Source organism: Vicugna pacos, chromosome 11 (genome assembly GCF_048564905.1).
Source record: "Vicugna pacos chromosome 11, VicPac4, whole genome shotgun sequence".
Classification (NCBI taxonomy): domain Eukaryota; kingdom Metazoa; phylum Chordata; class Mammalia; order Artiodactyla; family Camelidae; genus Vicugna; species Vicugna pacos.
The window spans coordinates 89,421,150-89,657,866 of NC_132997.1; the positions used below are offsets into that span (position 1 = coordinate 89,421,150).

The 236,717-nt window shown below is 40.5% G+C and overlaps 3 protein-coding genes, 2 long non-coding RNA genes and 1 other non-coding gene across 13 annotated transcripts; 3 read left to right on the forward strand and 3 right to left on the reverse strand.

Moving 5' to 3' along the window:
- Positions 1-4,740: 4,740 nt before the first annotated feature.
- LOC140699438 (uncharacterized) lies at positions 4,741-21,997 on the reverse strand. Of its 2 annotated transcripts, none has more exons than XR_012077609.1 (3): positions 21,858-21,997; positions 8,384-8,471; positions 4,741-6,856 (listed from the first exon to the last, which is right to left on the reverse strand). It is a non-coding gene; the product is annotated as an uncharacterized lncRNA (long non-coding RNA). The 2 variants fall into 2 exon arrangements; XR_012077610.1 differs by lacking the exon at positions 21,858-21,997 and adding an exon at positions 20,832-20,941.
- LOC140699440 (uncharacterized) lies at positions 21,028-21,651 on the forward strand. Its single transcript, XR_012077612.1, has 3 exons — positions 21,028-21,158; positions 21,338-21,396; positions 21,477-21,651. It is a non-coding gene; the product is annotated as an uncharacterized lncRNA (long non-coding RNA).
- Positions 21,790-44,202, forward strand: ENO4 (enolase 4). Of its 2 annotated transcripts, XM_006200237.4 has the most exons (14): positions 21,790-22,023; positions 24,265-24,393; positions 25,165-25,355; positions 27,115-27,260; positions 28,934-29,103; positions 29,200-29,331; positions 30,778-30,831; positions 33,862-33,918; positions 36,068-36,235; positions 38,236-38,361; positions 39,713-39,908; positions 41,442-41,509; positions 42,031-42,148; positions 43,893-44,202. In XM_006200237.4, the coding sequence occupies exons 1-14, from the start codon at positions 21,859-21,861 to the stop codon at positions 44,021-44,023; spliced, it is 1,851 nt and encodes a 616-aa protein (XP_006200299.2). In that variant the 5' UTR covers positions 21,790-21,858; the 3' UTR covers positions 44,024-44,202. The 2 variants fall into 2 exon arrangements, with proteins under 2 accessions (XP_006200299.2, XP_072828062.1); XM_072971961.1 differs by lacking the exon at positions 36,068-36,235.
- Positions 44,203-46,637: 2,435 nt separating this feature from the next.
- Positions 46,638-191,945, reverse strand: SHTN1 (shootin 1). 6 transcript variants are annotated; one of them, XM_072971958.1, is made up of 18 exons: positions 191,865-191,945; positions 122,567-122,619; positions 121,283-121,357; positions 113,280-113,340; positions 106,683-106,777; positions 102,010-102,178; positions 100,103-100,200; positions 98,076-98,157; positions 94,489-94,583; positions 90,099-90,245; positions 87,779-87,932; positions 85,786-85,885; positions 80,627-80,709; positions 74,743-74,852; positions 71,482-71,535; positions 66,298-66,418; positions 63,309-63,501; positions 46,638-48,377 (listed from the first exon to the last, which is right to left on the reverse strand). In XM_072971958.1, the coding sequence occupies exons 3-18, from the start codon at positions 121,343-121,345 to the stop codon at positions 48,158-48,160; spliced, it is 1,845 nt and encodes a 614-aa protein (XP_072828059.1). In that variant the 5' UTR covers positions 121,346-121,357; positions 122,567-122,619; positions 191,865-191,945; the 3' UTR covers positions 46,638-48,157. The 6 variants fall into 6 exon arrangements, with proteins under 6 accessions (XP_072828059.1, XP_015091386.1, XP_072828061.1 ...); XM_015235900.3 differs by lacking the exon at positions 191,865-191,945 and adding an exon at positions 135,220-135,461; XM_072971960.1 differs by lacking the exon at positions 121,283-121,357 and having other exon boundaries at positions 191,865-191,881.
- Positions 157,644-157,716, forward strand: TRNAD-AUC (transfer RNA aspartic acid (anticodon AUC)). The gene has a single exon. It is a non-coding gene; the product is annotated as a tRNA-Asp (tRNA).
- A 6,999-nt stretch (positions 191,946-198,944) lies between the features above and the next one.
- Positions 198,945-203,809, reverse strand: VAX1 (ventral anterior homeobox 1). The gene is made up of 3 exons (XM_072972364.1): positions 203,345-203,809; positions 202,035-202,222; positions 198,945-200,240 (listed from the first exon to the last, which is right to left on the reverse strand). Exons 1-3 carry the CDS (start codon positions 203,583-203,585, stop codon positions 199,665-199,667), a joined length of 1,005 nt encoding a protein of 334 aa, XP_072828465.1. The 5' UTR covers positions 203,586-203,809; the 3' UTR covers positions 198,945-199,664.
- Positions 203,810-236,717: the final 32,908 nt, after the last annotated feature.

Genomic DNA, 236,717 nt, shown 5'->3' on the forward strand with positions numbered 1-236,717 from the left:
CACTGTGTTAAATGAAAAAAGCAGTTACAAAAACACTGCATCCTGTAAGATTCCATTTATATGAAGTGTCCAGATGTGGCAGCTTTTAGGATCAGAAAACAATGAGTTGTCTCCCAGGGCAGGGGTTTTGGGGGGAAATGGAGAGTGACTGCTAATGGGTATGGGGGTTTCCTTTGGGGGTGAGAAAAGAGTTCTAAAATTGATCTGGTGAGGGTTGCACAATTCTGAGACATACTAAAAAGCACTGACTTGTACACTTTAAATGAGTGAATTACACAGTAGGTGAATTATACCTCAATAAAATTGTCACAAAAAGGACAGGTATATCAACAAACTGGATCGCAGAGTGACAAAAGGATCAGATCACATCCTTGGAAGAAAAGCTGAAGAGACTGGGGATAAAACAAAGATTCCGGGGAAGACGCCATCTTCAGATATTCGAAGGGCTCGACGTGAACCACACAGATGCTGTGTGTTTCCTAAGCAGACTCTACTCCTCCTCCTGGACTGCTCACCGCCCGCCCACCCAACCCCACACCCCAGTATCTCCTGCACACCCTTCACGTCTCAGCTTAACTGTCACATCTCAGGGGCCCTCCCCCAACTCCCCACCCCCGTCAGCTTTGCTGTGCACCTTCCCACTTGTAATGACATATTAATTTAATTACTGGGTTGCAGTCTGGGGACTTATTAAATTACCAGCCCCATGAAGGGAGCCTGTTGACTTCCATTCACCATTGTCTCCCCAGAACTTATCACTGTGCCTGGCGTATATGAGGCACTTAATAAGTATTTGTTAAATGAATAGATGAACGAGAAACATAAATGCCAGAGACTACAGACAGACAGTCTGTAGAAGAACTTTCTGAGAGTCAGAGCTGCCAACAGTTTCCATAAGCTGCTCTGAGTGCCCTCACATCGCCCTTCATGGGAACTGTCTGAGCATGTGGGGAACAGAGGCGTCAGGGAGCTGATTAATGCACCCAAGAGATGGTCAGATGGGGTATCTTTCCCTGCCATTTAAAAATCTCATAAATAGTTCATATCCTCTGGAAAAATCCTGAAAGGCAGATAACAAAGTAATTAAATCAAACCAATCAAATCAGCCATAGTCTCCCTACCAAGCCGCAGCCACAGGTAACACAGCACATCCTTGTGGACGGTGGCAATGCAGCATTTCATTATGTGGACAAACACTACTTTAGTTGATGTGGGACTACGTACCTCTCATAACCATTCATCAAAGCTCACGTTTATTGGATACTTAATTGGTGCCAGGTGCTCTGCTAAAAACTTCAGGTGCATTTGGTTCCCTTAAAACCCACTGAGGTAAGTACTTAATATTATTCACAGTTCATGTCACAAATGGAGAAACTAGGGTGTAGAATCAGGTAACTTTCTCAAGATCACAGACTAGCAAATGGCAGAGCCAGTTCAGATCCCAGGAACCTGACTCCAGACTCCAGCAAAGGTTCCCCTGATGTCTGTTGAATGAATCACTGAAGGAATGAATGAATGAATGAATGAATGAATGAATGAGTGCTCATACTAGGAAGAACTGAGCTTCTCTTAACCATCTGGTTGGTCCTTATCTCACAAATGCTCTAAATCTTATGTCACTCATCTCTTCACGTGTCATCCTGTCCTAAGGCCAAAAATGTGATCATGTAACAGCATGAAGAGCATTTCTTTGGCTCCAACTCCCACCAGCTATTGGACACGTCTTCCTCAAGAGGAGCCTCAAATACCTCCTTGGATGGACCTCTCTGCTGTTTCCCGTTGTCCAGGCTTCCGTCACCCATGGTGCCACTGTAGGGCCCCCACCACCATGGGCAGAGTCAGTCACTCGGGGCCACCTCCAGCCACCCACCTCCCACACTGGCTGAAGGTGATTGGCCCCTGCAGCCACCACGACATTGCTGGGCCCATCTCCAAGGTGTGTGCCACCTCCTGCTGGTACAGGTGCTGCCAGTGCTGGTGCCACCGCCACCGCCAGTGCTGGTGCCACTGCCACTGTGCGAGTGCCACCAGCACTGCCAGTGCCGGGCTCACCGCCTCTGCCGCCGCTGCCGTCAGGTCGCTGGAGCTCCCTCCTGTGTCCACATCGCAGGGAGCTGGGCCAGCTCCACCTGCTGTCAGAGGGGGAGGCAGGTGTGGGCGAGGAGCTGCTGTCTTGTTTGCTCAAGGCCCAGTCAGTCTGTAGGCGGATGAGGAACAGATTGAGTGACAGGACATCATGGTGTACTCAAAATGACCCTCTCCTCCGAGGGAAGCATCACTCTGGACCATGTTGGAGTTTCCTGGGAGATGACTGGTCCCTCATGCAAATAGATTCCTAGAGAACCCAGTTTATATTCCCAAGTCATCTCTAGATCCCATGGGAAGACAACAGAAGCCAAGCTGGGACCTGCTTCCCACCCCCGCCTTCTCCTCCCATCCGCTTGCAGCCGACCACGCCGCTTTGTTCGGCTATGAGGAGGCTGACACACACGTTTGTGGCTCATCTGTCAAAATCCACAAGACTTCATGGTATGTACTTGTGAACTCACCTTATTCTTGACTCTGCCCTAGTTTCCTTTCTATCCCGTCTCTCAAATGTATCATTCTTATTATTGCATCACAGGTATGTGAGAGATTACAAAAGTGAAGGGAAATCAAATGAAGATCAGGAATAAGAACATACAGACACAAATTTTAAAAAGGAAAGTCCATTTCCAAATGTGGCATGCTTCATGGGGGATTTCTTTCTGAAGACTTCAAACAAGCAGAAGTTCTTGGCCAAATGGCTTGGTAGTTCCAGGTGAAAGACAAGGTTTCTCTCAGGAAGCCTTACTGAACATTATAGAACGGTTGTTCACTCCTTGTCCTTTGTAGTCAGGCATTAGGGACATTGCTGGGCGTGGCTGATCCTGGCCAATGCTGGCCTTCAGGGCCCCCAACCTCCATGACCCTCCATTGTCTTCAGCCTAGAAATCCTTCCTTAAAAGAGCTCCGAGCCTCTCCTATAGCCCTGGCTAGGCCATGACAGAAAAATTTGTGGTAAGGTGTTAATGCTGAAACTCCACGCTTTGCAGTCAGAGGGGCTGCATAGCTCCAAAGGCAGGACCACCTACATAACTGACAAGGGCCAGCACAAAACGAAAATGCAAGGCCCTCATTCGAGTTATCAAGAGTTTCAAGATGGCAAGGGCAGAGAATTAAACCAAGCACAGGGCCCCATGCGACAGGGGAGGTCAGAAATCCAGCTGGCCCCGCCCCAAGGAATGCAGTGACGCATCAGGGACACTCAAAGGCATAATTCAGAAAACTGGTTTTATATATAACCACAAATTCCTATTTTTTATGGAGAAACACTAAAACTTGGCAAATATTTAAAAAATAAAATAGAAAACTTCAGAGACAGTCCATTCTCCCAGAAGCACCAGCTGATTCAGCTCTGTAATTTGGAATACCGTAGTGAAAACGTGTGAGAAACATTCTTAATTTTTACCATGTTTCCATCCAAATCAGCACACCTTTTTTTTTTGTTTGTTTGTTTTTGCCTTTTAAGAGACAAGCATGGAAGGGTAGTAAGCCCATCAATGCCACAGCAAAGCAGGAGAGGGTCAGATCACAACTAAACAGTTTTTAAAGAATGAATGTGCTCTTGCAAGGCCAAGAGGAAGGTTCTAGAAGGGGGGCAGAGGGAGAGGCACGGGGGCATGACAGGTCAGCGGCAGGAGGGTCAACAGGCTGGAGGCAGGGGCTGGCACGGGAAGGCTCACCCACAGCCACTGAAATACTTCAGAGAAATCAATAAGAACCTGACAGCTTGTAAAGTTTTAGAACCTGATTTTAAAACAGGGATTTCATGCTCATGAAGGATAAAATAAATGTGGTGCACTCAGTGTCAAGTGGACACTTGTCTATAAATGACCCACATACTTTCTCCCTTGTAATCAATGGCATGAGCCCAGAATCCAAAGGGTAAATGAGAGAGACTTTTGCCCTTGGATCAGCTGTTATCGAACCTTCACCCAACTCTCCAGATCTCACAGGTGCCTCTCTGCTCTGGTGAAGCCTTTTGGTCCCCATGCTGGGTCGCTTAGTCAGTCTGGTCCTGCACATGACGCACAGCACCTTACAGGACGGGAGGGCGTGCTGGGCGCTTGTGGCAGAGAAGGAAACCCACCTTCATCATCACTAACAGGTTCAGGATCAAGACGACTGAACGGTGAGGAAAAATGTTTGGACAAAGTGGGACTTGTCTCTCTCTACACCTGAGACATGATGCAAAGGGAAAAACTCAAAACTGCTACTCTCCCTGGGCGTCCTCCTCCTGTAGTGACCATTCTGACTCAAATGTAGTGACACCCAGTGCAGAACTGTGAGACCTTCGAGGTCGGTCTATAGGATTATCTAGGCCAAGGTCATGGGTCTCATCCAGGCTACAAGGAAGCGAGATTAATGCAGAATCCAAACTCACCATTCAAAGTCAGAGACTGTGTGATGCACATATATTCCTCCAGACCCCAACCAACTCTCCCCCCGCCTTCCTTACTCTCTTCAGATACATATATATGTCTGTTAATTCATGTATATATATCTACCTGTTCATATATGTATATGTGGGCATATAACCATATGGGTATGTACATAAATGCATGCATACATACATGTGTAATATGCACGTATGTAAAGAGACTAAGAGAAGCAGGGAGAGAATACAGATATGTATAACATAGGCAAATACGTAGTAAATCAAATTCCACTCAATTTTATTAATTCAGCCAACATTCAGAGTCTGCCATGCGCCGGCCTCACGCTAGGCACTGGAACTCAAAGTGTTCGAAGAGCGTCACCAACCTCCAGGGCCACACAACCCAGAGGGGAGACAAGCTAAAACCACACACCCGTATCTACCAGCATGGCGGCCACTTATAAGAGAAGCAGCGTGCTTTGGTGGTTCTAGACTGAGATGGAGGTGAGGACGTGTGCCCCAGTCACCCCGGCTGGGCTCAGGCCCTGCTCCATCGCTTTCAAGCTGTGTGACCTTAAACATGCAACTTGAGCTCAGGGTCCTCATCGGTAAGTGAGTACCTACAACAGCAAAAGCTCTTACACTTACTGGCAAACAGGTGGCACTCGATAAAAGGGAACTTGTACTATCATTACTACCGAGGAGAATGTAAGGTTCTGTGCGGGGCACAAAGAGAGAAAGGTCAGTCTAACTGAAGGTGGGGTGGCAAGAGAAGCTTGGTGCGGGAAGTGGCATAATGAATAGGTATTTGGCAGGAGAATGGGCATTCCAAGGATAACAGAGTTTGTTCAAATGCCCTGAGGCACGAAACACCCTGAAATGTCTAGAGAATGGCCAGCAGGTCAGCACAACCAGAGTAACAGTTCAAGGTCAAAGAGAAGAAAGAGCCAGATCTGAAAGGACCACTTAAACAAAGGAAAAACAAAATCAGATTTGCCTTTCAGAAAGATTTAGGTAACATCTAGCTGAACATAATTTTACCTTTCCAGGGTCACCAGCATGACGGTCAGTTATCACGCATACAATCGGAGGATTTTATTGCCACAGAGGACCTGCTGTAATTCACATGTTCTTTCCTCTGTTCACAAGCCCTCAGAAGTTTTTTGTTTACTTGTCTGCTATGGTTTTAGAAACTAATTGGTATATTTTCCATGCTGGTTTAGTTGCTGCAGAAGGTTTTCTTTACCACTTACAGAATGAGTTTTAAATGCTCATCTCCCCCCCTACGAGGAGAGTCTTAAGTGGCCACTTCTTAGCACTCATAAGAGCCAGACAGCAAACATTTGCCCTCCAAGTACACATCCAGCAGTGGCAGCCTTGAGGATCAGGGCTCCAAATGGAGGCAGAGGTAGGAGGCAGAGCCCAGAAAGGGGTTAGTACTGGGACTAGAAGTGAAACACATTCCAGGATGAAAACAGTATGAGTAAACAAAGGAAGTCACCAGAGGTAAGAGAGCACGTGCTGCGGCATGAAACGGATGGACAAAAATGCAAAGTGGGTCTTTTAAGGGAATTTAGTGACAAAGGTGGTCCCTGGAGGGAAAGTGTGAGACAGGCAGTGAAACTGTTTGAAAATGTCCAGATTCATTTGCTCACTCATCATTCACGAGGTCAGCCTATTAATCGATTCTATTAATTCTCTTTGTTCAAATATGTCCTGGGTATTGAGAAAATAACTTGACACCACAGAACAGCACAGCGTCTCCAACCATGAGGGACCTGGGACATCAGGGAGAGAACTCACTGTTCTCCGGCACCTGATACATGCCAGGTATCCTCTGTTCTAGATGTGCTTACGTACACTGTCTCATTTCACCATCCCAACAGTCCTTGGATAAAATCAACAGACAGTCTGTTTTTCTGGCCCCTATTTTCACACTCCTGTGTTAGACAACACAGAGGCAGCAGATGCAAAAGGCATTGCCACGTGAAAAAAGGAAGCTGAAAACTTAAAGTTTTAGATACCCATCACCTGAGTCTCCCTCCTCCTTCTCAGAACTGTAATCTCTGGGTCTGGATTTTCATAAAACAAACATGGCTTTCTTCAGTTCACTTTCCCCCTTTAACAAGGCACTGCCCCCAAAAGCCCGTGTATTAATCTCATCATTCCTCGTCCACCAGGCCCACGAACAGGCTCAGTCCCTGCACGCACGTGCAGGTGCTTGCGGGAGGGCTGGGAGGTTTAATTCAGGCACAAAGCGGGAGTGCCGTCATCCCAGCGGATCTGTCAGGGTGTCAAATCCAAATTCTAGACACTGATGTCGTATCATCACCGCAGGACTGCCTCTGTGTCACAGTTGCTGCAGCCTGGGGCTCTTGAGTACCAGCAGGTATTCTGCTTAAGTTGTTTAAATAAAAAAAAAAAAGAAAAAAATAAGATAACCGTATCACCCGATCATGCGGTACTCCAACTGAGCATGTATTTTGTGGTCAACTGAGAAATTCAGAGAGTGGTATAGAAACAATGAAAGTAAGCATGAGAAATAGCAGGATCTCTTATCAATCACTCTTTGTTTCTCACACAATGATTTTTCTCCTGGAAAATCAAATCAAACCATAAATCATTTATTGAACACCTACTACATGCCAGGTACTCTATATCCAATTGAACTTGTTAGGATTTCTTTTCACTATTGTGTTTACTTCCATGAAATATTTAAGGCGCTGATCAGGATGCTTTAGCTGTTTTCCCCTCAAGCAATTTTATCATTATGAATGTCTTCAGTTTAATGCTGTGATGGCTATGCAGAGCTTTCTGGTTCTTTTGTTTTGTTTTGTTTTGTTTTGTTTTCTTCCTACTATTGTTTTTCACCTAAAAGTTTTATTTTCCTACCCTCTGATTTTTAAGGAGAAATAAAAAGATCTAGCATCTGGGGTCCGAGACCACTTGAAATGTCTGGGCTGGAGATTGCTAATGACCTCCCAGAGATAACCCAAATTGCTGATTTAGCAAAGCCCATTCTTGACCTTGACACAAGACAAGACAGGCAAAGGGGAAGGACTTGGGAGGGAGCCATGAAAGAAAAAGGATCATAGAAGCGCTCAGATCTCACCAGGCCCCCTCCCCCATTCAGCAAACACCTGGCTGAGTTGGAAAACATGACCGGCCCAACCTTCCTATTGGCACCAATTGAAGCTGTCAGCTCTCGGCTTGTCACCAGTTGCACTGGGAGGCCCCGGGCAGCCACAAGAGCCCTAATTAGGCAGAAATGACACTTCTACAACTGACCTGCCAGGACCTTTGGCAAACCATTTAACATCATTAGTTAACATTTTTTAAAAGTGTGAATGTAAATGAACAGCCAGTGGCTTTCAATGGAGTATGTCGGTGGCATCTCCCCCCTCCCTGCTCACTCTTTCTCTTTTTACATGAATAGTCCACTTGTTTTCTCCAGAATTGGAAGGAGGCGCTCGGGAAGAAGGAAGAGGACCAGTCCTCTGAGAGGAGAGACATGTTAAAGCATAAACAAGCTCGGCGAAGGGGAGAGAGCATCTCCTCCTTGTCTCAGTATCTGCCTGAACAGATGCAGGCCAGCAGAGCAGGGGGACAGCGTGTACCCAGCAGGCTAGGCCAGTGCTAGTTCCCGCTCCAGGAGCCATGCTAGTGAGCAAGGACAGCGAGCTTCCTGGGCCTCGGGTAGGTGCGAAAGGACTTCCTGAGTTGAGGGCCTCTGAAATACTCTCTCACACCTCTTAACAATTAGTGGAATTCTGAACCAGTAATTCTGAACAAGCAGCGGTTTAGCAAATACCTTATGTGCACACAGATCTAAGGGTCCCTAGTCCCCCTCTAAAGGAATGACATTCTGGGGGGAACTACTTCAGATGCCAGTTTGATACTTACACAAATTAGTTCATTTCCTACCTGAAGCGGTTATTTCCCACCTTGAATCGCACCTCATTTTGTTCTTTGCTGTACATCCACAGAGTCCGTACATGCCAACACTCTCCATCTGTAGGAGGGGGAAAAAGGAGTTTCACTGTGAAAATGTCATTTTGTCAAGGTGCTTCCACACTGCTCTCAAAACGTGTGCTCACACCGGTAAACCCTCTGAAGAGGCAGCACTGGGTAGAATGGAAGGCAGGGTTTGGGTGGGCGGGAGAGGGGCTGGGTCCTGGAGGGCCTCTGACTTACCACCTATTCCTTGTGGGGCCCTGAGTCTCAGATGTTTTCATCTATAAGACAGAGATAATGCCTTATACTTCCAGTGAGAAAAAAAAATGGATGGAAATACAATGAAAACTGGCAAGTGATGTGTAAAGGCAAGGAGTTGGGACCCATAAGAGCTGCCAAAATCGAGGTGCTCTGCCAGGCACTCATCTGTCATTTATTTTGGAGATTTGAAATTGCACATCTGCCCTGTTGACTCCCAAGGCACGCTCGACAAAACCACAGCACCACCAGCACATCCCAGTTCCCTCCATTCCTGCTTATTCTCAACAGGGTTGTAAGTACTACGTAGAAAAGTGCATGGGTACAAAACAAAGTCAGTTACGTCAGCAATTTAGCCTCTCTGCTGGATCCTAAACAGTACAAGAGGGGAAGCACATCTTGTCTATCTCTGGGTTTCTGGGAGCCCTAAGGACAGTGGTGGATACACAGTAGATGCACAATAAATGTTTACTGAGTTGAAATGCAAAGCTGCTTCCAGACCTGTGCGGCCAGAATGTGCCTGCTTAATACAGATTCCGAATGTGGAGAGCTTTACTTGTCCCTGAATTAATGACGAGTAAAATCAAGCGGGCAGCATGAGTTGGAGAACGCCTGTAAGTATTCATGAGAGAAAAGCAAAAGAAAACAATCTTAGTTTGGGGCAGAAAGAGAGAGAAAATACGGGAAAATGTCCTTAATAACAGTAAATGGGAAAGGGAGAGAGCAGCTCATCGTGATGGAGCATTTAGTGCTTTTAAGCTAAATACCTCAGCATATTAAGCAAATAGAGAAAAGCCAGCTAGAAGATGTCAGCAAATTGAACCGACCGGCGCTCAGAAAGCCGATAGGAGGTGTCTGGTTGTGACCCCTTTTCCCATCACGTGCCGGCTCCGCGCCCGGTTGTTTAGTGTTGCCTCTCCTCTCCAGCTGCGGAGCTTATTGAAAAGCCCTTGCTCCCTGCCTGGTTTTGGCACATTTTCTGCAGGTGCCTCCTACTGCGGCCACAATGGGCTGCTAGGGAGGTTCAGACCTGTCAACAGCGACAGGGGAGGGGGTGGCGGCGGTGGAGGGAGTACGGCCATTGTCTTAAAGGGCCAGTGACATTGTGCGCCGCCGCGGAGCCGGCAGCACCGGCACCGGCTAATGAGATGAATCCTTTCTCCCGCTCTCTCTTTCTCTCTCTTTAATGATTTAACTTGATCGCTTTGGTTCCTTTCTGGAAGGGAATTGCTCCATTGATCATATAAAGTAATTGCCTGTAAAACATTGCTCTGCAACAACTACTACTTCCCTGGCTGAAAATGTCACAGCAATTGAAAAGCTCTTAGCCCAGTTCAAGAATGAGGTTGCTCAAGAGAACAGTCTTTGAATTACGTCCCCAAGCACTTGCGTGTTCCGAGAGTTACAAGTTTTCGGAGCGGCGGATAGATTCTTAAGACAATTTCTCTTCCTGTAGCATACTGTAATTTCGCTGTGAGACTGTGGGAAACTAACCAAACTAAACTAAAAACAACCTCAACCCGAAAATCAGAGATACTCATTCAGGCAAAGAAATTATTTTCTTGATCACCCTTGCCTTTCTTTTCTCAGGAGCCATGAAATCGGTGCAACGCCCACGTGGGTCAAGTGTGATTGAGGAGAGCGTCTCTCGTTAATACCCATCACTTAAGAAGACAGCATCTTTGTCTAGGAGGTAGCAGAGGCCTTGGTTTTGGAAAGAGGAATCGATGCTCTAATTGTTTAAGATTTGCTGGTTTTTCAGACCTGTCGCTTGGCGGCAGCAGTGACACACTGTGGCAATGGGGACCGCACACTTAACGGAGTTTTCATAAATACTTTATTAGTCATTGCCTCGCCAACGTTGAGGGAGTAATTCACCTGGGGAAAAATTACTTTGTCGTAGGCATGAACCTGCCAGCAAAATAAACAGCGGTTAGTGATGGTTTCATTTTTCCTCTGACAGGTAAAAATCTAAGTTTGTCTCTGAATAAGAGAGAGAGACTTGTTTTCAACTTCATTGGTAGGAAGCCCCACTTGCTAAGTGAGATGCTGCCGCGTTACTAAATCGGGAACAAAGCTTCAGGTGAACCACCTTCCCACTGGAAGGGCCACGAATGTTCTTGTAGCCGATGAAGTAAGGGCAGGAGACGTGCTTACTGAACTTTTTTTTAAAAAGGGCAAAAACATCTGCCTGCTTACTTTACAAAGAAGAAAACAGAGAACTCAGCTATAACAAGCCCATTTAAAACTATAAATCTGAAGAAAGCCATAGAACTTTTTACATCAAAACGCTCTGAAAGATGGTGGTACAAGTTTGGTAACTGTAAACAGGTGCAGCACTTTTTTTTTCCTTGGAATTTAGGACTTTTGGATTTTAGATTCTTAAATCCTTTAATGTTGTCAGAATATATGTGATATTCAGTTAGGGCAATTACACATACTACACCAAAATATACTGTATATAATAAAAGATATTTTTCTATTATCTACTCACATAGGCAAGAGAATTTTTTAAATTCTTTAAATTTAAACCCACTAAATAGACTGATTCCTGGATGAGGAGAATTATGCTGACAATCTTTCACCAGCAACTGGAATTTATTTTTTTCTGTTTGCTTATTATAAGGGAAGGTCTTTTTTTTTTTTTGGTCTGTGGTACTGAATGACCCCAAAAGCTCTGCCTGGCTCTAAGATTTCCTTATCTTTAAAAATAATTCCTATAATCAGGAAAATAGAGAAATGAACAGTAAATGCAACCACATAGTTATTTCTAGCAGCTTTGCCTATCAGACGGCAAAGTGATAAAAGCAGGTTAAGTAAGCCCCTGAAGGGCCAAGACTAGGAGCACCTGAACCATCAGGCCAGAACCCCAGACCCCCTTGTAAAGCAGGGCGGGGAAGCAGGACAGCACAGGGAAGGTGGCGTTGGCGGTGGGGGGAGCGGGACAGTGGCCAGGCTGGTGTTCAGTGTCCTCCGTGTGAACTCCCAGAATGAGAGAGTGTGTGGACAGGGTGAACACCGTGTCACTGTACCTCTGGAGGAGGGGAAAAAGAACATTTGAAGAGGAGGAAAACGAGCCAAACCAGCACATCATTAAGGAATGAATGTCAGATCTGGCAGGAGCCATGACTGGTTTCATTTTTGCATCCTCCCCTTGCATTGATTTGCACATGATGCAAGGGGGCTGAATAGACTTCCAAAGTTCAGAGACAACAAAATGGGGCTGTACATCCTATTCCTCCTGTGGATCTTTGTAGCACATTTTAAACCACCTGACTTCACAAGGTAGAAATTAGCCTTGGGTTACGTGTGTTTAAACATCATACTAAATAGGGCTTGTCAAGATGTTGGGCGTAGGTTTAAAAATAAAAGAATGCATTTTAAAATGCTGCATCATGCCTACGTCTATGCACACCTATCTGGTGAAATGCGCATAGAGTGATGAGAAATATACCCCGGGCTAATATCTGATGGCTCTGCAGAGTAACAGCTAACATTCTTCATAATCAGATTTGTAAATTTACTTACACAGTGACAGCCACAGGCATCTCAACCTGAGCTCTTTATTTACTTAGTGTTTACATCTGTTACTGACAGGACAGTATCTCACCCACTAAAAGTTAACACAGAGAAATGTTAAGATCCTTTGTAGTTAAATAAAAAGTTAACATCAGGCAGATGGGTAATAGTACCTGCTGAAATGTTTATATTCCATATATAAGGTGTGCTCACTTTCCAGTTAGAAAAGGATGTCATTTTGAAACTTGCTTTATATAGCTCCTGAATTAATACAGGACCACTAGCTAAGAGAAGGAAAAGGTTGTACTACTTTATCCGTCACACAATGCATGGAATCGTTCTAAATGAATACTTCAGCTGCAGTTTTTTATGACAAAGTCAGACACTGCAGAAGCCATACAAGCAGACTTCACTCCCTCCCCCGTGAAGAGCTTGATTCTACTTTTTTGTGTGTCCTACAATTTCCTTAGAATTACATGCTGCAAAGTTTCCTTTCTTTCAAAAGTCAGAAAGCACTGTGTTCCCATACTGTTTTCCTCCAGTTTGTTTGATACAGGATCAGAGGCCCTTTCTTCCAATCACACCATTCGAGAATTATAGCTTATTTAAAAAGATCCAGTGGAAATTGATGCACTTTGGTAATCAACACAAGTTATCACTGACCCAAAGGACTCGTTGTAGATGCCTGCCCTTAAAAAAATAAAATAAAATGTTACCTACACATTTTGTCAAACATAGATGAAGATAGGATGGCATGAGGTGTATAGTGCTACAGGCTGAATTTGGAGAGCAAGGTGAGTCTCTCATAAACATAAAAATCGCACAGGCTGATCCAGATGTGGCAGCTGAGCCTTTAGCCCACATGGCACAGGCGTGTGTGATGTTCTCTGATCCACCAGCCAAGGTCTACTTTTGTGTCAAGTGGGATAGTGCTTTTTTCTTAGCATTAGGGCTTGGAAAAGAGTGTGAAAAGTTCAAGGCATCCCCTAGTGAGTCAGAATCAAACCCAGACCACATACACGGGGAAAGATAAAAATGGTTATTTTTCAGTTTAAAAACATACACACACATAGTGATTCCTTTTGTTCTCATATAACAAATTATACTTGGAGATAAAAAGTCTATTGCAAACATAAATGAAAAGAGCTTATAGTTTTGAATTCTTCATTTTGATTGCATTTCCTGCTTTTGTAGCTTTATATCAAAAACAGTATTCCAACAATAGGTTTATGAGAAATATACAGAAAAAATATTAATTTAAACATCTGTATATTTACATTTTTTCCTGCAATGGCCTGTCTTAGTTAGGAATTCCAAATGGCTGTATTTTCAGTAAAGCAGTAAATGATGATACACAGGACAATATTCATTCCAAAGCTTATAAATTAATAAGCACACATTTTACTTATTTCAAGTATCATACATTAAAATGAAAGTTGTATTTTTGTTCTTACTCTACAAAACATTTTATTCTTACTCTATAAGAATCTCTACAAGACTTTGATTCTTACTCTACAAAGCACAGTCTGTGATTTTGTATTCTCAAAATCAGCATAGGAACTTTAATTTTTCCCTTATAGCCTTCCTGTCAGCTTGGCTATAAAGAAAAGAAAGCATTTGATTACGCAACCAAAGTTCAGGTCAGCTCCACAAGTTAATATAAATTCTAACTAGTGCTTGCGTGGAATAACTTTACATCAAAAAGAAATATGGACTAGCTCTCCACCCTAGGGATTCTACTTTTTAATGTTTAGAGGCAGAAACATGCTTTAGAAGGTACTGACATCCACCGTTAACCAAGACGGCTCTTCTCTCTGAAATTCCCTGCCTGGTGAGTTCGTTTCACAATCTTCCCCATTTTCAAATTCCCATGAAGGTTATACAAGTATCTGGCCATGAACTCTGGGAAAGACAGTTATCTAGAATAGCTCAGGGATATTTTAAATGACTGTTGTTCATAAATCAATTCATATTTTTACAACAGTCTAACGAGAGCCACTGAACAAGTGCAGCTCCTTCCGGGAACAGCGCCAGTTACAACGAGGGCAGTGAGAGAAGGGACCCTGCATGGCTCACGCTGAGTCCTTCGGTCACATCTCTATGCTCACGAAAAAATCGAGGCCAGCGGGCACCCGCCTACTTCACTTGTGACTCAGTTACTTATTTCAAATGAGAGTTCCGTCACACAAAATCATCCTAATACACATCAACTCTTTATTTCTGTCTGGGAATTAGTGTGTTAGATTCTCTGGCACTTAACTTTTCCTTCCTGTCCCCAGCTGTAGCACTTAAAGTATAGTTATGCTGATTATAGCCCAAGCTGAAGGTGGGCATCATCAGTAATGTATTAAAATTATTTAGAAATAATATTTTAGTTTCTCACCTTACCACATCTCTCCTTCAAGTAGTAATGGAAACATTATTTACTTTTCTGAAAAACTTATTCTGATCACTACTGCTTTTCTTTCTATAATAGCCACCTAAGATGTTGAATGCACAATCACAAAATGTAGTAATTGTATTATTTAATTAAAAACAGGATCCATTACCCCTTGCTACTATACAACACAATTCCATGTATTTTTTTACTGTATAGGATTTAATCTAACACACTAGATTAGCATTAGAGATTCATTCGTGTCATCTCAAATTTTAGAAGTGCGTAGGGATTCAATGATAAAAATTTGTATGTGACGGTCACATGTGAAAGAGATGCAATTAAATCAATATTGAGGAATTTGCCTAAAATTATTTTATTCACTAAAAACTCATGGGAATATACTCTCCAAATCACAATTCTTCAAGAAATAATTCTCATCTGCATCTATGATAGTATTTTTAAAAAATACTCAAAGAACTAACTTCTCAAACTTCTTAAACAGGACAAAAAAGACAAATCAAGGAAGAAAGACAGAAAATAATAACAACAATAAACAACCCCACACTTTGCCAATAACAAATGTAAAGAGTCCAATCCTAAATTTTTGACAACCGATCTTTTAAATCCCCCAAATACTTTTTTGCAGATTCAACTTGACCATGAGATTCATAATCAGGCCTGCAGAAATCATTGTTACAAAGGCACACAGTTTTTTTTTAATTTTTGCTAATAAGAAATAGATAATTCCTCTTAAGCAGATTAACTTAAAGTACACTTTCAGGGAAGCTAAAATCCCCTTCAATCAGGTTCTTATGTTTAATTACAAAAGTCAAACAATTTATTAGCTCTCACTCAAGTGCAACAACAAAATGGGTAGGCACAGAACTCTCAAGGGCCAGGAGACAAACCAAATCAATATTTGCACCAGGAACAGAGACAACATTTTTAGCCATAATTTGATAAAACATCTAACTGGTCCTCTTAACCAGGATTCTTCCTCTCTTCTTTGCTGCCCCCTATGTGGAAAATATGTTTAATTTTCTCTTTATCCACAATAAATGCAATTACTGTATTTATTTTGCTACTTTAATATTAAGAAAAGTACACATTAGAAAACCTGGCCTTTGTCGGGTATTTTATATGTATTCATTTTGCTTTATGAGCCCCATAATTATGTCACAAAAGTACTCTTAAGTTCTATCTACTTCTATAAAGTTAAAAAGTATCTATTTAAAAATGACAAAAAAGCTTGCTTAAAGAATTTATTTTGCCTGATTTTTTTTCCTTTTCTGTTTACTGTCTAAACTCACTGGATAATTGCCCTACTCCCAGTTTCATTCTGCCTATATAAAAATCGTGTGTCTACACCCTGAAAAATACCAATTAAACTGCCAGCAGCAGCATCTCCAACAGTATCTTTTGGTCTCTGGTGTCAAAGCCCTTTGAACAAATGACCGGAAGACTGAGTCTAAACAGCCTTTGACAGGATGCCAGTTTTGAACATTCATTTTATGACTATAACTCCAGCTTCCCGCTGCATTTGGCAAGCAAGAAGAAATAATACATCAACTTTATAATTTTGCACAAATGGTAAGGGTTAAAAGGTCACTAATATTGTTTTAAAAGGGAGGGGGAGTCCCCCTTATCATTTAATTCAATTCCATCTGAATTCCTGTACAAAACCAAATAAAGGTTTTCAGATAAATACTGCAAAACTGTTAAAAATATATTTTCCTTTCTCTTAATTTCTTTGGCAATAATGACATAATTTACCATGTGTTGGGCACTGTGGGAAGAAATTCTCACGGATTTTTAAATTTAAGTCATAGCAATCCTGTGGAATTGAAAATACTAGTCAATGGGGAAATGGGCTCAGAGAGGTTAAGTAACTTGTACAAGGTCACACAGCTGGAAACTGGAAGACCCAGGACTTGAACCCAGGGGGTCTGATTCCAAGACCCAATACTTCCAGGCCTTCTCGGCCAGATCCATTACCAAAACATTCCTGAATGAATATTTTTCATTCTCTTTATGACATGATCCAAGTAGAAATCTTTTAGAGGAGTGGTTCTCAACCTTGACTACACGTATCACATACATACATTAAAAAAATAAAATAAAACACCTGTGCTTGGGCCCGACTGCTAGAGATTCTGTTTTAATAGGTCTGGGGTAGGGCCCAGGCATCAGCATTTTTTCAATACTACAGCAGTGAATAAAACAAGTAATCCTTCTCTTCATGGTGCTCAAATTCTAATGGTGCTTAGATTCTAGTAGAATCTAGTAGAATCCCCAGGTGATTCTAATGTACAGCCCTGACTGAGAAATTGACCAAGAGGTTCACACCATGAGCCCAGGCTCCTTTCTCTAAGCCCTCACTGTGATCAACTCAACTGGCTTCTGCAGAGAGGATGGGGAAGAGTCTAGCAAAAGCTGACATGGGCAGCAGAATCTAACAGTTCTAGATTTGAGACGCAGTGGAGCACAGCGGGAATCCATGGGCACTGAAGCCAACCAGACCTGGGTTCAAATTCCATCTCCACTATTTATTAACTGTGTAACCTTGGACCAATCATTTACCTTTTGTGACTGTTCTGCAGATTCAGTGGGATGATACAAAAGAAGACCCAGGCATAGACAAGTGCCCCATCAGTGGTAGCTGCACTGCGGGTTTTGCTGTTATTACTACCACAGTGGAAATGACTACTGCCAGGAGGCATTAGTAATGAAAAAAATCAAATTAGGAAAAAAAACATTTTTTATTAGTCAAATTATTCCTACTTTTATTACTTAGCATTTAATTTACAGTTACTTACATTGCAATTAGTTTGGCAATCGTATTTCTCATTCGTGACAACTGGGTAAGGGAGGGTAACATTATTACTCCCATTTTCTAGATGAGGAAAAGGCAACATTTCCAACTATTCTGTCTCCAGTGTCTATGATTCTATGATTAAAGGCACCTGCAACCATGTTCATTAGTTCCCAGTGAAAAATGATATTCAACACAGATGGCAAATGCTGGAAAGAAGAATTAACAAGCACTTGATAGCAACCCCGAAATAACATCTAAATAATCACTTCTGAACATTAAAGTCAGGGTAAACAACTTCCAATTTAGATAAAGGTGTTGGAAAGGATTAAGGAAAAGTGAACAAATAGATTTTTCTTATCCTCATTCATTTAGGAACTGTCTGACAAAGCTTAGAAATTCTTTTTGAAATGCAGATTGAAAATGGTTCATTTCCTTTATGAAGGATCTTCAATTAGCAGATAGGAATCGACTAATATGTCCTGATATTTTATCTTGAATCAGAGCTACAAAGTAGAAGAGATCCAGATGGGGAGACCCAGCTCATTGGGTCCCTGAAAAGCCCGAGGACTAAACATACACCAAGCATACCCCCAACACTGAGGAATGGCTTGCCTGTAAATGTATTTTTGGCCATTTGTACAGAGTTTCCATGAATGAAACACAAATGCCTCTCGAGGGACTACTGAATTCATAGTCACTATATATAACCACTATTACCTGGGCCATGGTAGGGGAGGGGATGTCTCAATTATTTGTTGCTGTTAAAATAGAGTGTTCATACACAAAAAGGTTTACGTAACAATGATCTAGTCCAACCCTCTTGTTTCATTGATGAGGTCCCAGAAGATCTTGGGGACAGCTGGAACCCCAATCTCAGTTTTCTAATTCCCAAAGGGTCTTTGTCCCACACCATACATCCCCTTCCAATGTGGACACCCCATTCTCTTTCTAAAGGAAGAATACGGTCCTACCCTCTCTCCCTGGATGTTCCAGAACTTTCTACATCTCCTGAGCCTTTCCTTCCCTTCATTTCCCTCCCTTCATCAACTCCCCAGTTTTCACCTTTAGTGGTTAGCAGCACTCAATCCCTTTCAAGCTCTGATGCTCTGTAAGTGCCCTCAGACATTTAGTCTCAATACAAAGGAGAAATATAGTCACCAGGGTACTAAAATAAGGAATGTGTAAAGTATATAAAATATGTACCTGCATAAATGTATTTTACAGCAAAACACTAATACTTCTAATATCTATGGAAAAGAAGAAAATTGGAATATGCATGAATAATCATTGTATTTACTCTGGATCTATATCAATAGGCTGTTAAGCCCCTAGCATACCATCTTTTCAAAATGCTTTGACATCTATTATTATCTCAGCTTATTGTCCCAACCACTGACTAGGGTGGAAGGGCTACTGAAGTAACCAATGGAACTTAAGTGACATGAAGAGAAGAAATGATATCCATTTTATTCACTGCTTTCCCCCCAGAGCCTAGAACAGTGCCTGACATATGGTATTCAATAAATATTGGTTGACTGAGTGAATGACAGAAGTAAACAGGGATGGGAGGTTTATTTATTTATTTAGCCTGCATGTAGCTTTATTTTTCTTTGAGAAGATGGAACGATCCATAAGGGAAGAACTGAGTTCCTAGAAATCTCTTTTCAGTCTTTAATTCTCCTATAACATTTGACTTAATATCCTTCCCTCAAATACTTTTCATGTATTCAAAGCTGTATAAAGAATACATTTTGGGAAAATCAGATACTACTAACACATAAAAAAAAAGATCCCATCACCTAAGGAAGACACAATTAACATGCAAATGCACATCCTTTCAGACTTTATTCTATGTATATGTACACACACACACATCTGACATAGTCCTCAAACTCTCTGCCCTAGATTCTGGGATGTGATTTTTTCTTTTTCTCTAAGTCCTCCTTGTTTGTCTCCTGCTAGAGATCCTCATCCTCCCACTATGTCCTAAATAAATTCCCTCCCCAATATTTAGGTCCTTAGTTCAAGAGGATTTTCCCTTTTTCCCCCAGAAGATTCATCTATTCTTACTCAACTTTGAATTATTTGTGGATGTCTTATATCTGTCTCTTCAGTCCTCCTTGTCCTCTGGGATATCCTCTGGGATATTTAATTAAACACATTTACTTTCAAAAGAATCTTGATATGCCTCAATGCTTCTTGATATCTCAAGCTCTACACATCTAAAACCAAACACACCATGTTCCCTCCATCAAAACCAGATCTCATTTCTGTCAACTGAAACAGAATTCTACAAGGTATCCTCGACAGCGTCATCGTTGGTTCCCGAACCACGCATCCAATCACTCAAAGGGATTTCATCCTTCCTTCCTGTTACTTCTCTCAACCTTCTCTTCCCATTGCTCCCATTACTGTTTCGGCTCTTGCATCTATGTTATTATCTGCTTTTTGTATAACCAAATACCCACCAAACCTACCCACTGCTGCCAGTTAACCTCCTACAACACCACTTCCATCTTGCCCATCCCATATTCAGAGGTTGGGGGGTGCTCCCCACTCTTACAGAGTGGTATTCCAGTTCCTTCACAATCTCACCTGACCACTTTTCCATCCTTATTTTCCCTTGTTCCTGAAAATAAACTCTCTGCTTGACTCAGTCTGGTGTACTCATTATTCACCCAACTCCAAAACATCTGATTATGAGTTAAGTGTTTATTATGTGTAAAATCCATTCATTCATTCAACAAACATTTACTGAGTGTCTGATCTGTCAGTAATGTACTGATGCTGGGGACGCAATGGTGACCAAGACAGACCAAGTTCCTGTCTTCAAGGAATTTAGAGGCCAACCGAGGGGAGACTCTGAGACATCACGGCCCCAGCCCAGGATACTTCCAGTCTTCCACTAAAATATCAAATGAGTCAAGACATCCCTAAAGGTTGAATTTTGTGGCTCTAGCTGCAAATGGGGAAGGAATTCAAAAAAAATAAAGCACTGGCCAGAATGCGAGCTGGAGTGTGGAGCGGGCCTGCTTTGATGTGGGACTCCACCGGCATTAAAGGATGGAAAGGACGGGCGTGTGAGAGAAGGGGGTCCTTCCACTTACACGGGTATGAGGAAAGGCACAATGGTGGAATTGAGACAGCAGCAACAGCACTGGCTTATTCTGAATAAAGGTTCACTCAACACCCACTCAGCAGAGCGCATGCTCTGTCCCTGTGGGGCCCCAGGCTGTCCTGTGGATGTGACGATGACTCAAACTTGGCTCCTACCATGGAGGGATTTCCATTTAGCAAAGATAAGCCAGGCCCATCATGACCTATCACGCCCCAGAAAGTGAGATCTTCCATTAGAGAACTGGAGAAAACACTGGGAGAGTTCAGGAGGTGCATGTCTGGGTTCCAATAACAGTATTTATAGAATCACATTATTTGTATATATCTACCTGCCTCTGTTGAAAGTATCTTGTTTCAAAGCGTTTTCTCACTCATGTTCTCATTTTATTCTGCCTGACTTGTGAAGCAGGCAGAGTCATTAGGATTGTGTTTCAGATGAGCAAAGTGCAGCAAGAATGTTTTAAACGGCCTGCTTAGGTCACAAACACAAACAGGCAAGAGTGGAACACGAACATCTCAGCCATTTCCTGCAGGAGTATCTAGAGCAAAGGGCGCACAGTGAGAAGTTCTATAACGGCACGTGAAACTTGGCAGGTGTTATGAAACCAAGCAGGCAGCTTGGATTTAAAAGAGCAGGACGCTGACAGCCTCTGAAGGTTCTGGAGACGTAACATGAGCCAGTAACAGTCCTCCACTCCTGCTTCTCCTCAAGTCTTGCCTGTAACACCTCACCCCATAGGCCTAACCATAACCATCCCGTAAGGTTCACCCCAAATTTTTTGGTCCCATACTGTTTTTTCCCTTCCATTGATTTCACTGCACTTATCTCCCGTAGCCGGTTCTCAACTGGACGTCGCAGTTCGCCGAGCAAGAACACTGTTCGGCTCAGGACAGGTAAACAACGAACGAATGAATGAATTCCTGGGACCTCCGCAGCTTAGTAAGGCTACCCTGAGTTCTCACAACCCTTCCAGGAGACTGGGCCGGCACGGGCAGGCCGCCGCCCGGGTGAGCTCCCGACCGCGGGGAACGAAGCGGGGAAGGCCTGACGGCCCCGAGACCCAGGGCCACCGGGAACCCGGCGCGCCCACCTGAAAACCATCGGGGAAAGTGGTGGAAAACGACGCCAGGAGGGTGCTAGTCTCAGGAGTCAAGGTGCCCAACCCCGGGGGCCAAACCCTCAGGGAGAACGAGATCGGAGGGCGAAGGAGCCTTTTCCCGGTTCTGGCTGCGGGAAGAACCCGGGCTGGCAGCCTCGCGAGATCTGGGGTCGGGATTTCTCTGCGTTGCCTAGCGACGGGGAGGACGCTCGCGGGCCCCCAGGCTAACCCCCGCTGTAGCCTTAAATCTCCTACCATGGGGGAAGAAGGCGGCGGCCGCGGCTGTGGGACCACTAGGGAGCTGCAGAAGCTGAAGCAGCAGGCGATGGAGTACTACCGGGAGAACGACGTTCCACGCAGGCTGGAAGAGCTGCTCAACTCCACCTTCTACCTCCAGCCTGCCGACGTCTACGGGCACCTGGTAGGGACCTGGGACCAGCACCCTCTTCCCTCCAGCCCCCTCCCCCCGCCCCGCGCTGCGGCAACGCCTTGCGCCTGCGCCGCAGAGTCGCGCACGCGCGCTGCCGCCGCGGGGGTCGGGGCGCGTGGTCGGGCGGAGACGCAACCCCGAAGGAAGGAAGCAGAGAGGAAACCTGGGCGAAGGAATCTCCAGTCAGAAAGTGGTGGACTGGAAGCAGCTAGAGGAAAGAGGGCTCTAGGCGGACTTGTAGCTACGGCGACAGCTCAGGGCCTGGCAGGCATCCTCGCTACCTCTGGGCGGCCTCCCCCAGCTGCCAGTTGTCTTTTTAATCACAGACCTTAATACCTCGTAGCTCAGTTTACCAACATTCAGCAGCCTCCTCTTGACCACGGGACGAACGCCTTGGCATTCGCGACGACTTGGCCTCAGCCTACACCGGGGCCTCGTACCCAGCAGGCTCCCATCGCTTCCAAGTTTCAATCGATTTTTGAACCTCTGCTCCTTGGCTTGTGCGCCCTTTTGTGCCTGGATGCCGGTCCCACCTGACCAGCTCCCAACTAAATTTCAAATTTAGATCAAAGTCTTGACCACTTCGCCCTGGACCAGTCGTCCTTCAGCGTTCTTGCAGCACTCCCTGCACGTATTAACACCCTCCCTTGGCAGCTTGTGAGCTCCTGCGGAGAGCGGGGCCTTTTCATATGGTCCTTCTAGCCCCTGTGCCAAGCGAGTGCACGATCTGGGCACATTAGCCTTAAGGAGTGGGCGGTTGAAACAAAGGCAAGCGTTTTCTCAATTCCAGATCCATAAATACTAACCAACACCTACCTTCTGGAAGGCATCGTGGTTGGAACTGGTAGGAATTTGCTCTATGGTGAGGCAATGTGACAAGACGGAGCAGAGTATGTAAATGCTGTGAAGAAGCGTGATGTATTTACAAGGTTCAAAACCACTCTTGTTGAGGCAGTGAATATAGGGGATGTTCCATGAATGTTTATTTTTCTTAGTAGTGGCCTTTACATCAAATCGGGGGTTGGGGGAGGTGTTTACTGAGTAACTTGCGCTTTGTGCTTCATGTGATTTCACGTCATTCTTAGGGCCACGGTGAGGTAAACATGATTCCTGTTTTACAAAAAAGGAACCGTGGCCCAGTGAATTTAAATGATTTTCCCAAGGGACACAGTAAATGACATTAAAAAATCAAACCAAATCTGTGTCCTTAGTACCTAGCAAAGGGCATGGTGCATATGGACACTTGAAAACTATTGGTGGAATGAATGAGTGAATGCAAGTCTGAATTCCATTCTCTTTCCACTGTCTCTTGCTGCGGGAATCCTTAAAAGTTAACTAGTCTAACTTCTTCATTTTACAAAGACACCAAGACCTTGTCTCACGGCTACTTAGTATGAAAGGTAAGACTGGAAACTTGGACTCTTGTCCCCAGTGTAAAGCTCTTCCCCGTCTGTTAGGCAGCCAGGACTTCGGTTTGCAGTGTTCTCTGGGAGCTTGTACCTGAGTTAGGGACAAAGGCCACAGATAGATGGGGTGATACATGATTGTGTGCTCAACTGGATCAGATCGCTATGTGTCTGTTAAAGGAATTCAGGGGTGGGGAAGACCCCTGTGGGCTCTAGCATCTCGGAATGTTGGCTTGGGCTTCAGAGGATGTTCAGGGATTGGACTGGCAATAAGGCAATCTCCCTTCCATTGTCTCAGTCCCTTCCTCGTTTTGGGCATCCTAATTCTCACCTGGTCTCTCCTATCAAGTCCATCGCACGTAGTGCTGCCAGAGCAATGTTCCTAATCCCAAATCTGGCCATCATTCTCTTGCTCAGAAACCTCCTGTGGTTCCCACTTGCGGGCTGAGTAAGATCAAACACGTTCCAGTGTGTGACTCATCATGCCTGCCCCTCCCTTGGGTAATAGGCTTATCCCGCCCCGCCTCCTCCACGCAGGCCCACTTACTTTCCCATAAAGCCTGAAGTTTCCCACTTCTCCCCCTTTGCTTATCCTGTTCCCTCTTCCTGAAGTATCTGCTCCATCTCCCCCTTGTCTGCCTCTTGAAATACTTCACAACCTCCAGTATTCAATGCAAATGGCAGTTTTTCTATGCTTCTCTACATGTTAGAGGACTTCAGGGATGGGAAACTATTTCTAGTAGAAACTAAACTAAATGTGAATGACTTTTTAAAGATAAATTCAATGTGGTATTGTGATTTTTGTGTTTTTTTGTGTGTGTCAAAGGCAAACTGCTTTTCGAAACTTGCAAAGCCTCCCACCATATGCAGAGTAGTGGGGAAAAATGTACTGGATGGACTGGGGCTTCCAACCCTACAAGTGGAAATATTCTGCACCGTTCAAAATTTTCCCAAGGTAGGAGGTAGCTTAAATGTGTTCTCCACTGTATCCTGGCTCCACTGCTTATATTGGCATTTATTATCTAAACTGTGGAAAATTAATGTTTTGAAATTCAGTGTTTATGAAATACATGCACACTATTTGTAGGTAGTCGTGTACACAAAGCGTGTTATACACTGTACCATGATGGCTTTATTAGGTTTAAATGTACTATTGGTACAGACGTGGCTTGCTAACTTAAAGATGACCTAAGATGGAGAAAAGGCAAACATAGTTTTAGAAATCTGACGTTATTAATGTGATGAGTTCTATAAATCTGCAGATAGGTTTATAGACTCATATATCTATATATAGACCTATATAGTTTTATAGGATTTATAGGTATGTAGACTGGTCTGCATAAAGAAAAATTCATTTTTGTAATTCTGATAATCCATTTTAACTATTACGTATTTGTTGTTACAAGTAATTTTGCTGCAGTCTCTGGGAGAAAAATAATTATGACTGATTCTGTGTCCCTTTAGCTATTTATTGAAGTGATAAAAATGAAGTTTAGTGTAAGGTTTTTATAAGGGTATTTTAACAAGGTAATAATTTTAAACGTTCCTTGAAGTTAGGTCCCACAGTATTTCAATAGCTATAAAAATATCTCAAAGAAAATTATAGATTCTCATTTTCTCTTTGAAAGGTGGTAAAATATCATCTACCTCAAAAGCTGGGTACATTCAGTATCCTATTTCCTGTAAAAGGGAGGGAAAATGCAGAACATGTTTGTATTGTTTTCAGAACATATGTTCTGTGGTGATCTCAACTCACTTCGAAGTCCATGAGAACGCTTTACCCGAGCTAGTTGAAGCGGAGAACATAGAGAGGTCGGAGGCCGTCAGCACGGCCGTGCGGTGGGTCAACGAAACCATCACCCAGGAGCTTCGAGGGATGGCACCCTCCAGCCAGGCCGAGGTGGACCAGGTGCTCAGGTAAATCTCACACCTTGACCTGTAAGTGTCCAGTATAACTATGTACTTCTTTTCTTTCCATTTTACCTGCCAATAATAAAACAGGTCTGTTGTATCTACAGGGTACAGTTAGGAAGTCGATTAAGAAGCATATGCTAAAGCAGCAAAATTTAGCTTAAAATGTTGTTTTTCTTCTGAAAACCCTGGTTATTAACATTCTACTGTGTAAGGCTATGTAAGGCTTTTTGGCCTCTATTTATGCATAGAGCTGTCACAGGACTCAGTGAAAAATTTCTCAGGAAAAGGATTAAGTTAAGAATCCAGATTACGTCCTTTCCGTCTCCCCACCTCCTCGTGTGCCTCCCATGAGGGTCTTTTATCCTTTTATATCGTCACAAGGGGTGCTTACATTCTGACCTCCAGACACAACCAAGTCTTCCAGGTTTTGCCTGTATGTTGACCCTAAAATGTGAAAACCAGAGAAGTGTTTAAGAGGGGCTCTATGATTATTGTCAACGCCCAGCCAAGTTTGGCTTACCATCACCTCTCCTCTTGTGCAGGTCCAATGCCACAGCCCTCTTGGCCAAAGAAGGTTAACTGGATTCTCTTTCTCTAAGCTTCATCGCTTGCTTAATTGTGCAGAGCATCACATTTTCATTTGCCTCAGAGCTGGAGCATGACCTTATAAAAAAAACGTTTTTGAATAGTTTTTGATTGTCTTAGACTTTCTGAATGCTACTCTACTTATTCCTTTGTGTGTGTGTGTGTGTGTGTGTGTGTGTGTGTGTGTGTGTGCGTGTGTGCCTGTTACTTGCTGTTAACGTAGCGTTAGTTTTTTCTACCAGGCTTTCTGTCATTCCTTCTATTTCATTTCTTTTTTCCCTGGAGTTTCCCTTCCCCAAACCTCCCATGTTGTCTGGTTCCTCTTTAGGCCAACTACAGATCTCTTCCTTGTTCTTCTGTTTCCTGGATCCCATATCTCCTCTTTCTTGAATTGCTAGGTTACATCCTTTAAAAGTAAGGATGAGAAAGGGTATTTGGGATGTAAATTTTTAAACTTCTTACATGTGTGGGAATGTCAGCACTTTGCCTTCATGGTTGACAATTTAGCTGAGTATAGAATTTTTATTTGAAATCAATTTCTTTCAGTACTTTAAAGTCCCTGCCCCACCAGCATCTGATGCAAATCTGATTCCCCTGTCTTTTTTTTTTTTTGCTTACTTTTTATTGTTGTTGTTTTGTCTTGTTTTTTGTTTGTTTTTTGTCTACAGAGGTTTTTAGCTCTGGGGAGCTGAAATTTTATGTAGATGTACCTAAGTTGGATTTCCTGGTTTTTTTTTTTATCTGTTCACCTTAAGCATGTCCCTCAAAAAAAAAAAAAAAAGAAAGAAAGAAAAGGAAGTCCCCACATAGTGCTATACATTTTACTGTCTATTTTTGCCTTTTTCTTCTGATGGTCATTTATTCAAAAAGAAAATCCAATAGCCCGTAATCAAATTTAATCTAAAAATTTTACTTTTAAAAATAACAAGCAGGGCTCAAATAATTTTAAAGTCTTGAAACATTTATTTCCAAGCCAAAATAAATTTCAGTTCTTGAACACAGTTTTATAACAGCATCATTTTTTTAGTCTTGGAAACTGAAGCTGATTTGTTGTTAGGTAGATTAAAAAGCAGAGTTAACTATTGAAACATATTGGGGTCAGCACTAAAACATGACCAAAATTATAAGTAATATTCCTAAATAAGTCATTGTAAAGCCGTATTTTCTTCCCATAAAGGACATTCTTTGAAAATAAAGTACAAGAAGATAAGGAGAGAAAAGAATCGGAAAAGAGCCTGGAAGACTCAGCAGTGCCTGTATCTTCACCTCTAACACCACCAGCACCTCCTCCACCTCCAACCAAAAAAAAGGGACAAAAACAAGGTCGGTGGCTTCTCATCTTGCAGAACCTTTAGTAACAAATGTGGAGGAAGAAAAGTGGAACCTTGGACTGCCTTTCCGAGTTAGAGTCTCTCTGCTGGAGACCTAGGTTGGGTCCCCACCAGATACCATGCATCATCCTCCATGCCTCTTCCTTGCTTGTGGTTACTATGTTGGATAGGCATGGTTTTACCTCATCCCACCATCCTTTTTTATTTGTAAGATAAAAATATTTGTTACCCAGTGGAGAGAACTCACTAAACAAAGTGCACTGAACAGTGGCAATGCCCAAGGCAGGAAAGGGGAGGGTGGCACAGGAGACCTTCAACTGCTCCTCAAAATTTCCATTAGCTCATCAGAAAGCCTCTTTCATATCCTTTGATGTGGATAACCAACATTCTGTCTGTCCTAGTTTCTCAGTCTCACTTTCTCATTTCTCAGTCTCCTATTAATAAAAATTGTCTTGGAAAACTGCTATTTTAGGGCAGATAATTGAAGTTATCACAGCCCTTTGCTCCATGCCTTCTAACATATTGCTAACCTCAGCCCTGCCAGTATGTTAACTCTGGAGCTGCTGCTTGTGTTGTAGCAGTGTTTTGGACGTCTGTCCACCTAGAACACGCTCCTTAAGGGCTTGAATCGTGCCTCATTTAGTTTAGCACAATGCTGGGCACAAACCAAACACTGCATAAGTGTGGGTTCCACTGAATAAGAAAGCACTAGAAGCAGGGATCAAGGAAACCACAGAGACAAGATTTCTTATTTCATAGATTCAGATGCTGAGGCCCAGAGAGGGGAGGAGAGTTGTCCACGGCAAGAGAGTCATGTTCGACCTTTCTCCTCTTGGCAGGGTAGGGGTGGCCACTACAGGTAGAGACCTCTAATGGATGTTCGGTTGGTGGCTGCTGCTGACTGATAGAACTTGGAATGTAGGAAGGGAAGAAGTAGGAGGGGATAAATTTGCTAACCATTTAATGTCTTAGGTGCTTACATATCTTATTCCACTTATCTTACCTGCTGAGTCAGATCAGCAGCTGTGGGGAAGGAGAGGACAGGAGGGACACTAGAGATTTATTATGGACACCATGGTACCCGATCAGACTGGATGGCTGTGAATATGTGATAGTGAAAGGTGGGTAAGGATTCTGGGTGGACGGTTATATCTGGAAGGAACTTCTAATAGAAAAAGGCATCTGTCTGGGGTTGGCAAGAAGGATAACTAGTTAGATATACACATGTTCAACATGAAGTTGGGTGTGCAAGAGCTGTGACAGAACATAGGAAAACAAAGGGTTTGATATTCAAAGACTGTCCAAATCCTCCCTTCATTCACTTTCTGTTAGATATTGGGCAAGTCTCTTAACCTAAGTCCCAGGTTACTTATTCGTGAGATAACAATATCTTCACGTACGATTGTTGAAGGAGTTAATACTGAATGTTCTAAAATTCCTTAGGCAGAATCCATGACTCAGGATCATTTGAGCATTAGGGAGTAGAAAGTAAAATCAAACAGAAACTTCTCAGGAGTTGATGGAGAATGTATTCTTCCCAGCCTCACTTTTCAACTTTTCTTTTTTGGGGCCTTCACATCTATAAGTAAAGCATTTAAAAAATATAGTTTTATCATAGTCAAAACTTCGTAAAAAGTAATCTTTTATGAATTTTTTTTTCTTCAGGGAGGAAGGATACCTTTACAGAAAAACCAATTCTACCTCCAGAACCTGGCGAACCGGTACTCTGCGGCAGCATGGCCATTGGGGCTGTGTCACTTGCTGTTGCCAAAACCAGCGCCATGCTGGACAGTAATCCTCTCTACTTAAATATTGCGTTACTGAAGCACCAGCAGGTTAGCACCCGTCATATTCCATTGCCAGGACCCATGAGTTTCTCAGGACGGATGAACCATGTTTCTCAGTTCCCCTTGCTTTCCTTCTATTTTCAGGAACAGCCAGCAAAGCTAACTGTACCTCTGCTGATGGTGTCTCTGGTCAGCTGTGGGAAGTCCTCACCTGGGAAGCTGAATTTAATGAAAGAAGTGATTTGTATACCCCATCCTGGATTAACAGCTAAACAAGTACCTTAACATTATCTCAAACTCCTTTTTCTAAAAAAAAAAAAAAAGCTTCATCGTGGCTGAGTTTTTAGTGTATGCCCCCAAGGTTTATAACACCAAGGGAGAGGGAATTAAATATGCAATGAGAAAGATATATTTTAGGAAATTAGGGAAGTGGGAAGAAAATACGACCGCAGACAAAAGGGAACCACGTGTAGACCACCTTGGATCTCTGACTCACGCTAGTGACTCACAGAGTGGCCATGGGTGAGTAAGTTCACAGGCCTTGGTGCTGGAAGGTGTTATTTGGGGCAATTGGGATACCTTTATTTACTCGTCTGTGTACTATGGCTGCAACAAGCGACAGCTGGCACTTCCATAGCAGCCCATTCTGTGAAGTAGGAACTCCAGGACCCAGCAGATTGCCTGGCACGTAAGACAGGGTTAGTACATGTTTATGGAATACGGTATGAATGAATCTTAAGTGGCATCTTTACTACTCAGAGGTTTGCTAGTGTCTAGTTGTTCTTCAGTGGTGTAAGTGAGCCAGTGTGCCTCCTTGAATCTACATGAAATATTCTACCAATTAGGCATTAGAGAGAACGAAACACTTGTGTTCTGCAGTGGATGTTTTCAGAAAAAGTGCAGAAAATTTCATTCCCTCTGATAACACACTGAGTGATATTTTATCTTAGCAACTGAAAGTCATTTTTGTTTTTAAATCTCAAGATGATTTCTTTATGGTAAAGAATTCTATTTTAAGGAGAGTAGTCATTACCACACTTTTATTGATTTTGGGAGACTAGGATTTACATCCGGCTCACCATCTGTCAGATCATGTTCAGATCCTGGCGCCAGGCTCTTTTCTTCAGTTCATATCTGTCGTGCTATTTGGGTACCAGAGCATTTGGCACGCCGTTCTTTATCTGTCTCCGTATGCAGATACCCCCCACATCGGAATACACTTTTCTACTTTCTAAGTGACAGTGGATTTATACTAATTCAAACACTGTCATGCAGAATCCCTTAGTGACCTGTGACATGTACTGCAAGGAGGTTGGTCAGGAGACGGTGAAAAAAGAGGAAGTTAACTTGATCCAACCAACTGAACCAATCAGTTCTGAACAAAGAAGAGAGGATAATGAGGAAGAAGAGCCTCTCATTCATATTCAATCAAAAATGGAGGGTTGAAGATTAACATTCAGTCTTCTGATTTTGTAGACCACATGTCATTCACTAATCAGGAAGCCTTATCAAAGACCCTAGGAATATTCTGAGTTAGAAATAGCCATGTGTGTTATATATATATTTTTTTAAATCTCAAGATGATTTCTCTATGATAATTCTTTTTTAAGAAGAGTAGTCATTACCTCACTTTTATTGATTTTGGAAGACTAGGATTTTTTATATTTTTATATTTAAATTCTAGACTGCAGTTGTGGAAGATGATGGTTATTCTACTTACAGGGTGTGGAGATGCTTCTGGAAATTCAGAAACATATTAACAGAACAATTGAAATGGTATGTAAAGAGAATCTGTAGTTATCTAATTACTGGCACTTACCTTCTAGTGTCCAAATTACAGTTCCCTATGGAATAAAATCAATATTGTTATTGATATGAAAATATATTGTTGCTTTGGGTTTCCCATATAAGCCAAGTTTATATATCCCCTCACTGGCTACAGATTCAGTTTCTAATGGAACTTAATCTCAGTTTGATTTCTGAGGCAGCTGGCTCTGTGCTAAGATTATCCCTTAAGATTTACAAAGAAAGAAAGGCTTTGGCCACCAGTTGCTTATAATGGTTAAGGCCCAGACTCTTGTGCCTGCTTACAACCCTGGTGTTGGGCAAACAAGCATCCCTGGCTGAGCAGCCCTTAAACGGGAAGTCACAGAGGCAGGATGGGGCCGCTGTATGACTCTCTGGTTGTTCCATCGGATGCTAACAGGGGCAGCATGCAGTGACTTGGTGGGGCTGAGGGATCCAATCCTCGCCTCGGGGGCTTTTAAATTTTATTTATTTGAAAAGTACTTTTATTTTGAAATAATATTGCATCTTACAGAAAAGCTGCAGAGATAGTGCAGAGAGTTCTCAAATACCCCTCACTCAGTTTTCCCCAAGGTTAACATGATACAGTATGTTTACAACAGGATATATTATATGATATATGTGATACGTTATTTATAACATGATATGGTACATTTATCAAAACTGAAAATCCAAAATGCTACATTTATGTTAACTAAACCCAAGACTTTATCCAGATTTCATTGATTTCTCCTTGAATGTCCTTTTTCTGTTCTAGGATCGTATTCAGAATCCCACATTCATTTAGTGTGAGGCTTTTAAACTACATGATCAGAAAGCACTAGCTCATTTTCCAACAGAACAGGGACCGAGATATAATCTGAGTAGGATAAGAAGGGACTTTGGTTCCAATGCTGTCTGGCCAGCAGAGTCTGTAACTGCAGGCAGGGCACACCAGCCCCTCCCCTGTCATGACAGGGGAGGGTGGCTGGGGCCCAGGCCATACAATTGATTAAAATTGCTTTAAGCACCAGTCTGGAGCCAGTTTCCAGGGGTGCTTTTTAGGAGGCCAGCTTCTTTGTGGGGGACTTAGACTTGGACAGGTTAACTCTGACCTTGCACTGTTCTTTGGCCCTTTCTAGCTGTGTGACCTCGGGCCAGTTATATAACCTCTCTGCCTCAGGTTCCTCATCTATAAAATGGGTATGATAAATTGTGCGGAGTAAAGGAGCTGAATATATGCAGCATGCTCAGAGCGGGAGCTAACATAGCAGTGAGCAATCCATGGTGGTGACAGTTGTCAGAGCAGGTGGAGGAAATCAGGATATTTGAGCTTTCAGCAATCATCCTGACTTTCAGATTTTTAATTATACAATTGATTTTTAATTAAATGAGTAGCTCTCTGAATGTTCTTGTGAAAATCAAATACTGATAGAGCTACTCACCCCCAGTCCCTGTACTAACTCCCCCTCAGTTACCACACATACAAATATAGTGTGTGTTTTGTGTTTAAAATCATATAAAATTCTGCACAGATCACTATGCAAATTGCTTTGTATCTTTGCACTTTTAATATAAGTGTTCATCTTTTGCTGACACGTAAGAATTCTTTGTCTAATAAAGGCTTCAGTCCTTTCTCTGTGTTTATACTTGTTTTACTCTGTCATGTTTCATTATCTTATGGAGTCTTAGGGATTTTTTTTCTTTTTCAATTTTCACTTAGTGAAATGCATCAATATGTTCTTTTAGGGCAGTGGTTCTCAATGGGGAGTGATTTTGCCCAAGGGGCATTTGACAATGCCCAGAGACATTCTGGGTTGTCCCAACTTGGAGGGCAGGGCTCTGCTGGCATCTGGAAAGCTGAGCTCAGGGACGCTGCTGTACATCCTACAAAGGATTATCCAGCTGAAGTATCAAGAGTGCCAGGGCTGAAAAACTACTTTAAGGCTTTTTCTTTTTTGCTCTCAGGCTTCTTCAGGGAGGCCAGGCTCCCTCAGCTCTGGGCCACAAATTCGCTGCTTTTTAGACAGAGGGTTCAGCACTCCCATAAAACCCGCAAGTGTCAGCTTGTTCAGAGTCCCCTTCTGTGACTCTTGCACAAGGAAGTCCTCTTGCTCTGTACTCCCCATCCCCCCTCCCTCCTTCCTGGTTGCCGTGTCTGCCTTGCTGGACCTCAGCTCCCCAAGGCAGTGCTCCTATGTGTCTTGTCCATCACTGTCTGGCACATCACTGCCTGGCACATTGATTAGCTTCCTGTGTTATTTTTTGCCAGAGTTCAGCTGGCTCCATAATGAAAAGAAGCAGGATAACTTCTGTATTTGCATATATTTGAGTGTGAATCATGCTGATTCTTGACACACATGCCCCAGTTTATAGAGCCAGTAAATATCAGGCATTAAAGTGCATCCTTTAAAAGGCTAAGTCCTTGCTGCAGCATGCTGTCAACACCCCCAAACTGGGAATGTCTCTTTGGTAATTCTCTTTCCTTTTTATGTCAAAAGACGGTACACACATCAGAGTCACCAGATTTGATGACCTTTAGCTGTTTCCAGAAGTCAAACCCACCCTGCCGGAGAAGTGTTTGTACCATGAGAATATTTAAAACAATCTGTTGAGCCTTTAAAGGCGTTATTCCTTAAGGACAAGGAGGGGGACTTAGTATCCTTCTGTAAAAAAGAGAGTTCTTGTACACAGCGGGAGTCAGGACATCATGAGCGAATAATTATTCATATAAGTAGAAATGCATGAATATGCTTATTCATACCCTATGCGTGTGATTAGAGGCAGAGTGTACAGATGAACTAAAGTGACCATGGGCCTGAATTTGAGAAATAGTTTGAGGTTTATGAAATTAGAGAGTGGCTGGCATCATCCGTGTGTTTGTGTGTGTGTGTGTGTATGTGTGTGTGTGGCAGTGTGACCGGCTGGGCAGTGGACAGGCGTGAGGACCTGAAGCTCGGCTTACTGCCACAGACATGTCTGAAAATCCCAAGTGATATGTATTTGTCTTCTGTCCCACAGCCCCCTCCTCCAAAAACAGAGACAAAAAAAGGTCACAATGGAGGCAAAAGAAGTCAAGTAAGTAAATATGTTTGTTTGCCACGCTACTCTGTAACAGTTCGCTTACCTGTTTCCTGCCCCTTTTCCTCTCCCATAGGCTTTTTGCTCCAGGACCCGAGTTAACGTAGATGGAAATTAGATGGTGATACTGCTCCAAGAGCACTAAGCCAGGCCACCCCCAGAGCTGAAATGTCATTCTGCCCCCGCCTCTCTGGCAGCAGGCTTCTAGGCCAGCACTGCCCGCAGTTGTCCAGCCAGCTGGAATCTCAGAGAGCGTGGGAGGCACTTACGATGGGATACACAGGGACACACACATCGCACGTACAGTAGGAGTACGTGGGAAGCCCTCTAGGTGAAGTGTTGGGGAACACAGATCTCTCTCATAAGTAGCTCAAAGGCATATGGGATGTTCTGGATTTTAATTTGACTACTGCCGAGGAAAGAAAGAAAAGGCACAAGAAGTAGCCGTTTTCTTTCATCTGGTCCCCAAAAGGCACTGAGGCACCATTTCAGATGAACCATTGCCGGAGCTCAGACTTTGCCCGGAGAGTTAGGCAGATGAGCCACGTGGCTGCGGAGCCTCGGGAGACCAGCTGCACTTGATCAGTCCATCACTCTGGGGATCGTGGGTGCTCTGACAGATACCCCTGAATTTTTAGCACTATAGTTAGAACAACCAGCAAGAACCTCGGAGGTGCTGCCGGTGGACGGGGGTTGCTCACGTGTGCGATATTTGCTCTGATAAGCCTGCAATCCCTGCGCTGACGTGAGGGCCTCCAGGGTCTGTTGAAGTCATCAGCAAGAGGGCTCGTAAAGGATAAAAATAAGTTCCCCCTCCAACTTGGGAGGGAGAAGAGAAATGTGTGAATAGAAACAGCAGTAAGTAAAATCCTTGACAGGTGTGTGTACTGGAATGAGCACAACATGGCACCATTAGACCTTGTAAGAGAGGTGGGGGCTGGTGAACAGGTAGCCAGATCTCAGCGCTGTTCCCTTTATCCCAGCACGTTGTCTGATGTGTTCTGAGAAACTTGGACCAAGATCAGCCCTTCCCGAGATCAGCTTTAGTAGGTTTTTTCCCCCCATTGGAAACATGCTAGATGGTAGATTCTAGAGAGGCAGCCATACCAGAATTAGAGGCATGGACTCCAGCTAAACTACCTGGATTAAAACCTGTTCCAAGTTACTTAACGCTCTCTTTATTAAATAGGGACAGTAATAGTACCTGCTTCATGGGATTGATGTAAGGAGTAAAGGTATTGGCTTTATTTAAAGTGTTTAGATTAGTACCCAGCATTTAGTAAGCACCAAATAAGTGATGCTTTCATAGTTTTGAAGGCTCTGTCATGAAACTCCTACGTTGATACACAAAAATTTCCCCAACCATTCCTTTGCTAAATAAAAGTTTCCTTTCATTGACATTAAAAATGTCAGATGGTTCTTATAATTAACTAGTACTATCAGGAATAAAAATGGGATATTTATACCTAGTTTCATGTTTGCTTTCGAGTATGGTACACACACACATACACGCACACACACAACTTACTGCCATTGCTTTAACTTATGTTATAATCGCATAGTGACAGTTCATGAGGCACATCAAGACTGACTTTGCAGTCAAAGCATATGGCTGCCTTTCCCTGAGGTCATTTGGGTGCTCCAGTTTTCTTCCACTGTAATCCATCCTCAGTGCTGCATCCTTTTGGCTAAAGTCTTCAATCTTTTTAAAAATAAAACCTTTCCTGAAGCAGAGTTCCATTTTTAACAGTTATATTCTTCTAAAGGAAAATGGAACATAGGGAAGAGGAGGTTTGGAGGAAGAAGACAGTTAGGGGCAGGTAGGCAGACCTTTATAGCGACACAGTCACCAAGCTGGTGGTTACGGCTCAGGTTAGTCCATGTGCAGTGGTAGAGCCATGGGCAACTAGAGAGAGAAAAGTGTGTTCTCAGGTCAAACTTGAAAACCTAGAGAGTAAGAAAATCATCTCCAGATACTGTAGGACAGTCATCCGCCCAGATGAGTGGGAACTAGGGGCGGGATAAATCGAGAATCAGAGGGACCTCATCTTTGGAGACTGGTCTGGTTGTAAGCTGCCAACCACTGGAAGCTCCAAGAATCTTACTGTGCTGTATTTACATACATGATCTTCTTTTGATCTTGCAGCAGCCAATCACTGGCAAGATGTCCCATCTTGGCTGTTTAACCATTAATTATGACACCACAGAGCAGCCACTGCTTCTAATACAAGGGATCTGTGCGAACCTAGGGCTGGAAATGGGAACAAATCTGCATTTAGCCATCAACTGTGCTGCGCACGAGCTGATGGACTATGTAAGTTTCCACTCCAGAACATTTACTTTTTGTTGAAGTCCCATTATTTTAAAATTAGAACTCAAGAGAAGAGCCTATGTGTATAATTTCCAAACAAATCCTGTTTTTAAAATTAGTATCATATGACTGGTCAAATATAAATGGAGTTGAGAAAGCCAAGTTAGCTAATGACCAGGCAATAATATAACCATGTAACTCTAAAAATTTAACAGAAAATGTCATAATAATTATGTATAGGAATTCTGTAGTAAAAGTGACTAAAATGGATTGCTTACATTGCAATTGTGAGAGCTATGGAAAAATAATTTAACAAACTGGTGTTCTACTGAGTATGTTCATTTGGTTGGTGGATGCCTAGTTGGTCAAGCATGAAAAGTGGCTCATTTGTAACCATGACTTGAGAAGCCCTTCTAGACACATGGTTCTTGACGTTTCTGCTGGTGACTTACTTTTTAAATATAAAAATACTTCCAAGTTACTGAAGTTTATAGAGAATAATTAATAATAGTAATTAAAGTAAAACTCAGGGGACATGACTGAATAGGATTCCACTTTAACTTGCAATTCTAACTTTTAACTTCAAAGGAAATCTTAAACAGTATATAAGAACCCTAAGTTTCAGCTGACTTCTAAAAGTTTTTACTTTTCTAAAAAAACTAAATGCATAAAGGGATGTTTAATGTAATTTCTTATTCTTCACATAATGATTGGTTCCTAGGCACACCATTAAGAAAAATAATTATATGTTTTCATCAGCAGCGTATATCAAGAACTATGAATGTGCTGACTGCTAGTGCTAATTAAAATGGGTATTTATTGCTTATGTTCACTAAAACACATTAGCTTGATATCGGATAATTCTTACAATGTTAGTTCAAAGTCATTAGCATTTCCTGTTTAACAAGATAGGATTGTAAAAGTTTTGTGGTGTAGAAACTAAAAGTTCTTGCTGCTTTTTAATGTGAAAAAAGGTATAAAATCTTTTCAGTTATAGACTTCTTAGGAAGCTGCTTAATTCCAATGTAATACATTCTGCTAGGAGCAATAGGAAGGCATAGAACCAAAGAGCCATTCTAGTCCATTCCACTTCCCTCCCAGTACCTAACTATCCCAGCTGCCAGCCCTGCGCACAGACTCGGCGTGGACATAATGGTGCTGGTGTTGCAGACTACGCCAGATCTTCCAGCTCTGTGTAATTCTATCCTTAACGACGTGGGGGCTTTCCAGACTTCAAATGAATGGGTTGCACTAGAACTCCACTTTCAAAACAATATTGTTACTACCAGAACTTGCATGCTTGCCTTCGGTCTCTTTACATTTCATATTGGTGGTTAGTATCTCAGAAGCCTGGCCCTGCGTTCAAATTTTAGAATATTCACAGCTAAAAAAAAAATAAGCAATTTGTTCACTATGAGGTGAAAGATGGAGATGCCAGTGAGTAGGCAGGTTTGCATTGCTGTTCTGTGTATGAATTTATGTTATTGCTCATCACTCAAGCAGCTAGGTATCTGGCACCATGTCATAAAGCTTAAGAAAGAAATTATTCCCTTCCTACTCTGTACTCGTTTTTTGTGCCACAAGGCTTCATCTGAAGTCAGTGGGAAGAGCTCTGTGGGGCATAGAGAGGAATGCTGACTTGATTTTGCCAGTTTAAGATATTTAAAGTAAAATACATAGATTTCTTTTCTTTTAAACTGTATTTTAGTTTTTCCTTCCAGTTTTAAATTTTCTTAATTTTAGTTTTTATTTTTATTTTTATTTTTAAATGAGGTTTGTTTGTTTGTTTATTTAATGGAGGTACTGGGGATTGAACCCAGGATGCTAAACATGCACTCTACCACCAAACTATATACCCTATCCCCCCAAATGCATAGATTTCTCATGTGAATGTGGCCTGAAAATGTTTGTAATCTTTTATATGAAATGAATGAAAATGGATTTAATGTTTGAAGAATTCATCATTTATTCTTTATTTTAATATCTTCCTTACACTTAATCAGAGTAAAGGAAAGTATGAAGTGATGATGGGAACCTACAAAAATGCAGCTGAGATGGTTGACCTGTATGTGGATCTGATCAACAAGTTCCCTTCGATTATTGCCTTAATTGATCCTTTCAGGAAGGAGGTAACAGGATTCACCTTGAATTTTATAGTAAAACAGAATAAAATCTCATTCTTTTGCATCTGTAGATTTGAAATGTGTTGTAATTTGGACTGGGCCTGAGTTGCTTTATTTTAGCATTGGTGAGAAAAGGCACTTACTAAACAAATGAACAGCAGAAGCACAGTTACACAGGCGTGTGCCTGCCTGCAGATGAAACAAGCACTCGCGGCACCCAGGAGTGTACCTGCGTGTTTACAGGCCACCTAACCGACGGCCGGCGAGCCCGCTGTGCTGGCTGGTGCTTCCATTGGTTAATCACATGCCATTCTCAAGTGCTCACGGAAACAGGACTTCAACTAGGCCAAATGTTTCCTAACCTAAATCCAGCTACGACACATACATTAAAGTTACAAAACCACATTTTAAAAAAGTTTTTGAGAGGTTGAGGTTTTCTGATCTGTTCAAACTAATGCATCTGACAAGGGTTGTTTATGTGCCCATTGAAGGACGATCTCTCTCCCTAACCAGCTTAAACTTCAAAACTTTACATTCTTGATTTTGAGAATTCGCGAACCATTAGCTATAGTGGGCAGATATCCTCTTTGAGATAACGCAGCTATTTCAATTTGGGGGACAAGAAGTGTGCTGGATCTTAGAGCCCCAGGCTCTCTCTGTCCCATCTTTCCTTTCGCGGCCTGGGATACACCCCAGCACCCATGCAAGGTGCTGACTCATCCCAGTTCTTGAATCTTGCCAGACCTATCTTCTGCTGCTTGTCCTGAGGCTCTGGCCACAGCTCTTTTTAATGTGATAAGATGCCCCTATATAGTCTACTGGTAGGACAGGTTGAAATCTGGTACAGTGGTTGGGAGACTTTGTATATTACTATTTAAATAACAAGCATTTCACTTCATTTGGTGGTCTCACCAATAAAAAAATAAGGATGTGGACAATGAGGGTCTACAGCCCTGCAGGCTTATTTCTTTCAGCTGTCTTTTTACCAGAAGTAATATTAAAATCTGAGCAGCTGGTCATTAGCAGCACTATAGATAACACAGTGGGAGGGAATAGCCTGTGTTTGAAGGACATCAGAATCAATGTGGAGAATAGCATTTAATGTAGGTTAACATTTTTTATTCGCTAGGTCTTTTGGCTCAAGTTTAATCACTTTAAGTTTCTGTTCCATGAAGCTTGTTAATTTGTGTGGCTTTGGTATAGGCACCATTTAGCAACAAATGCAAAAAACCCCCCAAAAACCTGTTTTGTGTATCTCCAAAAGATGTATAACTAATTATGTGCTATATGATCCCTGTCATTTTGTAATGATTCTAATTAACACATTATAATGATCGATTCTTAAATATTCACCCAGGACTCTGAACAGTGGGACAGCATCTACAATGCTCTTGGTTCCAGGTGTTACATAATTGCAGGAACTGCATCCAAAAGCATTCCTAAACTTCTAGAGGATGGGAACGTCAGTGTCCTCAGACAGAGTGGGCTCATCATAAAACACACGAATCAAACCACGGTGTCTGACTTGGTGGAAATAACCAATCTTATGGACAGTAAGTAAAAGTATAGGTCTGACAGACTCATAATGAACTTAACTTGGTCATACAAGAAGCCAAAAATATGCAGTATTATCGGTTAATAAAAAGCATGGAATAACTCTTGGAAGGGAAAAAAAACCCCAACTATCTAAGAAAGATTTGGTGCTAGAAAACAAAACGCAGCTTATTACTGATTCACTTGTTAATGTTCCAATGACGGCCCCATCCAGGAGCTCATCCCCTTTGGGGGTGGAGGGGGTGCTACCGCTGCCCTCTCAGCTTCACACAACACTGTAGTGATTTTTTTAATCACCCCCACACTGGCTTTTTTTCAGTTCCTCCAAAGTTTTATCAAAATCTTTACAACCTTGAGGTGATTGAAAAGCTGTTCTTTCAGCCTAGAATGCTTTTGCCCTGTACTGTTTAGTTTGCTGACTGCTCTTGCTCCTTCAGGTCTTTTTGCCTTAAATGAAACCCCTTCAGGTATCTATGCCTTCTCTGACCTCCCCCACCCCTCGCTGGTTGCTCTGAACCTTTGTCATCCTGTATTTTTCAGTTGTAGTACTGGCCACAGTAACGTGTACCACTGTTTAATGTCTGGTGTCCTCCACTGGACTGTAAATTCCCATGAGCTGGTGGGAGTCTTGTTCACTTACGCACAGAGCCTGAAACCTGAATATTGTGAGTGGGTCTCAGGAACCAGGCTGGCTAGTCTCAGACCTGGAGCAGGACTCAGAGCACAACTGGCAGCCAGGGGCTGGGCTGGTGCCAGGGGCTGGAATGAAACGCTTGTAGTCCCGGAGTCTGCAGGCTGCCCCAGTCCAGGGCCCAGCAGAGTGGCTTGCGGGGGTGGGGGTGTGGGCAGCCCCAGGCCTGGCCTTTCCTCCGGGACCACCCCGCGGCGGTCAGTCTGTCATTCACTCCAGATCGCCGCTGTGCTCCTGCCTCTGAAACACAACACTGTCACCACAGGAAGAACTTGGGCAAATTTGAAGGGTTTTGAGATCCTCAAGTGATTGATTAAATACTATCAAGACTGGTCTTCTAAATCAACATTCAGAGCAACAGATTCCTTTGAATAAAATGTCACATGATGAATTGTGACATCCATTATTTAGGCATATCAGCTCCCCACGTGCCCTTGCACTTACCATGTATTTTGACTGAAAGATGCACAGTTTTCGACACTGAACATGGATGACCTTGAACCGCGTCTTATAGCTGTGGTCTTAGAAATGTGCCCATCTAATTTGAACACTTTTCCTCTTTGTTAGTAATAATGGTGCCTCTTACAATTTATGTTAGCTTAACTTTGAAGAAACATGGCATCCATTTAGTATTTACCATCTCAACTACTGGAGAAGGGCAAACAGATAAAACAGGGTAATAAAAATGCAAATGTTTGGATTAGAATTCTCAGGTGGTCAAATAATTGACTCTTCACAATTTTAAATCTCTGGCAAATTTTAAATTTTGATCCCAGAGGCTCATTTATTTGCTGATTGTTTCCACACCTTCTAACACTGAAAAGAATTCCTCTGTTTGTAGGTAAGAAGCACGTCGCTGTCTTTGGAAGTACAGAAGGAGAGTCGTCCGATGACAGCCTTGTCGATTTGGTAAGTGCTAAAAACCGGTCAATTGCACAACTGCCAAAACACTGCTTTTATCACCAATTGGTATTTCAGAGAAATGCAGTCTTTGGCAGAGAAAGTCATGTAATCTTTTATGAAATAGACTTGCTTCCTCCCAGACAGCTACCTCTTGCAAAGAGCTAATCTTTGAACTTTTAAAAAGAAGAAAAATTGAAGTCCTGGGGAAATGATGAGCACACTTAAATGACTGGGTGTGTATTTGCAATCTTACCTCCTAAAACGAAGTGAGAAAGGCCAGAATGTTCTCAGATAAAATCAGCATGCTTACCTGACTGGTAGGGCATCTGATGTATAGTCACACCATCTCTTTACCCTTGACACTCTCAGCTTCTGAGCAGGCCACTTGACTTACGTGAAGATGAGAAATTAACTTACGATAGAGAAACCACAACGGCACACAGAGGCAGTGTCCTTTCTCCTTAAAGAACTGTTTGTATTTTAGCAAAATATGACTCCATTTAAAGTAAGTGTTCCCCGTCCTTCAGGCTGTTGGACTTGGTGTTCGGTTTATCAAGTTGGGAGGTCTTTCTCGCGGCGAGCGGGTGACTAAGTACAACCGCCTGTTTGCTATAGAGGAAGAACTTGTCCAGAATGGAACACTGGGTACGTGCTGCTTTCTTGCTTTGTTTTCACTAAGCCATGAATAAGAGAACAAAGACTGGAAGGTGGGGAATAGAAGGCTCTCGGCAGGAGGGCAGGGGAATCCAAAGACGATAAATAAGTGCTGACAAAACTAGGATGGCATCTGCCACAATGTGGATTGCCTTCTTAATGGGTTATCTGTTTACCTGACTGTTTAAAACTCTCGCCCTTCTTCTTGACGAACGGGCTGTGTGATGCTTTTCAACAGAATTAATTGATTGGAATTTCCAAGCCTACCTTTTGTTATGGTCCAAATTATACTTAAGGGTTCTCTGCACAGCACATGAAAGTTAAAGGTCGATGTTTCCCTGGGGCTTCTTGGCAACAACTCGTTTTACTTAAGACAAATAGCACATTAATTTAATGTACCTTGGAAAGGCTGTGGTCTCAAGAGAAATGAACCAATCATTTATGACGTCAGATTGTGTAAGTCTGCATGGGTAGAAGCACCTTGGGTACTGGCTAGCTGGAAACACCCTAAATATGCATTTTCACTCTTTATATATTACTGACTGGGATAGCCAAAACACAGCGTATAAAGACATTCTAAAGAGACCAGTAGTTGTCTGTGTAATTCTAAAACTATTCTGTATTTAAAAATAGAATTGATATACTGAAAAAAGTATGTTATTTAAGTAGTGCTGACACTTACATACTATAAATGAAATCTATTCAGTGAGACGTGTCATAGAATGTATTGTGGAACATATGCCAATTATTGGACATGAAAGCAAGGAAGGGGTCCTACTCTGTGACTCAGTGTAGGTATTTTTAAAAAGTAAAGAGACCAATAGAAATACAATTTAAAGTGTGTCAGGTTTAACAGATGTAACGACCTTGAAACACATCCTAAGATTTATAGAAAAAAAAGATATAATTTGGAGACTGTTTCTGAGTCATGTAAGGGCAGTCAGAAGTTAGTTTGTACTGTTTAGTGTTAACATGTCCACATGAGGGCTTACTTTTTCAAACAGGTAAAACTACATTGTTCCTACATAACATCTGATAATTTTTTAATTTTATCCTGGCTTATGGAAGCTTTAGATTCCTTAAATGACCTATCATATTTCCAGCCAGACTTCACCACAAGGGAAACAGCTGCTTCAGGGCATCAAAAAGGACTCTGGTGACCGGAGGCCCAGCCCCTCCCTGGTGACAGCGCAGGCCCCCAAGCATTCCGGAATGGATTAACAGATTAATGAGGATTCCTCTGACATTGGCGGTGGTCAGTAGATGTGAAGGGGGTCCAAAAACTGGAAAAACAGATCGCTCCACTGAGGGACCGAGTAAGAAATCCTGGTAGAAGCTTGGCCACTGAAACACCATCACTGTTTACGTGGACCTGCCTGGAAGCGTCTAAGTCCACAGCAGTTTATCCTGGAATAGTTAGTTGGCAACGGTCTGTCTTGACAAAGAGAAGTTCATCTTTCTCTTACCATTTGCTGCTAAGACTGCCCAAAGTCCACTGCACATCAGATGTTCCAAAATGTTGTCTAAGGGCGCAGTGCAGACTGAACAAAACAAGTGTTGCAGTTAATGTGGAACCAGCGACAGGTCCACTCTCAGGTGGTTGTAGAAGCCTTTCATATAGGGATGACACCTCTGGACAGTTCTGAAGATGATTTCCTTTAAATCACGTAACAAATAACATCAAAATCGGCACCACTGGATTAGACAATATACTTTATTGTTTTTTTTTTAATAGGTTTCAATGAAGAACACACATTTTTCTACTTGAGTGAGGAAGATGAAAAGGCTGCCGTGGCTGATGAGATGCCCGGGCCCCCGGGGCGCATCTTCCCCACAGAAGTCGTGGAGGAATCAGTCAAAACATGAGCACGCTCTGGACAAGGCTGCACACTCCCCCGCCTACAGCCGCACCGCTGCTGTGATGAGACTGGTAGCTCTGAAGTATGTCTTCATTTTGGTTTTGCTCTAAAACTTCACTAACTTATGCGCTTTTTTCTTCTTTTAATTTCACTGGTGAAATACAGATAGTATTTTGCCGAAAATTACACCTGTGAACCTTGTCTGTCAGCCATCACATTTCTATGGGGATTTTGTTTGTATCTGAGCTCTCTCCTGTCCATTTTGGGGGCTCATGACTTAGTACAAGAGTCCAGTACTTTTGTCACCAACTCCATGCTCAAACACCTCAATTATACTTTACAAATCAAAACAACTCTGAAAACAAAAATCTTTTACATTAGGTGCTCTGTGTGCCAGGAACAGGCGTACATCTTCTGATTTGATCTTACATATCCATGCTAGAAAGCACAAACACATTTTTAGCCACCCTCATGCAGAAGTATGAGTGTTTCAGGATTTTTGTAAGAGCAAACAGCTTCCTCTCACTTTCCTACCCTTAATTCCCTTTTCCCTGATTCCCACCTCTTTCTAAATTTTAGTTTTCCTTTATTATTCATACCATTGTGGGTCTCCTTAGATCCTTTCTGGAAAAAGAATGAGTGTAAGTGAGTAAGCACATCAGTGAGTGAATAAACATTCTTAAGGCAATGAAATGCCCAGTTATTTTTACTACAGGATTTAGTAGGTGATTAAAAATGCTGCAACATAAGATTGAATTGTCTTTTTTAAAAGCCAGTGTTGGGGGTACAGCAGAGGAGTACTAGAAATAAACATTTTCAAACACATACCTATAGATATAATAATATCCAACTGTTTTATATGATTTAGATTCTCTGTTAAAAGTTACCATTTGCTTTTCCTACAGATTATATAAACTGCTATGTACTGACCTGTGGGAGAGCTGGCTAAGTTTAGATTTCTGATACATTCCGTAAGTTTTTACTAAGCACACTGAGGACCTGTCCTTTTGGAGAGTACTAATAGGGGAACTTACTGGCCTTATGGTAGAGCCAAGGTTTTACTCTAAAAGCAGGCATTTAAAATAGCCTCAGTGGCAGATTGTCTCAGAGCACAGGCAGGAGAATTGGTAACACCCTACGCTGGGAGAACTGTGGCACAGCCTGTGGCTGTTACTGCCTTTCTGGATGCTTAGTGATGAACAATGGGTTATGAGAAACTGGAAGAAAAATTCATTTTAAAGTCAAGAGGAACATAACTAAATGTTGACACAGCCTCTGCACATGTACACTTGTATACACACACACACACACACACACACACACACAAAGTGAAATGTGGGGGAGATCATAGGAGAGTATGCACTGGAACTGTGATACAAATTATAAGTAAATGATTGAAACCAGAGGAAAAATGTGCAACTATGTTAATAACTAAATTCAGTTAACCAAAGAGGTGATTTATCACCTCAACCAAGTCAACATGGAGCATAGCCTATTCACCGTTTTCTCACTTGAGGATTGGGGTCACCAAGGGAGCATTTTAAATTTCTGAAAGTGATAAGCAGTTTCTATTTATCGATTTTCCCTCTCTACAAATATGGAAAAGAATATATAGTAATAGATATAGAACATATAATATTACACGGACAAGAGATGAAAGCAGCTCGTCATACACCAGACTGGACAATGGCAGTGGGGCTGGGGAGTGTTAGTGCTCAGAGGAAACCACACAAAATCCAGTCCTTCAGCAAGGCCTGCTTGGTGATCCTCTTCAGGTCAGTGATGATGACGGATGGTTATCCAGTCTCCACAACCTTCTGCCGTATAAGCTGAAGTTGTTCCTTCATCATGAAGGTGATTAAACATGCACAGTGTGCACTTACAAAAATCATCCACTTTGTTTTTAAGATTCTGTGACACAGACTATCATTACCTGACATACAACCTAAAAATGGTTTGGGAGGAAAATTAATCTTTGCCTGTACTGCTCCATTTCGAACAAACATTTTACTGTTAACAAAAATGTAAGGAAGGAGGAATTACTGTGAGCAGCCAAAGCCAAAGCACCCATCTTCTTTACTCAGGCCAATCAAGGCTGGGTGGCCTTAGCCCTGTTAACTCTTGCCAATCAGGATTTCCACAGGACTGATTAACTGCTCACGCCACTGTAGGTGAGGAGTGTATATGAGACTAGCTCAGATACAAAAGGGTGTTAGAATTAATTTTATGAATTAATTTTAAATGCTTTGTGATCATGGTGAAGGAATAAGCAGCTCCAAAAAGGCAAGAACACTTTCAAATCCAGTGACTAATTGCTGCCTGGTCCGGCTAATACATTTCACCAAGTGGCCAACTCCTTACCCTGGAAAAGGTGCGTGATGAAACCTGGAGTGACAAGTGTTTGTATTTTCATATTCCTAAATGTGTGTAACACACATGCCAGCAGACTGGTAACAGACATATGAATGCAGAAAGCAGGAAGAAACAGTAAAATTCCTCAAATAAACCATTTTGGGGATCATTAAAAAACTACGAATGTTATGAAGTCTTATCCAAGTTTCTTATTAAAGAACGTCACGTTTGTAGAACTAAACCAAAGATGTCAATAACCACAACCGACCTTTAATGGGAAACCGTTGGTGCTTTTTAATACGTGTGGTGAGGAGAGTTCAAATCACAGCATAACAGAACTGGTTTAAGTGAATTAACGCAGTTTGTAGTAAGTGTATCATAGAGCAGTATTATTCAATTAGAGGAAGTCACAGTTGAAAACCATTACACTTTAATTCCCTATGAATAAACTGTAACTGTGAAATCAACACTGGAAGAACATGGAAACAGTCAAGCATAACGAACCTACAGAAAGATAATTATCTCCCAATTTAGGAAGTACAGTTGCCTGCCTATCCACCTTTCCAAGCCTATGCTTAGCATACGTGCAAAAATAAAACACAATACAACTACTGCAATTCTTACTATCATTTTCTTTTGCCCTTAGGTGAGAAACACCTGACAGCTTCATGCTGAGCCATGCTAACAAAACTAAACCTTTCACTTTCTTTAATAGTAAAATTACCATTACTGAATCATTGTCATAAAAAAAAATGCAGTCAAGTACATTACCACTTATTTTAAATAAACACCAATTTTGAAACAATCAACTTTGAAAAGCTGCATAAGTTTTTTTAAATCCCTGATTACATTTCTCTTTATTCACTGTGGTAGACTGAAACATTGTATTTTTAGAGACTAACTACCACTTAATTTCTTTTTTTAAAAAACAACAACAAACCTGTGTAATGCAGAACAGCAGTGAGGCAAGAAAATTGTATGCTTGTCACTTATCATCACTGTGTATAAGAACTCTGATAAAATACGGTGCTTGTGCCACATGAGTACATGGGAAAACGCAATTAGCTCATAGCACAGAGCACACGGTCTACCAAGATAAGACTCTAAATTCAAGGTTTGGACTTTCACTCAATTCTGCACTCAGGCCACTAAAGCATTCCCTCCAAAGTCCTTGGGAGGTTTTAGACACAATCAAGAGCATGTATCTTTCATCCCATAGTTAATAATGTGTGTAATTAACATTGAGTATGGGACTACTAGTTTGATGCCAGCTCCTGAATTGTAAGCTTATCTCAGTATATCCAAGAAAGTCATTTGTATGCCACAGTGCCTAACGATTTCCATGCTACTGCAGTTTCTCCAAAAAAGGCTCAGACCCAAAACAGAAGCTTCTCTGGGGGCTTTTTAAATCACCTTAAGCCGGTCAGTTCTGTTTAGCCAATTATCCACAAGTGCTGCAGACGTTCAGCATTAACATTTGATTAGTGGTATGCACATTACCTAAGATATCAGCATCTGCATTTTCTGTAACCTTCTAAGAAGTCACACATAATACAGTAATCAGAAAAAAACCTTATCCTTATAAAGATCCAAAAAAAAACCCTACAAAGAACGTGTATAGCTTACTTATAATTTATGAGTGAATTACTTACAAAAGTGACATCAGAAAAGAACCTATATACTGAATACAGTGACAAGAACGATGTCTGTAGCCCTTGCCAACACACCAAAGCCAATCATGTGCTTATTAAGAAGGACTTCTAAACGTGTCAGCCTTCGGGTTCACGGATCAGCAGCTGGAGCTGTCTGTATCTCTTATTTTTTCAACGCTGTCTTCTTTGTATTCTGGTTTAATTTCACCATCATCCTTGTGTTGAGCTGGATCTTTTTCAGCGCCCTGGTCTTTGGTTTGGGATTCATATGTGGAAACAGGATCTAAAACTACAACTGGCTCAGCTTGCTTTGCACGGCCAATGCACTGTCTCCTGTGTCCAGTGTTATTGGGAGGCCTGGGGGATGAACAGTTAAACAGAGAAATTAAAAGCAGAGAGAGAAAATATCTGTCTTTCCTATTCCTGATGAAACTGAACAAATTGAGGATTCAGATGAGCAAAAAATCTAAAATGTTCTAAGTCTAATCACCATGCAAAAAGTGGTCTTTGAGTTGCCAGCCATTAAAAAAAAAAAAGCAGCTATTAGATTACATATTAGGAGCACAAGGCCAGAAGAAAGGCGGAAAAAGTCAGAGCAATTAACTGCGGGAAGTGTTAAAAAGCCAAATGCACCTACCTGCTTAATTACACACTCTTCTCAGGATACTCTGTGCGTACCTCCCACTGCCTGCCGGCCCCCGGACTCCCGTCCCACCCCAGCTTAGCTGGAAGGAGCCAGTCAACCCCTGCCTTTGTGTCCCTGGGTATATGTGCTTGCAGATTAGCTCAGAGGAGACTGCGTTAAGGAGGAAAATAAATCACCCCCATCCCTGATGGATTACTGGCAAGAAGAATTCTGGTCAGACCTGGGGAGGGGTGAGGGAAGGAACATGGGCAGATGGGAGAACCCAGAGAATAAGTTAAAATGTTAAGTTACCATATACTTTTTCTAAAAAGGAGAATCTTGTTTCTTGAGAAATTTCTTACTGAATTTCAAAAGCAGTCTTTTCCCACTGAGGTTTCCTCTCTTCTCTTCTGATGTAAGAAGCTATTGCTTCTCAAGGTGAATAGGAGACAGTTTTCTTGTGGAAACAGAGATGTCCTGAGACACTCTTCTCTTGAGTCAGGAAATTAGGCTGTTGGCACGCAGGCCTCTCAGAAGTCAGGAGCTACCACCTGAAGGTACCAGACTGCCGACCTGGTGCCTGAAGGTTGAGGAGTGTGTAGTAGGCACAGCAGAAGCTATTCAGACTTATCTGGTCTTCCTGACAAATGCTAGGATGCTGACCATGAACCAGCAAGCCCCGTCACACCCCGACCCTTGGATGTCAGGATATGTACTGGCCAAGCTCTGCCCATTGCTCTACCAGTCCCTTCCCAGGAGTTGATTTCCACTATTTCCGGACCCCTGGGTCACGTCTGCTAGTTAAATACTCTTACCACCTAACACTTCTCCCTTGTTGGACTTACCACGGTTATAATTAAATGCTGGCAATCAGTTGTTCACCGTCTATCTCTTCAAGTAAAACATAAGCGTCCACGAGACAGCCTGTTCAGCTTTGTTCAGTTACACGCCAGCACCCAGTGCAGACTCACTCGTGGAGTAAACAAATAAGCTAACTGTGCGTGAAAGGCTCAGAATGAACACGCAGAGACCAAAGCTCTGGGGTGAGTAGAGCTGGAGGTTTCTCTCATATAACAGAAGCAACAGAACAAATGATTGGCAAAGCAGCCTGCATGATCCAGCCACAGGTAACAAAAACTCAAACCCAATGACCACATTTGTATCACCTTCTGTCTAGTACCGTGAGATCTGTCCAAATGCTTGAAAACCACTCCTTAGGGCTGTCCAGTTGTACTGTATGATTCAATCATCATCGATAAATGCCTAACACATAACTGTCTTTTTTCGAAGGGGTAAAGGCAAAGAGATAACCAGGAGCCCGAGAGGAAAGCTATACTGTTGTGAGGATAGATTCCTTTATTTCTGCCTGGACCTGACAACACCTTTGTCATCAGAAAACACCATGACACTGTCCATCTACCTTGGCCAAGGATCCACTTCTCAAGATATCTCTTACTATGCCTTGGGGATCAACATGCGATGTAGTTTCCCCAGTGGTACCTGGCTTGACTTTCTCTGATCCAGGCAACCCCTGAAAAGACTATATCCATTAGGGTGTGGTCAGAGAAGCAGAAGCACCATAAATGGTGTCAGGGATTTAGTACAGGAATCAGACCTCAGGCAATGGAGAGAGCGAGTTAGGCAGTCTGTGTGAGTCTGCTGCCTTTGTGTATGACGCCGGGCCTGAAGTCTGCGGTTCTTGCGGCTGAAGAGGAAGACGGGTGAAAAGTGGCAAGAGGCTGAGGACAAACCAGAGCTGCGTCTGGCTTTCAGAATCTCTAATCCTGATGATGCAGATGAGCTGCAGGATGAACTTGAGCCCTTCCACAAGGAATTGCACATGCACCTGGCCCAGGATTTGAGGAAGCTGGAGGAGGAGATGGGGGATGTGGGGGAACTGTGGGCCAGCTGCTGCCGCATGCCAACTCGGTGACAGTGTGCACGAGCTATAACAGCGCCTGCCCTATGCAGACCTTTGGAACGTTTTTTTAAAAAAATACTATGTCACTCCCACCTTCCAAATTTCTCCTGTGGCCAACCCTAACCTGGAAACAAATGGCCAAGGGAATTCTAGGAAATGAAGTTCCAGGCTAGCTAAGGTGTTACAGTCAAAGCCACAACAAAGTCTGCAGGTGAGGTTCCCAGGCTAAAACAAGCCAGCCAGTCTGCTCTATGCATGCAAAGAAAGCATCCCTCTCATTCTAGGTGAGCAACTTCCATCAACCCATACTGACCTTCATCACTTTTGGTAGAACTACCCCAGATGCTTTCATGCCCATGTGTGTCTGCAGGTGAAGGGGTGGTGAACACATGCTAACAATGCTTTCTTCATCAGCTGGAGGCTGAAAACTTCCAGGAAGTGCTCTCAGGGCTCCACAACAGCAACAAACAGATGATGATTAAACTGCAAACTCAGAAACTTTGTGTTGCCAGGCTGAAATTATCCTGGAACTGTCTCAGTCCAGAGAATGGTGGTTCTTTCCTGAAGTAAGCATCTCCACTGCAGATTGATCTATTAAGTCAACTACTGGCTACAATTTGAAATTCCTCTGACTATCACTGAATGTGACACAGTGGGAAATTTCTCTGAATCTACATGTTAAGAGTCAGAGTAACTGGTTTCTTAAAGATAATGACCACTGACTTGGAATCCCAAAGGGTTAAGACTAAAAGGGACTATGACAATCATCCCATCCAACTGTCCTTTTACAGATAAGGAAAATGAGGTTTGGAGTGGGGAAGAGCCTGACCTAAAATAAAATCATCCAGCTCATCAGTGGCAGAGCCAGAACAAGAATCAGAAGCTCCTATCTCTCTGTTCCTATTTTTCCCTAATACCACACAGCTATTTACCAAAGGCATCTTCTAGAAACACGATATGGATGCCACAGGCTAATTCTGCAAGATCAGGCACGTTCAGGGTGGTATAGCTGTAGACTTAACTGATTCTTTCAGCTGCATCTTTCAGATCTATAAAGTCCATCCCTTCAAGCTATCCCTTGGTTTTTTTCCTTTGTGACTTACAGCTAGCTTCTCCTTGTTTGATATCATTAGGCCCACTCCTGGTTCCCAGAGGGAGCTGCCCACGGCTGCTTCTGGAGTGAGGGGCCTTCCCCCTAGGCCTCATTCTAGCTCCAGTCTCATCTTATGAGAAAAGCCCCCATCGGTGATGGTGCCAAGAACCCAAGCTCTTGCTGTAGGCAGCTTGCTCTAGTGGCAGGTTCTAGAAGGTTAATCTGAAGTTTCTCCCCCAAGCTAAAAATCCCAGGCACTCAAATGCAACAATCCAATAGGAACTGCAGTATACTATTGTTCTGTTCAATTTTTCTACTTTAGTTCTTCATCTAAGAGCAATGACCATAATAAGGAATTAAAATCAAGACTCATGAAAGGTATGGCAGACCTTCTCCGGTATGCTACAAAATCTCCAAGTAAAACTTAAATTTATAGGTGATACAAAGAAAGGCTAAAATCATGGAATGTTCAGGCTGAGAGGGATTGTTGACATGAACCAGCCCCACCTTTTCATTTGTCAGATGAAGACACCAAGGAATAGCAGATTAAATGATTTGTCCAAGGGCACACAATTTGTTAACAGCAGACACAGGACTAAAATTGTAGAGTCTTGATTTCCTGTCCAGTATTTTTTTTCCTTACCACAACATACCAGTAGGCATTTTTGATCCTTTCAAATAGATATTTTCATGGGTCATCTTAGATCATTGGCTATTTCAAGACAAAAAGAAAAGCCAAAAAGCAAAATAAAAGCTAGGAGACAATACACCAGGTCTACGGCACTCCATGAAGTCTGACGCCCAGCACAACTTGGTTGCCCTTTTAGAAAGCAGCGACTTTTCTCCAGCTGCAAGAGAGCCAGAAGGTGGGGCCTGGGCAGATGGGGCCACGTGCTGGTAAAAGGAAAACCCTGACTCCAACTGGTACTGGTACCAGAAGAATCAGAACAATTGCAAACGGTATTGCCAAAGTTGAACTTTATAATAAAGGGACTCGCTGATTTCTCGGACTATGTTACAAGAGATCAAAGTGCAGCATTCTAATTTTTAAAAAGCACATCATTGTTTGCATTCAGTGAAATTCTTTTCAAAATCAACTTTCCAAGGTCCAATTATATTCAACGACATTCTAGCTAACATTTCGGCTGCAATTCAAATTAACTAATGCCCAAAAGAGCCCTAATAGACATGGTTCTGAGCTCAATTGAATACAATCAAAGCTCATGAAATGAAGGGGGAAAATGCTTATTTCATGCAAATTTTGCATATCACTCAAGCTTAATTTTACTGATAATATAAAGGTGGGACATTTTGAACATTACAGTGAATGAAACTTTTAAGCGGTGAGAGTTATTTTATAAAATGCTACCTCTGAAAAGCTGATTGCCAAACAGTATAAAAATGGTTTGAAGCATAAATGCCAAGTTCATTTCTATTTCACTTCTGAGGTAACTATCTTTCAAATCGCAACAGCTGGACTATTTAACACAATCTGGTGAATCAAAGTATAGTTCTTCTCTGGTCTCCCAGTGGGATGCCTGCATTAGTCTGTGGCAGCCGTCCAACAGATGACGCACAGCCGGACGGTCTGAACTCTGTTTCATTTACAATGAAAATGGATAAAGCTGCAATCATATTTACCACCTTCAAGGACAGAAAACGGAAAGATTTAAATTTGTCTTTATAAAGTCGTTTCCTGGGAAAACTCCAAAGAGAAAATCAGTTTTATATTTTCCCTTGTGTAAAAACAAGAAGTCTTACTTTTTTTCTACCCCTAAGCCCTTTGTACAGTTACTACAGCAGTGAACAGCAGCAGCATTACAACCGAGGTAGTTTTCATTGTTTCTCTCAGATACCCTATTTTTCAGGCTATTTTAACACAACTGTCCAAAATTTCCCAAAATAACGTTTAAAACATAAGGTGAAACTTTCTATATTATTACTAATTCTAATACGGTTAAATATAATGAAGGTAGAACAAAGCTAATTTCTTTTGGATTTGTGTACTTCTTAAAACTCCATTTTAGCTCAGAGAATAAACTAGTTTGCCAATTTGGGTCAGCTTCTGTTTGAGGGAAAAATAGATATAATTTTAAATTGTGAACAATAACACTGTTAAACAACAGAATACCGCGTGGTTGAAAATCTGACATCAGTTTCTGGATGCTGATTTTCCGTCAAGATTAACAAGAATTCCTTTTGAACAGAGGTAACAATGGCTGGGCAAGGACGTCTGTGTCCACACTGAGCCATGTTTCCTTTGATGGAGTAACTGCGGCACAGGCATCTCAGTGCACAGGTTACACCCCGGACCACAGCGCACGCTACGGAGTCTTGTCTCAGCTCTTTTATTCCTCTAGTGTAAGCTGGACTGTGCCCATTTACAGATTCCAAAATACACTGGCCTAGAAAGGCTCAGGAAACTGGACCATTCTCACCAGCAAAGTCAATGATAAAGCAAGAGCTAGGATTGATTTTAGCTCAGGCAAAGATTCTGAAAATGTGTGTGATACATTTTTTGGCGACTTTTTTGAAAGCTCTTGTGTAATTTTGTACAACTTTAAAATTAACATGGAAATTCCACTGAGACCTAACTATTAAATGTGAATGTTAGTTTAAAAAATATTTTAAGTGACATAAAATCTTCCACAAAATTCACCCTGTATAACACTGGCTCCTCAGGAAGGCTGCCATGTAAAAATATCTGCATTTGCACTTGCATTTTCAGAACAATACTTTAAAATTTTAAAAGATTTTTCTTTAAATTTACTATATTATATACTTTTAACTCTCTTTTAACATGGGAAATTACAAAGAATTTAGTGTGCTACTTTTCATATAGTTATATGGCAAAGTATATTTCAAATGAAAAGCAATTGTCAGGTTTCAGGAGTCAATTTATCCCAGATCTGAAATTACATTTAGTAGTTGGCAACTTTTATTTGAATAAATTTTAAAATTCTCCTCTACTCCACTATACAAAAATAAAAGGAAACACAAGTACTGCAGAGACTACTGAAAGATGTTTAAAAAAATTACAGAGCACCAAAAGCAATTTGGTTCTCCACGCAGAAATGATATATTTTATGCTAAGTCTCTTAAAATCATAGGTGTTTGCAACTGGAGGCAAATGTTAGAAGGCAATTAATTCTTTGAGAGAATTGAGAATTACTCAGCAGCATTTTTACAGTCATTTTGAGATTTACTCAACAGAATTTTAACACTAGGTGTAATTCAGCCTCAATAATTAATCTGGAAGAAGCTGTTCTCTGCAGAGCAACTCAGAACACCTGTAAGACAAAACGGACAATCTTCCGGGCAGCCCACAGGAAAACTCCCTTGGAGGGGGCCGGGGGGAAGAGACTAAGTGAGGAGATCTCAACTTCCAGAACATCCAGTTGTTCTGCTAATTTTGTTGTTAAAACTTAATTGTCCATGTACAGGCACACACGGAGAACCTTTGTAATAGTGCTTTGCTGAGCAGAGCCGTTTCCTGCAGTGTCAGTACACAATTCAGCAGTACTAAGATTACAGTTGAGAGCAGAGCAAATCCTTTAATTGTATAAGAGCATCAGATTAAGCAGTAACTTGCATGCAGTTCATTCTGAAACCTCGTAGTCTCTTCTCAGAAACCAATGTTTACTAAGTACAAGGAAGGTGCCCTCCTTTCTCCTTTCATGCATGCAAATACACGCACACACACATGCACAAAAGGAGAGAAAAGAGGAGAGGAGGAGGGGAGGAAATGGTAGAGACAGGATTAACAAGAAGAAAACCCACTCCTTCCACCACAGGGACTAAAAGGACTTCTTTACTTGCCATTTGAACAAAATGTTGACCCAGATTTCTCTTATGGTATACTTACATAACCAACCAAATTAATTTCCTGGGGAGATCAATATTTGAGAGAGTAATTTTATGCCATGGTTCCCTAAAAGTAAGTTAAGAATCTCAGTTTCTATTTGGTGACATATTTCAAAAGCTCAGATTCTCTGTCTCCAATCCAAAAGAGCAATACTTCTCAGTTTCATTTTTCTACATTAGTTTCTTACTAGAAATAATGGGTGAAAAAAAACTGAAGAGACCAGTGAGAGGTCAAACGATGATAAAATCAATCTTACTTTTAATTCAAAACCTGAAAGGCAATTAGAGTTTTTTCTTTCACAGAAACGTTTGACTGATTACTCTAACCATGAGACATCTAAAATTTATCTTTTATCAACTACCTTTTGGTATTCAGTTAATGGCTCAAACAAGATGAATTCTTATAAAAATAAATTTGTGTGGGGTCAAAAGTCACATGTATTTAGAGACACCACAGATCTAGGAATTAAATGTAAATCAAAATAAAAATGGTTTCACTGGAAACGGTTATTTTTCCATTGAAATTGAAGTCCTGTAATTGCTACATTCGTTTTTGTTTTTTAAATTCTTCCAGGGCACAATGTGACCTATTTTGACCTCCCAAACAAAAAAGGCAAGCTAGCTGCCTGTCTAATGGTTAAAAGGGAAATTTTAAAGAGTTTGATGAAGCTTAGAGTTTGGGGAAAATCTGAAGTTGAAGAAAAGCATAATGAATTAGAGAGGCATTGACGGGAAGGGTCTCTGGCAATTGTGGCTTAGAAGCACCTTTGAGAATGAGCAAGAGATGAGGACACAGCTATGAAATCACTGCAAACCACACCCATTAAAAGAGAAACTGGGTTTTCCCCTTTGAAGCAAGGTTTTAGAGATGTAACTAGAAGAAAAGAAAAATCACCTTTGAGACTGACTGCCTTGTTTAATTGTAACTATCAGGAGGATATTCACCTTCCTAAAAGTAATTGACAGAAAAAGTGAACGTGGATGAATAAGCTCAACACAGCAGGTAGGCCACTTCTAAAGGAGACTGTTCAGAGACAAAAAAGCAAGATGGACAGAACACAAGATACTCTCCGGCCTCTGCCTGACTGTGATGCAGAACTCTTGTAATCTGCTTACCTCTTTCCTCATACTGCAGGCCCACTTGTCCTGCCTTTCCTTATAACACAGATGTCCTAAAATATGGTGACCAATGGAATCTTAAGCACAAACTCAAAGGAGCTAACTGGTAATTGACCAAAGATGGAGCTGACTCATGGAGGTAAAGCATAAAGTCAATATAACAATAACATTTATTTGGGGCTGTAGAATGTATGTTTTTGAAACAACTGTATTCACAGTGATTCATCTTTATATTATCATATTATATACATCATTAAGGGAAACACCTTTGCAACCAATGAGAACAAATATTTTCAAAGTATTTGACTTCTGGGAATGAACTTCTTCAGCATGTTTGAAATGTCAAAAACTAAAAAATGTGTAAACAAAACTTATGCCAAAGACTAAAGTAGCTTAGGCTGGTATTCTTTTTTATTTTTTTAAATTAATTATTTTTTATTTTGAGGTGAGGTAACTGGATTTTTATTTATTTACTTATGTCTTTTAATAGAGGTACTGGGGATTGAACCCAGGACCTCGTGTTTGCTAGGCACGTGCTCTACCACTGAGCTGTACCCTCCCTGCCAAACTGGTATTCAAATACGGTAATTCCAAAGTTTATTTGTGAAGCATACTCCTTTATTAGGACATTTGACATGAAAAACATTAAAACAGTTTTTTCCAACTACTCTTTCAAGTCTTCTTACTAATTCAGATTGGCTCCCCTTCTTAGAATACTTTGTTTTATTGGCTAACATTTTCTTCCCTTGGCAAAAGATATTTTAATTGTTTAGGTTAGCCGTAGGAAGAGAAAGGAGAAAGGAAGACATGACACTATCTATGAGTACACAGGGTCAGGGGAGCAAGATATGAGCATCACAGGGCAAATGGAGCAATTTAACTACAGAATCACCACTTCCTATAGGAGGAACCTTACAGACATTCTCTTCCCTTCCATTTCTAAAGCTCTGAGTAACACCCAACACAGTATGCTACAGTCCAAAAGCGTGGGCTTTGAAGTTAGAATGAAAAAGGTTCAAATGAAATCTGACTCAACTGTCAACTAAGAATAGAATTCTGGGCACAGTTTATGACACTAAGCCTCAGTTTCCTCATCTGTAAAATGAAGATAATGTCCAATCTATATCTTTAGATGAATTAAAATAACGCATGAAAGTACTAGCTTAAATGCTAGTGAAATGTCAGTAACGACAAAAAAAAAAAAAAAAAATCACAGACGCAAATTCCAAAATCCTGAACCTCCAGATCAGAAACTGGCTCTATTACCCACAGCCTCCATCTATGACCAACATAGACATCTGGCCTATAGCAATTTAAGCACATTTTCTCTTGGATGAATGTTCTTATAATATATATATTAATATATATTGATAAAGAGTAATAGAAAATATTAACTAAAAAAAAGGAAAAATACATACAGTGGAGGCTTTTACCGCCAACCGTTTTCCCAATTTACTCCACCTTCATCAGTTAAGATCATCAGACTCCTGTGTCCTGTTGATAACAGCTATCATGTCTCAGGTACCTCCCACAGGGCTAAAATGGAAGACAACTTTACCCATATCTGGCTATACTGCACTTTCTTACTCATTGCTCAACTTATACTTGCTTCTGAAATATTAATTTCCTAGTTACCTGTTAACACCCCAGAATGTATAAATTTGGAACTAAACCTAACTGGAGTTAAAGAAGCAAGCTTTGGCTTAACTATATTGCACAGTACTCTTCTGTGTATGTGGTTGGGAGACATGTCAAGTGTCTGTGTCACATTTTTTAAAATGTATCTGCAATGGCGGCAAACTGACAGCTATTTCCAAAAACTGAACCCACTTGCAAAAGCCAAAGTCATCTGGAAACATATGTTGAACATACAGTGATTAAAATGGGCCACGTAATTTTTTGACCAAAATAAACACTGACACTAATTCTTTTATAGGACCAGCAGGGTGGGTCTAAAGCACTCTCTACTTCTCACTCACTTTTTCCAATGCAAAATAAACAAGACAGGAAAGACTGTCCAATTTATTTCCTCTGTGGTCAGGGATCTCTAATCCAAACAGGTGTAAAAGCAATAGCAATAGTGACAGGGTTGGAATGAGTATCCTGACCCCTGAGAGTATGACCCTGAAGGATAACAATCATTTTGATCTGGACTTAAAAGTTGCTACAATATAGTCTGAAAACTAATTATTTTACATTTCTAGGTTGGTGTGTGTTTTACTGTAAATCTGTATTGAGAAACACGTTGGGGGTAAAAAAATATGTGCTTAACTCTTGTTCTTTATCTTAATTGTGAACATCTTTATCAAGTAACCACATCTGTGAGGAATTACTGGGGTTCTAGAGCTGAAAGAGGCTCTGGAGGGTGCTTAATCTACTTTCTTCAATTTTAGATAAGAAACAACACAACAAAAAGAAAACAAAACAGAGGCTACATGATTTTCCCACGGAAACTTGGCCCAGTCAATAAGCCAGGTACCCAGTACCTAAGCTTTCAACTCTAACTTTTGTCCTTGATAATCCAGTAGGGGCCCAGAGTTATAATTTTAATGTAAGATAGAAAAGGAATTTATTGAAATACTTTTCATATATTTTTAAATTTATATGACAACCCTACAAGGTAGGTATCACTACCCTCACGTTCCACAGGAGGAAACAGTCTTTGATTAAATAACTTGCCCAAGGTCATAAAGACCATACATAGCAAACCCAAGGTCTGATTGTAGAGCTGGAGTTCTGGAAATAACCTGATGCTGCCTGTCACCCTGTGCATACACGGGAAGACACTGGTTTACAAAACTGATCACACCGTGCCTCCTTGTTGTTCCCCTGTCCAGTCTACAGGCTTTTACCGGTGAAAATACATTCTTGTCTTTCTGACCCTGTGAAACACGCAGCCTATTTCCAGGCACTGTAGCCGTCTGAAAGTAATGAAATAGTTTTGTCTTTTAGAAATTCAATAATTTGGAATTTTCCCTCATTTATATTGACAATCCCAGCCATTGATCAGCTTCAATCAATGAGTCTTACTCTATTTTCACACTGTCAGATTACTCTGGATCAACAGGAAAGAGAAAGAAAGTAAAAATTAGGCTTACGCTCTCCATTTGCTTGCTCAGCTCTTTACCTCTGACAGCATAAATTAGATTATAACCATAATTCCTATCTGAATAATAGTTAATCAGAATTAATGAAATTCAAGTTTACTGTTAGATTTAAGATATTTTTAGATAGCATACAATTATTAGAAATAATTAACAGGACACAAATATTTCTAAAGCTATTATTAAAAGAGAAATAAAAACAATTAGGTTTCTCCAAGTCCTGATTATCTTTTCCTTTCTTTTTCTGCTTTTTTCTTAAAAAAACACCTTGCTTGCTTAGGCTGGTGACAAGAATGTTAATTTTAATTAATCCTTGCAAGTAAGTCTCAGAGGTGTCTCTTGCCATCTCATAGGTCCCCAGGAAGTAAATCCATATATTTCTGGCTCTGTAATTTACCAGACAAGAGTTACATAATTATTTGGAATACATACATATGTTGATTTTAGGAATTTATTAAAAGGGAAAAAAACCTTCTAGGAATAACCTGATGCTCTTTAATTTTCTGGTTAAGTGAATATCACATACAAAAAACATCTTTGTTTCTATCTTTACTTTAAAAGGTTTCTTAGTAGGTTAGCAAACTTTCCTGTCCCTCTGAGGCCAATCAAATAAGTATGGCTGAATCTTTATTTTACAACTGGGTATTTTGTTGTCTCTGATAACTTTATCTTGTGTAGGCACAAAGATGCAGGAGAAATGCAAGAGTGAGCTGGATGTAAATGACTCCTGGGCATTTAAAAAAAAATGTTTAAAAAACCAATTAAGCCAAACAAACAGACCAAAATCTCTAATTTTTAACTTGTGTATATGTGTGACTGCTGCATAATGGGGGAATGCTGGTTAACTGAGTATTCTAATTAATTGATATTCTGCTGTTTTACTGATACTAAAAATGTATTCATTCATTCATTTATTCAACAAGTACTTCCTGAGAGCCTATCAGAAGGGAGGAATTCTTCCAAGTGTTTGAGATACACCAGTGACAACGAATTTCCTGCACTGATGGAGTTTACATTCTAGCAGGAGAAGAGAGAAAATCAGCTTATATATACTAAAGCATACAGTATGTTAGAAGATAACCATTATGGGGGAAATGGAGTAGGGGAAGGGGGAATCAGTTTAGGAGGAGATGAGTTACAATTTTAAATAGGGTGGTCAATGTAGGCCTCATTGAAAGGATGACATTTGAGCAAAAAAATGATGGAGGCAAGAGAGTGCACACGAGGCAGAGGGGAAAGCAAAAGCAGAGCTGGAGTGGAAGATACCTGGCCCGGGAGGCCGAAGTGCAGGGCGGAAGGGAGTGTAAGAGTGGTAGGGATGTGCGTGTGTGCACGCGTGTGCGCACGGTACACAATAACGTACTATTAAAGGCTACTGTGATTGGTATCCTCTCTTGACACTGATTCCCTGTCAAGGGCCAACAGTGCCACTCACCTGAAAAACACTATGGTAGTGTTGCCACAGATCAAAATAAAGGTGCCACTACTAGTGTGCAAAGACACCTTTTAAAAGCAAAGGAAACATTTCACTTTTTTAATTGCTGAGCTTACTTCAAAGCACCCTGACAATTCAGGTCTATGAGGTAAAACAATGTGGTTGCTTATGGTTAGTAGAACACAGTGAACTTACTAGTTAAAGCCAGCCAGAAATAGTCCTGAAAATAACCCCTCTCATTCCTGTAGCTAAACCAGTTTCAGGGGATCCTGAAAAATCACATGAGTTTTTACTTTTAAAGCTTACACATAGCTACGTTAAGTTAAACTTCCTTTACTCGTTAAAAAGCTAGGTTTAAACATGAATGAATAAAGCATGTCTGTCTGGGAAGTGAATGATTACCATGTACATTCACAGACTACTTGGATTCATTTGGATAGTCTAATTATACTTAAAAAACACATTTTCAGAAAGGCATTCTGCTTTGCTAAATGACTGTCAATATGAAAATGCATAGCATTAGTTATTTCAGCTAAAGAATGTCAAGAACTGAATAATCAAGCATTAGGTTACCAAGTTTAAAAGTTAATACAGCAGCACAGAGTATTTGTATTAGTGCTTTAAGTAGATAAATTAAATTGAAATGTGTCTCTTAAGCAGTCATTGAACAAGCAAGATGAGAAATAAATTGAGCTTCACATAGGCCTTTATGTCATCTAACGACTGTGTCTGTCAACACACGGATCCTTTTCACTGTCAATTCAGCACACATTTTGCAGACCTTGGGCCTGCAATTATTTCATTTCCTTTCTTGGAAATGTAATTTCCACTTACTTTTGGAGAATAAAAGGCAGACAAAAGGAGGAAGGAGTTGCAGTATTTTCTGATTAAGATTATCTGTGTAAAATGGTAAAGGAAAAAAAAATCTATACACATACACTGAAGCATTTCTCAGGAACTAACTTGTCTCAGCCAAATTGCTTTTGTGTCTAGATATTGGTTCAAATGTAGCCAGATTGTTGATGTCAAATTAGGTGCTAAACAAATTTAATAGGAAAGATGAAGAATGAATATAGATCATCTTTCTGTAAGAACGGTTCAAATGACTCCAGTCAAAAGAAAGAAACATGACTGGGGGAGAAAATGTGCTTTTAAACACAATGAAATTAGATAAAACTGTAAATCAGCAAAGAAGGTCATTCATTCCGAAAGAGGGGAAAAAAAAAAGTTAATAGTACCAATAAGAGAAATGCAAGAGTGGAAGAAAATACCAGTTGGCAAAAATAGATCTAAATTGAATTTCAACTTCATTTGTCCAGGCTTCACCTTTTAAACTAAGGCAGGTAGAGCTACAAAAAAGGGTTCTTTCTCTCCTGATAGAACAGGAAATCAGAGGTTTAATTAACCGTGATTACAATATTCGCTGATCTGATTTGTCTCACCCCTTCCTTTTCTTTATGTGACAAACCAGCTGACATCCTGGCACGAGAACTAAAGCAAAACTAGACTAATTTCAAAAAGAGCTTGCCATTGTTATAAAACAAATTGATCCTCCACCAGATCTGTCTGAAATACATTCAATAGCAGGATTAACTCTTTGACAATCAAAGTACCACTTTCACGTCAGTCTATGTAGTAACTCTTTACATAGCATGTTTTCAATCTCAGGATAGAGCAATATTAAGGCATATCTTTAATTGAGAACCGGAAAATAAGGTTGTAAAAACGTACCCTTCAAAGTACGTTTGAAGATCTAGTATCTTCCTTGGCTGCTCATGAAAGACCATTAAGAGGGATGATCTAAGTATTTAATCTTGAAAGAATGATTAAGCGTCTTCTGATGCTGAATAAGGATCATCCAAGTCAATTCTTTGCGTAGAAGAAGAACCTGATTACCAAACCAGTTTAAGGGAAGGAATTCTCTTCATACGTGTCTGCTTTGCATCAGAATAAGACCTCTAAGCTAGGAGCCTGGAATCAAAAGTTGGCTCCTCAAATGGAGGAAGAAGAGTTATTTATTGGCTAGCCAAATCAAAATCTCTCTCAAGAGAAATAAGCAAAGTAACACACAAGTTAGTCATCACAGATTCTTCTACATACTACTTAGTAAAGAGCATCATTACTTACTGAAATGTAACCTTGGAACTTGTGCATCCTTCCAATTTACACGACCCTTCACCTGGTTCAGGTGTTGGGGGGGACGGGCTGTTGAATTCTGCCTCCAGAGTTTTCTTGTTCAAGGCTCTTTTTGTTACACTGGATACAGAACCCAACACTGGCATGGATTTGGACTCTGAGGTGGCTAATATTCCAGTTGGACCTTAAAACCAAACACATACCTCAAGTTTAATAATTCTGTTCGATGCTTGTTAATATGGTCCTGAAAAACAGATTAGCTGAAAATCCCTCAGGAAGTGAAAAGGCCAAATTTTGTTAAAATTTCAAGAGCATGCTGGAAAATGCTCTTATTAGAAATCTCCTCTGCTTCAGTGTTACTACTGCTTTTCACTGCACCAGGACCATGCTGAGAAATTGTGTAGAGACCTTTAACAAACCATAACCCCAGGCCATGGTTCCTTCAACTAAGCAGAGTCCTTAGTGATACTGGAATTGTGAAAACTCTACTTCTTACAGAGTATGGCTTTCTGACAGCCCTACTTGAACCATTTGGCCTCTCAAGAGTTAATTCTTCCCAAAACTCAGCTCTGATTTTAAACAGAAAATGGAATGATGTCAAAAGGCTCTTTTTAAAAGGCTCATGAAGGCTTCTTGAGCATTAAACAGCTTTTATGAACATTTTCATTTTAATGTGATTGAGAAGTAAGTGGATTTATTTCCGTTAAAATACAAAGATTACACAGATTATAAAAATTAAGTGGCAAAGGGTTTGGCTGTCTAGTTTTTGGTCTTTTCTGCTCTTTGGGAGAGGACTGAAAAATGATAACAGGGCTTGTTCCTGAAATTATTGGCATATCAATCTAAAACTTCTGGGCTCTGAAGCTAAGCTCCATCACTACTTTTTTTTTCTATCTTCAGTTAGATACTATTCTAGACAGTTTTTTCAAAAGCAAGATTCTAATGTCTTTCTTGAAACTTCAGAAGGAATCCTTTTAAAACAAAGCAATTTAAGAAATGTCACAAATGTACAAATAAAATTAGAACTTCTAGAAAAAATTATGCTAGAGAACAATCTTGAAAGGTGCATCAAAAAAGAAAAAAAGACAAAATTTGAGAGTCTCTTTATCTTTACGAAATGTCAGATCATCTCCGAAAATGGAAGGTACTAGTGGGTAGAATCTAAAATAATAGCTAATCCTTGATCATTACTATTAAGCTCTGGAATTTCATTCTTATCTTTGTACATGAACATGTCTGATGTACTACAGCAGTATAATATATGAAGTTCCAATTTGAAAAACCTATCTAACATGGACTGGAAAATTGTTCAGCCATTCTACGATCCTTAGTTAGCCTTACTCCACGTGGGAGACACAGACCCCCTCTGGTCTAGTGGGAAGCCTCAGCTCACACAGCATCAGTGTCATCAGTGTCTGTCTTCCTCATTTGTTTCTTCTACACCACCTGAGCAAACAAGTTTGTGACATTATTGAATATTCTGGTTCAAAAGTCCTTTCCCTCCCACCTGTGATAAACCTCATGTTGCAGAGGGACATGTCAGTAAAGAGAAAAGGGCGGAAAGATCAAGAAAGTTCATTTCTGAAAATATAAATCTGAAGCTGAACTCAAGATATTCCTCAGAGCAGCTCTATTCTGCCTTGGATTACTGTCGACTGCAACACTAGATAGCTTTAAACAGCCTGTCCTTGCAGAAAAGCAAGATCTGTTTCTGAATACACACCAGCGCCTGCTGCTTGTTCTGCAACTGAAGCCAATTAAAAAAGGAGGGAGAGTGGGTGAGCTTAGCCAGAGCTCTTATTTTTCTTATATACGAAAAAAAAAAAAAAAGAAAAAGAAAAAGCCTAATGTTTGAGATGATACTGATTATAATTATTGCATCCAGTTTAAGCTGTCGATTGTTTTCCAAAGGGCACTTGCTGCTCTTTGAAATGTCAGTTTTGTAGGCCACAGTTTGGGTAAAACAAGGGAATAGCAGTTAGCTCCATCAGAAAAATTCTAAAGAAAAAGGTGCTTCTCTGGCTGCTGGGAGGGGATACTAACTCATTTGGGATTTGAGTTCTGCAAACCTCAGGCTGCCTCTGCCTCTCTTATGAAACTTCCTTTCTCCACTTTGTGACCTCATCTTTACTGTTCCCAGAAGCCTCTGTGTGCCGAAGAAAAAAATCTCAGAGATTCAAGTATACCTGAGGAACAAACCTATCAAACTTATCTCTGTAATTTGCTCCCACTATGCAGTTGTGCTGTTTTAGCTTCTTAATCCCTTCCCTGCCCCTCCCCAGAATTTTCACAAATGCAAACTGTGAGCTCAAGATGCTCAGATGGTCATTTACAGACGGTGACAGAGCTGGACTTCCTCATTCACTTGGTGCACAGGCAGAGACAATAAACTGAATGGTAATGAAGAATAAAGATGATTTCTCTGCATCTGTAACTGATGTGTAATTACTACTATTATTGCTAATTATTGTGTGCTTTGTGCCAGGCACAGGGCTAAGCACTTTTCATATACTGACTCACTTAATCCTTAGAATAAGCCTATCAGACAGTCCTTTTATTATCCTCATTTCATAGATGAAGAAACTGAGGCACAGAGAGATTGAGGAATTTGCTTAAAGAACAAACAGCTAGTAAATGGCAGAGCTAGGATTCAAACTCAGGCCTTCTGGTTCCAGAGCCTTTACTCAATGCTACTTTGTTGCCAAAGCCCAACCTGGGTGTCTTTACACAAGGGCATCTTGCATTAAGCAAATCAGATCCATAAAAGCCTGATTTCCTATTTGTAAACAAACATACCAATAAATAAAAATACGTAACAGCCCTCATGAGGTATCCATCAGTACCTCTGCCCATCCAGTACTTCTCATTCACATCAAAAATAATAATAATTTTAAAAAGACCATTTTATGTTAAGAAAGGACTTAAAGGAAGAAGTTTCAGAGAGGAAGAGTAGGACTGTGGAGAATTCAAGCCAGCTTACTACTGCTATCTGCTTCTGTTGTCACCTTTCTGCGACGCAAAATCCTTTCTAACTCAGTTTCACTGTTTTCAGTGTGAAGGGATTTTAAGCTTCTTGAACTAGTGGATTTGTTAAGTGTCCCCTAAAGTGAAAACAAAACAAAAACAAAAACAAAAAGGTTAATGTCTTAATACAACATACAAAAGAATATAAAAGTCAAACCACCAAAACATTACCAGAATTTGAATGGAATTAGGAAATAAAATGAATTGGCTATATATATTTTTTTAATGTACATATTTGTAACAACACACAAGTGTTGGATCATTTAAGAAGATGCTACTGATGATGTAAGATGATAGCTTTCATATCAAAAGAACAGCACAAGACCACCTCCTGATGAGCTAACTACATGAAATTCAGTGGTGGGAAGGTACTTGCACATCAATGATTAAGATTCTGATGTGTGTTGACTGACCACGTGGAGAAGAAAACAGATATATTGAACTCACCTTAGAAGATTATCTTGGTATGGCAGCCACGAGTTACTGAACCCAAATCCTTGCAGCACTGAAAAATGTGGCTGATTCTTCAGAGAGAATGACCCTGGCTGCACACCTGGTGACAATGGTGTCGTGACTGCCAAAGGAGGCACAGAAGGCTCTCCAGTGGCCTACCCAAAGAAGTGCTGTGCTGAGCACACTCGACTTCATCGTGGAAGAGGAAAGGTCATAATCATCCAGGGAGACAAGGAAGGGCCCGGCACTGTAATCTCATATTCGTAACAGAGAAGGCAGTGAACATTTTATTCAGGGCCCAAAGGCATTGAAGGAAACAAGAGATAAAGCTGTGCTCCTGCTGAAAGGGTACTGACTTTCAAGACAACAGAGAAAGACCTCGGCAGTGGCCCCCTGCCCTGGCTGCTCTAGGAAGTATGTTGCGGAAGGAGAGCAGTGCTTTTCTATCTCCACTACCAGTCAAGTATTTGTACAGAACACTGGGTGCTGTATTTCCTCTTATGTGTAAGGATTTAGCACCCCACCATTATAAGTGGTCCATTGTCTTTCATAAGAAATGCCCACTTTTTCTTTGAAATAGCCCTCCTCAGCTATGCCACAGGCTGAGAAATAAAAAGCCAGGAGAACCACAATCTTTGATCAGAGAAAATCAGGACCCCAAGTCAGGTATAACTTGCCAGACTTCATGCCAGAGTCAGAACGCAGCCTTTGTCCACCAAGGCTAACAAACAGGCCAGCCTTTGTCATTTCAGCTCTCTGTGGGCTTGCCTTAATCCTGCCCCCTGCCCCCTGCCAACTTCCTGAAGGATTCTAAGAATCCTACAGGCTAAAATGGTAACTCATGTTTCTTCTTTAGCCTATAAAACAAAAAAAGTAGCTTGTAAAATTAGGTACTTACAAACCTCGTATGATTTAGGTTATTATGTTGTTGGGTTTAGAAAGGTGATTTTCCCCCGCAAACGGCACAAAGTTATAGTAAAGCAGTCTGTTGTCAGGGGAAGACTCACTAACAAGATTAGGAGATCATATTCTTCTGTCAGCCGCCTAACCAAAACTGACTGTACAATACTTAAAGCTCATATTTTAATCCAGCATCTGATACTTTCCCCCATGGAAGCACCTCTTCCTGCTTTCAATTTATTGCAAAAATTTGTAAAATACATTAAAGAAAAATCATTTTACATGTTAACACTATAGTAGTTTATTTCATAATTTAAAAATTAGATGATTTGGTTTTCTCATTGAATAGTTAACAATGTAGATCTGTACCTACTCATCAAAGACCGATATAAGGTAGGACAGACACTGACATGGTAAAGAAAACAGAACTAAAACCAATTCAGATAAACAAATTTTTTTAATGTATTAGAGAAGCTATTCCTATATGTGTAATATTCCCAACAGCTGGAGTTAACTCAGGAAAAAGGTATGTGTCTGTGTATAGACATCTACATACACATAAACCTTCTAAAAATATCTTTTACCGAAGAATTAATCTTTTACCATACTCTCTGTTTTCGTTTGGATAATAGCATGACTTCCCCAAATTTCTGACTGTGGTGAGCTATCCTCTCATCACACCAGATACTGAAGGAATCCATCTTCCAAGTTCGAATCCTCAACTCCCCAACTTTTCCCTCCATTCATTGACCGATCCAGTTGATATGAGCAAACTTTAAATATGGAGGCAATTATGGAGGAAAGGTTTCTTTCTGCAAGGATCTCAACTGAAATGACCGAGGAGCTCAGCTGGTAAAGTACCAAGACTGTCCTAATTATCTATTTATATTATAATCATAAAATTAGAGAATCAGAAGTTAACTTAGAAACCATGTGGTATACACGATTCCTTTACTTTGCAGAGAAGAGAATCTGAATTCAGTGAGCCTTTGGGTTTGGGGCCAGGTCCCACAGTTAGTCAGTGATAGGGCTGGACCTTGAGCTTAGCTCTTCTAATGCCCAAAAGAGTACTCTATTTCTACTTCAAATTGCTTCCATCATTTAACAATATCAGTCCCCACGTTAGTTAAACGTTCATAAAACTGACAAATCTAATTGGCAGGGGGCAAAATTATTCAACAATTCCTGGGTATTTTGAAAAACTGAAGATGTTCAAAAAAGACCTAAGAGAGTATTTTTTAAAACGTTGTTTTTGTTTCTTTGATTTAGAGGCAACAGAACTTGAGAAGACACTTTCAGATTAATATGTATTGATTTACTCTTCAGAAATGGTCATTTCCACTTAGAGTGACTTTTTAATGGCTGGGGTGACTCAGCAGTTTTCCAAAATCTCAAAAATGAAAAAACAAAAACCAACTCGTGTGACTATGAGAAATGAGCTATATATATTTTTTATCTACAAAATACACAGCTTTAAAAATTAAGTGTAAATAGACTTGGAAAAATAAAACACCAACTTTAAAAACTGGCTTGAGAACAGTACAACTCAGAATATAGTGAGGTTTTCCAACTTCCCCAGACATGAGATGTGCTTTCTCCCCGTGTACTAACTTTCAGCAGCAGGTTTACAACTCAGGTCATTTTCATTTCAGCAGAAACGCCCCCGACAATGGGTTTACTCCTGTCCTGCAAAAGAACTGAACACGGTCCTTCTTGGCTTGTTGGTATCTCTTGGGGCAGATGCTCACTTTCCACTTGGGTACACAATCTGAGGCTTTTCATGCTCTTTTCATGTTTGTTTCTCACGTGCCACAACTGTGAAGTTGGTGTTATGGGCTTTGCTGGGTACTAATTTTGATAATCCTAGTAGTCCAAACTCCAGCAAAAAGCACCAGTAGAGCCCCATCTGACAGGGGCTTCCCTCCTCTTTCTCCTGAAACAAGCTATATAGTTTCTTGGCTCCAAGTGACTGGGATTTACAAATCATCCATCATCCCTCAAAGGAAACTTCTATGGGGGCAGTGAAAAGTTGCCATTTGGCAAAGAAAGGTAGGGGAAAACATTGTGGGTGCCACTTAAAAAAAAATTTAATGCAAACAAATAATATTTCCAGAGTTACAGCTCTGAGTGATACATTAATGTCGGATAAAGTAGAGAAATCTAATGATAAGTCCAGGGCAAAAGAAGATGGGGCAAGTTGCAGAAAGACGTTTCGACTATTTTTATAATTTTTCAATTATTTCACAAAAATCTGTTCACCAAATTCTCTCCTTGGCGTGGCACAAAACTATAGTGAGTACGACTGTACAGTGAACGTGATCTTTAAAGGCGGTGCTGTAATTCAGCAAACTTGCCACCACCCAGCATCATGAGGAAGTGGGAGGTTCTGGTAATCAATATCATATGGATCTTATGTAGACGTCTGATTTTTCAAATAAACCTGATTTTTGGAACAAACTCAGTGCCGTTTACTCTTTCACTGAGGATCAGAACTATAACCCGAGGACCTCAGAATGCCCCGGGGGGGGGGGCAATTTCCTGAACAAGAATTAGCATCATAATGTAGAGACAAAAAAGGGACTGTCATAGGGCATTCTCCTTAACAGAACACTGGACAACAAAACTTCCTCATCAAAGAATCCATTAGATAATAACCACGTAATTTCTCGGTGGCTTTATTACTTTATTCTGTAGGTAGACCACCACAGTTAGCCAGTGCTATATCCCTCTCTTTAGTGCTAATTCCACTCACCTAAAACTACAGCAACCTAAATAAGCCATTCTGAGTTAAGTCTACTGTTCCATGCTTGATGAAATGATTTTGTTTACCACAATTATGTGGATGTCTGCATGCAATGCGTAATTAGCACAGTAATAACAAACGTGGGAATATTAGCTCTGCACCTCCGCCCCCATGTTTGCTGACTTACTGTGCATAATAACTGGTATTGAGACTATAACAGGAGCTGAGAACAGAGCTCTTAGCATCCGAAACATTTTCTAAGTGAGGCGTTTGTCTCTGACAGAAACTGTTGGACAGGGCAGTACTCATTTATTCTGTTGGCAAAAGCTCATACGTTGGAAAGAAGAACTATGACTAGAGATGGACATTAAGCATGTTCTTCAATGGATGTGAATTACTTTTCGAAAATGAAATTAGTAACAAAGAAAGGAACTTTTATTTTATTCTCCAATTTATCATCAAATGATTTTTTAAACTATGAGAAAAGCAGACTGTGACTCTGATGCTAACATGATTGGGCAGATCAGATTTACATTTAAGCACCAAGAATTTCACTTTCATGCCCCAAAGTTAAGCACTACGCATGTGAAAGACTACTATATGATATACCATTATTATTGTCTCTATTTGTTCTAGACTTACTTATAAATAAGTCTACGATGATCTACATGTAGATTTATTTATAGCATTATCTACTTTATTTATCACATTTCTACTATGTTTCTGTTATTAATAAGCGTGTACTGATCATATCTCACCAGACACTTCATCTTCAGGCTGTAATGTAAGGAATGGAAGGCAAGAACAGGAAACAATGATTTGGGGGAAAGTGGACCCATTCTTTTAGAAGAGAAACAGCAGAGTACTGATACATTACTAACACACCCAACAGAGAAATCCATAGCACAACTGAATAAACTATCAAAAGAAATGAGGCTAGTTGTAAATGGAAATATATCGAAACCAATTATTCTTAAAAATGGATCTTAAAAATGTTCTTTCATTTTCCCATTAACTAGATAATAAACTGAGAGCTAGTCTTACCAGTATTCCTTTTAGTTCATTCACTGCACTTTCAGAGCCTTTTGAAGATTCTGGCTACAATTTTAAAAAGAAGAAAAATTACTGAGTAATTCATTTTTAAAGTATCAAACAAAGATTTTTAAACGAAAAAGTGCTGGCAGCTTATACTCTATCGACTATATTTTTTTAAATTAGGTCTATGTCTTACGGTTAGGAAAAAAATTCATTAGACACGTTAGTGCTCCCAATGGGGAGTTGAATCAGAAGTAACAGTCAAAGCAAAAGGACTCAGGCTACCACCTTCGAAATATCATTTTGTTACCTCCTGTTATCACTATACATAGAAAAGATGTGGTAACCATTAGAGTTCAAAGACTGAATTCCAAATTATTCAGAATGTTTTACAATAAATGTTTCTCCACTCTCATTGCTGGCTTTGCGCCAGCAAGTGAGGACGAGGAAGGCAGCAATGCAGAGCAGGAAGCAAGCGACAGGGCAGAAAACCTCTCTCAGCTCCGCCAGCTCCAGGCGAAGGCCAGCCTATAGGGGACTGGCGCGTCTTGTTCATGAATTTCACGACAGGGCTGAGTCGGAGCAGGGACCAGCAAAGAACCCGGCTTACCAAAGAATGTTAGCATCACCGGCTATCACAGCAGCCAAAGACCTCAAAGGGTGTGTGGTCCAATCACTTCTTCTTACTTATGAGGGAAGTTACACCTTGAGGAAGACTGTATTTGAATCAGGTGTTTTGATCACAAGCCCAGTTCTCATCTGGCTACACCATGAACAGAATAATTTGAAATGAAATTCTGGGTAATACTTGCCTGCCCCACAATACCTAACAGTCTCTGTGGATCCCTCAACTAATTTAATGGAGGGAGAATTTAGCATGAGGCCCTCCGTGGAGAGATGGCTACAAAAGATCTCTGATCTCCCCTGTGCCACTTCCTTTCACAAAGGATCAAGATGAAGAGGAAAACCTACAAGACACCGTGAAAGGAATCCCTTAGGTCTTTCATTCCTAGAAAAGAGGCAAAGCTAATCTTTCTCTCATCCAGAAATGGAGGTGGTTAATGGCAACCTATAATCCTTTCCTCTCAAAAGATAACAAAAGAATAATATCCTATTTTGATTTTTTTTTAATGGACAGAAAAAGTGAGAGAGAGAGGTTTGCTGCTCATATACAAATTAGACTGAGGCATTCAACTTTCAAAGCCCTGGTTTTCTGTGAAATACACATGCCATCAGTGCCAGTCACAAGTGCCAGTCAAAAGCTCTAAGACACTAATTTTAACCACATCAACACCACCAACAACATCAAGGAATTTAGGAAATACACAGTTAAATTAGTATTCTCAAGGCAGGCTTGACTTCTGCAGGTAAACTGTTCAGTGACAAGCTGTGACTTTTGAACAGACGCCCTGGCTAAAGGCATACTCAAAAAAGTGCCGCCATGCCACTCAAGTTGCCTTGATTGCACAAGCCCTTTAAAGCTTGGACTGCGTACTTTCACACCTAGTGACATTTCAGGAAAGCACTGATGGTACTGGGGAAAGAGGTCTGTACCAAGGCATGCACTGACTATTTATTTTAAAGGTTACTGACCAGGTCATTCAGCACTACAGCTACAGAGTTTAATGATTACCAGTCAAAGAACCAGTTGTCCACTGATCCTTGTTCAGTTGTTTTCCAGATTTTGAACTGACCTTAAATAATGCGTAACTGTTGAGAGAGTCACGGCAAGAAAGAAAAAGGACAAAGTGATATTCTGAAAATGAAAGTACATAACGGAATACTGCTTACGATTTAAGAAGTTTTCAACATTATTCTTTCTAAGCTAATTTTCTTTCTTTATGACACAGCATTTTTCTCTAGTAATAGTTTGGTTTGGCTTATTCCTTCTGAAATAGTTCTGACATGAAAGTCATAAAAATGTATTCTTTTCTAAGGTTCTACTTAGACCCTGCATTTTAAAGAGTTTTCACATTTTATTCCATTTGACCCTGATGACAACCCTGTGAGTCAGAGAGGGCATTTTGTGGAGGAAAAAACCTGGGAGGCTGGGTGCAAGGACCCCAGTTCCAACAATGGTGCTCTTACTCACTCACCAGACACAAGCACTGAAAGAGTTGTGCCCAACTGTCTACACACTCAGCTTCTTGTCCAGATTAAATTCTGTCCGTTGCTTTCAGAGCACTAGCACAAGACTGAATTACTCTCCGTAGTTGGCCAAAGCTTCCATCTTACTAGATGTAAATCTTCTTTTGGAGTGGAATACTTGTTCCCTCTTTCAAACCCCTTTCCATGGACAGCCCGTATCAAGGCCATTTCTGCTTTGCCCAGCTATCTTGCCTGCCTGTGACAAACTGGCAACTTTAAAAGCCCAGCAGAATTTCTAATGAACAGTCATGACATTCAGGGACATTGAAGCAGTTGAAAAGGGGCCATCCTAGAGAGTAAGAAGGAACCAAAAAAATCTGATTTAAAAGAAGAGGAAGAAGAAAGAGAATCAATCTGTTGACACCTTCTTAGTGTGAGTAAAGAAAAAACATTTTTCAAGGAAAATGTCAGACTCTATTATTGGGTCTGTTTAAATGGGACAGATATACAAGGGGAAGGGAGAAGTACTGAACTAGACACCAGGTGCTCCTATAGACTCATAGCTGGAGCTCACCGTAGTCTGGTTTAGAAGACAGCTGCTGATACCAATACACAAGATTTTCTCCTCAAAGTGACCTGGAATACGCTTGTGATATTCATGAAAACAATCATTTAAATTTCACTATCTTTCAAAAGTTGTCTTAGGTCTGTTCTGGTATTATTATTTGATCCCCACCCCAACAAACGAAAATAGAAGCTTCAGGAAGGCAGGGATTTTTGTCTCTTGTTTACTGTTTTATTCCCAGTGCCTAAAACAGAACCTGGCACATAGTAGATACTCAGTAACACTTGTTGACTTATACAAAAGACCCCAAAATTGAAGAAACAAAGGATGTGATGATGGTTATCCGTTTGGTATAAGAGTTCCCATCAGTGTCTCCCTCAAGGACTTGGCAGCACCCTGCAAATCATGGGACTTACTTTCTGCAGTGACCGAGGTTTACTATGGATCAGAGTCCTCCTGAAACATGCTTACATGGAAGCAAAGGCATTTATGACACATTAGCCTTCACCTAAGATTTGACAGTCTTTTCATCTCTATCCTTGAACATTCATCAAATTTCAAATTTTTACTTGAAAAAGGAAACGTCAAGGGAGAAAAAGCATTTAGTCATTCCATACCTTCCCCTTCGGTCTAGCTGTCTGATTGACCGGTCTGAGATGAACTCCCTTTTTAATTCTGTCCATCATCTCTTCAACTGCTTGCCTCTTCAGATCTGTGACTTCTTCAGCTATTCAAAAAATACACACATAAATCATTTTATGCTACAAGAAAACAGCTACTTCCTCTTTCTGCTGACTTAGAAATACTGCACTATATAATTAACCACAGTCATTTTCCAGACAGTCACAAAACATCAACAATTTACTACAGTTAACTCTTTTTTTTAATAAAAAAATCTTTTAATAAAAGATTTGCTTCAAAAAATAAGAGTTAAAACTTTTAAGGTATAATTTGTAGCCTGGAAATCACCATTGGCTCATGTATGTTAAACAAAGTGGATTTGTTCCATTTGTCAGTATAATGATAGACCTGGCCTTTAAAAACCCAACTTTGTACCTAACCCCAAATAATCATTCACCTTTGCCTCAAAGATGTTTTTATAACTCATAATACATCCTATGTCAAAGAAATCAGCCCAAAGCAGGAATAACTATCAAAACGCCCATTAGAAAATAAAAGATCAAAGAGATCTTTTTACTTGTTGGAAGAAATCCACAGGCAAAAGATGAGCAGCCAATAGGTAAAATCTATTTTTAAAATGCTATCTTTTGTTTAGGAATCACATGGGAAGAAATATTTGAGCAAACCTTTTTAAAGTCTTCCAAAATTGTCAGTGTTAAAAGAAAACATACATCCAGAAATGGCTGCAATTAAGTAATTAAATTTGATAAAAAATGTCAACTGTCTATTGTCTAACCTTTACAATCTTTTGCTGCAAAAACAATAAAGCTGTTGAAATACTGATCAATTAGATGAATGCAAGTGAGGTGAGCTGAAACCTCTTGACTGGAATAGTGAAATTTGTCTCTTACAGAACAGCCTGACCAAAAAGTACTGAGTCATTTTGGAACATTTATCACCATTAATGCAGTTCTAGATCTTGTGTTTATCTCCAGCGAACTCACTGCAGCCAATACATTTAAGTTTAAATATTTCATAAAGACCTTCCTACTAGCATTTTTAATAGACTCCACATTGTAGGGCGGGCATATGGTGGGCACTCAGCAAGTATCTACCTACTGACTGACTTGCTAAAGCTTGGGGTTTAAATGGCTGTCAATATTTTTTACAATTTGAACAGAGGTAATTAAGCCTCAAAAGGATGGCTTCTAAATGGAGGCAATCACAACTATATCCCCAAGCTAATTAACAGTTGTGTCGGGCTTTGCGCCAAGGAGGCCGAAACCGTGGCTTTCTTCTCTGCTACATGGCAGGCTTCACTCTTATACATGCTGAGGGGAGCAACTAAGAGAATCCAGAAGGTTCCATTATCCTTGACTCTGCAACATCCCAATGATGGGATTACTGCTGCCTACATCACATAACCTAAGTTTTCTGACAGTCTTGATTTCAAATAGTGTTCTGTCATCTTCATAAGCCATTGAAATGCTAGAAATTCAAATTTCTCAATATCCAAATAGCACTTTTCAGCTCCAGAAGTCAAAAAGGTATCTTTTGCCAGGCAACACGGGAGACGTGGCACCAAAGACAGAACTCATCCACCAACAAATGAAAGAAAACCACTGTGGGTTGATCGACTATGTGCCCTGAAGTAGCATTTTCTCGGGTAGCCTCTGCTGATGGTTCAAAACCATCAACAAGGGGACAGAAAAAAATGACAATGGATAGAAATTCTTTCACTCACTCATTCACTGACCCACTCATCAGTATCTGAATACCTGTTACACACTACACGGTGCTTTTGCTGACTCTTTTCAAAATCAGGGGAAATAAGACCCAGATCTGTGATTCTAGCACCTGGTGTGAGTATGAAATTTATTCCCGGGAATTAAAAACATTTGATTTTCAGAAAGGCTGCCATTTTGAGTGAGACTTGGGAAGAGCTGCATGGCAACAGGAACACCGCCTACAAACAGATTAGCGCTCTGGAAGGAATGACTGAAACCCAATTAAATGCACCATACAAAAACTAATTAAGGCAGACAGATGGAGAATTATGGTCAACACCATTCAAATCTGCTGCAGCATCTAACATAGCAGGAATTTAAAGTAGTTTCTTATTTTTGCTTGCCAGAATCATAGTGATAATTCAGAGAAGTGCCACTATCTGTACTGTGTACAGACTATAAACCAGGCTTTAATTTCTCAGTCTTTTTCAAATGTAAAAGCTTAATTGGTCTTAAGGAAAAGAAATCACTCTTATCGGAGACCCTACTCAGTCAGGCACAATACAAGGCCAACGGCTAGGTTAGCTGCACAAGCTTTCTCTCTCACCAACCCTGTTTTTGAACTAGCAAAAAGCAATCTATACGAACTTCTGAACTATTAAGCAGTTCTAATAAATCTGCAAGAATCACCTACAGAGAGCTCATGGTATGTTTTATAATTCTTTTCTACAATCACGCAGTTGGTAATTGTCTCACAAAAGCATGTAATCAGAGGGACAATAGAAATATGCAGGATACTGGAGATTAAAGAAAAGGGACAAATGAAGACAAGGGGTCTAATGTTATTGAACTGCCACAGGAAAATAAAATCAAATGTTCTTTGAGTTAGTGCTTCAAGGTCAGTCTTGGATCAGAAAGCTACATGTAATTAATTGAGGCTTAAATTTTAAGACCCACTTGAAAAATAAGTTAGTTCCTCAAAAAAAAAAAAAAAAAAAGAACCACAGACAAAACCATCACCTTATTGCTCAATAAAACCTTTTGCTACTAACTAGAGGAAACGAAAATGAATTTCTAAATTCCACAGGTTTACTTTTCTCTTTCAGTAACATTTTTAAAAGGCATTAAAAAAATCCTATGCCACCATGATGTACAAAATTTCTAGATAACACATCATGGTTGAATAAGTTTAGATTTGACCTAAGTTCATAAATTTAAGAAAATTTCCTTTCTACAATGATCATAAGAGCCTGCTGAATGAGGACTTGTGCCCTGCACGGTGATTGGTACCTTGTCAATTTTTTTTTTTTTTTTGGATAACATTTTGAGTATTTTCTATGTTCTGGGTACAACTCTAAATCCTTTACATGTTGTGAGACGTAATTCTCAAAACAACCCTATGAAATAGGAACTATTATCCTCATTCTATAGATTAACAAACTGAGGTGAGAAAATAACAAATTAATGACCTAAGTATATGACAAAAAGCAGACAAACCTCTGAAATCTCAGAACTCATCCAATAAACGCATCCTTATGAAAATTAGAGTTATTAACTGCAAAGTATGTAATGATATCTTGTATTTAGACCTTAAAAACTACTTCTAAAATATTTCACAGAACTTCCTCTCAGTTTAGCTTTTTAAGAGTCATAACCTAACAGTGTAAGTTTCTCCATTCATAAGCTATGAAAAGCATACCAAATGTGTAGTAGAAGCCGTCGTACGATGCTAACATTAGAAAACACTGTGACAGCAAGACTGGTTCCTACATTATAAACACAAACTCCAAAGTGTCTCAGATGACCCCAGTGTTTGGTGCTCGACATTCATCATGCGTTTAATCACTGTTGATTTATTCATTCAATAATTGCTTTTTAATGTGAAGATTAACAAAACACTATAAACCAAGACTTTGCCAGACAGAGCAAAGTATGGATATGGTACCTATCATTTAAGGCATCATGATTTTAGGGTGGCTCCAGTTTAAAAACCTCACGAGCAATTTCTCTGTCAGTAACTCATCTTAGATTCCCAAAGTAACAATCCAGTAGCTCAAGGATGAGGGAGAAAATGCTGCCACATTTCATGAACTGTAAATGAAATATCATTTTCATCAGGAAAACTGTATGGTCGCTAACAACGGGAGTTACGTTCTAGAAGACTTTTTTTTTTTTTTTGAGGGTGCTGTTGAGCTAATAATGCAATTTACTGACAAGGGGTAAATTACTCCTTTAAGCCCTCCTGACCCTCTAAGACTTGCCAATTTTCCCAAAACAAGATCGAAACAAACAAAATTTTAATCTTAATTACGGTGTCAGGGAAAGCTTAAAGCCAGTCACCCAAAGAATACGATTGCCCTGCAAATCACCGAAGGCAGGACTTCTGAATCCTGCAAAGCCTTGTACAGAGCAGAATTTGCCTTTTAGCTGCATGACTATGCAGAGGAATAGATTCCAAAGGGCTGTAGGAGGCACGGAAATTCAATTCACACAGATAAAATCAAACCGCCTCCGTTTATAATAGTGCTGCAGGGTTCTTGCTAAGAAAGAAAAGACTAAGTCTAAACTTGGATCCATTCAACATGCATGAAAGCTGAGAGAAGCTACAGAGAGGAGAAAACCTTTAAAGAGTCTGCATCTGTTTAGGGGGAGAGAAATGTGGAAAGAACTCAAACATCAGAGCAGAGGTTGTGGGCGGGGGTGGACACTAAATCCTAACAGGAACAAAATTTGAAGCAAACTGCGATAGCAACACACAGTAATGAGCCGTTCATTCTGAATCACTGGCACTAATAAATAAGAGGAAGAAAAGGAAGAGCCTCAGAACACACAGACCGTATGCCTGGAACCTGCATGGGAGAAGTAGAAACAGAAGAGCACCTTGCTAGAGGACGGGTAGGAGGGCAATTCTGGAATGAAGAAAGAGGAGCAAATGCACAGGGGGCTTAGAGGTAATGGTCCAGCCACGAGATGAGACAGATGTAATGAGAAATGAAGCTTGAGTAAAGGCAGTGGACCATTTCTAAGCAGATGACAGGGTCTGGATTGTATTCTGATGCAGGGAGAAACACAGAAACGTGATACGATGTAGGACAATGTCATGATTCCTCTGATGTGAGAACGCCGCACTGCAGGGGTATGAGAGCGGCTGGAGTCGGGCAAGTAGACCCGGAGGCAGGTAAAGGAGGCCAAGAAGTCTGCACCCATCTGGGCTTGAACCAGGCAAAGCCAACATGCTTTGTAAGTAACAGGGGTTCTCCCCTCACCGACTCTTATTCCTTACAGTCTGTTCTCTGTTCTCTCACTGCAGCCAGTGTGATTTTTAAAATTTCATCATGTTATACCCTTACTTAAAACTCCTACTGTCCTTAGGATAAATATCAAAATCTAGACCACCGTATTCAGATTCTGGCTCCTCTCTACCTAGCAGAGTTATCTCTTGCACCCAACATTCTAGTAATACCAACTTTCAGTTTCCTAACATGCCAAGCTCCTTCCCCACTTTGGTTGGACCTTTGAATCTGTTGCCCCTCTATGTGATTTACTTTTACCATAAATACCCTGACTTCCTAAATCCACAAGTACTCAGCTTAAACATCACTTGCTAACTCCAGCAGTCCACCTCCATAATCTCTTAGATCAGTGCTGATAATCACTCCTCCACAGTGCTGATAAAAAATTATATTTAAATAATTGTATATTGAACTGGTAATTACTTATTGCTCCTTGTCTCCCCAACTTACATGTAACTTTGTCTTGTATCTCCAGTACACAGCACTGAAGAGTACACAGTAGGTGCTTGATAAAGTCCCAGTTCACCTGCTATCGACTCTAAAAAGCCTTTTCCCAAATCCCTCATTTGAAATTACTCCCTCTTTCCTTTACACCCCAAAGTACCTCATCCCTTAATGAAAACACATTTCCCAGCAAACCTCACATTACAGTGACGTGTGTGTGTCTGTTTATCTGCTCTAGACAGTTAGCTTATTGAAGGCAATGACTGTTCTTTGGTTCATTCTTATAGCTAGCTGTTAAGTTCACAATTCTCCCCCAACAGTCTGCTCATAGTTAGAGAACTCAACAAATGTGTGCGTTGTTGAAAAACGGTACACCATCAACTTCAAAAGTAAACTTAAAAAGTAGTGAGAATTACTTGTTTCTGGTTGAGCTGCCTTTTCCTTCTTAGCACCACTGCCGCTGGGGTGGGATCGCTTCCGGATCATGGACATGAGGGATCTTTGGGTGAAAGAAAAAGACCAAGAGGACATTAGTGGATGTCTTATGATTCAAGAAGTAAAATATACAGGTTCTAAATAATCAGCAAAAATTCAACTCTTCTGTAGGTACATGAATATATAACTAGAATTTTAAGTAGCCTACTTTCCACTTTTAATAAATTATTAAACGTTTCATCACTTTAAGGAAGAGAAAGATGTCTCAGCCCTCTCTGTGTAAAGCCAAACTAACTGCCAGAAGAAGGGGGCTGCTAATATTACTAATATGATACAGAGACATATGCAAAGTAACACAGATAACAGAAAACCTTTCAATATCCACATATAAAATTCACAAACAGCTACCTATGTAATACATTTGAGGGAGAGGGAAGGATGAAAGAATTTAGGCAATGTTTTTGGTAAATATCTACCTGTGAAACATAAGCGTAAAAACATCTGAATCTGCACAACACAGACCAGATATTTCAGGGATAAAATATATTTAGATCACAGTCTCTCTGGTTCATGTTTTTCAAATCTGTATAAAATCCAAATCATGATAAATTTGACCACATTAAAATTTAAAACTTCTGTATATTAAAAGAAACCATAAAGAATAAAAAGAAACTCTATAAATCAATGAGAAAAAGCACACATCCAACAGAAAAATGGACAAAACTAGAAAACTCCACAAAAAAGATGCTCACATTTCCAACACACATATAAACAAGGTACTTTACTTCATTAATTATTAGAAAAAACACACAAAAAATGTCACACTGAGGTTTTACTACACACTCTTCAAACAGGCAAGAAATTTTAAGGCTGATAATGTCAAGTGTTGATAGGTTCGTGGAGTAACAAGAATTTTCAAACTGAAGATGTATAAACTGATAGCACCATTTTAGAAAACTGTTTAGTATTACCTAGTGGGGCTGAAGATACACATATCCTATGAGCCAGTGATTCAACTTCTATATATCTTACAGAAATACAAGCACTTGTGTACCACAAAATACGTACAGGAATGTATGTAGAATTTCCAGAATTTCCCTGAACTGGTAATAACTCAAATGTCTATCAGTATCACAATGGATAAATATATTGTGGGACAGTCATAAAGTGAATTATGTTATCAATGAATATGAGTGAACTTTGCCTACATAAAATAACATGGATGAATCTTACAAAATAATATAAAGTCAAAAGAATAAAACAAAAAAGAATATACTAAAATTCTAATTACATAAAGTCAAAAACAGACCATATACATAATTAATAGTAGTTTAGGGGTCTACGTACACAAAAAAACCTTTTCTTTAAGAAAAGGATAAAAGGAAAGGATTCGAGGGTCCCATCATTGTTCAATTTCCTGATCTGGATGGTGATTACATGGATGTTCACTTTATACCATTTTTAAACTGTACATAAGTTTGTGTACATTCTACATATGTGTGATCATCCCCCTCCCTCAAAAAGGTTACAAAAAAACAAATGAATCAAGAATTCTTAAATTCTTCCAACTACACTGTAAATGTCCTCAGTGTGGTAAACTGGATTTGACAAAATACAGTCCTGAGGAAGACAAGCTGGGAAGCCAGCAATGGAGGTAAGAAAGGCATAATGTTGCCTCTAGAAAAAGGGGCAACCGGATACACAGTACTGCTTGCTCTGAGGTCAGAACTGTGGTCCTTAGCTACTATCATTTTTAGATATTTTTTTTAACCTCTCACTTCTATCTTTGGTTGTATTATTAATCCCCTCTCTAATTGCCTTTTCTTAAAATTCTCAAACACACTGAATAATCCCCCACAAAGCACAGCAAAAGGAAAGCTCTACATCCTGCTCTACCGTGTGAAGTTTCTGGGACTTACCAACTAGGAAACAATCACTGAGCTTTTGACTTCATCTAGTCTGTCTTCTTTAGGCTCAAAGTGGCCCCAAATGGAATTATTTTCCCAAAAGTCAGAACTTTTAATTTGCACAGAATTTTTAAATAAGCACATTTTATACCATAAATTGAAATAATGCACAATTTATTTCTTTTTTCCACCCTGTCAACGGGAGGCAAGAGTATTCAGTGTAGACTTGTTAACATTTCATAGTAGGGTGGGCCTTGGAGAGGGGCTCTCACTCATCAGAGGCCTCTACTCACCTTCTTGCGACACTCTGTAATGACCCCACCTCTGGTTCTGAGAGGAGATTTTGGGATTTTATTGTACATAAAGATCATTGCATTATTGTACTAAAGATCGCAAAGCAAGAAGTTGTTTGTACTGCTTAGAATATTTACATATATTTAAATAAGTGAACTAAGAATGTATGTTCATCACTGTAAACCACCTAAGTAGATGAGAGAAAGGGCTAGCTTTAAATGTTCTGAATTGAAGTATAAATTGAAGACTGATATGGTGCCCAGAGGAAAATCATCTGTAATATTAAAAGAGCCATCTGTCATGATGGTGCTTAGACTACAGAGAAAACAGACAGTACGGGTTTCACAGGACAGATGACAAGCCCAGGACACGACATCTGGGACCCATCATATGAACCTCTGGCTAAACCAGCCCAACTTCATGACCATTTCAACTGAAGGCACAAAAGCTTCAAGCAAGTATTCCCCCAAAGATGGGCCAGTTCAATGGAAAATATGCACCTCGAAATTCTTCAAGAAGTGTCCTTCACGCCCACTGTGTCAATTAATTTTATAAGTCAACTTGACTGGGTTGTGGGGTACTCAGATACATGGTCAAACATTACTCTGACTGTTTCTGTGAGGATGTTGGATGAGATTAACATTTAAACTGGTAGCCTGAGTGAAGCAGATGGCCCTCCCTAATGTGGGGTGGGCCTCGCCCAATCAGATGAAGGCCTGAATACAACAAAAGGGTGACCCTCCCCCAAGGGAGAGAAAATTCCTCCTGCCTGACTGCCTTGAAATTAAGACATCTGCTTTTTCCTGCTTTCTGACTCAAACTGAAACATTGCCTCTTCCTGGGTCTCCAGCCTGCTGACCTTCAGACAAAGTACACTGTAGGCTCTCCTTGGTCTCCAGCTTCTGACTCACCCTGCAGACCCTGGGACTTGTCAGCCTCCATGATCATGTAAACCAATCCCTTAGAATACATTCTCTTTTTATGTAAATGTACACATGTACATACACACACACCCCAGCTCTTTGTTCTGTTCTCTGTTTCTACTACAAAACAACCAAGGAATGCCTTCTTCCTCTTTTCTCTCTCCCACCGTCCTCTAGGTCAAAGGAGCAGTAAGATGTGGGGGTGGGAAAAGCAACAAAGCTACTTAAAGAAGCCACAGGCTCTAGTCTTTTTTTCCCACTTTCATTTCTATCCATGTCCTACATCAGGGCAAAACAAAGAGCTCAGGAACAAAGTTGGAAAACCTTGACTAGTGGATTCAAAGTACATTGAAACTCAACACATACGCAAACATATTTCTTTAACAAGAAAGTATTCCTTACCAAAAAATAAAAATCTCTTTCTACTGAGAAATTATGTCTTATGCTATTTAAATTCATCTTAAAATAAAAATCATTCATGTTATTGAATGAAAATTTTCTTTAAAGGGACCTATAAAAGAGTTCATGCTTTAGACATACATAGTCTGAATCCTACATTCATTTCTCAGTGTAACTCTACGGTGCTCTTTGAGAAAATATTCTATGGTTATACTTCACTTTTAATTCTAAGGGCTCTCAAGGTTTCTAAGACTAAAAATTAAAGGCCAACAGCAAGATTATAATCACTTCTTAATAGTTCTCCCTCCTCACAGACAGAAATGACCTTTCTCATCAAGCACAAAATTCTAGACCTTAGAAAAAGATCAAAGCGATGAATTTCCTATTTTAAATGTCAAATTCAGAATATCTCCTACAGATTTAGCTACCCAGGAGAGAAAGAATTTAAAATACGTGAAATTCTTTCAATTGACTCCTGGATCGATCACGTGTAAAAATTATTTTTCCTTAACAACTTCAAGGGCTTAAAGTAGATTATGTCATACCCTACTCAGTAAGGAAAACTAATGAGAATCTTTTTAAAAGGCAAAGTTCCATTTTCATAGTTGTGTGGGAGGAACATGCTACACATTCTATTCAGATGGATCAGCGAAGGTGCAAAGTATGAATAAATGGCCTCTCTGTGTGAAAGGATTAAACAAATCACATGAGTTAATGAAAAGTAAAGATCTAGCAAAATTTTAAATTCCATTTGTTCAAGACCAAATTACACAGAAGTGGCTAACATCATGACATGAGGAGGTAGGCTGTCACCACAGCAAGTAGGTTGTCTTATGTACCTGGATGGTGGAATGAAGGACCACAAAGAAAGCAAAAGTTGACTTTAGATCTCCTCGGGTATACTGTGCTTAAATTAACTCAGACATCTGACATCAGCAAGTCACCTTAGGCTCAGAAAAAGTGAATCTTTATCTGCATATATGACTTCCTGTTGCAAGAATTTAAATATAAGTTCTTCTTCTCTCAGCATTATTAAAGGTTTAAATATGAGGTTGGGGGTAAAAATAATGAGCACTTTTAGTTTAATTACTAGTTTATAACAATTAGTGCTATAAAGTTTTTGCTTAATTCAATACTTTCATTTTTTAAATAACTGAACAAACCAGAGCTTTTCAAATCAAATTAGTGAGAGAAAAATAGGAAAACATTCTGGAGAAGCTCAAAATCCCTTGATCTTCCAGATAAAGGAAATCCTAATGACACGGACTGAAATTTTAAAACTGAAGTATCAGAAAAAATTCTTTAAGTGTCTAGCTTCTTGGTTTGGAACATCCACATGAAACCTGAACATCTACAACAGAAGAACACTGCAGGCCACAAGGATGTCTTTGCCACGTGTTTTTAAGGCCCTTTCTGTAGATATTACAAGAAGGGAATAACACACTGGACTTCAGAAAACTCTCTGAAACACCAGTTGATATATTTCATACTTTTTGGCCCCCTCTAATGATGCAATCTAAGTCTGTATTTTTCACAAAGGATATCAGTAACATAAACTTCAGCTTCTCTGACAAGGAATAACATTTGATGTAGAGCAGTCTTCCTGGGTGTGCTTACCGAATAGGGTTGGGAGGTGGAGGGGGAAGTGGTGGTGGAGGAGGAGGTGGTGGAGGTACTGAATTCTCAGACTGGTTCACCCGCTTCTGGAGCTCATCAACTGTTCAGAGAGCAAGCATTCAGAAAAAGAGCTGAAATAAGCAACTTAACACCTTATACACATGTAAACGAAAAAAAAACCTCTCTCAAAAATCAAGTTCTTCTATTAAGGCAAAGTTAGAAATTTCAGTACGAAGCTGCAGAACCTTTTTAACTTTTTATTATCCAGTAAGGAAGGCCTTACATAGGTTACAAGAAGATGTCACCATCTTTTTGTTGTATATATAAACAATGGAAAGAAAAAAATTTTCAAGACAATGGCTGGATGGATGGGAAGTAAGGATTGAGTAGGTGGAAGAAATATTTAACAAGAAAATATATTACTCAAAGAAACGGTTAATACTTGGCTTTTAAAGCATATAGACCAAGAATTAATTTTAAAGATGACATTCAGTAATGAATTTTAAGAGCATACTTTCCTTCTCCACTTAATTTCCTTCAAAAATTGCAAATCCTAGAGTTCTTGATTTTAAGCAGCCTCAGACAGACTCTCAAATGTCTAACTCAGAAACTTTTTGCTCATGTGAAGAGCATTCTGGAAATACAATTTAATCATTCAAGTCATTAATAAAACAAGTACTTACTAAGCGCCAACAATGTGAAAAAGCCTATGCTTGGTGCTGTTTAAGACACAGTTCATGACTTAGGGAAACTCAATTTAAATTTACATCACAGATGTGAATACCTCTCAATGGGCTCTAATGGGCTACAGGTACTGCACTCAGGAGTAGCTCTCCTTTGATGCAGCCATTCTGCTTTCCATGATCGACTGTACCCCAATGATCTGTCCATTTCTTTTTACAGTCAACACCTAAATAAGCAGTGTGGGCTATACTCTCTGACACCAAGAACACTCCAGTTATTTCATATGCATGTGTCTATTTCTCCAAAGGGAGTCTGAGATCCTCAAGGACAAAAAGCATAGTTTCTTTCCTTCTCTATTTCTTATAGCACCCTAGGGTACTAGGTACCGTTAGGTACACACACAGCAGGCAACAAATAAAACACGTTCAAAATTGAATCTCAAGTATCTCTAGTGTCTGCTCCCCTCCAATGATAATTAAAGATGGTTTTGGCTACAAACTGCCCTGATACTAAAAAGAATAGACTATTTCTTAATTTTAGGTTAATTTTTTAAAAAGAGATTGTGATTAATTTTCATTGTGGATTAGAAAGCACTGAATATTTTTTAAAGGAAAAATGCCTATTTGATTCTTCTGTACAGATTTCAAAATTCTAGTATAAAATTAACCAAAAATATCTGAAGTGAATATTGGATCTATTATAAAGGGAACAACCTGCCTCCTTAAATTACCTGCTTTCCAACGGAAACTTATTACTTATCCCTGTGTAGTAATCCAACTCATACATTCCTGTTAAGCCTTCTAGAACTAAATGAATAACTCATTTAAGTACTCCCTGGTGTTTTAGAAGTTTTTCCACTTAATATATATATTGTTGCCCATTTTATTGTTAGGTATGATACTGAAAGTATTATTTCATGTGTATAATAAGACACCAAAGTTGAAGGTAATATGTGCCTAAAAAGTTTAATTCTTTTTAAAAATGTACCTAAAAATGAATAGAATAAGTACTTAATGAACACTCATCTTTGAAGCCCTAAGAAAGGCTGAAGTTTTGGTCTTCCCATATTAATGGTATCTCTGTCTCTTAATTCTATATATGATGCTCACAAAGGCTCTGAGTCCAAAAAAGAAGTCTAAGTATTTGCAAATCATCTGATTACAGTGGCCGTTCTGCTGAACTGCAATAGTCAGAAATGAAGGAATTTAAAACAAATCTTCGTATTTTTCTATAGCATTCAGTAAATGTACTGGTCATGAGAGAGTCACATATTAATGGTAAGACATAATAGCCTACTCAGTGCTTTTACCGGAATGCTTTAAATTTCTAGCTTTCTCCTCAGAATTCTGGTATTTCGATTCCAGTTCTTTCTTATCTTCTTCTAGAAGCTCCAGTTGCTGTTTGAGGCTATGTATCTCTTTGTGGAGAGTTTCATTTTGTAGTTGCTCTTCTAATTCTTTGACCTGTAAGTTATAAACAGACTTTTACGGGGTGATACAGTTTTTCCTTTGTTAAGGAAAATAAGGGGGAAAATAAATGTTTCTCTTTTACTTTGCAAAGAGATTCCAATTCATCTCAAAAACCACACAAATTCTAGGATACAGATAATACTTAAAATCATTATGAGAAATATGATTCAATATAAATTTACTGAATACTTATGTCCCAGGTAATTTAATTTTTAAATGTGAGTCAAAAAAGTAAAATATTCATTTAATTTAAGTAAAAAATTAATTTAAAACAGGTTAATACTTTTGTACCCATTTTCAAAAGAAAAATTGGGGTATTACTAAAAAGACCCCTGGTGGGGCAATTTGGTAACAGATTTCAAAACCATTAAAAAAATAAAAAAGAAGGAAAGGCCCTTTCTGATTCAGGAACACTACTTTTAGAATTTGTTTTAAAGAAATAGTAAGACAAGTGTTCAAAAATATTCACTACAGCGTTCTTTGTAACAGGGAAAATTTGGAAATAACCTAAATGTCCACCAACATTACTGACTTAGTAAAATTATAGTGTATTCATTAAATGAAATACTGTGCAACCATTTAAAATCACGTAGCTCACTACACAATGACATGGGAAGATACATTACCAATTGAAAAAAATCAGGTTATAAAACAATATGCTTGGTGTGATTCCATTTAAACTATATTCACAGAAGTGTGCATTTATATAAAGTTTGGATATGCACCAAAACATTCTTGGGTAATCTTAATTTTCTTGGGTAATCTTAATTTTCTTCTTTAACTTCTTCTGTATTTTTAAATTTCTTTTTTATAATCATAAAACCAACACAGCTGTGTTTAAAAGATTGCTGAATCTGCAAGGGAACCTAGAGACAGATATATACTCTTAACCACATATTTGAAAGATTATCCAGAATAATTATATAGCAGAATATAACAGGTTTAGAAGAGATGATTGCTATCATTTCATTTATTATAAGTTTTACCTAATCTTCAGTACATCTCCCCCTGCCCCAACAAGGTACATTCGCAACAGTTTAGTCCCATACCTCGATACAATTCAGTAGGTTCTTGGCACCCATTATTTACTAAATGAGTTAACTACAAGTAGTAGAACTTTTCAGAACCAAAAAATTCTAGCATAAGCTAAATACACACTCTTTCATTCTCTCTTTATTTGAAAAGGTAATTCTTGCAGATGAGGACAAAACAAAAATTTCTTTCCCTCCCACCCCAATCCCCAGGCCTCTTTCCCAGGGGCAAGCACAGTTACCCCCCTAAACATCTGGACGTTCTCAACACATATGCCATCATCTTACTGAAGAAACAACCAACTCTGTAAAAACTCCAGGAACTTCCAAGGATTAAATGTCAACATTGCTGCTTAAAGAGACTTCGACAGGTGATTACAAATGGCAGCTGAACAGCCTTCCCTTCACAAGCTAGGTACACTATAAGTAGTAGAAATATTGATGTAATTTTTCTTAAGTGGTTTCTTTAATTTGAAAGGCTTTGTTATACCTCTCCGCCTCTCCCTCTCACCCACCACGATGACTATCCTTTCTGCCTAGCGCGCAGAGGTAGGCTATGTCAGCTGGAACAGCCCTACTCAAACAAATTGAAATAACCACTTAGGAAGTCTTTAAACATACACATTTCTGCAAGTTTACAAAATCAGAAATTTTCTCTAAGCAAACAATTACTACTAAAAAATGTTAGTAGTAATTGTTTGCTTAGAGACTTTTCCTCCCTCTTTGAATAAAACCTATGCCCTCCAGCAAGCTCTTTGAAACCAATACACAATACACTCTCCTAGGGTAGACAGTCTCGAAAAAACACTCTTCATAGTGTACAGGGTCTCCAAAAACAATCAACTCACAGATTCCAAATTGTATTATCCAAGCTCTTTGTGAGTTCTATCTCTTTCCCTCGCTTCTTCTGACCCTCTGGGCAGTTTAAAAATCATTATAAAATCTACAACAGTACACTATAAATTTTAGTTGGGTACTAAGTTAAGTTCATTTGGCAGTTATTTTTTCCTAAAAGGTGAAAAGACTGGAAAGACTTAGTAACTTAGGGAAATATGGAACTATGAGTACTGGACTGACTCATCTCATTGTAAATGTGTGTGTATTAAAGCTCCAGAAGAAAATCTGCTACCTTCTGTTGATGCTGAATTCTCTCTTCTTCAAGAAGCTGGATGAGTTTTGCATTATCATCTAACGCTTTCAAAAGCTGCTGGTCAGGAGCAGAGCTCTGCAGGAGAAGGTGGCTTTGTCTCTTTAGTTTGTTTTGTTCAATAAACATCTGCAAAAAATGTACATACCCATCATTCTCATACATCTCAACTAAAAAACTCAAGCAAAAGGCAAAATATGTGGAGTTTTTATTAAATAGTGAAAGGCAATTACTGAATTGTAGTGTAATGGTTTTAGAAGTAATGATTGCCATGATTTCATGTATCATTTTTACACAATCTTCAGAACCTTTACCCTTGCGCAGCACGGTACGTATGTAATAGTGTAGTCCTATCCTGCAGCTTTTAATATTTTATTATTGCTTTAAAATACATTCATACTAACAGTAGCAGCTAATATTTACCAAGGACTTATGTTATGCCAGGTACCCTACTAAATATTTTATATACATTATTTCAATCTTTACGTCAAGCCTATGAGTTAAATGCATCTGCTATGAAAAGTTAAAATGTACTAAACACTATATGACAGATATGGTGGCAGTCCCTTTACATATATTATGTCATCTGATCCTTAGGACACCACTGTCAAGTAGACACTATTGTTATCTCACTTTTACTAACAAGGTAACTGAGGCTCAGGGGCAAAACAGCTTTCCCAAAGACACATGTTAAACAGCAGAGCCAGGATTTAAGCCCAGATCTGTCTGATTTACAAGCCCAAAGCTCTTAACCACCCGGCTAATCTCCTTACCCTGCTATTTACTAGACTTAAGGTTTTGTTTTAAACCAATTAGTTTTTCCCCAGTGATGAAAGTAGTTAACAGTAGGAGGGTAAAGAGGAGAAGGGAAAAGGTATATTAATATTTACTGAGCATTTTATTATGCAATTTACATATATCATTCATTTAACCTTCACGACTTTACATGACTGAGAACATTATTTTCTATTCACCTGTTATTTCTTTTCCTTAACACCCTACACAAGACAGCCAATGGGTGATTCCAAGCATGAAACGCTTGACAGAAGTCTGAAATTAGGCCCATTTTACAGTACAGCAGCAACACCTGCAAGTGAAATTCACCTTCTTCTTCCAAATGACTCCTCATTTCGGTGTAAGAACAGGTACAGAGATAGTGTGCGTGAATGAGTGTGTGCGTGCACACAAGTGCTGGGCTGGAGGAAAGTCAGACTGGCGGCACTCACACACCAGGGAAGAGCTATCAACATGTCACCACAGCATCTTAAACTTTAGACCACTGGTTTAATTGAAATGAGTTATTTTGGGTTACTACTATTATTACAGTAATTTCTTTTTTTTAATAACTTTTTCCCTCTTAAAACCTAACTGGTTGGGGTCCCTGGCTGGTGTCTTAGAAAATATCCCAGAGAGTCCACTAAGTAACAGCTGAAGTAAGTGAGATTCTCTGGCTTCCCAGCAAGTGAGGACTTCCACCAAGAGAGCTGGGAGGCCAGAAGCAGGCAGAGAGGAAGCAGTCAGCGGGGCTGACCAAGACAGTGCAGGGAGCTCAGCAGTAAGACACTGCAGGGCACCAACGCCAAGGGTGGCTTTATTACCCTCCCGGCCCTGCTCCTCTGTGCTTTGGTTCTCTCTTGGGAAAAGGGCTAGTTCTCCTTTTCTATGTAGCCTCAGAAAAACTTGCTAAACTTTACATGATTATAAATGATCACAGCTCTGTTACTTTGGAGAGAAAAGAATAAAGACTGTGTCTTAGGGATGTGAATAACATGAATTTCTTTTGCAAACCCTTTAACAATCCCTAAATTGCAATATAAGATGAAAAGAACATACAGAAAAGAAATTTCTTTCAATAACAATGATAACTTGAAAAATATTACTCATTGAACCATCTTCTCTAGATTTTAAGATGCTAAAATAAAAGACTGTATAATGCCTTTTCTAAAGATGTATTTAAAGAAAATTCAGTTACCAACTAATGAATTTGGTTTTTAGCTATGGTAAGAATTTGTTGATTAGAGTTATTAAGTTGGACCCTTAACAGACAAAGAACACCACTGGTATCAGAATTTCAGAGAAATTGTCTGTATCTTTTCAAAGAACAAGAAGAAAATGTTGTATCATTAATAAATATTTCATTCTTTCCAAATTAACCTTAAAATACCATCATCTGAGTTGTCTGAAAAAATAAACTGATTACATAATAGTTTCACAGTATACTGGTAATATGTGTTGAAAAAGGTATACACACCTTTAAAAATTTTTTTAAAAATACACTAAATAGCAAAAAATACATTCAAAAATTACAAGAAAGTCATTAAAAACTAAAAGTATGCTGAAGAAATACAAAACTTATAGTCATGAAGACAATTGGCTGCTTCTTCCTTGTAGGGGATCATGGTTTTGGTTTTTAAATGGACAAGTGGGAGTAGAAATAAGGAAGAAACATTCAATTTTTAATTTACACATTTGAGAACTGTTTGTATTTTTACAGGAGAGTTTATATATATATATATTCCTTTTGCAATTAAAAATGTAACCTCAATTAACCTTAAAAATTGATTTCCAGAGCTCTACACTGTACGTTCCAACAGGGCAGGGATCATACTTGCTTTCCTCACTGTTACATTCCCAGTGTCTGGCTTAACAGATGTTTGCTGAATGCACTAGGGAACAAAACGCAAGCGTGGCACTTCCCTGGTTAAACCAAGTCATGCTCCTTTTAGCAGCAGTTATCTGTTGAAAACTTGGGAATTTGTAAACCATGCAAAAGGAAAGATAGGCTTGTTCTAACCTAGCTTTGTTTTTAAAAATAGTTTTCTTCTCACTATTGTGTAGCTCAAACCTAGACACTGTAAAATTACTGAGCACTGCTGCAAATATTAGGCTACAGAAACCTAAAGTGCCACCGCTCTTGCTTTCCCTCCTCGTTCTGGGTTAACACGTCAGCATCGCTGTTTCCACCGATCACTACCAGGTGCATGGCAGAGAGAATCCTTCATTTTCATATTCTTAGTGGATTCTTACTTCTCCCACCTATCTTCTCTGCTACTGCATGGCCTTCAAGTTTTTCTTTGAGCTGCTTTGTATTCTTAACATCATTCTATAAAAAACAGATGGAAAACTGAAAATGTCTCTCAAAATAAGACCCTGGCAGTCAGGTCAAAACAAGACAACCTTTTCAGTTTTGCAGTGGAGCCATCTTCACATTATCTCTGCTCTCCCTCCCCTTAAACCGTTTATTTAGTTCCATTATTTATATGCTGCAGCTTTTCCCAAAGGGCTCTAACATACTTCAATTCTTTTTCCTTCCTTCCAGGAAGGAAGAGAACAATATTTACTCACCTTTCATTAAACTCTCTGAATAAAATGAATCATAATATTTCAAATGAGATCTTCTTAGACTAAAACTTTTATAGAGTTCATTGCTACCACGGCTACATTCAAGCACAGAAGAACTCCTGCACAAAACCATAATCTGATTTTCAAATGTCATTCCCGTAACCCTATGCTTTGTCTTCCTGCTACACCTTGGAGACAGCCATCTAAGAATGTTTTACATTTCCTTAGCTACTTTCCTTGAACCTACAATATACACACAGATTCAGGATATTTACACATGATGGAAATCTCATGCAGATCAGCTCCACATCATGAGCTGTTACAGTTCAGCCAACTGGTGCCTCATCATTTCCCTGAAAACCAGTCCCAGAGCCATGGAATACCCAACAACTACATGCCAACAAAGTTAAGCCAGAACGTGAGATGCTCAAAGCTTATCTCTAACATGAGAGGAAAATCATTACTTTGGTGAAAGGCTCAGACAGTAAGTGGAAAAATCAACTCACACAACGAGAACATTGTACAGCAGCTGAAGAGAAATACCAAGACCATGATACTGTTATTTCAGATGGTATACCGAGATTTAACCTGGATTCTTAAGGCTATCTGAAACACAAAAATCCTGTACCCAAGCTGGACTTTCCATCACAAGTTATGCAATGGGTATCCCTAAATATAATTTCTTTCCCCTATACAGCATTTTATAGTTTACAGAGTTATTTTGAAAAATATTGCCACTTGATTTTAAAATTCACTTGGTTAGGTTGGTATCATCATCCATTTTGCCAGTGATGAAAGTGAAGCCCAAAGAGGCCAAGGGATGCTAGTAACATACAACTAGTAATTGACTGACATGGCCAAAATTTGAACCCAGGTCTTCTGACACCAAATTCAATGACCTTGATACTATGCCGTAGTTACCTCCCTAAATCAGCTGATCCTTAGTTCAAAGTGATAAGTGCTTGTTCAACCTCAAAAAATATTTTGATATGTTATCTGCAAAAAAACAAGGTCTCTGCAAGATAATTACCTCTTGTGCAAACGACTCTGCTTTCTTTCGAAGGTCCTTCTCCAGTTCCAAGTTTACCTGCATTTCCTCATACTCTTCTACTGCTAGCATGGACACTTAAGAAGATAAGGAAAAGAAAATGGACAATATGCCACACAGATTAGCAGGAAGATGGATGAAAAAGAGTACTGAAAATATTCCTTATTCAGGGATATAAGAACCTTCATCCATTGCTGGTTGGAATATAAACTGGTAAGACCTTTTCAGAGGGCAACTTGGCAATGCAAATTAAAAATCTAAAACTATCCACACTTTTGGTTCAATGATTCCACTTTTAGGAATGTATGTATTCTCATCAGAGAATAAATCATGAACATTTGCAGAGATTTAGTTGGAGGGATGCTCTCTGCATCATTGCTGAAAATAGTGAAATAATCTAGATAATCTAACATTGAAGAATCAGTAAGTAAAGTTTGGTATGTATAAGAAATATTTTTCTGCCATCAAAATTATATTTTAGAGACATTTATTGAATGGAAAGATATTCACAATATATTCTTTAAATGAGTTCTTTTTTTGCTTTTTTTTTTCATTTTTGCTTTTAAAAAGCCACATATAAAACACATCGATAAGGATTCCACAGAAGAGGAAGCACGTGAAAGGCCAATAAACATCTTCGGTAGAAACCAAGGAAATGGAGAGTAAAACCACAGATACCTTTTTATACTCCCCAAAGAGGCAACTGGCAAAAATTTAAAAGTATAGCTATACCAGGTTTGGAGGGGGAAAAGAACAATGGAAACAAATACACTACTAACAGGAGTGAAAACTTACAGATCTACTTAAAAAGTAACTTGGCATTATGCAGTGAAATTGAAGATAAAAATTTACATTTGGCAGATACCTTAGTGAAATTCTTGGATATGTGCATCAGAAGACATGTATAAGAATTTTCGTAACAGCGTGACTTGGAAAAGCAAAAAAACTGGAAAAAATTCAAACATCCACTAATAGGATGCTGGGTAAATGAATTCTGGTATAGACAACAAATGAAATAATATACAGCAGTGAAAATAAATATACCACAGCAATCCCCCTTAATATGGATGAACCTCACAAACACAAAAAGTTGCCATATGCCAAATGATACCATTTATATAAGGTTCAAAAACATGCAAAATCAAACAATATACTGTTTGGGGATACATACATACTTGGCAAAACTATAAATAAGAGCAATGATAAAAATCCATGGGAGGGGTACAAGTAGAGACTGATGTTCAAGGGCTTATAAAGTACCAATGAGTAAAAGAGACATTTCTTTTGCTAGTATTTTCTTAGTCTTCCATATATGTTATAAACATATTTAATAAACAATTTAATGTGTATAAATAGGCTTTTTAAATCAAAGTATAGCTGATGCACAATATAAATTATAAGCATACAATATAGTGAGTGATTCAGAATTTTTTAAGTTTATGCTCCATTTACAGTTATTATAAAATATTGGCTATATTCCCTGTATTGTACAATATATCCTTGTAGCTTATTTTATACATAATAGTTTGTACCTCTTAATTCCCTAGTCCTATATTGTCCCTCCCCACTTCCCTCTCCTGGAAGAACATATACTGAAATGTTAATAATGCTTATCTTTGGAATGTCAGTGTTGAGGTTTTTTTTTTTTTTCTTTTCCAATATGAATCTATACTTTCCACCAAAAAAAGTATGTTACCTGAATAAAAAGAAAATACATACATATAAAAGTTATTTTAAAGTATTCTCCAGGTTTAAAAAGAAGAGAAAGAGCCTTAGATCCATGCAGGCCCAGAGTCAGAGATTTAAATTAAAGAATCACTGTGGACAGAAGTCTTCAAAGGGAAGATCTTGTCAGAGAAGAGCAACATGAAGTCTTTCCTACTTGCTGGCGTTCTGTGGCCTACTTTGTTAAATAATGATACAGGTGGGCAGAGGGAGTGATGGTGCCATCACAACATAGGACAGCACACTAGTCTCTCCATCTGGTTCTGGTGAGGCACCTTTAATCCTGAGCTGAGTCATATCAATAAATCTTTAAAAAGGCTCTCTTAATGGCTACTTTCAGAAAATGTTCCTCCAGGGCACTTCAGTCCTAACTGACTAAGGACTGGTCTGCAGTGTAATAACATAGAATTTCAAACTCTATACTCAGTAAATCTACTGCCTCCTCAGAGCACGACTAAGTCTTACTCAAGTAAAGCAACTGTAAGTGGTGGTTTGTCATGTGAATTATAGGTCCCTGAGAGTCGAATGATTTTCAAACCTATTGGAAAAGAAATTTCACAAAGAAAACAAAGATTATGACTATCTAAAGCCCTGGGCAAGATAATTGACTTTCTTTTCTGTGTCCAGAACACTGTAATGAAGAGTGAATTTTCACATGTCCTGGCCCCCTTGGATTCTGAAAGAAACTGGGTTGATCCTAGACATGGATTTATTTATATAAGCTCTCTCTCTTCCTGGATAGGGGGCTCCCTGAAGGCAAGATCTATGACATCAACCTTTGTAGAACCCTCTGTTTCTAGCACAGTGCATGGAAACTGAAAATTCTTTGACATCATTTCAACTTTAATGCCCAAAAGGTAGTGGAAATGCTACAATCTAGTGTCTCCCACACTTAACTACAAGGTCCTTTATTTATTCAAAAATCTCAATTCATGAATGATGGAGAACTATCACTGGTAACAACAGGGTCTGAAAGATTTCCTTTTAGTGTTGTAGCTTCTGAACTAGGGAAGAGAGTGGCTGAAGGTAAAAAGGAAAACAAAAAGCACAGTAAGTCGCCTCCCTTAGAGTTATGTCTGCAGACTGCACTTTGGCATCACTCCTCTGCCCTGAACTAGGGGACATAAGAAACAGCCCCATGAGACTTGATGCTGTTTTATGACAAGGATGATAAAATCAAATTATAAAGAATTTTCTCCAGAAGTAGCCTTTGGAGAAACTTCCTTCTCACCATGAGACCAGGTCTGCTTCTTGTGATCAACAGGTTAATTTTTATGTGATTCATATAAATGATCATGAATCCCTCATGGCTCTAGCCCCCAGATAGCTCAGAGCCAGATTTCAGGCACAGAGGCAGGAAATGCGTAAGAACTCAGAGCAAGTATGCAATCTATATATTAACATATACTCTCACCTTCCCCCGTCTCATTTTCCATATCCCCCTAATTTAAAATCTTATCATATAATGTTGCATATATTTATGTAGATATCTTAATCTCTTCCGGATTGAGAAGAGGTTTACTGAATAACCTACCAAATATATAAATACTGAGGGGATGACCATGGTCCCAGGATTAGGACATAAGAGCATTTAGATCTGAAGTTTCAAAATGAGTAGATCATGAATTCCTCAAGTAAAAGTGCTTTTAAATCTCCCCAGACTCCTAAGGTAGGTGATAAAAGAACAGGATGAGAGAGACTCATTGCCATAAGTTAGGAAAACACAATATAAAAGATTTTTGCTACAAGAATCTTTAGACACAAGTATAAAACAACACACAATACATATAAACAAAATAAAGTATGTGCATATATATATAGTTGAGGAAAATGACAAAACATACCTCTATTGCATTTTTCTAAGACTTTTCTCTGTTCAAGAACTTCTGAATTTAAAACATCTTTTTCTTGCTTAACTTTATTTACCTAAAAATGTGAGATTTTAAGGGGAGAAAATATCCAAAATTGTAAAACATGATATATGGTGACACGTTCAAATTGCTGTTCAATTTTCAACATGTTACAATTAAAGCAGTAATTGGCTTCACTGTGTTACCCTCATATTAAAGCTTTTTAAAGCCTCAAAGTAACTATTTAAGTTAGGATGTACAGCTGGTAGAGAACTTCTTTACAAATTCCAAATTGCACTGGCATTGTCCCTAAATATGGCAGTGAAATAACTGACATTTTAAATGCAAAAATCCAACTAGATTGCACCCCAAAAATACTTGAATCATTTAGTCAGAGATCCAACATTCAATCTGAATATTCACTTTAAACTCTGATGACATTTGGCTTAAGTAAAACATACATAAATTTTTTAAATTAAAAAATACTTTGAACTTTGACTTTTGGCTTAAATAAAATATGTATGAAAATCTTCCCTCCAAAAACGTAAAATTCTGAAATGATTTTTGGCATCTATCAACAGGAAAAGAGAGTATCATAGGACAATTTAAAAACAAGAGCATGTAAAGTTACATGTATCAAGTGGATAAATCTCAAATGCATTATGCTGAATAAAAAAAAGCAGGTACATTTATATAGTTAAGAACACTCAAAATACTATGTATTGTAGCAAAAATGTAAATACATGCATTGAAATGATAAGAGCCAAGTTCAGAATAATGGTTGTTTAGGGAAACAGGGCAAGGAGTGAGGAGAATATACTTAGGGAGAAATACACTGGGGGTTTCAACACTACATTAATGTTTTATGTATTAAACTAGGTAGCAGGCATACAGACGTTCATTATTTTGTTTTTTTATACTTTTCAGATGTCGGAAACAGTCATAATAAAAATAACTTCTGAAATGGCTTCCGACAACACCTCTAAGTGGGAGGGGGGAGAACCATCAATAAATAATTACTGAGGAACAGAATGCATCAAAATGTATTTCTCTCTCTCCTATGTTTATACACAAGAGACAAACTAAGATAATGGTCTTGAAGGGGACTCTGAATCCATCAGCACTTTCAGATATCTATGAACTGGTTTCTTTTAGTATAAGCTATATTTTTGTTTTTCGTTTAAATTAGTACCTGGTATATACACTGTCCAGCAGGAGCACCACTTTCAAAATGTCATTGTCTTTCTTCTCATTCACAATTTTTGCCTCAATAAGTAAAAGCAACTGGGGCTGGGAGGCTGGTGGGCACTGCTTCCCAACCTTTGTCACATTAAGGCCCTTAAGAATATGTGTAATTGGATGGGGCTGCTCACTGAAGGGATCAATGCCTTGGTGAGCCTGTAAACCACTGGAGGGATATCAAGGTGCTGTAACACATCAGTTGGGAAGCCCTGGGCTACAGAATCTGAGAACCAATGATGCAATTTTAAGAGATAGCTAAGGCAGATCCCTGAAGCCGTGCAAAGAAGGCCAATTATGTGCTCCTGCTCTTAAAGACTTTTAAGGGAAAAATAAAGATTCTCCAAATACCCACTTGGACCCATTCTACCATCTATCATATATGCCCGTGTTGGAGGTACATAGCAGATAGCCTTTCCCAACTGAGCCAGCCCTCCCCTGGAGAAGAAATAATTCTTCACCAGCAGCAGCAAAGTGTACAACTTAAATGGCAGATATCATTGTCACAAATCTGCCTCATGGTGAAATATGAGGGACAATAAGAAACACTTCAATGCTATTTTAGTATTTTATTTCTTGAGCTAGGCAGTGGGTATATGAATGTTCACCATCTTATTTTCTACACTTTTCAGTATGTCTGAAATAGTGGGGACAAGAGAAGATTAAAGCTGGTACATGGTTCTCATGTCAGAAATTAGCTTCCAACAGCAAGTTTTTGACTTAGCCTGTCCCCAGACATCTTAAAACACTAAAGGTCTTGCCTTTGGGCCTAAGATACGTACTTCTTCAATTACTTCTACAAGTTTGCTCTTGAGATTTTCCAGTTCAATGGCTAATATCTTCTTTTCCTCCTGAACAGATATAATTTGATCTTGAAGTTCTGCATTTTTAAAGAAAAAAATAGGAAAAAAAACCCCAACAAATTTATTTGTAAAAGAAGAAATCAATCTTGTCAAAAGAATTGAAAATGCCAGTCTATGTGCAGCTTACGGTCAAGGTTATTTAACAATTAAGAGGAAAATGAAGAAACAAAGAGAATGGAAATTCTGCTTCTGTGCCCTCCCCCGCCAATAGAACTGTATTTCTAAGATTTTTTATCAGGCGATCTCACTATATTAAATGTACCAGATTATGTTTTCTTTACATTCTATCAAACCTGTATTCTAGAAAACTGTCTGGCATTTTAGAAGTAAAACTTTTTAAGCTTTCAGCAGAAGAAATTTAGGCACTGCACTAATGTCTTTTTTATTTTATAATGGCCATGGGCTCTTGTCACAATACAATACAAACAAACAACTGGGCAGCTAATAATTTAGAGATTTTGATTTAAAGGAAAAAAATCCTGACTTGCTGCCAATTTATAGCCCTGAAAACATTATTTGAACTGACTCAAAATATAACCTATTTGAAAAAGGGTTAATTCTAATAATTTTCTCTCCAGAGTTGTAGGTGTTTGGTTTCTTAATTTATTTCATATTTCTTATTATTGAAATTTAATAAAAACTGTGTTACTAGAGTGAAAATATTAGCAACTGTAAGTGCAAAAGCTTCTGGTGTTAGAGTTACTTTTACTACTCAAATGTCAAAAAAAAAATACATGGATTAGCATAGAGTACTAAATTTATACCCAGGCTGACATGGTTTCGCCACTTAGCCTTTAAGTGCTTTTAATTTCTTATCCTTCTCCAAGAACAATAAGAAACTTGCTATGTGGTTATTGATTTACAAATTAAATCAAACTTTTTACATGAATCCAGATTAACTGAAGGAGTTCTCAGAGATTTATTTCAAAACCACTTTTTCCAATGGCTGGCTAATCTTGAAGGAAGAACAAGAGACCAGACCATTCGAGACCTAACAGAAAAGAGAATTACGCACAAAAGGAAGCCCTTTAAACTTCCTCTCCCTTCCCACCACATAAATATGATTTTTGTCTTAGGGTAGACAGTGGAGAGACAGGTTATGATGACTTTCTTTTTACTTTCTTCTTAATACTTCAAACTGAAGTTTTTTCTACCCAACAAACTAACAAGTATTGCTCTCGACAGGTACAGTAAGTCAAAATGCCCCAACAGTTACTGAGCCCAAAACTGCTTTGCTACATCCTTAACATAAGCAATATACATATATATTTATGAATAAAGTTAATGTGTATTTAATAGATGTATCACATGATCTTGCCTTCTAGCACCACCTGGGGACCAACACAGTCGCTTAATACTACGTATTGCTTTTGGCTCATTGCCTGAATCAGATGGAAAGTTCTTGGAGGGCAGAGACTAAGCAATTTGGGGAGGTATCTTCCCCAAAAATTCCAACAGAGAACCACACTAACAGGAGGTGGAGGCTAAAGATACTTTTATTCATTCTTTCTTTCACTTAATACAGGTATCTTAACACATTTCATAACACACATTCTTAAAGAAGTTTATAGGCTAACTGGCTGTTTCTGTCAAGACAATGCTTTCAAAAGTGCCTAATCCCACAAGAAAGTAACTCATAAAGCTCACAAATGCTACACCTTATCATGATTCTCAACCAGGCTACTCCCTAGGACAAATAATCAGAATTGTTTGAGGCATTAATATTTTTTAAAATTCTCATGCGATTCTAATGTGCAACCAGGGTTGGGAAGCATTATCCCACTAGGGATCACAAATATGCTCAACAATTGAGCCAGGAGTCCTACCTTTGATTTGCTTCTGACACTGTACTGAGACGCAAGTCTCGGCAGCACCCTCTGGGTCTATGGTTGGATCTTCCTCGTCAATGTTTATCTCTTCAGTGATTACATCTGGACCCAGCTTGGCCATGTATAACATGCTGATTCTTTTCAATGCTTTATTTTCTTTATTTAGCTAAGGCAAATATAAAAACAGTTATTTTAACAGCAGTCAAATGAGTGTCTTAGATTTTTAAACAACAGACAAATTAAGTGAATTTTTGTCTTACACACTCATCAATATTCACAGCATGAAGTATCAGCTAGAATAGTCATTAATAAGGTTTTATTTAGTATTAAACTTATTACTTGAAGTAAGGCCTATGCCTTATAGCCAGCAGCATGTGAAAATGCTCATTATAACTGATATGAAATACAAGAAGAAATAAGACAAAGCATCAATAGAGATTAAATCAAATTTCAATTTGTTCACAGTCATTAACAGTCTTAATTAAGACACTTTACTTCAAACAAATATTTAGTTTGATGCTGTGCTGTGAACATGTTTGCCCATCCCTCCTCCTCTTCTGGACTCTGCCACTCTTCTTCACTGTTCTACATGATTTCTATGGGAACAGCCCAAGTCCCCCCAGAGCATACCCCATCTCTTTGGCCATAGCTAATTAGCCCAGGAATTAGGCACATAATCCAAGCTCGGGCAATTAGATCCCTTCTCTAGAAATTTGGAGGCTGTAACAGAGAGATGGGTTCCTTTCCATGTGTCTGGATGGACAGAAGCTCACTGGCAACCACATTACACTACTGAATTGATGGATACAGAAAGGCAGTCTGTAACAAAGCCAAAATGGAACCAACGTGTAGAGAGAGAAAAGCAACAGAGATAGGGAATCCCACAGGACTCCAGTCCATTCCTGAAATGCTCCTAGCTCATGGATTCTATAAGATTCTCCAATATCCCTCTGAACAAACACCTATTGTTTTTTCCCTTTTCTTCCTTAAGCTAGTTCAAGATATGTTTCACTCTGTACAAAGATTTCTAATAATACCCAATAAAAGAAAGTTCAAGATATGTCTCTCTTATCTCTATAATTCAGGTAAAGGAATCCTAATTCATTAATGTATTTGTTATTCCCTGGCATAAAAATGAGGTTTTTTTAAAACTTTTACTATTACACTTCATTTTTTGGAAATTTCTGAACATTTATAAAACTAGAGGGAACAGTATAGTGATTCTAGCTTCAATAAATATCAACTGTGCCCAATCTTATTTCAGCTATAACCCCTCCCATTCCTCATCACCACCATTATTTCAAAGGAAATCCTGGAAACTGTCATGTGACTTCTACTTTTTTCAGCATGTATGACTAATTGTTTCTTTAAAATATCCTTTTCAAAAAACATAGTCCTAATACAATTATCCCACTGAAGATATTGACAATAAGTCTTGAATATGAACAAATGTTGAATAAATGTTCAAATTTCTCAATTCATTTTGTTTCATTTTAACCAGGATCCATACATGATCTACACAAAGCTTCTAGCTGATATGTACCCTAAAAAAGTTGACTTTTAATTTTAGTTATCAATTATCATTACCTTTTTAGCTCATGTGTTTATGTGCACATAAATGTTAGTACAAAGCACACACGGAGACTAAATTTGATGCAAAGTCCACAGAAGGCAAATACAGTTTTGCTCGTGTTTTCTCTTCCCAAGATTAAAATATAAAAGGTTTTCTCTTATTTGAATATATGAAAATGTTTAGTACATTGATTTCTTTACTATAAAATGTAAGAAATAGAAACACGTTTGCATTTACTCTTCCGTGGATTCTTCCTGAGAAGCCTCGCGAGATTCATTCAGGGAATCAGACACAGACCTTTATTCCCAATTCCCAGACCATAACTCCAGCTTCTAGCTCTCCATATTACATTAGAGGATCAGGGATAAGATAAGAAACCCATGATTTCCCAATCCATCTTCTTTCAGATGGAAAATTCAAGTAAACACTGTTGTGGGTTCTCTGAACCATGAACACACAGCAGTAGAGGCTAAGGATCATCATCAGTTCTCAAATGATGCCATCTTTTCTGAATGCAAGGAGAAAATAACAACATAAGAAAAAAAGTGAAAAAGACCTCATGTCTTAATTTGTAAATTCTGCCTCCTAATGTTTAAATTAATGGTTTCCAACCTTGCACATTACAGTCTCTAGAGTTTTTTTAAAACCCCCAATGTGCAGGCCTGTACCAGACCAAAATCTCTGGCAGTGGAGCCCAGCACAGGACTTTGTCAGGGCTTCCCACGTGATCCTACTGTACATCAATACAAAGAATAATCGACAGAGTAATGCAGTACTTTAGAATACCTTTCTATAAAATCAGTATAGCAGAGTTAAGAACCCAGCTCTGTGATCAAATTCTGTCTGCCTCAGGAATAAGCTAATCTTTCAGAGCCACAGCTTTCTAAATCAGCAAACTAAGGATAAAAATAGTCAGCATTCCATAATATGATGATAAAATGAGACAATATATATAAAGTATTTAATATAATGATTGATATATAGTAAAACTTCAGCAAGTATTAGCTAAGTAACAGAAGAGGTTTAGTTTGTAAGTCTAATTTTTCTTTGAAAATCGTTTATCAGCTAGTTTTCTTCAGCCAGGATGTTCATCTATGCATTGTTTCTTCCTCCAGGATACTCATGAAAAAGTGAACATACTAATTTTTGCCATCTGGCGCTTAATGTATTACTTCCAAAGCCACCATTAAAGTAATAGCTCATAACCTAATGGTTAACAGTTCTGCCCTCAAAAGAGTGTAATGCCTCCACCAAACCACCAGCCACTGCCATTTTGGAAATATGTGACTTTGAGCACGTTAATTCTGTTCCCTGGACCACCACTGCCTCATCTTAAATGATAGGATGAACTAGAGTTAGGACAAGGGTAAGAGTCAGACAGACTTTTTTTTTTCATGACGCACTTTAATCACTGGTCCATATATGGTCCCCTTTAAAAAATTATTTTATTCCCCCTCCCTTTTTTATTTAGTAGGTGCTTTTGAGCAAGAGAATTCACCTCTCTAACCTGCAATTACCTTGTCATAATAGTCAGGGTAGACCAGGGTTGATTTTTTTAAGAAGACCCCAGACCCACTGACTCTGAGTACGACCCAGGCACGTGAATGTTGAAAAAGCTACCAGGTGACTGTTACAGTCATTCCTGGTTATGACCCACTGTGTAACAAATCTCTAGGGTCATTTTTACCATTTACTATTGACAACAGGACCCTTAACTTACAGTTTGTCATCTGAAAATGGACATATGGTTTATTCTGAGGATGCAATACGAACTTATGGAGCTTAGAATTAAAAACAAACTCAAAAAACCTACTCAATTAAACACTATAGATGTGCTCAGTCAACGTGGAAGAAAAGATACTACAGCTTCGAAAGTCACATATTTCCAAAATGACGTTAACTAGGAAAAAAACCTGTAATATACTGTCTCTCAAACCACTGCTTTTCATATGCTGCCAGTCCTGAGAGGTAATCAGTGTTCTCACTTTGGATGTATTATTGCAACCAGAATACTTGCTAATAACAAGAGAAAATACAGAATCTATCCTTAGCCACTATAAGATTCAGAACAGCCAGTTTACTCCAAATACATCTTTTTCCACTTGCTCCAAAAGACATAAAGGAAAAAAGAATTAAAACAGTTGATGTGCAGCAGAACAGAAACGATGTGAGAGCACCCACGTGATCATTGCTTTTAAAGCACTGACCTGTACTACCTCATATTCTTTGGACAAATAACAGAAAAGACGTTATGTACACATACTTATATTCTTAGTTAGGTTCTGCCTGAATATACTATGAATCACAATGTAGTGTCACTTACAAACAATTAAGCAAATACCTCTAGCAAGCACACTGCTAACACACTGACTGATTGACTGATTGACTGAACTGGAGAATTTCAGGTGCATCCAAAGAAATACTTTGGAAGTAGGTGATGGGGGAGAGGAGAAAGAAACAAAACCAGCATCACTAATGAATTTTGGCTGAAAATTGCAGTAATCCATTTTCTGATGAAGTGGTTCAGATGCATTTTACCTAACCCAAAATACACAGGACAGAGATAAAAACATTCTTTAATAATAATGTATTTCTGATGAGACAGAATATAGAAAATTACACACTTGGTAAATTCATCAGCTAGAAGCAATCAGTACAGCAGCAGAGGTCACCTTTAGCATGCCCCCACTTTGCTTTCACAAATAATCACCTGAAGTGTTGGCTTGAGGCTGACTTTTTCATCTGATTCAAACAGAAAACACTCAATGCTCTTTTATGTCACTCCAGGTCAGTTTTAAACTTGGTTAGCATTTTAACCAAATGCACAGACATTTAGAAAGTCCAGTTCAACAGATTACTCTGGGACCATTTTCACAGGCAAAAAGAACAAATGCTGAAATACACATAAATACTTTGTTTTTAACAATCAAATACTGTCTGCATTAACACACATATTTACATAATCATATTTCAGGATCATCAGAGTAGACAACTGATTAGAGAACGAAAAAAACAGAAAAGGACAGAAGCTACTGTTTAGAAAAGCAAGTTGAAATTTAAAAGCTCAGGTAGAATTCCTTTATTTAAAATGTCTCACCTTTGTTGCCAGAGCTTCAGCACTTTCTCGACAAGTCTTCTCTATTTCAAGATGGTTCTGCATAACATTAACTTCCTCTATAACCATGTGAGAAACTACGAATGAAGGGAAAAAATGTCTCAGCATTCAGAGATTAGTCAGCTATTCCAGAAGCCCACACATCTTGTCCCATGATTAAGAATAAATACTTCAATTCTTCAGCGAGCCAGACGTTTAGCTATCATGGAGAAACAGTGTTTAAGATGTTACCCTGATTAAATCTTAGTTAATATTTGAATGTAGGGGGGAAAAAACTCCACAATGAAAAACCGTTAATGCTGTTACACACATTTTAAAAAAGCTATTTAGGATGTTTTTTAAGTCTCTGTTTTCTATGTAGATGTATACATAACCACAGACATGTCTGCTAATTTAAACAAAAGAACCTCTAATAAAATTAAAAGTGGCAAACCATGATTTCTGTTTTTTTTTAATAGGATATAATCCATGCATCTACTAAGGAAAATTAGCTAGAGAAATTTTAAAAAGTAAATCTTACACTGATCTCATAACTGGAATGACAACATGGCAGTTTATAAGCACTGCAATAGTAGTCTTTAGTGGTGACAAAGTATTTAATAAATTCCAGGGCAAAAAAGTATAGCAACAAGATTTATGTACTATGTGATGATGAAAGTAGACACTAATAATTGCTTCTGACATCACAGATTGTCAGGAAGATTAAAAGAAGAAATAAAATTTTACTTGACATTTAACCAATGCTTCAAAAATAGTAATTTCCAGATTTTTTGTAGCTGATTTATATAAATTGAGACTCAAAGGGACAAAGTAATTTAGAACTTGAGTTCTACTTTGAAGATCAAGTAAGAAAAATGCCAATTCCTTTCACCCATATTTCTAGTTAAAAGAAAATGCTCAGAATCTCAAACTTAACTGTAGACATATATACTTATTGAAATCTGTTTGGCTTAAAAAAGAAAAATTAAGGACACCCAAACGTGAAACCCAACAAAGTTAGGGAAAAAGCACTGGGCTCACATAATACAAAGAGAGATTACTTTTGCTTCATTTAAGCTTAATTAACCTGCAATTATGATTAAACTCAGGGGAAAAAATTTCTCTCCAAATTAAATACAAAAATGTATTACTTCCTAAGTCTGTCCAAAGTTCTTATTATGTTAATATTCAAATTCATAAAGCAGCACTAAATGGCCAGAAACATCTCTAACCTTGACATTTTTTCAGGGGTAATAATAATCTGCAGCAAATGCAGGCCAACCAAAAACCACTTAACTAATTAGTAGTTGCAGTCACCGAGAAAAACATGAATCAACACTGTTATTACAAGTGGCACATTTGAGTGGCATCTAATTATGACTTGATGAGCACGATACTTGCATTATCAACATTACTACTGCATCCCATCAGGGCCTAAAAGCTGCTGATGGCATTGACTTCGAGAAACTCCCACTCAATGGTACAGCAGCACCCAACAATCGGCTTGGCAGGGGCCCCCCTCACTAAATGACACGTTAAGCGTAATTACTGGTAGACATTGTAAATAAACAGGATTGGAAGTGAAAATTGTACCAAGTGCATAAGACACAATCTGACACATTGGAAGTGGCAGCCTTAATTGAGAGTTTCTTTGACTGCTCAAGATCATTTCAACTGCATTTCTCAGAGGACAGTGATTATAACTGTGGAGACAGACGGCATAATGGTATCAGCATTGCTGACAGAGCAGTGAATTAAATTGTATCTGCTGTTGTGTGAAAGCCTTGATGAGAGGTACAGATGCCTTAGTGGTCTTATCATTATAACACAATGGTCATGTTGTCATCAACCTTTCTGGCTCCAATTGAAAAGAAATGATTGTGTGTTGAAGCTCTCCCCCCACCTCCACACCACCCCTCCTCTCCTCTTCTATCTCTTGTTCTGAATAGAACCAATTTTCAGAGAGCTATGAAATCACGCAATAGGTCCTAAAATGCAGCTGCTTGGCATACAAACGGGTCCCCATTAAACTGGAATCACACACAATATGTGTTTATGCCAGAAGAACAAATAGAAGCTGAACACAGGCCAAGTTTATTCACACACACAAAGCCCATGTAGCTCTTCATCAATATAATTGCCTTTTATATTGTAGTTTAAATAATAGGCTCTATTATTTCCTTAAAATCCTAATATTCCTGGCATTTTATCACTATGTTTACAAGGTAGGTTCTTCAAAAATGTGAAGGAAAGAGAAAAGAAACCTATACAATTTTTACAACATCAAATATTACTTCGAATTTTTAGCCTTAACTACTTGACATCTTCTACCACAATCTGGTATTTCCACTATCATAACAAAAACATAAACACTCTGCATTTTTCACAGGAATTTGACTTTTTATTCAATAATATTCTTGCTCATGGAAGAGCAAGAAAAATCATTCCGCACTAGTTAAGGTTTAGGCCTAGCAAAAAGAGAAAAAATAAACACTTATTTTCAAAACATTTTGTAAAAAGTTCTCCTGTAATTTAACTTGATAAACTCAGGTAGGTAGCACTAGCCCACATTTTCTCCAGTTTTGATACAGTAAACCCCATCAGATAGGGTTTTTATTTCTTCCTATAAGAGGGAAGAGTGGAAATTAAAAATTGTGCTTTAATTTTTAGTTTAAAAAAGTATCCCAATGCTAAATTGGTTGCATAGAAACCTACTTATCAACTTTCCAGACTCAAAAGGAAGAAACATATTTCAAAGGGCATTCATATCTTTAGAAAGCTTGACCCAATTTCCGAAACCAAAAGTCAGGTCACCTGACACAAAAACAGAAATTTTCTAAATATGTAAGTTTATTTACAACTTTCCAAGGATAAATGTTTTAAAAACTTTTAATTGTTCATTTAATGATTTGCCTTATGGCCCTGAATTCGGGCTTATCTCATTAACATCCACAATCCATAACCACTGTACCTCAGACGCCTATAATCTGGATGACATGAAGGTTTAAACAAGAAAAAAGGTGAACTTTAAATAAAGTGACCTTATTACTGCAGTTATGTTTAAACAAATCCTAATATTTTAGAAATACATACGTTAGTATTTATAGATAGAATAACACGATGACTGGAGTTAGTTTCAAAATAATCTGAGGTCAGTGAGAGTAGGCGTATGGCCATGACATGACAACTTTTCAAGTTACGTGATGGGTACAACATGGGGGTTCATTATACTTTTTCTCACTTTTGTATAAGCTTGACACTTTCCATAATAAAAGTTTCTTTTAATGACTCTGAGAACTCAGAAGTGTAACCTAAAGGAATATCAATTATTGCTTCTATCAGTATAGTTGGATTAGCAAAGTTTGTCTCTCCTGTTCTACGACCTCAAAACAGTCTTACATACTTGCCATCATAGAATACTTCACACTGGGGGGAAACTGGGGTTCTTTTCACTCGCTTTTGTCTCCTGCTACCTGTGAGCATCAGAGCAAGGATTTTTCTTTATTTGTGGTTGACTCTCTTGTACCCAGCACAATGCCATGTACACAGCAGGTGTTCATATTTGTGTTTGATGATTGAAACAATGTCTTGGGCCTAAGTTCACGTGCGAATACTTTTTTACAGGAATGTTTCCTGCAGTATAGAACTGTTTATTGGGCCAACTACGTGTCTACTAGGCACTAAACCCTGTGCCTGTGTTCTCTCATAAATCCTCAGAACATCCTGTGAGGTAGGTATTAGAGCAAATTTACATTTGAGAACACTGAGGCCCAGAGAAGTTAAGGAACATATCCCAGATTACAGAGTTCTAACTGGTAATCCAGACAAAGCTATTTCTAGACGACTCCAATTTCCTATGTTCCTTTCCAATTCGTCGTATTTAAAAGTGACACCATCAACGATGTTGCTTCCTTAGCAAAACTCCTCCCCACCCAGCCAACCCTCAGCAATATTTAGATGCAGGAGATCTCAAAGTTTATGTGGCAAACATACTGGAAATTCTTCAGCAATATCAGATCACTTAGAAAGGTTTATATGTAGTGAGAAAACAGCCATGAAAGCTGGCAGGCACGCAGGAAAACGGGCAGGTCCTAAAACAGTGCAAAGGATCTAGCATTGTAGCCGGAAAGACGTGGAAGGACTTCATTTACTTTCACTTTCATAGGAATCTGTCTTTCTAGGAAACATGACCTTGTTATGTAGTAGCGTTCTTTGTCCAGAAAGACAGGAGAAAGGCTAAGAAAGAGCTGGCAGAGGGCCAAGAACTGCATGGCAATATGGACAAAACCAGGTAGGAAAAGGATGCCAAGCCAGGAAGAGCGGAGCCCTATGGCCCAACAAAGCTCTTCCTGAGCCTCATTCAGCTGCTCTTCCTACACCCAGAGAAGTAGAACTAGTAGGTAAACATCACAGGGAGACAGATTTCAACTTAGTGCCAGAAGAAACTTCCCCCACCCAGCGCTGCCCAAATATGGAGACTGGTGTCCTGAAACTAATCCACATAAGGTAAATGATATGAACTCTTTAACAATGAAGGGCAGTCGAGCCTTGGGTGGTGCAGTAAATGAGATGATACTGAGCACTTACTACAGTGCCAGGTACTGTGTGCAGCACTTTTTACCCTATGGGGTAAGGTCATTCATTCCACTTTTACTAATGCAGAAATTGCTCAGGGCTACAGGGAGTCACACCAAACAGTGTTTTTCACCAGTGATAACTGCTTCATTTCCTTCAAAATTGGAAAGTGTACCCTCTGTTCAAGTCATGAACCATTTGTCTCTGACACAATTTTTATACAAATATTTAAAACTTTCTTAGTCTCCATTTTCTGTTCTTTTGAGACTGAAGAGTTAACACTCCATTTTCCTGCCACCCAAACTTTTATTAGGACTGACTTAGTAAAGGCAAAAATTGAATGAATAAAACAATAAAAATTGCTGTACTATGCTTTTGATTGATTCTTTTAGGCTTTGAGCTGTTCTTAAGGAAAAATGTAAATTTTTAAAACTATCAAAAGTATTTAGAGGAAGAGACAAAGAAAGCGTAAAGAGAAATGGTAAATGAAAGCAAAGTTTACATGTTACTCTAAAGGTAGGTTGATATGGCAGTAAGTTGCTTCCATTTCTGCATAATCCAAGAGGGAAAACCCATCCTGCCTGGACCAAAACATTTTATAACTCCAACATAAGAACCTGAACTATTCCCACTGCACAAAGTATGCCAATCCACTATCAATAATTAATTTAAGTGCATTCATTAATTGGTAACAATGTCAATGGTGTAACTCTTTTGGATGTAACTCAGTGTCAGTTCAAGTGTAAGAACATCCCATTAATCCTGCATTAGGGAAGAAGAGAATCCTAAACTATTGCAATCCACACATTCACCAATAAACGATATTTCTGTCATGGCATATTGACCACCAAAGACAGGTACCATCAACAACATTTCCTTTCGGATTTTTTTGTTACAGCCAGACACTTCAAATTAACTGGCTATTGAAATTTAACTATAATGCTGCGTTTTTATGGCTGTTTTACCTTCAATAAGAATAAAATGTTTCGTGGCGTAGTTACCATGTCAAAACAATCAATCAGCCAATCAGCCTGACTAATACAGGATCTGAACAACAATGGAGAAAGGCCCTCTTCCAAGGGGGGGGGAGGGCGGTGCGGGTCACTTTCCCTGCTATGGTCTGGTCCTTTCCCATGACATATTTCCTTCTGATACTTCTGAGTGTGATCAGATATGTTTTATTTTAGGGGATAAAGTAATCACAGATTTATATCACATTAAAAAAAAACAGCAAAAACTTTAGAAGATTATTACAGCTTTTGTGGAAATACAACTTTCCTTGGTGAGAGGACTATTTCAAACATTCAAACTCCTAAAAATGTATAAGTTCTATAAACCTAGAATTCCTTTTCTATGAATTAACCTAAGGAACTGCTCAGATCATTATAAAGATGTATGTATAAGAATACTTGTAATAGCATTATTTGCAATTACTAAAAACCAGAAATTATCCATCTATCACTGAAGGTATGTTTAAATAAATTATGGTACTATCATGTATTAGAATACTATGGGTAACATTTAAAACTGATATACAGATATGTACATATGTGTGTGTGTGTGTGTATGTATATATCTCTCTACTGACACACAAAGATGACCATGATGTACGTTTACTAAAAAGAGCAGACCGCAAAACTGAATGTAAAATATGACTCTATTTTTTGTTGATATGTATATAACACAGATAAAAGACCAGGAAAGAAAGACTATAAAATACTATTGTTGGCTTTTCTCAAAGAGTCAAGATAACAATTCTTGTTCTCTTTTAACTGTTCTGCATAGTAAAATATTTTATAAAAAAGTTCAAACTATCTTTTATAAATAACACACTCAAAACAGTAAGTTTAATCCATTTCTTTAAAAATCACAGTAATGTGTATTGTTTTTGGCAAATGGGAAGACAATTCTTCCTTTATTGGATACCCAGTGCATCAGCAACTAAACACAGAGTACATGTCTACCCACATCATCCCCAAACCTAGTCATATGTGCTAGAATAATTCCACTGAAATGCTTACATACTTTTCTGAAATTCCTCCAGTTTTTTAACAGCTTCATCTCGCTCTTGCCTAATTTTGTCACACTGAAATGAGAAAAAAAAAACAGAAATGTTGTTTGTATCATAAGTTTGGAAAGGCAAGAAAGAGCAAACTTATAAGCAATTTTATGAAAAGAAGACAAAAATTAAAAATCTTGGTGGGGAGGGGTAGAGCTCAGTGGTAGAGCACATGCTAAGCATGCATGAGGTCCTGGGTTCAATCCCCAGTACCTCCATTAAAAAATCAATTAATTAATCAGTATTTTTTTAAATCTTAAAGAAGCACTAATTATATACCCAGAAGAGACAAAAACTCTAATTCGAAAAGATACATGCACCCCATGTTCACAGCAGCACTGTTTACAACAGCCAAGACATAGAAGCAACTCAAGTATCCATCAACAGATGAATGGATAAAGATGTATAATATACATACAATGGAATATTACTCAACCATAAAAAAGAATGAAATATTGCCATTTACAGCAACATGAATGGACCTGGAGATTATCATATTGAGTGAAGTAAGTCAGAGAGAGAAAGACAAATATTATGTCACTTACATGTGGAATCTAAACAATACAAATGAGCTTTAAACTTACAAAACAGAAATAGATTCACAGATATAGAAAACAAACTTATAGTTACCAAAGGGGAAAGGGGGAAGAGAGATAAATTAGGGTACAGGATTAATGGATACACACTACTCCATATAAAATAGACAACAAGGATTTACTGTATAGCACAGGGAACTATATTCAGTATCTTGTAATAACCTATAATGGAAAAAAAATCTGAAAAAGTATATATATACACATACACACACATACATACAACTGAATTACTTCACTATACACTCGAAACTAACACAATATTGTAAATTAACTACAGTTCAATAAAAAAGAAAAAATTTTAATTTTTAAAAAGGAAAGTAAACATATACAAAGAAATAGAAAAGCATTAAAGGCCACATTTGTATCTGTCCAATTTTCTCTGACCTTCTAATACAATGACTCACCTTCCTGCTTATTATCTCCTCAGTTAACAGACCAATTTAACATCCTTGAGTTAAAATGTATTCATTCTTTAAGACAATATTTGTGCCTCTTTTAAATTAGGTATTTTGGTGATACAATGAAAACCTACAGGTCAGATTCCTGAAACTGGGTAGTTTCAACTACCCACAAAACTGGGGCACACTGGAAATGACCACTACCTGGAGACAAACAGCTTGCTGCCCCACGCACGCCCCATGTGCTCTCTCACTCAAAAAAAAAAAAAAATCCTTGAATCCCTAGAATGCTGAATAGGAGAAGGTAGCAACGCAAAAGGAGGGAAGATAAAATATTCCACGGTAAGCATGTATCATTTACACAAACCGATTTTTAATTTTAAAAGGTGGGAAGACTCACTGAAAAGACTTTAGGAGGTAAAGTCTGATATCAGGAGTTAGAAACTCTCTTACTGCTAGTGGAAGCGTCAACTGGCGTAAGTGCTCTGGAAATAAACTATCAAAATTGGAACTGTGCACACTCTAGGACTCAGAAAATTCTACTTCTAGACTCTATTACTAGACTCTTTAGTAATGTGTACAAGATGATCTATGCAAACATGTTCTGTATTTAGAGTAACAAAAATAAATCATGGTCTATCTGTATAATACAGCATAAATGAAAGTGAAAGAAAGAAAGTTGTATCAACAATAAACCTCAAATACCATAACGCTGAGTAAAAGGAATTGTAGAATATATATCAAATGGTATCTTAAGCAGAGAAAAACACTTTTTATATTTATATTGTATCTGTATATTTTGTGATACATGTAGTATATATAAAAAATACAAAAACATGAACTAGGAAGATACATAAAAAAATTGATGTAAGTAAATGTCTCCTAAAAGAGGAGAAGGGGTCTAGACTTGGGCGACACAGGGGCTCTTCAATTTTATCTGTAGCATGCCTTCTTATTTTTAAATTTGAAAAAGGTAAGTTAATTCTGTGGGGTACATATTTGTTATATTATTCCCTGCCCTTTTCTATGCTTTTAAAATATTTGTTTAAATAAAAGAATTAAGAAACAAACAGTTCAATTTTGTCCATTAGTCTCTCAAGACGTGAAGCTTTTAAAAACCCACCTCTGTTCATTAGGGTAAACCCATTCTGGTTGGAGCACAGGAAACAAGTACACGGTGTTCAACTAGCAAAGCGATTTACTAAACCCTGACCTCGACCCTCCACGAGAGGGGTCAGGCAGAACCAATTCCTACAGGACAAGGCATCTTCTTCTTTCATTCAAGTTTTCCTGTGGAAATGTAAGCTCTCTAAAAAAGTAATCCTAACACAGTTTCCAGTCCCAACTTAACAGGTAAACTGTATTTACTGTCTTTTTGTGTTTAAAATTCTCAACACTCGAGTTCTGAATTCTCGAATCAGTCTATGAGATCCTTCCTCCACCAGACAGTGTAACACTTAACTTTATGAGGGTGCTGCCAGCTGTCTCAGGAACGCTCCCCTCGTATTCTAGAATATGGCATCTGTCTGTCTTGTACTTCCCCACTGCACTGCCAGACTGCCCACCCATGGCCATGCTCTCTGCTCAGAAGGCCTGGGTAGACAGGCTTTAGCTAATAAAAGTCGCAACACCACACTCTTATTCCAACATTCAAGAGCCTCTATGGTCCAGCTATATGCTTTCACACTAACCCTACGGTCACCACCAGCAGATTCGGAAGCTGTCTCGTAACACCAGCTGTGTTCCATCAGGGGTCTTCATGTTGCTTTGCTTTCTATTTTCTGCAACCACATTATGATAGAACTGGCAGCCACAGAATTTACCATCTGCTATGGATACTGAAAGGGGGTGTGTGCTGGGGGCGGGGGGGGGGGGCGCAGGGGCAGGAATTTTACACATGCTGCAAATGCAACTTATTTATTCCAAACCAGAGCTGAGCAAAATATGAAGGACGTACCTGTTTACTAAGCAGAAAGCCAAACATCTACTTATTTTTCTGGATTCACCTAAAATGATGAAATATCTTGTAACCTTTCTCTCATTCTACCAAGAGAGAGAAATTAGCAAGGATTCTGGGCCTTTTCGGAAGAATGTTAGTTACATCTTTATGTCTCACAGAAGCCCCACATCCATCCTACCCCTTCCCTTTCCCCTGATCACGCAGCTGCACCATTTGTAGAAACTGCTTCTTTTTGTGTGAGAATTGCTCATGAAGACTTTGCAATAGCAACAGATGTTCTTGGGCCCACAGCACTTAATTATGATGCTCAACGATTCTCTGTAGCTCAAGGCTGGGGTAGAACTCAGCAGCACGAGCACTGGCTGGTTTAAGCAAGCTGGGTAACGTTACACATATTCTAGAGTCTCTATTTTGGCTCTTCATGAAGTGGTGAATTGGCCAGAGGTTAGCCTTGCTGGTTTTGAAAGCTCTTAGTATTAGAAGCGCTGGCTGTTTTCCAGAACTCTTCCTTGAGTCTCATCCAGGCAGATACCTGGCTTCTGAAACTAAATCAGCATTTCAAAGCATTGGCAGACTGATTTGTAGGGAGAAGTCTTTCCAGTGTGAACTGACATTCCCCTCTCCCCCACCAAAATGGGCAGCTCCATTCTCTCTCCCGCACATATCATCCAACTCCTGTTTACACTAAAATGTCTGCTTAACAGGGCGCAGCAGAAGTACAGACAACTGATGCAGACACTAAGACATCTTTGTATTTTGCTGTGTGTATATTTTAGGCAAGGAAACCCCCAAGATTCTGAATTGTGCTTAACTTCCGCTAACATAAATATTCATTTTTACCTCCATGGAGCACAAGTGCAATGAAGGGTTACCAGCCTAGAGAGAGGCCAGTTTGGGGCCCAGGAAGCACACACATGCACTGCACATACACAACAGAGGAGACAATCTACACAAAGACAACTACCTTACAGTTGACTGAATTAGAGTTCCAAGCAGGTATCTACTGCAATCACTGAATGCCTTTATTTCCTTCCTCTGAGTATTAAACAAATTACTTACACAGCACCTACATGTGCCAGGCACTTTGCTAAGCACCAGGGAAAATATGGTGGGGAACAAAATAAGCAATGTGCTCTCACAAAACTTATGATCTTCCAAGAAAGGTCAACAATGAAACAAGCAACATATAAAGAACACTTGCTATGAGAGAAATACTGCACAGGGGCACAGAGCAGAGGCTGTAACACTAAGTCTGAAGAGGTCTAACCTCACACCAGTTTTTATTTACTTTTCTTGAAGTTCATTCCTTTGATGTTCAGTTACAATGTTTAAACATTTAAACAGGCATAGCATCAGAACTGTGCATGTTTGCCTGTTTTAGAATCTCTGGTGATGCAGTTCAAGGACCATCAAATCATTTTTAATAAAAATCAATTCTGTTGTCTCATTTATGTAAGTTTGGCTAGAACTCAGCTGTGCTTATCCTTAAAGAATACAATAAATTAAATCATTCCCACTAGGATGGAATTCCTTTCACTTTCTTTCTCTTTTGGTGGTGTTCTTTCTTCCAATTCAAAGTTCTTTCCCTCCAATTTTCACAGGCAATAAAGTAGTAGCTGCCCCCTAAAGCTGTCTTACAGCATTCTCTAAATTCTAGGTATTGTGTGTTAGATGGAAACACATGTCATCAGAACAGAGATCCTTGCTCTTTGTTTCTGGATAGATTGCTGTTAATAAGAGACTCATTTTCACTTTCAAACTGCTAAGTAATTACTTTTTCTCTGGCACGACCACTTGCCACTCTGTTCTAAAGAAACTGCATGTATGTGAATGTATTATGCATGAACAGTTAGCATAATGGATGCATATCTTGCTCTTTAAAGTGGCTTCTTTACTGATTTTTTTTTAAATAAAATACTTTGGGACCTTCACCTTTGAAATTTACACAAGAGGAAGAAATTTTAACAATACACAACTGAGCCAAGATGCAAACAGTATCATCTGTCTTGCTTCTTGAAACCTAAGTCTTGGAAAGTGTCTGTCTCTTTCCCTTTTCATTCATTGCTCCTGGCAAGCTGACAAAACGCCTGATGCACTGTTACAGCAGCTCACCCAAACGACTTCTAATCAGCCACTTAAACATTTATTCATTTCAAAACTCGATCTCAGGACATAATATTAAACATAAATACTTACTGTTCAAAGCAGACATTCTTCTATTATATAGATTTCCTTCTTTCTATGCACACTCCACACAAACCCCTACCACCCTGAGAAATGTGAAAGCTATTCCATTAAAAGCTCAAAGAGGCACTCCTCCCCCATATAGAAAAAAAACCCAATTATGACAAAGATCCTGAATGAGTCATAAGAGAATGCCCTTCAATTGTAGAAGCATGACTAACATTTAAATATGACTGTTTTGCAAGCAAAGTAAAACTTTATCTGGTTAATTTCAAAATATATAGTCCTCTATTTTTCTAACCCCAAAATAATTTGGAAAGGTTGTCGACTTCAATGTGACAGGCCTTCTTACTTTTTAACACACTGTTGATAATGCTGTTAAGAAACTAAGTAAAAAAATAATGAAAAGTAGCATCCTTTCCATAATCTCCACTTTTTGTGATGTCAAAAAAAAAAACCAACTAGAAAAAAAAATGTTTTGAATTTTAATTCAACCCATACAACTCACTTGTACCCTATGTAATATTTTGATAATGAATTTTGGTTGATAAAATGTGATACATGCACAAGAAACAAACAGATGTTTTATTACAAAGAGGAAAACAATTAGTTCTGCTTGTGAGAGAATTAGAAGACTGAAAAAAAAAACTAAGTGACATTTAAGCCAAGCATTAAGAGATAATAAGAGTTTGTCACATGGAATTGAGTAGAAACCTTGTCTTTTTGTTCTTTTCCCATCCCACTCTCAAACTCTAAGCATTCACTTATAACAGCACAATTTGTCATAGTTATTTGTCAACTTGCCTGTGTCCCTCATTAGAGTAGTTTTACTCAAGAGTGGGACCTTCGTATACTTTTCTTTATATCCCAGTACTCAGAGGCATTAGCAAAAAGTTTGCCCGTAAAAAAGCTTCCCTTATTCCATCTTGATTCTGATTCCATCCTCAAAGACATTGATAAAAACCATGAAAGGATGAGAAAAATTACATTTTCCTTAAAAAGGGAGAACTGCAAAGGAAAAGATCATTAAAATACTGGCCCACCCTCCCAAATCTCCTACTCTTATCCTTGGAAGGTATTATGTCAGAATCTATACACATGCACACACACACACGCGCGTACACAAGAATGTTTCTGACGTAAGACCGATTTTATGTTTAACTTTCAGTTTTTAAATACAAACCAATAGATGGAGACAAATGATCCAGAAAAGTATTGAATCTGATAATTTGCTGTGGAAAATTCATGATCTCATTACAAAAAATTAAGAATAAAACCAAGACCTTTGTGGAAAAAAAGTCAATTAGCTCCCATAAGTTTACCTGCTTCAAAAAGCACATTTGTGATCTGTGAAACAGAGCTGACACAGGGCTGTTTGGAGCATCAGATCAAGGAGATAAATGAATGTACATGACCCACTGTAGCTTCTTAATAAAAGTCAATCAAGCACCTGCTTGTTATGAAGAAATTCATACCCTACCACTTGTGCCAACAGAGGAGACTCCAAACAGGGCATAAAAAGATCTTACCCAAAGGAATCACACCCACTGATAAGGTTCATAACCTGACAACAAAGATGGTTAGATGTAATGTGGACAGATGGAAGGAAAAAACTTGCAATTTATTTTTCTGATCCCTTCCACTTGTGCAAAATTTCCCCACATCAAATTAACTATGGCAATAGGAATCTTACTTTAGATTTCTATCCTTGATTGGTTTAACTGAATTCTGGTTTGGGGTCACGACGTAAGAATGGCCATGGATATTTGCTGATATGAGATGGACAAAGCTCACCCAGCCAGGCACAAGAAAGTGCTCTGCCAGAGAAAATGGTATTCTCCATTTACCACCTCCGGAACTAAAGCTGCTTTTACTCATTCTATGCTGTATAAAAAGGCTTTTATTATAGGCTTCCTCCCTTTGTAATACGCACCCCCACCTTTGGGGAAAAATCTGCAGTAATAAGCCTGCTAGTCTTTTAACAGAAGACACACAGAGTTCAGTAAACTTAAAATCATTCTATTTTGTTTTACCCACACAGCATTCCATATTGCTTTCACTTCTTTTCTTCCCATTTCCATTAATAGTTATTTTTAAAGAATTAGAAGCCTGTCAATAACGCATCCAGATGTATGTAGGACATACTCTGTGTAGAGAAGCACATAAGCAGGCAACGGGCTAAGGTAATTTTTAACCCTTCTTTTACTAAATGCATTTTACCTGTAAATTACTTGCGTAACAGATGGTTCACTTAAAATCTCACTGCAGAAAGTGGCTCTCAGTTAAATAACCATCATCATCAACAATACATGTTTATAAAACATCTACTATTTTTAGGGCAATGCTAGAGCTACAAGTAAGCAAGGATTAAAGAAGCTGAAGGAAAGAGAAAACAAAAAATTTACTTCTTCCTCTTACATTATTCATGTTCTTCCATATCCTTCTTTCTCTATCATATGCAGACACTTCTTTGCTTTCCCTCCTCATAGCTTCTAGGTTAAGTCACAGAGTCGTCCTGATTTAACCCTTCCAACTTGTTTTGCTCTCCTCCTCTTGGACCAGGAACATCCATGGAAGAGCCTCAATTGACTGATAACTCCTTAGCTCTTTCTCTTAGAGCTGGAAGACGGTTGGGTATCTTAGGGAAAGAGGCTCAAGCTATCTGGCTTAAACATTACCCATTAGCTTCGCTTGAAATTATGGGGCATGAGGGACCCAAGATCTAAGCACACACTCCCCACCTATTGGCATCCTCAGGACATCTGTGATTTGGGGTGGTTATCGTGTTAGAATTAGAAATCTTGTCAAACTATTTTCAGTGACCTTCTTACCATATTAGAGATGTATGTACCAGACACCTTTTCATGGATATTTTCATCACGCCAACCTACCATTCCCTGAATTGCCTGACAAAAGGAAGAGAAGATACTTAAAATTTCAAAGAACATCAAAGATTTATTTACAAATCAGCTAAGGAGCATGAAAACTGGGTGGAAAATAGTGATCTAAAAAAGCATTATAATCTGCTTTGAACTAGAGTACTTACCATTAATATCACCAACCATATACTACATCTATATAGGTGGCAAATTAACATGAGTAAAAAAGTTAAATATTATTCTCAAGAGCTCAATAAATTCCCCCAAATATGCCACAAGTTTTACAAACATTTAATTCACTGCCAATTTTCATTACAGCTCTTAGCACTGAAATTTTAAAGATGAGGTTGCATAATTTACAGCAATGACGAGTACCTTAATAACCACAAACCACCTGTTTTATTAAATTTCTACCATGGACACTATGTTTTGAAATATTTGTTCTATCAAATTTCTAAAAGTAGGCATTTTTAATTTCTAAAAATAAATTTCATTTGTATCTAAAAAATAATAATGGACAGTTCTGCTCTCCCCCTACTTTTCATTTCTATTCCGTCCCTGTACTTTTTTTAAACTTAGCCTTCCCATCGATTTGTCCCCTTCCTAAACTCAGAGAAAAAATATACATAAACATGAATCTTAAATGAACATCTTCAGAGACATAAAGGTGAGCAGAATTCAATTATTTAACAGTTAAAAAATAAAACCGCCAGAGTTACAGAAAATATTCACCAGGCTTCACCATCTTCAGACTGAGTTTTTTTCGACTCAGTGTATTATTCACATAATTAGAGGAAGCAAACATACAAAGGGTTAATGGAGGGATTGGAGCTAAACACCGATGACCCACCCCAAAGGGTTCTCTCCAGATCTAATATGTCTAAACCCCAAAGGCAAACGTCTCAGGCCTTCAATTCCACCACTAGAATCCCAAATCTGACTGCTGGAGAAAAGACAATTCTTCAGGGCTTGAGTTGCTTGGCCTGGTGCCTTGCTGCACATTTAGCTGTGTAGTTAATCTCACAGAGTAGCGCCCACTGTGGCATGCCTGCTATTCTTTACCATCTGGAGCTTGGAGTTGATATTAGCCTGAACCACAAATGCAAGAGAAAGGAAACAAAACCCCCCCAAAAAAACCCCTCATTCACATTTAACTGAAATTGGTGGCAGAACAATGCACCATGCCGTCTACGCTTTTATACATGTAAGAGAGGAAAGAAAGGGGAAAGTACAAACCTTCTCCTTTGTTTTCTGGTTCTCTGCTCTAAGGTCTTCATATTCGCCTATTGCTAAAAGGAAAGAAAAAAAAGGAAAGCAATGTTATAATGCTATCAAAAGTTTACTATGGGAAAACCTGAGAACCCAACTAACCCCTATTGTCTATTTACTACTTGCGGGGTGGGATGGAGAAGAGGCCACAGAAGATGGGCTCCTGCTTTTAAGAATAAGGAAGAAAACAGACCAGAGCATATGTGAGTCCACACGCCAAATTTCGGTTCTCCTGGGTCACAAGGAAGACTTATGAGCCATAAGAGTCTATGACAAGTCATGTCTCATCTCTGATGCTCAGCATTTAGTCCTGTGAAAGGAGACAGGTGGGTGTTCCTTGAAGTTCCTTCTAGCGCGATTAGTCTGTGGTGCTATAATCAGGGGTTTACTTGTTAAAACTGGCCTCCAGAAAATAAAGTAGGCTTACCCATTCAACTCAATGTCACACGTCTGCTTTATTCAAAGAGCAGCAAGTTTATGCTATGAGCATTCAGCAAAGAGCAAGTATTTTCAGGCACTGCAAGATCAACAATCACCAAGCCATGATCAGATCCCAGCCAGATTCACTTCACTAAGTTGGAAAAATAGGTGAATTGTTTGGAAATATTTCCAACTATGTGGAAAAAGTAGCAGTTTTCTACTTAGAAATCATCTACTACCAGAAAAATAATCTGAACCCCTATATTCATCTTTTAGCCAAAGCACCATTTTTGGATGTTCTCACTGTTGTGAATGTGATGTTCAGAGCACGTGATAGGAAGAAAGAGAATGATCTAGGATGAGTAATGGAGCAGAATGTCTAAGGTGGGCCCATCAGAAGTGCTGCCCATTCCCAGGCCAGCATCTTACTGGCACCAGAGAGCCAAGCAATCATCAGATTGGATTTTTATACTTTTACAAAATTTAAGGATTTATCTACAAAAAGCTCAATATTTCTTAGAAGAAAAAAAAAAAAGACAAACAAAGCTTCCTGTTTCTATGAAGAATCTCGAGATAGAAATAACAAATCTGAAGCTAGTGGCTCCGAGAACATTCCAGATAATCTGGTCATTGAATTCTAAGAAGTGTATGATGCTAACCACTGGAGCAGAGAACACGCCAGAAACAAGTCACATGGTAAAGTACATGCTGTTTCCTCTAACAGTGATCCAAAGGGTTCAGAATAGCTACTATGATGGCAGGAACGAAATCTTAAAATGCAATTCAAATAAACAATTATTTCTGGGGTTATACCATCAACGCCCTGAAGTTTTATCGGTACCTCACGACCATTTAAATAAGAATTAACAGACAATTTTACTGAAGCAATATCCAAAAAGAATCCTTGAAAATTAGTCCATAAAATAGCTGAATATACACAGGTAATGATATAGCCCTTTAAAAAATAATCACAGTTTCAACACAAAACATTTGACCACAGAATGAAGCACTCTCTGCACACCAGCTCCTTATCAGCCTCCACCACACAAACCCCAACCAATGAGTATAAACTAAATTGTCCTTGGTTCTGAGAAAGCAACAAAATTCCCCTCCCCCTCCTTTTTTAACAGAAAGAAACGAGAACTGAGATTCTAAAAAAAATATGCACTTACACCATTGGGTAGTCTATGGTCATGGTCCCAAATCTTATTACTACATCTAATATTGTTTCAAAAAATATATATTTTATTGAGAGACTTTGCTTTAGTTTGACATTTAAAAGCATCTTTGGATGCAGTTGAAAAGTCAAAATTGATTTGCCACTCTATTCTTGATGACTTACTTTATAGACACACAAAAAAACAATAAAGGCTTATAAAATCATGACCTCATATTGATCTTAAGAAAAATTTTTTTCTATTTAAAACATCATATAATGGCTATTAAGGCTTTTTCAAAAATACTGGTACTATTCTTCCATTATATTGCCAATAGAACCCAGATGAAACACTGTAGACTCCCAATTACTTTATGAAAAGCATTAATTAAGAATCCTTTGCCTATCACATCTTAATGGAAACCACAGAAAATATGCTTTCCATGACTATGTGCAACTTTAAAAGCAGCCAAGTATAGGGAAAGAAGATGAAAAGGAAAGGAAGAATTCAATCACTTGGTACTGGGACAGGGCACTTGGGGAGAGGGCATAAAAGAAAAATACTTACTTATATTTTAATTTCTTTGAAATTAAAAAACCAAGCTCACTGCCCTAAACCATGTTCACACATACACACACACACACACACACACACACACACACACACCCATAGTGACTACTCATGTAAACCCATCTTCAGCAAAACTGGTAAAAACTGAAGTGACCTACGTTATTCAGCTACTTCATTTTTGGCAATACTAAAGAGTCACAAGGAAACTGTTTCAAAACTGGCTCATAGGTTCAAAAATTTTTAACATGAGTTGCACAGCTCAAGTGATTTGGTGAGAAAGATCTTCCAAATCTTGAATTAATCAATGCAAAAAAAGACATGAACTTGACCAATTCTCCGCCATATGAAAGATATCTGCAGGTTGGGAAGACTTCATCCCTTGGGTTTACAGATAACAGTAGACTGCAAAGGAAGGTCATATACCACAGCACATACCATTAAACAGGGCAGCCTAATCCCAGCCTGAGCACCTCATTTCGCCAAGGGGCCTTGGGCAAACTGGTTACTTTGACTGAGTCTCAGATTCCTCATGGTTATCAGTAGTAACTGTACGTCTCTCATAGTGTTGTCACTAAGAGCAAGTGAGCTAACGTGTAAGATACAAGTGTGCTCAGGCATAGTAAGTGTTCAATACGTGGTGGCCATCGTTACTATCACTGATACAGCAAAGTATGCCAGATCTACTGTGCGTGACGACAGATTAGGCGGCTCCCGAATGCCTTAGGTTTCAGGCTTACTTCTGTCACACGTGGCCTGAAAGATGGCAGAGCAGAAAATCCCTGAAATCTTCAGTATTATTACTCTCCACCAATTAAAAGGAGGAGAGAGGGGACTAAAGATCAACTGCAGTTTGTTTTACTGAGAAAGAAAGTAGCAAAGAAGTGAGGAAGCGTACCTAAAGCTGTACTTTTCAATCCCGGCTGCACGTCAGAATCACCTGAGGAGCTTCTAAATCCTGCAGCTGTCCAGTCCCCTCTCCACCTATTCCCAACCCAAGATTCTGATTTAACTGGTCTAGGGTGGACTTTGGGCATCCTTTTTTTTTTTTTTTTTTGAGAAGTAAGCACCCTAGGGGATTCTAATGTGCAGCCGAAGAGGGGACTCACTACACAAGGGTATAGAATGGAAGAAGTGGAAAAAACAAGGAGAATGTCAGGCAGCGCACGTGTTTGAAGAATCATGCTGGTTTTCTATTTTCTAACTCCCTAATGCTAAGAAAGGGAATTTTTTCCAAGATGCCAATCATGACATAGCCAGTCCAGGAAGCAGCTGAGTAGACTTAACTGCTTGAGAAACATGATAACCGAAGTCCATAACTACAGGTCAACAGCACCTCTGGCAAGAGTGAACAACAGTTTGCATGGCACTTCCCTAGGTTTAGGACTGAAGAGTCCAGTGTCCCTGGAAACCTCTCAGTCCCAGGTAGCTTAACGCACGTAGCTTAGCCCCAGATCATTATTTCCAACCAGTACTTTCCAGACCCACATTGTCAAATGTGGTAGCCACTAGTCACATGTGGCTATTTACACTTAAATTAACTAAAATTAAATGAAATTGAAAATTCAGCTCTTCAGCTGCACTGACCACATTTCAAGTGCTCAACAGCTACATGTGGCTAGTGGCTCCCACTGCGGATAGTAGACACAGAACACTTCCATCACAGCAGAAAGTTCTACTGGACAGTACAATTCTGGACATCTCTGTCCAGATACCTTATAAGCACCTCAAACTCAACATGTTGGAAAGTGAACTATCAATTCCCTTTCACTCAAACCTCCTATATCCTGTTTGCAGGATCATCATCTACCTAGTCCCCGGCTAGTACCTCAGAATCACCCCTGATTCCCCACTTTCTTCCACCTCCAAAGGATCATTAAACTGCTAAGATATCAAAATGTCTCTCTAATCTGCCCTTCCTCTATAGGAATTGCTGCCCTAATTATGACCCTCAATAACGGCAAAAACCTTCTTATCTAGCCTCTAGCCTCCCTCTATCCCAAGTTCATTATTCGCAAGGTGAATAGCACTATAACAAAGTAACCTAGTTATTTCATTCTCTTGTTTAAAAGCTGCCAAAGACATCAGCTTCACTCTCCTCTCACCATTCAGCTTCAGAGACCACAACTCACTCCATCACATCCAAAGCCCCAATGCTTCCCTGAATCCTCTAAGACCTTTCATATCCAGGAGTCTTTACAAATATTCTTCCCATCTTCCCGACCTCCTCTTTTCAATGCAATTCAACTGCCATTTCTTTTAAGAAGCTCTCCGCATATACCTCAGATAAAAATCAGCATTTATATGTCTAATAAACTACCAGAGTACAATGCTGTTCCTATGTCTCTCTTAGAGCATGCAACATTATAAATTGAGCACAGGCCTATATTCTTGTGCTTTCTCCCACTCAATACATTACTGTATACCTCACACCTAGCAGAATACCAAGCAGAGTTCATGCCTATGATGAAAGAATAGTTGGTTCATATAAATCTGTGATGTAGGGCAATTAAGCCAAATATTAATGCCCCCATTTTTAAAAATTTGAAGACACAAATACATAGAAAAGTCAAACCCCACAGTTAGAAATGGTGGAAGAAGAACCAGTCTACTGATTCCCAAAGTCATTCATGTAAAAAACCATTTCTGAGCATTACTGTGTGCAATGTGCTAAAGCACTAGACCAGAAACAACCCTCTAGGGTGAAGACTGTCTTTCTGCGTCCAGACGCTCTCTCTAGCACAACGCCTGACATACAGTAGGCATGTGATAAACGTGTGTTAAATTAACGAAGAAGGAAGAAAGGATCCAGGGCTTCACGTGAACAAATCATGAAAGAGCACATGCTCTCCTCCTCATATTACAAGGATCTCTTTTATCATATGTTACAAGATACTTAATAAAAATCAAGCTTCCAATAGCCATCAAATATAACCAGAAAAACACTACCTTGTGACATCTTCTAATATATATTCTCATCCATTGAGTTTGCATCTCTGAGACTCATGGAGCCTTGAAATACCTCTTACTAATGGGGTATGAGGACATGAGTCATAACAGATAATGTTCAATTAGGACATTATTCCCTTCTGCACACATCCCAATGGATAGTGCTCTTAAAGCCAGAATACAAAGAGAAGTCATTTATACCTCACTTGTTAATTAAAGCATTAGAAAAGCCAAGGAAAACACTACTGGAAAATCTGATCAAAAAACAAAGGTGACAGATTTCATATCTGAAAAGTAATCATGGTAAAACTGAAATTCACTCATTAGTTGGTAGAACACACAGTACAGTGTTAATGATTTAATTATACTTAAGAAGTACTCTCAACAAACTATTGATGACTTTGAGTTAATCAACAGAAAGGAAGGAAAATGAATAACATGGAAGTACACATGTAAGTCCGGTTTCTGCTCTGGCATGTAAGGAGCTTGTAAGCTGACACTCTGGTCTTTACAATCACAAAAAAGGTGAACAAACTGAAAATCAGTAAGTCTTCTTAGGTCCACCAGAGAACTGACATCACAGGGCAAATCACTGCTCCAAAAATTGGAGAGACACTAGGGGAGATACAGAGGAACACAACTTATTAGAGCAGAGACAAGGTGCAGAACCTCAGGAATCAGTACCAACACAGCAAAAGTCTAAACTGTAACTGACAAACTAGAGGCTCCGTTCCAACAAGTTTGAGAGTCAAAAACTCTAGGTGTGGGCCAGTCTTAGGAAGCCCCGACGCTTTGGTGAGTTTTACTTCCTCAGGTCCTCACAGTGAATACTGAGAAAATTTCCCAACTGCTTCTGGCAGCGGAGAGGGAAAGCAGTCATCATGAAATATGCCCAGAGTATATGCCCAGAGCATGCCTAAGGCCTCCCTTCAAGAGATATTATTTTATCAGAGCCTAACAGACTTAAGGGAAGGTAATGCTCAACTCTAGTCCCCTTTAGCCTTCTTATCGCACCTACAGGGGAAAAATAAAACTGACAAGCACTGATGAAAGTCACAGCCCTGGGGCACAGGCTCACTAAAAGACAGAGACTCTATCACAGGACTATTTCCCTTCCCCCATACCTTACCACCACACGAATGTTTATAGCAGCTTTATTCATAACTGCCAAAACTTGGAAGCAACCACAATGTTTATCAACAGATGAATGGATAAACTGACTGTGGTACATCCAGACAATGGAGTATTATTCAGTGACAAAAAGAAATGAGCTACCAAGCACAAAAAGACATTGGGGGAGAAGCTTAAATGCATATCACCAAGTGAAAGAAGCCAATCTAAAAAGGCTACATTCTGTACAACTGCAACCATATGACATCATGGAAAAGGCAAAACTATGAAGCCGGTTAAAAGATCAGTGGTTGACAGGAGTTTCAGGGTAAGGTGGGAGTGATGAGCAGGTAGAACAGAGGAAATTTTCGGAGCAGTGAAATTATTCTGTTTGATAATGTAATGATGAATACATGTTATATAACTGTAAAAACCCATAGAATGTACAACATAAAGAATAAACCATAGTAAACTATGGGCTTTATTTAATAATAATGTATCAATACTGCCTCATCAATTCTAAGAAATGTACCACACCAAAGCAAGATGATTATACAGGAGACAGGGCAAGGGGGATATGAGGGGCTACGTGGGAATTCTCTGTACTTTCTGCTCAATTTTTCTGTAACTTAAAACTGCTCCTCAAAGTCTCATTTAAAACAAAACTATACACACACACACACACACACACACATATATATATATATATATACACATGCACACACACATACATACATGACTCATACCCTGATTTGTGCCAGAGGATTTGAGATAGGCTCAAGTAACTAAAAGGATCCTAATATATTACTATTCACTGTACCATACAAAAATTTCAGAACTCTTGTTTTAATGTTTAAAATACTTAGCATGGTAAACAGAGAAAAACAAAAGCAGTGTTCCTTCTACATTTTAAAGCAAAGCTTGGCTGTGTAACAGCATTACCGAGTAAAATCTACAGCACAACAAAGTTTAAAATACACATACTTTTGGGATCTAACAATTCCACTTTTGAGAATTTTTCCTACAGCTGCACTTACAGCTATATGTGTACAAGGATGTAAGCAGCATTACTGTTTTTAATAAACTTTATTTTTATAAACTTTACATTCATAGCAAAACTGTAAACATAGCAGAGTTCCCATATGCCCTACACCCAGCTTCTCCTATTATTAACATCTTACATTTGTATGATACATTTATTTCAATTAATGGACCAATATTGACAAACTATTATGAACTGAAGTCCATATTTTATCTTATTTCCTTAGTTTTTACTTAATGTCCTATTTTTTTCTAGGATCCTATCCAGATACCACATTACATTTAGTCATCATGTCTCCTTAAACACCCCTCATCTGTGACACGTTTCTCAGACTTTCCTTGTTTTTGATAACTTTGACAGTTTTGAGGAGTACTGGTCAGATATTTTGTAGAATATCCCTGAACATGGAATGTTTTCCTCATGATTAGACTGGAGCTATGGATTTTGGGGGGAGGACTACAGAGGTAAAGTGCCATTTTCATCATCTCAAATCAAAGGTACACACCATCAACATGACTTAAATCACTATTGAAGCTGACCCTGATCACCCAGCTGAGGTAATGTCTGTCGGGTTTCTCCACTGTAAAGCTTCTATTTCCTCCCTTTTGATACTGTCCTCTCTGGAAGGAGGTCACTATGCACAGCCCACAGTTAAGGAGCAGGCATTATGCTGGACCTCTTTGAGCAGTACATATATAAATTATTTGGACTTGTTCTGTAAGGAAGATTTGCCTCTTCTCATTTATTTATTCAATCATTTATTTATATCAGTATGGACTTATGAATATTTACTTTATACTTTGGGTTATAATCCAGCGTTTTGCTGTTCAGACTGTTCCATCTTTGGCCATTGGAAGTTCTTTCAGTTGGCTCTTTGTATCTCTTTGACATATCCCCATCACTGTGGGCTCATCTGAGCACTTACTTTCTAGTATACAAGATGCTCCAGGCTCATCTTGTATATATCCTGCCCTAGTCACTCCAGACCTAGAGTCAGCCATCTCTCCCAGGAGCTCTGTTCTTTTTACTGGAGAATGGTATTAGAAGCCATGTTCTGGAGCTAGATGTACTCACTGCTACTGGTACACCTAGGCTCTCAGCTGACAAAGCAAGGAAATAGATATGTGTATACTAACCCAATACATATATTTCTGTATATAACCATCTATATCTATATTAAGCTAATCATGAGTTCAACTGATGTCTTCAACTCAACTATTTCCAATTATTTCCATTATTCTGTCAAAATAATGCCCTAGCTATTTTCTAGCCTAGAAGCTAAGGGAACACTGGAAGCCTCTTTTAATTACTAAATCAACTCTAGGAATAAGCTTGACTAAATTTCCATCTGAACCTTAAGCACTGGCTCAACAATCTTGGAGAAAATGATACCAACTCTCAAGATGAAAGGTTATCTTGCTTTAAAACCAATTATCTTACCATAGGAAATCCATTTTAAATTGTGTTCGTCCAAGAACAGCCCATAACTTTTGTTTGTTTGTTGTTGTTGTTTTGGTCTTAGGTTAGAACATCCTTTTTGCTAAGTGGCAATCACTCTCTTCAAAACTTCCTCAACAAGATCCAAATGATACAGCCTTATTATGGTGACTAGTTTAGTGGACATCTGTTGTTTATGTCTGCCCAGCCTGCATTCCACCCTCCTCCGGCAGTGGCACACCATTCTTTTTTGGACTACTCCAATCCATTGGTCTTTGTAGGGGCTGCCAATCAAGGGGCTCTGCCCTTCCCTGGCCAAAGAATTGAAACACATGACCCAAACAAGGCCAATTAGACACTCTCCTAGCATCTCTAGACTAGGAATTCCTCACCAGCAGGGACAAGGTTTTGTCTATCTCTGTGATGCCTAGCACAGTGCCTGGTTATGAATATTCAATGCATGTGGGCTGAATGAATTACAAAGAAAATCATGTACCTTAAACAAATGCTGAGCTAAGTCTATCATTTCCCAACAGAATTCTGGATGGGGAGCAAATTGTATTATGTTTTGTAAGGGAAATGTCCACTTTAGTAAGCTAGGAAATATGCACTGGAAATAGAATCCCAAGTTGCCATTTTTCAGTGCATTAAAGATGTCAATCAGTCCAATAAAATAAAGCCCCCAAAAAGACAAAAGGAGAATTACCTCATTACCTCAACATCTGCTTGAGCATAAGCAATCGCACACGGGCTAATTTTTTTTAAAGGGACATAATATAACTTTCTAGAAAGACATAATATAGCTAATTATACTATTCACTAGAAGGGAACATACAATGTTTTGAAGTAATTTAGAAGTGGGTGTGATTTATAAGACGTAGAGCTTAGGGAATGGTAAGTATAAATTAGAGATTGTTCATATTATGACAGACTCCGTGATTACATTTCACAACTTTTATCAAAAGCAAACTTATTCACCACACCACTAAAGGCTTCATATTAGGGAAGGCTGCTGTCAGCTCTGCCATTTAGAGTAGATGGGAACCTTCTTTCAGAACACCCTCCTATGGGATGGGTTCATATTTTAGACTTAAAACACACTAGGGAAGGAACAATATGATGAAAACTAAATGGCCAATAAACATGTTAAAAGGTCACTAATAATCAGGTCAAGCAAATTTTTTAAAGGTGCTATTTTTTTTCATCAGATTGGCAAAATTTAAGCAACCTGTCAGGTGTCAAATTAGTAAAGACTGCTGTTGGTCAATGTTGACCAGCGTGTGGGAAAATGGACACTGTTGGGGGGAAAGTGAACTGGTACAGCCATTTGGCAAGGGGGGCACTTTTCCAATGTCTAGTAAAAAGTTATGTGTACATGTCCTCTAATCCAACAGTTCCATTTCAAAGACTATATCCTAGAAAAAACATTGTAATTGCACAAACTGACTTGTATGATTATTTGATTAATGACTATCTACTAGACAAGAACCCTGTCTGTCTGGTTCACCATCTCTTCCTCCAGTGCCTAGCACATGGGCCTCACATACAGTAGGTGCCTGATATTTGTCAAAGGAGTAAATGAATATGTTTACTTAGCATTAAAAAATAAAAATAGAATATTTAATCAATAATGATTCTTCCTGTTCACATTAAATAGGAGTGGAATTATTCACAATGTTAACAGGCAGTAAAAAATATTATCTATTTTCAAAAATAAATCACACACACCAGCTTTCAAAATTGATCATAATATTGATAAGGGTCCAAACACCTAGTTGCCAGTTTTTCCACCTCAAATCTCTAGCTTCCCAGTTAGTTCTGAAATTTAAACAGCAATTAAATACTCTTGAAATAAGTCAATTGCTATCACAGTCTACAATCCACTGACAAATAAATGACCTGGTTTTGAGATGTATAAAAATCACACTGTGGGCTGAAAAAAATCCCAACACCTGTATAACCAGACTCAATATCCAGAAAGAAAGAAAGAAAGAAAGAAAGAAAGAAAGAAAGAAAGAAAGAAAGAAAGAAAGAAAGAAAGGTTATCTTCAAGAAACACAAATTTCAAAGTCTAACTGTTCTATTACCTTTGACATGCCTATAATGGAGGAAATATATCCTCTAAAAATACTAATGCATAAATTTGTTTGTTTTCCAGTATAACTGGAGAAAGAACTAGAAACTCAAAAAATCCTCCATTTTTCTCAGCTCTCAAATCCAACACAAAGATCTGTTCCAAAATCAAATATAAATAACCCGTGGGTTACCTGCACTGTTAATCTGTCCTTGAAATTATATACAGATGAAAAGAAGTGAAATTAAAAATTTTAACATTTTTTGAAAATTGACCATCCATCAAAAGAGCTGATATATCTGATGACAGGTATTACCAATAATGAAAACTCCCAACAGCCTAGAATATGAATGAAGAGTCTTTATGTTGGGGGTGGGGAGAGAAGGCCAGTGTTACTTAGAAATAAAATACTAATAAAATCCAGCCCCTCACTAAAACACTTGAGAAATTCCAGATAAAGGCATTTTGCCCACCTACTAGATTTACTGACCCTTGTGACTTTATGACCTTAGGCTAATCTAGGATGGTAGTTGAAGCTACTGGGAAGACAAGAGCCATTAACTTTATCCAACACTGTCTAGATGCTAGATACCACAGAGGAATGTATTCTGTCCATTTTGGTGAGATTAAATGATTTCCCCAAGGCCACACAGTTACTGAATAGTCATGTTGAAATGTGTTTTCAGGAATGTGGACTTCAGAGGGATCCACATACCCTTATGAATGTATGTTTGTAGTTTCTAGGAGTAACAAGTCATAGTACTGAACAGACCTCATGAAATCATCTGGTTTAGCCTTTAGTCAAGTAAGGCTTGATTAAGCACAAGACCCATGGATGGGAAGACACACTTTCAAGCTTATAATAGAGTTGGTGAATTGAGTCAAGAGACATGAAAGAGCTGAGACCAAACACCCAAATTAGCCACAGAGCAGGGACCCTTCCACTATATGGCCATGCCATTAAGTTAGTCAGAAAAGCACTTTTTTCTACACATTTTTTACTTCCTAAATCTGTATGGTTCCTCTCTATAGTGACCCATATTCTCGAGCCACCTTTGGTCAGGATAATAATAATTTTAAATTTAAAAAGTGTTAGGTTCACACTTGATTGTTAAGGTGGCCTTGTTCAGAAGTGTGGTTAAGTGCTGAAAATGACTAATTAAAACAGTTCTTTATTAAGGGATTAAAACAGTTCTTTATCTAGTCAGTGTAGAAACGCATGCACACGGCCTGGCTTTCCTGCAAACCAGAGACAAGTTCTAATTCAAGAAGCCCCACATAGGCAGGGTGTTGCCTCACTGACTAATAAATTGCTAAAAATGGGAAGCGATAGAACACACCATAGCCTCAAAATCATAGCTGGGTAAGGAAAGAGGAACTAGGCCAAACCAGAATGAAAAGCTGGAAAGGCTGTGAAGCAGCGCCGCAGGCCTCCCAGCTTCAATGTGCAAGGGTGGGGCCAAGGCTAGGGAGCCAGGCCAGCAGAGCTACTCAAACCGCCCCCTCTCCAAGATGACTGGCCTCACCCGCGTCTCCCGCGTGTAAGGTGGTACCGAGGGCCCTTGTCCGCGCAGAATCCTTGTCCCTTCCCGAACCCTGGATCGCCAGCTAAATCCACCAGCGGGTAGCTATTCCCGCACTGCCTGGCCCGACAAGCAAGCACCCGCACGTTACCCTCTGCCCTGGGCTCGCCAAAGCGCGTAGGACGCGGAGGACGCTTCTCCACGGATACGAAGCTACTGGGGTGACCACGGCGGCCCCAATACCTCCCGCCCAGCTTCCACCACCCCAAAACCAGCGCCCTGGAGTGGTCTCCGCCCACGGGCCGCGGCTGCCCGCACCTGGCAGCCACGCGCCTGCCTACCTTGCTCCTTTAGACTGGAGATGAGCTGCAGCTGTTTCTCCTCGTCCGAGCTGTTCATTTTGGCAGGTGGGGCCGGGAATAAAAAGAAAGGAGGGAGAGGCGAAGGGTACAGCGGGGGAAGAGAGGAAGAAAAAGCAAGATGCCGGTGGCTTGCGCCTTCACTACCCGGAAGTTGGATTAGCTCCCGCTCCTCCTCCTCCTGGCGCGGAGCGCGCGGGTGAGATCATCCCCACGCACCTACTCAGCAGCCTAGACTTCTACACCTGCAGGCCGGCGGCGGGCGGGGAAAGGGGCGGAGACGGACCCGCAGCCCGGGGGCAGGAGGTGGGGACGACGGAGGCACCAGCGGAGGCAGCGGGGCCGCAACCTGAGCCCTAGCCTGCGGCTGCCTCTGCGACCTGGCTTCCTCGCCCGAGGCCGGCGCCGCAGGATGCGCAGGCGGAGGGCGTGAGGGCCTGCGCGAGTTCTCCCTGCTCGCTCCTGCACCCCCTTCTCCGCCTCCACCCACCACAGACACCAGAAGCGCGTTCAGGAGAAAACCTGCCGTGGGTCTGCAACCTTATGAGAACCCCACTTTGAACGCTACCTGAGGGCCTCTCCCCGCGAGCTGCCGTAAAGCGGGACGTAATGGGCAATAAACACCCAGGATTCTTCCCCAATTCTCGCACAGTGGACTCTGGTGGCGGTGCGAGGAAACCTAGGTGTCCACAGGGGCAGGCTCAGTGTACGTTTTGCGCCTTGAAAAGCACAAAGGTACTGAAACAGGCCGGCCTAGTAAACTACACAGTGATCGAAGGAGGGCGTGGTAGTCAGTTAACAGTCCCAGCTCCTGGGCTGGCTTCCTCCAGCAGCACTGGGTTTGAGAGGTAGTCAGAACTGGGCCCCGGAGCAGGTGGATCTCCGGACCTCACGAATCATCTGGTTTGCGGAGGGAAAATCTCTTTAGGGAGGAGGCCACTGCAGTTCGAATGCCCAAGGTCACACATCTGCCTGGCAGCAGAGCCTGGTGGAGTGAAGCCCAGCATTTGTCCCAATTCACTTTCCAATTTCCCAATGCTTTCTGCACTGTTTATACCCAGCTCTGGGTTACAGCCTGATCAGAAGAGGGGCGGCAAGCCTGCCAGATTTCAAAATGGCTCTCCCCAACCCCCAACTGCCAGACAGTCTTTGGTTAAGTCTCCTGACCTCTTTGAACTTCAGCCAAAAATGGGCATAAGTACTAATACGTACTCTCCTGAAAGAGCTGTAAGTGTTGAACAAGCAGAGGAAGATAAACAAAACACCACATCCAGAATTTGACATAAAATAGGTGTTCTTTTTAAAAAAAGGTTACAGGTGTGTGAAAAAGGGGTTGTGGATGCTAATTATAAGCTAAAATAGGCAGTTCTTTTACACTAGTCATTAAGCATACAAAATAAATCCAAGTTGAATTAGGCTTACTGCACATCTTGGTTTTTCTCACTACCTCAAAGCTCTTCCTGTGGGTCCTGCACCAGCACAGTGTTTCTGCTCATCCCTCACGTGCTGTTTTACGTAACTGCCCAACTCCATTTACTGAGTTGGGTCTCCATGAAAGATGGGGAAGGGGAAGCTAGAATATAGGTACATGCTGTAACCATATCTGTCCCATATTCCTACTAAATTCTAATTCAAGACAAACTGAAAAAGCAGTAGTACTGCTTCCTCTTCCTCTAAAAAGGCAATATAATATTTTAGCATCAGTGATTTAGTGGTAGAATGAATGATCTAAAAGGGCAGCATCGTGTTTTTAAATAGAGTAAATTAAAATTTTGAAACTTTAAAAATAATTTTGGTATCTTATAATTTAATCCTTTCCCTAGCTTTTCATAAGATAATTCAATACTGTTGGAGATCAGTTGCCATGAAGATCCCCCCAAAACAACCAAATGGCCTTTGCATTAAGATCACTTGAGATGATGTCTTAACCCTCGGAGTTTAAAGAAGGCCCAGGAAATGAGACAATTCAAACTCAACTATATGAAAATATGGATAATATGTGTTGCCACCAGGTATTTTGTATAAAGATAAATGATTTCTTTCCAGAAAAAAAATCAAGAGATTTGAGTAACAAATCATGGCTATCTAGCTTTCATACTGCAGCCAGGAAACCCATTGTATCTAAGCAGTTGCTCTGACTACTGGACAATGACAGAGGCCTCCTCCAAACCTAAATAATCAAATATTTTCTTATACTAGACCAAATACCAACAGAGCACCCATTAAATATTTGGGTTAGTTCACAGGGTTCCACTTTTTAAATGGCTGATTTAATTGTTTACTCCAATTATACAGTAATTAGGTACCACTTTTGGAGTTTGAGAATGAGTTAATTAATTATCAAATCTATAATCAAATTGAGTGCCTTGGTTCCACACGGAACCTGCAGCCCCTTGAAATTAATCCTGTTTACCTTCTTTGAAATTAAAATATCCTCCTGAAATACAATAGGGTATTATCTTGAGGGCATGGAATGAATTATTAGGATGGCCATTAGAGTCAATTATTGGCATTCAGATCTCCCATTACACTATGGTTTATTTATACGATATGAATATTGATGAAAAGGATAGAAGTGATAATAATTAGTTTTTGTTCTGTTTAATAAGGCACATAGGGATTTATGTTGCAGGCATCACAATGGGTTCATGAACCTTCATGTAACATGTAATTAAAAACCTTTAAAAATATGTATATACATACACTATACGGACAGTGAAAAGCGAAGGAGAGACTTTTAAAAACGAATTGAAAGGATATATACCATACTCAGGATAATGGCTGCCTCTAGGAGTAGAAAGTAGAGGAAAAGGCCCGAGGGGTGAGGAGTGGAGTGGGAGAGAGCAATGGTCAAAGGGTTTTCTTTTTTTTTTAAGTTTATTTATTTATTTTAATGGCAGTACTGGGGATTGAACCCAGGACCTTGCATGTGCTAGGCACACACTCTACCACTGAGCTATACCCTCCCTGTAAAGGGTTTTCTCTTTAATGTTTGTTTCTGTTTCCAGGAGATTAAAGTAAAACCACATTATTTATGTAATCTTTTGAGGCATATAGATAAATAAGATTGAAATACAACAGGAAAAAAAGTTTCATTTCCTTTGATCAACTAATTGCATATTAGGGAATCTACCCTAAAAGGCTTTACGTACAGAGCTATTTATTATAATATTAAGTATGATATAAAAATGATAACATTGGGACATTATTTAATAAAAAAAGAAATAAAGTACTGGTACATGCTCTACCATGGATGAACTTTGAAAACATTGTGCTAAGTAAAAAAGCCAGTCAAAAAACATCAGACATTGTATGATTGCATATACCTAGAATGTCCAGAGTAGGCAAATCCACAGAGAGCGAGACAGTTGATTAGTGGTTGTCTGCACTGAGGGAAAAGGGTAAGTGGCTGCTAGCAGGTGTGGTGTTTCTTGTGGAGGTGATAAAATTTTTCTAAAATTGATTGTGGTGATGGTTGAATTGTGCATATATTTAAAGCCATTAGATTGTATACTTTAAGTGTATACTTTGCATGGGAGAATTTTGTGGTATGTGAATTATATCTCAATAAAGCTGTTATAAAAAAAGAGGTTTTCAGAGGAAGAAAACTTTCACTTTAATACACTACTTTCATAAGTCTGTTAAATTTATAAGTTTCTTATATAAACAAATATTTTTCCTTTTCAAATCTTTATATATAATAATTCTACCTTTTATTAAACATTATTTCATACATACTTCATCTTATACCAACACAATCTACATATTAACTCAATGCCACTCCATTATATCAGTGAATACTTAGCCATTCTCAGTCTTAGATATTGGAGCTGTTACTAGAATTTGTCTATATATAATGCAGCAGGAATTCAAGGACCATCTAGGCATATCATAGTCAAACTATTAAAAACTAAATATAACATTCAGGTCTTGAAAATAGCCAAAGAAAAATACATATTACACACAGGAGAACAACAATAAAAGTGATGGCAGACTTATTATTTAATGTGGTAATCATTAAAGGATTACAACAAAATACAACACTCAGTAATATAAAAGATACAAATAGGTTGAAAGTTAAACAGTGAAAAAATATTCCATGCAAATAGTAACCAAAAGAGAACTGGTGTGGCCACACTAATATCGACAAAACAGAATTTCAGTTAAAACCTGTTACAAGAGACATTATATATTCACAAAAGCATCGATTCATCAAGAATATATAACAATTATAAACATATAAATAGCAAACACACACTAAAACTAAAATACACAAAGCAAACATTGACAGAACTGAAGGGAGAAACATATCAACAATAATAGTTGGAGACTACAATACCTCCTTTCAATAATGTATACAAAATTTAGATAAAAGAGTAGTAAGGATAGAGAGGGCTTAAACACCACCATAAACCAAGTAGATGTAACAGACACATACAGAACACTCCAGCCAACAAAAAATTAGTCTCAAGAAATTTTAAAAGATTAAAATCATAATCATACAAAGTGTCTTCTTCAACCATAATGGAATGACATTAGAAATCAATAATAGAAGGAAATCTGGAAAATTCACAAATATATAAATATTAAACAACACCCTCTTCAATAACCAAAGATTCAAAGAAGAAATCACAAGGGAAATCAGAAAACACTTAGAGGAGATTAACAACAAAAACACAACATACCAAAACTCATGGGAGGCAATGAAGGCAGTGCTCAGAGGAAAATTTATAGCTGTAAATGGTTAACTTTACACCTTGAGAAAATAGAAAAAGAAGATCAAAATAAACCCAAAGTTAGTGAAAGGAAAGAAATGAAGATTAAAGTGAAGATAAATACAATAATACACAATAGAAAAACAATAGAATCAATGAAATCAAAAGTTATTTTTTTGAAAGTATCAACAAAATTGACAAACCTTCAGCTAAACTAAATAGAGATGATGCAAATAACTAAAATCAGAAGTGAAAGTGGAGACATTACTACCAATAATACAAAAATAAAAAGGATTATAAGAAAATAGTATGAATAACTGCACACTAATAAATTAGGAAACCTATTTTAAATGGACAAATTCCTAGAAACACACAAATTACGTAGACTGCCTTAAGAAACAGAAAATCTCAATAGACTCACAACAAGAAAGGGATAGAGTCAGTGATCAAAAGCCTTCGAAAAAAGAAAAGTCCAGGACCAGGTGCCTTCACTGGTGAATTCTACCAAATATTCAAAGAAAATTAACACCAATCCTTCTAAACTCTCAAAAAACAGAAAATTAGAGAACGCTTCCTAATTCATGCTATGAAGTTAGCATTACTGTGATGTCAAAGCCGGATAAAGACATCATAAGAAAAGAAAATTATAGACCAATAACTCTTGTGAATACAGATACAACAGCCCACAACTAAATACTGGCAACTAATCCAACAGCACATTTCAGGGATTACACAACATGACCAAGTGGTTCAACATAAGAAAAATCAATGTAATACATCACATTAATAGAACAATAACAAACAAAAAACCACCCACAAGAAAGCTAATAGAGTTAACAAATTCAGCAAAATTACCAAGTACACTATCAAAACACAAAAATCAGTTGTGTTTCTATATACAAGCAATGAATAATCAAAAGGAAATTAGGAAAACAATTCCATCTGTAATAGTATCTTAAATAATTAAATACATAGGAATAACTCTAACCAAAGAAACGGGAAATTTGTATGCTGAAAATTACAAAACGCTGCCGAAAGAAATTTTACAATACCTGAATAATGGAAAGATATCTGGTGTTCCTGGATAGGAAGACTTAACACCTTCAAGACATCAGTAATTCCCAAAGCAATCTATGGATTCAATGCCATTGTTCATAACCTTGTTCATTGCAATGGAAAGCTGATCCTCAAATTCATATGGAATTGCAAGGAGCCCTAAATAGCAAAAACAATTTTGAAAAAGAAAAATAAAATTGGCAGACTCATACCTTCCAACTGAAAACTTACTACAAAGTTACAGCAAATAAAACAATGTGGTACTGGCATAAGGACAGACATACCAATCAATAGAATAGAAAAGAGAGCCCAAAATAAATCCTCACATTTATGGTCAATTGATTTTTGACAGGGGTGGGGGAAAGGACAATCTTTTCAACAACTGGTGCTGGGGAAACTGGATCTCTACATGCAGAAAGAATGAAGTTGGACCCTTACCTTACAATATATGCGAATTACCTCAAAATGGATCAAATACTGAAGTGTAAGAGCTAAATAAGTCTAACTGTATTACCAGTGTATGACATTACCTCACTAAAGGGCATGGAGTGAGAAGGAGCTGGGCTAAGTAACTTTGGAGAACAATATTTTGATTGACTGGTTACTGTAACATTAAAGATAAAATGAACTGTACACAAACACTATCCTAGTTGACAAATCTGCCTCTGGAGAATGGGTTAGCAATTCTGAAACTACTCAACATGCATGCTAGGATTGAATAAATAAGTAAATAAACTGTAGATAATGGTAGGTAGGCTTCTCACTGTCAGAGAAAGAAGTTATAGTCAGTTCTGCTACACATGACATATATGTTATTAAAAATCAACATGCTGTGCCAAGTTGCACAGTAAAAACCATGCATCTTATGAGAAAAATGAGGTAGAGCAGAATACTCAAAAACTTTGTTAGTGATAAACACAAAACAAAGATAGGAAGCTAGTAACCATTTTAAACTTTCAGTTCCTAGTTGTTGGTTGCTATTATATAGACATATAATTGATTTTTCATATTGCTCCATATCCTGTGACTTTGGAAAGCTCATTTATTAGTTTTAGTAGCTTCTGTATATATTCTATTGTCATATACTGTCTATAACTTTATCTTCTTGTGTAGCAGAACTGACATTATTATTACATCATTTGTGAATAAATACAGTTTAACATCTTCCAGATTATACTTCCCCCTCTCCTTATTGCACTGGCTAGGATGTTCAGTATGATGTTCAATAAAAGTGGTGAGAGGAGACATCTCTTACATGCTTATAAACAGTCTTAAGGGGTGAAAACATTTGTCTTTCATCATTAAGTGTGCTGTTAGATACAGGATTTTAAGATCCCTTTATCAGACTGAAGAAGTTCGCTTCTATTTCTAGTTTAAGTTTTCATCATGAATTGGTGTTAGATATTTTTGAATGCCTTTTTTCTGAAATCTACTGGGATGATCACACAGGTTTTTATTTTTAATATGTCAATATGATGAATGCCAACTGATTTTTAACTTTTTATTCTGAAATAATTTTACATTTACAGAAAAGTTGCAGACAGTACAGAGTATACTGAGGTTCCTATAGATCCTTCCTATGTATCTATAGCCTGCTGGTACATAACCAAAGTATATTTGTCAAAACTAACAAATTAACACTGGCATGATACCCTTAGCCAAACTATAGATTTAATTTGGATTTTACTAGTTTTTCCATTAATGCTCTTTTTCTGTACTAGGATCCAGTCTAGGATACTATGATACTTGTAGCCATCATGGCTTAATCCTCTCTGATCTGTGACAGTTTCTCAGTCTTTCCATATTTTCTATGATCTCAACAGTTTGAAGAGTACTGGACAGGTATTTTGAAAAATGTCCCTCAATTTCCGTTTTTCTCATGTTTTCCCATTATTACACTGGAATTACAGGTTTTAGGAAAACTAGCACAGAGGTAAAGTGTCATTCTCATTGCATCATATCACTGGGTATAAGATATCAACATAACTTATCCCTGTTGATGTTAAACTTTGATCATTCTTGATCACTTGGTTAAAGTGCTGTCCACTAGGTTTCTCCACTGTAAAGTTAGTTTTTAAATGTTTCCATCTTCTTTTCTTTTGACACAAGTCACTAAATCCAACCCACACTCAAGGTAAGGAGAATTGTATTTCATCTCAACTCCAGTAGCCTTGAAAATCAACAACTCTACAATGACAGTGAAAACTAGCAGCCTAGCAGTCTCTACAAGGGCAGAATGGAGTTGTAGCTCCTCCATAGCCCCTTCCCAGATAACCATCATCAGTTTGCCAGTTACTTGGCTCACAACACTTATTTTTATTTGACCTGCCTCAGAACTTGCCCATTGTGAACAGCCTCTGCCACAGGGGAAACTGTAGAAAACAATCAGCAGCAATTGTTTAATATTACAGATGCCTGAGGAAGTAGAAATAGTTACAGTAGCCAGCAAGTTGACGAAAACACTTAAAAGGGAAAGCTAGGCAATGAGAAGTTCATAGTGGTCATTACAAAGCTCTGACAAATTCCTAGGACTCTAGAAGGCTATGTGCTGCAGAGGGCAATGCACATGACCAAGAAAGACTGGAAAAGACCTTAGGTATCACCTTTGGCTGACTTTGAGGCTTTGCATAAGTAGGAACTGAAAGCTAAGGTAGGGTTGTAAACAGCCTACCCGAACACTAAAGGCATGTTCCAATATACACAAAGAGACTCTAGGCAAAAGCTAGAAGACTTACTGGTTCAACTCACTTAAGTAAATCTCTGTCCAGTCATTAGCTGACCAATAAACTAACCAAGCAAAGACTTCAATGAACACACACAACAAAAACTACAACCTACTCAGAATTATACATCAACAACTACTACTACTACAAACAGCAACAATAACAAGCTTTAAGGGAAAGGAGAGATCTTTTTCCAGAGTTGACACATTATGTTATTTAAAATGTCTAGATTTCAAGAATTACAATACAGTTAAGAAGCACAAAAGTATGGCCCATATAGGGGGGGTAGGGGTGGGAAAGTGGACAACAGAAATTTTCCCTGAGGAAACTCGGATATTGAACTTACTAGACAAAGACTTTCAATCAGCTATTTAAAATATGTTCAAAAACTATAGGAAACTATGTCTAGAGAAAAGTATGGGAAGTATGCATCACCAAATACAGAATATAAATAAGAGAACTTATTAAAATAACCAAATAGAAATTCAGGAGATGAAAAGTACAACTGAAATTTAAAATTCACTAGAAGCACTCAACAGCAGATTCAGACTGTTAGAAGAAAGAATCAGAGAACTTGAAAACAGGTCAAATTCTCCAGTAGTCTGAAGACAAAGAGAAAAAAAAAGTGAAGGAGAATGAGCAGAATTTCAGAGACCTGTAGGATACAGTCAAGTATAACAACATACATAATGAGACCCTAGAAGGGAAGGAGAGAAAGGGGCAGGAAGAGTATTTGAAAAAATAATTGCTGAAAACTTTCCAAATTTTATGAGAAAAATCAATCTAGATATCCAAGAAGCTCATCAGATTCCTAGTAGGATCAACTCAGACATCCACACCCAGACACACCACAATCAAACTGTTAAAACACAAAGACAGAAAGGAAATCTTGAAAGCAGCAAGAGAGAAGCAACGTATCATATACAAGGAATCTCAGTAAAATTAATGGCTGATTTCTTACCATAAACCATGGAGGCCAAACACAGTGGGGAAACATATTTGGAATACTGAATGAAAAAGGTTGTTGGTGATGAAGCAAGATGGTAGAACAGGAGGTTCCCAGTTCACACTGCCCTACACAAACAACAATCTGGCAACCATCCACAGACAAAAGTACCTTTTGAATCCAGGTAGGAGGTGACACAAACCAAGGAGAGCTGCTTTGAAAAGGTAGGCCTGCACCCTGATGGCAGACTCACCAAATGTGGTCCCACTCGCAGACCAAAAGATTTGGTTCCAGCCCCACTCTTTCATAGTCTGAAAGAAGTCCTGCCTGTCCAAGCCCCATGGCAGGTTTGCTGACCTTGATCTTGATTGGAGACCCAGAAGCAGCCCCTTGACCCAGCTCCAGCTCCATTCTGCAGTCGTCTTAGAAGCAGTCCTGCCCAGACAAGGACCCAGCAGGATCCCACTCAGAGACCCTGTAGGAGCCACACATGTCTGTGCCCTGGGAACAGGCCTGCTGTCTGCAAACTCAACTGTGGACCCTGGACACAGCCTGATGACCTGACTCCAGCTCTGCTCATGCATGGTCTCAGAGATAGTTCTGTCCACCTGAGAATCCAGCAGGAACCAGGCCTACCAACCATCAACCCAACTGTAGGACACGACAACAGACACATGACCCAGCTCCAGCCTTACCTGACTGAGATCCTGGAGGCAGTCCGATCAGTCTGGGAACATGGCAGGAGAAAGTCTTTACCTGTCAAAAGTAGTCTGTAAGACAGGAAGAAGTCTTTGCTTCTTCAAATGCACAGACATCAACATAAAGCTACACAGATCACAAAGAATCAGGAAAACATGATACCAAGGAAATTAATAAAGCTCTTTAACCAACCCTAAAGAAATGGAGATCTACAGATTGCTTGACAAAGAATTCAAAATAATTTTTAAGTGAGCTCAGTGAGCTTTATAAGAGAACATAATGAAGCCAAGAAAACAATGCTTGAACAAAAGGAGAAGTTTAACAGTGAGACAGAAATCATATAAAAATAAATTCTGAAGCTGAAAGATACAATGAATGAAATGAAAAATGTAGTGAGAGCATCAACAACAGATTTGATCAAGCAAAGGAAAGAATCTGTGACACATCACTTGAAATCATCAGTAAGAGGAGAAAAAAGAAAAGAGAGTAAAAAGGAATGAAGAAAGCCTATAGGATTTACAGGAAACACTCATGATAACTAATAAGGGAGTCTCAGGAAAAAAGAGAGAGAAAGGGGCAGAAAGCTTAATTAAAGAAATATTGGTTGACAAGCTCATAAAAACAGAGATTAAAATGGTGGTTACTATAGAATGGGGATGGGAAGATGGGACAGATTTTATATCAGACAAAAACAGAGTTCAACTCAAATACTGTACCAAGAGACTAAAAAGGTCATTATATAATTCTAAAGGCATCAGTTCATCAAAAGGATATATAAAATTGTGTGTGTGTGTGTGTGTGTGTGTGTGTGTGTGTATATATGCATCCAACTTCAGAACACCTAAATATATAAAGCAAATACCAACAAATTTGGAGAAACAGACAGCAATACAATAATAGCAGGGGACTTCAATACCCCACTGTCAACAATGGACAGATCATCCAAAAAGAAAATCAATAAAGAAACGTTGTATTTGAACTATACTTTAGACCAAATGGCCCTAAGTGACATGTACAGAACATCCATCTAACAGCAACAGAATATACATTCTTCTGAAGTGTACACAGAACATTCTCCAGGATGGATCATACTTTCAGCCACAAAACAAGTTTTAACAAATTTAAGAAGATTGAAATCATAACAACAAACAGTATACACAGCCTAATTCCTAGTCAGATAAAAATAAAACCTCACTGTAAAGGCCTCTTTACATCAGTTATTTTTACCCAATACATCAAGTGTGGGTTTCAACAAAAAAGTACAAGGCATACTAAAAGACAAAAAACCTGGCTTAAAGAGACAGAGTAATCATCAGAACTGGACTCAGAAATGGCACATTTTTAGAAATTTCAGACCAGGAATTTAAAATAACCATGATTAATCTGCTAAAAGACCTAATGAAAAATGTAGACAGCATGTAAGAACAGATGGGCAATGTAAGCACAGAGACAGAAACTCAAAGATTCAAAAAGAAATGCTAGAAATAAAAAATATTATAACAGAAATGAAGGATGCCTTTAACGGGCTCATGGACAAACTGGACACAAATGAGAAAAGAATCAATGAGCCTGAAGATATGTCAACAAAAAACATCCCAAACTGAAAAGCAAAGAGAAAAAGAATGGGGGGAAAAAAGAAACACTATATCCAAGAAGTGTGGGACAATTACAAAAGGTTTAATATACACGTAATTGAAATACCAGGAGAAGAGAGAAATATTTGAAGTACTAACGACTGAAAATTTTCCAAAATTAATGACAAATACTAAACTATAGAAACTGAGAGAATGCCAAACAGAATGCAAAAAATCTACATGTAGGAATATCCTATCAAAAAAAGTCAAAAAAAAACCATAACCACATGAAAAGGTGTGTGAAATCATCAGTCACAAGGTAAATGCAAATCAAAACCACGATACCACTTTATACACCACTAAGATGGCTATAATCAATAAGACAGACAATAATAAGAGTTGGGGGAAATGCGGAGAAATTGGGACACTCATACATTGCCAATAAGAATGCAAAATGGTGTAGCCATTTTGGAAAATAATTTGGCAGTCCTTCAAAAAGTTAAACAGAGTTACCATATGACCCAGAAATCCCAATCCTGTGTATATACTCAATATAATTAAAAACACACACCCACACAAAAAAACTGATATATGACTGTTCATAGCAGCATTATTCATAACAGTCAAAAGGTAAAAGCAATACAAATTTCCATCAATTGGTAAATGAATAAACAAAATATATGTCCATACAATGGAATAGTATTTGGACAGGAATGGAGTACGGTACATAACATAACATGGATAACCTTAAAAACATTATGCTAAGAAGATACATATTGTGTGATTCCATTTATATAAAATGTCTAGTAATGGCAAATCAGAGACCAAAATTAGATTGGTGGTTACCAAAGGCTGGAGGAAGGAGGGAATGAGGAATGAGTTTTTTGGGTTTTTTTTTGTAGTGATGAAAGTGCTCTGAAATTAGATAGTGGTGACATTTGCACAACTTTTTGAATATATTAGAAATCACTTAATTGTACACTTTAAAAGAGTGATTTTATGCTATGTAAATTATATCTCAAAAATTATTTAAAAAATAAAATTTTGTAACTATGTACGGTAATGGATGTTAACTAGATTTACTGTGATGACTATTTTGCAATATGTACAAATATTGAACCATTACGTTGTATACCTGAAAGTAACATATGTCAATTATATCACAATTAAAAAAACAAATCTAGGGCAGTGAATGATACTGTATACCATAATAATGGATCCATGTCATTATACATTTGTCCAAACCCATATAAAGTACAACACCAAGAATGAACCATAATATAGACTATGGACTTTGGGTGATTACAATGTGTCAAGGTACAATTCATTAGCTATAACAAATATTCCACTTTGGTGTAAGATATTGATAATTGGGGAGGCTATGCCTATGTTGGGATAGCAAAAACATGAGAAATCTCTGTACTTCCCTTTCAATTTTTCTGTGAACATAAAACTGTTCTAAAAAATCATCTTTAAATATGAAAAAAAAGATTTTAAAAAGAATATAACATTCAACACTGAGAAATTATTAAGTACCTGCTATGCACCAGACACTGTTAGATTTGGGTGATAAGAGAAATGAATGTAATACGGCTGTCACTCTCAAACCAATCTGTTAATTATAACAAACATAGCAAAAGATAGTTGCAATACAGGAATCTCCTGCTTTTCGAAAGTTTGCTTTACAACACTTCACTTTTACAGAAGATCTACATTAGTACCTGTTGTCACTTTTACAAAAAGAAGAAGTAAAAATAGTGTCAGTGTTTGTTTTGCAGCAAGCCCTGAGGAGCTGCGAGAGTGGCACCGCCAAGCTCCTTCCCTGGGAACTATACTCAGCATCTCAGTATCAAGTTGCCACAGCTTTGAATTCTGTGAGCATCCGTGCTTTATTTCAATTTATTTTGTGCATCCGTTAGCAAGATGTGTCCTAAGGTAATTGCTTCTTCACCTTATACTATTTCAGCTTAGGAAAGGTTTCATTGGAATGCTCTACTTTCTAACAGTGCAGGGGAAACCTGTACAATGTGATGGGGCTGTAATGGTATTAGTGTTCAGATACAGTAAATGAGATAAAGGAGGCAATGATTCACTCTTTTTGGTAGAATTAGGGTACACTTCCTTGAAGAATAGAATTTCAAGGCAGATCTTGAAAGATGAATTGCAGGTTGCAGGGGATATGCAAAGAAAGAAACTCAGACACTGAAAAAGTATATTCAAATACATGAAGGTAAAAAATGACTAAAAGTCAGCTCAATGGACTAGTCTTAACCAATTCTCTGAAACAACTGAGTTGCCTTCCTTGAATTAGATGTCATCAAATCAGAGTAAACAAACTATTGAAGATCAGGTTTCTATGAGTAGAGATGCCTTTTCATTTTTTTGCATATTTTTTTAATTAAAAAAATTTTTTTCAATCTTTGAGTTTTTTAGTTTTTAGGAAATGCCGTTTATTTTTTAGGAAATAAAAGAGGCACAGTCCAGTCGAAGGGAACCATACAATCACCACATGTAGAAATAAACCCTAGTAATAAATACAAATAAGTGCATGACAGTAACTCTTAGAGCATATAATTAACATTGTGAATAAGATGAAGTGGATCTATGTGTTGAGGTAATGTAAATACCCCATCAACTCAATCAGATCCAAACAATGACTCTAGCATAACTCACCTGGGTAAACAAAACCTTTTATTGTTTTCACATTCTTACAACTAACTAATCAGGAGTCATTCATAAAGAGAACATAACTATGATTAAATACAAATTCCAGATAGGAAAGATTCATTTTACAACTTTCCCAGTTGATTAGACACGTCGACACAATCTTGTTACCTACCCCCTTCTCTGAGGCAGACTTCATCAATCTGGAAAATGAAGGCAGACTACTGATTGGAGGGCAAACCTGAAAAGGATTAAACACTTCGCATGGCATTCTAAAATACTGTAATTACAGTGCAATTAACCATACTGCATATTAAATGTGCAAGTCTGAAATGTGTTCAGACTCCCCAATTATAACTAGTTATTCTTCAAAGAATTTTGCCGCCCACATTGAATTTTCTCTAGTGCTTCTTTGTTATAATTCAGGTGTGACAGTCACTAATATATCCAAGAGGACAGTTAATAAAAAGTAGGCATTCTTTACTGTAAACCTAACATATGCATGCCAGGTAATACCCAACTATTACTACTAAAAATCATGCTTCATACAGGCAGGTCTATTATACAATTGGATTTTCCCCTTTTTAAAATATATTTAATGGTCAGCTATGAAGAGGCAGTGAGATTGAGGCAAGAGTAAAGGCCTTAGGTGGGAGGTCAGAAACTTGTATACATTTTTTTTTTAATTTTCCCAACTGGAAAGTCACTTAGACTCTCTGAATCACCATTTCCTCATCTGTCAACTGCAGTTTGTAAGCATTTTGGTGGGAATCAAAAGGCTTAAATGACAGAAGAACTCTTAAAAAGTTGATCATTCTATCCAAGTCTAAGGTGCTACTCTATTATGGGCTCAGAATGTAAGCCAGAAGAATGGTCCATAAAAGGGACAGAGATACTTGCAGGGACAATATTCAAAATATTTAACCACAGCCCTAACCAATCAGAAAGAAGTCAGCTTTAAGAATCGGTTTAGCCTGTAGATTACAGATATGTTTTACATCAGCCTTGGTTAAAGACAAGCAGAGATTCTGAAAATAGGGTAGAAAATGGAAGAACTTGTTGGGGGGGAGGAATCTAGCGGCATTTTAACCTAGCGCTGCGTTAATGGCAGTAGATTTTCTTTACTATAGAAGATATTTGAATTTATTTGTTTAAATATTTCTCTTCTCTGTTATGCAGAACCATGAGAAGAGGGAATATGTCCATCTTAATGATCTCTATATTCCTAACCAGTATAATGCCTACTATGGGAATTCAGTGAATGTTTATTGAATGAATTAATTAACAAGTTAATAAACAAACAAAGGAGTGAACAGGCATTCTGGTTCTATTATTCAATGGCCAGACCAATCCAGAATTCTATGTTCCAGGTACTATAATTTAAGAGAGTTATAAAGGAGAAGGGCCACAATTGAGGAAACTAGGGGCTGTTTGCCTAGTTACTAAACATTCCATGATAACAGATATCTTAAAATTTTTTCTGTATTAAAAAACAACTTAACAAAATATGTAGGACACAGCTAAGGTAGTACAGAGACATTTACAATGCTAAAAGCTAACATTAGAAAAAAAAAAGTTCCCAAATCAATAATTTAAATTACTATCTGAAGAAAATACAAAAAAGAGCAAAGTAAATCCAAAGTAAACAGAAGGAAGAAAATAATTACATTAAAAGCAGAAATAAATGAAATTGAAAACAGGAAAACAAGAGAGAGAATATCAATAAAACAAAAAGCTGCTTCATTTTAAAATATCAATATGATTAATAAACCTCTATGCAAGACTGAGAAAGAGAAAAAACGTTAAGTCATCAATTTCAGGAATGAAACAGGATATTACTACAGCTATTAAAAATATAATATGGGGTTAAAGAACCAGTAGGTCAAAGTAGAAATTACAAGGGTAATTAGAAATATTTTTAGATAAATGGAAATGAAAATATGATATAACAAAATGCATAGGATGTAGCAAAAGCAGTGCTACAAGGGAAATTTATAGCTGTCAACGCCTACATTTAAAAATAAGACATCTCAAACTGGTACTCTAACTATACATCATTAGGGATGAACTAGAAAAAGAAAAGCAAATGAAACCCAGGGCTAGCAAAACTTAGGAAACAGTAAAGATTATAGTAGTGATAAAAATAGACAACTAGAAAAACAATAGGAAGAAACAATAAAACCTGAAGTTAATTACTTTTTAAAAATCAACAAAATTAACAAACTTTAGGTAGAACGACTATGGAAAGAACAGAAAACACTCAATTACTAAAGTCAGAAATAAAGACATTATCACTGAACTTACAGAAATAAAAAAATTACACAATGAATTGTTGTATGCCAAAAAATTAGGTAACCAGGATGAAATGGAAAAATTCCTAGAAATATACAAACTATCAAAACTAAGAAGAAACAGATAATTTGAACAAGCATATAACAAGAAATCAAAACAGAAATCACAAATTGCCTAGCAAATAAATGCCCAGGATTACATGACGTCATTGGTTAGTTCTACCAAACTTTTAAAAATGAATTTAACACCAACTTTTCTCAAACTCTTAAAAGAAATAGAATAGCGAACACATCCTGACTCGTTCCATGAGGCCAGCATTATCTTGATACCAAGCTAGACAAAGACATCACAAGCAAAGAAAACTATTGATGAATATCTTTTGTGAATACAAAGAAGCAAAAATTCTCAACAAAATACTAGAATACTAAATTCAGCAACATGTTAAAAGGATTATACACCATGGTGGAATGAAATTTATCCCAGGAATACAAGCATGATTCAACATGAAAATCAAACGATGTAACGCATCGTATTAATAGAATGACGAGACGAAACCACATAATTATCTCAATACGTACAGAGAAAATATCTGACAAAATCCAATACCTTTTCATGATAATATACATAGATAGATAGATAGATAGATAGATAGATAGATAGATAGATAGATAGATCGATCTCCAATATCCTAGGGATAGAAGGGAACTTCTTCAACAAGTTAGAGTTCATTTATGAAAAAAAAAAAAAACCACAACATCATACTCAATGGTGGCCTCTGCAAAAAGGTTTTCTAAAGCTGACATATAAAAACTATTGACTCTCTCTTTTGCTAAAAGGTTTCTTTCAGAAGGTTCCCTGATTACTTTTCTCATTCATTTACACCTCTCCCAGAGCTTGCTTCACCTTTGGTTCTGCTAATATTAGCATACACCTATCACCTCATTTAAGCAAGGTGGTCCATCAAACAGCTCTCCACATACCCTTAAGAAAAGGAAAATTAGGAAGAGCACAGAAAAAGGTTATACACAAGATCTCATGTCTAACTAATAACAGGATCTATGGAGGGTTTGTTTACTTTGGAAAAACATTATCCCCTAGGAAATAAGCTTGTCATTTTCCCTCATCAGTCCTAAGAGTGTATCACCTCAATGTCTATAGCAGTCATTCATTCATTCATTCATTCATTCATTCATTTTTGATTAATTCAACATGTGTCTATAGCAGTCATTCATTCATTCATTCATTCATTCATTCATTTTTGATTAATTCAACATGTATTTATACAGTATCTACTATAAGGCAATAAATAGGATGGACAAGGTCCCCTGTCACCTCTGGGGAGAGAGACAGAGACAAAAGAATAAAGAAACAACAATAAGTGCTATGCAGAGAATTAAAACTAGGACACACAACAGTAATTGTGTGATTACATTTGACAGTGTGGTCAGGAAATGCCCTTCTGATATTTACACTTAAATGACAAGGAATCAACCAGGTGAAAATATTCCAAGGTGAGTGAAGGCCCTAAGAAAAGAACAAGTTTATAAACTTCACCTTTTTTCAAGGTAGTGTTTCAAAATGTTTCTACTATTTTCTGGAAATGTAACTGAATTTTGTAAGGCCTAGAAGCTAGAGCAATGGCTACTGCACAATATCTATAAAACTAAGAAACTAGTGTTATAACTAGAAAGAATTTGGGACTTGGAAGAACCATTGCCATGTTCATTCAACTAATATTCAATGAGCATTTGCCTGATAACAGACACTATGCTTGACACTTAGACTATAACCACAAGTAAGATATCAAATAAGCAATTATAAATCTGTGAAGTAAATGTTACAAAAGAAGATAGAACTGAGTACCCCAGGTACCCCAAGCATCCTAAGAGCAGGTACTCACTCAGGCTTGGGGCATGAAGGGAGACTTCCCAAAAGTGTTTAAGTAAAGATGTAAAAACAAGTCGGACTATTGGACTTAAATCAGCGAAGAAAGGGTTGGAAGAGGAAACAGAAGAGCACTGTGGGTAGAAGGAACATCAAATGCACACACCCAAGATGAGAAAGGGCACAGAACAACAGAGGAATGTATGGCTAGAGCTTACAGCATCAGAAGAAATGGGGCTGGAGATGTTAGCAAGCACTGGGTTTTGAAAGCCTTGTATGTTAAAATTTATCCTGAAAGCAACGGGCAGCTATTGAAGAGCTTTAAGTTGGGGAGTGATGTGACCAGATTTACACTTTAGAAAGATCCTTGGCTATAATGGAAAAAATATTTGGAGGAGGCAGGACTAGAAATAGGGGAACATTTGAGAGGCTGTTGCAAAAATCAAGGGGGAAAAGTATGGTATGGCCTAAACTAAGATGGCAGGGAGGATGGAAAGATGGACTGAAAAGATACTTAGGAGATAGAATTGAGAGTAACATATTAGATATAGGAAGTGTTCTGGCATGTACAACTGGGTGGACAAGTAATGCCATTTACGAAAGAGGAAGTACAAGATGAGGATCAGCTTTTCGAGACAAAGGAAGTTAAGTTAGAGACAGAGTCTGAAATACCCTTGAGGTCTCCAAATGAAGGGATCAAAGGTCAGCTGGATACCTGGGTTTAGAGCTGAAGAGAGAGGCCTGACTTGGCAGGATTAGAAATGGTGACTCATTTAAGAATCATCAACTCATTTGAATCTGGATTCAAACAAAGCAACTACAGAAAGGTATCTTTGAGACAATAGTAGAAGTTCAGGAAGTATTAGATGACATTAAGTAATTACTGTTAATTCTGTGTAGGTACTAAAAATGGCATGGTGGTTATGATTTTTAAAAGCCCTTACAAAATGGATTTGACATATTACAAGTGAAATGATAAGATGTGCAAAACGTCAGTAACTGCTGCAGCTGAGTGATGGGTCCAAGGGCATTAATCGAACGATTATCTCTACTTTTGTTTATGTTTGAAAACATTTCTCATAGTTAAAAAGAGTCATCTATCTATAGTGGAAACAGTAAGAAATGGATAAAATTGCTCTGGGATGAGAAGAAAAGGGAAGAAAAAAGAGAGAAGGGTGAGTGGAAGCTGCAATTCTGAGGCATCTCATTATTGAAGGAAAAAGCACAAAAAGAGGAGTTGCTGAAGAGACCTGAAGACTGAGCGAGTCAGGAGAAAACCCAAAGAGGGAGGGTGCTGTCTCAGACACCAGGGGAAGAATTGTGAGAAGGCAGGAATAACCAATAATGTCAAATAGTACAGAGGACTTAAGTCAAAGGGGACTGAAAAGTACTCATTGTACTTAGTACCCAGGAGGTTGCTATGACCTTCACCAAGTCAGTCCACAGTGGTGGACACCAGCCTTGGATTTCAGTGAGCTGAAGAATGAATGGGACATGAGGAAATAGGAAAAGGAATACTGGCCATTCTCAAGAAGCTTAGCTCTAGGGGAAGAGAAAAGTGTTGTAGCTAAAACCCTTTGGGGACAAGAAAGGGATTTGGGGTCTTAAGATAGAAAAGACTTGAGCCTGATTAAAGGAAAGAAAAGGGGTGGCCTCAGTCACTTACTAATTATGAACTTGTGTAGGTCACATTTGTAAAATGGGATAATAATTAGGACAACCTTTCAGGAGTCAAACAAAAAGATATTATAAGTGAAGGTCTTCAGTAAACTGTCAGTGTTATGAATGTTACCATTATTAAGTAAATGATTACTATTAAATTCGTAAAGTCCATTACGCTTGTTGCCTCTCCATAACCAAAGAACATTATATCTTCACTAGTATAAGAGGAAAAGAGAGAGATCAGAGAGAAACAGCTAGGAGATAATACATGCCATTTTTCTGTTGGTCATGGACGAGGTTAGCGATTTATTCTGCAAAGCAAATGAATCAGCAACCATTTTTTATTAATGGTAAACAGGAAAAATATTCAACGCCTAGCAATATGTAGCCAACAGATTGTATGTATTACAAAGGCAAATGTATTAATAAAGGAAGTAGAGTTCTATAAAAATTAAATAATGAAAGTGGTATTCAGAAACCCATTAGCAAGGAACTATGATGCTAGGAAAAGTAGCACTTTCAGTGTAAGTAAAGACCTCTGCTTTTAAAATCCTTAATGAAGATGAGTCCAAAAAACAGTACTAAAAGCTATGGGAAAATCTTGAAAATCAAACTGTAAAAAAAAAAAAAGAAAAAAAAAATCCAGGCTGCTGCGTTGATGCCCATAATGGACCCTGAAGTCAATACCACGCATGTTAGCTAAATAGCTGCAAACTACCACTAAATGGATACACGAGGTACATTTTGTGTGTCTATTCCGGTTTTTTTCTTGTTTAAATCAAAGCCTATTGCTAGAACTAAAGAATTTCAAAACTTCAGATTTTGGTTTAAAACCTCAGCCAGTGCAGATTTCCTTTTGAGTTCCCTATTGACTTGTGCTCTCCACTTTTCTCCACCTCTATGCATTTCTCCTCTCTCATTTTTCTTTCCCTCACCTTCTGTACCTCAATTCTGTACCAGAATTATTGCCAAGAATTTAATTTCAGTCATTTAATTTTTTACCATGAGTTTTAAGTCCCCTATTCCAAGAGGCATTTGTATTTTCAAAGCTATCTCTAATAGTGAAAAGGAAGTCTCCATATTCTGAAACAGATTCTTTGGGGGAAGGAACAGGTTGCTCATGTGCTTGACATCACATTCGAAATTTCTCCAAAAAAAGTTTGGAGAAATCAGAACTAAAATATAAATTTGTTTTATTTTATTTTAAAAATATTTTATGTTCAATATCACTAATTATCAGAGAAATGCAAATCAAAAACAACAATGAGGTATCCCCTCACACCAGTCAGAATGGCCATTAAAAAGTCCACAAATGATAAATGCTGGAAAGGATGTGGAGAAAAAGGAACCCTTCCTACACTGCTGGTGGGAACATTGTTTGGTGAAGCCATTATGGAAAACAGTATGGAGATTCCTTAAAAAACTAAAACTAGACTTAACCCTATGATCCAGCAACCCCACTCCCGGGCATATATCTGGAGAAAGCTCTAATTCGAAAAGATACATTCACCTCAGTGTTCACAGTAGCACTATTTACAATTGCCAAGACATGGAAACAATCTAAATGTCCATCAACAGATGACTGGATAAAGAAATTGTGGTATATAAATATAAATATATATATATGTATACACACATATAAATAAATAAATAATAGAATACTACTCAGTCATAAAAAAAGAACAAAATAATGCCATTTGCAGCAAAATGGATAGGCCTAGAGATCGTCATACTAAGTGAAGTAAGCCACAAAGAGAAAGTAAAATACCATATGATACCACTTATATGTGGAATCTAAAAAAGTGACACAAATGAGCTTATTTACAAAACAGAAACAGACTCACACAGAACACACACTTATAGCTACCAGCCAGGAAAAGGGGTGAGAAGGGATAAATTGGGAGTTTGAGATTTGCAGATACTAACTCCTATACATAAAATAAACAACAAGTTTCTACTGCATAGTACAGGGAACTATGTTCAATATCTTACAGTAACCTATAATGAAAAAGAATATGAAAAGGAATATGTGTATGTACATATACGACTGAAACATTAGGCTGTACACCACAAATTGACACACTGTAAACTGATGATACTTCAATTTAAAAACATTTTATTTATATTTTTCCTACCTTCTTTAACAATAAAACGCAATTATCTTACATGAATAAAAATACAATTTCAGGGGGGAGGGTATAGCTCAGTGGGAGAACACATGCTTATCATGCATGAGGTCCTGGGTTCAATCCCCAGTACTTCCATTTAAATAAATAAATAAATAAATAAATAAATAAATAAATAAATACCTAGTTACCCCCCCGAATTTTTTTAAAATATACAATTTATTAAAATGGTATTTTACACAATTTAAGTAAAGTTAGTGAATTATCTTTTAAAAGTAAATTTTGCTATATTCTCTTGTTACCAATTGTTTGAAGTTTGCTCATGCTTGACACTTTGCATTGGTGAAATATTTTATAATTTAATCAGATTTGAAAGTGTATGTTCAGTACCCTATAATAGTACTTATTATAAATAGTAATTTATCATAAAAAGTACAAAGCAGGAGATACTACAAGTTTGAAGTGGGAGACGCTTTTTGTTTCATGGCCCTATAAATGGTGATCAGTGAAGGGAATGAAATCAACTGTGTGCCAGGAATGAGGCTAGCTCCTCGAACAGCATTACTCAACAATCCACCTCAGTGGATATTATTATTCTCTTCATACATATGAGGAAACTGGAGCAAAGTGAGATTAAGAAATTGGCCCAAGATCACATAGCTAGTGATAGAAATGGGACTGATCCCTGTACTGTCAGTCTCTAAAGTCCATGATCTTTCCACATACTTAAGTCCTGAAGGTTTTGGCCCTGGTCAGTCATCAGAGCTGGGATTTGGGGGGTCTCAGCAATGTAACATAGGCAGCCACTTCCTCTGATTGGTTGCTTGTTTTGGAAAATTGTTTCATTTTTAATAACATTAATGCATAGGCGTCAGAATCTCTAATACTTCTCATCCCCCACTACCCGAATCTTAGAATTTAGGAGAGTTCTTCAGTAAACATATTCAAGCCTTTACCTATAGTTCATGAACCCTCTGAAATTGTATGTAAAATTGTGAGCATGTGTGTGCATATTTCTGGAGAAAGGATCCATAACATACATCAGGTTCTCATATAATCCACAACTTCCAAAAAATTAAGAATCACTTCATTACAGTGAAGTCACCAAAAATCTTAGTTCCTCTTTTGTACAACTTTGATATGTATAAATTTATTTCTGAGATATTTGGGGGAACTATAAGGATTTCAATTTCAGTCATTTGTGCCATTTCTGTTGGGGATAATGAGAAGAGTGGGGATAATGAGAAGAGTAGGGAAACGAGATTAGGAACAGGAAATGCAACAGACGTTAGGACAAGAGTAGAAGTTTTTATGACACCTTGGGAGAAAAAATTAAGTCCAGGGAAAATAAATCTGCTTTTGCACTGCCCTCCCGTGTCTGAAGGGAGGATGGGCAGACAGCACTATTGTAGTTTGGAGTCATCCTGGTCAAAGCTAAGGCTCTCAACAGGAGGAATTAAGAAATACAGAAGTCCTCCAAGGATTCAGTTCCTCAACACCTCCAGGGCATAGTTTAAAAAAAAAAAGGGGTTTTACAAAGAAAAAAACCTTTTTGTGTTTTCTAAAATAAAACAATACAGGCATAGTCAATTGAATTTACACATCTTAAATTGGTAGAAATGGAACTGTTCTATTATTTTTCGCTTACCCTTCCCCTGATTGGTAAAAATATTCTAGGATCTCCTTTTCTTGAAGTTGCAACATAATATCTAGAAATCTGCATTGCTTCACTGTAGATACTCTGCATCCTGAGAGTCACTATTTCACAAGCCATATAGAGGCTCTCTAGGTTTCAGATTCAATGAGTCACAACTATCCATTCCTGCCCTGAGTTTTGTTTCCTGGGTCCTAGTGATTCCAGTACAAATCACAGAATAATTTGTGCATTCAGATGGGAAAGGCTCTTGGTAATTTAAATGACAGCTCCTTCATTCGTTTAATTATTTACCAAATAAATTCTGGGCATCTTCTTCATGCCAGGCATTCTGCTAGGCACTGAGGGTGCAATAGTGACCAAGACAAGCATGGCCTGATCCCTCATGGAATTTCCAATCTAGTATGGGATACAAACTAATAATTAGAGGCAATTCTCACACATCGTGATATGCACTGTGATGGGAATGTTCTGGGGGAGGCACATTAAAAGGGAACCTAAATTCCACTTGGTGGGGGATGGTCAGGGAAGACATAGGCAGTAATGGCTCAGCTGGGACCTGAAAGAAGAATAAAAATTAGTTAGAAAAGAATAGATCAAAGAAAGAATTGGAAGCATATGACAAACAATAACAATAATAATCAGTATTACTAGATCATGCAGACGGGGAGTAACTGGAGATAAAGTGGATAGGGGGCCAGACCATTAAGCCTATGTAAGTCATGTTTAAAAACTGAGAATTCTTCCTGAGAGCAATGGAGAGACATTGAAGGATTTTAAGCAAGAGACTGACAAGATAATTTGTATTTTAGGAAGATAACTTTGGGTACTACAAGAAAACAGACTGAATGAGCCAAGACAGAAGGCAGAGAAACCAGTTATAAGGAGAAGTGATGGCTAATTTACGAAAGTGACAGCTAGGGTAGAAAGAAGTGAACTGATTTGCTATAGAGTTACATCCTTACATTGCTGATCTAAGACCCAAGTTTTCTTCACTTCAACTTTCTGTCTTTCCTAGGAGTTTATTGGGAAGAATGCCACTCCTCCAACATTCACTCACCTCTCTATTCCATTCCCAAACTCATGATCTGATAATACCAACAAAAATTAAATACACTGGAACAGAAATTCTCAAGGTTGCCCCCAAAAAACTGTGCAGAAATAAACATATGCAAACCATAATTTCACATAAGGTGACAAATTACTAAGCTTACTCAGTCATATTGGATAAGAGAAATGAAAGTCACTAAGAAATTTTTTTCAAGCATCCACAGTTATTCTGAATCTCTGGCTCAAAGCTGGGGCTTCTAGGAAGAAGTCAGCATTAATTCTGATTCACAGAATCCAAAAAGCATTTAACTTTGGGAAGGAACAGAAAAAAAACTGCGCCTTGCTAATTCGTCCAAGATCATATAGAGCCTGGGTTTGCACATTACTGCACTAAAGTGAAAATGATTTACAAGATTCTGGAGAAAAGAGTGGCAAACGGGAAGTAACTGCATAGTATCCATTATTATTCATTTAAGAGATATGAAATGTCATTCATGTTGTGTTCAGTGTGCTGACTTTATTGCTCTATTTTAGTGGAAGAAAAGTTCTTAGGGCTTTTGTTGGTATACTCACACCTCAGTTACCTCTCATTTTATTTTTTCATATTAGATTTTAAACTCCTCCAGCACAAAAGCCTTTACAAAAGTTTAAGAAGGAATGCAGTTACAAAGATAAAATGCCTCACCTCTAGGAATAGGTTTCCTTAATTGGCAAAGGAGTTGTGAGTTTCAAAAGGATTTTCTCCAAGTGGAAAGTGGGGAAGGATGTCAGCTTTTCCCCAACAGCTGATCAGAAAGAGGTATTAAAGGAAGTTAGATTCTAAAGAGTATGCATTTGACAGAAGACAATGGAGCTAAGATGGAAAGACTCGGAATGTCATATAATTTCTGATCTGTCTGCCTTAAGGAAAACAAGTTTTTCACTGGCAAGTTTGCCCTCAGGAGAAAGAATAACTAGATATTTGGAACAATCAGGCACTGTAGAGCAATCATGGAAATCTTTAAAGTTATGATTTAGGTGGACAAGGCTCCAATTTGGAGGAATCATCAACTGTATTTATTTGATCACTGTCTCTGCATGCCTAAAAAAAGAGAAGAATAAATTGCAAAAGAATAAAAGTCCAAACCATTTTCTCCCTAACCTTAAAACACTAAATAAAAGTTAATGTATTCAGCCGTGGAAGAAGTACAGTTCTTAAAATAAATCAAAAAACAGATTTTTAAGAGCAAATTCTTAAACACAGAATTGAGCTTTAAAAGATATGAGTCAGCAATTTTACAGTCAACTTCATATTTCCATTAAAGTTCTACTTGAGAAGGCAGAAAGGAATTTATAAGTACATCTTCCTTAAATGACTTCAGTTGTTTATCATTAGGAGGGAACAAAGTAGGAAGGGAGAGAAGAAAACCTATGTTGAATGGATGAATGCATCATTTCCTTTAATCTCTCCAAAAGATCTTTGAGACTGGTAAGTATATATCCATTTTACAGATGAGGAAACAAACTGAGAAAGTTTATGTAACTAACCAAAGGCTTATGGTGGATTGTTACCAACTGAATTCAGTTGTATGCTTATAGGAATCCATACAAACCTACATCCAGACAAGACTGAATGGAACAATGTGACCAATCAGTCCGAGACACCCCAAGTGGCCAGAATTCACTCTTTCATCATTGTACTAGGCACAGCAACCTTACCAACATAACCCAATGGGCTCAAAACACAGGCCTCCATTTATAAGCTAAAGAAGTTGAAATGGTCTACAAGGATGGTGGCTCCTGTCAAGATCCAACTTGGTGAGCAGCTGCCTGTTTCTGGCACATACACTTTATCAGGCCTCTACTACAATCTTGTGGCCACTACTGGTATCTAACAGCCTTTGACACTTACACTGGCCTCTGAGACTAGCATATTCTGCCCATACTGAAATAGCATTGGAGACCAATGAGATATGAGGAACAGGACTACCGGCTTGACGATCCTGATGTTTGCTGTGCTATGAGTAATAAATTGCCTTGCTGTGATCCATTAAGTCTTTTCTATTCTTGGCATCTATGGAGTTTTGTTCACTTTCCATCCTCTAAAAGGCTAGAGTTCTTCTCTCATATAAAAATTAACAGAATTGTTTCTAGTACATGTGTACACACATCTCTAGTAGGAATACCACAAGCAGAAAGAAAATGACCCAAGGTGGAAGCATAGGACGGAATTAAGAAGGAATGAAGAGAACCAGAAGAGTAAAAAAAAATGTAGCTAAATACAAACTGAAATTTCTTTAAAATAGCTATAGGTTTGTTCAATATCTATTTCTCCTTGTGTGACTTTCGGAAGATGGTGTCTTTCAAAGATTTGGTCCATTTCATCTAAGTTATCAAATTTATGGGCAAATTTCAGAAGATTATATGATGTATCATTTTATGAAGTTCAAACACATGCAAGACTGAACAATAAATTGTTTAGGCAAATATATATTTATTGTTTAGACAAATACATATTTCACTTACATATATATTTATATATGACACAACTGAAATGCAAGATAATGATAAACACAAAATTTAGGATAGTAGTGACCTCTGAAAAAGACACAGAAAAAATGAGATAAGGAAGAACACACAGACAGTGGTAATTTTGTTACTAGTAATTTCTAGTTCTCAAGCTAACTTCATAGAAATTCATTATATTATTAATCTAATTTTGTTTACTTAAGGTTTAAATACAAAATTTTAGAAAAACATTTTATTTGATAAAGGAAACAGCATATATTAATGCTTTCTTATGAAATTAACATTTGCTTTCATTTAACAATTATGGGTAAAAGTACTCAAAAGGAAAGAAAATTTTCCTTTATCATAGCAAAATGGTAGACTTTATCCACAGGTAATTAAAGTCTAGAAATGTTCCACTATAAAGCACTGACTAAATCTTAGTATTGATAGAGTTATTTCACCTAAAAGCTATTTTTGAATTAAACCTTCTAACTTTTCTATTTCCTTTTAAGGAAATTTTCAGTAGGCCATAAGGACAGAAATAAGCACCCAAAAAAAATCAATTTTTTTCCATTAGAAAAAGAAACTGAAATTATGGCTTACAGGAAAGAAGCTGAGTCATTCCAGCAGTATGATGGACCACAAGCTTTCAGAGATGCAATTTCCTCCCTCCCAGTTTGTCAATTTCACGGTCATCCATTAAGAAGTCAAAATGTCTGTATTCAGCAAGTCCTTCAACACAGGTGCGCAGCTGGCAGCACCTGTAATGTGTAGGGTGTTTACTTTGCAAGAATTTTGTCATTAGTGTTGCTGCTTGTGCCTCTGAAGAGAGTCTTTGATCAAATTCACTCAGGTGTCATCTTGCCTTAGGTCTGCCACTAAAACATAGATGCCTTAAGTCTACTTTTAGGCATATTTCCTAGACCACACACACATCAGGGGCCTTGTCTGGGGGCACTTTCAGTGAAGCATACAAAAGTAACTCCCAATAGACCACAAACACCTCACATGTAAGTACCATGTCCCATCCCTCTATGTATCCCTGTACCTGACATATTATTGATAAGTCCTGCTGGTAAAGGCAAAATGAAACCTTGTATCTGGCACGTAAACAGAGCTCCACAGACCCACTGACCCAGGTAAGCTCAGTGCCTAATTTAGGAATAAGTGGGTTAAAGACCTGAGTTCTCGTCCTAATTCTCTCTGATTCATTGTATGACCTTAAGCAAGTCACTCAGTTTCTCTAGGTCTCCAGTTTAAACCCAGACCTAGAAAAGCCAATACACTTTTCAAACGTAATAAAGTGGGAAGACTTCTACTACCTGACTTCAAGACTTAACACAAGGCTACAGCAATCGAAAGACTGTGATACTGGCTTAAAGATAGACATACTTAAACTAATGGAACAGAATAGAGTCTAGAAAAAGATCATATATACATCAATTGATTTTCAAAAAGGTGCAAAGGTAATTCAATGGATAAAAGAGTCTTTTCAAGACATATTACTAGAACAATTGGATAGTCATATGCAAAAAACAAAAAAAACAAAAAAAAACCCTCTCAATCCTTACTTCATACAACAAAATTAACTCAAAATGGATAACAGACCTAAATTAAAGAACTAAGCTTATAAAAATTATAAAAGAAAGCACAAAGATTTGTGATATTGGGATAGGCAAAAATTGAACACAAAAAAGGATAAGCCATAAAAGAAAAGATTCATAAATTGAACTTCATCAAAATTTTAAAAAGGCTCCTCTTCAAATGATGCTGTTAAGAAAATGAGGAGGATTTGAGGGAAATGGACGAATAGGAAGCACCAGGAATCTGTCTCCCCACCTAGACAACAATCACATTGGCAGAATCTGTCTGGTATAACTCTTTTGAAGCCCTGGCATCTGTTGAAGGCTTGCAACTTCCAACAGAAGGACTGGACTGTAAATTGAGGTGATTTTAGTCAATTTCAGCTCTTAACAGAGTAGCAGCTACCCATGTCCCACCCCAAGCCACACGGCAGGAACAGCTTGCATACAGCCTGAACCTCGGCACAGACCATGACCAAGTAGGATCTGTTCTTGCAATGCAGGGATGGTTCAACATACAAAAAGCAATCAATATCATACACCACATTAACAGAATGAAGAAACAAACCAAAAAAAAAAGAAAGAAAGAAAGAAAGAAAAAGAAAACTTGATCATCTCAACTGGTGTAGAAAAAGCATTTGACAAAATTCAACACCATCTAATGAGAAAAATACTTAAAAAACTAAGAATAGAAAGAAATTACCTCAACATAATAAAAGCTATATATGAAAAACCCACAGCAAACATCACTCAGTGGTGAAAGACTGCAAGCTATTCCACTAAGATCAAGAACAAGGCAAGGATGCCTGCTTTCACTACTTCTAGTCAACATAGTACAGCAATTCTAGCCAAAGCAACTAGGAAAGAAAAGGAAATAAAAGGTATCCAATTTGGAAAGGAAGAAGTAAAATTATCACTGTCTGCAGATGATATGATCTTACAGGTAGAAAACCCTAAAGATTCCATAAACAATAGTTAAAACTACAGGCAGTCCTCTGAATCTATGGGTTTTACATCCACAGATTCAACCAAAAATGGTTCTAATTTCTATCCGTGGTTGTTTGAACCCACAAATGGAAAACCCATGGATGCAGAGAGCCAACTGTATTTACTGTACTAATGCCATTTTATATAAGGGATTTGAGCATGTCTGGATTTTGGTATGGGGGCTCCTGGAACCAATCCCCTAAGGATATTGAGGGATGACTGTGGTAAATAAATTCAGGGAACTAGCAAAATACAGAGTCAACACACAAAAACCAGTTGCATTTCTATACACTAACAATGAACAATCTGAAAAGGAAATTACAAAAACAATTCCATTTACAATAATAAAAAAAAATACTTAGGAATTTATTTAACCAAGGAGGTTACAATGAAAACTACAAAACATTGTTGAAAAAAAAAAAAGGCTTACATAAATGGAAACAAATCCCATTATCATGGATTGAAAGACTTAATAGTGTTAAAATGTCAAAACTATCCAAAGTGAGCTACAGATTCGATGCAGTCCTATCAAGAATCTCAAGGGGCCCCAAAAAGCCAATCTTGAAATAGAAGAACAAAACTGGAGGAGTCACACTTTCTGACTTTGAAATTTAGTACAAACCTACAATAATCAAAAGAGTGTGGTACTGGCATGAAGACAGAATATCGAACAATGTCATAGAATAGAAAGCCCAGAAATAAACTCTCATATACATGGTCAAACAATTTTTGACAAGAGTGCCAAGGTCATTCAATGAGGAAAGGACAGTCTTTTCAATAAATGGTGCTGGGAAAGTTAAATATCCACACGCAAAAGAATGAAAATTGAACACTTACCTAACACCATATACAAAAATTAACTCAAAATGGATCAAAGACCTAAATGTGAGGCCTGAAACTATAAAACTCTTAGAAGAAAACATGACAAAAGCTTTGACACTGGATTTGGCAATGACTTCTTGGATATGACATCAAAGGTTTAAGTGACAAAAGAAAAAAATAGACAAATTGGACTTCATGAAAATTTTAAAATTTTGTGTGTCAAACGATAGTCTTAACAGTATAAAAAGCAACCCACAGAATAGGAGAAAGTATGTGCAAATCATATATCTGATAAGGGATTAATTTCCAGAATATATAGAGGACAACAGAAAAACAAACAACCTAATTCAAAAACAGCCAGAAGATCTGAATAGATATTTCTTCAAAAAGATACACAAATGGCTAATAGGCACATGAAAAGATGTTCAACATCACTAATCATTAGGGAAATGCAAATCAAAACTACAATGAGATACCACCTCATCCCATTAGGATGGTTATTACCAAAAAAACAGAAAACAACTATTGGCAAGGATGTGGAGAACTTGGAACCCTTGTGAACTGTTAATGGGATTATAATTGGTATAGCATGGAAACAGTATGGCAGTTCCACAAAAAATTAAAAATAGAATTACTGTGTGATCCAGCAATTGCCATTCCAGGTATATGCCCAAAAGAATCAACAGCAGGGTCTCAAAATGATATCTGTACACCCATGTTCATGATAGTGTTATTCACAATAGCCAAAAGTTAGAAACAACCCAAATGTCTACTCAAGGATGAATGAATAAACAAAATGTAGTATATAGATACAATGAAACATTGTTCAGTCTTAAAAAGGAAGGAAACTCTAACACATGCTACAATACAGATGAACCTTGAGGACATTATGCTAAGTGAAATGAGCCAGTCACAAAAGGACAAATACTGTATGATTTCACTTATAGCAGTACCTAGAATAGTCAAATCTAATGAGACATAATAAGAATGGTAGTTACCAGTGGCTGAGAGGAGGAGACAATGGAGAGCTGTTTAATGGGTATAGAGTTTGTTTTTTAGGATGAAAAAGTTCTGGAGATTGGCAGCACAACAATATGAATACATTTAATACTACTGAGTGGTACACTTAAAAATTGTTAAGATGATAAACTTTTATGTTCTGTGCATTCTACCACAATTAAAAATAAAATAAAACAATCCCCATTAAGTGGGTTCAGATAAGAGTTAAGAATTCAGAAGGTTAAGGGCTGTCTCATATGGTTGTACAAGCCGTCCTGCACAAGGGCACCTAGTCATGGGTTTGAAATCCAGCCGACATTGTTCTACAAGCCAAGCAGCCTGATTTGTAAAGAAGAAAGAGTAAAGGGTAGTAGAAGGGGAGAAGGGAGGGAGGGAGAATTAAGAGAGAAACTAAGAAAGGAGGGGAGGGAGGAAGTAAAAAAGAGGGAGCCAGTACTGCCAGGGGAGGAGGAGGGAGGGGAGGAAGAAGGAGGGAGAGGTTCTGCCAGGTAGAGCAAGTTTGTTCTCAGGACTTCTGCTGTGAAAGCTTCTGGTTCTGTGAGAGAACAGCACTGGTGGCTCCAAATCACTATTCAGGATCTGTGCTTCCCTTTCAAACTATAGTATGTGCAGTAGCACTGAATTTTCCTCTAGAAGAAAAGATTGAAAGAACTGGAACTTTCTTCTAATGCTCTCACTGACCTCTGTTTCCAAGCAAATGACATCATGCTGAAAAATTCCATCATTTCCCTCAGTTAAATGCTGCCTTCTTCTGAATGGAAATACTCTGGGAGTAGTTAACATACCAATATTAACATTTATTGAAACTTTTCTTTGTGCCAGGGTCTGTTCCAATGTATTACTATGCAAGCACTGCATTATGATATAAGTTAATCCGGTATTATTATATATATTTACATGTATTACTATGTAAGTCAATCCTGAAATATCCCAGATGAGGTAAATACTATTTTTATACAATTTTCAATCTGAGACACAGGTTAAATAATAGTACAAGGGTACATGGTTGGTAAGGAAAGCTCTGGAAATTCATATTTGACTCTTTCTTCAATGACAAACATGTCCTTTCCCCATAAATAACCTTTCCTTTCCGAAAGGAAATTAAACAAATTAAGTTAAGAGCTGGCATTCTTTAGACCATATCACCTTCTAGAGGGAGCTGGAATATGCTAAGGCCGCCTGAGGGGAATTAAACAAGGAAAGGCTCACTTCAAGGCAGCTGGCTTCAAGGCAGCCCCTCTTACAGGGAAGTCCAACCCAAGGACCTGCCATTCCTAATAACACTGAATTTCTTGTGGTTTCTGGCATAGACCATATTTCCTTCACTGTACACTTGCTTATACTGTCCCTTCCACTGAGAAAGCATGGTCCCTTGCCCTGCTTTACTGGAATGACTCGGTCCCATCCATCAAAACTAAAGTGAACTCCTGTCTTCCTAAGCCACCTTCTTCCCCACTGCCAGAATGAGCCTAGTACATTTCCCACGTTACATGGAAATTACCGCTTTCCGTGTCTGCTTCCTCCAGTTAGGGAAGAGGCTGTGCCTTATCAGTGACTACTTTTTAACCAAGTGATCACTGTTTTACATACATTATCTCATTTAATCCTAAAACACAATCCTTTGACATTGATATTCTCAACCCCTTTTTTGCAAATGAGGAAAAAGTCTTAAGGCAGGTATATTCTCTAAGCTAATAAGGAATGGATAAAACATTTAACCTAAATATGACACCAAAGTCTAGTGGTACATGTAACCACTGGAGTGCATAGCACTTCCCACATTCAGATTTGTATTCCCTACCTGCAGCACAGCAGCTTGCATATAACTGATGTTCAGGAAATGTTTGCTGAACTGATTTGAAGCCAATGATAAATGACAAATAACTTAAATGATAAATACACACAATAATGAAGGCACACTATTTAAACACCGTGAAACTTCATTTCCTTTGGGGGCAAATTAAGCAAATAAAAACAAAGGGGAAAAAAAGAGTATTTTCTAGGCCCATCTGACTGCACCCAGTGCACAGGGATCTGCCAATCGTGAGGTACCAGTACCCAGCTGGCTTTGCTCACTGAGAGAAAAGCTGCATGCAGACAGCTTAGATGCTGGAATAAATCAAGATGAGCAAATGCCATTTCCTGGAGAAGCTTGGACTTATTTCACACTGTTGCTGTCTTTAAAGAAGAATTTTTTTTAAGTGACTGGGAGATAAGGGAGGGACTGAGGCTAAAGATTTTAAAAGAAAGGGGGATGGGCTCACACATAACACTTTCTTAACTTCATGGAAAAGAAATGCCTCTTTAAGGAACTGTTCCCCTAACGATGATATGTAAAGAATCTGGCAGAGCTGAAATTCTTCAACAACTCTGAGGGCTCCATGATAAACCCAACATTAGCAGCTAGTATAAAAGCAGTTACTCTGTTCCAAATTCTGTGCAATAGGCATTAAATGAGATAATGTACATTAAAAAAAAAACTTAGCACAGTGCCTGGCATTGTGTCCCACTTCAATATATGTCAGTAGCAGTCATTATATCTGTTATTATTGTTAACACTACCATCCTCGGTGCACATACTCCTCACAACACTGTGAGGTGTATACTATTATCATCCCCATATTTCAGATGAGGAACTAAGTGCAGACAGGTGCGGTGACATGCTCAGGTGTACACAATTAGAAAACGGAGGGAGCAGAGCACGAGGCAGACGAGCCCCACAGTGCGGAAGGTAGCTGCCACTTACACTACAGCTACTACAGGGGAGCCCGTGCTGAGCATTTCGCAATTAGCATCTTTAAAGTTCACACCAACCCTGGAAGGCACTATTACACCTTTTAAACATGAGGCTACCGAGGCCTAGAAAGGTCATACCAAAGTCTCACAGCTAGTAAGTAGCAGGCCAGATTTAAACTCAGATAAACCTGACCCCAAAGGTGATACACTTTTCCACAACACGAGGCTCTCTTTGGTCATAAGTTGTGCAGTAACGAATACCCTAAGAAACTCCTGGGGACACTGTACTGGGGCCCCACATACTGTATCGACTGTGTGGATTACACGTTGCGGGTATTGTTGTGAAGATGGCACACAGGAAGCCAGACACTTGGTTTCTGTGCATTTTCTATGCATGACTCCAAGTTTAAAAACTAATGCTTCCTGTCAAGGGCATTTGTGTACTCAAGCAACAAACCTGGATTTAAAAAAAAGCAAAAAGGAAATCCTGGGGCTTCCCTGGAAAAATGGTTTTGAGAAGGCTAACTTTTCAAAGAGATTATTTTTGGGAATCAAGTTTGATCTGTTTTAATTCAATGTGGAACTCAAGATAAGTGAGATTCTCTGATTCAAAAGCTTCACAGACAATAAACAAATCAGAGCATCTCTTCTCCAGAGCACAGCTCTATTCCACTGCCACTACCCTGAGGCATTACATTGCTCAGATGCAAGGGGCTGGGGTGGGGGGGGGAGTACTGTCCAGAAAAGACCTAGAAAATATCAAAAGGAGGAGAAACTACAATACCTGCCTTGACTTATTTTGGTGTCACTGATGTTGCTGCACAGTGCAAAGTGTATGATGATACTTGCTGATTACAATGACAAGTAATATACTTCAGTTTAGAACGATGTATCATCAGCACCGTAGGGAACTACAGGTCTTACCTTGTGGGGGAAAAAAAGTTTAATTTCAGTCCAGTCTGTCAGTCCTTCCTAGGGTTTCACCTTTCCCAGTTTTCCCCTTCTCAGGAAAAAATCTTTAAAACCATTACATGGATAAAAATAGGTTTGGAGTTTCACGGGGGTAACCTTGTAATTTTGTGCTTCTTGGCTATTATCATGTGTTTCTTTAGAACACTTGGGTCAGTTGTCTAATTTGAAGAGCTCTGCTGACACCCCAAAGTACTTGTTCTAATTATTGCTTAACACACACATAAGAAGCTTCTTAGAAGATAAACTTTCATAATCATTTCCCTGATTTGAACTCAAAAAGAAATGTAAACATATATTACTATTAAATGAGTTGTGATTTTAATCACTGAAAAAATGTTATTAATTCTGATAAAGATCATTCTAAAGTGATAAAGATAAAAGCTGTCAAAATTAATTAAGCACATATTCATTAAACTCAAGGTGGCTTCAGTTTCTTTATTGCGCAAATACAATTAACACTTAATCTGAATTTCGATAAGTTATATAATCATGTGACTCAAAATAAAGGGAGGATACAACCTTGGCCTTCTCCGTTTTACATGGGAAAACATTAATGACGCTGACATCGGAGACAATTAGACAGTGTCAGCCAATTGTTTTTAGCCAGCTTTCTCTCACATCTGTGGTGTCTACAAGCAAGAAGGCTCATTGTTTCCACAGGCCTCCTTCGGGCCTTGGCTTTTTGTGTAAACCGTCAATCTTTTGGCGAATATCAAAGCCGTGAGGAAATTAGAACAGACCAGCTCTGCTGCCCTACACTAAAGCTTAGCAGGGTGCATCCACTATGCTACTAATTAGGCAGTGACCAACAAAATAACCTGTCAATGTCCGCTAGCCATTTCCCACACACCTGCATTTCATACCCTAATAAGCATACAGCAAGAGAGAAAAAGGGATAACTGCTGAAGTGTGAAAAATGAACAAAATATAACAATGTTTCCATCCCCACCTATACTTCTGGCAATTACCATTTAACATTAGGGGGACTCAACATGTCTGAAGACTCACAATACAGTATCTGAAACTAAAACCCAGGGGGGAAGCCACACATTGAGACTGTATTAAGGTTTGCTTCGAAAATATTACACTAAGAAGAATCTAGAGTTATGTATAAAACCCAGGAAACTGAAAATGATCATAATTTAGATTAGGGACCAAGAGGCTGACTTTTTAAAAACATTTTCCATTCAAGCCATTGAAAAAGAAATGCATACTATTCTCTTCATCATTTCCTTCCATGAAACAAAAATGTATCACAGGACAGGAAACAGAGGATCAGGTTGTTACTTTTTTCCTTATACTTTCCACCCTGATTCAGTAAATGTGTGATCACCATCATTCTTTTGACTGACTACATATTAATTTTTTTCAGGTCTCTTTTTTTCCCATGGATTCCCACTGTAAGTTCTGAAAACAGTATTTTATTTCCTAGCATTTTTCAATCACAGAGAAACCTACATGCCTTGGCAGTTGAGGAAACCAGGAAGGTGAATTAAATGGACTGAAAACACTCCTTTGCCCCTGATCTTTAAAGTATATTTAAAAGCTCTCATCATCCAAGTGTAGAAAGAGGTTCCATTACATTTTTAACAACATTATTCTTAATTGATTCCAACTGTATCTCTTTTTAAGATGCTTCCCAATGACTTCGGTCACAAAATCTCTAATGTTTTTATTGATTCCAGTATTTCTGAACTCAAAAAAACATACTATCTCAAAAAAAAATTTAAGGTAAAAAATAAGAAGTATAACAATTTGATTATTGTGATTAAAATAAAAGCAAAACTAACTGGATCCCTCTCAAACTGAAGGGTTAAGAAACAAACAAACTTTGAACAATGCCTCTCTCCACTTTATTTTGCCCTAAACAAAGATTTTGTGGTACAGGTATCCATACGATAGATTTCTTATGAAAAGGCCACTGGCTTTTAAGACCATATATCCACTGGAGCGGCTCCTTTTTGTGCCTAGGGATCCAGCTGAACTTTTTTTAAATAGAGAACAAGAGAAATGTAGGGACAGAATCGTTATGTGAAGAAACATCACTTCATCTCAATATGTGCCAAGGAATAGGGTATATTGTGAGAGCATCCTTGACAGAATCACATACAATATAGACCAACATTCAAATGGTATTTGTTAGATACTTCTGAATACTACTTTTCTTTTCATCAGACTTTATCCAAAAACAGCATTTTCAGTTATAAATAAAAACTTTCTCCACCTCTTCCTACTTGAACTCAAGTACAGAAGGCCCCTATTTAAAATGCAGCTCCGGAGCCGCCACCAGGCTGCCTGTTCAGCTGCCAGTGGCTTTTGTGTACAAAGATGTTAATTGGTCCTAATCCCCTCCTAGAAGCTGTTTTGGTAGCCTGACCTGGCACCCTGAAGAAGGACACCTTGGTGTGAAAAACTAAAGGGTCCATTGAGGAGGGAGTGAAAGGCAGCCAAGCATTCCAACACATTTTAATTTCAGGAATTAAAAAAGAGGAACATCATCATGGAGATCCTAGAGAAATCTTACAAAGCTTTAGTAACAGTGAAGCAAGTCCAGCAAACACCCGAGCTACACATACACACACACACACTCACAAAGAGAGAAGGAAGCCCCACAACAGGGGCAGAAGGAAATTCAGGTTTGCAAATTATAAACTCTTTCAGCTTATAAACTCATTCTCTGAAATTCAAAGACTGGACTTGACTAGTTGAAACATTTATTTTTTCCATCTTAAAATTTACCAAACTGACATGCTTATGAAAATCAGATTCCCATTCTGTTCAACTCGCCCAAAGGTTCTGCTAGAATATATGGTCTTATTTGGTTGAAGTAAAGCATCTATCTCAATGACTACATCTAAATTTGTATCATAACTCAGTTTCTGGAAGAAGACGTGAAGAGAAAAGGAGCAGGAATTCTCATGGCAAACTTTTAATCCACTTTACTACCTGTTAAATAAACAATCTTTTCTTAACACACTGTAAAATACTATCTACACTATGTACCAATTTAGAGAACATACATTTACACCCTGGGTGGCAAATTATGCTAATTGCATGCATGAGCTACAACTGCGGGGTTTTGAATTTTTTGACAGAGTTCACAGATCAACTTCATGGGTCAAAGGAGTTTGCCTTTCATTTGATAAAAGCAGAAAGATATGAAGGTTATGAATTACTAAAATTGCACCAAATGCCAGATTTTCAACAGTGACCTAGTTTATATTTTAATATCCCACACTGACTCTTGAAGGTTGTTTTTTTTTTTTCTTCATTAGCACATCAGACACAGATAAGGGCAAGAGAGTTGGAGGATTGCCTCTGGTGAGAACATTCACAATGTGTATCATTTGAGATGGAGTAGAATGTTCTCAAAACAACTGAGGAGTCACAGAAAGCAAATGGAAAGTTTTCTTGGCAGTGAATGGTCGTTCTAGGAGCAGAAGAAGGCATTCTGGTGTGCTTTTGAAAATCTGAAATTTGAGATGATCTAGCCCATCGAATAAGAGATTCCAATTATCAAGATGGAGGTTGCGTAATATAATCAGATATTAAAGACAATCCTCAAGGTTTTTCAAAGACAAAAACAGCAGCCCTAATGTGGTCATAATTATCCTTCCCATAGACCACTACACTCCTCCCACTGCATCTTTTTCAAACGTTTGCCAACAGTAACAACCAATGACCATGCCAAAATCCACTCTGAATGTAAGTATCAAACATGATCATGATGTGGACCTTACAAGACACTCTCCCAAATGACTCCTTTGTCATTTAGCAAATAAAGGAGAAAGAATGCAGGACTTGAAAAGTTATTCACTTTCAAACTCAGTATCTATGTTTTCCTGAATCCCCCCCGAACATGTCTTCCTACCAGTGGAGATGGTCCATTAATCCTCTATCACACAAGCTAACTTCTTGAGACAGACCAGCTCTGAAGGAGATGTAAAGAAAGAATGGCTGCCTCCTTTATATCCCTATTTTCAAAAGTCTTAAAATCCATAAAGACCTTAACAGTACCTGGTACAGGAAATTCAAAATAGTGTAAGTAAGAAAGTATAATGACCCTTCCAATATAAAATCTCATTTAAAAATTATTTAATGGAGGCCTACTATCTAAAAAATCACTTCATTTGTTTTTGGCCTCAGGAATTTAGACCAGAATTTAAATAACTTACCCAAGTTCACAGAGTTGTTAAACAGTGGGGTTAAAATATGAATCATGTCTGATTCCAAAAATCACTTTCTTTTTACCACACCATGACACCATGATGCATCCCCAAATTATTTTAAAATCCGAGAGAAGTAAAGTATAAAGATGCTAGTCTTTTCAAATGTCTAGCACTACCATAATCATGTGGTAGGTGCTCAATAAGTATTTGCTGAATTAAACTTTATTGGTCACTTCCTTTCTCTGATCTTTGAAGCCCAGCTTAGAATCTTAACTCTTTCTTATACTAAGCCCAATGGCTCTAGACAAGTTACTTCACCTCTAACTGCCTATCAGATTGTCACAAAGAATAAATACATGTAAAGCATCTGGCACAGCCTAGGCCAGGGCCTGGGAAACAGTGACAAGCAGTCTACCACCACCTGTTTTGTCACTAAAGTTTCACAGGTATGCCGCCCCACTCATTCGTTTATGTACTATCTATGGTTACTCTCAGGCTTAACAGCAGAGTTGAGTTCAACAGATACTGTATGGCCCACAAAGCCTAAAATATTTACCATCTTGCCCTTTACAGAAAAAGTTTACCAAAACCTGAAGTAGGTAACCAATAAATGTATGTTTCCTTTCCTTTAGTGAGTGAGATCACTTCCAGTTGAGTGAACTATATTTAAAAAAAAAAGTTAAAAAGAAAAGTTTTTAAGACTGAAGTACCATACTGCTAGCACCTACCCCTTCATATCCAGCCTGCGTATACAAGATCTGCATGGAATACTTATCGGTGGGAAAAGACACATAAAGGGCTGGGCACACCTCTACAGCCCAGGCTGGAGGACTGGATTATACGTATCTCCAAGGCATGGGACTCAGTCTGGTTCCCATTCATTTAGCTCGGACATTTCTTCCAGGTTAGGAAGAGATTCCTGAAGAAATGATATCTGAGCTGAAATCTAGAGATTAAGAGTTACCTAGGCAAAAATTGAGCGAATAAGCATTTAGAAAGGAGGAAGTAGGAATAGCTTATCAAAAGATTTTGAGGTGGGACAAATCTTATGAAATGGCTAGTGTGGCTGAAGCATAGTGAACAACATAGAAAAAGGTTAAAATGAGGCAGAGGGCAGGGCAGAGATAAGTCAGGATGGAGTCACATCACAGAGGACTCTTGTAGGTCTCAGTAAAAACTTTGGATTTTAGACTGAGACCTAAGTGTGTTAAGAAACTATTGGAGGATTTCAAGCGACATAATCCAATTTGTTTTTTAAGATCACTTCAGCTGTTACATAATGATTAAATGAACAGACGGAAGGAGCTGAAATAGGGAGCCTCCATGTCTAAGAAATGGCTAAAATCCAGATCTCCTAATTCTCAGTTAATTTTATTTTCACTACACTGGGCTGTTTGGGGGAAAGTGTATCACATAACATTGTATCTGGCTCTTCTCCAAGCTTTGATTAGTTAATGTAGAAGGGGCTTCAGGGACAGGCAGCTACATGGACCAGTAATCTGGGTGTGAAGATTTAAAGGACAAGGTAATAGACAAAAGTTCTTCTGTCACAGGCTTCAGGAAATTAGCCAAATTGGAGAAATATGATTCAACTGCCCAAGGAATAAGAGAACAGCTATAGAATGAAGAGCCAGAACCCTGGCCTAAGAAACCAACGTATGATTGCACCTAGGATAAGAAAGGCAGGACAATAATGTACCAATTCTTAATTCTGAGAATCAAGTGAAGAATTTTCAAGGGTCAGAGAGAGCTAATTTATTCTCTATGGTCCCAAGAGGATAGAGCAGGGCCAATGGGTAAAAGAAAACTAAAGGAAGACATATTTTTATCTTGTCATTGGGCAGAACTTTCTAACACAAAGTTGCTCAAAGAGAGAGCAGCCTGTTCTTGACAGGATGATTCAAGGAATTTACTCACCAGTATTCCAGGTACTATACTGAGTACTAGAGTAAGCTCTCCATCACTGAATGCTTTGGGACCACTTGGCTGAATTAGGGACTATAAAAGTCCCTTCTAGCATGAAACTGGATGGTTGCCACAAAACTTCAAAGTGTTCATGTGTTAAAGTATACCTTTCTCTACTCCCAATTACAAAAAAAAAAAACAAACTGTTTTTAAATGGTAGAAGTAAATTCATCAGGAAAGTTCAAGCTCTGTCTCTTTTCACAGTGAAAACCTTTTCTGAAAACTAACCCGTCTCCACGGCTGACTCTGTCACCTACAGCTACAGCACAGGCATTACTGTATCCTAAGGAACAGGATTACCGGCTGCCTGCTCTAATCAGAGCACCTAGTGAGACGGAGAAACACCCAAGGGGCTTACACCTCTAACAGGATGGCAATACATCTGTCCTTTCAGGTTCCTGTGAATCAAATCTCAGATACCAAGGTACTTCAAATATTTTATTGAATCTTAGGCAGAGACCAAGATTAATTCTTTATTAGGCTCTACAAAGACTTTGGCATTGCTACTTAAATCTTACACTCTAAAATTAATTCAGTCCAAATGTTCAGAGACTTATTTCCTTCTCACTTCAAATACCTGAGGAAATGGACTGCTAGTGAAAAAGCCCTGCATTGTTAGAAAATCCAAACCACGACATGCTTCCTGGGATCTGAAAATTAGCAGGAGCTCACCCTCCAGCTTCCTGTCCTAGTGTTTTCTTGCTTTTTTTTCCCCTCAAACAAGTGGATCTAGTTACATTTGTTTCACCTCTCAGATATTTTGGCAATTTTCCTTTTTGAACCGAAGAATTCAGTTCCTTTCTTAACAGTCCAAGCAGGAAAGGCAGGTGAAAAAGTTAACTGAAAAAACTAACAGTGCGGGTACCATAATTACCCAAGGAATATAAAGCTCTATTCTCTCAGTGATGAAAAAGGGGAATTACACATGTAACTTCCATTAACATTAATGGGACTTACCTACATAAATCCCTTAAGCATCAGCGGGAAGAATGGACTCAGCGTAACTGTCGGCCCGGCACTTTTACTCTTTCAGTCATTTCTATTACATGATTAAAAGGCAAAGAATGGGTGCTCTGCAAACCAGAACCAGATGAAGCTTCACTCCACAGAATTTATCGTCACCTCTTCTTCAGGGCCATTTTGTAGAATGATTATAAAAACTGAGGTCTTTATTTCATTTTCTTTCCTTGTTCATTTTTGACCTGATGGAAACAGAACCTAATATGCCACGTAGTTTTTTACATGAGCTTTCCCTTAGTGGTGGTGGCTTTTGGAGCTACTCTTCCTGCCTCAGAACGCAATTATCAGCAAACCATGCTGAAAAAAAAATCTTAGCTAGATATACTGCTGAGCAATAGCTTAATGGGGGAATACACTCTTATGCCCAAATCATTAAGATACAAAGCAGAAGGTGTGGAGAATTGTTGTGCAAGCACAAATTTACAATACCGACAAAGAAAACAAATCTTACTGGGGATGAAGGGGAAATGTTTTGAAAGAGGTGGTATTTGAACTGGGTCTTGAATACAAGTGAAAAAAATTTCTAATACAACCTTAGGACCCAATATGAATAAGGAAACCCTTAAGGAACAATCAAGGAGGAACAATATAATAGTAAAGATGGTGGATTTAGTGCCAGATAAACCTGGGTTTGACCTCTGGTTCTGACTAGCTGTGTGACCACATCAAGCCTTAGTTTCTTCATCTATAAAATGTGGACAATAACACCTACCTCATAAGGTTGTTGAGGAAAGTAAATGAGGCAGTTGTGGAGTTTAAAAGGCTTCGCCCTACGTCTGGTAATACTAATTCACTATTCATTTGGTACTATTACCATTACAATTATTTGTCTTGGAGAGCCTCCAAATTATTTAGCATTAAGAGTCTCCACAGTAAAAGAAGGTGTGTCTGATATCCCTGGGAACTCTGTGAATTAAATTCCAACTAGGCTAATCTCCTCTCTCTTCAACACACACTCTTCGAGCCCCACCACACCTCACTCTCCTTACCTGAGATTCGTATCCTTCCTCACAACCAATCCCCTCTCACCACCCAGATCCATATCCCTCATCCAGAAAACTGTGCTAGACCACCTGAACCCAAAGTGATCTCCAAAACCATAAAACTAATCTGGTGAAAATCCTATTAGGTAAGTAGATTAGGAATTCTTACTTATAGATGAACTAACCAAGGTCTAGAAAGGTGAAATGATTTGCCCATAGTCACATGACTAGTATTTGGCAGAGCCAGGACCAGAATCTCAGTCTTTCGATTTCTAGTCCCGATTCTCCTAAACCCTAGGATCTTGGCTCAAATTAGTCTAATGATAAACAACCATGATTATAGTATATTTTAAAAATAAGGTGAGAACAATCATGCATGGGGTTGTTTTTCATTTTTTTCTGGCTTGGGCTTATCAGCAGAAAATGATCATGGTTTTAAAACACCAGATGAACTAACTAAATTAAATAACAAAGCAGTTCTAATGATGCCCTACATTGACTGGAACCACTGAGGGAAAGCAAAAACAGAGCCATCCCTAGGACTCTACCTCTTGGGCAGTCTTCCCAGGCACAAGCCTTTACGATCAACATCCAGGGAGACAGCTGGGAGTAGACACAGAATCAGCTGCTATAGGAAATGGTTTAGGCTCCCTAGTCTGACATTCAAAGCCAAAGAAAAACAAGTTCTCAGCTACCTTTCAAACCTCACTTCTACTACTCCCTTACTTAGTTTTGGGGGAAGAGTCAAGAGGTTAAAGAATTATGCATTACCATGGATACAATCTTTTAACATTTGATAGGTGACATGAATAGGGTGAGGGAAGTAAACAGGTGAGAAAAGCTTGACCTTGTAGAGAGAGGTGAGAAGAACCTGACTTTGTACAGATCTAGGTTCATATTCTGGCTCTACACATTTTTTGCTACAGTATACCTTGAGCTAATTACTTAATCTGAGCCTCATTTTTCTCGCCTGTGTGTACGTAATCTCCCTCAGAGAGTTTCAGAGTAGTCCCTGGACCAGCAGCACAGCACCACCTGGGAACTTGATAGAAATATAAATTGTCAGACCCCACCAGAAGACCTATCGAATGAGAACTCAGTACTATGGTGGTGGGCCCAGCAATATGTATTATTACAAGCTCTCCTGGTGATATTGAGACACACAAAAATTTGAGAACCAATGGTCTATCTTATAGCAATTTTTAAGCCTTGATTGTACATTGCAATCACCTGAACAGCCTTTTAAAAGTACTGATGCCTTAGTCTCATCCTGAGATTCTGATATAATTAGTCTGGCCCTTTGGTCTCCAATTTCTAAAGACCACCCCAACCACTGCTCCAGGTGACTCTAATGTGTAGTCAAGGTTAAGAACTCTTGCCTTAGAGGGTTGTAGTAAGGATTAACTGATTTAAAATATCTTCAGCAATTAGCACAATGCCTTGCACACAGTAGACACATAATACATGCAAGCTTCCCTCAGCAGAAAATATCCTTTTATTTTATAGTGCTTTTGTTAACATTTCAGATCAGAAGGAAATAAACCAAAACATTAACAGTAATTTTCCCTGAGTGATAGGATTATGGGTGATTTTTTAAATCTTTTTTGTACTTTCCCACAATTTCCCCGGGCATTAACATGTATTACATTTATAATCACAAATTAATGAAGATAAATTTCAATAGGAAAAAAGTCTTCTGAGGTTCTTAGCTTATAAACATGGTCCTATAATTATCCTGTCAATTAATTAACGAGGCAATCATATTATTTGCACTTTACAGACGGAAAAACTGAATCATAGAAGTAGAGGCTACCTGAGTTTATACAGGATTGTGATGACAGCTGAAGTTGTAACTAATTTTTCTGGAACATCTCTCATATCCCTTAGAGAGCAGTACTGTCTCTCAGTATGACACAAAATGGGGTCCTGGAGGCATCAGTGTTGAAGCTGTTCAAATCCCTTTGATCCCTAAGAACTACCTTGAGTCTCCACCCCCACTTCCAGCTGATCCATGTAAGCTACCCTCGCTTCAGAAACAACCCCAGCAACCGTACTCACACACTGCTGCCGCGACCAAAGAGGGGACTACTACGCACCCTGGATTTGTAAGGCCCGCTGCAGAAAGTGGGGTCATGGGAGAAGCAGCCGGGAATTCTGACTTTTTTGTTTTCGGTAGTCTCGGCTCTGCAGATATGAATAGCAAAGCAGCCACAGTTGCCATGTACGCTCTGCTTACTGTGCACCAGGCACCAGATTCAGCATTTATAAGCATTTACAAAATGGGTCTAGATTCGAGCAGTCATTCTCAAACTTCAGAGTGCATCAAAATCACCTGGAGGGCTTGTTAAAACACAGATTACTAAACCTCAGGCTCCAGGGCTTCTGATTCAGCAAATCTGGGATGGGACCTAAGAATCTGCTTTCCTAACGAGTCTCCTGGTGATGCTGAAGCTACAATTCAACCACACTTTGGGGACCACTGGATTAAATCATCTGTAGGGTACTTTCCAGCTCTGATATTCTGGTTTGAACTCAAACCCAAATTCTTATCCTATGACCCCATATTGAGACTTAGAAATTAACCCTCAAAATTCTCAATGTCCTTCTCACAATCCCCCATGACTTCCACTTGGTCCAAATGAAGTTTCTATTCAAATGTGAATCTAGCAAAGTCAGTGCAACGGCACCTGTGGTATCTGTGGTGACCCTCTGCAGTTGGGAAGGCACAAACCAAGCCCCAGCTCCCAAGCACATAGCAATTTTCTTAATAATAAATTCCTGATCATCAGAAGCAGGGCCACCAGTCAATCACAGACACATTCAACAAAGCACCCTAGCCCTTCATTAATGCTTGTCTTTTCACACCACACAAAGGCTGATATTGTACATTAAAGCCTTTTCCCCCCACCACCAAGAGGGCCCGGCCTGCTATGATGAGAAGAGAAAGCACAATATTAAAATGTATTAGGACCTTACAATGCTTTAAAATTTACAAAGCATTACCACGCCCATAGTTTCATTAAGGTTTCATAACAATACTCTGAAGTAGGCATTATTATTCTGTTTTATACCTGAGGAAACTAAGGCTCAGACAGACTAAAGCCCCACAGTTAATGAGAAATAGAACCGGAACTAGAACCCAGTTCTCCTGCCCCCCAGGCTAGGCATGCTTCCAACATCTCTTGATCCAAATTAGAGAAAATTTCAAATTAAAATTTATCTTCCTGACTCCCTTCTCCCTCAGCATATTAGCAAGAATGAATCATTATGGGTAACTAGACGAAGAACTCTAATTGCAGGTCTCTGAAAATGGAGAAGTTTAATTATATAGTTACATATGTGATTTATCAACCAGTTTTGATAGTTGACAATTCTCTTTAAAGAATTCTTTTCCTCTAAAAATTAAAATAACGTATTTTAAAATCTGCCCTGGAATGCTTTGTTTTCATTCAAATAAAGAGATGACTGTTTCTTATAAGTGTCATGATTTTTAGGCAATTGGTCTAATGTCAGACAGCCATTAATTCCTGGTAGATTTATCATGATTAGGTCTGAAACTACAGAGGCTTTATCTAAAACAAGAGTCATTTTCTGGACAAAGCTAAGTAGCAGAAACTTGTCTGAAATGGAAGGGGCCATTCTTTAAGAAACTTTAAACCTTCTATTCCTAACTCTCTTTGGATAGTAATGTCCTCCAAATACCACCCATGTGGAATGAGGCTGGTACAAATTTGATTTTGCTCTAGGGAGGGAAAAGCTGATGGGTCATCATGCCAAAGGACAGAAAATGTCAAAGTTTCCTAGAGCTACTAAGGCTGGTCAAGAACGAGGAAGGAGCATGATGCTCACAAAAGCAAGGTCAGGGCTTTGAATCAGGATTGGGTCTCAGGCTGACCAGCATCTGAAGCAGGCTGTAACAGTACTGCCTGTCTGCCTCTGAGTTCCCCGAGAGAGTAAGGCTCCAGCTAATTCTTACCCTCAGGTCCTAAGAGAGCCTGTCTTGACCATCACTGGGACTTTCTTCTGTTTCCCACTTTACTGGCAATCACAGGCATTTCTTCTCAGAGAAGTTAACTTACTTGTTAGAATAGCACAACTCATAAGTGGTAGAATCGAGATTCAAACACAAGTAGAATCTCATTTATTTAGTCAACAAACACTTACTCAAACCTTCTAAGTGCCAGACACTGAGCTAAGTGATGTGACTGCTGTCTCAGAAGAAAGTAGGGCTGCCTGGAGAAGACAGAACATGGAGTGGGTATGAATACCACCACCACTCCTTTATGCTGAGGCTGCTCCCACATGCAGGCAGTTTCTGCTGGTACAAAAAGCAGTTTGTTCTGCCTTCTTCCCTTTCTACTATAGCCTCCTCAAAGGAGACCTGATTTGCCACAGCCCAGGCAGGGTTTCCACTACCTGGGGAGAAAACTATACGCTAGACAAGAAGCAGGCCCTTTGGTAGGTGGGCTGCTCATCCACACACCAGCACTCGCTTTAGAGCAGTCACTTACTAATGGTACCCTATAAAGTGGCAATTTACCAAATAGTACTAATTTAGAACCTGGTCCTTGAAGAGTTAATACACCTCCCTCCAGAGGTGCCTAATCGACTCCTTGCCAAGACAGTCTAAAAGGAGATCTGTCCAGCGTGCGACAATTCTGCCAAGCTGTTCAGGGCTTCTGCTGCCTTCATGTAAGGTATCACAATGGAGATGCAGTGGTCTGGGGGGAAAGGGTACTGGGGTCTAGTGCTTGCTCTGCCCCTTGAGTCAATCTATAACAAATCCTTTCCCCTTTCTGTGCCTCAGTTTGCCCAACTTTGAAATGAAGGTTTCTAAGTATCATTCCAACTTTGACAGTCTAAGACAATTGTTATTCTCTTTTGGGGTCACAAATTCCTTTCAGAAATCTGCTAAATGACTGTCTCTCCACAAAACTGTGCCTACAATTCCATGGAAAATTCATGGAATTCCTAAAGTTCAAACTAATGCTCTTAGTCCAGTATGGACTTTGAAGTCAGCTAGGTCTGGGATTGAATCCTGACGATCTCTCGCTCATTCTCACTCTCTCTACCCCAGTTCCTCTCCCCTTCCCCCCTCCTATGGGCAAGTCTCTTACCTTTGATCCTCATCCAGAAAAATGGCACCAATAACACTAATATTGCTGTGAGAATGAGGAATAATTATAGACAAGTGTCTGTCCATAGAAGGTGTTCAATAAATGGCAACTAAAAAAAAAAGGTAATGGCACCTGTCGTGGGTGTTCAGAGAATGTTTGTTTTCTTTCTTTCCCGCTGTAGTCAGCACTTATCTGTGCACTTCAGGTATTCCATAAATGCTGCCTGACTCTCAGTGCTATCTTAAAACTCCCTCCTCTGTCAAGCTGTTCTAGTGATGGGAGACCTTCCCTTACACTCCCCTGGACTATTTCAAGCCTCCAAACATCTCTTTGAGACCAGTCTCTCCTTCTATATTCCATCCTACTTATCACTGTCACATTAATCTTCCAAAAATCAACACTCCAACAGTGACATGCTCCACAGCTCACAAATCTTTTAATAATCTACCATGTTTTTTAGCATTTCACTAAGAATTTGTTCAAGTGAAATAATAATGGGAGCTGACTTTACTGAGCTCTTACTATATGCCAATCAATCACTGATTAAGTGAATACATTATTTCATTTAATCCTCTAAACAGCCCTAAAGGCAACTTAGTATACAGAAGGCTAAGAGTATAATCTCCAAAGTTTGCTTGAGTTTGACTCTGATTCCACCATTTATTAGCTCTATAATCTTAGACAAGTCATTTAATCTCCATGTCCCTCACTTTCTCATGAAGAATGGAGATAATTATAGAAAATGACTTACGTAATACTGCAACAAACTGAATGCAGGAGCAGACATAAGAATTCAATTGTCATCTATAAAGCCATACATGAACACAATTTGCAAATGTATTTTTTAAATGCCACAATTCTTACTAATTTTGTTTGTTTGGGATAATATACTTTTCATAAAATTGTGATTTATTTTACCATGTAACAGGTTTACCATTTTTAAATGAACAAATATATTTTTGAAATGTCTGCCTTTTCATTTCTAGTGAGTTAACTACCAATAGATACAAGTAACTAAAATCTCTTTGGAGTACTCAATATTTTTTATGAGTGTAAAAGGTTCCTGAAGCAAAAGATGTGAGAATCACTAGCATGAAGTATAAGAAAATGACCATTATTAACAGTCTGACTTCTCAATCACACTCTCTTAGGAAGATCTCACAATCTGGGCCAAATGTCACATTTGAGCTTAAAAGGACAGGGTTAAAATTGCTGTGTTGAATGTCACTGGAGATCCCTGTAGGTGGTGGTGGGAAATCATTAATGGACTTTCTGAAGATTCACAGGAAGTGACTCTCCCTTACAAGCAAGTCTCTCTGGTAAACTTCTCAGGGTATGAAAAAAAGAAGAAGAAGATGGCTTATAGAGATAAGAAGACCAAATAAGATTATATACATATAATTTACACATAAAATTTAGAATGGCATGTGACAAGTGCTAAATAGATATGAGTTATAAGAGCTATATTTATACTGCTCATTTTACAAATGAGGAAAGTAAGGCCCATATACGTTATAAAGCAATATTGCCCAAAGGCAAACAGTTAAACTCCAAAACTATATATTGGAAAACCAGTGTCTTCTCTGATGGTCTGAATTATTTGACCTTCATTCAAAGTCTTCTAGAATCTAACTTCAACTTACACTATTGAATACTTCTACAAGTTCTTCCTTCCCACCTAAATTTATTCTCCAACTGCTGAATTCTGGGGCATTTGCTTCTCAAAGGCTGAGACTAGGATTGTCTACATCATCAATGCATCTCCAGTACCTAGCAGTGCCTACACTACTAGCTCAGAGCATAAAGCAGAAGCTCTGCTCAACAAAATTTAAATATTTGTTAAATTAAATTACAACTCCATTCAGCAACTCATTTGACTCTTACCATTCATTGCCTTAAAATGTCAATTATCTTTTTTCTATCTTTCACCATGTAATAAATATTTATGGAGCATCTATCACATGCTCCATGTTAGACAATATTTCTTTATATTTCCCATTTTATCTAACATAATACCTACATGCTGCCTATTATGAGCTAAGCAGTTATGTGATGACTGTAAAATGGAATGATTTTCCAGCTCGGATCACATGAGAAGGCAATTATAACAAAACATCACCTATGAAGTATTCTAGCCAAATACGTCTAATTTCCAGCTCACAAAAAATATGGGGGAATTGAGCAACAAGTTAAATGACACTGTGAGGAAACAATCAGAAAAATATACAACGCATTTCATTCTACAAGGCAGCTGGCCTAAACCTTCCAAAAGTCAGTATCATGGGGGGGGGAGAAAAGAAATCAGACAACTTTCTAGATTAAAAGAAACAAAAGTGATATAATAACTAAATACAATGCAATAACCAAATACAATGCAATAACCCAGATTTGACCCTGGATTAAATATATATATATATATATTTATGACATATATATATGACATTTATGACATATATATATATGACATTGTTCGGACATGGGGAAATTTTAATACATAGTGGATTCAGGTAATATTACAAAATTATTGTTTATTTTCTTAGATGCACTAATGGTCTTGTAGTTGTGTAGAAGAATGGCCTTAGGAGATACATTCTGAAGTGCACAGGGAAGAAGCATCATGATGTCTGCAACATATTCTCAAATGGTTCAGGGAAGGGCAGATGGACAGAGAAGTACATAGAGAAAGTGAAAAGAATAAAACGTGTAAGAAAATGCTTTTTAAAAGGCAGATTTTCATGAGATGACTTATGAAATTAAAAGGATTGAAATACTCTGTATTAATAAACTTTGAGATTCTAGTCAGTCAACAAATGTTAAAGCACGTACCATGTATCAGACCTAGGAATAGCGATCCAAACAGTTAAAACAAATTTAAAAAAGCTGTGAGAACTCTCAACCTTTCCGTATAATCTTAAATTTAAGAACAATAATATTTAAAGTATCTTATCTCATTTTTTTAAAAAGACAGTTCAGTCAATGCTTCTACCCACTTAAGAAAGTGCTGGGAAAGGTAACTGTTCCTCTAACCCTCACAACTCAAGAAAAAAGTGGGAAGTTAATCTGAGTGGTGAGCACTAATATTCATGGAATCACTACATGGGTGCCTTAAAGAACAGAGGTACTAACCCTCTCCACCTTTCTCTCCTTCTCTGCCAGTGCCTAGATGGATAAATTCAATTCTAGGTGGGGAACAGGAGACAAGCTTGGGAGTCACTTGCTGCCAATTATTTAGTGTCTTATTTTCAGCTGATTCGAATAAGAAGGGAAGAGCAGTGAGTAATTAGCACCCTGTAACCCTCAATACTTAAATAAGTGATCTCTGAGCTTAGGGCCATTCAGCATCTTCCTCCATGCCAAATTATCTCTACCTAATTCTTCATGTCTGATTGCTGTTTCAAATGCACTACCAGATTATTGACTTAAACCCAGCTTTAGACCTGCATTTGAAAAACACAACTGTGGCTGCAATATGGAGAATAGGCTGTAGGGAAGAAAAATCAGAAATAAATTAGGAGACTTTTACAGTAATCTATGAACTGAGATGATAGCAGCCTGGACTAGAGCAGAAATAATGAAAACAAGAAGTGAACATCCTAAAAAGATTTAGAAGGTATACTGTAAAACTTACTACGGTCCCATCTTCACTGAGTTCTGTGCTGCTTTTTCTCACCCTGAAGGAAGAATTTCCTCTAGTCATCCAACATTTCTCCCTTCTGAGAAACAGCTGGCTGAGCCAGAAGGAGACTGGCTCTTGGATAATAATCACAATATTTCAGCCACAGAGCTATGAGCTACCTGTCTCTAGCCCAAGTTTCCATGGTCTTGGAGAAGCTAGGTCAGCAGCTTTCACTAAACAATAAGAAGAATGGAGCATTTCACATGAAAACTCAGTTGTTACTGCTCCACTTGCAAACAATATCTCTACAATACAGAGAAAGAAATTCTATTTTCATTTTTCAATAAATCCCAACTATGCTGTTTTTCATAAAGTGCCAACACTCATCCTGAAAAACTAAGAAATTTTCCAACAAAAAAAACTATTAGAACTAATAGAGTTCATCAAAGTTACAGGATACAACATATATATATATATATATATGGTACAAACTACTATGTATAAAATAAGCTACAAGGAAATAATTGTGCAGCACAGAGAATATAGCCAATATTTTATAACAACTTTAAATGGAGTATAATCAATAAAAAATTTTACTCACTATGCTGTACATTTGAAACTTATACAATATTGTAAATCAACTAACTTCAATTTTAAAAAAAATAATAATAATAAAGAGAGGGAAAAAAGGATGAATATACAAAAGAAGCAGTTGGATCTCCAGTTCAATCCCATCTCCTACCCTGAGTAGACAGGAGACCACCCCTCTCCTACCTCAGCAGAAAATTAGAAATCTTCTTCTTTCTGGATATAGTGAACCAAGGACTCTGAATTGGAAGACACAAGGCACAACTAGGCAAAAATGAATAAGTGAAAGTCTGCACACTGGTCAGTGAGACTCCCACTCCTCTTTATATGCTTAACTGCCAAAAATCTTGACAGTTACCCTCTAGTCAGGGGATTGGAAAATTCTTCTCTAAAAAAAATCTGAGATATAAGGAAGGACATAAAGATACTGATATTCAGTGGTCCCTAACAAAACATTCCTACCAGATCACCAAGTGGTAAATCTCAATATTCAACAAGCCCCATTCACACACAGAAAGCTTTTGACCAAGTTTTTCGTGTCCTAATATTAAGTATGAGCAAGCTAACAGAATAAAAAGAGAAAGAACTTCAAATTATTATTAATATTCTCAGACAGATAAGAGTGCATTCTTGAAACAATAACAGGATATTATATATATTTTTTAATTTCAAACACTGTCCAATAGAACTTTCTGTGATGATGGAAATGTTCTACGTCTGTGCTGTCCAACATGGTAGCTACTAGCTACATTTGGCCATAGATCACTTAAAATATAGCTAAGGAACTGACTTTTAATTATACTTAATTTTAATTAGCCCCATGTGACAAGTGGATACCACGTAGGAGAGCTAAGATTTAGAAAATCAAACACAGCTCTTGGATATTAAAAATGAAAATCTTAGCAGGTATATTAGAAGATAAAGTTGGTCAGGTACTGTCCTAAGTGCTTTATAACATATTAACTCATCCAAAACACCAAGTGATAGAAAACAGGAAAGGAAAGATAAAATTACAAGATAAGTCCAGGAGACCCAATATTCAAATAACAGGAATTCCAGAAAAATAACTAGAAGAAAAGGAAGGGAAGAAATTAAAGAAATAATTCAAGATAACTTCCCAATGAAGGACATGAAAGGCTTGCTGAGTACCCGCACAATGGGTATAAAAAGACGTATTCCAAGCACATTTTTTTGAAAGTTTAGACTATCAGGACAAAGAAAAGATTCTAAAAACTTCCAGAGAGAAATAACAGTCACACATTTTTAAAAATCACAAATCAGAAGAGCACTGAATTTAACAGCAACACTGGAACTTAGAAGGTAATAAAGCAATGTCTCCAAAATTCTGAGAAAAAGGGAGTACCAATCTAGAATTCTATATTCAAACAAATAATCATGTAAGTGTAAGGGTAGGATAGAGCCACTTTCAGACATGCAAATTGGGGTGGTGGGGGGAGGAGGGAGGGGAATTACTTCCACACACCATATCTCAAGGAGCTACTGAACGAAGAGCTCTACTGAAACAAGGGAGTAAATTATCAAAGAAAAAACAGAATCTGGGAAATACAGCTTCCAACCCAAGAAAGGATAATGATTCCAAGAGTAACAGCAAAGAAAGATGCTAGGAAAATACCTGTGCCACAGGCTTAGAGAGCCAGCAGCTCCCATTAGAGCAGGACAGAAACACCAAGACAGGTATCTCCAAAAAGAAGGAATTGGGAGAATATCTGATGCACATGAGCTCATTGAAGATTTACGCTCATGGCAAAGTTTGAAATCAATTTGTGATTAGTAAAGGGGCCAATTAAACAAAAAATTAAGAAACTATTACCTCCAGGGAAAACAAAAGTTGTACCAAAAAATTGATTTATAATACATTAACAGCTCAACTGTGAATAGGGTTTATATTGTAACAATGTAAATACAAAATGTTGGTCTGCCCTCCCCCCTCAAAAAAAGTTAAAACAGTACTGAAGGAAAGGAACTTGGGATATATAAAGGAGATGAAGGGGAGGAATTAAGAAGTAAAGGAAACATTCAAAAGAATTTAAGGTGGTTACTGCTTGAGAATGAGGGCAAGGGACTGCTCTTTTATGAAAAGCTTGAAATTTCAACTTTTTATCACTTTGAAAATACACCTGTTTAATTTTAAAGGTGATCCTAAATGATATACAAGATTAACAATCAGCCCAGGAAAGAGAAGAAACAAACTATATGTTTGCAGTAACTTTAGGGAATTTATGTTGCATGTAGTTCCAATATCAATTATTTGAGAAATTAGCATATAGAAAAGCTTCTGATGGATCATATCTAGTAGTAGACATTAAAGTTTCTAGCCTAACTTTCAAAAAATGTGAATGGGAATATAAATTCATTCAATCTTTGGTCAGTATCTATTAAAATTGTTAAAATACATATGTGACACAATAATTCCACTTTCAGAAATATCAGTATAGGTGCAGAGGCACAAGAATGTTCTCAGAAATATATTTGTAAAGAAAAAAAAAAGAAATACAAATTTCCATCAATAAATGAATGGCTAAATAAATTATGATACATTCATATTATGAAATTTAGAGAGATTAAGAGACTAGATAGACCTATTAAAGTGACATAACAGGATCTCCAAGATACACTATTAAATGAAAAGGAAGTCACAAAATAATTATTTGCCACCCTCCCTCTTGTCTCTGAACAGACATGTTCATAGAAAGCTCAGGAAGAGAATCTTAAAATGAAATAATACTTTTGTTTAGAAAGAAGTGTTGGTATCAGTGTATTAACTTGACCCTAGCCTCCACCATTGATGAGATCAAAACATTAACTCCTGCCTACATTTCATCCTCCCCACCTGCAGCCTAATTTCAGATCTCAATACCTAACATCACTGTTCACTAACATCTCTCCTCTGCCTGCACCTGCCTGATCCAGTAACTCAGCTTTCCTCCCATTGCTGCCCTACCAAAAACAGCCCCTTTGCCTACAGAATAAAGATCTTTAGTTTGGTATACGAGACCTTTCTTGATCCTGCTACTTTTTCAGCCTCATCTTTCACTTCTACTCAGTGTGTGCCCCGCCTCCACCTCCTTTCACTCCAATTCATTTTATTTCCCTTTCTCCTCCCATCCCTCCCTGGACTGCCTTTGCTAAAAGGCCTGAAACACCTTCCTGATCATCTCAGAATCCTACAGTCCTTCTCTAGAGGCTCTCTGCCCAACCCAACCAATAATGCCCTCTCACCCCTCTGCTTGTTCTCCATAGTATCAACTGACATCTGGGACAGCAACATTAAACTTGCATTTAGCTCTTCACTGGATGAAGTCTGACCCTCAGGAAAATGGGCTGGATGAACTTACCTACAGACCACCTATCTAACAGATGGCAGTCTTACTAGCAAATGAGAAGAAGGGAAAACAAAACAAAATCCAGACACTCCTTACTGGGCATCTTTAGCAAACTCCTCATCCCTCCCATCCTTGCTTCTCCCCTTCCAAGGACTGGGCCCATTACTCACAGCCTGTGTTGCTGCCCTGAGCGTTGGTCTGGAGGACGGAAAGGCGGCGTTTGGCCTACCTCCCGCTCCTTTTTCACGAGCTGAGCAGCTGGGTGGCGACAGGCAATACCAAGAAGGGTGGCGGCCGAAACTCCTCATGCTGGTTCCTGCTGCTCCACAGACCTGGATCCCTGCTGACCTCTTCAGAGCCTGATCTTCAGAAAAGGCATCATTTCCCTTGCTTTTTTTTTGCCAGGGCTGGGCAAGAAGGCGCCACGGCCGGACTCAGATTAGGTCAAGGCCAGGCAGCAAAAGCGTCAATACAGGCCCAATTGTCCGTTTTCCTGGCGGCTGGGAGCAGGAGGGATGAGACGCGGGGAATCCGGGTAAGAGAAGAGAAGCCCAGTCACCCCGAGAGCTCAACCTACGGAGTCCTTCAAACCCTCACGCGGTGGAGAGGCGGCGCCTAGTGCACACGCCAGCTTGCGCAGAGTGCAGGGCGCATGCTCAGTGAGGTGCCCCGCCCTCGGGGCCCCCGGCCTTCCGGTCGGTCCGAGGTCTCCACCGGAACTCACCGCGGACACCCCAGCCTTGGGGCCAGGTTCGCCCCAACCCCTTCTAGGGTTCAGGCTCTGCATCTGATTCCCTCCCTGACTCAAGGAAAATGGTTTCAAAGTCCCACTGGACCCAATCTTGAAGTCAGTGCCACCATCCTGTCACCTCCATTTGAGTACTAAGATCTGTTGATTTTACCTCAGAAAATACCTTGAACCCATCCTCTCTTCTTCATTTCTGCTGCTACTGCACCACCACCACCACCACCGTCATCCTCTTTTGTCTCTCTTGCAGTGAACTCACAAGTGACCTCCGCCTCAGAATCCTTGTGCTCCTGTTCCCATACCACCCCCCTTGGGATTCTCCCCCAAACAGCCAAAAGATCTTTCAAAATGCAGACCTGCAAGTCACAGATCTAGAGAACAAACTAATGGTTACCAGGGGGCGTGGGGGGATAGTATAGGGGGTAGACGGTGGGAGGCACAAACTACTATGTGTAAGATACGCTCAAGGATGAATTGTACAACATGGGGAATATAGCCAATATTTTATAATAGCTGTAAATGGAAAGTAACCTTTAAAAATTGTATAAAATTTTTTGAAACAAAATATAGACCTGCAATGATTCTGTGATCTCTTTGGGAGAACCTTTTGGTGAGTTCCATCACCTTGATGGTCAAGTCCAAATGTCATTAACATGGTATGCCAGGTCCTGCCAGCATTCCTGCCTCTTCTCCCACCATTTGCCCTCAGTCATTCTACGCTCTAGGTCCTCAGTGTTTCCTCTCCATTTCCACCACTTAGCATGCTCTTTCCCATAACATTTGATGCTTATTGGGTTCCCTAAGAAGTGGGGAAATTCACATGTAGGAGGTTTATTCGGGAGCACTCCAAATTCAACAAGTGTGGAAGGGAAAGGAAGGAAGTACTATTGGACAGAAAGAGAAGTCAAGCTGCACTGAAGTTTTGCCAGAAACTCAGCCAACATTTCAGGGACTTGGGAAGATGGGATAGCCCTTCAAAACTATCCCAAATTGGAGTGTGAGGATCTGGCTTATCCCCAGGTCTCTCAGTCATTGGAAGCCACCCTGGGAAATTAGGGATGACCTTGAACAAGGTGGTTCTCTTTAGCCAAAGCAATTCCCGAAGGAGACTGACAGCTGAGGGCTGTCTGAAAACTGACTACTAAAAGCTGTCTGCCAAGTCATTAAAATAATAATTTAGCTTTTGCGGTAAAATGCTGTTCTTGCCAATGGCTATGGTATCCATTCTAAAGGCAGGGAGAATAAATTCCATTATGACTGGCTCAACCACAATTCCAAGTCCTTCCCCAGGTAAGGGCTTATGGCCAACCCCCTCAGTCTACAGATGGGGAAACAGAGGCCTGGAGAGAGTCTCAGATCATCAGCTACCACGATGACACAGTCTTATATAAACAGCTAATATTTGAATGTTGATACTAGGTTGTACCAGATGCTTTATATGACTTATCTAATTAACTACTCATGAAAATTCTATGAGGTAGCAACTATTATTATCTTCATTTGACATATATGGAAACAGGCTTAAAGCAGACAGCTGGGTAATTAGTCCAAGATGACACAGCTAGTAAGTGGTGGATCTAGGATTTGAACCCAAGTTACTCTGACTCTAGAGCCTATAACTAGTAACCACTAAGATGAATTTCTTAGTGCAACAAATCATCATCCTGGGCCTCGTGAGATACTGAGAAACGTGTGTGACTTGCTATTATTTCTAAGAATGGATACAATAGTACCACATAAAGCACAATATTTATTTTCTGTTTTCAGGGTAAGAGAATAAGCAAATGTGCTTTTAGATAGAAAATAAGTTTTGTATCAACAACTATATAAACCAGAGAATATGGAAGTAATTGTCAGCTTCCTTGTCGATTCCATGTCAGTTCCTCTTGACCTGGGGGCCTTGCTCTTTCCACAGTTCTGCTGTCTCTCCAACAGATGCCTTCAGTTCCAATCAAGAAAGATGTGAACCTGAGTGTCTTTCAGCAGATATGGGAGACCTTCCTCCTGCCCTCCCCAAACTCCCAGGTCTGAAGGGGAGCAGCTGGTCCAATAAGATGGTCCCTGGTGGCTTGATAAAAGACCTTCCCTGATGCCTAAGAAACCACCAAAATCGACCCATCTCCCTCTCCTCCATCAAAATGAAACCTATTTGAGTAAAAAGACTCTGACATATAAAGATTTCCCAATGTAGAAATGGTGTTAAATTATAGTAGTATGATGTGATCCAAGAAACTGTCTGAAAATGTGGATTAATTTGTTCAACTAACATTAGTTGTGTTCCTACCAAATGCCAGGCCCTGGGCCAGACACTGGAGGATGCCGTGTTTTGGGAGTTTGCCATTTAGTACAGTAGTTCTCAAATATTAGCATGGATAAGGACCACTTGGGAAACTTGTTAACAATCATATTCCTGAACCCCACCCCCAGAGTTTCTGATTCATCAGGTGGGGCTGTGGTTTAGGAATCTGCATTTTAACTAGTCCCCAAGCAATTCTGAAGCAGGTGGCCTTCCTTTGTATCTTGAGAAACCCCAATGTAGTAGACTTGAAGTTCTGATCAAGTGTTTGTCACTTGAACACAGGACTGCAGGGGGTTGGATGTTATGTGATTTCTAATTCATTCAAGAAGCCTTAGAAAAACTTCCTGGAATGGTTTTCTGTGAAGCAGCACACCAGTATGACACCATTTCTTTTCAGGAGAAAGACATTGTGTCATGTCCAAGAGAAGTTGAAAGAGTTTCACTGAAACAATTCAAGAATGTGTGTGTATAATTCATCAACTGTATACTTAAGCTTTGTATACTTTACCATATAGATATTAACTGTATGAATGTTATACCTCAATTAAAAAATGTTTTAGAAAGGGTAAGGTAAAGAGGATAAAGGGGTTTAAATATGGCATTCTAGAGGGAAGTAGGGAGAAGGAGTTGGATACTAGCAGGAAAGAAAACAGGAAGGGAGAAAATCAGACCTCTTAATGAAGGCACCAAGTAAATCCTCAGCAGCTGGCATAGTAGAAAGAGGGCTGGAAATAGGTATTGGCAGATGTGGGTGCAAATAGGCTAAAGAGTTCGGGTAACCATGAGCCAGACACTTTGGACACAAAATAAAGGAATGAAGGAAGAAGGGAAAGGGAAGAAAGAAGGGAGTGAGGGAAGGAGAGAGGCAGGACAGGGGGAGAGAGGAGAAAGAAACAGAAAGAGGAAGGCCCTGACCCTAGGGGGAGCTTAGAGTCTTGTGACTCTGATTGTGTGGCCTTCAGGAAGTCATTTGACTACTCCAAATCTGCATGTGGCTCTTTAAAATGAGGCTGGATCGCTGAAAGTGGGGAGTAATAGAGATGGTATATGCACAAAGCTTGTAAACTATAAGGGGCTGCTGAATGCTGCTTATTATGAATAGATTCTGGCGCAGAGTTAGGCCAGCTCCAAGTGTGGCTATGAACACGTACGTACACGTACGTGTCCAGTTCAGCTCCCCGAGTGACTTCTCACATCTTTGCCTCGCCTGACCACCAAACTCATAGGAGTTTGGGTGGCAGGTTTTCTTTCCCTTTCTTCTCTGCTTTGAGCTAACTTGGATATCGCTTTGTGCAGGCCTGACAATGAGATGCCTTTCAGCACCCCCACCTCCAGCTGTTCTCCTTGGCCCCCAGGAGTCCCTTCCACCTTCTTCCAGGTAGGGCCAGCTGTTGTCACAGAGGCCACCTGCCTCCTCCCTGGCCTGTGAGTCACTAGCTGGAGGCCAGAGGCCTCACTAGAGGCCTCCAGGGACCAAAGCAACTTGCTGGAGACCCTTGGGGAAGGGGGAAACAGCACAGGCACTAACATGAAATGAATTGTCTATAAATGTCTTTTAATTAAAATTGTGATACTTGTGCTATGCAGAAGAGTCTCTTTAAGAACAACTGCACTCCGAGTGGCAGGCACAAAGCTCAGCAGCTCTCCCAAAGGCAGGGAGGGGAAGGGAGGTGACAGCAGAGAGGAGCCGGGGTAACTGGTTCTTTCTCCTTTTAGGAAGAAAGTAAAAAGGAGAAGGGGAGGGAGAAGCTGTTTAAGGGATCTTGGTGACTCCCCTGGCTGAGGCTCCTGGGAGAGGGGGCTGAGCTTGTTGGATCCTGAAGCTGGGATCTTGTGTTTTCCTTTGTTCCATAAAATTATGCCACCTTCTCACTCCTATCTCCCCCCTTGCTGGCCCCAGCCACCAGCCGTGAAACCACAGCCAGCGCCACCCACGCATCCGCCTTGGGGCCACCCGGGTAGGCAGAGGAATCTAAAAGGGAAGAGAAAGAGAGCAGGAGAGAGGGACTGCAGAAGTCTCCAAATGGAGACAGGAAGGAGGGAGACAGAAAGACTGGAGAGAAGCATGGAAAGGGGGAGAAACAAGGGGATGGAGACTGGGAGCCCACCAGGAGAGAGATTGTTAGAGGGGGCCCAAAGGGTAGATCAAAGGGGTAGAAGAAGGAAAGTGGCAGAGAGAGGAAGGGAGGGAGGGGAAGGAAGAGAAAGAAAAAGAGAGAAAGAAAGAAAGGAAGAAGACAAGAGAGAGGTGAAAGAAAGGAGAAAAAAAAAGAAAGAGAAAGACAGGGAGGGGAAGAATGAGCGGAAAGGTCATGAAGCTGAGGGGTGTGTAGCAACTTTGAAAAACAAAAGTGGGCTGTCTGGAGGTTGGGGCTGCTCTGATCTCGCAAAATGCTGAGCTCATGGTGAGCGTCCTAAACCCGGTAGAGTCCAACCCATACTCAGCTCAGCAACTCTCCCGCCCACACTGTGCCACTGCCTCATTTTGGATGCCTCAAACTTGTGGTTCAGACACAGTAGAAGCAGGGGGTGCCAAAAGACCTGGCTCGTGCGGATGCCCCAAGGAACCATGAGCCCCATATCACCGAGGTGTTCATACGCCACGAAGGCTGCTGCACGGCTTTAGGAGGGTGTGTTTTGGAGCGCCGTCCCTAACCCTCCTTGCTTCCCCAGAACCAGTCTACTTTGTCACCACTGTGTATGTGTAGGGTAGCGGGGAGAGGTCTCCACAAGAATTAATATCTATTTTATTCTCTTGTTCCTTATAAGTTTCTCTTTGCTGGCGGAGAGACTTAGAATAAGTCAGAAGAAAGAAAAACCTTTTCCTGTTCAGGGTCCTGCGATTGCACAAATCCAAAATACTGCCGGCATGGAGATGGGGCTGGAAAACTCTAGAAGCAGGGAGAGTTATTAGGAACTCTAGGGTGTGCAGAGACAAATTTCTAAATAAAACAAGAAACACCAAGTGGGAAGTCGAAGAGAGAGGACCTGAAGTTCCGACACCATTGGGATAGAGGGCCAGAGAGTAAGACACTCAGGAACGCGGAACAAACATCTTAGCCAGGCACCTCTGTCCCCCGGGACCGGGACGGAAATCCTCCTCAGACCTCATCCCAGGCGCTCACAGTACCAGTTGTAGGGCCCAGCACTGCCGGGGCTGCCACCCTCTGTCCCAGGAGTCCCCACGCTGAGACATCACTTGCTGGGTCTTTCTTCCTTCAAATACAAGACAAAAAATACACCTCATTTATCATCATAGATATATATATTTCACTCTCACCACATAAATACAAAACATCCAAATATCCAAAACATTCAGAACAAAGTTAGTAGCCAGGATTCAGTGACACCTACCCGCGTTTGAATCATTATTTTCTTCACTATTTGCCTAAAAAAAAAAGGAAAAAAGCTTCCGACTTAAATAATTTACAATAAAATTACTATTTTTTAAATGCTCTGCGCTGGCGTCGGATGGAGGAATACATTCTAGACACTGCGACACCTCGCCGCCTGGGTCTGTGGTTTTGGTTAAAATGCGGGTGGCGGTGGCTGTGGGGACGGTGGTTGTTGAGCGGGTAAGGGGTGAGGCCGCGACGGCATCGCGGTTCGGGTTTCTGTCTTGGAACCATGGAAACCCTGGGGCTTTTTTAGAGGAGGGGGTGGAGAGGGCTGCCTTTCCTATCCATGCAAGGAACTGATCCGGAATATAGAGATTACTGACAGAGGAGGCCGGCGGCCTTACTGTCCCTAACCGCCTCCCTGCCTCCTGGTCCGCAAAGAACTCTGAAATCCGGGCTTTTCCTGTTTGCTGGAAGGGCTTTGTGAATCCGGGGAGTTGGGGAGAGGAGGCAATGGGCACTGATTCATTTTCAAACCCAACAATTCTACCTGGAGTTACCCGTCGAGGACACGATGGGGAAAAGCGCCGGGTCCGGGAGCTGCCGCGAGCTGCACTGATCTCTCTCCTGGAGGAGCGTGAAGCTGTCGGCCAACTCCTGGAACAGCCTCAGAAAAGATTCTGAATTTTATTTCATCGGCGGCGTGGGCTTTTCTTTTGCTTTTTCCCTTCTAAATTCCTGTTTAAAGTCATCACACCCAGAACTTTAATTTTGCATTGCCCTGGGATGCATTTTCTATTCTGAATTTTCTTAAGCCTTCCAAACTCCATTGTTATGAATATTTAAAAACTGGTTCCACTTCATTTGGTTTTGTGTGGTAGTTGTTCCTCTTGTTTTATTGCTGGTTAGATCAAATTTATTACCACCGTTGCCTATCAGGATGTTTGGTTTATTGTCTCCTGGGGTCAGGGGTGGTTGTGATTGGAGTTTCTTTAAAGAGGAGAAAATTCGGCAGGATTTGTCCAGCCAGGAAGCTGAATATGCATCGACTTTCCGGAGAGGTCCGCAAAGTGGGGCCCAGGGGCTTCAGAAAGCCCTGGTTTCTCTGGCGAAAGGAAGGAACGTCCTCCTTTTTGGTCTAGCGAAATCTTTTCAGCTGGGGTCTGCGTGCAGCTTTCCTTTTTCAAATATTCATAAGACTAATCAACGGCAGCAGTGGCCCAATATGGAGCAGGTGTTCTGTGCTTTGGACTTAGAACCAGTCTTTTCCCTCCAGAGCCGGCACTGGTTGGGGGCATAAGGTTAGCTAACTTAGGCTTTTGCCCCAATTCTTTGGATTCTCCTGGATTCAGAAGGAAGTTAGGGTCGGAGGGGAGGAGAACGACACAGAGGAAAGGTAGGGAGAAAAAAAAAAACAAAACTCAAATGGGATAATACTGGTAGCAGAGCCTGGTGGGGAAGAAGAGCTGTCAGACGCCTCGTGGGAGCCGGGAGCCCAGCGCAGGAGCCCCGGCGCCAAACGCGCGTGTCCATAAATATCACCACAATAGATACTATAAATATAAATACAGGGAAACACTTAAAATCAGTCCAGCGCTTTTTTCTCGGCCCCTTCTTTATTGTTGGTCCGGGAGTAAGGCTCGAAGGCCGAGGAGCTCAGGTATCGGGCGGAGAGTTCTTGCAAATTCCCGGCCAGCGAACCCGCCATTGTCAACGGGGCGGAGGACAGGCGGCTGGCGACCGAGCCGAGCAGCGAGGGCACAGGCAGACTGAAGAGGCCGTGGCCGGCGGCCGGTGCGCCCGCGTGCAGTCCCCCTGGCCCGGTGGGCCCAGGACCCGGAGCGCCGCCCACGGCCGGTGGGTGCGGGGACGCGGCGCCGGTGGGACCCGGGGCGGCGGCAGCGGCGGCGGAGGCCGAGCCCGAGGCGGCGCCCGCGCCCAGGGCCGGCAGACTGGGCCCGCGTAGCGCGGAGCCGAGAGCGCCCGTGGCGCACGGCGGCAGCAGAGCGGGCAGGCCGGGCGGCGACAGCAGGCGGCCCTGCTCCAGCAGTCGCAGCACGCTGCACGTGGCAGCCGTCTCAGATACCACCGAGCGCAGCTCTGAGTCCTTGCCTTGGTCCTTCTTCTGCTTCGTGCGCCGGTTCTGGAACCAGACCTTCACCTGCACGCCGGGGCGCGGGGATAGTGGGAGAGAGGGGCAGAGGGAGAGGGGCGTCAGGGGGAGCGGGCACCTAGGGCACGAGAGCTCCGGGTGCCCTCCCCAACTCCAGCCAGAGAGATCGGACCCGGGAGCTGTGGGATGAGTGGTGGGGAGCCAGGTCCACCAAGAAGGGGACACAGCTCCGCTAGGCTGCACTTCCAGGTCATGGAAGCAGGCCTAGGCAGGCCCAGGTTACAAATAAAAAATGTCCATGACCCTAACTGGAAGAAAGATGAGAAGGGATTTCAGTGGGCACAGCCAAACCTGTGGATCAGTGCTGCATAAAGGCCCTCACTTCCAGGAGGTGGAAGGCCTAAGGGATGCTGAGTGGCAAGTGGTAAGTAGGAAGTGGGATGGGTGGGGTGGAGTGTTACCCTGCCTTTCAGGACCCAGGCCCCTGGCCCAAACCGCACGAATTTAGTCCCAACAGCACCACTCTTGTTGAAGGCTATAAGAGGCTGTTTCTTGCTTGCTGGTGTCAGACTTGACCATCAACTAGCAGCAAGCAGGGAAGATGGCAATAGAAGGTTAATTTGTGCAAGATGGACTTCATAGGCCAAGCTTTTCCCACCTCCTCACTACCAGCTGGATGGGAGGGTCTGAGTGATATCCTTAATTTACTCTGCTGCTCTCCATCATGAACTTTGGAGTCATGGGAGGAAGACAGTAGACTGGGATGGACTAAATGCTCTCGATCAACCTCCTCTCTTAGCTACTTTTCTCACTCTGCCCTTCTTCAGGCCTAGCTGGTGGCCCAGAATGGAATTAGGCAGCTCTATGGAAAGGTTATCCTGTCTACATTTTGTAAACTAAGAAGGGTGGTAGCAGAGAGAATAGGGAAAAGCTACCATGCCATCCCAAACTCAAAATGAACATCCAATATGTTTTGTCCTTGGTTCTCAGCTTTCTGCCCAGATCCCATACGTAAAATGCCCCCCATCCACTTTGGAGCTGGGCACAGGGAAATGGACTGGTCCTCAGAAAGGAATATGCCTTACCTAGGCCAAACTGGTGCTATGCCCTGGGCAGGCCCTAAATGACCTCCACAATGCAAAGCTCTCAGGCCCTAAAGTGCCCCTGGGCCCAGAGTCCACAAGGCAGCATCATATGGATTTCAGGTAAAGGAGAAGATCTAAAGCACAGTTGTCAGTGCTGGCTCCCAAGGCCCAAAATCTGCATCCCATCCCATAACTCACACATCACTGGCACTGAAGGCAGAGCCTCCTAGATGCTCAGGACTGGGAATGGGGCTGGGTCTAGCTCAAGGCCATGGAGGGCAGCCTGGTCTGCAAAGGCAGATCTGTGGAATATGCACCTCTCTAATCCCAAGTTGTCACCCACACCGCTGAACAGGCGGCTTTGGCCCTAGCCCCATTTTTGCTGAATGGGCCTGGGTGCTGTTTAAGGCTGGGGTCTCCAGAGGGGGTGATGCCTGGAAATCTGGCCAAAATGGGGTGGCCAAAACAGGGACAAACATCAGTTCCTCCAAAAGCAGAGGCAAGCAAGACTTGGGGTCCAAAAAGAAATCCAAAAGGACAGGATTTGGGGTCTCATGGGCCCTGGAAGATTCAGGGGCGAAGGGGGAAAGGATGGCTTAGGAAGGGGAGAAAGCATTAGGCCTTTCTTCACCATCCTCCCTATCTCCTCTACCTCCTCTGGGAGGCTCTGTCCAGAGCCAAGCTAGGTGATGTGAAAGAGCTGGCTGGGGGTGATGGGAAAGGAGGCTAGTGCCCAGCTGTGTGGGCCGACGGGTACCTGGGTCTCGGAGAGGTTGAGCTGCCGCGCAAGCTCCGTCCTCTCGCGGCCCACCACGTACTGGCAGCGCTGGAACTCCATCTCCAGCCTGTAGAGCTGCTCCGCAGTGAAGGACGTGCGCGTCCTCTTGGGCCGATCCAGGTCCAGGCCCTTGGGCAGGATGATCTCTCGGATGGACCCCTTGGCATCTGGGGAAGGGGAGATGTCAGGCACCATCACCCTCCTGTCTCCCACCGCCTCCCCTGGCAGGAGTTGGCTTATGGAACATAGTCACTAGCAGCCTGGAGTCCGGAGGTGGGTGGGTGGGGGTGCAGCTACAGCTGGGGAGCAAGGAAGCTGTGTGTTTGGTGGTTGAGGGTACTAACTCCACATATCTGATGGGAGGGGAAATCGGGCTTGGCCTTTGTAGAGCCTTTCGGACAAGGGAGGAAAAATACCAATTTCAAATCGTCTAACGTTCCTTTTGCCTGGGGGCCTCGGCTGCGTAGACTGGGTCCCTTGTAACCCGAGGGTGCCTGCACTTACCAACCCAGGACCTGCCTGCCCCAGCTCTGGAGCGTGTTGACCAGACCGCTCTCCGGCGGTCCCCACCCCCACCCCGGGGTCTCCTCTCCCGAGCCCAGGCGGCGAAAGGAGGAGGGACGGAGTCGGAGCCGGCTGGGCCTGGCGATCTGCTGGCGGGGGCGGCGCCGGGCCGAGGCCGGGCCTCACCACCGCCGCCGCCCGAGCCGAGCGCACACGGCGCAGCAGAGCGAGGCCGAGCCCAGCACTAAGGCGACATTCGCGGCCCGGCAACCCAGCCCAGCTCCTTCTCCCAAAGGCGCCCGCCAGCCCGGAGCGCGGCGCCGGGCCACTCGGCCCAGCGCGCCACTGGCCGGGCCGTAGCCCGCAGCCCGAGTCTGTTCTCCAGAGCCGCGCTCAACTCGCCAGCGTGCGGGAGCCCGCGGGAGGGTTTAGGGCAGGTCCTCCGACCAGCAGAACGCGAACTCATCCTCCAGAGTTTCCTGCTCCTTTCCCGGGTGGGAGGCCGCAGGCTGGAGCCTGAGCCGGCCCGCACAGACCCTCGGCTCCCCCAGCAGCCGAGCCGGCGGGGCCCCTCGAGGCTTGGAGGGATCCAGGCTCCCGGAGAGAGCGCGCCCCAGGTGGGAGTCCCCAGCGGCCGGCCGGACCCAGGGCGGGGAGGGCCAGCAACTTTCTCTTAAGTCCCAGCCCGCAGACCCTCCCCGGCGGCCAGGGTTGGCGGCGGCGCGGAGCTCGAGCCTCGGAGTCGCCCCTAAAGAACGCTCCCCGCAGCCCTGCCCCATTCCTACCTCGGACCAGGATCCGGCGGCAGTAATCCGGGTCGGCTGTGGAATTGGATTTACTTTTGTTACAATCTTCCGCGGCGCCCGACGCGGAGAAGGCGCCCTGCGGCTCCTTGAGGTAGGCAGCAGGGAGGTTCGCCTCCGCGCCCTTGCTCTCCCGGCTCTCCTTGTGCGCGTTCTTCGAGACCCGGGCAGCCTCTGCGTCCGAGTGGCACCGAACGTCCATTTTGTCTGTTTTCCCAAACATAGGAGAGGCAAGAGCAACAACAACAACAACAAAAACCCCAAAAAACAAAAAACAAAAAAAGGAAAAAAGGAAAAAAAAAAGGAGAAAAGAAAAAAAAAGGCAGAGGGGGACAAAACCCCTACAATGCAGCCCCTACGCCCGGCCCAGAGAGGCAAGCGGCCAGAATGAATGTCCCCGCGGGGCGGCTGCGGCGGCCGCGGGCGGGTCAGCGGCGACCGCCGAGTGGCGCGCTCGCCGAGAGGCGGCGGGTCTGGTCCAGGATCCCGGTGGAGCAGCGGCAAGGCCGCCTCGTCAGCGCCCGCGTCCTCTGAGCACGTCCAGTGTCCCCAGCCTGGCGATCAGGTAGCGAGCAGCGCAACTCCGAATTGCTGCGGCTCCCGCCTATTACTGAGACCGCGAGTTGCAGTTGTCCGACACCCGGGGGGACGCACACTCGCTGTTGCAATTGATTACGGGTAATTTCGCAGCCCCCACGTTTCGGTTACCTCATGAATACACTAAATTGTTTGGATAATATATCAGATCGTAATGGATGGTTTCTGTCCTTGTCCCCAATCAAGTAGGGGTTTAGCCAGTGAATAAACGGAAATGATTGGTCTTGCTTTCAGGAAACACACAATCAAAGACCCACACTTCCAGAAAAACTTTTGACAAGATTCATACTGAATTGTTAGTACCATTAGCAGGCATTATTAACTTTCCCTTTGCCTTTGACCCTCCTGTTCACATACCGGCTAGAGGGGTTTTCTCCACACTCCACAGACAGAGCTGAATGAGGGTGGAGGGGGGAGGAAAAAAACAAAACAAAACAAAAACCCTTACACACCCTGCAGCAGAAGAAAGCAGTTGCCTCTAGGGGGAAAAAAAAAGAAAGGGAGGGAGGAGAAAAAGTTTTCCCAAAAAGTATCTCCTCCACACTCTAAAAAACCAAGCTTTCGTCCCAAACAGCTCCTTCTTAACACACCTCGACGCTGACAGCCATCTTAAACTGCCACCTCTCTTCATTTAGTTCCAGTTGGATTTTTTCATGCCTGCACCTCCAGCAGCCCTGAGGCAGCCCATTCAAAGGGCAGCTTTGTACTCAGAGAGTCCAGCAGGAGAGAAGGGGGGAGAGGGAGAAAGAGCCGAGAAAATCTCAACTGTGAGATCTGCTTCAAAAAAAAAAAAGTTTTCCCCTAGCTATTTCATTGTCTCTGCTACAATATCTTTGAGAAAAGCAACAGCCAGTAATCCAATAAGAGCATTGATTAGGCCACAATGATTCAATTCAAGCGCATGGCCTTGTGCAAGGAGCATGCTCCAGCCCTTCTCGTCACCTTGCCGGGGCAGAAGCCCTCTCCACGCCGCTCTCCCCATTCATTCCTTTATGGGAAATGCGGAGCAAAAGGAGTGAAAGATGGCAATTATCTAATTGGACTATTAACAAACAGTCCTCTGAGTGCGGCGGTCTGGCGTGGCTCCTGGGCGGGGGAAGGGCCGTGTTCCCTGCCCTCATTCACAAAGAGTGCAGGGGCCGGGGAGGAAAGGGGGTTTTTTAAAGGGAGTGAGGTGGGGGAAGAGGAGAGGTGGGAGGTTTGGCTGAGAATTTTTCCACACAATTCCAAGAATGGGGGCGGAGGCGGGCGGGGAAAGGGAGGGGGCTGAGGGCGGGGGTCGCAGCGAGCCGGTGGGCGAGGGGGAGGGGAGGGGTTACAAGTGTGTGCGGTGGGCTCCGAGGGGCTCCGGCTGGCAGCAAGATGCGCTCGGCCCGCCCCACCGTCCCGCCGCCGCCGTCGACCAGCCGGACCCCAGCAAGTGTCGGGGGTGGTGATGATGAGGGGGGCCTGAGCCGGGTCCTTCGCACTCTCCCCCTTTCCCTTCCTCCCCCGACCCCCTAGTTCACTGGGAGAACCAACGCTTGGTCCGGCGGGTGTCTCTGGCCCGGAGGCAGACCTTGGGTTTTTACTTTATTTCATTGGTTGGGGGTTGTGTGTGCGCACGGGGTGGGGTGGGGGGGGCGGTGCGCGCGCGCGCGCGCGCGCGATTGTCCTGAGCTAGTCTCTGCAGGGCGGGTATCCCGGGTCCCCGGCAGATGGGTGGCCCGTCAGTCCTCCTCCGCGGGCGCAGCCCTCCAAACCCGACGCCAACTGGGCCTCTGGGTGGAAAGTGCCTTTGATTCCTGGCTCTGCCGGGGCCGGTCGGCAGGGGTGGGTTGTGGGGGGGGGTGTCTTTGTGGTCGTCCGGTCCTGAAGATGTAGAGTGGACTTTAGACAGAATCCAGCCAAGTCTCCGACTTTGCCTCAATGTTCAAACGCCCAGGTTGGCCTTTCGAGGCCCCGAGGGCTTCACTCCCTCGCGGGCCGAGCCAATGTGGGGCGCCATCGCGAGGTCTTGGCTCCCATTACCACACAGCCAGTGCGGGTACCTGGGATTCGGGTCCTCCTGACGGGGATTCGGGCTGTGTATGGGGCCCTTGTTTACCTGCAGAGCTCAACCAGAGGCAATTTTGGGGGCCTCCGCGGGCGGGGAGAACGTGGTGCCCTAAATCCCGGCCCACCAGGCCTTCCCCACCACCTAGGAGATGGGGCCTTAAATCCTACGACAGCTGGCTGGGGCCAGGCCCTCCCTCCGCCCCTATCCCAACTGCTCCGGGTCCCTTGGGGCCTCCTTACCTACTCCGGAGACCTCCGGACCGCGGAGAGTCCCAGATCTCAGGCTGCACCCAGCGCCGCCGCCCTCTGAAACCCATGCTGAAACCTACCGCGCCAGGTGGAAGGCCCAGACAGAAGTCTTTAAAAATAAAAATGCCCAACCTACCACCTCTTATTTTAGGTCGAGGATGGGGAACTGTCCAAGGAATTAACTGCTGCCCGCAGCAAGCATGCCCGGGTGAGCGTCCCGGGGTGGTGGCCCCGCCACATTTCCCCGGCGCTAGAGGATTCTCCCTACGGTGGCCAAATCCGATCTGAAGTTGTGCCTCAGGCATCCTTGCCCCTCCCCGCTCTCGTAGGGGATAACAATGACATATTTTGTTCTAAGTGGCAACTATTTATTGAGCAGTCACTTACCCGTGCATTTGATTTTTTTAATCTCTCCTTCAGGGAAGTAGTAATATGTCTGCTTTAAGTTTTTGGAATCTGCCAGTGATTGTAATGTGTATAAAAGAGATATAGAGAAATGATGTTAATGTTAATGCCAGGAACCCTGAGTATTAGGCATCAGTTTTCATGAATTTTTTCCAGACAACATGAAATACAAATCCAAACGTAAAGTTCCCGTTTCTAATAATGCTGTTTATTTCTAGCCATGAGCATTTCTTAGTAGTCTCTCACCTTCCTGTATCAAGCTGCCCTGGGCTGAATAAACTGCAGTTTTATTGGCTCCAAACCGACTGAATGAATGTCTGAGAGCAAGGTCCAGGAATGCGCATTTCTAGCTGCCTTCCCAGGGGAACTTTCCACAAGTCAAAGTTGGAGAACTACATCTTTTAAAGTTAGCTTAAGTAAGCTGAGTTTCCTGAGGGCAGCGACTGCCCCCCACCCCAGCCCGCCCCCTCCCCTTACTGGAAATGCAAATACTTACCCGGGATAAGAAGAAAATGGGATATTATGGGAAAACAATCAATTTAATTAAACAGCCAGTTACCAAGAATCTGGAGGTGTCAGGACCTGTGGCAGGACTTTTCCCTATAGCTTCAAGCACAGACCCTTAAGTAAGGGAACTCATTGGCCCTAGCCATGGCTCTGGGCTGGTAGCACAAATGATGCCCTCCTAGGTTCCAAGCCCTTGAAGTCAATTCAATAAAGAAACAGTCAACCCATAATCTGGGTTTGCCTTTTATTATGTGTAGTACTTTTTTTTATGTGACTCGATTAAAATTCTATGGGAATCCATCCAGAAAAACTATGATAGGCTTCTGAAAGGACCCAGTGGAGACAGAAGCCCTGGGATGGAAATTTCAGAGAAGCAGCTGCTACTCCCAGAAAAACTAAAGTTGTGTGTCCACGGGCAAAGAAAGGAGAGAGTCCAGTCAATTATTTGGATAATCTGAGACAAGCCTACCTCATAACACATGAGGACACAGGGCTGCTCCAGGTAAAAGTGTTTTATTCTCTTGACTAAATGTGTCTTCCTCCTCAGTGCCCTGCCTGCCCCCCACATCACTGTCTGCAGGTGCAGACAGACCCAGAATAGAACTGTAGAGCTGGAAGGATTTTTAGAGATCGACTATTCCTTAACCTTCATCTGACTTGACAGATGAGGAAAATGAGCCTGGAAAGACAAAGTGACTTGTTAAGGATTAGACAACTAGTTACTGGGGGCACCTGTGTTACAATCCTGGTCTCCTGACTTAAAGCTGCACGCCCACCACCATCCAGTCTTCCCAGAACCTGAATAAAGTAAAAGCTCTCTCTGGAATTGGTGAAATGATGCCGGATAAATTAACTGAATCACAATCTGAGCCTTGCTGGTGCTTTTCATATTTCCTGCTTCCACCTTGTCACAGCAGCAGAAAGCAGGATCAGAAGTATTGCACATGGCTTCCCTTTTCCGTCTTCATATTTTATTTCATAAAGATGTAGGAGGGGAAGACATTCAGAAAATCTGAGATCTTTTTAGATTAAGAGTGGCTTGGGGACAGCAAAACTTAATGTCTGAGACATCATTTTAAAAAGAAGTGCACCAGAGAAGATGATACAACCAGAAATTAAGTTTCTGTAATAGCGAATCAAGCATCTGATAATAATGACTAATTAAAAACAAGAATCCCTAGCATGTGTACTGAGACTGTCATCCCAATCAAAGTTGGTGGTGCTAAGTTCAGTATCATCTAATTGTCATTATCTCTATTTCCTCCAGTCAGGGCACTGGAGAAGCAACTGAATTAAGAACTGGTGCTGGATATCCAAAGTGAAAAATATAGCCTTACATCCAGATATTTCTTCCACATTTTACCTGAAGGTAGAGTATTAGTCAACATGCAGAGAGCTAAATTCTGAATTATTCTGACCACATTTCAAGCAAATGATCCCACTGCCAACTCCATTTCTCAAGCTTGTATTTTATAACAAAAAAATTAAGTTCTTTCAACTGCTCTCTATATTTTGCACATAGACGCAGCATACAATTTTTGAGTTGGAAGGGGCCTTAGAGTGGTATAATAAACCAATAGGGTTCTGGGGTCAGCCAGCCTGTCTGACTCCTATGTTCCTCTATCAGCTCCCCTACTTACTAAAGCTGTGTGGCTTTAGGGTGGTTACTTGGCTTCTCTGTGACTCAGTAGCCTTATCTGCACAATAAGGTTAGCCCTAGTACCTACTGGGCTGTTTGTAACCAAAGTAAAGTGCTTAGACTAGTGCTTGTCGCATCACCAACACCGTCAGTAAACATTTACTATTACTACCTTTCTTCGAGCATCTCCCACAGGGCTAGCACTTGTTAGACAGAACCAGAGATAGCAAGAAGGAACCAAGAGCCAGACAGAGTAACTGAAAGGTCCAGATAGTAAATGGCAAAGCTGATTGGCTTTATACTGATTCAACACTGTATAACAGTAACAAACAATGAGCATTTATTAAGGACTTACTAACTGCTCTAATCTCATTTAACTCTTCTAACAGCCCTTTGAGAAAAGGACAATTATGTCTACCCATTATGTTGGATTAAAAATGGTCATGGGGGAGGGGATAGCTCAAGTGGCAGAGTGCATGCTCAGCATGTACAAGGTCCTGGGCTCAACCCCCAGCACCTCCTCCAAAAATAAATAAACAAACCCAGCTACCTCCTCCTCAAAAAATAATGGTCATAAATTCTTTGCCATTCCTCCCATCAAGAGATGGAGTCTATTTCCCCTTCACTAACTGTGGCTGGCTTCATGACATGCTTTGATCGACAGAATGAGGTGGAAGTGCTACCATGCCAGTTCTGGGGCTAGGTCTTAATGAGCCCTGGTAGCTTCTGGTTTTGCTTTCTTGGAATCCAGCTGTCCTGCTATAAAGAAGCCAATCTAGACTACCAGAGGAAGAGAGACCACATGGAAAATTGAAGTACCCCAGCTGATAGCACCAACTTCCAGTCATGTGAGTGAGGCCACCTTGGACGTTGCAGCCCAGCTGAACTTCCAGCTGAATGTAACCTAATAAGGGATCCTGACCATATCATGTGAGGCAGGTATGAGCCATCCATGCTGAGCCCTATCCAAAAAGCAGAATCTTGAAAAAAAATATATGGCTGCTATTGTTTTAAACCACTGTGTTCTGGGTGGGTTTGTTTTGCAGCAATAGGTAACTGAAACACCCGTATTTCAGATGAGAAATTGAGGCTCAGAGAGGTTAAGCAACTTGTCTTTGGTCTCACAGCTAGGAAGTGATACAGCTTGGATTCAAACCCAGGACCAACCTATATCCAAATTCATGATCTTGACCAATGAACTTAATAGTGGAATATATATATAGTAGAATTATATATATATTTTTATATATAAAGAAGTTTAATTTTGTAATTTGTTTATTTCAGACATTACACAGTGTAGGCTGGGCTAATAAAAAGACATAGTGTGTCACTCTTAAGACCATAGAGAATAAGTGTTAGAGCTGGAAATGGGATGAACATGATCTTTGCCAAGATCTTCATCACTTCTTGAAAACTGAACAGGGCCACCTCACTGGGATGTACCTTAGGGTACAGAGCTCTGAATTACTTTCTCTTTTTGAAAAACAAAGATGCAAATGAATATGTTTTGCTCTCACCTTTCGGAAGTTAGAGACACATTTGCACTTCGAGTGGTAAAAGAAAAATGACAACAGGTGGTTGTTGGCAGTGAAATTCTCCAGGTGAAGCATTCTGGGAGAATGAAAAGAAAGGTTGATTTTATTACAGTATTTTCTGGGTCACAGAGAACTTTGAGGGTTTCCAGGAAATCTGGCTTATAAATTTGTATCTTTCTAACAGGAGTACATTTGTGTTCAAAGTGTCTTTAAACCCATCATTTTCTAAAATTTCTTACTGCCTCAAAAGCTGCTGGAGCCATTTATTCAACAAGCAGGTACTGACAACCTACTCTATGCAAGTCTCTAAGAACTCCCTGTATCAGAGCCATAAAGTGTTTTTATTTCAGTGTGCAGGAATGCTTGCCCAGAAGTCACTTATTTTATAAACCTCACCCCATCTAGAAGAGAGCCACAACTGGAGGATGAAGACAAGACCATCGAGTAGTGAAAATGTGTGTGTCAAAGAATCTGTAAATTACAGCCTGGGTTCTTGGCTTATAGGAGACCTTCTCAGTCCCTCATTCAAAGCCTATTTACTCTTAGTTTAGACCTAATTCTAACAACCTAACTTACCCATTTCATAGCCTGCATAAGATAAGAGGCAGCAAATGGGAAGGGAAAGTACTCCTTGGAGAGAGAAAGAGAAAACAAACCAAGTAACTCGAAAAATGTCACAATCTGGGGTGACTTTCCTGGGACACAAGTACTTACAACCTCAAGTGCTCTTGAGGGCGTGAAAGCATTAAGAATGCAATGTGACAATGGATATTCAGGGAAATGACCCTCAAAAGATTAAATTGCATTTTTGTTTAAGAAAGCAGGGAAGCACATAAAACCTTCAAGGAACATTTTAATATACAATAAACTAAGAAAAATTACATATGCGTCACACTGTATTCCTTTGTGATAAGGGAGAAATGACCGTATGTTTGAAAAGCAAAATTATACTAGTGTGGAAACAGAGTGGGCAACGTGGACTTTCCTTCATTCACCACTTGGAGCTGGCAGAGGTGAGAGCATTAACACAAGAATATGCAACCGCCCACGAGCATAGTTTTTTCCCCAGATGTTTTGTGTTAGGTCCCTGCAACACAGCCAAAGGGAACAAGGAAAGCAGAAAGATGAGCTGACTCATCCAAGGTCACTCAGCAAAACCGTTAGCCTGGACAAGAAAAGTGGAGCCAAAGGGAGGGAGTGACTGGTACGTGGAGGGCACACATTTGTATTTGTGAAAAGAGGAAAAGAACATGAGAAGACTTAGCTATTTTTGAGGAACGTTTGTTCTAAGAGAATAAGAGTTTGTTGCCAAGACTCTCAGCTACAACAAAAGGGGAGAACTGTGGTCCCAGGGCTACAGATGGCTGTAACCGGCCAGTGCGCCCAATGTGACCCCAAAAGGAGACAGAAACACTCTCCGGGGAATGAATTATGTAATGGTCAGAACTAACACACCCCCAATGAGATAGAAGGGATGGCATTTATAACCAGGAGATGTTATATTAAAATGTGCTGAGTAACTCCTAATACTACTTACTACTTAGTACTTTTACAGCACTTTCCCTCTTCAAACGCGCTTTACAAATATTAACTAATTAAACCAGCATGACTTCTGGTAGGGAAAATTGAGCCTCTGTAATCTGTTTGAGTTCTCTGAAAAAAGCTAATAAAATTAAGGTGTAATGTTCGTGAAGAGGAGTACCCGGAACCGTGAACAGCTTTTGTGAGAGATTAAATAACGGAGGTGTGACGGTGGCATTTGATATCCTCGGAGGCTGTTTATGGCAACGTTCTGCCATTGCCACGACAACACCAACAGAAGGCCAAGTCATAACATCGTGGACGCTCTCCTTCTGCAGGCAGCCTGAGCGGCTGTGGTGGGCTGTGGTCCCTTCTCCTAAGGTTCTTTCTGTGAGAACTTGTCTGAGTCCCAGCTACATGGAAGGAGGAGGAAGGCTGACTCCTGGGCCAACCAAGCTCTGTCTCCGCAGAAAGGGTCTCATCAAGAGGTGTGGAGAGCAGACACCCACCCAATGCCCTACACCAGCCAGTGGCCAAATATCTGGTGCAAAGCAAGACACTCAACCCTGCCCCCACCCCCTACCCCCTTTCAAATATTTGATTGCTGCTGCCCAATATACAAATGCTTTAAAATATTCACAGTTTTGAAATTCTACAGCGCCTTCTCCCACTGCATTCTTAATCTGGACCAATTATTTAACCTGGTTTTACATTTTGCCCCGTTTTTCATAAAAGGGAGTTGTTGCTACTCTTGGTGAAGTTATTTGGAGGCAATCAGATGAAAGTGCACATCAGAGCGTTCTGGTTGACCATATCAGAATCCCCAGGGTTCTGCATTCCATTCGTCCTGATTTTTGACCTCAATCAGAAAGAGCCACTCACTCAACCTGCCTTTCATTCTTCAATGGCTTGAAATCTCAGTGGCTCAGAGGAATACCACGTCTCAGGAGAATGTGTTTGGGGTTAAAGAAAAGATAATTAGTTTACTAAAAATCTGAGTGATCCCAGGCAAGACACCACTCCATCTAACCTTCATTTTCTTTTTTGCTGAAGGAGGAGCAAGGCAGGATCGGTGGTCCAAGGAGAGTGGTAATCCCAGCTCTACCATTCCCAGACTCCTTAGTTCCACCTGTAAGTCTAGGGGAGTCAGGTCCTCAGGCAGAGACTACTTGCTTCAAGGCAGAGTCATTGGGCTATCCAAATAGCAAGCAGGAAAGCCTTACGTGGGGGGAATGGCCCTGAAGCCAACTGGGCCCCTCCCTCTTCTTCCTCCCTAGTTCAGAGATCCAGCCACCACAAGGCCAGGAAAGGGGAGAGAACAGATGACAGGCAGCTGGTGGAAACAATAAGAACAACCACATCTACCTGGTGTGTTACGAGTCTGCAGGACTGTTCACATCCGTCCTCCCCACCGTCTGTGCCCAGGTGAGGACACTGAGGCTCAGGGTTCCCAGAGTGACAAGTCTAGGGGAATCAGGAACACAGTCAGGAGACCAGTCTATGTTTTCACTCCAAGGTCTGCATTCCCTCTCCTGTACCCAGAGAGCTTGTGGCAGAGCCTGTAGGCTGGTGTCTACCCTGCCCTGCCAGATGCGGAGCAGTGAGAGAACATGGGCTTGTGTCCGTGGATGCAAAGGCCAGTCCTTCAGCTCTTGGAGAAGAGCAGAGAAGAAAGATAAAGGCAATGAGTGACCCAAAGTTTCAGGCCCCAACCCTGCCTTGGTTCTGAGGATTAAAGACAATAAAACCAAACCAAAAAGGATTCTAACTGTCTATACCGATCAACTTACTCGACAGTGAATTAAACATTCTAGTTAAATTTCCTTTACAGAGCAAATCTTTGCATGCCAGGGAGGGAGGGAATGGCTGACTTGGGACGGACATCCTTCTGCACCAGGACATTCACTTGAGTGGGTGTTTAGAGGAGAACAGGAGAAGCAGAGTGTGCTGAGTAGGAAAGAGCACGGTGCCAAGAAGGGAGAGAAGTGACAGCTGGTGAAGGGCAGGCCAGCAGGGCCTCTTGACAAACCCGAGAAGGCCGGTAAACAACAGAATCACCGCTGATGCAAAACATGGTCAGAATGTCAGCCGGCTTCTTCTCTGCTTTGAAACACCCATATTTTTGAGCAAATAGAAATGGAACTCTCCTCCACAGACTCTCCGCCCAGGCCAGGCTACCCGGTTTGCTGCTCTGGACTCATCACACAGCCTCCCCTCCTGTCTCCCCCAGAATATCTTTTCCTCCTCTGCCTCTTTGCATCTGCCTGCTTGTCTGGGGCCTCCAAGCCGTATTTTCTTTCCAGATGTCCTACTTGGGACTTCTAAAATTGTGCGTGATCCCTGTCATTCACTAAATCGATCGAGCCTGCTATCACTAACTCAGACAGCACACTGTCACAGCACCCTACGGGCCTTAAATATATTAACTCATTTAACTTCCATCACAGCTCTGCGAGGCAGGGAGTATTACTAGTTCCATTTTACTGGTAAAGAAAGTAAGGCACACAGAGGTTAAGTGCTTTGTCCAAGGCCAGCCCACCGGTTAGTAATTGTGTATATTTTAGTCTACAAGGGCTGCCGTAACAAAATACTGCGGCTTAAACCACAGAAATTTATTTTCTCCCAGTTCTGTAGACTGAATGTCCGAGATCAAGGTGCTGTCAAGTTTGGTTTCTGGTGAGACCTTTCTTCCTGACTGATAGCCACTTTCTCGCTATGTCCTCATGTGGCCTTTACTCTGTGCTCAAGTGGTGTCTCTTCCTCTTCGTATAAGGACACCAGTCCTATTGGATTAGAGCCCTACTCTCAGCACCTCATTTAACCTCAGTTACCTCCCTGAAGGCCTTATCTCCAAATACAGTCACATTAGGCATTAGGGCTTCAACATGTGAATTGGGCGGGGTGGGGAAACAGACAGAATTCAGCCCATAACAGTGCGCTATGACTTTTTTTCATTCATTCATTTACTGAGCACCTACTAATTGCCAGACAGTCTAAGTATATAGAGACACAGCAGTGAAAAAGGCAAACAAGGGCCTTGTCTGTTAGACTATAAGCTCCCTATGGGCTAGAGAGAAAGTGGCAACAGACAAGGAACGTGTGAACTCATTAACCGACTAGATAATTCCAGGCAGTGGTAAGTGCTATGAAGAAGTAATAAGGTGTGTTATTGGACTATTTTGGCCAAGCATGCCTAAGTATTTATTGAGCACTTATTATGTGTAAAATCCATCCATTCATTCAGCAAACATTTACTGAGTGTCTGTTCTGACAGGTAACGTACTGATGCTGGGGATGCAACAGTGAACAAGACAGACCAAGCCCCTCAAGGAATTTCGAGGCCAGTGGGTTACAGAGGGGAGACTGAGACATCATGGCCCCAGGCCGGGATACTTCCAGTCTTCCATTAAAACATCAAATGAGTCACAACATCCCTAAAGGCTGAATTTTGTGGCTCCAGCTGCAAACAGGGAAGGAATTGGAAAGAAAGAAAGCGATGGCCGGAATGCAAGCTGGAGTGTGGAGTGGGACTTCTCTGAAGGTGTGGGACTCCACGGGCATTAAAGGATGGAAAGGATGGGCGTGTGAGAGAAAGGGGTCCTCCCACCTACACAGGTATGAAGAAAGGCACAATGGTGGAATGTAGACAGCAGCAACAGCACTGGCTTATTCTGGATAAAAGTTCACTCAACACCCACTCAGCAGGGCGCATGCTCTGTCCCTGCGGGGCCCAGGCTGTGGATGTGAAGATGACTCAGACTTCTGCCTTCAAGGGGTTTCCATCTGGCAAGGATAAGGCAGGCTCATGATGACCTATCACGGCCCAGAAAGTAAGATGTTCCATCAAAGAACTGGAGAAAACACTCAGGGGCATAAGAGGAGTGTACATGCCCTTTGCGTGTAACCGAAACTGTGGAAGCTTGTGTGTGCGCCTCCGTATTCATAATGTTTCACAGTGTTCTTTGTTTATGCACATATAGATACGTCCTCGTTTATCCACAAAAGTGCCCTGTGAAGTATGAATAACAGCAGTGATGGTTACTTCTGTTTTCCATGTGACCAAATGCAGTGCTCTCTCAGTTACCTATGCTGCCCTGCTCTACCATTTGGTGCTGCTGGGGAAATGCGCCAGCAAGCTGCCGGCAATGACAGCAGGGAGAAGTGGGTGGACTCAGGACATATTTAGAAGGTCGAGCTGGCAGGGCCTGCTGTTGGATTGAGTATGGGGGTGATGGAAGCAGAGGAATGAAGGATGACGATAAGATTTACAGAGGACAAGGAACATACAGTTCGGGGGGGGGGGTGGAAACGAGATATAGCGCGAGTTTAGCTGCTGAGAGACTGATTCCAAGCAAGCATTTCCTTCCCCAGGCTTCAGTTTTCTCACCTGTAATATGAAACTATTTAGACCCCCAAACTAAAGTCCTTTATATATGTATACACACATGGTATATACATACAAACATATGTATGGCATGTAAATATTTCATATATACCAACATTTATAAACGTGAGACCGTGAACATTCATGTGACTGCCCCTCACCATAACACAGAGCCCACCAACATAACTGAAGGCCTGTGTGCACTCACTCCCCTTGTACCCACACCCCTCCCCCACTCCTGATGGAACCAGACAGCCATGCTTCTGAATTTAGCATTTGTCATCTCTAGTCACCTTTTAAGGTTTAATAATACTTCTGTTATTTTCCTGCATCTTATAATTTAACAACTGCTCACTTTCTTTTCTCACAGTCGATTTGTGGTTGACAGAAAGCTTCCATATAGTCCGTCTCATGTATCTTCACCAAAATCCTATGAGAGGAGCTGGAGGCTGACCATGCAGGATTAGCTACAGCTTTTCAGAGGAGCACAGGGATCTCTTCCCTGAAGCTGTGGCCAGTGTGTTGAGGTTATGGGACTCAGGCTTCAGTCAAAGAAACAGTGATGAGGTGAAAGTAGCTCATGTGATTGTGGGAGCTTCTCAGGTAACACAGGATAAGAAATGTAAGAACTGGATCTAAAGAAAGGACCAGGACAAATGATGCCCAACTGAATAATCAAGAAAGAGTTTAATAGATCAGAACCCAGGACAGAGCATGTTAGGCATAATTTTCCTCTTATAAGCCAAACCCCTGATGTTTAAAAAGCAAAATAAGGAAGTTTTCAGAATAGTTGTAAAGAGACCACAGGGCTTATCTAGTTGGCTTGTTGGCATAATCCTGGACTTCCTGCAAATGTAACACATGTCTAGTAAAGTGTAATGGGATCATACTACAAATCAACCAATGGAGTGTCAGGAAAAGCATGACCCTCTAACTATAACATTTCAGAATGAGTAAATTTAGGACTAGGGAACACCAGGGGAAGGGTATTAGAGATAACTATGACCTTACAAAAATTACCTCCTATGAAACCAGAGGGGATATTTCTTTAGTTCATGGGCTTCTCAGACTCTCAACCCATCAGTAGGGAAATGAGAACTTCCTGCATGTTCAGTCAGCTCAGACAGCAGGACTTTACTTGAAAAGAAGGTCTCCCAGATTTCAGACAGCTCTTATGAAGGCTGGACCAATTTTGTCACATCTGGTATTTTTAAGGAAAAATGAAACAAAATATGTTGGCTTCAATGATCTCAACCTCTTGGTCAGTCTTACCTGAACACTGGAACCCTCCAATTTATTGCTACTTTTAGGTTCCTATCTGTAAAACTAAGACTTAAAAAAATCCTGGCTTTCTCAACTGTTTTTCAATTAAATAAAAGTCATCATCATAACTATGAAGACCACTGGGATTTGCAGAATGTGTCCATAAATGTACAGCCCAAACATACTAATTAAATGAAGCTCCACTTGTGCATGACAAGTCTCTTGTGATCTAGGAGTAAGACACGTGCCCACAATATCCACAGAACATTCTTCCCAGTGGCAGGGACAGGACTAGGAAGAACTGCAGGGTTGGGTCTTGGATGGTCAGCGCTGTTTGTCGTACACTCAGATAATACTGATGATCACTAATATTGGTGCTGAATGCTTTACATGCACTTTGTTATTTACGTTTTCTAAGATACAGAGCACTGTATTTTTATTTTCCCTATTTGTAAGGATAAGGCAACTGTAGCTCAGAATGGTTAATAACTTGCTCAGTCATCGAGAAAGCAAATGGGGGAGTCAGGATTAAGACACAGGTCTGTCTGCCTCTGGAGCCCCAGCTCTTAAGCATTTTGCCATCTCATCTCCCCCAATGGCTCCCTTGTTCTCCAATAAGACCTAGGCTCTGAACTGTTTCTCTACAAGCTCTGTGAAGGTAGGTTTGTACAGATCCAGCCTGGGACTGCTGGAGACAGGGACCATTCATTACCATCTCAGAACAAAGTAAATCAGCATACGACCTTGGCCTCATTAGAGGCTCAGCCTCCTTAGGTTGCCAGTCTTGGCCAATTACACTTTTATTATAAGCAGCTGTTACATTCATGCTTCCCAGGTTACTCATAGCTAAACATGAGTAATAAATTGATAGCAACTACTGGAGCGATGCCGGCAATTAGCTTGCCTCAAGTCCAAGGGCAAAACTGACTCTTTAGCTCCACGACAAACAAGTCTTTCTGCCACTACAACTGCCTTAAGCTACATGACATTTTCCAGGTGAAAACACTTAGGGCGGGAGGCCTGGGCAGGTGGACGTCGAGAGAGATGCTTGTGGGAGATCAGATGGTTTCCTTCTATTCTGTGGACTTGTTTCACTTCTATGGAAGATATCAAGTTTGACAAAATAGCTCCAAAGAGTTAATGTTTATCAACATTTGTCATGAATGTGAGAAATCCTGACATGTCACAATATTTTGTATATATGTATATTTTAACTTACGTATTTTAAAAGAAGGGAACACTGTGGCCCAATGGAAAATATCTGAGATCCTGTGGTTTCTAACCTTTTGGGGTTTGATATGCAACAACACAATATTAAAAAGCCTTTTAGGCATTGGCTATTCGATAATACAAAACAAACAAAAAAATGAGACAACTATAAAAAAATCCTATCTAGTTGATTTAAATTATAGAGCTCAGCCAGCTTGAGCAAACCGTCTTCCTGTAGCCGCAGTGTGATTCTTCTTGATTGAGAATCGAGTTTCTGGGCTTTTTCTCAGAGAATGAAATTACAAAACACAAGACAGCAGATTTTTAAAAATTGTCCCCAGGTATCCCTCCTGAATATCAAGTGACTGGGTCAGAAACTCAGTCGGAAACTCTGCTTCAGGAAGAGCAGAACAAATCCCCCTCGCCTGGGAGGCCAAACAGAGCATTGTTTTAGTTCCGTAGGCGATAATGACAATGGAATAGGACATTGTCCCGGGTAATGGTCTCCTGCTGGTGGGGAACCACAGAGGCAAAACCGAGGTGCTCAGCAAAAACAAACAAGGGGCTGAACTGCTACCTTCCTTTTAAAGCAAAAACTGTTGATCCTGGAACTGAGCCCCTCCCAGCAGCTTCTACTCTGTTAGAGAAGTCTTGCTTTTGGAGGCACTCTGGGCTGGGGTGTTGCTGAATGGGGAGGCAGGGTACCGAGACTAACTGAGCCACTGGTTCTACTGTTCCCGAACGGCCGGCTTCAGAGGTAGGCTTTGGGGACCATTTTGAATTTCACCAGCTGCTGGACAAAACTGGCTTTCCCTAAAAACACAATCCCTGCACCACACGTCAGTACCAGATGAGTTCTCCCTGCCCCCATGTCTCACCCTCACCCTCTCCCATTTTATGACTGCTGATTGACCACACAGATGTACTTTGTGTTGGCAAAGTTCCACATTTGAGAAAACCTTTATTTTTAAAGTATTAATCAGAGATGCCTGAAGACAAACCAAGAATCCATCCCATGACACAGAAAGTCAGTACCTTCCCATTTTTCTCTCTTTTTCCCTTGTAAAACTATTAAATGTAGAGATTTTCTAATATGTATCTCAAAACATAATTTAAACCAGATTTTTAAAATGGGAAGTGATTTACAATTTTGAAACTTTGGAGAATAACAAATATCCTTTCATATTTGAAACAAAAATAAATGAAAATTCAGGGCCAAAGTCGTCCTTCGGCCAATTGAAGCTTTTGTAGCACAGACAGCTCAGACCCTACCACGCAGATGGAAGCTAGTCCGTCCGAGTGCAAGTTGGCAGCATTCTTTCATTCCACAAACTTCTACAATCTCCATTAAAGCTGTGTGGCATTCAAAAGTTGAGGTCCAATTCATCTTTGCTGTTAATGAGACATTTTACAAGCGTATTTTTTTTTCTTGGGAAAATTTTTTGAATTGGGTAAAACAAATGGGAAGTGGATATTTAAAAAAAAAAAACCCACAGCCAACTCCTGCCTGGTCTGGTGATTGACTTGCTTAGAATTCTCTGGGTAAGCATTTCATTTCCTAGTAACTGCCATTTCCCCTCCCATCCCAAATTCCCTCTCCTTGGGGGCAGCCATAGGTCATGGAAATACTAATTTGTTCTGCTGAAATTCCCTTCAAGTGTTTCAGCAAGAGAATTATTTCATATCAGCTGTCAGGATATCCTTCCAACTGTTCCTTTTCCTCTAAGATCAAATTTCTTACAAAGAAGGATGCCAGATAGATTGTTAGTAACAGGAACGAGGTATTTGGGGTTAGACAAAACTTTCTGATGTTTTGTATGGCCACTATTTGTTTTTTTTTTTTTTATCATGTCGGTAGCAGAAAGGGATCCTGACTTGAATACCCATTGGAGAGTGGCAATTTATTGTTTTATAGTAATTAATCTGCTATTTCTAATTTAAAGACATCTTTAAAAAAAAAACACAATGAGATGTTTTTGCCCTCAGCTACCTGTATGTGATTATCTCATTTTCTCCCTCACCTTCCTGGGCTGACTAGGGCTCCTTGGTTAAATGATTCTCCAGTGGATGAGAAAAGGCATCAGTTAATTTTGAAGGTGCTTTGGAAATTCAGTAATGCAAATCATAGAAGCCTCATGTGGTCGAGAGAGAATAAATAGGGAGAATAGGAGTGCTAGTTTGAAGTACAGGCATAAAGTTAAAGGGGGGAAAGTAAAAATTATGTAGGGACAGAAAACTCTTTAACTTGAAGATTTGGTTGTTAAAGAACAAAATTAAAATATAAGAATTCGGATCAAGCTGACTCAATTCAAGTTGTTACTAACAATACGGGGAGAAACCAAAGCAAAGAGTTTTCCGGTATATCCCAGGTACTCAGAGCTGGCCAAACAAAACGACCTCCAGAAAAGGGAAGGACATTAGTAATAAATATAAAGATACACAGATACTGTGGACAAGTCCGATCTCACAGCCTCCTCTTCCTCAATATCTGAGTGCTTTGGTGCAAAACGAGGGACTGTTTTAATTTTGTCTACATCCTCCATGAATCTGGCCAGTTTTGCATCTCCCTCATCTTGTCAGCATATCCAGAATATTTGCTGGGTTTTACACTGATCCGATGTCCAAAATCTTGTCCACCCTGATAGGCGTCGGATGCATAAACCTGCATCTCTTCTGGACTTGCCATAAAGCAGAGTTCTCTAGGAATGCAAATTTTCCCTTGTGAGAACTCTGCTTCAGGAAGAGGAAGGTCTAGGCACCCAGGGGAAAGCTCAGCTCAAAGAATCTGGCATGAAATTGATGGTCATGAAAGCTGTGCTCCAACTCCTGTTTTTCAAAGAGTCCCATAAACACATTTAATGTGAAATTTCTCTAAGAAAAAAGCTCATGGGAATTATTTTAAAGTTTTAGGAAAGTCTATTTGGTAAAGGTGGAAACTTTTCAAATTCAGAGACTATTTTTTTAAAGGAAATTTCAATCACTTTCATATACACTTTAAAAGCAATTTATGATAACTGTAGCCCTCCGATGACTAAGGCTACTCTGAACTTCCCAAGTTGAAACACTCTTCCTTGTATTCAGGATAAGTCCTCTAAGCAATTTTGAAAAATATTAAAAATATGGAAGCAATTGTAAAATCACTTTCACCTGTGCAATATCCTTTCTCATGACTGTTTCCAAATTATATAGCTAGGGTCACAGATTTCCACAAACACAGTTTCATTTGTGATAGTTGTGTGCCTGTAATTCCAGGCTGCTATTTCATTCTATTGAAAATTATGGGGTTATCTTTGCTCTCTCTTCTTTCTGTTGCTTAAACTATCCAAGAAAAGTCAAGAAATTAAGTAAGAGGAATGGAAAACAGGAGGTAGAGATTATAGTCAAACGACTGAAATCTATCACATGAGAAAAATTAAGTTGATAATAGTTGGGGTTACCTCCCTGCTCCAAGTCCTCCATCTGTGCAATGGGCTAACGTCCCTGGGCTGGGAATGTCTGAGGATGAAGAAAGAAGTCCTCAGTCGCTGCAGAGATGCTAAGAAAACAGCCAAATGTCTCCTGACTTAGAATATTTGAAAGCTTTCTGGCCCCTCTGAGGAAGCCGATCCAAATCCTCCCGGTGTCAATTTGCCCTCTAGGAGTCCCAGGATACGCACATGGATCTGGGCAGTGCTTACATTTTTAGTTTATTGGCTTTATGAAGGTTGTTTGGGGGCTCTCTCTGCGATAAACTGCAGAAGAGTGAGGGGCGGGGGACAGGGTGGGGAGGAAAAGAGTCGGCGAAGGAGTGGGGACTAAGAGAGATAAGCAGGGGGGTGGAAAAGCCGGGAGGGAAAGGAAATGCTGAAGGCGGAGACGAGGGACCTGTGAGAGGTAGGGCGGGACTCGGCTGCGTCCCAAGGGAGACGGCCCTGGCTGGGCTCTGTTTGAGCGCGCTGAGCCCGGGGCCGCGTCCTTTGCAGCCGAGCTGGGTCCCTTCGCCTGGCCTCCGCCCATTGCCCCACTGCCTACCCCGTATCTCAGGTGGCCGCCTCGGGGAGGTAGGAGCCGCGGGGACGCGGTGCTTTGCCCGCCTTCCTCGGCCGGCTCGGCCGGGGATCAGCACCGCGGAGACTGAGCCTTGGCGGGGGCAGCTCGCGGCCCAGGGACTCGCCAGGCTGGATGTGATGGCCCCGTTTTACTGGAAGTGGTGTTTGTAGGAGGGGAGGAGACAAGGGCCACTCGGGGCCTCCCTGAGCATCTCGGGTCTGCCTGGGCCGGGGTCGGGGACGGGAGGGAAGATGTGAGTCGAGCTCCAAGTTTAGGTTTTTGCTGGCCGCCGCCAGGCGCGAGCTGCAATCGCGCGGGCCTGTTGCCCCCTCCATCTCAGCAGTCCTTCCCCGCGCTGGGGAGGCGCCCCCCAAGACCTGAGTCGCGACGCTCTCGAGCACCCAGCGCGGACCGCCACGTGGGGCCGGGGAGCCAAGCGGAGAGGGAGGCGGTCTGCTCATCTCGACTTCCCCCGCGCGCCGACGGCTTGGAGCGCAGGCGCCCTTCCCGGTGCTGGGGGTCCCAGCCCGCCCCGCGACCTCACCTTGGCGTCGGGCCCCGCCTCGGGCCGGGAGGATAGAGGCCGGGCGCGGGCTCCGTAGCGGCCGCATCCCCAGCCAGCCCAGACGCGCCTTCTCGCCCTTTCCTCTGCGGGTCTCGGCCCTAAACTCCCGGAACCCGGCGCAGGAGGGGGCGGGGAAGACAAAATAGTCCAAGCTTTCCCACCCGAGGCGCCAGAGGAGCATCTCGGGGGCGCTCCACGTTCAGAGGTGTCGTCTCTCCCAGTGACTTGCGGAAGTGGGTGCCAGGCTGGGCCTTTTGACAGTTTCATCGCTACTTATAATTTCTCCTTCGCTTTGCACTGGGGGAGCTACCCCCTCCTCCTGGAGAAAGAGGCCGCGCCTGCACCCAAAGGGAATCCTCGGGTGACCCCGGGCTGTCTGCCCTTGGTGCGCGACCGGGAGCCAGGAGTTAGAGGTTTCTGTTGCATCAGAGAAATACGACGGCGTCAAGGAGAATAAACTTACAGTAGAACTGGGCCTAAACTTCATTTTTTAAAAAAGGTCGCAAGTTGTCCAGTTTGCCTTTTTGCTTCTACTTAAAATATTACTATTTTTCAGTGGTAGAGTGGGGATAATAGGTGATGGATGGGTCACCCGTATGTTGGCGTCTAGTTTGCCTTCATTTCCTTCGTTTCTCTCGCTGTTGTCCCAGCAGTGTCCACATAAAATATTTTCTTCTATACAACCCTTGCAATAAAATCTGTTTTTTCTGTTTGGATGTTCTACGTAAAAAGCGGTTGGCAGTGGCGCCCGGCTTTGCCAGTGATTAACGGAAGGACATTTCATACAATAAGGTAGAGTGAATGCAGTACCCACAAGCCATTGATTTCCACCCCTGTATCGTCAGCTTGCTGTTCACTTTCTCCTAAGATTATGGCAATAATCATCATCATAATAATAACCAGGACACAAACAGCTCTTGAGAAGTCGTTTGTAACTACCTCTTCTTGGAGGTGAGACACACACACACACCACCCTGTGGACCTATGTTTTATTTTTGCCGGAGGAACGCAGAATTGCCTGAGTTTTTAAAAAATGATCTATTTACAGACTTGCTAATGCCTCTGCAGAAATCCTGTTTATCGGCCCAATAGTTGTGACAGGGTTAGAAAACCATTTTAAACTGTTAATCGGCCACAAAAAGGGTCCCAGATTGATGCCTTTCACTTACCTTTGAAAAGCTATAAAAGCGACGCTCTACATTGGGATGAAATTAGACAGCGACAAAATCATTACCTTGACTTCCCACAATAAAGACAACCTTAAAGAGGGGCTATTGATGGTTTCAAATTACATAACGGTGGTTTATAAGTTCTTTCTCTGGGCTCACAGAAAGCAATTTTAAAGTGTGAATTCTTCAAAGAACAAACAGCCACTAGCATTCAAACGCTGACATGCAGCTGCCTTTTAATTTTATTTATTGCAAATGGCTATGGGGGGGGAGAGAAAAACAGAAACAAAAATCCCAGCAAAAGCAGGCCGAGCCCAAAGAGAATCATGTTCGGTTTATATTTCACCAAGCTCCCTGGGCTCACACTTGGCCCCGGGAGCCCGGAGGGCTCGACGTCTTCCTCCCGATGGGACCAGGAGTGGAGTCCATAGCTTCGCGGGTGGGAAGCCACGCTAGTGTCACCGGGCCCCCTCTGCCCACTGCTGCTGCAGATTTTGAATCTGAACACAGCTTCCTCTAGGCAAGAAGGAAAGGCATTTCCCAAACAGCACTGATTCCAGGGGTAGGGGGGACCTGGGGATGGGTCCCCGCGCTAAAGGTCAGCCCTCCCACCGCCGCCCCTCTGGGTTGGCTCCAACCTGGCCGAGGGTGGGCCTCCGCCCTACCTCAGACCCTTCTCCGCACCGATTTCTATGGCAATCCAGAAGGCGATCGAAAGCGGGCTGCCCTTTCCTCTCAAAGTAGCATCTGTATTTTCGCGGGCTGAGGAGGTCCTCGCAAACGCCTTCCTCCTAGTAACCACACCCTTTAGCGCACGGCCTGCAGAAACCCGACGGGGCATCCTGCCGCCCCAGCTTTCTTTAGGACCAAGTCAGTGGTCGAAAACCAACCAGGTGGCAGCGGTCTTTCCCGAGCAAAGACCTCGGGACCGCCGCATCGAGCGCTGCCCGCCGAGGGAGAGGAGCGCGCCCCCTTTAGCGAGTTGGGGTGAGAGGGCCACTGGGGTCAGGAGCGCTCTAGGAGCAACTTTGCAGCGTATTTGAGAGACCAGAGGGGAGTCAGAGGACGTGCGGCCCAGGGCAGCGAGCTGGGGTTCGGCCGCATTCGCTGCGCAGCACTGCCCCCTGGTATCCGGCGCCGAAACTGCCCCGCTCAGAGGCGGCGGACCGCCCTCCTCCGCGGACCTGAACTAACCTTTTCTTCTTTCTTGACCACAAGCCCTGCCAGAGAGGCCGTCCCGCAGACATCAAGAAGGCTTCTTGCCGAGCTCAAAGCCTTCCTCCTCGCCCCATCCCGGGCACTCGCCTCCCCATAGAGGACTCAGGGCGAGGGCTGCCTGAACCAGGCCCCCAGTGTGGCCCGCACCCCTTCTTGACTAAGTCTGCTCAGGAGGGGTCTGGAGATGTGGGTGTTGCCAAGAGGCCTCGACTACAGGCCTGGGCCAGCAGAGGAGGCGGGGTGCTGTGGCTTGTGCACACAGAGACTCATCTGGGGCTGGGAGTTCTCATTCTTTAATCAACACCAGCTCCCTGTACATCGTTGTTTATTTCTTTGTTTTTGTTTTTGTTTTGACATCTGGGCTTTCCAGAGAAGAAAGCGGGAGGCAGGGTCAGGCCCATCCTGGCACTGCAAAGTAGGAGAGATGGGTGAGGTACTGTGTGACCCACTTCAAAAGCCAGGGCATGAGCCAAAAGGGCCCAGAGCCCCCTTCCAGTGTGCCCCTTCCAACTGCCCTAGCTGGCCCTGGCTTCCTGAAGGTGTCAGGAGGAAGACTGCCCTCTTCTCCAACCCATGCTGGGCATATGGTGCCTGGAGTGGATAGCGGGCCAAAACCCCAGGACACCCACTACCAGCTGGAAGACTGGTCCCATACTTAGGGGCTAGACTTGATGGAGAGGTAGGTGTTTAGACCACTGAACATACGGAAAGACCTCGGGCTCCGGAACCAGATCAAGTTGAAGTTCCAGTTTGGCCATCAGCTGGCTGTGTGACCTTGAGTGAGTTACTTCAGCCCTCTCTTGTACATCATTTTCCTTGTTTGTTTTTCAGAGCTGTTGTGATAATTAATTGAGATGATGTTCTTAAAGGACTGGCATGTGCTCAGCAAGGTCACCGTTGGTGACTGTAGGTATTCCCTGCAGGAAAGTGCCCCAGAAAGCATCCTGTAAGGGGCATGCCTGCAGCACCACACTGGGCCATCTCTAACTCCAGTTTTCAGGAGGGGAAGATGCAGAGCAGTGACAGCCCCAACGCTTCCTGGGTCTCTTCCACCAGGGCCCAGACTTTACTCGAAGGGAAGACTTTGCTCACTTCTCTCAGCTCTGGGAAGCTGGTCACCCTTGCTTATGATTGCGTCTAGGGATGAGAACACTGGCCTAACACCTGTCACACACCCAGCCTTAACGTGCGCCAGACACAGGGCTAAGAGCTGTGCGTTCACTATCCCATTTCCTCTTCAGGACACCAGGACAGAATAGTTAACTTTTTAACTCTCCACTTCACAGAGCGGGAACCCGAGCTCAGAGAGATTGGGTAACTTGCTCAAGATCACACAATGGGTAAATGGCACAGCAGCATCTTTTTAGAGGCCAAGCCCTGAACCTCTAAGTTGTGTGACGTTAGAAAGCACAAACTTTCTCTACGGTTTCCACTCATTCTACCATCTCTAAGCTGCAATTTCCTCTTCCCTGCGTTGGCACTGGCAGAAGCCGAGGAACGCTCGCGAGAATCTCTGGCCTTGGCGCGCGTTTCCACTCGCCCAGTTAGTTCCCGTGACGTCCTGAGACCCTTTGGTCTCTAGTCCCCTTGGCGATCTCATAGTAGACTGACCCACCCAAGCACCGGGACAAAGGTCCGGGGAAGAAACCTCTCCCGTCCCTGGAGGCTCAGCTCAGCCGTCTGAAAGGAACCGTTTAAGAACACAGGGGAGGTCGTGCCTGCTGGGTGGCGGGGAGGCGCGGGGAGGAACACGGAGCCCGGAGGCTCCAGGACTCGGCCAACGTGGCGCAGGAGCTCCTTCGTTCCTCCACCCTAAATGACTCCCGGAAGGACGGGTGGAGTCTACTGCGTGTAACCATGGGTTCATGGCGCAGGGCACTGTCACCAAGAGGCCGTCAGCTACCAAGACCCCAGTGAGAGTGAACTTGGGCTTGGGGTTCCCGAGCCAGCTGCTCCCTAGTGCTGTCCCTAAGCTCCCTACTCAGCAAGTATTTAATAAGCGCCTAGGGGTGTCAGGCCCCGCACCCAGCCCTCTCCCACAGTCACTGTCAATTTCCAGGCCGACCCCAGGCCACCTCTCGTCCTAACCCTTGCCCTCCCGTGGGGCCGAGCTGAGCACGACCCCAGCGCTGATCGGAGTGAGCTTACGGATGGGGCCTGACGCTTTCCAGGCTTAGTTGGGTCGCACCCGCCCACCCTTCACCCTACAGCTGCCACCCAGCCCAGCCTCGCCCTCGGGCCGCGCTGGGCGAGGCGCCCCCTGGCGGTGGGAGGCCGAGACCACTCGTCCTAGTGGCTCGAGGGTGAGCCTGCCGGCCGTCCCCCTGCCCCGACCCGGGCGCTCTCGCCTGTCTTGACCGCACTGGCCGCACGCACAGAGGTGGCCAGCCTTGTCCCCAGAGACCGTCCGAGGGTCTCTCAAGGCTTTCCTTGACTGGCTGGGGCGAGCGGCTGCCCCAAGCCCCGCCATGTTCTCCCGCAGCAGGCCTGGTCCTCCCTGATTAGAAGCCACCAAGGCCAGATAACCCTCCACCCACTGCCTGGCTTCAACTGGCCGCTAGGCCTCTAGGAGGCAAGCGCTGTGATTGAGAAAAGGAAAGGCCCACCCACCCAAATTCAGAGGTGAAGGAAAACTGTATATTCTGCGTTTTCAAAAAGAACATTTCCCCACTCAACCACCACAAACACACCCCCGTGTGCACCACCCCTTGCCCGCAGCTTGTGAACGGGAAGGGCAAATATGCCGCAACCTTCCAGGTGTGACATGTGTGCCCCCGATGCCATCTGCCCACGTCTCTGTGTGAAGCAGCTTCTGTCACTCGAAAATTCCGCCAGGCAGACGTGGTGGAGAGAGATGGCTCATCCGAGCCAGAATCAGGAGGGAAACGCCTGGAGAGCTCTTCAAAAACCCAGCGAGCAAGAGGGGAAACCAGCCGTGCGGACCAGCCCCGCCCCAGTTCTGGCCCCGGACACCGCGCGGGGCTAGTTCTCTCTACGACCCTTTGAGAAGGTTATTGGTGCCACATCCTCCACCCAACACATCACAGTATTTAATCTGCAAGCATTTCCAGCATGCAATGCCAAGAGACCACACATTACCCAAACCCCCAAACCATCAACACAATCACACCACCAAGACACACCCAGGAAATTCTCTTTCCTAAACACAGAACATCCAGTCAGCTGGGACTTCATTTTCATCAAAATTCCTGGTTACGGCTCCTTAGGTTTCATGTGGGTTTCAGCTCTGTAGTCAGAATGACCTGGATTTGAATCTTGGTTTTCTCACTTGATAGCTGAATGACTTGGGCAATGACTTCTGTAAGTACCAATTTTCTCTCCTATTACAATAGGGTTGCCTTACACATTGTCATAAAGATAAAAAATCATGTGTGTATAAAGAGCTTAGGATAGGCCAGGGAACTGTATCATGCATATTCCTGCTGAAGCCAGAGTTCAATGAGACTTCAGTTAATGAAGCTTTGAAAATTGGATTTGAATTGGACTCGAGGATGAGACTGGAGGCAGAGATATTATTATGAGGTCAGTTCTCAATCCTGGGAGGGCTGAACTCACAAACGAGCGTTAGGTAGGGTAGAAGTCTGCAAAGAACAAGAAAGGCTGGGAGTTGGGACCCCTGCTTTCCCCAAGGACCCTCCCAGGCCTAACAGTTTTCTTGTCCCTTCCTTGGGGCTGGGTTGGCCTTCTTCCTCTCTACTCTTGCCCTCAACAGAGGGCCAGGCACGCAGGCCAAGAGGGTGGGGGGGGGTGTCAGTGCTGCCTGCTGAATGAATGGTTGATTTGATCATCCCAAATGTAGCCTTACACAGGCTAGCCCTGCTCCTGGGACAGTTCTACCTTTAACCTTTGCTTCATTAACTCCTACCTTCTCTGAATGGGTCAGATTTCCCTATCATATGCTCTCAGAGGACCATACACAACTTCTCTTCATAAGGACTTATAACAGTTCAGACTTTACATTTATTTGTGTGATCATCAGATTGTCTTTCTTTTGCTATAAGTTCCATGGCTGTTTTCTTGTCCCTGTATTGTCAACACTTAACATAGTAGATAACTGTTAAATGGCAACGAAACCGCTTTTTTTAAAGCTAGATTCAGAAAGTAGCTTAACCCTATCCCTCACCCTACTTAACAGTTGCAGTAGGTAATTCACATTACACCCTTTCAGTATGTTGTGAAGAAATTAGCTTCCAAGTGCACTACCAGGCAAACTATTCTAGAGGTAACAGAATAGAAAAGCACACAGACCAAGTTCAGATGCTTGAATCTCATGAATTATTGGGTGAATTTAAAACACACAGGAAGAAGGAAAAGGAAGGAGATGGGGTAGGTTAGCACAAACATGATAAGGTATACGCAGGTGGGAGGACCACCCCCAGAATCGTGGGTTATGTAATATGCAATGTTCCCATCCCCTTCTCTTTCTCTCTTAACCTTTCCCCTTAATGATGTGTTTACAAGGACAGACTTGGGGGTGAGTAATGGGACAACAGACAGAAGGTACGCAGGGCAGTGACACATATTTTCACCATTAGAGAGCCAGGGACAAATTCTCCTGGCCACAGCAGGAGCTCCACCATTAGCCTGTTGAACACCTAAGGGTTTAGCTGTGCTTCTTTGGGCAGAACACAATTGGGACCATGATAGGTGTCACCAACAGGCAGCTGATTTAGAGGATAACATAGCTGCCAGCCCTGAGGTGATGGGATCACAACTTATAACTTAGTCTTTTTGTCTTTGTCCATACTTAGCACGCTGGTTTGTTCTAGCCTGTTTATTCTATCCGTCTTTAACATGTCACACAGGTTGCTGATTTCCCTGCAGGTGAATTCCGCCTGTGTCCTGTAAGCTACTTGTGACTCACCCTCTGTACTGAACACATCCTATGAATTTTGCTTATGTTTCATAGTCTGCTAACTTGCTTACTATCTCTCTGTACTTCACACTTCTACGAGTTTAATCCATCCCATTTGTTTTCCTTACCTTCTGGAACACGATTCAATATTCTCATATAACAGCACACACACATCATACAACACATTTGTAAAATGTCCACTGTGGGTTAAGCAGCATGCTAGGCAGCCTTCCATCTAATGGAAAGACACAATCAAATAATCCAAACAGCCATGTAAAATGTGATAAACGCCTGAAAGCTGGGGTGAGGATGAGGGAAATCTGCTGCCCAAGAATGTGAGGTGAGCAGTCAGGGAGAGCTTCCCAGAAGAGGTGGCATTTGAGCTGAGATATGAAAGGAGAGCTCCACAGTTCTGTGGTTTCAGAAATTCTTCATAAATAACCCCCCATCCCAGTTTTGAATCACATTTAGCCTGTTTTCCATCCAGCTTTCCAAGGGAACACTAACCTGTTCTCGTCCCCCAAATGCGCAAATGTTATGTTTTATACAACAATAAGAATGAAACACACCTATTGGCAAAAGACACTGCAGAATAGTGTTTAGGCTTATAAATGGTTCTAACTGGGATCAACAGCCTATAATTAGACTTTAACAATCCAAGAGAGGAGTAATATGCACCCTGCAGGACAGATTGGCGTCTTTTTCTTTAATTCTGCAGGTTTGGTGGGTAGATTGGCCCCCGACTTGCCTCCTACAATAACTGTCCTACCGAGGTAAACATGTCACAAACAAGAACAATGAGATCACCAATAATATAACACTAATACTATAAACAAAAGAAACGCCACCTTCGGCTCTGGTGGAATGAAAAACACAATGTGGACCAACTAACAGGGCTATTTAAAAAACGAATTACTCACAGCCAAGCTTCTTAGCTCTCCAAACGCAATTTTCCAGGAACCTCTGTACGAGCAGAAGTTTTCTCTGAAAGGGACCCGCCTCTGCTCCTTTTTGGATGGCGTTTGCTTACAGATCTGAGGCCTTGGACAAAGAAGAAAATGCCCCACACAGACCCATTTCCATGCTTATTCTCACTTATTCCTCCTTATTTTCCCCCCAGTAGAGACATTTCTAGGGTCACAGGTTACTGTAAATGAAGAGTCTGGAAGCACATCCCCATCAATGACATTTTCTAGAAACCCTAAGGCTTTTCTCAAAACCAAAGCCCTCTGATCAAAGGCCACACTTCCTTGATAAGGACATTTTTCTTCATTTTCTTGAAGAATGTATAAATGGATAACACAATGTTAGATGTAGTGGATCTTTAGAGATTACTCGGTCCATTCCTTTCGTTTTGGAGATGAGGAGACAGACTCCAGGTGCAGGCTAGAAGGCATGAAAGGCCTTGCTGTGAAGAAAGTACAGCATATCTTTATACAAACAAATAAAGGAGACAGACTTGGGTATCAAGCAAGAAGCCTGGTTGTTTTCATCTGGGTATTGAGGGTATTTGCTCTCATTCCATGAATCAACTTGTTGGACCAAGGGGTGAATAGCCAGAGACCTCAGTTAGCTTTCAGATGACGTGACAAGAGAGACGGAGACAAGGACCAAGCCCACTGTCTAGAAATGGAAAGAATGTTTTTACAATGGGATAACTGGTATTTGTAGTAGAAGGGATGTTACTTTGGATAGGACTTTTGAGCCAACTCAAACTGATCCAGGAAATGAAAGGCCTTTATTGGATCACATAATAAAAAAGTCCAAGGGAATACTGATTTCAGGCTAGCTATATCCAGAGACCGATGGTGTCATCAACTAGCCACTGTCTGTTTCTTGGGTTCCTTTTGGTGACAAGATTGCTGCCAGACACCCAAGCCTGCATCCTCCCAGTTTTAAGTGTTGTAAAAGACAGTGCCTATCTTTTAATAATTACAGCAGGAATCTTAGTGCTTCTGATTGAGTCATGTGTTCACACCTCAACCAATCACTGTGACCAAGAGAAAGCAAGGCTCCAAATGGTCAAGTCTCCGTTGCATGTTCATTCCTGACACAGGTGAAACATGTGTACTGAATGTGAGAGAGAGTGGTCACTCTTAGGAAGACTGAAGTATGGGGAGAATAAAGACTGGCTGCTGGTTAGCAAAACCAGACTTATCCATCATAGATGCGAAATTGGGCACAAGGTATTACTTGGAGCATCAGCCTTCCAGTGGCAGCACCAGGTCGTATGGGTTCTGGAATCCAGATAATTGTCCAGAGAGCCCCCACGCTCAGGCAAAGCTACTTGATCAATATGAAGTGCCTCATTGCACCTCACACCAGTCAGAATGGCCATCATTAGAAAATCTGTGAATAATAAATGCTGGAGGGGTTGTGGAGAAAAAGGAACCCTCCTACATCGTTGGTGGGAATGTAAACTGATGCAGCCATTATGGAGGGCAGTATGGAGGTTCCTTAAAAAACTAAAAATAGACTTGCCATATGATCCAGCAATCCCACTCCTGGGCATATATCCACAGAAAACTATAATTCGACAAGATGCATGCCCCCAATGCTCATAACAGCACTATTACAGCAGCCAAGACATGGAAGCAACTTAAATGTCCATTGACAGATGACTGGATAAAGATGTGGTATATATATATACACTGTGTATATATATATATACACTAAAGAATATTACTCAGTCATAAAAAAGTGATGCAACCACCACTCCGAGTTCACTGCTCAGCTGCCCCTGGGGTGGCACCAGCAGGTATTCCCCAAGTGGCATCCCCAAAGCTGAAAGTCAGGGCCAATTCCCTCTGCCCTCCCTGCTAAGTTGCCCCCTAGATTCTGCATGAAAACCAAAGGCCTGTGGGCCCAGGGGAGCATTCCTCTTTACAGTTCTGTCTCCAAACACATTTAAAAAAAGAGGAAATTGCTGCAGGAGCAAAATAATCTTGAGAAAAAGGAAAAAGTAGTTGTGACATCCTCACCTGGTACTGAGGATGACAACCTTATGACGTCCAACTATTCAAATCAACAAGGGATCTGAGGTGGGACTTGCCATGCTCTTAGATGCGGCTGCTGCATCTCTTCCCTGGAGAATCTCGTCACTTCGCCCTGGCAGCAGAACCCTGCACTGCCCCAGCCCCAGCCCCAGCTGAGATGAGGATCTGTGGTAAAAGGGAGACACGTGGAACCTAGTAGCTGGAAATACTTTCCACTTTAATTTCAATGCCTGTATAATGCAGTCTGTCACATCACTGTTACCGTGTGTTCATGGGGCAGCTTGGAAAAGAGGAAGGAGCCTGAGGGTTGGGGCTGGCACTCCTGTTGCTGTTGGAGACAGAATCAGGCTTTAGTTCTGATGAAAAGAGCAGTTGTGGAGGCTGTGAGTCCACGCAAGGAGAAGGCTGGCATCCGACCCTCCAGAGAGAGCACTGCAGGCAGAGTATAAAGGCAGGACACGTGCTTTGGAGATTATTTGAGTCTGAACTGTTCATGGGAAACTCACAGTGAAGGGCAGCTATTCTGCGAATCTCAGATCCAGCATCATCCCTCCGTGTGTGCCTTTTACGAATTAGGTGTGAAGTTAAACTGTTAGGGGGTTTTAACTGGTCTTCAGACCTGCTGGAAGCCGAGAGCAGCATTTCCCCCCTCTTCCTTCATAAACTCCAAGGAAACAAAATCCAGGCTTGTTCTTTGAGCCCCCTCTGGTGGCAATTACCAGAAATAATCCAGCTCTCTGGGTTTTGCAGGGAGTTAGCGACACAGAGGCTGCCTGGGTTTTCAATAAGAAGCAGTAGGGAAAAAGATCCTCTCACTTTTTGGTGGAGAGGCAGAGGGTCAGCTCTCCCCCTTTGCAGGGTGGCTGCCGTTCGGATTCTGAAGAGTTGGAACTCCCCCAGATGTCCGGCATTGCTGACGTGCGTGTCCTGGGGTCAATGATTCGTGCAGAGGACTTGCAAACCTGCTCTCTTTCACTTTGGTGCTGGTGTTCTTGTTTACCCTTTCCTAGATGAGTCTCTGTTTCTCAATCAGTTTGGCAGCTTCTCCGGTGCTGAGGCATCTAATCATCTTTGAAGGACGCCTCTTCCCTTCAACACCTAGCAAGGGCTTTGCTGATCGGAGTGCTTCCTGGAGGATTACTAGACCCGGGGCAGGTCACGGGGGGGAACTACAGTGCGCCTCTGAGGCTGATGCTGGATGACCGACCGCATCAGCCACTTGCCTGCCCCGCGCCCTATGTGTTCTTTTAGGTCTTGACAGGTGGTGGCAGCTTTGACAGCTTGTCAGCCCTGCGTGGACGCTCGTCCCCAGTCCCTGCTCTCGGACCGCCAGCTCTGATTCCGAGTGCCAGGCTTTTCGCTGATGCTTTTGACTTGGGAAATGGGGTCTGGGAGCAGCACGGCGGGAGTTCCAAGGCGGCAATGGGGTTGGAAGACAGACCTGCCACAGGAATCACAGTGAGAAGTGCTCATGTCATCACGCAGACATGACTTGCATGGAAAGGTCAAGGAAAGCTCGAGAAAGCAGGAGGCTGTGGCACCAAGAGCATCAGACATGAAAACACTAGACCGAGGTTCGGGGCCTGGCTCTGAGGCTCTGGGCTGCTCACTGAACCCAGTTTCTGTGTTTGTATACCCACCTCGATGGAAATATTTTCCAAAGATCATTTTCCAGATCCAATATTATTTTCAATATACATACTAGATATTTTAAAGTAACTGATGACTCATTCAGTGGCCTAGGGATATTCGCTACCACTTTCATTGATGAAAACTCTGAAACTCAAGAATTCGAATTCGTCTTCTTAACTGGCGGGGCATTGCCTGGACACCACTGCCCCCTAGTGGCAGCTAATCTAGGTTTGCAGTGTGGTGATAAATGCAAGTTTATAAAGCCTTAATATAAACCTGGACTTGTAAAAGGGTTGGAGAATGTCCCCAGAGCTGTACTCATCCCTGAGAGGAATGCCTGTTTGTAACTAGGTCAGATGCCAAAGTCATTCACCCCCTTAATGCCTTGGCCTTACTTCAACATAGTAACTGAGAGGCAATCGTTCAATGGATTTACAGCCAGATTACCTAAATCCACTTAAAAATCGACTCACAGATTAACATTTGCCAGCTTCTGAGACCCGGTACGCTCTTATTTCAGAGTGGATTCATTACAAAGAGAAGTGACAGTAAGCCCTGGTGGCACTTGTGGATATTAAACATCCCATTTGTCTGTAAACAATCTTTTCTTTTTTCCTTTTATTGAGGTAAGATTTACATAACATAATATCAACCATTTTGAAGAGAATTCAGTGGTGTTTAGTACATTTATGATGTTATGTAACCATCTAATTGCAAAACACTCATCATCCCCACAAAATTCCCGTACCCTTGCGGTTAGAACCCATTCCCTCTTACCCTCAGCACCCGGAAACCACCAATCTGCTGTCTCTACGGATTTACCTTGTGATAATGTGATATTCATCCTTTTGTATCTGGCTTCTTTCACTTAGTGTAAGGTTTTGGAGGTTCATACATGTAGCATGTATGGGTACTTCATTCTTTAAAAAATTTTTTTTATTGAAGTGTAGTTGGTTTACAATGTTAGTTTCAGGTGTACAGTGAAGTGATTCAGTTATACATATACATACATACATATTTCTTCTTTTCGGATTCTTTTCCATTATATGTTATTACAAGAAATCGAATATAGTTCCGTGTGCTGTACAGAAGGTCCCTGTTGTTTATCTATTTTATATATAGTAATGTTTGTCTGTTAATCCCTGACTGCTAAATTATCCCTCTCCCGCCCTTTCCCCTTTGGTAACCATACTTTGTTTTCTATGTTAGTAAGTCTATTTTTGGTTTATAAATATAATTTTTATCATTTTTTTAGATTCCACATATAAGTGATATCATATGATATATGTTTTTCTGTGTCTGACTTACTTCACTCAATATGATAATCTCTAGGTCCATCCATATTGCTGCAAATGGCATTAGTTTATTCCTTTTTGATGGCCGAATAATACTCCATTATATATATACCACTCATCCATGGATGGCCATTTGTGTTGTTTCCATCTTTTGGCTATTGTGAGTAGTGCTGTTATGAACATTCATGTACAAGTATCTGTTTGATTCCCTGTTTTCAGTTCTTTGGGG

Excerpts from the sequence above, each read along its gene's own strand:
- ENO4 (XM_006200237.4), top strand. The coding sequence starts at position 21,859 with ATGGGGGAAGAAGGCGGCGGCCGCGGCTGTGGGACCACTAGGGAGCTG. Across the intron at positions 30,832-33,861 it reads TTAACAGAACAATTGAAATG|CCCCCTCCTCCAAAAACAGA; the intron begins GTATGTAAAGAG and ends TCTGTCCCACAG. Across the intron at positions 39,909-41,441 it reads AATAACCAATCTTATGGACA|GTAAGAAGCACGTCGCTGTC; the intron begins GTAAGTAAAAGT and ends CTCTGTTTGTAG.
- SHTN1 (XM_015235900.3), bottom strand. The coding sequence starts at position 135,277 with ATGAACAGCTCGGACGAGGAGAAACAGCTGCAGCTCATCTCCAGTCTA. Across the intron at positions 102,179-106,682 it reads CTGAAGCTCTGGCAACAAAG|CTAAATAAAGAAAATAAAGC; the intron begins GTGAGACATTTT and ends TATTTGCCTTAG. Across the intron at positions 98,158-100,102 it reads TTGTAGAAGTAATTGAAGAA|GTAAATAAAGTTAAGCAAGA; the intron begins GTACGTATCTTA and ends TCACATTTTTAG.
- VAX1 (XM_072972364.1), bottom strand. The coding sequence starts at position 203,585 with ATGTTTGGGAAAACAGACAAAATGGACGTTCGGTGCCACTCGGACGCA. Across the intron at positions 202,223-203,344 it reads CCGCCGGATCCTGGTCCGAG|ATGCCAAGGGGTCCATCCGA; the intron begins GTAGGAATGGGG and ends CCCCTTCCCCAG. Across the intron at positions 200,241-202,034 it reads TCAACCTCTCCGAGACCCAG|GTGAAGGTCTGGTTCCAGAA; the intron begins GTACCCGTCGGC and ends CCCGGCGTGCAG.